General features: G+C 39.7%; 1 long non-coding RNA gene across 11 annotated transcripts; it reads left to right on the top strand.

The window, feature by feature from the left end:
* The first annotated feature begins 70,175 nt into the window (after positions 1-70,175).
* LOC102548951 (uncharacterized) lies at positions 70,176-193,465 on the top strand. Of its 11 annotated transcripts, XR_015642997.1 has the most exons (12): positions 70,176-70,367; positions 102,534-102,673; positions 109,169-109,322; positions 124,153-124,292; positions 135,072-135,378; positions 135,674-135,859; positions 136,896-136,995; positions 138,016-138,175; positions 145,314-145,447; positions 188,795-188,997; positions 191,019-191,136; positions 192,007-193,465. It is a non-coding gene; the product is annotated as an uncharacterized LOC102548951 (long non-coding RNA). The 11 variants fall into 11 exon arrangements; XR_015643000.1 differs by lacking the exons at positions 70,176-70,367; positions 102,534-102,673 and adding an exon at positions 108,509-108,660; XR_015642998.1 differs by lacking the exons at positions 102,534-102,673; positions 145,314-145,447.
* The last annotated feature ends 45,103 nt before the right edge of the window (positions 193,466-238,568 follow it).

Raw genomic sequence — 238,568 nt, 5'->3', positions numbered from 1 at the left:
TCCATTCTACAAGGAGGACACATAACAAAGAATGGTTAACACTCTTCCCTTGACCTCTTCTATGAAACAGGCCTTTAATCGGTATCTCTGGTACCAATTTTTAATAAATTTTGCCAATTAAATTTTGAAAAAAATAACAAGAGTGGGCTGCAAGGAATTCAACAGATTTGGCTTTAAAATGTAATCACAGAGGCCAGAGAGATGCTTCAGTGTCGAAGAGCACTTGTAGCTCTTTCAGAGAACACAGGTTCAGTTCCTAGTACTCACATGGCAGTTTTCAATTATCCATAATTTCAATTCCAGGGGGTAGGAATCTTTCTTTTGACCTCCGTGGGCATCAGTCCTGAGTATGTTGTATATACATACGTACGTATGTACGTACATACATACATACATACATACATACAGCAAAAACATTCATTCATGCACATAAAATAAAAATCTGGAAAGAACCCAGATGCCCTTCAACAGAGGAATGGATACAGAAAATGTGGTACATCTACACAATGGAATATTACTCAGCTATCAAAAACAATGACCTTATGAAATTTGTAGGCAAATGGCTGGAACTGGAAAATATCATCCTGAGTGAGGTAACCCAATCACAGAAAGACACACATGGTATGCACTTATTGATAAGTGGCTATTAGCCCAAATGCTTGAATTACCCTAGATGCCTAGAACAAATGAAACTCAAGACGGATGATCAAAATGTGAATGCTTCACTCCTTCTTTAAAAGGGGAACAAGAATACCCTTGGCAGGGAATAGAGAGGCAAAGATTAAAACAGAGACTGAAGGAACACCCATTCAGAGCCTGCCCCACATGTGGCCCATACATATACAGCCTCCCAATTAGACAAGATGGATGAAGCAAAGAAGTGCAGACCGACAGGAGCCAGATGTAGATCGCTCCTGAGAGACACAGCCAGAATACAGCAAATACAGAGGTGAATGCCAGCAGCAAACCACTGAACTGAGAATAGGACCCCCGTTAAAGGAATCAGAGAAAGAACTGGAAGAGCTTGAAGGGGCTCGAGACCCCATATGTACAACAATGCCAAGCAACCAGAGCTTCCAGGGACTAAGCCACTACCTAAAGACTATACATGAACTGACCCTGGACTCTGACCTCATAGGTAGCAATGAATAGCCTAGTAAGATCACCAGTGGAAGGGGAAGCCCTGGGTTCTGCTAAGACTGAACCCCCAGTGAACTAGACTGTTGGGGGGAGGGCGGCAATGGGGGGAGGGTGGGGAGGGGAACACCCATAAGGAAGGGAAGGGGGGAGGGGGATGTTTGCCCGGAAGCCGGGAAAGGGAATAACACTCGAAGTGTATATAAGAAATACTCAAGTTAATAAAAAAAATATTCTGAAACAAATACAAAATCAGAACTAAGATGCAATCGCACAGAGTAAAATTAGAGTAAATATGAAAGTTATCACTGAATGTGAAAACTACGGCAAGCATTGTATGTAGTAGGTGACAGGTCACCACTTTGGAGATGAGAGAGAGAACAAGACTGAATGGTACAAACAAGGAGGTGGTGTAGGGACATTTGCTGGGTGAAGGTTCATTCTGTTAAGGTCTGACAAAGTGTGTTCGATCCTCGGAACCCAGATTAAAAGTCGGATGCAGTGGCAGGTATCTGCAGTTCCAAGACTCCCTCGAGGAGATGAGTGGTGATGACAGGAGAATCAGCCAGAAGCTCAAGAGCCAGCTAGGCTGAAATATTCTGTGTGGTGGTAAACATGAAGATAGGCTCTGCCTCAACTAGGTGGAAGGAGAGATCGGATGCCTGTAAGTTGTCCTTTGGTCTTCACACCCATGCTAGTCACATGCATGAACCTGCACTCACGCAATAAATAAACACTTATTTTAAATTATGGACATAAGATCATGGTATGCAAGATGAGAACACTAGGTATGTTGATAATTACTCAAAGAAGCCATAAAATGTCCTCATGTGCTTTACATGAGGTATAGTGAACCTGCTTGGCTTAAGGGACTCCCACATGCTGGTTACATCTGCACTTCAACATCTTGAACACTTCACAGCAGTTACGTGCAGTCACATGAAGACCAACTCATTTCTGTTATCTGCAAAAACTCCACTGTAGCATGTGGCTCCCAGTTAGCCTGGCTGAAGTGGATGGCTCCAGAGAGAACGACAGGACCACTCCTGAAAATGCTGAATATTGTTTTTGCAGAATTGTGCACTGTGCCAACCCACCCTTTATTAAAATCAGATTGTTAAATGTTTAACACTTCAGTGCACTTGAATAAATTCTACCAGACAGGCAAAGAAAGGCCCAAGGCGGGATACATTAGTTGGCAACTATTGGGGGATGGATATAGAATAGTAATTACAACATTTCCAGAAGCTTCTGCTATGGGAAAGCTGTGAGATAATTCACCTATTGTGGGTACAAAGTACACTACCCTGAGTTTTCATTTAGATTAGGTTTTAGTTTCATTGGATTTAAATGACCTGTTCCTTGGGTATTAGCAATTGCTATAAATGTCTGAAAATATTGTAAAAGGATATCTTAAAATAAGGTGTTTCAAAAAAATGCATTGGGACAGTGATTATACGAATATCCTCCAAACAAATAGATCTCCATCATAAAAAACAGACAGACAGACAGACAAAACAAAACACCCCAAAGACCTCAAAAGAAAACCAGCACTAATGGAAAACTAAAACAAGAACGTTACCCTAGATGTGAAGAATCAGTCATTAGATAGGAATGCAAAAGGGCAGTCACTGTATAAAAACATACAGGGAACTGTCAAGAGGCTAACAGCATTGCTGTTAGACCCAGCAACACTCTTCTCTGTCTGAAAGAAAGACACTAACAGGTATTTTATGTCAAGGCTCAAAGCAGCATTCATGATAGTTAAAATGTAGCAACAACCAACGTGCCTGTGGACTATAGAATAGTTGAGTAAGATGTTAGATATGTAACAGATTAACATTCAGTCTTCAAAAAGCATTGTGATAACTGATAAGATCTGGATGAGACTTGGGAACTTTATGGTAAGTAAAAGCCAGTCATAAAAGATTAAATATTCTATGATCCCTCCTATAGAAGAAAGACAAATTCACAGTCCTGGGAAGCAGAATGGTAACTAAAAACTAGAGAGTGAAGAATTAGGACTTACTATTTTATGGTGCCGAGAATTTCAGCCTGTGATTATGAAAATGTGTAGACACAGAGTCATGCTGGTTTCATGAAAATATAGATACATGTAATGCTACTCAATGGTGCACTTGGAATGGTGAAAATGCTAACAGTTGTTATATATTATAAATAAGGCTGCTATGAACATAGTGGAGCATGTGTACTTGTTATATGTTGGAGCAGCTTTGGGTATAGGCCCAGGAGTGGTATAGCTGGGTCCTCAGGTAGTACTATGCTCAATTTTCTGAGGAACCTCCAGACTGATTTCCAGAGTGGTTGTACCAGCCTGCAATCCCACCAACAATAGAGGAGTGTTCCTCTTTCTGCACATCCTCTCCAGCATCTGCTGTCACCTGAGTTATAACTGGTTTTTTAAGTGATCTCATTATTTTATGGAAGACTCACATTCCCTATCCTTTGCTGAACCTGGAGATTACATTTCTAAAACTGGCCACCAAGGTCTATTCCCTTATTTGGCCACTTTCATGTCCCTGACTCATTCCTGAGGCTGATCACTGAGGTCCAACTATCAAAAAAATCAAGGTCCAGCAATCAAAATATTCAAGTAGAACTCACCAACACATCCTAGCTCATCCTAACACAGACCTCTTCTTCCTCGCCCCCTCTTAAAATTAACCCTTGCAATGCTGATTCTGCATGATTCAGATTCAGCCACTTTGTCTCTTTTCCTTGCTTAATAAAGGATCTGTTTGTGTTTGGAAATTGGGTGTGGTCTATGCTTAGTAGGTGGTCCAGAAGGAAGCATCCTGCAGTACACAGGTCCCTTTATTTTATACTTTTAATATACATCTAAATGTTCTACAAATGGCACATTAAAATAAATCCAATATGATTACTATAAAGGTTCTGTTCCAAAAATACTTACTTTTTTTAAATTCAGAACGGATATAAAGAATTTATGAAATTAAGTGAATAAAATGTTTTCACAGCTCTTTATGTATGGAGCACTGCCAACCTTGACTTGGGAGCTAGAGAGCGATCTTTACTGCAGATAATGAACAGCCTCATATTGTTCTGTTGTTCCTTTGGTAAGGAAGTACTCCATGAAGTTGGAATGGTTGGTCTCTGAAGCTATTAGCAGTAGTCTCAAGGATGTTTTCCTCAGAGGTCGTCCTGGCAGAATTTTACATCAACTTTATATAAGCTTGAGTCATATAAAAGGAGGAAAATTGGGAAAATGCCTCCATAATATCCTACTGCAGATAAGACAAGGGCGTTTTCTTAATTAATGATTGATGAGGGAGGATCCAGCCCATTACACTTGCTGTCATCCCTAGGCTGGTGGTCCTAGGTTCTATAAGAAAGCAGGCTGAGCAAGCCACGAGGAACAAACCAGTGAGCAGACCCTTCCATGAGCTCTATCGTATTCTGCCTCCAGATTCCTGCCCTATTTGAATAACTGTTCTGACTTCCTTCAATGATGGACTATGATGTAAAAGTGTAGGCTGGATGAACCATTTCCTCCCAAACTTGTTTTTAGCCATGATGTTTCATCACAACAATGGAAACCTTAGAAAATGTAAATCAAAGGGCCAAGGAGCTCAACTTTATCCCCAGCTGAGGCTGGATGAGTAGCCCCAAAGAAGGTCCCTGCCTTCTGTGGTGTCCCAGAGTCTGAGTTCCTTCCTGGGACAGTAGGGTTGTTTTACGACATGGAGGAATGATTGTGAGAACAAGTGGTGGATGCAGGATGCCTTGGTTCAAATCACAGCTCCACCAGCAGTATCTTTCAAAGTCTGAACCCTCATCGGAACTTCTGTGGGAATCACATAAGGCAACAACTCTCTTTCTACACTACACACTGTCAATTGCATCTTCGTCTTTAACTCTATGGAACTGACTTGATCCCTGCCCTGAAATGTTGTGAAATGTGCATAGAACTCACCATCCCAGCCCTCTTAAGTCTGCATGGAGTTCTGAAACATGAGCTGAAGGCGGGTGGGGGAAACAAAGTGAAGACATTAGTGGCTACAATTAAGTGTAAATACCTCGAGGTTATTTGAATAACTCACTGTTTTATAGTGACCAGGCACTGACCATGTGGCTCCCTATAAAAAGCCAACATTCTTCTCAATAAATACGAATTTTGCCAATCATTTCCCTTTTAGTGCCCACCACAGTCCATACAAAAGAAGCAACAACATAGTGAGAGACAATTGATTCAGGCTGGACAAAGGATTCACATGCTGCCAGTCCAGAGACAGCTGCACACTTATAATTTCAGCGATTCTCAATCCATGGTTCACAACCCCTTTGTGGATGGTCACATGACCTTTCACCAGGGTCATCTGAGACCATTGGAAAACACTTATATCTACACTACAATTCACAGCAATAGCAAAATGATAGCTATGAGGTCAAAATAATTTTATGGTTGGGGGGGTCACCACAACCCGAGGAATTGTATTATAGTGTCATAACATTACGATGATTGAGAAACACTGATGGAGACCATGAGCAAAAGGTTAGTTTGGATCAAGATAGATTCTGTTAGACATTGGAATTGGAAACTAAGGCGGACAGTGGTGATGGAGGCTGTTCACAATGCGCTGGGATAGAGCAAAGATCAGGTGTGAAATCACAAGCAAGTTAGAAAGTGAGCAGTAGGGTGGTTTTCAGAGGGGAAACCAGGAAGGGGGATAACATTTGCAATGTAAATAAACAAAATAACCAATAGAAAAGTAAAAAGAAAGTAAGCAGTAAATGTGTTGCTAAGTGTACCATGCCAGGTTGGGTTCAGATGTGGGCTCTCAATGGCAGTAGCTATACTAAGTCTGAAAATAATTTTTTCCCACTAGTTTCCTTACATGTAAAATGGCTGACAATATACTATCTTTTAGTATTGTCTTGAGGAATAGAGGCAGTGTGGTGGTTTGGATAGATAATGGTTCCATAGTCTCATGCATTTGAATGTTTAGCCCATTGGAGGAGTGGAACTATTTGGAGGCATGGTCTTGTTGGAGAAGTGTGGCTTTGTTGGAGGAAGTGTGTCACCTTGAGGTGGTCTTTGAGATCTCCTATGCCTATGCTATGTCCAATGTTGCACACAGTCTCCTCCTTCTGCCTGCAGTTCGAGATGTAGAGCTCTCTCAACTCCTTCTCCAGGACCATGTCTGCCTGCATGACACCATGCCTCCCCACCTTGATGATAATGAACTGAACCTCTGCAACCATTTTATTTTATAAGAGTTGCTGTGGTCATGGTGTCTCTTCACAACGAAGATTCCCTAACTAAGGCAGTCAGTTCATGTTAAATGACGGATCAATCCCTGGCACGTGTTTCAGTGCATATCAGATGTTGGCTATTGTTTGAATTCACACTCAACTTAGTTGTACTGGTGCTGTCTCTGCTCCCTCCCCAACTGCTATGCCTTTCTGTTAATCACATCATTTCACAGTTTAAATATGTCAGAACAGTCCTGGGTAGGACATATGGTCTCTACATGGCATAGAGGGAAACATTTTTCACTGAGCATTGGCACCCACCTACCGAACCACCACTGTCATCTATAAACACTAAGTCAACAGACCCAACATAACAGGTATGTAAGTTTATTTATTTATTTTGCTTATTTTCTTCTTTAGAGTTTTCTCTACAAACATTTCCAACTGATTTTAGGGTCTGTAGATTGTTATTAGCTATTCATCCACTTTTTTTTAAAGGGAGCAATCATTATTTTGAGGGTCAAGATCAATTAACTACCTTAAATGTCAATACTTCATAGTGTGCTTCCTCCAACCCAGCTTGCAATTGAATCCTGGCAAATACTTACGGAGTAGCAGTTGTTTGAGTAATACTGATGTCAGATTTATTTTAGTTAACAGAAGGAGTAAATAAAAAGCTACATGAATAATAATTTAAAAGGTGTGGGATTTAAGGACTACAAATGGGGCTTGATAGATGAATTGGCTGTTAAAAACAATGGCGTTAGATTGATAACCAGGGTGATTCTGTTTGCTGCCTTAAGTGTTGGAAAAGGCTGTTGTGATTATTTAAGTTATTTCAATGAGATTAATTTTAAAATCAAAGCATACTAATAACTGGATGATTCATTATTGCTATTGTGGCTGAAGGAAATAGGATATCAGAAGAATGGCACATTCCTCATGTGGGCTGGATTAGGTCATGTGGTTACATGCACTTATACAGTGAGAAAGGGAGGTTGCTGGCTCTAACTCCTATGTAGATATAGAAACCAATTATGTGTAATGAAACTATAAATTAATTGAAATAATTTGCAAAGACTAATAATGTGAAAACAGATAAAAACACAGTGTTTCTTCTATCCCAAGAAAAGTTGACTTTCAAATATAATTGTTTAATTAGTTTTTTTTAATTTGAAAAAGCATTTTCCAGATCTTTGCTTCTTTACATCTCTGTGAAAGCACATGGTTTATTTCTTCCAAAGGAAAAGGGAAGAAGTGACGTGTGACTTATGATAAAAGCAGTTATAGTAGATATGGTACTCTCTTCCATCTTCTGGAAAAGCCAAGACAAAATGACAATCTTGAGCTGCAAAAGGAAGCCATTGCACCTATCGGAGTCTGGCATATGAGTTGTTGCAATATCAAGATTTATTTATCACTCTAGCATGATCTACTGTTATTTGAATAATATGCAGGCTCACTATCTCATTGCCAGGGAAAATGGAATTTCCTGTTTGGGAAGTAAGTTATCTCTTGACACTTGACTTATTTTATTTTTAACCTTCTCGCTTTTCATTGATCTTGAAAATTTACTCATGGCACTGTATTTCAAGGAAATGAATAAGGTGATGGGCATAAAACTCTAACTCATCAAGATCATTCTTTTCAATATGAATCCAACTTTGCTTTAAGAAAACACTTTATATCTATACAAATAAACATTCTAAAAGTTGGACAATATATAACAAACTATTCATTATAGTTTTATTACCTCAATAGATGATAACAGCTTACACAGTATTTATTTTTATTAAAATATTTAAAGAATTCCATTTAATATATTAGTATTATTATCAGAAAATAAATAACAAATGTCACAAGCAAAGGATTTAAAAGATAAATTGTTCCCTAAAGATGCGAAATTGGGAAGAAAGCACATAAAAGTGTTTAAAATCATTAGACATTAGGGAAATAAGAAAACATGAGATAACATTGCTATAAAACTGTTAAAATGTATAAAATAAAAGATTGACAATATCGAATATTAACTTTGCAGAAGAAATGGAGTTTCCATGCATTGTTGTTTGGAATCTAAAATAGTCTAGCTCTGGAAAAGTGTCAGTTTTTAAAAACAAGCCTCAGTAGCAAACCCATGGTATGATTTAATATTTCCAGCTGTAGATATTTACTCTAGATCTGGACACAAATGTTTATTGTACTCTATTCAAAATGTCAACACCTGAGTATTACTCTCATGGATATCCATGGGTGAACAGATAAGTCATGGTACATTCACTGTGAGATTCTTCTCAGCAGCATGAAGGAATGATATAGTGGCTGCAGTAACCAGAACAGTAACCAGAGTAAAAGAAACCAGTTTGAGGAACTGACCATACTTTGTGATTCCATGTATATGCTAGTCATGGGAAAGATAGTAGTGACAAGAGAGTCACTACTATTTTAGGAACTGGAAAGGAGGGACTGCAAGGGATAGCATGAGAGGGTGTTTCCAAGCAATGAGACTATTGTATCCTGACTGTAGTGGTGGTTATACAGATCTACATCCAAGTTAGAACAGTTACATTTAGATATCAAAAATCTTACTTTCACTGCATGTTATTAAAAATTAAACAAAACCAGGAATAAAACAGCGAATGACCATTCTTTGGGTTCCAATTGTTTTCCTAAGACCTACTTTCCAGTCTAGTCTAGTTCTCTCTGGGTCCCCCCTTTGTTCTCTGAAAAGTTGCCACTGAGTGTGTACCATTTATCATTGCATTCTTATCAGCTACAGGACTCACTTCCCAGATCGATAATTGTACTTAGAATAACAGTATGTGCCGCCTACATCATTTATCACAGGCACTTATCAGGGATTGGTTTGCATTGTTGTCTCTCTTTTAGGTGGTCATGTCTTGCTTCTCTAAGAAGATTAGAAGCTGCATTTATTGTTATGTGCAACACCGTTTCTGTCTGTATGACAGACTGTTTCACCTTTCATCCAAAATTTATTTTCAGAGGAGGCAATAAAACCTTGTATATTTACAAGAGGTATTCAGAATCACATAAAAAAATAGCTGGCACATACTTGTAATTCCATTCAGAAAGCTGAAGTAGAAATGATTGCAAGCTTGAGGACAGCATCACCTATACAGTGAGAGCAATATCAAAAAACCAAGGTCTTTCCAGGAGCTATCATAACGGTGGGCTACAGTCTAGCTCCATGTGGAATGGTGAATGAGAAGAGTCATGACCATAAAGAATGGGCTAGCGATTCCAAAGAGAATAATGCAGAAAATCTCAGAGAGATCCAGGACAGCCCAAAGCGTGTAGGAATGGAATGGTGGCCCAGATAAAGTCAGCAGCTCCAGGATCCAGGAATGGTGTCACAGCAGCATCTGGGAACCAGAGAACCTATGCAAAATGCAAGCAAGCAGGTGGCTTCCTGTGGGAAGAGGCAAGCAGTATTGACCATGAATTTCTCATAAGCTGCAAATCCAACTGCAATCTCGGTAAGACAATATCTCTTCCAGAACAAAAGACCACAGCTGAGAGGAGGTCCATTTTATCACTCCCCATTGCTCAGAGGGAAGCGGCACCAAGCCACTTTAGGAAGAATCTACTGTTGAAACCCAGATGCTCCAAGGATCTGAAAATAAGGAGCAATCTCACATCTGGAAGTTTGAAATAAAGCTTTCCTAGACCTTGGGTGGAAGAAAGTTGCAGAAGGAGGTTGTGTGGAGCAGGTGTTGACAAGCCAAGAAGTTCTGACTGAAGGAGCCTTTATGCAGATAGTGAACTGTACAGGGAAAATAGCCCTTCCCTTGGTTTGACATCACTAGAGAACAACTAGAGATTCCAACAGCTTTGAGCTCCTGGTCACTGGCAAATGAACATCTGGATCCAACTGTCTGTGACCAAGTTCATTGTCACTGTGACCAAAAACTGAATATTCAATGGCCTGGGTGACACCTGCAGCCTCAGTGTGCCAGCAGGATGACAAAGCTTGTTTTGTAGGTTCAGAAAGTTCTGAGTAAAGTCTACGTGGACAGTTCTTACTACTGTATTTTCTGTCTCCATTCCCCACTCACATGGGACCCAACCAAGGCTAGATGTTGCAGGACTGAGCGTATGGAAGAACCTGCTTGGTTCACAGACTGAAAAGCTCCAAGTGACCAGCACAGGCTGGAAGTATGCAAAGGATGGAAGCTACGGAAGGTGAGACAGCTTGGACACCTGTCTTAACATACCCTCCCCAACCTCAGGACGACAGCAGTTTTCCTGCTCAGTGACATCTGATCCTCATGACATCTTTGTAGATCCCAGTTTATCAGGACGTTGTGAGAAGCTGCTCCAACACTTCATGTTCAATGACTTTGCTAGTTTTCCTCATTTTATTTTCACTTTTTACTTGTTTTGAGCATTAGTTTGACTTTATTTTATATTTACAAAGAACATTTATGTTGCCTTTATATTCTCTAATTTTCTTTATACATTTTTAATTGTTGGATGATCTTATTTAAAATTTGGCTCTTTATGCTTCCACTTATAACTTTCTTCTCTACTCTCTTTTTACACTTTTTAGTCCCTTATATATTTATATGTACATATAAATACATAAATATAAATTATATATGATAATATATAATATAAAATAAATATAAAATATATATTCAGGTGACAACAGATGCTGGCAAGTATGTGGAGAAAGAGGAACATTCCTCCATTGTTGGTGAGATTGAAAACTGGTACAACCATTCTGGAAATCAGTCTGGTGGTTCTTCAGAAAATTGGACATAGTTCTATCTGAGGACCTAGCTATACCACTCCTGAGCATATACCCCAATGATGCTCCAACATATAACAAGGACATATGCTCCACTATGTTCATAGCAGCATTATTTATAATAGCCAGATGCTGGAAAGAACCCAGATGCCCTTCAACTCAGGAATGGATACAGAAAATGTGGTACATTTACACAATGAAGTACTACTCAGCTATTAAAAACAATGACTTTATGAAATTTTTAGGCAAATGGATGGAACTAGAAAATATTTCTGAGTGAGGTAACCCAATCACAAAAGAACACACATGGTCTGCACTCACTGATGAGTGGATATTAGCCCAAAAGCTCAGATTATGCAAGATACAATTTATAGACTACATGAAGCTCAAGAAGAAGGAAGACCAAAGTGTGGGTGCTTCAGTCCTTTTTAGAAGGGGGACTTGAGGAAGTACAGGGACAAAACCTGGAACAGAGACTGAAGGAAAGGCCCTGCAGAGACTACTCCACCTGGGGATCTGTCCCACATACAGACAGCGAATCCAGACAATATTGAGGATGCCAAGAAGTGCATACTGACAGGAACCTGATATAGCTGTCACCTGAGAGGTTCTGCCAGAGCCTGACAAATGGAGGATTTAGAGAAAGGACTGAAGGAGCTGAATGGGTTTGCAACCCCATAGGGAGAACAACAATATCAACCAAACAGACCCCCTAGAGCTCCCAGGGATTAAACCACTAACCAGAATACACAAGGAGCTACCAATGGCTCCAGCTGCATGTGTAGCAGAGGATGGCATTGTCTGGCATCAGTAGGAGGAGAAGCCCTTGGTCCTGTGAAGGCTTGAGCCCCAGAGTAGAGAAATGCCAGTGTGGGGCGGAGAGAGGGAATGGGTGGTTGGGTGAGGGAGCACCCTAATAGAAGAGGGAGGGAATGGGATAGGGGGTTTCCACAGGGGAAACAGGGAAAGGGGATATAACATTTGAAATGTAAATAAAGAAAATATCCAATAAAAGAAAAAAAAAGGCTTTCACAATGTCCAGGGAATCTGGGATATAATCTAGAAAACAAGACTAAGAAGATCAGAATAGATACAGAGCTCAGGCAAAAGCTGAAGGCATAGAAAATCCACCCAATGCAAGTATGCAAGAAAAATTTCCATACCCATGGAAAGAAATGAACTCTCAAAAAAGGCATCAAAATCAAATAGACACAATGAGAGAGCTTCTCAACCACATCTTACAGTGAACATGTCAGAAGACAAATCCAAGAAACAGTATATTAAAATCTGTAAAGATGGTTTTAAATGAGAAATGTCTCCCATAGTTTTGGACATTTGAACACTTGGTCCTCAATTGGTGGCAGTATTTGGGAGGACTTGGATCTTTCAGCCTTGCTGGAGAAATTATGTCACAGGGGATCAGGCTTTGAGGGTGAGAAGCCTCACCTACTTCCATTTTGTCCCTTCTTTGCTTCATGCTTTTGGTTCAAGAGGTGAGTTCTCAGCTTCCTACCATTTGCATCAGGCTTGCTGTCTGTTGTTACACTGTCCCCACTGTCATGAACTCTAACCCTCTGCACCTGTGAGCCAAAATAATATTCTTTCTTCTGTAAGTCACCTTGGTAATGGTATTTTATCACAGCAAGAGAAAAATAACCAATACTAATGCCGATCCGATTACAAAGGCAATTATATTTAAATAATATCAATCCTTTCATCAGAAGCCCTAAGTGCCAGAGAATAATGAAAAATATTTTAAAGCCCAGGAAGTAACCACTTTCTAACTGTGAATACTATATTCAGCCAAGCCATTGCTAGAGAAATAGATACTTCAAGGTAAGTACTAATTAAGACCATGCATAGCAACCATGCTCCTCCTAAACATATTAGAACAAATTCCAACTTAATCATGGAGGCACGGGAAAAGCTTTTATGAAAGAAGTAAATAGCAAAAGGAAACCCGGGAAAATAAGTCCATCGCGTTCAACACCGAGCTAGCAAATTACTAACACAAGCAGGGGAGAAAGAAAAGGATAAACAGTTATCTGAACAACCACAATGACAGGCAACAAAGTTATAAGGATCATCACCCTGTTTCTAATAAGTCATAAATATAAATTGTATTAATTCTCTAAAAGATGGAAACTGGGTGATTGGAGTAACAAACAAACAAAACAAGATCATTGTGTTTAAGAAATACAAATCTATAACAAAGACAATGTCAGTTTGGGAGCTAAAATATGAACGTCAATTTACTAAGTAAAGAAAAGCAAAGTATAACCCACTGTAGATATTGCACTATCTTATGATGTAGACTTCAAATCAAAGTCAGCTGGAAGATATAAAGATTACTGTCTATTAGTAAAAGAAACAATATAACAGCATCAAATATATATGCACTGAATATTAGGGCTGGCATCCAGTTTCATAAAACAAATACTTGAGCACATAAAAGAAAAAGATAGGAGCTGCTACAGTTATAGCGAGAGACTCTAATATTCACCAATAGAGAGCTCATCCAAACGAAGGGGCAGTAAAGACATTCCATAGTTAAACACTACCACCAATTTTCTCTAAAATAGATCATATCTTATGTAAAGAAAATTGTAACAAATACAAATGTATTAATATAAATTCTTATAGTCAAGCAGGATGTGGTGAAGTAAAACTAGAAATCAACAGGAAGAGAAACCATAGAAAACATGCAAATATTTGAATATTGAATATTGTGCTGGTTAGGTTTTTCTTTTCTTTTCTTTTCTTTTCTTTTCTTTTTTTTTCCCAGCTTAACACAAGCCACAGTCATCTGGGAAAAATGACACTTCAATTGAGGAAAATGCTTCCATCCAGTTGACCTAAAAGGCAAGTTTGTGGAACAGTTGTTTCTGTGAAAATTCAAAAGAATCAACGAAACAAAGAATTGGGTCTTAAAACATAGCGATTCCATCAATTTTTTGGCAGCATCGAGGAAAGCAAATGCAGGAAGACTCAAATGAATAAAAGAGCCTCACAAATACAGAGGCAGATGCTCACAATCAATCATTGAACTGAAAACAGGGTCCCCAGTGGAGGAGTTAGAGAAAGGACTGAAGTAGCCAAAGGGGTTTGTGATCCCATAAGAACAACAATAACAGCCAACCAGACCCCCCAGAGCTCCTAGGGACTAAACCCCCATCGTAAGAGAACACAGGAATGGACCTATGGCTTCATCCACATATGTAGCTGATGATGGCCTTGTCGGGCTTCAGTGGAAGAGAGGCCCTTGGTCCTGTCAAGGCTTGATGACCCAGTGTAGGGGAATGTCAGGGCGAGGAGGTGGGAGCGAGTGGGTGGGTGGGTGAGGGAGCACCCTCAGAACCACAGGGGGTGGGGTGTAGGGTGGGATAGCGGGTTTCTGGAGGGGAAACTGTCAAATTGGATAACATATAAAATGTAAATAAAAAGTGCAATTAAAAACAGTCGATGTGAAATGGGAACAAGTACAGCATGAAATCTAAAAGATTGTTAGGTAATATTTTTATAGCTTACATTACAAAAAACCTAGGCAAGGTGGAATCTTTCCAGACACATATAGTCTATCAAATTAAGTAGAGATGATGTAGGCAGCATAAACAAACCCACACCAAGCAGTGAGACTGAAGCAAATAGTCTCTAGACAAAGAAAAGGCAAGGACCAGAACAGATAAGTGCCACAACCTCCTAGACCTTTCAAAGGGAGCAAATACCAGATCTCCGAAAAGTGTTCCATAAAAGGAAAAAGGATAGCACCAAACTCGTTCTTTGAAATCAGCTTTGCACTGGAGCTGACTGGGTAAGGACATGACAAAAAGAAAACAATAAACTAATTTCCCCATTGAAAAAGATGTAAAAATTCTCAATAAAATTCTTATGAACTGGGCTCTGACATGATTGCTGATGCTATGGCGTGCTTGCATACAGGAGCCTAGCATGGCTGCCCTCTGAGAGGCCCAACACCAGCTGAAAGAGTTGGATGCAAATACTAGCACCCAACCAATGGGCAGAAGCCAGGAACCCCTGTGGTTGAATTGGGGAGAAGCTGGAAGAAGCTGAGGAGGAGGGTAGCCCCATGGGAAGACCAACAGTCTCAACTAATCTGGACCTTGGAGATCTCTCAGACACTGAGACGCCATCCATTTAGCATACAGCAGCTGATATGAGGCCCCCAACCCATGTACAGTAGAGGATGCCTGGTCTGGCCTCAGTGAGAGAAGATACAACTAACCCTGGAGAAACTTGAGGCCCCAGGGAATGGGGAGATGTGGTGGGGTGGGAGTGGGGTTGGGGGTTGGGGACATCCTCTTGGAGACTGGGGGGATGGGGCTACGGGAAGGGGAGTGGTCAGAGGGGGAGGTGTTAGACCCCGAAGGGGATGAAGACTGACTGTAAAAAAGGATTAAAGGATAAAAATAAATAAATTTAAATAAAAAATTCTTATGAACCAAATTTATCAACAACTAATAAATATCATACACAACAACCAAGCCAATATACACACAAATTAATGCATCTAATTATAAAATGCAGTGACCAAGACAAAGTATACATGACCTGCTCAATTAATTCGAACAGGGCTACAGACATGATCACCATACTTTTATGATAAACCCCTGAAGAAATTAGGGATTAAAAAGGGACATGTTTTAAGAAAACAAAGAACACATATAGCAAATCTACAGTTAACATTATACAAAAAGGAGACAAGTGAGAACATGTTTACTAATATCCGGAATGAGAAGAAGGTAGCCACTCATTCTGCTTTTGTTTTCAATAGAGTGCTTGAAGTCTTAGGTAGGCAATAAGGAAAGAGAAAGAAATAAAATTATACATAGATGAAGAATTCAAATTGTCCATATTAGCTAATGACTTATTTTAATCTTAAAAGACCTTTAAGACTTCACTAGAAAAGTGTTGGATTTGATAATTGCTTTCAGTAAAGTAGGAAGATACAAAATCAATACCAATAACAGTAATTTTTCTATATGCCAATACCTTTTTGGAAAAGAAATCAAGTGTAGGGAGCCATTCTGAGCTATACAGTCACAAAGGATGTGGGGAGCGGGTGTGGCGGCAGTCCCAAGATGGCACCCGGGACTGCAGCTAAGTCTCATGACTAGCACCTGACTTCCTCGCACACCTGAAACTAGCCACGTCCATTGTGAGAGCTGCGCAGGCGCACCATGACGCAAGATCAGGCCATGTGACATGGACCTGTGAGAAGTCTGGATGGAGGAGGCAGAGTTGAGGGAGGATATAACCGAGTGTGCTCAGAGGCTGGGAGAAGAAGGATGAAGGGAAGAAAAGAGAGATTGCTGCTTGCATGCAGAAAGAAAGGTTCCTGAGTAAACTGCTTTGAGAAGAACGTCGTGGTGTTGCTCCTTTCTGCGGGACGGAAACAGAAGTGACAATCAAGAAAAGACATTCATATTAGTTTAAAACAAAACTAAACAAACCAAAATCAACCAAACAAAATCACCTAGAAGTATCGTAATCAAGGAGGTGAAAGACACCCAGTTATTACTTTTAAACACTGGAGAAAGAAAGAAGACATCCGAAGATAGAAAGATTTCCAGTGCTGATGGACTGACAGAATTAATATTGTTAAAATGAGCATGTTACTAAGACAACCTTAAGATTTCACACAATTTGTATCAAAATTGCAGTGGCACTCTTCACAGAACTAGGGTAACTAACCACTAAAATTCAAATGTGTGAATCACATTCATCATCAAGTATAGACATCAAATAGCTAAAACTATCCTTAGAAGAGAAGGCGGTACTGGAACCATATGCATATCTGACCTGAGACTACACCTCAGGGCTATGGTAACAAAACAGTGTGATGCTGGCACAAAGCCAGGCACCTAGAGAAGTGGTTGTTTTCCAAGATGGTTTTTATAGTGCTGTACAGTCATCTAATCTTTGTCAACAGCATAAAAGCCACACCTTGGAAAACAACTTCTTCAGAAGAAGGGAACTGTGCAAGCAATTCTTATTCTACACAAAAATGAGTTAAAGATGGATTGAAGACCTTAGTGGAAGACTCAAAACTAACAATAGAAAACAGGGAAACCAGTTGAAGAAAGAGGCTCCTTTCTTTCTTTTTGAGATGGACACCAGTAACACAGGAAATAACGTGAAGAATTCACAAATAGTGCCACGCAGAATTTAACAGATTCTACACTACAAGGAAAACATCAGCAGAGCGAGGAGATAGCCCTCAGATTAAAAGATAATCTTTGTCAACTATATATTCAATAAGGATTTAATACCTAGTATCTATCATAAACTTCCAAGTTTAAACATCTAAAATCCAAATCATTCTGTCAATAAAGGGACTAATGAATACACTCATCGAAGAAAAAATTATGGTAAATCAATTTTCAAAGAGTGTTTAAATTCTTTAGTCCCCAAGAAAATGCAAATTAAATCTGTATTTAAACCACCTTACCCAAGTCAATGTGGCTATCATCAAGGCAACAAATGGTGACTAATGCTGGTGGGGACTTGGAGGAATGGGAACCCTTAAGCATTGATCTATATCTATATCTATATACATATATAGATTATAATATATCACACACATACACACACACACACACATATATATATATATAATATGTATGTGCACATATACTGATGATGAGTATATAACCTCATATAGTCAGTATGATACTTAGGGGATTGTGTGAATCTTTTTTTCTTTATTTTTGGTTGGCCCTCCATCACCTCCATTTAGGGACGGTTATAATTGACCAAAACTTAAAGTTTCTCAAGAAAATGCCTTAATAGATGGAGCTCTTTGGTGGGAGAGGGAGTGGTGCTTATCTAGAATGTGGCTGGTACTACTGGAGGAGGGACACTGAGGCACAGGGACATGACTGTTTCTAGAAAGAGGGCAGAAGAGCAGGAGAGAAAGCTTCCAGGAGAAAAGTGAAGCATGAACATGCCAAGAATGAGTGTCTAGATCTTTCTCCTAAGGTGCTGAGTATAACATGAGCAGGAAAGAGGAGATGTGTACCCTTTGAGCTAGAGGTCAAAAAGGTTGTGCCTCAGGCTTCCACAGAAAAGCGAGTAAGGAGAATTTTCATTTCCAGTGGTTGGCAAGCACTGAAAAGACTTTATGGCACCACTCACCTACAGATACATTGGTGAATGAAGGTTTGAAAAGTTAATCAGAAAACACCACTGTTCCTATCTATCCTAGCACTGAAGCCTGCAGTGGCCCAGAACAAACCTACAGGCTCCTGGTGACCCAGAGATCTACAGCATTGGTGTGTAGAGAGGTTTGTAAGGGGATCAGGATCCTTTCACAAAAGGGAGGGCCAGAAAGCTTTCACACATACAGATGAAGAAGCATCATGCTGGTTTTGGCATTGGCTCATTAATTGCAGTCTGATTCAAACACTTACTTGAAAGTCAGAATTCACTCACAGAATGGAGGAACTGCAAGACAAACATTTCGTTTAACCTGCTTGTACAACTCATGTCTGTCTGTCTGTCTGTCTCTCTCTCTCTCACACACACACACACACACACACACACACACACACACGCGCACGCGCATGCGTGTGCACGCGCGTACACACACACACACACACACACACACACACACACACACACACACCCCTCCAACCACCCAGAGGAAAAGCAATTAAGGAGAGAGTTGCAAAGGGCCAATTTCAGAATTAAAATCTGGAAACTATTTATTGAAAACTAAACAAAAGGTGAACGTGAGTCACAAATGTAAAAATGTTAACGGCGGTCTCATCACTTAGGGGTGAACCACCCCTGTGGTTCACAGCAACTGTGAAAAAGAATAAAATCACCACAGATGAAAATGATTATAATGAATAAACCTAAAAGCTAAGGGGGCTTCTATTTCTGGAGACCATGAAGACCATATTGTATGGAGAAATGAACCTCTACTTTGTAACTTACATATACAAGGAAGAACATACTTTGGACATTTACCTGGGAGGATCCTTAAAACCCATTGCAACTAGAATCACTGAAAGGATTGCCTTAGTTATTAATTAAAATACAGATTTTTGGAGTTTCGGCAGCCCAAGAACAGTTTAGTATAGGCTATGCTATTGCATGATTTTATAATCAGCCAAGATTTGAAGACACATGCCTAGACAGTACGTTCAACGTATAGCTGATGAAGAAGTCTTGATATCACGTGGAGATTCATGGCAACGACCCTGGAGGGTAATTCTAGTAACCTGTCATACAACGTCTAATAATACTTACGTGCCATGCTAGATCCCTCAGACTCTGGTGAATAGGAATGGTGGTCACAGCTTGAGAATGCCCGGTTAAATGCTCATTTTACAGGGTTACCATTAGTAACTTATACACTGGGCTAGTTTCTCTTTTGTATCTTCGCTGGCATCTTGCCATTACCATTATAGAATTATGGCAATATGGATAAAATAATTATTTCAGTGCTTTTTTTTCATTATCCTCCGTCCATCTGGAATCATAAGCTGGAATGTTCCTGGAGTGTCAGCTTAATATCCCTCACAATATATGCCGTGTGTGAGTGTGTCCTTAAAACCTTGCTGTCATTTGTAAACACATGTGTTTAAACCCAGCTTTTTAACGCACCCACTAATGGTGCGCAGTGTTAAACATCTGCTAATATAAGTAAGACAACTTTCTCTGTGTTTCGGCTTTCAGTTACACAAGAGAGAGAATCTTTCCTATGAAAACGACAATGGATAGTTTCAATCGAGAGGGCAGGGAATCGACCCACCTTCTTCAGGTGAAACCACTTTGTGGGGGGAGCTCGAGTAATAGAGCCACTTGACTCCACTTAGAGAATATTCTATTTATTTTAAAAATTCATACAAATTAAGAATTACATTGAGACCCACTGGGCAAACCCAACAGAACGACTGCTTTTTTCTTTAAAAATTTACCCCTCGTGAAAAAAAAAACTTTCACTGATAATTGTTTTGAAGGCTTTCCCCTTCATCCCGCATGTGAGTGGTAACAACCTGAGCAGAGAGGAGGCTCTATGCCTTCTCGGCTTCCTGTATTTGGAAGGACGAGGAAGGTCTTGGCTGACAGGCTTCAGAAGCGAGAAGCTGCTGACTTCTGCTGTTTCTAAAAGCAAGTCTGGTTGATAATCTCCCACCTCCACTAACATCGCGAAATCAGCAGATGTGGTACATGGACAAATCAGTTTGCTTGCTGGGTCAGACAGCCATTTAAGAATGAGAGTCTAGAATTTTATGTGCAGTTTCCTAATCTAGGCTTGCTCATGGAAGTAAAAATAAAGACTGATGGATACATTTCATATTTATTTATCTTTAGTTATTGGACTGCACAGCTTTAAATTCCCCTTTTGCCCCCGAAAAGTCTATTAAAATGTGGAAAGACATTGAAGTAAAAATAACCATCTGTGACTATTTTTAAAAATGTAATTAGAGGTTAGATTGTTTTTCTCTATTCTTTCTAAAATGCAATATAATTTGTATCTATGTGAATTCAAACAGGGTGTTCTCACATAACAAAAAGTTCCAGTGATTTATGAAACCTGTTTTCTGCCCTGGTGTTTAAGCTTTAGTAGAAACTTGTATGGAAAGAGAAAAGGTGTTCCCAGTAGGGCTGGATCCAGTCCTAAATGTCACAAATACTTGCTTTATGGGCATGACTATCTCCAAATCACCAAGAACAGAAAGCACTCGCCTGTCTGCTTGTCTGGATTCTGAGTGTGCACACCCACACACAAATGCTTAGCTGCGTACTTCCCGTGTCCACATCTATCTCCCAGGAGTTTCTTAATTTTGAACACAACCATAATATTTATGCCATATCCCATCTGTCCTCTCAGTGTCTTTCCAGCTTGAGGATCTTCACCAGTCTCTCCACTGCTCGTACTAAACATACAAGGACTTTGCTCATTCTTTTATAACTACGTCCCACCAATCTCCAGAATTTACTCTTACTTCCCTCTCTTCATCTAAGCCACCAGTCTCTTGCTTTAGCTGACATAGAATCTCCATGTGCTCCTCTTCTGTTACAGTATTTATCGTTCACAACCATGGGGACAATTTAAAGAGTTGGGCCATGCACACTACTTATTGCTAAAAACCAACTTTCACAGTTTGTGGCACTGAACTGAGAATAACATTGAAGCTACTTTCTGTTTTCTGTAAGACATGTATGCATTGCCCTTCCCATCCCTCTGCTCCCTTCTTAGCCTCTTTGCCTTTTGCTCACTATGTATTTTCCACCTCACCGTTTAACCATAGCCAGAAAAGAAGATGTATCTGCTTCCTATTGCTGCTATAACAAGAAAGCACGTAGTCTTCTAGGTCATAAAAACACAGATTATAGTTGTGGATGTTGGGAGAATATTCACTGGCTGAAATGAAAGGTGTCAGAAAAACTGCCCTGCTTTCTAAAATATTTTGGAGATATTAACTTCTCTTGCTCCTTCCATCTTCAATGGCTACATAAACCGCATGTCTCACAGTAAATCACTCTACTTCCCTTGTCACAGGCCCTCTTTGTTCAATGACATCTGCTTTCCTCTTACAAGGATCCCAATGAAAGATCACCAACTTAACCATGTGTGTGAAGTTCTTTTTATCATGTACTGTAAGATATTCATAAGTTTGGGGTTTAGGATTCGGGACTATCTGGGGATCACTGTATAGTCTATCACAGAGAGTTGTGCTTTCTTCTGTCCCTACAGCTTGAGCACAACCAGAGGAGTGAGTTTGGTCCGAAAAATGAAAATCCAGTCTGGATTACTCCAGCTTTGAAATAAAGCCTGTTGAAGCTTGAGCAAAGTTCAGTGATTCAGCTGAGCAGTTCAGTAGCCATCACTCAACTTCAAACATTTATGGAGTAGCTGCTATGGGCATGTGCACCTCTACAGTGCAATTTTCTCAGGGAATATTTCACCCTACTTGTTGACACTTTGTGAAATGTCATTTCATTCAGATTGTTTTTCATCTTGCCCTGCCTTCAAAGAAGTTATCAAGTTTATTGTTTGGCCATCACATATATTTTTTAAGTATACTAGGGCCTGTGCATACTTATTCTTTATGTATGAGAGTGGACCTGCGAGTGAGCAGTCACAATGGCAGGATTGAAGTGATACAAATAACCAAGTCACAGGGACAAAGCAGAGCTCTTGGGCTGACATCTGGGACATAGAAGACAGTGAGACCACTCAGTTTACAAACAGTAGAAGATGATGAGAAGATTGGGCACAGTTCTGCAGAGTAATTTCTGACTTTCCAGAACATTTCTTGTTGATTTTCCTTTGGTATATAAAACCCAGTAATTGTGTGATTGTTTGCTGATGTGTCACTGCCATTGAGATGAACTACTGCAGGGGAATGAGGTTTCATTCTTTGTTAGAGTCACGCTTCTACAAAATACTGCATTCTTCCTCCCATCATGCCTCAGTTCATTATTTAATGAATCTAAGCACAGAAAGTGTAACTCAACCCAGACATCAACACCTTATTTCTTGATCTTTCTACAGAAATGTAAAGTCATGAGTTGAAAATGACACTGAAACAACTCTTCATTTGTCTGTTTGATTAAAAATCCTTTCTTGATGTATTACTCTCCATTTCATTCTCTTGATACAGGGTCTCTTGTGGAACCTGGAGCTATCTGTTTGTTTCCTTGGCTAGGTATGTGGCCAGGGAGATCCAGTGATTGTGTCTCTTTCCTGCCCAACGCTCTCCTGTCTTACTGTTTAAGACCAAGTATAACTATTTATAAAAGAAGCCTGCATCTCTGACACATCCAGGTAGAGTCAATAGTTGTCAAAATGTTGGCTTAGACACCACAGAGTTAATCAAGAAGGGCCAAGTGTGGTGTCCACAATTGGGGTTGGTGCTAAAAGCAGCTGACAGGAGTCAGCACTAGTAGAGCTGACAGGCTTGGTTCAGATGACAACCGATGGGGTCTTGCCAATGGCAGTTAGTGACTAGAGAAAAGAAAGAGAGAGGAAAATCTCTCTCTCTCTCTCTCTCTCTGTCTCTTCTCTCTCTCTCTCTCTCTCTCTCACACACACACACACACACACACACACGCACACACACACAGAGTGGGTGAAGTAAGGCAAGCTCCAACAAACGGGCTCCAACAACTTTGTCTTTCCCTTAGCCATTTTATACACCCTAAGAGAAAGCTTTCTATGTAAGAACATTACGTCATAGCCACTAGTTACAACTTTCTAAAAACAATAGCCACAAGAACATATTCTTCAAAACACAGATTAAAGTCATCACACAAAAGGGGAAGTACAACAAGATTATTGATTACATATTCTTCCTTTGAAACTTCCACCTAACTATACATTCCTCATCTATCTTTCTCTCCACGAGTTCACTATAACCACAAAGCAATAATTTTCATGTCATAGACTAACAAGGTTTAAGCAAGTCAAGTCTACAGCAGCAAGTTTTTCCCTATGCTTAGCTGATGACAGTTTGTATTTACTAAGAAACAAGTCATCTCTCCTCTTATGTCTTATTTTTGAAGTCTTGGTTAGCTAAACTGACTAATCACCTGTTCTCTGTTCTTACATTCACAACAAAATTACCTACTCTTTGTTCATGGCCTTCCTTTACATGGTGCACACTGAAACCTGTGGCCATATCTCAATATCATAAGATCAAGGAATTCAGGCCTAACAGAGTGCGCTCTCACCTGAGAAGTAATCACACCAGGCTGTAGGCAGTGAGGGTCTTCTCATGACTTCTCAGACACATATAAGGAATATAACAATAACAAATGTGAGAAGGTACAAGAGTAGCGAGAAGCAATCCTGGAGTGAAGCTCCTGGGTCCAGGCCTCTTCAGGGTACACACATTACAGCTGAGCAAAGTGGTGGACCATCTCCAGGAAGCCCACTTGCCCACTGCAGCCCTTCCTGCACAGCATCACCTAATAGCATCACTTGTATGTCTTGCTTTTGTTCATGGCAACTTTCCTTCATCACTGTCCAGCCTTCATGTTTAGTTGTTTGCTTTTCATCCACCATTCCTCATATGGGGAAAGAATTATCAATGAGAAGTTTCTTTTCCATTCATATCGAGTCCTTGACTATAAGATCTATTCCCACTAATGTAAAACTGGCGACTATTTTTAATTTAAAGATAATAAATTATGTATATATGTGTGTCTCTGTGCACAGAGGCCAGAGGCATCAGATCTTTCTGAATTTGCAGTTACAGGTGTTTATGAACCACCTGAAATTGGTACTGGGTACAGTGCTCACGTCTATGCACTCTTTGCCACTGAGCCATTTCTCCAGCCTACAATTGATAACATTTTTTTTTGTTTTAATTGTAGCCAGGATCTTCTGCTGAATATAGACCCACAAAAAGAAAATAGAACCATTATAATAATTTTGCATTGAAAATGATTTTTTCTTAGCATGTATTTGGATCATGATTTCCCCTCCCTCATTCCTCCCAGATCCTCTCTACCTTCATACTCAGCCAACTCTTTGCCTTCTTTCTCTCTATTCTGAAAACAGGCAAAAAAAGCCAAATAAAACAACAACAACAATAATAACAACACACACACAGAGTAAAGACTCAAAATCAAACAGAATAGTATAAGATATAAGCAACAAAACAAACAAACAAACAAACAACCAGTAGGGTAAAACAATGTTCAAACACAGCATTGTGAGTAAAAAACAACAACAACAACAACAAAAAAAACCCACTAAAAATACCATTGAATTAATTTCATGTTGTTCAATTACTGCTTGACATGGGGTCTGTCCTTAAGTATGTTTTTGTTGCTTGGTAAGACTTCTTTGTAGAAACCTAATTTTTCCTTTGTGAACTGTTAACCATTGGGGATGGTTTCTGGGTTGAGGATGGGGATAGTGTTCACATCTCATTTCAGTACTGTGACACCTTCTGGTGTAGACCTGTGTAGGCCCTGTACATCCTGCCTTAGATACTGTAAGTTCATATGGGCACCAGTTCCATTGAATCTGGAAGGCCTTTTTACTTGGTGCCTTCCATTGCTATTTCTCTTATAACCTTTCTGCCTTCTTTTCCACATAGATCCCTGGGCCCTGAGGGGAGGGGGTTTACGAAGACATCCCATTTAGGACTGAGTGTTCCAAGGTTTTTTATTATTAGAACACTGTCTAGTTCTGGGTATCTATACACACTTCCATTGACTGCAAGAAAAGTTTCTCTGATGATGGCTGAGAAAGACACTGATCTATGAGTATAGCAGAGTCTCCTCAGAAGTCATTTTATTGCTATGCACCTTTAGAGAACACAGTAGTACTTGTTATTCCTAGGCCCATGTACTCTCTAGTCTCAGGTTTTTAGCCATGTGAATGGTATCAGGTATGGCTTCCGTATTGTGGAAACCTAATCAGATAGTGGTTGGCTACTCTCATAACTTTTATGGCTCTATTATACCAGTGTATCTTGCAGGCATGCCACCATTTTAGATCAAAGGCTTTGCAGATGGCTTGGTGCTTACCTTTCTCCTCTGGTAGTGTACAGTACTAGTACCATGGACACTAGACAGTGTGCACAGAACCTTCCAGTACTATGAACAGGAGTCAGTAGGGGTGATGACTCTAAGTAGTCAGTAGCTCAATTTCTCTAAGCTCAATAAGATATATGTGTTGTCTTCAGCAATAGCACCTTACTATCAGTTTGTGGAGAGAAACTGGCAATCACCTGAGTTATTTCCTGGGGTACCTCTGGCCAACTAGAGGGTACCCATTTCTAGAAAGGGGGTTTGACTTGGTGGTAGTTGATGTGTTGTTGGAGCTTTGTCTCCTCTACCCCTTGATAGTTCCATTTAGATTTCACACACACACACAACACACAACATACACACACTCACACACACACACACACACACACACACACACATATATATATATAATATATATATATATATATATATATATATAATTAGTTTTTAAAAGATGCATCATCTACAGTAGGTTTTCTTATGATCCCTCAAATGACCTGCAATGTTAGCTGTCTCTCCTTGGATTTTCTCTTTTAATCCTCCCTCCATTTAGATCTCCTTTCTGTTTACTTCTTCCCTTACAGCTTCATTTTTTAAAAAAAAATCTGTCAAGATTTGCTTTGTTTTCACATATGTGATCCATTTTGGAGAAATTTCCAGGAAATTCTGAGAAGAAAGTATATTCCTTTTGTTTGGGTGAAATGGTCTGTAACTATCTTTTAGGTCTTTTTGATTTATGATGTGGTAAGAGGGTTCATAAAAAGGAGTTGGGATTATAATATTATTAAGAAAAACAAATGGAAAAATATCCAGGCTCATTTAGAAATAGTTGCCACTCATGTCACAAACATCATGTCTTTGGTTGGAAAGATGGCTCAGTCAAAAAACTGCTGAAGCCACTTATAAGGGACACCACAGCAAGTGTTTGCAATCCCAGCACTGGGGAGGTAGAGGCAGGTGAATCTCTGGTGTTTCCTGGCCTGCCAAACTAGTCTCGTTATCATTTTCCAGGTCAAGTGAGAGACTCAAAGAAACCAGATGGACTTCTCCTAAGGAACAACACCTGAGGTTGACATCTGACCATCATATGCCACACACGTGCACCTGTACCCACACGAGCACAATACATGAACATGTATACATAAACCATAATCTGACAACTAATGTTCAAATATTCAGATGTTGTAATTGGATTCATCAATAACTTGCTTTGTGATTTTGGTTAGATTAAAAAAAAATACTAACAAAGGAGTCAATTTAAGACTCTGCTAAGTGAAAATCCTGTTAGCTGGAATCTTCCCGAACTTATGGTGCTCTAACCTGCATTTTTCCCTGCTTGCAGGCAGAAGATGACTGCAGAGGTTTGCAGGATTATGTTACGTTCCCCAATCACTGGTGTTAGAAAGGGCAGGCCACACAGGGTGCTACTAAGTCAATGAAAGAAACACTTGATGTTATGGTTGCATTTTAGAAAGGGAGCGTTTGCTCTGGGGGACCGCTAAGTGTTCATAAAAAATAGGAAGTTTATGAAATCAATCCATTACCATTCTGTATTAGAAGCTACTGTCACAGAGACGGAACAGAAGAGACGTTATCTTATTGTGGATAAGAGCCAGAAGCCAACAGGGACAGATTTAATAACAACCGAGACTGCAATGACGGCCAGGAAATGACACCTTGCTAGAGATTGATTGACATCTTCATGCTGTGTGGAAGCAGGAGGTGGTTAATGAATCTGGGATGATGCTTGGGATTGGCAATGAGAGTGTACCACATTGTGGGGATTCTAAAAGTTGAGACAAAAAATGATCTTTCTGGAATGATCAGTCATTGTAGAGAGGAGAAATCAGCCTTTCTAATTGTGAAAGCAGTCTATAGCCATACCACCTTGAATGTGACCCAATCTTGTCTAATTGTGAAGGTGTGAGTGACAGTATGATGCTAAGCAAGAGCTTTGGAAAGGACAGGAAGACAGCTACCACCGGGGTGTCTTGGAGTTTGGAGCCTGAGTTTCTTACAATGGCCCATTCGGTCTTCCCTCCCTGTGCTTTGGATGAGAACAGGACTCCTGTTAAGTCTTGCAAACACCGTTGGAAAGACAACACCGCACAGGCTCCTACTGGCAAGCTGCTCAGAAACTCGAGATACCCACAGAGACTCCCAGAATCTTCAATATTTCTGTTCTTAATTTTGATCCCACTGTTATGACTCTTCAGTGAGGGAACAATGATTTCATCTCAAAGAACTGGATATATCTTCTCGTATGATTCACTATGACAATCTGAGATTTTAGCTTCAACTTGCCCGAGTTTCTTTTTCGCTGCCCTGACTGTAGCAAAAGGCGATCTCAGCTCAGATGCACTGAATTCAAATCGCATCGTCTTTAATATCAGCATCTAATTAAGGCAGTGCCAGCTACCACCAGGTGGCAGCATTGCTAGATACAATTTCTGTATTTCTCAGATTTCCAAATGATATGCTTATTTTCCTCTATTTCTTAAAGATTTTTAAACTTGATGCAACATTGAGAGCTCTTCATTCCTTCTTTTAAATTTTTTTGTTGGATTTTTTTTTTTTACTTACACTTCAAATGTTATTTCCTTTCCCGGTTTCCTGGACATAAGCCTCCTATCCCAAATCCCTCCCCTTCTTTTATAAGAAGTCCCGGTCCACCCCCCTTCTCGCCCCCCCCATGACATCCCCCTACTCTGGGGTCCAATCTTGGCAGAACTAAGGGCTTCTCCTCCCATTGGTGCCCAACAAGGCTTTCCTCTGCTACATATGCAGTTGGAGCCATGGGTCAGTCCACGTATAGTCTTTGAGTGGAGGTTTAGTCCCCCGGAGCTCTGGTTGGTTAGCATTGTTGTTCTTATGGGGTTGAAAGCCCCTTCAGATCTTTCAATCCTTTCTCTAATTCCTCCAACGTGGGTCCTGTTCTCAGTTCAGTGTTTTGGTGCTAGCATTTGCCTCTCTATTTGACATGCTCTGACTGTGTTTCTTAGTAGACATCTATATCCAGTTTCTGTCAGCATGCCCTTCCTAGCTTCATCAATCTTATCTAGTCTTGGTGACTACATATATATATATATATATATATATATATATATATATATATATATATATATATATATATATATATATGGGGCACGTGTGAGGCAGGCTTCGAATGACTGTTCCTTCAGAAGCTTCTCTAAACTCTGCCTCCATATCCCCCCTATGAATATTTTTGTTCCCCCTTTTAAGAAGAAGTGAAACATCCAAACTTTGGTCATCCTTCTTCTTGAGCTTCATGTGGTCTGTGTATTGTATCTTGGGTGATTTGAAGTTTTGGGCTAATATCTACTTATCGGTGAGTGCATACCTTGTGTGTTTTCCTGTGATTGGGCTACCTCACTCAGGATGATATTTTCGAGTTCAATCCATTTGCCTATGAATTTCACGAAGTCATTGTTTTTGATAGCTGAATAGTACTCCATTGTGTAGATGTACCTCATTTTCTGTATTCATTCCTCTGTTGAAGGGCATCTGGGTTCTTTCCAGCTTCTGGCTCTTATAAATAAGGCTGCTATGAACATAGTGGAGCACGTATCTTTGTTGTATGTTGGTGCATCTTTTGGGTATATGCCCAGGAGTGCTATAACTGGGTCCTCAGGTAGTGGAATGTCCAATTTTCTGAGGAACCTCCAGACTGATTTCCAGAGTAGTTGTACCAGCTTGCAATACCAGCAAAAATGGAAGAGTGTTTCTTTTTCTCCACATCCTCTCTAGCATATGTTGTCATCTGAGTTTTTTTATCTTAGGATTCTGACTGAGGTGAGGTGGAATCTCAGGTTTGTTTTGATTTGCATTTCCCTGATGACTAAGGATGTTGAGCTTTTCTTTAGGTACTTCTCAGCCATTCAATATTCCTCAGATGAGTCTTTGTTTAACTCTGTACTTCACTTTTTAAATAGGGTTATTTGGTTCTCTGGACTCTAACTTCTTGAGTTCTTTGTAAATTTTGGATATTAGCCCTCTATCAGATGTAGGATTGGTAAAGATCCTTTTCTAATCTGTTGGTTGCCATTTTGTCCTAACCACAGTGTCCTTTGCCTTACAGAACCTTTGCAGTTTTATGAAGTCCCATTTGTCAATTCTTGATCTTAGAGCATAAGCCATTGGTGTTTTGTTCAGGAAATTTTCCCCAGTGCCCATACAATTGAGACTCTTTTCCACTTTTTCTTCTATTAGTTTGAGTGTATCTGGTTTGATGTGGTGGTCCTTGATCCACTTGGGCTTAAGCTTTGTACAGGGTGTTAAAAATGGATCAATTTGTATTCTTTTACATGCTGACATCCTGTTGAACCAGCACCATTTGTTGAAAATGCTATCTTTTTTTCCACTGAATGGTTTTAGCTCCTTTGTCAAAGATCAAGTGACCATAGGTGTGTGGGTTCATTTCTGGGTCTTCAATTCTATTCCATTGATCTACCTTCCTGTCTCTGTGCCAATACCATACAGTTCTTATTACTATTGAAGAGCTCTTCATTTCATGTATTTCCTATTTGGTTTGAAGCACATAGTTCTAGCTGACATATAATGTCTGAGTTACAGAAGTACTGGGAGTGACCAGTCTTTTGTTCTTGCTCTCTTACCATCTAAGCCTCTTTGATTGATAATAATAAAACAAATTGGTGTTTTTAGAAGTATAAACTTCAGGAAATAATTTTTGAAGGTTGAAGAGTACAAAGTACATAAAGAGGGAACTATTTGTTGATTTTGTTTTCTTTATGTGAGTGGCAGCTTTTACCTGCCATTTCCCACAAGGGTGTAAATGTTAAGGTATGGTCAATAACTTCTACACATGCTAAAGTTTGTATTCTCTTTATCATCTTTATCATAATGAGTTTTTATTTTTTAAATTATAATTATACTCCATATATTCCTTTGTTCTCTTTCACATTTGTGGTCTATCTTTTTAAAAGATTATTGCTACACCTGAAGAGAGAGAGAGAGAGAGAGAGAGAGAGAGAGAGAGAGAGAGAGTGAGAGAGAGAGAGAGAGAGAGAGAGAGAGAGAGAGAGAGAGAGAATGTATTATTATATCAGGACTGAATGTATTATTGATATTGTAACCAATTTGAAGTTCTTCCCTAGGGAAGACTATTTTGCAGTTCTCGGCATTTCCCAGTTTCCTGTAGTTCTTTTCCTAGTATCAAGGCCTACCTATGAGCTTTCTCCCTCCATGCTAGCATGTCTACTGATGTCATCATCAGGTCTTGTTTAAGCAGCCCTGTTAAAGAGGCTTCATGGGTACTCATGGCAAACTCCCCCGTTTCTCTGCCTCTTACAATCTTTATGCTCCTTTTCCACAGTTACTTTTGAACCTTAGGTGTAGGAATTGTACTATAGATAAGTCAATTGAGACTGAGCACCACAAAACCTCTTGTTCTCTGCATTTTGATTGGTTGAGATTTTCTGTAATGGTTCCCATCTGTTGCAAGAAGTTTCTTTGTTGAGGTGTGAGGACTACACTAATCTGTGGTTATATGCTAAATATTTAGAATATAGTTGGGGTTATGCCAGTCTAGTAAGGTAGTGATTATGGATTCACCTCTAAGAGCTATGACTTCACTAGCCTAGGTAGTTGGCTAGTTTTCCAGTACCAGGTATGGTTTCCTCTTGTTGAGTCAGCCTTATATCTAATGAGTGAATTGTTGGTTACTGAGAAAGTATGAGGACATTATTGCACCCTTAGGGTTATCATACCCTGCTGGCCATCGCGCTGGTTAATAGGCTTCATAGCTGAGTGGGACTACTGGTTGCTTCACCCCTTTGGAAGCTTGCATGGTGATCTCTGGTACCCTGAAAGCTAGTCCTCAGGGAGGAGGCTTTCAGGTCAGATGCAGCTTTGGTCCCCTGAGTCCCGTGTCTGAAGTGCATGGTGTCTTAAGCAAGAGGAACCACATCTTCTATGTCTGGGGGACAGACAATAGCCAAAGCTTTTACTTTGGGAATCTCTTGGATAACCCTGAAAAACAACTCAAGGAAAGGCTTCTCATGCCTGGTGTTGAGGTTTTTGTTAGAGTGTCTATGATTCTTGTGGGGAACATAGTCAGCCCAGATGAAAAGATTATAGTTAGACTGTATGTATATGTATACTTGGTTTATATATATTAAATACAGTTTTAAGTAGATAATAATTCTTTATAACTTTTTCATACATCCTTATTGTTATTTTACTCTCCTCCTTCCTTTTCTATATTTCTTTCCCTATCTTCTCCCTAATGAAAGCTTCCCCATTTTTCTTCTCCCCACAATCACTTATGTACTCATCTATTGTTCCTACTCCTTTGACTTTCCTGGTTTCTGCTATTACTCAAGATTTATGAGTTATTTCTTAGCCATTTTTTCTTTTGAGAACTTCTGTTCAGGTCCCAGGCACATCTTGAATGGATTATTATTTTTCCTCTGTTGAATTCTTTATGCAGTCCATATATTAAACCACTGTGAGCTACATAGCTGGCACAGGTTCTCCCCCATCCTATGGCTTCCTCTCCACCAGATGGATTGAGTTTTAGCTGTGCAGAAGCTTTTTAGTTGTATGAAGTTCTACATGTGAACTGTTGGGCAAATGGAGTCTTATTCAGAAAGTCCTTTCCTACACTTCTATCCTTCTAGGTTCTGCTCATGTTTTTTTTCTTGGCAATTTCAATGTTTTCAAGTTTCACATTTAGGTATTTGATCCATTTGAAGTCAGTTTTCATGCAAAGTAACTGATATTGATCTAATTTTATTTTTTCTGCAAGTTTCTCCAACACCACTTTTAAAGCCACTTCTTTTTCTCCATATATTTTTGGCATCTTTGTCAAATACTGAATAGCTGTAGTTTCTGGTACTTGCTTTGGGTCATTGTCAGGAGCCATAATAGGACAAGCTAATGACTAGCAGGTGATTGTCTTGAGATGGTCTGCCTTGGATTATTATGTAACCTGCAACAGATTTGCTCTTTCTTGGAAAGGCTATAAGAGAATTCATTTTAGGCACAATTCCTGCTACTAATATTCTTTTCCTGTTATTATTAAACATATATAACAATCATTATGTGTTAGCCCACTCCTTTTGAACAGATTTTTTGCAGATCTATGAAGATGTACTGTCTTGTAGTGATGCTACACAGACAAATAAATGACTTAAATCTTAATGATGATCCTATAAGATTTCCTAAAAGTATATCAGTGATTATTAAGGTCTTTTATAGTGGGACTGCTATACAGTCCTTTTCTGGTAGTCAAAACTGCAATGAGAACTCTTCCAGCCTCTCATGTATCACCAGTTCATTGCTCTTAGGTAGTAACTAGTCTTTCTCCTACTCAGAGAACATTCCAAGAGGTCGTAAAACAATTAACCAAAGGTCATGAAAAGGGAACTAATTATTTTAGGTGCTAGGACAGAAGATAAAATTATAACTGGGTTTATCTATATAACACTTCACTAATAACTTGGATATCATTTTCAACTTTCAATGAACCTGTGGTGCTGTGACAGGTGATTGATGTTTAGCCAGATAATTAACCCCAATGGATATGCATGTAAAATTCTCTGTTGTAAACTTCTATTACAATTTATGATTTGATTTTGTGTGTGAACTTTTAAATATGTGATCATGTATTCTGAAAGATGTTTAAGTGATGATGAAAAAAGAAGAGTCAGAACTGAGCTGAGAAGAATTGAGCTGCGAGAGGAAACTAAACAGAGAAGTTTTTAGACAATATTTTTAGGCAGAACTGAACTAAAAAAGAGCTCAAGAAGTATGGGTATAGCATTGGGAGACAAGGCATTGAGAGTAAGAGCATTATTTTGACATCAGAGCAGGAGTAGAGAGCAAGATTAGAAGGAGAATGCAGAGTAAAATAACTTAGAGACTATAGGTAACATAAAAAACTAAGAGAGCAATGTGCAGAATGCAGAGGGAAAGAGGAAAAATGAAGAAGCTACAGAGAGCATAAAGAGCAGGCAGGCTTCTCCTTACCATGGGACAGAACAAGTCCTTTCTTAATAACAAGGCAGACTTAGACTCTTATTAAGGAGATCAAAGTTTTGTTTTTCTTAAAAACTCAGGTTTAATTCATTTAGCATTAAACAGGTAGAAACTTTTTCTTTCTCTATGTAATAAAGATTGGAGCTCATTTTTCACTCAGAATGAGTGAGTTCTTTCTGCACTAGTGCTTGGTCTTTTGCTCCATATGTATATGTAAGTGTGGATGTGTGTCTGTAAGTATGTAATTGTGAGAAGGCATGCAAGGTGGCCCAACGAGTTGAATGGAAATCCATAAATGCACATTCGTGAATCTGTATACAAACTTACTTACTCTACTTACCCACTGGAAGAGTTTATGCATATTTGCTTATGTAAGAGTTTTTCCATTTTGCAAGTCTTCTCCTGGTTCAATAGAAGTTTATTGCTCCAAACTTCCCCCTACCCTGACAAGCAAGAGGCATATGGACAAAAGGGAAAAGGCTTTTGCAATTAATCTTTTACTTAATCTCCTGTTGTTTTAGGATGAGGTGCTAAGTGCCAGAGACTGCAGTTTCTGGCCTCAAAGGACCACAGAAGGCAGGTCAGCTTCAGTAGCATAGTAACTTAGACTTAGATAAGTAGAGGACGCATAAGGCAAGTCAGCTACAGTAGCATAGTAACTTAGATAAGTAAACTTTTTATTATTATACAACAACCCTAAATATCTCATAAGACAAATTCTTACCCTCTGCCTATGCTCTCCACTTCCCCACCCACTGCTGCCTTAAAAAGAAAGGACAAGAAAGAAGACCCCCGGCAGGTCACAGATTTTTGTTCCACTGATCTACATGTCTGTACCATGTTGCTTTATTGTTATGGCTCTGTAATTTATTCTGAGGTCTGGAATGGTAATTCTTCCAGCATTTTTCCTTTTGCTCAAGTCTATTTTGGCTTTCTGGAGTCTTTTTTGTAGCTCCCTGTGAATTTCAGTATAGTTTTATTTTTTTCTGTCTATAAAGACTGACATGAGTATTTTGATTGGGATTGCATTGTATCTGCAAATGGCTTTTGATAGAGTAATTATTTTCACAATATAAATTCTATCAATCTGTTGGGGTCAGTGCAAGAGGAAAAGCAAAATAGCTAAGAATCCATGGAACGTTGCCTACCAGTTAGGTAATTACAATGGGTGTGCCTCAGAGAAGTAGAGCCCTGAGGACCAAGTGTTCTGAAGACTTCATGCTGTTATGGAACATCATTCTACCTGTTGCTGTCATGTCCTTCCTAATCTATGAGCTGTATAAAATCCTAAAGAGGTATCCAGAACCTTACTGGGTATTGGTACTTCTGATAATGGTATTTGATCTGTTTTCAAAGCATTGCTGATGGGGCAGATTGATGATTCAACCACCAACCTGAAATAGAATTGAGAGATGTATATTCTTAGTAGAGTTAGATTAAGATGTTTTTCATAGCGGTTTTGACATAAAAATACTTGGGGAATCATTTAAAGTTCAAAAAGGCACACTTTTGATAATTGAACAAGAAATTCTTTGAGGTCAGGAAACAAGAACAATTGCAGCCCAAATCATTCTAGTTGATGTGCCTTTCTTGATAAATCTGAGCTGTTGATCAAGGCGATGATTAATTTCTTGTACCATTTTCCCCTTCCTTCCTGATATGGTTTAATTAAAAAAAAACTGTTAATGAGTAGATGTGTGCCTCCCAAGGATTTAAAGTAGAAATAACTGTATCCCTTTCTTTCTTTCTTTCTTTTTTTTTTCTTTCTTTCTTTCTTTCTTTCTTTCTTTCTTTCTTTCTTCCTTCCTTCCTTCCTTTCTTTCTTTCTTTCTTTTTTTTTTTTTCGGAGCTGGGGACTGAACCCAGGGCCTTGCGCTTGCTAGGCAAGCGCTCTACCACTGAGCTAAATCCCCAACCCCAATAACTGTATTTCATATAAAAGTTTAGACTTGTGATTCTTTAAGACTTTTTACTTTTTAAGATAACTTTTTAAGATAAAGAATAAACTAATTGATTCTTTCTCTGTAACTGTGAATTCAGTCTGCCAGTAAAAGAAACTGACTGAGAAAATTACCTTGGTTGATTACACTTTGTTAATTTGTAACAAATTACTTAAAGCTGAATGTATGTGGGTACTTGGGAATAATTTTTTTGTAATCACCCACTAGAAGAGAAATAGAATGTAACCACGTTGTAATTTTTATACTGTTTGAAAGATTTTTTTCTGGGATTTATGAACTGAGGGAGAAAAAATAAATTTGTTGGAGCTTTGTTGCTTTGTTTCATCTACCAAATGCGTGTGTGTGTGTGTGTGTGTGTGTGTGTGTGTGTGTGTGTGTGTGTGTTTGTGTGGGTATATATGTAACATTGTTGGAACTTTGCTTCATCCACCAAATGTGCATATATGTATGTAAATAGTTTTGGAACTTGTTGAAGATTGCTTCATCCACTAAATGTGTGTGTGGGGGGAGGGGGCATGCAATTTCCCCCCACTTTTTCTGCTGGCCCCAGAGAGTTTTTTGACAGGATGAATCCCTGACTCTATGCCCTGCCTCAGCTTACCTGCCCTGTCATAGCTAGCTTCAGACATCAATCCATGAGCATGAGATGGCTTTCCATTTTTTTAATGTTTTTTCTATCTCTTTCTTTAGAGACTTAAAGTTTTCATCGTAGAGGTCTTTTACCCCCTTGATTAGGTTTATTTTTAAATGCATTATTTTCCTAGTGGTTACAGCAAATGTGAGTGTGACCATGGTCATCTTCTCTATATGTCTATCACTGATATGGAAGGGCTATTAATTTTGCAAGCTGATTCTATATCCTGTCATATTGGTGAAATTGTTGAATGTAGATATTTTCTTATGATCTCTCGTGTCTGTAAAAGTGATAATTTGATTTCTTTCCTTCTGTACTCATCAAGGTTCTCTAGAGTAACAGAACTTATAGAATGAATCTCTCTCTATATAAAGAGAATTTATTAGAATGACTTAAGACTGTGGTCCAGCTAATCTAACAATGACTGCATGTGAATGGAAAGTCCAATAATTCAGGAACTGTTCGGTCTCAGAGGCTGGATGTCAGAGCTTGTTTTCAGTACATGTTAGTATCCTGAAGATGAGATTCTAATGCTAGTAAAGGAATGGACTTACTAGGATGGTAAGAGCAAGCAGACAAAGAATAGGATCTTCTTCCGTGTCCTTATATAGGCTTCCAGAAGAAGGCATGACCCAGATTAGAGGTAAATTTTCCCAGCTAAAAGATCTGGATTAAATGTATATCTTCCCACCTCCAGATCCAGATTAAAGACATGTCTTCCTATCTTAAAGATCTGAAAATGGATCTTCCAAATTCATATTAGGCAAAATTCCTCTATAGGTGTGCTACTCCATTTTTTGGATTTAAGTTAGTTTAGCATATAGCCAAGTTGACAACCAAGAATAACCATCGCACCTTCCTATTTGTGTCCCTTTAATTTCTTCTCTTGTCATATTGCTCCAGCTAGTACTTTGAGTACATGTCTGTATTCTGTTTGCAAATATTTTATTGACCATTTTTTGGTTTTTGTTCATCAGGGATATTGGCTTATAGTTTTCTTTTTCTTTTTTGTTGTGTCTTGTCATTTCTTTGGTTTTGATATTTGCTTCATAGATGGAGTTTGGAGTGCTCCTTTTGTTTCTATTTTTTAAAATAATAAATTAAAAATTACTGACTATAGATCTTCTTTGATGATCTGGTAGAATTCTGCTGTTAGTTCTTCTGGGCCTGGACTTCATTATTATTTTACTTGGAAGCATTGTTTTTTAAATTACTATTTTAATCTCATTTGTTATGGGTCCATTTAAGTTGCTGACTTCTTCTTGGCTTAATTTTGGTGGTTTGGGGGAATCTAGAAATTTGTCCATTTCTTTTTGGTTTTCCTACTTAATGAACTACAGGTTTTAAAGTGTTCCCTGATAATATTTTGAACTTCTTTGGTGTCTGTTGCAATGTTTCCCTGTTCTATTCTATTATTTTGGGTCTCCTGTTTCTTTTGGTTAATCGAGCCAAGGGTGTGCCAACTTTATCTTATTAAAGAATCAGTTCTTAGACTGTTTTCTTTGTTTCTGTTCTATTAATTTGGCTCCTACTTTATTATTTTTCCCATCTAATGGGTTTGGGTTGCATAATTAAGTCGTTTTGTAGGGGCACTTTCTATGTGTGTTTTTTTTTTTTTTGTGGAAGAACTTAGAGCTATAAATGTCTTCCATAGGTTTGCTTTTAGTGTGTCCCACCCATAAGTCTGTTCTTGACGTGTCCCAGAGATTTATCATTTTCATTTAGTTCTAGATCCAAGAATTTTTGACTCTCTTCTTAATTTTTTGAATTAGTTGTCATCCAGCAATACATTGTTTATTCTCCATAAGTCTGTGTCCTTACTACGGATTTGTTTGTGGTTAATTTTAAGTTAAGTTGTATTATGGTCAGATAGGATATATGAAGTTATTTCAGTATTTCTGACTTGGTTAAGATTTGTTTTCTGTCCTAGGATGTGATCTATTTTTGATAAACTTCTGGGTGGCGTATTCTACAGATATCTGTTAAGAGCATTCTGTATGACATAGTTTAATTTTAATAGTTCTGTTTATTTTTTCAGATGACTGCCTTATTGGATAGGTCTGTTGGAATCACTTGCTACTAATAGGTTGATCTGTACCTTCATTTCTAGTAGTACATCCCTTCTTCCTGCTCTTCTCCCTCCCCTTTCTTCTATGAAACTGGTTTTTAATTAGAGTTTGATTTATATATGTTTGTAGGCAAAAATTTTTTGCAACCTACTCTTAATAAGGGTTGAACCTCTCCTCTAGCCCACCACCCAGCAGAGGTAGTGGAAGAGAAAAGTTAATAGGATATGGGGGAAATGGACCTGTTTAGCTATAGTTCTTTGGGGCGAGTTCGATCTTCTTTCCCAGCAGTTCAATCCTGTCGCAAACACCAAATATGACTCAGCAGCTGCAGACCAGTCCTCTAGGCAGGCAGATACCACACACAAACCAGCAGCTATAGTCCAGTCCTTTTGTTAGGCCGACACCAGACACAAACTGGCACCTGTAGTTCAATCTTGAAGAAATTGCAAGGCTCACCAACCAGCCTCAGGTGAGGTTGAGGAAGCAGCAAGCTGCAGCAGGAACCTGTAGAGCAGTTCTTGGGCGAGTTTCTCTCAATTACTGTGTTAGCGCAAGTTGAGCTCAACAGTGTTATGTAAGGAGAACCATATGTGCATGTTGTTAGCGAAGAGTAGCAAGGTGGAACAAACCAAACCAATACTCAACGGTCATCTCCCACTGTCTGCTTCATCATAGGTTCTTTCACGTATTTGCTATATCAAAATATTTTTCAATCTGTTTCTGCTTTAGCAAGACATTCTTTCACCTGTTTGCCCCAGCAAAACATCATTTGACCTAATTTTTCTGAAGAAAGAAGAAGTTTTCACTTCCTAGGTTTATAGTAGGAATGGCATCTAGGTTATTTTCCCTTTGATGTATGTTGTGGGGATTTTCATTTCTGCTCCTGTCTACTTGGTGTTCACTGTGTGTCTTGTATCTGTATGGGTGTGTCTTTTCTCGGGTTTGGGAGGGTTTCTAGGATTTCACTGAAGATCTTGTCTATGCCATTGACCTAGGATTCTTCTCCTTTGTCTACTCCTGTAATTCTAAGGTTTAGTCTTTTCATGGTGCCCCATGTTTCCTGTACACTCCTTTCCTGTGTTTTTAAAAAATCATTTTTCTTTGCTTTATTTCATATAAGTCCTTACTTAATCTTCAAGTCCTGATAATCTGTCCTCTTTGTTTCATTCTTCTTGGAAGACTTTCCTTGTAGTTTTTAGTTAGGTTATTGAGTTTTTCCAGTTCCATTTTCATATCAGCTTGAGTCCTCTTTCATGTTTCTATCATTTTGTTGAATTCCACTTTCAAATACTGGCTTATCCTTATCATCTTCATCAGCCTTATGTTTGTGTTTTCTTCAGCGCTGCTCAGGCATTTATGCTCTTTGAGTTCATTGAGTTGTTTCTTTAAACTTCCTAAATTCTTTGAAGAAGTTTATGAAATACTTAAAAGAAAAACATCTCTTTCTTAGGGGTCCATTTAAATTTGAGTAAAATGTTGGTGTTTGGAGGCAGAGCCAAAGGCTAAAGAGGGTGATTGGAATGGGTGGAGGATCCGCCAGGGCCATCTGGTTAGATCTTGGTGGAGGATATGAAGGATTTGGCTAGGTTAAGATGTCAGTGTGGACTGCAAGTTGTAGTTAGGTAGGAAGGGTCCAGGAGGACACCTAAAGTTTGAGAGCAGTGCAAGGAGGGATTGCCAGACTAGGGTGGAATGCTGAATGAGGGATGTAGCTAAGTCTAGGGGGTTGGGTAAGGTGAATGGAGGGGAAGATCATCAGGTAAATTCACAGGGGTAGACCCTAGGGAAGAATATATAGGAGCTGTCTGGGCGGAGAGACCCTTTCCTTTCATATATCTATCAGCCTTATACCAGAACCAAGTAAGATTTATTTAATATGGCTTCACTGATTAGTGTGCCCAAATCACTTAGTGCTACTCACAGTTGTAAAAAATCTGTCAATATCTCTCTGTCTCTGTCTCTTTGTCTCTCTGTCTCTCTGTCTCTTTCTCTCTCTCTCTCCACCCAATGTTGGAGAGCTGCTCTGTACTTTGATGAATACAGCTTTATGTCTTACATGTAGAGGAACATTTCACAAAATAAGGAATATAACAAGATACAACTCTCCTGAATTCAGTGGATCTTCACATTTTTAAAATCAGCTACCACATAGGTAATATAAAAATTTTTATATGCATATAAAAACACGTGCATGCATGTGCAAATATGTTTATACATATCCACATATACTATTTATACTAATGTGAACATTTAAAAAATTAAAATATTGTGTTTTATAATTTCATCCAACCATTATAATTTGTATGATAAGCCCATGGAAACTAGAGAGATAATTCAGTGGTTAAGAGCACTTGGTGCTTTTCCATAGGATATGAATTTCATTCCCAGTATCCACTTGGCACTCAACACCAGTCTGTACTTCCAACCACAGTGTTTCTGGCACCCTCTTCTGGCCTCTCGGAGAACTGTGGCTATGTAGTGCACAGATACGTATGTGTAAAATAAAATAAAATAAAATAAAATAAAATAAAATAAAAATATGTAAAGTTAAAAACCTAATGGATTGTTTTACTTGATTTTTCTTTTTTATTGAAAATAATTTTTTCATACAGTATATTCTGATCACAGTTTTCCCTCCCTTGTTTCCTCCCAGAGCTCCCACCTTCCCACCCATCCAATGCCACTCATTTTTCTCTCTCTTTAGAAAACAATTAAGACAATAAGCAAAGAAACAGGCAAAACAGAATAAAACAGACAAACATTTAAAAAACAAACAACAATAAAGAAGTATGGAGAAATTCAGTCCTCAGAGATGAATGAAGATGACATCTAGGTAAAATCTGGGGATTTAGAGAATCACATTCTTTACTAAGGTTTCCACTGACAGATTCAGCAGAGACTTACTTGCTTCTTTCCTAGTGTAGCTCCATGTCTGACAGATAGTAGAGTTCTTGAAGGTAAGGCAAAGATAAGAATCTTATGGTCATTCTGGTTGAGAATAGTTGAGCCATCAAACCAATAAAATGAAAATGGTCTAGAGCACCATAGGAGGACAACCTCGATAAAAACAATCCCTTGAAGGCCCCCGAAGAGACTGTTTAGGAAAGACATCAATTTCATGGGTTGTTCCCTGCTGAAGAAAGTAGGTCTCAGAGACCTTGACAGTTACTGAGGACCCCAAGAAGATATGGTTACAAGCATGTAGAAGAAAAGCAATATTACTCATGTTGCCTATTGGAAAAGTAATTATGGTGTGCTATGTCACAAAAGACAGAGAGAGTGGGAGAAAGAAGAAATAAATAACATAAAAGATATTTGAAAAATCCATAGGAAAATATAGTAATTTTTAAGCACACTTAAAAACAAATAAAATATATAAGAATATATGTATGTGTATACATAAAACTAAATAACGTTAACACCACTTGGAATTATAATGCTTCTCTCATGAGCCATAAACTATTTAACAAAAACTTTAGTATCAGGCATGGGAAACCTTCTTTCAGGTTGTTCGCCAGGGGAGTTAAATAGAATCACAAAACAAGATAGATTACTGCGATTGCATTTGGTTGTCTCTCATGACTCAAAGGTAAGACCCTAGTGCTGAAGATACCACACTCTTAGGATATAGGCCTTAGAAGAATTAAGTCAGAATTGACCTAAAAGTCTCCTCCCTGAAGACTAGCTCTCTTAGTCCCAGAAGATGATATGCAAGCTGGAAGGGAGAAAGCCCCCACACAGCTTTAAAACCTATCTACTACATAAAGACTGGCCTAGCAAGATGTCCCCAGTGATGCAATAGTGGCATTTACAACTTAGAGTGACCAACAGTTTCTAATTGTATTTAAACTCTTCACAGTAGGAAGCCAGTCATGCCTGGTACTGTCAACCTAGCCAACTACCCATGGCTGGGAAGGTCCTAGACTGTAGAGGAAAGTCTACCATTGCACTCATGCAATCTATCAATATGATTGCCTAAACCAAAGCTAAGTAATGACACTACCAGTAGACATGCCAAGGTAGAGGAACGTTCACTCACTCCCAATGGCTGCAGAGATGGAGAGAATCAGTTTTCTTTGGGGATGAGTCCCCTGATAGGCTATCTAATCTCAGGAGATTAGCCCTAAACACATGTTTATAGACGCAGTAGAAGACATTCTACTTATATTTAATCAATGGTTATGCTTGTCTGTCAACTTGATACACTGAGAAAGAGGGAGCCTCAATTGAGTAATAGTCTCCATTAGATTGACCTATGAGAGGTCTATGGTGGTGTTTTCTTTATTAGTATTTAACAGAGGATGGCCTAGACTACCCAGGACTGTGCTACCCCTGGGTGTCAGTCCTGGGTTATATCAGGAAGCTAGCTGAACAGAAGCAGGGGGGAAAACCAGTGAGCAGAATCTCTCTGTGATTTTTGCTTCTAGCTTTGCTTGAGTTCCTATCTTGGCTTCCCTTGATGGCAGAATATAAATAATAAGAAGAAAAACAAAACAAAATGAAACAAACCATAACCCTTTCCTCTGCAGGTTGGTTTTGATCAGTGTTTTATCACAGTAATATAAGCAAGTTAGTACATAAAGGTAAGAATAATAATTACTGAAGAAGACGTTGTGAATTTGAGAGATGGTTGGGGTAGAGAAGTAAGAGAAATTGAGGGGCAGAGGGAGAGGAGATCATGATGTTAACACAGTGCTCATGTATGGATGTCTCAAAAAATTAAATAAACCATAAACACAGAAAATAATAATAAATTTTTAAAGATTCACTTATTTTATATATGTGAGTACATTGTCATTCTCTTCAAACACACCAAAAGAGGGCATCAGATATTATTACAGATGGTTGTGACCCACCATGAGGTTGCTGGGAATTGAGCTAAGGACCTCTGGAAGAGCAGTCAGTGCTTTTAACCATGAGCCATCTCTCCAGTCCTGATAAATGTTTTTGAGGTATCAGGTGAAGGCTGAACTAGTGAAAGGTGTTAATTCCATAAGCGAAAAACAAGACTCCTGGTTGACAGAACCATTACACAGATGAGATTTTAAATCCTGCCAAGTTTCCTTAGTCGAGCAATTGGTAGAACTAGACATTAAGACATTTTATGGGATCAATCTTGGATAAGTTTTTCTCTCTTCTTTTTTTCTAAAAATTTAACATTTACTTTATTTAGTATGTGTATGTATGTTTACACAATGTGTTCATGTGGAGACAAGAAAGCACTTTGGTCTTTTGTTTGTTTCATTTTTTGTTTATTTTGTTTGTTTGTTTTTGAGACTCAGTTTCTCTGTGTAGGACTGGCTGTCCTGGAACTCTATCCTTTGACCAGGCTGCCCTGAACTCATAAAGATCCATGTGCCTCTGCCTCCCAAGTGCTGGGATTATAGGCATGTGCCATTACTGCTCAGCCAACGGAACCTTATTTTAGGAGCTGATTATGCTTCTGCCAGGTGACCACATGGGATTTGGAGTCTGAACTGAGATTGTCAGGTGGCAAGTGTGTTCAAGCCCTCTCTCAAGCTTGGGCTGTGGTTTCTCTTTAAATACCCACAGCTGATCTTTAATATATCTAGAATAGTTTCACCTGCTCTAATGATGTGTCTTTCATCTCTCTCTCTCTCTCTCTCTCTCTCTCTCTCTCTCTCTCTCTCTCTCTGTGTGTGTGTGTGTGTGTGTGTGTGTGTGTGTGTGTGTGTATAATAGCTGCTTTCTTAAAGGGTGGTATCTGTATCCATCTTATCCAACAGCAGAACAACTGGAAAGCAATTGCAATCATGGTGATAGAAGTGAAGAGTCAAACCACTTTAAATGCATTTGATGTTCCCTTCCTTCTCTCAAGATTATTAGAAGTTGTTAAATTTCGTTCTCAGATTTTCTTGATAACTCTGAACCTCAGGGATGGCATGTATAGCCTTAGATGTATGTCTAACTTTTTTTTATTATTATTAACTTGAGTATTTCTTATATACATTTCGAGTGTTATTCCCTTTCCCGGTTTCCGGGCAAACATCCCCCTCCCCCCTCCCCTTCCGTATGGGTGTTCCCCTCCCAACCCTCCCCGGGTTGCCGCCCTCCCCCCAACAGTCTACTTCACTGGGGGTTCAGTCTTAGCAGGACCCAGGGCTTCCCCTTCCACTGGTGCTCTTACTAGGATATTCATTGCTACCTATGGGGTCAGAGTCCAGGGTCAGTCCATGTATAGTCTTTAGGTAGTGGCTTAGTCTCTGGAAGCTCTGGTTGCTTGGCATTGTTGTACTTTTGGGGTCTCGAGCCCCTTCAAGCTCTTCCAGTTCTTTCTCTGATTCCTTCAATAGGGGACCTATTCTCAGTTCAGTGGTTTGCTGCTGGCATTAGCCTCTGTATTTGCTGTATTCTGGCTGTGTCTCTCAGGAGCGATCTACATCCGGCTCCTGTCGGTCTGCACTTCTTTGCTTCATCCATCTTGTCTAATTGGGTGGCTGTATATGTATGGGCCACATGTGGGGCAGGCTCTGAATGGGTGTTCCTTCAGTCTCTGTTTTAATCTTTGCCTCTCCCTTCCCTGCCAAGGGTATTCTTTTTCCTCATTTAAAGAAGGAGTGAAGCATTCACATTTTGATCATCCGTCTTGAGTTTCGTTTGTTCTAGGGATCTAGGGTAATTCAAGCATTTGGGCTAATAGCCACTTATCAATGAGTGCATACCATGTATGTCTTTCTGTGATTGGGTTAGCTCACTCAGGATGATATTTTCCAGTTCCAACCATTTGCCTACGAATTTCATAAACTCGTTGTTTTTGATAGCTGAGTAATATTCCATTGTGTAGATGTACCACATTTTCTGTATCCATTCCTCTGTTGAAGGGCATCTGGGTTCTTTCCATTTTCTGGCTATTATAAATAAGGCTGCGATGAACATAGTGGAGCACGTGTCTCTTTTATATGTTGAGGCATCTTTTGGGTATACGCCCAAGAGAGGTATAGCTGGATCCTCAGGCAGTTCAATGTCCAATTTTCTGAGGAACCTCCAGACTGATTTCCAGAATGGTTTTATCAGTGTGCAACCCCACCAACAATGGAGGAGTGTTCCTCTTTCTCCACATCCTCGCCAGCATCTGCTGTCACCTGAGTTTTTGATCTTAGCCAATCGCACTGGTGTGAGGTGAAATCTCAGGGTTGTTTTGATTTGCATTTCCCTTATGACTAAAGATGTTGAACATTTCTTTAGGTGTTTCTCAGCCATTCGGCATTCCTCAGCTGTGAATTCTTTGTTTAGCTCTGAACCCCATTTTTTAATAGGGTTATTTGTTTCCCTGCGGTCTAACTTCTTGAGTTCTTTGTATATTTTGGAAATAAGGCCTCTATCTGTTGTAGGATTGGTAAAGATCTTTTCCCAATCTGTTGGTTGCCGTTTTGTCCTAACCACCGTGTCCTTTGCCTTACAGAAGCTTTGCAGTTTTATGAGATCCCATTTGTCGATTCTTGATCTTAGAGCATAAGCCATTGGTGTTTTGTTCAGGAAATTTTTTCCAGTGCCCATGTGTTCCAGATGCTTCCCTAGTTTTTCTTCTATTAGTTTGAGTGTGTCTGGTTTGATGTGGAGGTCCTTGATCCACTTGGACTTAAGCTTTGTACAGGGTGATAAGCATGGATCGATCTGCATTCTTCTACATGTTGCCCTCCAGTTGAACCAGCACCATTTGCTGAAAATGCTATCTTTTTTCCATTGGATGGTTTTGGCTCCTTTGTCAAAAATCCAGTGACCATAGGTGTGTGGGTTCATTTCTGGGTCTTCAATTCTATTCCATTGGTCTATCTGTCTGTCTCTGTACCAATACCATGCAGTTTTTATCACTATTGCTCTGTAATACTGCTTGAGTTCAGGGATAGTGATTCCCCCTGAAGTCCTTTTATTGTTGAGGATAGCTTTAGCTATCCTGGGTTTTTTGTTATTCTAGATGAATTTGCAAATTGTTCTGTCTAACTCTTTGAAGAATTGGATTGGTATTTTGATGGGGATTGCATTGAATCTGTAGATTGCTTTTGGTAAAATGGCCATTTTTACTATATTAATCCTGCCAATCCATGAGCATGGGAGATCTTTCCATCTTCTGAGGTCTTCTTCAATTTCTTTCCTCAGTGTCTTGAAGTTCTTATTGTACACATCTTTTACTTGCTTGGTTAAAGTCACACCGAGGTACTTTATATTATTTGGGTCTATTATGAAGTGTGTCATTTCCCTAATTTCTTTCTCGGCTTGTTTCTCTTTTGTATAGAGGAAGGCAACTGATTTATTTGAGTTAATTTTATACCCAGCCACTTTGCTGAAGTTGTTTATCAGCTTTAGTAGTTCTCTGGTGGAACTTTTGGGATCACTCTAATATACTATCATGTCATCTGCAAATAGTGATATTTTGACCTCTTCTTTTCCGATCTGTATCCCTTTGATCTCCTTTTGTTGTCTGATTGCTCTGGCTAGAACTTCAAGAACTATATTGAATAAGTAGGGAGAGAGTGGGCAGCCTTGTCTAGTCCCTGATTTTAGTGGGATTGCTTCAAGTTTCTCTCCATTTAGTTTAATGTTAGCAACTGGTTTGCTGTATATAGCTTTTACTATGTTCAGGTATGGGCCTTGAATTCCTATTCTTTCCAGGACTTTTATCATGAAGGGGTGTTGAATTTTGTCAAATGCTTTCTCAGCATCTAATGAAATGATCATGTGGTTCTGTTCTTTCAGTTTGTTTATATAATGGATCACGTTGATGGTTTTCCGTATATTAAACCATCCCTGCATGCCTGGGATGAAGCCTACTTGATCATGGTGGATGATTGTTTTGATGTGCTCCTGAATTCGGTTTGCCAGAATTTTATTGAGTATTTTTGCGTCGACATTCATAAGGGAAATTGGTCTGAAGTTCTCTTTCTTTGTTGTGTCTTTGTGTGGTTTAGGTATAAGAGTAATTGTGGCTTCGTAGAAGGAATTCGGTAGGGCTCCATCTGTTTCAATTTTGTGGAATAGTTTGGATAATATTGGTATGAGGTCTTCTATGAAGGTTTGATAGAATTCTGCACTAAACCCGTCTGGACCTGGGCTCTTTTTGGTTGGGAGACCTTTAATGACTGCTTCTATTTCCTTAGGAGTTATGGGGTTGTTTAACTGGTTTATCTGTTCCTGATTTAACTTCGATACCTGGTATCTGTCTAGGAAATTGTCCATTTCCTGAAGATTTTCAAATTTTGTTGACTATAGGTTTTCATAGTAAGATCTGATGATTTTTTGAATTTCCTCTGAATCTGTAGTTATGTCTCCCTTTTCATTTCTGATTTTGTTAATTTGGACACACTCTCTGTGTCCTCTCGTTAGTCTGGCTAAGGGTTTATCTATCTTGTTGATTTTCTCAAAGAACCAACTTTTGGTTCTGTTGATTCTTTCTATGGTCCTTTTTGTTTCTACTTGGTTGATTTCAGCTCTGAGTTTGATTATTTCCTGCCTTCTACTCCTCCTGGGTGTATTTGCTTCTTTTTGTTCTAGAGCTTTTAGGTGTGCTGTCAAGCTGCTGACATATGCTCTTTCCTGTTTCTTTCTGCAGGCACTCAGCGCTATGAGTTTTCCTCTTAGCACAGCTTTCATTGTATCCCATAAGTTTGAGTATGTTGTATCTTCATTTTCATTAAATTCTAAAAAGTTTTTAATTTCTTTCTTTATTTCTTCCTTGACCAGGTTATCATTGAGTAGAGCATTTTTCAATTTCCACGTATATGTGGGCATTCTTCCCTTATTGTTATTGAAGACCAGTTTTAGGCCGTGGTGGTCCGATAGCACGCATGGGATTATTTCTATCTTTCTGTACCTGTTGAGGCCCGTTTTTTGACCAATTATATGGTCAATTTTGGAGAAAGTACCATGAGGAGCTGAGAAGAAGGTATATCCTTTTGCTTTAGGATAGAATGTTCTATAAATATCCGTTAAGTCCATTTGGCTCATGACTTCTCTTAGTCTGTCGACATCACTGTTTAATTTCTGTTTCCATGATCTGTCCATTGATGAGAGTGGTGTGTTAAAATCTCCCACTATTATTGTGTGAGGTGCAATGTGTGTTTTGAGCTTTAGTAAGGTTTCTTTTACGTATGTAGGTGCCCTTGTATTTGGGGCATAGATATTTAGGATTGAGAGTTCATCTTGGTGGATTTTTCCTTTGATGAATATGAAGTGTCCTTCCTTATCTTTTTTGATGACTTTTAATTGAAAATTGATTTTATTTGATATTAGAATGGCTACTCCAGCTTGCTTCTTCTGACCATTTGCTTGGAAAGTTGTTTTCCAGCCTTTCACTCTGAGGTAGTGTCTGTCTTTGTCTCTGAGGTGTGTTTCCTATAGGCAGCAGAATGCAGGGTCCTCGTTGCGTATCCAGTTTGTTAATCTATGTCTTTTTATTGGGGAGTTGAGGCCATTGATATTGAGAGATATTAAGGAATAGTGATTATTGCTTCCCGTTATATTCATATTTGGATGTGAGGTTATGTTTGTGTGCTTTCATTCTCTTTGTTTTGTTGCCAAGACCATTAGTTTCTTGCTTCTTCTAGGGTATAGCTTGCCTCCTTATGTTGGGCTTTACCATTTATTATCCTTTGTAGTGCTGGATTTGTAGAAAGATATTGTGTAAATTTGGTTTTGTCATGGAATATCTTGGTCTCTCCATCAATGTTAATTGAGAGTTTTGCAGGATACAGTAACCTGGGCTGGCATTTGTTTTCTCTTTGGGTCTGTATGACATCAGTCCAGGATCTTCTGGCCTTCATAGTTTCTGGCGAGAAGTCTGGAGTGATTCTGATAGGTCTGCCTTTATATGTTACTTGACCTTTTTCCCTTACTGCTTTTAATATTCTTTCTTTATTTTGTGCATTTGGTGTTTTGACAATTATGTGACGGGAGGTGTTTCTTTTCTGGTCCAATCTATTTGGAGTTCTGTAGGCTTCTTGTATGTCTATGGGTATCTCTTTTTTTAGGTTAGGGAAGTTTTCTTCTATGATTTTGTTGAAGATATTTACTGGTCCTGTGAGCTGGGAGTCTTCACTCTCTTCTATACCTATTATCCTTAGGTTTGATCTTCTCATTGAGTCCTGGATTTCCTGTATGTTTTGGACCAGTAGCTTTTTCCGCTTTACATTATCTTTGACAGTTGAGTCAATGATTTCTATGGAATCTTCTGCTCCTGAGATTCTCTCTTCCATCTCTTGTATTCTGTTGGTGAAGCTTGTATCTACAGCTCCTTGTCTCTTCTTTTGGTTTTCTATATCCAGGGTTGTTTCCATGTGTTCTTTCTTGATTGCTTCTATTTCCATTTTTAATTCCTTCAACTGTTTGATTGTGTTTTCCTGGAATTCTTTCAGGGATTTTTGCGATTCCTCTCTGTAGGCTTCTACTTGTTTATTAATGTTTTCCTGTGTTTCCCTAAGTGTGTTCATGTCTTTCTTGAAGTCCTCCAGCATCATGATCAAATATGATTTTGAAACTAGATCTTGCTTTTCTGGTGTGTTTGGATATTCCATGTTTGTTTTGGTGGGAGAATTGGGCTCCGATGATGGCATGTAGTCTTGGTTTCTGTTGCTTGGGTTCCTGCGCTTGCCTCTCGCCATCAGATTATCTCTAGTGTTACTTTGTTCTGCTATTTCTGACAGTGGCTAGACTGTCCTATAAGCCTGTGTGTCAGGAGTGCTGTAGACCTGTTTTCCTCTCTTTCAGTCAGTTCTGGGGACAGAGTGTTCTGCTTTCGGGCGTGTAGTTTTTCCTCTCTACAGGTCTTCAGCTGTTCCTGTGGGCCTGTGTCTTGAGTTCACCAGGCAGCTTTCTTGCAGCAGAAAATTTGGTCTTACCTGTGGTCCCGAGGCTCAGGTTCGCTCGTGGGGTGCTGCCCAGGGGCTCTCTGCAGCGGCAGCAACCAGGAAGACCTGTGCCGCCCCTTCCGGGAGCTTCAGTGCACCAGGGTTCTAGATGGTCTTTGGCTTTTTCCTCTGGCGTCCGAGATGTGTGTGCAGGGAGCAGTCTCTTCTGGTTTCCCAGGCTTGTCTGCCTCTCTGAAGGTTTAGCTCTCCCTCCCACGGGATTTGGGTGCAGAGAACTGTTTATCCAGTCTGTTTCCTTCAGGGTCCGGTGGTGTCTCTGGCAGGGGTCCTGCCGCTCCTGGGCCCTCCCCCACGGGAGCCCAGAGGCCTTATACAGTTTCCTCTTGGGCCAGGGATGTGGGCAGGGGTGAGCAGTGTTGGTGGTCTCTTCTGCTCTGCAGCCTCAGGAGTGCCTACCTGACCAGGCAGTTGGGTCTCTCTCTCACCGGGTCTGGGAGCAGAGAGCTGCTGCGGGCCGGGATCCGCGGGTGTCCCAAATGTCTTTTAAAACAAAATCAATCTACAGATTCAATGCAATTCCCAAAAAAATTCTGTCCCAATCCATCACATAGATAAAGGAGTAATTCTCAACTTCAATCCTGGTGAACTCAGGACACACAGAGGCAAAATTCCTCTAAGGCCGGGCACTTCCTGTCCTAACTTTTTGAAATAAAAGTATAATTGCATTATTTTCACTCTCTCCTTTCTTCCCTCAAACTCTTCAGGCATGGCACTTTGACTAGCCAGAATAGGTGGATTAAACTCAGCAGTGGCTATAACATTTGATCCCCCCGCCCCAAAAACATGAATCCCAAGTTCTATAGCATGTTTGTAACTTCTCAGACTGGCACATTATGATATATTTAAGCACTACGTTATGATATGTAAAGAGCAAATATGTGGCTAAGTTTGCCTGAAAATATTTTTGAATAAATCTCATTAATATTTAGTTATACTTTGCCTAAATGAAGTTAATATTTATGTACCCTACCTGAAGAGTGGAGCTGGAGTAGATGCTGAGCAGAACAGCATGGCAGCTCAGGAATGCATCCTAGATCCAGCCTTGAAAGTAGTGCTTTGTAGACACAGCACGTGTCCCCACGTTGTTAGATCTGCTCTCCTCACATTCATCTTCCTCTCCTTGGCTTTATGTTTGACAGTGGTAGTTACTTTTCTCAGGGTTTCTTTTGGAGAGATTCATTGTGTACCATATGCTCAGAGAAGAAGGAAGGGTTTTGTAAGAACTTATCTTTGTGATTAAATTCTGACTGCTAGAATAACCCTAAACTTATCTTCTGAATGGACCTTTGTAGGATTTTCAGAGAAGTTTATAGTTTCTGGCTATTATTTGGGATCCAAATCATGTGTATGTATATAGTTAAAAATAAAGGAACTTTCACAAACTACAAATAACAGCATTATTAATGCAGATTTTAAAATAAGATCTGAATAACAAAAATGACATAAAGATTAAAAAAAAACAGGATTACTATTCAGTAAACACCGGTAAATCCATGGTAGGCTGATCATGGAGTGCCTGCTGCTGCTGCTGCTGGTGTGTATGTGTGTGTGTGTGTGTGTGTGTGTGTGTGTGAATGCACATGTGTGTGCCTATGTGTATTTGTATGTTTACATGTCTCTGTGTGTGTTTTTATGTACATGTGTGTATGTGCTTGTAGGTATATATGTATGTATATGTGTATATATATATGCATGTTTGTGAGTGTATATGTTTATGTATATGTGTGCATGTCTATGTTCGTTTGTACTTGCTGCTCTGGACAAAGCATAGAAGACCATTTCCAAGTTTGTTTGTTTCCTCACGACCTCTGTTATGTCTCCAAATCTTCCCCAGTGTCTCCTCACATGCCCCACCTCCTGATTGTATTTAGTCATAGTTGCTTACACTGGAGTTGAAACAGGAGTGGAAAAATGGCTTCCATATCCTCATTAAGAAGCAGCTCCATTTCCATTTACCCAAAGTCCCTGATAATTGTGTGACCTTCTTTTTGTGGATTTGATTGCAGATGACTCAGTTCAGTGGGACTGGACAGTATTTGTCCTTTTCTAACTGGTTTATTCCATGTAACCTATTGACTACAAGGTTCTTTCCAGTAGCTTGTGATAGGATCTGCCATTGCCCAAGACTCTTATGAATAACATGGCAGTGGGCAAGGGAGCACAAATACCATTTTTGGATCCTTCTATGGATTTAGGTAATTCCCAGAAGTAAGGATGCTGGGTCAAATGATAATTAGTCTGTTAATTTTTGATACTTTCCACATTGTTCTTTTTATTGTGTTTCTTTATAGTCCCACCGGCTATATGGAAAACTTTCGATTAGTCCACAACTTCACTAATACCATTTTAAATTTTCTTCATAGAAACTATATCTAAACTATATCTGTGGTGATCTCTCACTGTGGGTTTTTCTTTTCTCCTCCTCCTCCTCCTCCTCCTCCTCCTCCTCCTCCTCCTCTTCCTCTTCTCTCTCTCTTAAACATTTTTTCTAATTCTTAATGATGGTTAATTTATTTTATATATGGTTATTTTATCTCCATGTATGTCTGTGTATCACTTGCATGACTAGGGTGTTCAGAGGCCAGAAGAGGGCATCAGAGATGATCGTGAACTACAGTGTGGGTTCTGGGAAATGAGCTCCTGACTTGAGCTGTGAATCCTTGTCCTCTGGAAGACCAGTGCTCTTAACCATGGAACCATCTCCCCAGTCCTAATTTAATATCTATTTAAAATGTCTGTTGATCATTTGTATTACTTCTTTAGATGACTCTTTAGGACTTGGTCCATTTGAGGGAATATTTTGTCCTGTTTTGATATTGGACCACAGAAGTTTTTTTCTATTCTAGGCACTACCTTTATTAGTCAGGTGATTTAAAAGCATGCTTTCGTATTTGGATGCTGCCCTTTCACTTTCCCAAGCATGTTATTTGCTGCTCAGTAACTTTTAAGTTCAACATCATGTAATTTCTTTGTTTATCCCTTTTGAGCTGTGCTTTGAATGTCATGTCCCAGAAAGCACTGTTAAATCCAGTGTCATGAGTTTTTTTTTTTCTCCTCTGTGATTTTTTTCTAAAACTTTAGAAAGCAGTGAGTTTTTTTTTTTTTATTAACTTGAGTATTTCTTATATACATTTTGAGTGTTATTCCCTTTCCCGGTTTCCGGGCAAACATCCCCCTCCCCCATCCCCTTCCTTATGGGTGTTCCCCTCCCAACCCTCCCCGGGTTGCCGCCCTCCCCCCAACAGTCTACTTCACTGGGGGTTCAGTCTTAGCAGGACCCAGGGCTTCCCCTTCCACTGGTGCTCTTACTAGGATATTCATTGCTACCTATGAGGTCAGAGTCCAGGGTCAGTCCATGTATAGTCTTTAGGTAGTGGCTTAGTCCCTGGAAGCTCTGGTTGCTTGGCATTGTTGTACATATGGGGTCTTGAGCCCCTTCAAGCTCTTCCAGTTCTTTCTCTGATTCCTTCAACGGGGTCCTATTCTCAGTTCAGTGGTTTGCTGCTGGCATTCACCTATGTATTTGCTGTATTCTGGCTGTGTCTCTCAGGAGCGATCTACATCCGGCTCCTGTCGGTCTGCACTTCTTTGCTTCATCCATCTTGTCTAATTGGGTGGCTGTATATGTATGGGCCACATGTGGGGCAGGCTCTGAATGGGTGTTCCTTCTGTGTCTGTTTTAATCTTTGCCTCTCCCTTCCCTGCCAAGGGTATTCTTTTTCCTCATTTAAAGAAGGAGTGAAGCATTCACATTTTGATCATCCGTCTTGAGTTTTGTTTGTTCTAGGCATCTAGGGTAATTCAAGCATTTGGGCTAATAGCCACTTATCAATGAGTGCATACCATGTGTGTTTTTCTGTGATTGGGTTACCTCACTCAGGATGATATTTTCCAGTTCCAACTATTGGCCTACGAATTTCATAAACTCGTTGTTTTTGATAGCTGAGTAATATTCCATTGTGTAGATGTACCACATTTTCTGTATCCATTCCTCTGTTGAAGGGCATCTGGGTTCTTTCCAGCTTCTGGCTATAATAAATAAGGCTGCTATGAACATAGTGGAGCACGTATCTTTTTTATATGTTGGGGCATCTTTTGGGTATATGCCCAAGAGAGGTATAGCTGGATCCTCAGGCAGTTCAATGTCCAATTTTCTGAGGAACCTCCAGACTGATTTCCAGAATGGTTGTACCAGTCTGAAATCCCACCAACAATGGAGGAGTGTTCCTCTTTCTCTGCATCCTCACCAGCATCTGCTGTCACCTGAGTTTTTGATCTTAGCCATTCTCACTAGTGTGAGGTGAAATCTCAGGGTTGTTTTGATTTGCATTTCCCTTATGACTAAAGATGTTGAACATTTCTTTAGGTGTTTCTCAGCCATTCGGCATTCCTCAGCTGTGAATTCTTTGTTTAGCTCTGAACCCCATTTTTTAATAGGGTTATTTGTCTCCCTGCGGCCTAACTTCTTGAGTTCTTTGTATATTTTGGATATAAGGCCTCTATCTGTTGTAGGATTGGTAAAGATCTTTTCCCAATCTGTTGGTTGCCGTTTTGTCCTAACCACAGTGTCCTTTGTCTTACAGAAGCTTTGCAGTTTTATGAGATCCCATTTGTCGATTCTTGATCTTAGAGCATAAGCCATTGGTGTTTTGTTCAGGAAATTTTTTCCAGTGCCCATGTGTTCCAGATGCTTCCCTAGTTTTTCTTCTATTAGTTTGAGTGTGTCTGGTTTGATGTGGAGGTCCTTGATCCACTTGGACTTAAGCTTTGTACAGGGTGATAAGCATGGATCGATCTGCATTCTTCTACATGTTGCCCTCCAGTTGAACCAGCACCATTTGCTGAAAATGCTATCTTTTTTCCATTGGATGGTTTTGGCTCCTTTGTCAAAAATCAAGTGACCATGGGTGTGTGGGTTCATTTCTGGGTCTTCAATTCTATTCCATTGGTCTATCTGTCTGTCTCTGTACCAATACCATGCAGTTTTTATCACTATTGCTCTGTAATACTGCTTGAGTTCAGGGATAGTGATTCCCCCTGAAGTCCTTTTATTGTTGAGGATAGCTTTAGCTATCCTGGGTTTTTTGTTATTCCAGATGAATTTGCAAATTGTTCTGTCTAACTCTTTAAAGAATTGGATTGGTATTTTGATGGGGATTGCATTGAATCTGTAGATTGCTTTTGGTAAAATGGCCATTTTTACTATATTAATCCTGCCAATCCATGAGCATGGGAGATCTTTCCATCTTCTGAGGTCTTCTTCAATTTCTTTCCTCAGTGTCTTGAAGTTCTTATTGTACAGATCTTTTACTTGCTTGGTTAAAGTCACACCGAGGTACTTTATATTATTTGGGTCTATTATGAAGGGTGTCGTTTCCCTAATTTCTTTCTCGGCTTGTTTCTCTTTTGTATAGAGGAAGGCAACTGATTTATTTGAGTTAATTTTATACCCAGCCACTTTGCTGAAGTTGTTTATCAGCTTTAGTAGTTCTCTGGTGGAACTTTTGGGATCACTTAAATATACTATCATGTCATCTGCAAATAGTGATATTTTGACCTCTTCTTTTCCGATCTGTATCCCCTTGATCTCCTTTTGTTGTCTGATTGCTCTGGCTAGAACTTCAAGAACTATATTGAATAAGTAGGGAGAGAGTGGGCAGCCTTGTCTAGTCCCTGATTTTAGTGGGATTGCTTCAAGTTTCTATCCATTTAGTTTAATGTTAGCAACTGGTTTGCTGTATATAGCTTTTACTATGTTCAGGTATGGGCCTTGAATTCCTATTTTTTCCAGGACTTTTATCATGAAGGGGTGTTGAACTTTGTCAAATGCTTTCTCAGCATCTAATGAAATGATCATGTGGTTTTGTTCTTTCAGTATGTTTATATGATGGATCACGTTGATGGTTTTCCGTATATTAAACCATCCCTGCATGCCTGGGATGAAGCCTACTTGATCATGGTGGATGATTGTTTTGATGTGCTCTTGAATTCGGTTTGCCAGAATTTTATTGAGTATTTTTGCGTCGATATTCATAAGGGAAATTGGTCTGAAGTTCTCTTTCTTTTTTGTGTCTTTGTGTGATTTAGGTATAAGAGTAATTGTGGCTTCGTAGAAGGAATTCGATAGTGCTCCATCTGGTTCAATTTTGTGGAATAGTTTGGATAATATTGGTATGAGGTCTTCTATGAAGGTTTGATAGAATTCTGCACTAAACCCGTCTGGACCTGGGCTCTTTTTGGTTGGGAGACCTTTAATGACTGCTTCTATTTCCTTAGGAGTTATGGGGTTGTTTAACTGGTTTATCTGTTCCTGATTTAACTTCGATACCTGGTATCTGTCTAGGAAATTGTCCATTTCCTGAAGATTTTCAAATTTTGTTGAATATAGGTTTTTATAGTAAGATCTGATGATTTTTTGAATTTCCTCTGAATCTGTAGTTATGTCTCCCTTTTCATTTCTAATTTTGTTAATTTGGACGCACTCTCTGTGTCCTCTCGTTAGTCTGGCTAAGGGTTTATCTATCTTGTTGATTTTCTCAAAGAACCAACTTTTGGTTCTGTTGATTCTTTCTATGGTCCTTTTTGTTTCTACTTGGTTGATTTCAGCTCTGAGTTTGATTATTTCCTGCCTTCTACTCCTCCTGGGTGTATTTGCTTCTTTTTGCTCTAGAGCTTTTAGGTGTGCTGTCAAGCTGCTGACATATGCTCTTTCCTGTTTCTTTCTGCAGGCACTCAGCGCTATGAGTTTTCCTCTTAGCACAGCTTTCATTGTGTCCCATAAGTTTGGGTATGTTGTATCTTCATTTTCATTAAATTCTAAAAAGTTTTTAATTTCTTTCTTTATTTCTTCCTTGACCAGGTTATCATTGAGTAGAGCATTGTTCAATTTCCACGTATATGTGGGCATTCTTCCCTTATTGTTATTGAAGACCAGTTTTAGGCAGTGGTGGTCCGATAGCACGCATGGGATTATCTCTATCTTTCTGTACCTGTTGAGGCCCGTTTTTTGACCAATTATATGGTCAATTTTGGAGAAAGTACCATGAGGAGCTGAGAAGAAGGTATATCCTTTTGCTTTAGGATAGAATGTTCTATAAATATCCGTTAAGTCCATTTGGCTCATGACTTCTCTTAGTCTGTCGACATCACTGTTTAATTTCTGTTTCCATGATCTGTCCATTGATGAGAGTGGTGTGTTGAAATCTCCCACTATTATTGTGTGAGGTGCAATGTGTGCTTTGAGCTTTAGTAAGGTTTCTTTTACGTATGTAGGTGCCCTTGTATTTGGGGCATAGATATTTAGGATTGAGAGTTCATCTTGGTGGATTTTTTCTTTGATAAATATGAAGTGTCCTTCCTTATCTTTTTTGATGACTTTTAGTTGGAAATTGATTTTATTTGATATTAGAATGGCTACTCCAGCTTGCTTCGTCTGACCATTTGCTTGGAAAGTTGTTTTCCAGCCTTTCACTCTGAGGTAGTGTCTGTCTTTGTCTCTGAGGTGTGTTTCCTGTAGACAGCAGAATGCAGGGTCCTCATTGCGTATCCAGTTTGTTAATCTATGTCTTTTTATTGGGGAGTTGAGGCCATTGATATTGAGAGATATTAAGGAATAGTGATTATTGCTTCCCTTTATATTCATATTTGGATGTGAGGTTATGTTTGTGTGCTTTCATTCTCTTTGTTTTGTTGCCAAGACCATTAGTTTCTTGCTTCTTCTAGGGTATAGCTTGCCTCCTTATGTTGGGCTTTACCATTTATTATCCTTTGTAGTGCTGGATTTGTAGAAAGATATTGTGTAAATTTGGTTTTGTCATGGAATATCTTGGTTTCTCCATCAATGTTAATTGAGAGTTTTGCAGGATACAGTAACCTGGGCTGGCATTTGTGTTCTCTTAGGGTCTGTATGACATCAGTCCAGGATCTTCTGGCCTTCATAGTTTCTGGCGAGAAGTCTGGAGTGATTCTGATAGGTCTGCCTTTATATGTTACTTGACCTTTTTCCCTTACTGCTTTTAATATTCTTTCTTTATTTTGTGCATTTGGTGTTTTGACAATTATGTGACGGGAGGTGTTTCTTTTCTGGTCCAATCTATTTGGAGTTCTGTAGGCTTCTTGTATGTCTATGGGTATCTCTTTTTTTAGGTTAGGGAAGTTTTCTTCTATGATTTTGTTGAAGATATTTACTGGTCCTTTGAGCTGGGAGTCTTCACTCTCTTCTATACCTATTATCCTTAGGTTTGATCTTCTCATTGAGTCCTGGATTTCCTGTATGTTTTGGACCAGTAGCTTTTTCCGCTTTACATTATCTTTGACAGTTGAGTCAATGATTTCTATGGAATCTTCTGCTCCTGAGATTCTCTCTTCCATCTCTTGTATTCTGTTGGTGAAGCTTGTATCTACAGCTCCTTGTCTCTTCTTTTGGTTTTCTATATCCAGGGTTGTTTCCATGTGTTCTTTCTTGATTGCTTCTATTTCCATTTTTAATTCCTTCAACTGTTTGATTGTGTTTTCCTGGAATTCTTTCAGGGATTTTTGCGATTCCTCTCTGTAGGCTTCTACTTGTTCTCTAAGGGAGTTCTTCATGTCTTTCTTGAAGTCCTCCAGCATCATGATCAAATATGATTTTGAAACTAGATCTTGCTTTTCTGGTGTGTTTGGATATTCCATGTTTGTTTTGGTGGGAGAATTGGGCTCCGATGGTGCCATGTAGTCTTGGTTTCTGTTGCTTGGGTTCCTGCGCTTGCCTCTCGCCATCAGATTATCTCTAGTGTTACTTTGTTCTGCTATTTCTGACAGTGGCTATACTGTCCTATAAGCCTGTGTGACAGGAGTGCTGTAGACCTGTTTTCCTCTCTTTCAGTCAGTTATGGGGACAGTGTGTTCTGCTTTCGGGCGTGTAGTTTTTCCTCTCTACAGGTCTTCAGCTGTTCCTGTGGGCCTGTGTCTTGAGTTCACCAGGCAGCTTTCTTGCAGCAGAAAATTTAGTCTTACCTGTGGTCCCGAGGCTCAGGTTCGCTCGTGGGGTGCTGCCCAGGGGCTCTCTGCAGCGGCAGCAACCAGGAAGACCTGTGCCGCCCCTTCCGGGAGCTTCAGTGCACCAGGGTTCCAGATGGTCTTTGCCTTTTTCCTCTGGCATCCGAGATGTGTGTGCAGGGAGCAGTCACTTCTGGTTTCCCAGGCTTGTCTGCCTCTCTGAAGGTTTAGCTCTCCCTCCCTCGGGATTTGGGTGCAGAGAACTGTTTATCCGGTCTGTTTCTTTCAGGTTCCGGCAGTGTCTCAGGCACAGGGGTCCTGCCGCTCCTGGGCCCTCCCCCACGGGAGCCCAGAGGCCTTATACAGTTTCCTCTTGGGCCAGGGATGTGGGCAGGGGTGAGCAGAGTTGGTGGTCTCTTCCGCTCTGCAGCTTCAGGAGTGCCCACCTGACCAGGCGGTTGGGTCTCTCCTGAAGTTCTTATTGTACAGATCTTTTACTTGCTTGGTTAAAGTCACACCGAGGTACTTTATATTATTTGGGTCTATTATGAAGGGTGTCATTTCCCTAATTTCTTTCTCGGCTTCTTTCTCTTTTGTGTAGAGGAAGGCTACTGATTTATTTGAGTTAATTTTATACCCAGCCACTTTGCTGAAGTTGTTTATCAGCTTTAGTAGTTCTCTGGTGGAACTTTTGGGATCACTTAAATATACTATCATATCATCTGTAAATAGTGATATTTTGACTTCTTCTTTTCTGATCTGTATCCCCTTGATCTCCTTTTGTTGTCTGATTGCTCTGGCTAGAACTTCAAGAACTATATTGAATAAGTAGGGAGAGAGTGGGCAGCCTTGTCTCGTCCCTGACTAGATTAGTGGGATTGCTTCAAGTTTCTCTCCATTTAGTTTAATGTTAGCAACTGGTTTGCTGTATATGGCTTTTACTATGTTCAGGTATGGGCCTTGAAATCCTATTCTTTCCAGGACTTTTATCATGAAGGGGTGTTGAATTTTGTCAAATGCTTTCTCAGCGTCTAATGAAATGATCATGTGGTTTTGTTCTTTCAGTTTGTTTATATAATGGATCACGTTGATGGTTTTCCGTATATTAAACCATCCCTGCATGCCTCGGATGAAGCCTACTTGATCATGGTGGATGATTGTTTTGATGTGCTCTTGAATTCGGTTTGCCAGAATTTTATTGAGTATTTTTGCGTCGATATTCATAAGGGAAATTGGTCTGAAGTTCTCTTTCTTTGTTGGGTCTTTGTGTGGTTTAGGTATAAGAGTAATTGTAGCTTCATAGAAGGAATTCGGTAATGCCCCATCTGTTTCAATTTTGTGGAATATTTTGGATAATATTGGTATGGGGTCTTCTATGAAGGTCTGATCGAATTCTGCACTAAACCCGTCTGGACCTGGGCTCTTTTTGGTCGGGAGACCTTTAATGACTGCTTCTATTTCCTTAGGAGTTATGGGGTTGTTTAACTGGTTTATCTGTTCCTGATTTAACTTTGGTACCTGGTATCTGTCTAGGAAATTGTCCATTTCCTGCAGATTTTCAAGTTTTGTTGAATATAGGTTTTTATAGTACGATCTGATGATTTTTTTAATTTCCTCTGAATCTGTAGTTATGTCTCCTTTTTCATTTCTGATTTTGTTAATTTGGACACACTCTCTGGGTCCTCTCGTTAGTCTGGCTAAGGGTTTATCTATCTTGTTGATTTTCTCAAAGAACCAACTTTTGGTTCTGTTGATTCTTTCTATGGTCCTTTTTGTTTCTACTTGGTTAATTTCAGCTCTGAGTTTGATTATTTCCTGCCTTCTACTCCTCCTGGGCGTATTTGCTTCTTTTTGTTCTAGAGCTTTTAGGTGTGTTGTCTAGCTGCTGACATATGCTCTTTCCTGTTTCTTTCTGCACGCACTCAGCGCTATGAGTTTTCCTCTTAGCACAGCTTTCATTGTGTCCCATAAGTTTGGGTATTTTGTATCTTCATTTTCATTAAATTCTAAAATGTCTTTAATTTCTTTCTTTTTTTCTTCCTTGACCAGGTTATCATTGAGTAGAGCATTGTTCAATTTCCACATATATGTGGGCATTCTTCCCTTATTGTTATTGAAGACCAGTTTTAGGCCGTGGTGGTCCGATAGCACGCATGGGATTATTTCTATCTTTCTGTACCTGTTGAGGCCCGTTTTTTGACCAATTATATGGTCAATTTTGGAGAAAGTACCATGAGGAGCTGAGAAGAAGGTATATCCTTTTGCTTTAGGATAGAATGTTCTATAAATATCCGTTAAGTCCATTTGGCTCATGACTTCTCTTAGTCTGTCTACGTCTCTTTAATTTCTGTTTCCATGATCTGTCCATTGATGAGAGTGGGGTGTTGAAATCTCTTACTATTATTGTGTGAGGTGCAATGTGTGTTTTGAGCTTTAGTAAGGTTTCTTTTACGTATGTAGGTGCCCTTGTATTTGGGGCATAGATATTTAGGATTGAGAGTTCATCTTGGTGGATTTTTCCTTTGATGAATATGAAGTGTCCTTCCTTATCTTTTTTGATGACTTTTAGGTGAAAATTGATTTTATCTGATATTAGAATGGCTACTCCAGCTTGCTTATTTGGACCATTTGCTTGGAAAGTTGTTTTCCAGCCTTTCACTCTGAGGTAGTGTCTGTCTTTGTCTCTGAGGTGTGTTTCCTATAGGCAGCAGAATGCAGGGTCCTCGTTGCGTATCCAGTTTGTTAATCTATGTCTTTTTATTGGGGAGTTGAGGCCATTGGTGTTGAGAGATATTAAGGAATAGTGATTATTGCTTCCTGTTATATTCATACTTGGATGTGAGGTTACGTTTGTGTGCTTTTTTCTCTTTGTTTTGTTGCCAAGACGATTAGTTTCTTGCTTCTTCTAGGGTATAGCTTGCCTCCTTATGTTGGGCTTTACCATTTACTATCCTTTGTAGTCCTGGATTTGTAGATAGATATTGTGTAAATTTGGTTTTGTCATGGAATATCTTGGTTTCTCCATCAATGTTAATTGAGAGTTTTGCAGGATACAGTAACCTGGGCTGGCATTTGTGTTCTCTTTGGGTCTGTATGACATTAGTCCAGGATCTTCTGGCCTTCATAGTTTCTGGCAAAAAGTCTGGTGTGATTCTGATAGGTCTGCCTTTATATGTTACTTGACCTTTTTCCCTTACTGCTTTTAATATTCTTTCTTTATTTTGTGCGTTTGGTGTTTTGACTATTATGTGATGGGAGGTGTTTCTTTTCTGGTCCAATCTATTTGGAGTTCTGTAGGCTTCTTGTATGTCTATGGGTATCTCTTTTTTTAGGTTAGGGAAGTTTTCTTCTATGATTTTGTTGAAGATATTTACTGGTCCTTTGAGCTGGGAGTCTTCACTCTCTTCTATACCTATTATCCTTAGGTTTGATCTTCTCATTGAGTCCTGGATTTCCTGTATGTTTTGGACTAGTAGCTTTTTCTGCTTTACATTATCTTTGACAGTTGAGTCAATGATTTCTATGGAATCTTCTGCTCCTGAGATTCTCTCTTCCATCTCCTGTATTCTGTTGGTGAAGCTTGTATCTACAGCTCCTTGTCTCCTCTTTTGGTTTTCTATATCCAGGATTGTTTCCATGTGTTCTTTCTTGATTGCTTCTATTTCCATTTTTAATTCCTTCAACTGTTTGAAAGTGTTTTCCTGGAATTCTTTCAGGGATTTTGTGACTCCTCTCTATGGGCTTCTACTTGTTTAATTATGTTTTCCTGGAAATATTTCAGGCATTTTTGTGATTCCTCTCTGTAGGCTTCTACTTGTTCTCTAAGGGAGTTCTTCACGTCTTTCTTGAAGTCCTCCAGCATCATGATCAAATATGATTTTGAAACAAGAACTTGCTTTTCTGGTGTGTTTGGATATTCCGTGTTTGTTTTGGTGGGAGAATTGGGCTCCGATGGTGCCATGTAGTCTTGGTTTCTGTTGCTTGGGTTCCTGTGCTTGCCTGTCGCCATCAGATTATCTCTAGTCTTACTTTGTTCTGCTATTTCTGACAGTGGCTATACTGCCCTATAAGCCTGTGTGTCAGGAGTGCTGTAGACCTGTTTTCCTGTTTTCTTTCAGCCTGTTATGGCGACAAAGTGTTCTGCTTTCGGGCATCTAGTTTTTCCTCTTTACAGGTCTTCAGCTGTTCCTGTGGGCCTGTGTCTTGAGTTCACCAGACAGGTCACTTGCAGCAGAAAAGTTGGTCTTACCTGTGGTCCCGAGGCTCAAGTTCGCTCCCGGGGTGCTGCCCTCGAGCTCTCTGCGGCGGCAGCCACCAGGAAGATCTGCGCCCCTGTTTCCGGGAGCTTCAGTGCACCAGGGTTCCAGATGGCGTTTGGTGTTTTCCTCTGGTGTCTGAGATGTGTGTGCAGAGTGCAGTCTCTTCTGGTTTCCCAGGCGTGTCTGCCTCTCTGAGGGGTTAGCTCTCCCTCCCACGGGATTTGGGTGCAGAGAACTGTTTATCCGGTCTGTTTCCTTCAGGTTCTGGTGGTGTCTTGAAAGCAGTGAGTCTTATGTTCAGGTTCTTATCTCACTTTGGGTAAATGTGTATATGCTGTAAGCTATGGATATGCCTTCATTCTTCCCATATACTCAAGAGTCTGCCTGGTCTTTATTCTAGTCCCGCACTGTGTATTATGCCATTGAAATGTGTCTTGAAAGCAGGAACATATTGCTACCAAGTTTAGAGTGGGATAATCCAAATATTTCTTCTTTTCCAATAATTTTGTTGTTTATTTCAGTTGCTTTGTTTGCAACTTTGTCTTATCTATTTATGGGGCAGAGAGAATGGAAGTGACTCCAGAAAGCAAGTGGATTCAATCAGAGAAATAGAGACACCTTGTGGGTTCCTATTACCCATGATTCAGTGGGGTATGAAGATGTAAGGATTTTCTAGAAAAAATGTAGCCACCATAACCAGAATAAATATTTTCTATTCTGTGTATACTCTTTTTCCCTGTCTTTCTTTCTTCCTTTTTGCCTTTCTTTGTCTTTCCTCCCTCTCTCCCTCCCTCCCTCCCTCCCTCCCTCCCTCCCTTCCTCCCTAACTTCTTTCTTTCTTTCTGTATTTATTTTACATCCCAATCACAGCTTCCCCTCACCCCTCTCCAAGTCCTCTTTCCTCCCACCATTCCTTCTCCCTCTCTCTTCAGAGAAAGGTGGGTCCCATGGATATCAACATGCCTAGTCAATTCAAGTTCTAATAGGTCTAGGTGCAGTTCGTTCTATTGAGAATAGACAAGGCAGTCCAGTTAGGGGAAAGGGATCAAAAGGCAGGCAGCAGAGTCAAAGACAGCCCTGTTCCTGCTGTTATAGGGCCCACATAAAGATCACACATTCTGTGTGGGGCCTAGGCCTACTTCATACATGTTCTCTGTTTGGTGGTTAATTCTCTGTTATTCCCTATTGGCCCACATTAGTTAATTATGTAAGTTTTCTTGATCCCTCTGGTTCCTTCAATTCTTCCTCCTCCTCTTTCACAAGCTCTACCAAATGTTTGGCTGTGGGTCCTGGATCTGTTTCTATCATTGCTGGGTAAAGTGTCTTAGATAACAGTTATGTTAGGCTCCTGTCTGCAAGTATAGCAGGATATCATTGATAGTTTCATGGTGGAAACCCTCTCATGGTATGGATCTCAAGTTAGGCCAGTCATTGGTTGGCCATTCCATCAATTTCTGCTCTGTCTTTATCCCTGAACATCTTGTAGGCAGGAGAAATTGTGGATAAAGGGTTTTGTGGCTGGGTTGGTGTCCCCATCTCTTCATTGGAAGTCTTGCCTCGTTATAGGAGATAGCTATTTCAGGTTTCATATCCCCCACTACTAGGAGTCTTAACTAGGATCACCCTCATAGATCCCTAGGAGTTTCCATTGCACTAGGTTTCTGCTCATTTCAGAGATGCCACCCCCCACTGCTTCCAATTCTCTCTCCCTCATCCTTCTCAGATTGTACCCTCCTATTCTGTTCCCTTCCCACTCCCTCTCTTACCCTGTAACTTTCTCCTATCCACACCTGATGCCTTTTTTTTTAGTTCCACTTCTTAGTGAGACTCGAGCATTCTCCTATGGGCCCACCTTGTTACTTAGCTTCTTTGGGTTTGTGGTTTGTAGATTGATTATCCTTAATGTATAGCCAATATCCACTTAAAAGTGAGTACATATCATGTTTGTCTTTCTTGGTCTGGGTTACCACTCTCATGATAATTTTTTTCTAGTTCTATCCATTTGTCTGTGAATTTCATGGTGTCATTGTTTTTAATATCTGAGTAATATTACATTGTGTAAAATCAACACATTTCTTTATCCATTCTTCAGTTAAGAGACATATAGGTTGTTTCCATTTTCTTGGCTATTATGAGTAAAGCTACAATGAACAAGTTGAGCAAGTATCCTTGTGTATGTTGGAGCATCTCTTGGGTATATGCCCAGGAGTAATAAAACTGGGTCTTTGGTTAGAACTATTCCAAATTTTCTGAGAAACCATGAAATTGATTTCCAAAATGATTGTACAAGTTTGTATGCTCCCAAGCAATGGAAAAGTGTACTCCTCGGTCCAGATCCTCAACATCATGAGCTGTTGCTTGGGTTCTTTTTTTTAAACCTTAGCCATTTTGATGGGTAAAAGATGAAATTTCAGAGCCATTTTGATTTGCATTTATCTGATGACTAAGTATGTTGAACATTTCTGTATGTGTTTCTCAGTTATTAGATATTCATCCGTTGAAAATTCTCTGTTTAGATCTGTACCCTATTTTTTTAATTGTTACTTGGTTTGTTAATGTCTAATTTCTGGAGTTCTTTATATATTTTGGATAACAGTCCTCTGTCGAATACAGTGTGGGTGAAGATCTCCCATTTTGTAGGCTGCTGTTTTGTTCTATTGACTTATCCTTGGCCTTAGAGAAGCCTTTTGGTTTCATGAGTCCCAGTTTATTAATTATTGATCCTAGTGCTTGAGCTATTGGTATTCTATTTAGAAAGTTGTCTCCTGTACCAACATGTTTAAGACTACGCCCCCCACTTTCACTTCTATTAGATTTTGTTTGAGGTGTATTGTTATTAGTCTTCTTTGAAAGTCTGGTAGAGCATAGGTAGCAATGAATAGCCTAGTAAGAGCACCAGTGGAAGGGGAAGCCCTTGATGCTGCCAAGACTGAACCCCCAGTGAACGTGATTGTTGGGGGGAGGGCGGTAATGGGGGGAGGATGGGGAGGGGAACACCCATAGAGAAGGGGAGTGGGAGGGGCTAGGGGGATGTTGGCCCGGAAACCGGGAAAGGGAATAACCATCGAAATGTAAATAAGAAATAACCAAGTTAATAAAGATGGAAAAAAAGAAGAAACAAATAACAAAGAAAAAAAAAAAAGAAAGTCTGGTAGAATTCTGTACTAAATCCACTTAACCTTGGGATTTTTTGGTTAGAAGACTTTTAATGACTGTTTCTACTTCCTTAGCAGTTGCAGGTCTAAAAGTGTTTATCTCATCTTGATTTAACCTTGGTAAGTGAAATTTATGAAGAAAATCTTTCATTTTGTTTAGATTTTTCAACTTTTGTGGAGTACAGTACAGGCTTTTGAAGTAAGACCTAATAATTCTTTGAATTTTCTCAATATCTGTTGTTATATTCTCCTTCTAATTTCTGAGTTTGTTAATTTGGATATTCTCCCTCTACCTTTTAGTTAGTTTGGCTAAGGGTTTGTATATTTTGGAGATTTTCTCAAAGAACCAACTTTTGATTTTGTTGATTCTTTGTATTGTTCTTAGTTTCTAATTGATTGATTTCAGCCCTAAGTTTGATTATTTTCTGCCATCTATCCTTTTTGTTTCCTTTTTTTTGCTTCCTTTTGATCTAGAACCCTCAGTTGTGCTGCTAAGTTACTTGTGATCTCTCCAATTTTTGTTTCTTATGAAGGCACTTAGTGCAACTTTCCTCTTAGCACTCCCTTCATTGTGTCCCACAAGTTTGGGTATAATGTACCTTTATTTTCACTGAGTTCTGGAAAGTCTTTAAATCTTTTCTTTATTTCTTCCCTGACCCAGTGGTCACTGAGTAGAGAACTGTTCAGTTTCCATGATTTTGTAGGCTTTCTGTTATTTCTATTGTTGAAATTTAGCTTTGACCCATGGTGGTCTAATAAGATACAGGGTGTTATTTCAATTTTTTTGTATCTGTTGATACTTGCTTTGTGACTGATTATATGGTCAATTTTGGAATATGTTCCTTGAGGTAATGAGAAGAAGATATATTCTTTTGTGTTTGGGTGAAGTGTTATATAGATTTCTGTTAGACTCATTTGGTTCTTAGCATCTGTTAATTTCATCATTTTTCTGTTTAATTTCTGCCTGTCCCTTGGTAAGAGTGGGGTGCTGAATTCTCCCACTATTAATGTGTGATGTTCAATATGTGATTTAAGTTTTAGTAATTATGGTGATTTTAATATACTTGGGCCACAGGAAATGGCACTATTAGGAGGTGTAGCCTATTGGAATAGGTATGTCCTTGTTGAAGGAAGTATGTCATTATGTAGGTAGGCTTTGAGGTCTCCTAGTACTCAGTCTCTGCCCAGTGGGGAAGAGACTCTCTTCCTCCTGCTTTCTGAATAATAAACTTTTACTGGCTGTCTTTAGGGCAAGATGTAGAACTCTTGGCTTCTTCAGCACAATGTCTGTTGGCATGCTTCTTACCATGATGATAATGAACTAAACCTCGAAACTGTAAGCCAGCCTCAATTAAATGTTTCCTTTATAAGAGTTGCCTTGGTTATGATGTCTCTTCATAGCCATAAAATCCTAACGAAGAAGTTGGTACCAGGAACTTTGGTATTACTGTGATAGGCCTGACCATGTTTTTGTTTTGAGGAATGTGGATTTTAGAACTTTAGATTTGGAAAAAAGTAGAATGTCTTAAGTGGGACTTAATGCCTATTCTAATAGTAACATGGAAGACATTGGTGGTGGGTGTGAACTCTGGAGGCCTGTCTAAAGAACTTTCAAAGGAGAGGAATTCTAGTATATTGACTGGAGATTGTTATGAAGATTTTTTGATGAAGAATATGGCTGTTTTTTTGCCATTGTCCAAAGAGACTATCTGAGGCTGAAGAGATTCGGATTGATTGCATTGAGAAAGGAAGTCCTAAAACTGCCTGACATAGACCTCATGTTTCACTCTTATGAAGATCAAATGTAGCAAAGTGAGTAAGGAAAACTAGAAAATGTATGGTTCAAAGAGGAAAATGGCACCGGAAAATGAAGTGGAGTTAAATCTTGTGTCCAAGGATAAAATGGGAGTGATGACCTCAGGCAGGATCCCACCCAACTAAGTTTATTGTTTATGCATTTGCAGTTTAACAAGGGATAGTTATACCTAGGCATTATTATTACCCAGTTATTACCTTTATTTGAACATAAGGAAATATGATTATGTGTCAAATTGACTAGGGATGGATGTGATGGCTATTTTTGATTGTCACCTTGTCTATATCTGGAATGAACTACAATCCAGAATTTATAAAGATCTTGAGAAAATGTTTAAAAAAGGCTTGGATCCAGATATGGTGGTATACACCTTTAATCCCAGCATTCAGGAGACAGAGACATGCAGATCTCTAAAGAGTTCAAGATCATTGACAGAGCAAGTTCCATGACAGCCAAGCTTAGACAGCGAAGGAGTTGTAAAAAAGAAGGGTGGTAATGAGGTAATAGAATGAGGGGAAAATGTTTCAGGCCCAGCAAGGAGCAGAATTTGGCAGCCTCAACCATGTGACTCCGAGTTTAGAGTCAAAAGTAGAAGGGATTACTGGGATATTTGATGCTGGTTAGCTGAAGTTACGATATTAACAATGGTTAAGAAAAGACCAGCATCACTGAGGTGAAATCTTCTGGGAAGTGTTTTTTGGGAGTACAATGAAGCTGTGTTCCAGAGGTAGACATCACGCTGGCAGCAAGACTTGGTAATATCTCAGAATCACTCAGGTAGTATTGGTTTTGAAGGCATGAAGGGGTCATAGAGAGCAGCTGAGGCTTGATACTGTGAGAGGCCAGGAAAGGCCGTTGGTAAGAGTACAGCCTCAGTTGTACTTGATAACCCAGGAGTAAAGGGTTCCTATAAAGGGGTTGAAGTTTGGGACCATGAAGAGAGCCTATGAAAGGTTATTGGTCAATCTTAGTAGAAGATGCCAACATATTGGGAATGTCAGTACCATGGGTTGGCCACATAGAATAGCAATAGAAGTGGAATGAAGTTAACTTGAGTCTAGAGTACTACCGAGGGGAGGGTTGGAGAAGTAACCCTTTGCAGAAGCTCAGAAGATTGTATGTGGATCCCGGAAACTGGAACAAGAAACTGTAAAGGTAAAGTTTTCTAGGAGACCTCAAGATGTTAGAGATGCCAGAACCATGAAATATCTGTGGAGAAAAGCTACTAACAAGGAGTGAACCAGTCCAAAAGAAAGAGGTTTGTTATAGTCAACAAAAATGAAAGGAACTAGAGCTCTGAGGAGCGCTCTGGCATCAGGCATGGAGATACAGTTTTGAGTTCTCCTAGCTGGTTTTTCCTCTTGCTTTGGACCAGTATTTCCTTAATATGACATTTTTAGAATTAAATGGTAATGTATATCATGTGATGTTGGAAGTTTGTGATCTGCTTTTTTCTATTTTATAGTGGATTATAGTTAAGAGATTGGATGAATCTCAGAAGAGACTTTGGACTATTAAACATTGTTGAGATTATGATATACTATGGGGACTTATGAAGTTGGACTAAATGCATTTTGCATTAAGCTATGGCCAGGTATAGGACCCATAAACTTATGTGTTTGAACAAGTCTATGTTTGCCAGGGAGTATAATGTGGAGGTTTGAATTTTCTTGGACCATGGGAAATGGCACTATTAAGAGGTGTGGTTTTATTGGAATAGGTGTGGCCTTGTTGGGGGAAGTTTGCCACTGTGTAGGTGGACTTTGAGGTCTTCAGTGTTCAAGCTATGCCCAGTGGGGAAGAGGCCCTCTCCCTCACTGCCTGCAGAAGATATTCCTCTGGGTGCCTTCAGATCAAGATGTAGAACTCTCAGCTCTTCTGCCTACATACTGCCACACTTCTTGCCATGATGATAATGGACTAAACTTCTGAAACTGTAAGCCAGCCCTGATTAATTGTTTTCCTTTTAACAGTTGCCTTGGTTATGGTTGGTCTTCACAGCAATAAAAACCTAACTTCTTTTATGCATGTTTCTTTTATAAATGTGGGTACCTATGAATTTGGGGCACAGACGTTCAGAATTGAGACATCATCTTGGTGGAATTTTCTTTTGATGAGTATGAAGTGTCCTTTTCATCTCTTTTGGTTGAAAGTCTATTTTATTAGATCTTAGAATGGCTGTTCCAGTTTGCTTCTGTCTGCTTGGGAAAAAAATCTTTTTTTCAGCCTTTTATCCTGAGGTAATGTCTATTTTTGTTGCTGAGGTGTGTTTTTTGTATGAAGCAGAATGATGGATCCAGTTTTTGCATCAATTCTGTTAGCTTTGTCTTTTAATTTGGAAATTGAGTCCATTAATGTTGAGGGATATTAATGTCTGATAATTATTAAATCCTGTTATTTTGCTTTTGGTGTTAGTAGTGTGTGTGTGTGTGTGTGTGTGTGTGTGTGTGTGTGTGTGTTTGTGTGTGTGTGTTTCCCTTCTTTAGGTTTTGATGCTATGGAATTATTTATTTCCTGTGTTTTCTTGGATGTAGTTAACCTGCTTGTATTAGAGTTTTCTTTCTAGTATTTTTTGTAAGACTGGATTTCTGGATAGATATTGCTTAAATTTGGTTTTGTCATGGAATATATTGTTTTCTATCATCTATAGTGATAGAAAGATTTTCTGGGTATAGTAGTTTGAGCTGGCTTCTTAGAGACTAGAAGATATCTGCCCAGGCCTTTCTTGCTTTTGGGGGGTCTCTGTTGTAAAGTTAGGTGTAATTCTGATAGGTCTGCCTTTTTAGGTTACTTAGTCCTTTTTCCTTGCAGCTTTTAATATTCTTTCTTTGTTCTGTATATTTAGTGATTTGATTTTTATGTGACAGCAGGACTTTCTTTTCTGGTCAAATCTATTTGGTGTTCTGTATGCATCTTGTATGTTTATAGGCATCTCTTTAGGTTGGGGAAATTTCTTCTATCATTTTATTGAAAATATTTTCTATGCCTTCAAGCTGGCTACCTTCTCCCATATTCCTATTATTCTTATGTTTTGTCTTTTCATAGTGTTCCAGATTTCCTGGATGTTTTGTGTCAGTAACTTTTTAGATGTAGCATTTCCTTTGAGTGATATGTAAATATCTTCTACTCTACCATTTACACCTGATATTCTCTCTTCCATCTCCTATATTCTATGGGTGATACTTGCACCTGTATTTCCTGTTCTCTTACTAGATTTTCCATCTCCAGGATTCCCCCAGTTTGTGTATTTCCTTATTGCTTCTATTTCCATTTTCATGTCCTAAACAATTTTATTCATTTCCTTCACCTGTTTGATTGTATTTTCTTGCATTTCTTTAAAGGATTTAGTCATTTCTTCTTCAAAGGCCTCTAGCATCTTCATAAGATTGAATATAAGTTCATTTCTTGTGTATCAGCTGTTGTAGGATATCCGGGGTTTGCTTTGATAGACTATCTGGGCTCTGGTAGTGTCATAGTGCCCTGACTCTTGTTAACTGTTTTCTTGCACTGGCCTTTAACCATTTGTTGTCTCTGGTACCTGTAGGCCTAAAGGAATTCAGGCAGAGCTATGGGCTAGAAAATGATGGCCACCGGACAAGGTGCAGTTTGATGTTGCTGGGCGTTTCCCAGGGGAACTTAGCTGTCAAAGGGCCTTGCACATGGTCCTACCCGGATGTTTCAGAGCTGGAAGGCCTTTAGATCAGGCTGCAAGCCCAGAAAATGTAGGGGACAGGGCATAGCTCTTTCCTGCTGAGAATACCCCAAGAGTATTCTCAGGCAGTGGGGGTTAGGGGATGGAGGGGACTCGCCTGGTTGTCCCTGGTTCCAGTAGGCAGAACAATGGGCTGGAAAGTGGTCACCCTTGTTTGGTTAGCCCCAGAAGGAATCAGCAGGAAGGAGATTCACTTGGATGTTTCTGGTTCTAGCAGGCCTCTGGTAATGCAAGCAGATCATAGATCTCTGGAACCTATGATCCTGGTATGTACCTCTGAAGTGTGAGGTAAAAGGCACACATTGCTATGGGTAGCCTGTTGAAAATGTTATAATCAAAATAGCTATGTTATAAAACACACACTGGGGGCTGGGGATTTAGCTCAGTGGTAGAGCGCTTGCCTAGGAAGCACAAGGCCCTGGGTTCGGTCCCCAGCTCCGAAAAAAAGACCAAAAAAAAAAAAATAAAACACACACTGTCCCTTTTATTATTTAAATGTGATGTGCAGTTCTTGGTGATAAGACATTCATGCTTTCTGAGGGACTTGCTGGTTTGTGATGGTGATTCCAATAGTGGGAACTGGAGTGGAAGGTCCTTCTATGCTCAGGAGCTGCTGAGAAATTATAATGAGATTTACATTTTTATCATGGGGTGCTCAGTGTCCTATAGAAAAGTCTTTTGTCTCTGGTTTAACTCACACTTTGAAACTCTTCTGTACTGGCAAGGCTTTAAAGAAGAGTGAGTTTATGAGACCTTTGCTATCTGTGTGTCAAAGCATGAGGACAAAGGCATGAAAACATGGGTCACATTTTATAAATGAATCTGTCATTTGTTGACTGAATTATTTGCTCTTCCTTCCTAAACGAGTAGAGTAAGGTTTTTTTCCCTCTATAAAATCCTCAACTCACAGAATTACATGCACAGTCACCCTCACTCACACACTATATTACTTGCAAAGCTACACATACAAACATAGTCACACACACAGTCATGCACACTCACACAGTTGTGTAACTGTCACATACAGAACAACACACATATCATCTCCCACACTCACACACATTCATAGGCATGGTCTCTCACGCATACTCTCACACAGAGATGCACACACATCCTATCCCCACCCTTACACACATTCCCACACCTTACCCCCACATTCATACCCCATCCCCACAAACACACCACCCCCTACTCACAAACACACTCGTAACCCCCCACATTCACACCCTCCAACACACACACACACACACACACACACACACACACACACACACACACATGAATGCACGCACGTACACACACTTCTTCTAGTGCTTGTGTTTTTCTCCTTTTTAAATTTAGGGATATTGAGGACTCGACTAGAAAATGAGCTAAACTCAAGCTATTCACACTTTTCTACTTCAAGGCTTCTGGTGGCTGCTTTTTCCCCTTTTTCATTATATTTATTGGCTTTCAACTTTCTCTATAAAATATATTTTTATCATATTTTTCCCTTCTCTCAACTCCTTCCAGACCTTCTCCATAAGTAGTTGGCTAACACAAAATAGACTTTCTGGGTGTTTGTTTGTTTGTTTGTTTGTTTTTTATGCTTTCTTCTTGTTGTTTGGGTATGTGTTGCTCCTTTACCCTTAAAGGATCTCTGGAGTGTTCTGAGCTTGAAGTGGTGATTACAGCAGTAGGCAAAGCAGATCTGATTCTGCTTCAAAGAACTGGATGCGCAGTATCTTGTGACTGTGGGTAGAGCCTGGCCTGGGCCCCAGTGAAGGACACCTCCAAGCTTGCCTTTGTAGATGCACAACACAGTTTACCAACATTTCAAGGACATTTTCCTTAATGAGCTTAAGTAAGCGGGGAGGACACTCTGATCAGTATCTTTACAGGTGATTTTGACGTCCCATGTATATGAAATAAAACCACACGCTGTTCTAACTTTTAATGAGAGGTTTTCCTTTAAGTACATTTCAGATGTAAATAAATGATATATTCCTCTCTAAAACCATGAATGACACTTTCATGCTGTAGAGTAGTGAAAGCCAAGGTATTAGCTGGCAGAGGGAGAAGGGAACAGACTTGAGTTTGTGGTCTGCTGCACAGAAGAAGCCTGACTGTATCTCAACAACTTTTAAAGAAGCAAGAATCTGTATTTTCTGGGAAATTCTGTACCTTGAAGTTGAAAATTAACTCGTGAAGAAATTTAATTTTGTCCAGAAAAGTTTCATCAATAGATATGCTTTCCTTTTAAGGTATTAAAATATTAAGCAGGCTATGTAAAGGTTCAGTTGGCTTGGAATAGAGTTTAACAATCCATAGATGTTAAACAATAGATTTGGAACATTCATAATAGGCTTTCTTCAGCCAGTCATATTTGAAAGGCTTTGAGAGTTGTAGCAAGTGGGAGGAAATGATTTTAATGGAATTAGGGGAATGTTCATGTGGGACAGGAACTGCATATTTGCTAACACTTTTTATTGCTGTTTCAGAGACAGGGGCTCATTCTATAGAATCCTTGATACTAAGCATGGGTATAAAAGGCACACATCACCATGGGTAGCCCATTGGGGACGCAAAATAGCTATGTTTTAAAACATATACTGCCCCTTTGATTAAATGTGATATGTAGTTCTTGAGAGTAGGGCGTCCATGCGAACTGAAGTGGAGGATCCTTCTATGCTCATGAACTGCTGAGAAATTATAGTCAGGTTAAATTTTTATCATGGGGTGTTCAGTGTTCAGTTAGAAAAATAGTTTGCCTTTTGTTTCACGTTTTTCAAACTCTTCAGTAGGCAACTTTTTAGAGAAGAGAGTGTGTTCATGAGTCCTTTACTATCTGTGTGTCAAAGCATGAGGATGAAGAAATAAGACTGGAGCTGGTCTTTGCTACTTTGTGAGTTCTTATTTTTTTCCCATCCTTTATCCCCCTGGTTTCATCCCCATCATTAGATAGGAGAGAATGAAGGATAGAGGGGAGAGACAGATAAGAGATCCTAGAATCTAATATTTTCTTATTTCTTCTTTGAGTACAACTACTAACAAACCACAACTACCCTCCTCCATGACAAAAACCACTTATCCAACCTATTGGGGTTCTAGCATTTATATACCCTCTGAAAAATTCCCAGAATTCCAAACATCACACTACCTGTGTCTGGAAAAAACATGCCTTTGCTAGAGCGCAAGGCAAATCATAGTCAGCTGATGTCCACAGTCCGAAGCAGCCCCGTATCCCCACACCTGTGATTAAAATGAAAACATATTTTTACAATATTTCTGTGTTTTTAAGGAAACCAAAATTCCAAAATTGTCACTACATGAGAACATGGGCCACATTTTATAAATGAATCTGTCATTTGTTGACTGAATTATTTGGTTTTCCTTTTTAAGTGAATAAGGAATTTTTCCCCATAAAAATGTTTTTTAAAAATTCTTAATTAGGGGGATGGAGCAATGGTTCAATGGCTAACAACCCTTATTGATCTTGAAGAACCCATGTTCAGTTCCAAATGCCCACACGACGGCTCATAACTGTTCCTAAATTCAATCCTAGGGACTCTGATGCCCTCTTCTAAACCCTGGGCACCAGGCACATATGTGGTGCCCACCCATACACACAGGCAAACACTTACACAAATAAAATAGAATAAATCTAAAAATTAAAAAAGTCTCAATTAGATCTATGAAAACATCCTTAAAATAGTTACACACTGGCAAATGTTTTCAGCTCCATAACGTGCTCTGTCAAGAGTAGCCTGTGGAAATCCCTATACGTTACAGACCATTAGTATGACAGGCAAGCTCTACAGTATCCTTGATCAATGCCTAGCGTGCTGGGGGTTGTCATCCTTAATGTGAACAAGATGACTTTGGCAAAAAAGGAAAACTTCAGACTTTGGGAGATGCTCCTGCTGCTGAAGCTGCTGTCTTTGATTTTGTTTTCTGGGTCATTGTTTTGCAAACTAAATGTGAAAATCCCAGTGAGGCTGGGAAGCTACTGTGAGAGTTCCCATGGATCCGAGCAAAGGAGATGAATCAAGGGCAGGTTGCAGTGATGGGAGGCAGGCAGTGCCCCCTCCAGCCCCTCTCATGCAGCAGCAGGTGTGATGCATAAATTTTTTTCTCTTTCCCTACCCCCAAGACCTTTTGGTGTGCTACGAGTGATATGCGCTGGTGGCCTTCTGGTTTTTTTTTTCTCCTCTGTTCCCTATAATTATAATTACTGCTTATTATTTCATGCCACAAGGGCACAGTTTAAGGATATTAGACAGATGAAGCCATTTAATACTATGGAATGGTTATTATTCTCCCCTTCTGCTTCATAGAGAAATGGAGGCTTTGTGAATATTAGTGACTTGTATTACGTGTTTCAGCACCTTGGTTTGGATTGAAAGTACCTCTTACAAAGGCTCATGAACTCATGTCTGATTGGGGAGGGTCTAGAAATATTTTTTCTTTTCTTTTATTGGATATTTTCTTTATTTACATTTCAAATGTTATCCCCCATCCCATTCCCCCACCCCCTACCTCCATGAGGGTGCTCCCCCACCCACCCACTCTCTCCTGCCTCCCTGCCCAGACATTCCCCTACACTAGGGCATCGAGCCTTTACAGGACCAAGGGCCTCTCCTCCCATTGATGTCCAACAAGGCCATCCTCTGCTACATATGCAGCTGGAGCCATCTGTCACTCCATGTGTAATCTTTGGTTTCTGGTTTAGTCCCTAGGAGCTCTGGGGTGTCTGGTTGGTTGCTACTGTTGTTCTTCCTATAGGGTTGAAAACCCCTTTAGCTCTTTCAATCCTTTCTCTAACTCCTCCATTGGGAACCCCATTCTCAGTACAATGGTTGGCTGTGAGCTTGCCTCTGTATTTGTCAGACTCTGGCAGAGCCTCTCAGGAGACAGTTATATCAGGATCCTGTCAACATGCACCTCTTGGCATCCTCAATAGTGTCTGGGTTTGGTGACTGAATATGGGATAGACAGTCTCTGAATAGCCTTTCCTTCAGTCTCTGGTTCATAACTGTTCCTAAATTCAATCCTTTGGTTCATCCTTTGTCCCAGAATTTTCTCCTGTGAACATTTTGTTCTCCCCTCTAAGAAGGACTGAAGCATCCACTCTTTGATCTTCCTTCTTCTCGAGCTTTGTGTGGTCTGTAAATTGTATCTTGGATATTCCGAGCTTTTGGGCTAATATCCACTTATCATGAGTGGATACCATGAGTGAGTGCATACCATGTGTGCCCACATTTCTGCTTAAGAATTAATTATATTGTCTAACAGTGTTATTTTTAAAATGTATTGGATGTAAAGGTGGTATAGAAGTTGACCAACGTTTGAGAGGCTTGATGGTTAGTTTGCTATCAGTTCCTTTGACACAGTGATTATTTTTTAAATGAGAAAGACACTCTTGCCTAAGAGTAATCCCACAATTTTTTTTGCAAGAGCAACTGGCATGCCTCCCTCTCACACACACTTTACTTCCCTCCACCATCCACTAATCCAGAAGATAAATAACTAGATGATAGATACTGTGGTCTTTACTTAGAACAAAGGAACATATTTAACCACCCAAGTCTCATGCATTCCAAAAATAAGTAAAATGGAACTTGAGGGATGGTGCCTTGAAAATCCAGTGCAATATATTCTGCACACACAATGAGTTTAAGAGAAAGCTGGAATATATAAAAGACATTTTATTAAAAAATGTTCAAAAAAAGATAGACATAGAGAAAGGATGTACTTTTAGCAGATCGCCATGGCACTGCATAAGAACTGCAAGATTTTTTGCTTTTCTTGTGTCTCTGTACACAAAACCTCAAAGTCTAGCACACAAAACTCATCTTTGTCAAAAGATATGTTGGAGGTAAAAGCAGCAAAGATATTGGAACTGTATGAAATTTTATATCTAATTTCTCATGGAAGCTAAAAGGTCTGAAGATCTCTAGTTATAAGCTGAGAGTGCAGGAGGACCAAATTACAGTTCTGATCCAAGTCAGAGCATTTGAGAACAGGAGAACCAGAGATGTGAGTTGTAGTCTAGATCCAAAGTAGAAGAAGCCAAACATATCAATTCAGAGAGAGAAACTTCATCCATCCATCCATCCATCCATCCATACATACATACATCCATCCATTCATCATTCATTCATTCATTTTGTCTATCTCTGTCCTTCTGTCTCCCCCCTCTTTCATTTGGTGTTTTGGATCCAGTAATGCTACTGAGCTGTATCCATCATTCTTTTTGACTCCTCTCTTTTCATCTATTCAAGACTTAAATAGATTGAGTGAAACGCACAAAGTCAAAGAGAGAGTTACACTTGAGTTAATTCAAGTGTTACCTTCCAAATACCCTTACAGGCACATCTAACAAAGCATCTGAGTAGTCTGTAGCTAAGATGATACATGTCCCATCAAGCACCTATGGAGATGACACAAAATTAACATATTTATTCAAAGTGAACTAGGCTGATCTAGTCAACTTTGTTGATCATATTTGTTCTTGACTGGAAGAGTAACTTCTGTACAGTAATGGTTTTTGTGAGGCATAATTTGGGTTTATGCAATTTTTCTTCCTCAACAGCTCAACAGCTCTACTGTAGACAGGCCACCATGAGTGTCCCTGACAAATGGAATGTGGTTGCTGTCCATTGCTACTACTTGGCCAAAAACAATTATGCCTTTGAGATAAACTGTCCTGTGCACATTAAAATTTAAGCAATTGTACCACAAGACTACCTCGGATCAATAATAACAGAAGAGACCGCTATGAGAATACCTACTTTACATACTATAAAATTCAGTGAATTTTCAGTACATCGTGAGGTGGTGTGGTATGTGACCACCACCATTTAATTCCTAAATGTGTTCACTCTCTCGGGACATTCTCTCTCTCTCTCTCTCTCTCTCTCTCTCTCTCTCTCTCTCTCTCTCTCTCCCTTTCTCAGCATCTGATCATGATAATTATTTCTTTGACTTTAGTATCACAGACAAACCTTTTAAGATGCTACATCATGAATGTATTGCAAAGATTCTGGAGCAGAAGTTGCTTATATTTGTTCCACAAAATCTCACCAGTAATATGCCGCCTGCACTCAGTTCATTGCCCGAGTGTACTGCTTGAGAGCAGACTGCTTTAAATCTTCCTGTTCATCTTGAAACATATCATACTAAAACTTTGTCCACTGTTTCCTCCTTTCTTTTGTGGGGAACAGAACAGCTTATGCATTCTAGGCAGTGGCTTCCCACCAGGTGCTATGCTGGCCTTCCTGTTACAGAACTGCTTTTATCCTAGAGAGTAAGTCTTGTTACCAGGAAATTTTCCTCCTGACTCTTTTTGATAGAAAGGTTTATTCTCCTTAGGGATTCCACTGTCTTTTAAAATTAGCCCGGTTTTAATGTGCTAAGTGTATAATTTGTGTACAGCTCTTTTTTCTTTGCTGGAGTTACAGCAATGGTTCTTTGCCACAGGCCACATGTAGCATAGCATCTTGGATTACCATTTCACACAAACTCATTAAAAGGTAGCATTCTTTGCACAGGCATATTTCTGGGGAGCCGAGTGTGAGGATTCAGACTTGGACGGGGCTCCCCAACATATTTATTGTTCAAGAGCAGCCAAAAGACTCTGAAAAGAAAATGGTTTAACCCCAACCTTGCCAAACACATCTACAGATCCAGACCTAGAAACCTTTCATCTTGGCTCACTCTGGTACTTAAAATTTATTGTTCTGGGTCGGTAAGCATGTCTACAAACCGTATGTGTTATGTAAAAGAGAAGGATATGATTAATGATGAAACAAACAAACAAGAACTTGAAAATCTAAAGACTTCCTTTACTGACCCCATGCATGCCCTGCAGTGTTTACATTAGCAGAGCTAGAGAGCATGCCAAGCCACAGCATGCAAAACGCTGCCTTTGTCAGCATTCCTTTGTGTTTTCTACCTCTGGAAATGTCAGTGGGGCTATTAGAAGGCAAGGCTGAGGCCATGTGTCTGCTATCCTCCTCTCTGGAGAATACTCATATCCTGGCTTCCCATTCTGATCCTTCTTGTGTTAAGACCTGAAAATGTGCCCAAGCAGGAGTCCAGTCTTACCGATTTCTAATGACGTTATGATGTAGTGGAGTTAATATTCAATGCCGATGCCCTTGAGCCTGTATCAGTGGGAGATACATTCCGAGATTTTTTTTTCTGCTTGTCCTAATAAGTCTCATCTGACTTGGTGAGTGGCTTTGTACTCTGCTCAGTGGTGTGTGAAGTACATGGAGTCTTTGGGCCTCTGTGCAAAGGTCAGATGAGAAAAAGGCTCATTAGGACCTGGCACCGACCACTTTTTCTTCCAAACCAAATTGCCCCCTTTCCTCCACCAGCCACACTGGACTGGACGTTGCATGAAGGGAAGCCTTTTTCTCATTACATGAGTTTCCCCACTGTGTTACATAACAACCTACAAAAGACAAATGTTCTGTAGATGTTTTTGTAATAAGTAAATACTTACCCCCCCAACCCCCCCAAACATCCCATGTCTGCCTGCACCTTGTTCATTTGCAGAGACGACTACTGACAAAACGTTCAGGTTCCTCTCACTTCAGTAACAGCCGGGCAGGCAGTCACTGAGTCGGAACTTCTCTCTTCAAAACCAAGCTCAGGCACTGTACTTAAGAGCGACTAGGTGTCATTTTTTTCCCTCATGCAACCCAAGCGATCAACCACTCTTGCACCTTCTTTTTTTTCCGTGTGCTTTGGCCTGTGAGCTACAAATAAGTGAGAAGTAATTGTATCTCAGCTAAACAATCACCTTCTCAGAGTCCAAGAGCCGGTGGCATCTGCAAACAGCTCCCTCGTCTCTCTCTGTAAGACATTCATCTGTGGCTCCTGCTCTGCCAGGGGGATTGGTTTGTTATTGTAATGGCACAGCACACGGAGGTCAGAGAAGGCAATGTTGTCCTCCGGCTTCAGACTCTCGGGATATTTGCAGGAAATTAGAGACTTTGTTCTGAGAAAATTCATTGGCTTGAATGATTCGTTTCCCCATTCAAAGCATTCTTTTGTCAACAGCATGTGGCGTTTTTTGGAAACTTCCAGGGCAGTTTTAAAAGCTAGAGCTACCACCTGTTTCAATTGCCATAGAGAACAAGTCACAATACACAATACAGGGGAGGCCAGCTAAGTGGCAGGTGAAGGCTCTTTGTCCTTCCGTTACCCTCTTCTCCTGAAGACAGCAAGCAGCCGCCTTTCAGTACAATGCAGTCTATTTGTTTCTCTTGGTGTCTCTGGTATCTTAACACCATAGGGTATTTATCATCTGTGCTCCTGTTGCCATCTTCTTTGCATGTCCCATAGTGACATGGTCCAGGGACACGGTGTCTGTTCTGATGTGCTAGCATCTTCTGTTTGCCCTTCGGTTTCTTTCCTGTCTTTTGGATCCCCCACCTCTTTGTGATTCATAAGCTGAATAAACTCTCAATTTAAGGTGACCCACCTGGGGTTTCTCACCTGGACACTACTGGAATACACTGGAATACATTCCGTCCAAAATGCATGGAAGAACATAATTTCTGAATAATGTCTGTGCCTGTGCCTGTGCCTATGCCTGTGCCTGTGTCTGTGTCTGTGTCTGTGTCTGTGTCTGTGTCTGTGTCTGTGTCTGTGTCTGTGTCTGTGTCTGTGTCTGTGTCTGTTTCTCTCTCTCTCTCTCTCTCTCTCTCTCTCTCTCTCTCTCTCTCTCTCGTTTGCTGAAGCTGTTTTTGTTCTCATCCCTGTGAACTCGGCCTTCTTAGACTGTGTGGTGAGTGATAAATCATATTGTTCTTTGAGACTCTTCACTTAAAAACAGATAAGGTGGGCTGGGCGACGTGGAGCACACTTTTAATCCCAGCAAGGAAGGCAAAGGCAGGCGAGTCTCTATGAGCTTAAGGCTAACCTGGTTCTACATAGTGAGACAGACTCCGTATCAACAAACAAACAACAAACAAACAAAAAATGAGGTGAGCAATGCTCAAACAACCTCATGACATAGACTGCTTCAAACCGAACAAAGGCGTGTCAGAAGTGAGCATCCCTAGAAAGATGGAACAACTTATCTGGTCCAAAGAGTCAACATCTGAAGGAAGCAGGATTCCTCCAGGCATTGGGATTACTGATCCCAAACTAGCTTTATTAAAGGTGACCTGAGCTTTCACACAAGTCTAAATGAATCCAGTTTATAATTGTGTATTTTTGGGAAAGCTGGGACAGGGGAGAATAAAAATGTAAATATGACCTTAAGTACTGAGTCCTAATAAGGGCCAGCAGTGTTTCAGATCTCAGGGGCAGTCTGCAGACCAGCAGAGACACCTTGGACTCTGGGAGGAAGGAGGCACATGTTCACAGATAAGTAAACACCTAACCATGGAGGGGTGGCTGATAATGGCCAGCAGGATGAAGGAAGTAAAACAAGGCAAGCAAATAGCAGTTATCTAATCACCTGGAAAGGCCACTCAAGGAGATGATAATTCAGCTCCAGAAAAGAGCCCATATTTTAGTCATTGCTGTAAGAAGCAGAAGGATCACATAGTTCACTTGTCAATTTTTGGGTCATTTCCTATGCTATTGTGATGAAGTGTAGAAGTTTCTGCACAGCAGAAGAAACTATTAACAGAATACAGATAGCCTACAGAACTGGAGACAAGGGGTTAACATCTTAATATCTAGGATATATACACACACACACACACACACACACACACACACACACATATATATGTATATATATGTACACACACACACACATATATATATATGTGTATATATATATATATATATATATATGCAAAATTAAACACCCAAGAACAAAGCTGCCAACTGATCAATAGGCCAAAGGTCTTAACAGTTTTCAAGAGAAGACGGACAAATGATCAATCGATATTTTTTTTGGTTCTTTTTTTCGGAGCTGGGGACCGAACCCAGGGCCTTGCGCTTCCTAGGCAAGCGCTCTACCACTGAGCTAAATCCCCAACCCCGATCAATCGATATTTTAAAAAGCGTTCAGCAACTCTGGCAATCAGGGAAACACAAATTCAAACTACTTCAGTGAGAGTGACAAAGACCCAGAAAGCAAGTGACAACAAGCACTGGTGAGATTGTGGAGGAAATGGGACTCTTAAACACTGTCGGTGTGAGCACAAGTTAGTGCAACCACTGGGCAAGCCAGTGTGGGAACGTCTCAAAGAAACCGAGAACAGTAACATTATATGTCCCAGCTTAGCATTCCCAGACATACACACAAAGGACGCCACAATCTACCAAAGAGATACTCGCTCACCCATGTTAACTACTGCTTTTCATAGCAGCAGGGAAATGAAATTAGCCTACATTTCTGTCATCAGATGAACTAATAATGGAAATGTAGCTCCTAGAACTGTATTCAACTGTAAAGAAAAACAAAAATCATAAATTTGCAGAAGTTTCTAGATGTGACTAGAAAACAGTATTTTAGGTGAGGTAATGAAAGCTCAGTAAGACAAACACCATATGTTCGTTCTCTCTTGGGATTCCAGCCTCAGTCCACTAAAAACACGTGTCTAGGTGGGGGGAATCGAGTTTCGAGAAACCAGAAGAGATTATGCAACTGGAAAAAAAATATGTTCTAAAGGTGCAGAGGACAATTGAGCAAAGGAGAGGAGTTTAATGCTGGGGGAATGGTGGGAAAAGAGTTACAGTGATGGAGAGGTTTGCGTCTGCGGATCAACCAAATTAAAATACGTGGTAATTCATATGGAAACCTACTACTTGGTAAGCGAATTTAAAAGATGAAAATTAAGTCTGGAGAGATGCTTCAGTGGGGAAATCCATGCTGCACAAACATGAAGACCTGTGTTTAAAAGCCCAGAACCCCTGTAGAGCCAGCTGTGGCAGCTCATGTGTACAACTCCAGCATTCCTATGGTGACACGGGAGACAGACAAGAGACTCCCCCAGATGCTCTCAACCCAGATCACCTGGAGCGTTCAGTGGTGAACAGAAGGGACCCTGCCTTAAAGAAGGTAGGAGGGGAGGGCCAACATCTGAGATTGTCCTGTAACCTTTATATGTGCAGGGTGTCTGACACACTTACAACTGCACTCACAGCTGAGCACGCATGAGTTGTGTACACATTCCACATTCACAAACATCATACACTACGTATCACACACCCACATACACATATACCTACATTCACTCTCACACATGAACACATGAATGGATAATGGTATCCATCGACAGATGAATGCATACTGAAAACATAGTATATATGTACGTTGGAGACTACATATTATGGATCTACAGACACCTTCACACATGAACACACACATCGCACACTCAAAGACACAAATGCCCATAGCTAAACTACATGATAACACACATTATACTCATCACACACATACACACAAATGCACACACAAACACATGCATCATACTGTTCATATCACGTGCACATGTACATATATACTCATACTCACATTAACACATTAACGGATCAGATGATACATTCACACATACATACAAATATACCTGCACCCACACATTAATGCACACACAGATCATACATATACATGCAAAGAAAAAATTAAAAATTAAGAAAATGAGTCATAAACAAATGATTTTACTGTGCTCCAAAGGTTGAAAAGTCCAATGAGACTGCCCTAAAGCCAGAATAAGAAGCAAACACTGCTGAGTTAAGCAACATTTTATCACACACACACACACATACACACACACGCATACATACACATACACACACACGCATACATACACACACACACACACACACACACACACACACACACTGCAAGAACCTGCTTATCTTTTTGATGTCCTCGTTTCTCTTTTGTCTCATGCATTTCTCTCTAAGTAGACACCCAAAGGCATGCATATCACGTTCTCCTTTAATATAAAGACGTTTTTGCTGGATGTTTGTGCTTTTACTTTGTGTCTACTGAGTTATAGATCAACAAAGTTTAAGAAGCCAAACAGTTTTATGCAGCTCGCATCTGCCCTTTCAACCCTTTGAAGACAGCCACTTTGAATCTTCCAATCTTGGATATTTTCCTTGTTCTGTCTGTCTGTCTGTGTCTGTCTGTCTGTCTGTGTCTGTCTGTCTGTCTGTCTGTGTCTGTCTGTCTGTGTCTGTCTGTCTGTCTGTCTGTCTCCTTCATTGCTTCAGAACAGTACACATACACCTAGTTGGCTATTGTTTCTTTTTACTTTTTACATACACTTTGTACTGATGTCTTCCCCTGAGAGCATTTTAGCCCCTACACTATGCTCATCACCCCCTTGGAGCCTCCCACTCCCCTTTAATTGTATCTCTTTCCAGATTTGTATTGCATCAGCCCTAGGAATATCACTCACATCTGAAGGATGTATTTTTCTTTCTTTCTTTTTTTTAAAGATGGAAGATAATTTTGTAATTATATTTATGTACAGAAAACCTAAGTGTACATTTATCCCAGTTTAGTGGCGAGTTCTTTAGCCTTTGCCTTTTCCAGCTTGGCAATGCGAGCCACCAACTTAGGACCCAGGACGTTGCCTCCCCAGTGGCGGTGGATCTCATTGTATCTGTCATTATAATTGGTTCTAATAGCTTCCACCAGCTTAGCCAGAGCACCCTTGTCTTCTGAGTTAACCTGTGTGAAGGCAACAGTGGTGCACGTCTTCCTGTGGACCAGGTACCCCAGCCTGGCCTTTCCCTTGATGATGCAGTAGGGCACCCCCATCTTTCGACAAAGGGCAGGCAAGAAAACCACCAGCTCAATGGGGTCTACATTATGGGCAATCACCACCAGCTGAGCCTTCTTGTTCTCCACAAAGGTAGTACCTGTGTTGACCCCTGCTCGGAGGACAGATGGTCTCTTAGTTGGGACGTCCCCTTTGCCGGCAGCTTTCTTCTCAGCTCTGGCCAGCAGCCTTTGCTTCTTTTCCTACTTTGTCTCTGGCCTGTACTTGTGGGCAAGCTTAAGCTGCTGAGTAGCTGTTTGCCTGTCCAGGGCCTGGGTGAACTGGTTGATGGCAGGAGGTACTTTGAGCCACTTGTAGAGGATGGCTCTTTGCTGCTGCAGCCTGATGTAGCGGGGCCATTTGACAAAGCGTGTGAGATCTCTTTTGGGCTGGATGTCCTGACCAATGCAGAAGTTTTTAGGCCTTTTCTCAAACAAAGGATTGACCACCTTTTTGGCCTCTTGTTTCTTGACCACGGGGGCGGGGGCACCTTCTTCTCCTTGGCCTTCTTTCCTTTGGGCATCTTGCTCGGCTGGAGGAGAGAGAAAGGGGACGTACTTTTCTATAATTATATTTGCAGTCTTGTGTGTTCTTTTGGTCGTTCCAAGTATTAACAAGTTACTCATTTAAAATGTGATGGGCTATCATTAGTTCTTACCCAAGTTCTTCCTCAGAACTGTGAGTCCCCTTTGCGAACCTTGGAATGCAGCATGCATTTGATTCTGATCTTTTCTTGCAAACGCTCCTCTTGAGGTTTCCCATGCTTCTGCTGTAACCAGGCTTGGCTCATTTTCCATGCAGTAGTCACTCTGAGCCCGCACTCCTTTGCTGCTCCTTCAATTGGGTGCTCTGCTTCTTGACTGTCCTGTCTTTCTTTTTCTCGGGGAAGGTAGGCCAAATAATGACCTTCATAAAGATGTTAAAATCCTGGCCTCTCAAAAAGATGCATGATGACTTACTATTCAGGGCACAGAGGGCTTCACTGATGTGGGAAGATTGCTGTGATTTATCCAGACTCCTTAAGAATGACAGTGGAGTTAGTAGTATTAGAGTCAGAAAGGCTTGCAAGATACTGCTAGCGTTGAAGACGGAGGAAGAGGCTATACGCTAAGAGGAAAGGGTAGCTTCTCGAAGCTGGAAATGTGAAGGAAAACAGAACTTCCCCAGATACTCCAGCAAGAAGCAGCCCTATTAGCTGAGCCATAGAAAAACACATGCATTTGGCTTTAAGCCATCAAGTTCTTGGACATTTTCTCTAGCAGTAATAGAAAACTATTATAGTAGGCTAGCCTTTAATGTGTTTGAGGTTTTTTTAAATACTTTTAAAAATGCAAGTAAGAGACATTTTAATCTCTTATATATCCAAAAATATCTGTAATTTGACATAAGAAGTCTTTGGGTATGAAAGTGGGTTTTTAGACATTTATTTACACTGTTCCTACAATTACCTCCTTATTTGCATGTGTGCCTATCACAGTGTGTGTATAGAGGGAAGAGAGCAACTCCTTCCATCATGTGGCGCCCATGAATTGAACTCAGAACCTCAGTCAAGGTAGCGAGCTCCTTTACCCACTGAGCCATCTTGGTGGCCTGGGCATAATATTTAAGTAGGATGCTGAGTGTCTCTCTGCCATACACTTTTATCCCGTACTAAGCTTAATGCCGCTCTCTGATGTGATATCCCCATGCGCATGCGTCCTTTGACCAGTTCTGCTCACGTCTCTGAACGTGTTCCTGATGCTGAGAGATGTGTTGTTGCTCCGCTTCAGTGTGATAAACAACCTCGAATTTCTTCCAGTCACAAAGTCTTTTCAGTGCTCTCTGTTTGGTAATTTCCTTTTCTTTCCCTCCTCTCTGTTCTGTTTCTGGAACACTTGTTAATAGGATGGAGGACTTCCTGGGCTCATCCTTGAAATTTTTTTTTCCCCTGCTGTTTTCAATTTTTTTCTTTGCCCTACTTTCTGGAGAATGTCTTAACCACATCCGCGAACGCTTCTTTAGTTAATCATTTCTTCTATCTTATATTGTTTAACCTCCGAAAGATTTTCTTTTCTTTCCCACCCCCCTTTTCCAATCTTGGAGAACCTCTTAAAAAACTTGCAGCTGTTTCCTCATGAACAGACCATCTTCTCTTTCTCCATAAAGGAAATACGTGTCGTATTGAGCTCTCTGTTTGCTATTGGATCCTGCCTTCCTAGGACGTTTGGCCTTTGCTGCTGGTCTGCCACAGTGTTTAAGAGTGGGCGTGTTAGCTTGGGTGTGGGGTGTTTGTGGCCAGTGTGGTCTGCCGACTGGGGAGCCTCACTGAAAGGCTTTCTGGTTACAGATGGAGTTGAAGCTGTAATAGTTTTATTCTTTGTCAGCTCGTCCCTATCAATTATCTCAGGAACACTCCCTTTGCTCTTGTCTGGGAGAGACAAAGACTTTGCCCGAGAAACCACCCCACTCACTGCTCATTCTACAGACGTCACTTAACCCTTTCCCTTTTCAAGTGCCGATACTGAGCCTCTTAGATTTAAATGTTCTAAGTCCTCTGGATGGGTGGAGTATGGAATTTGTGGGTTTTAGAATTACTTTTATAGAATTATATGTATGAATCTGTATTTCTCTTCTCTCCTCAAACTCCTGTGTCTTCCTACTCCCTTTCAAATTATTGATCTCTTTTGAACACACACACACACATACACACACACACACACACACACACACACACACACACACACACACACACACACACCCCTAAATGTTGAGTCCCTCTAGTTTTGCTTGTATGCGTCTGTGGTTAGGGCTGTCTACTTGAAATTGATTAACCTTTGGGGGCTCATTCCTGGGGAACACTGACTCTACCTCTCCCAATAGCCATTCATTGTGTGGAGTTCTAGAACCTTGTGGGATTTCCGCTACGGGTGTTGTCTTTATCCAAGGTGTGTTTAGGGAACTATATTGATGTGATTTCACAGGTGTAGCTTCTCTGCCATATGTGGATGACCTTGTCTTACAGAAGATGTCCTAGTCTGCTGGCTGTCACAAATCTATGTGTGTGGCAGGATCTCATGCAAATTCCTGCCTTTCTCCTTCCTTCCCTCCTTTCTTCTTCCCCTCCCTCCTTTCCTCCTCCTCCTCCTCCTCCTCCTCCTCCTCCTCTTCTTCTTCTCTCTGTCTCTCTCTGTCTCTGTCTCTCTCTGTCTCTATCTCTCTCTCTCTCTCCCCTCCTTCCTTCCTTTCCTTATTCACTTTACATCCCACTTACTGCCCTTCCTCCCAGTCCACCCATTCCAAAATCCTTAGCCCCATCCCCCTCCCCTTCTCCGAGTGGGTGTGTGTCCCCTGGTTATCTCTTCCATCCTGGCACATTCATTCTCTGCCAGCAAATTCTTCAACAGTCCTCCAGAGTCAAATCAAGCCCCTATGATAACTTCATATTTCAGAATGTCTTGGGTCTAAGGTATGTAAAATCAGCTTTGGAGTTTTTCCAAATGTGATTTTTCTTATTTTCTATCTTTCCCAGCTTCCTAAACTGGATCATCTTCATGCCTTCTTAGATTGACCTTATTTTTTATGAATTACTTTTAGTTTTTCCATTATCCTTGAACTAATTTTGGCAGTGAGTAGAGGAAATGAAATATATTCAACTCTTTGTGAACTGGAAGTAATTGGGGCCTCTGTACATTAGGAAGTCACCTTGTTTATCAAGGCATGTGACAAGTGACTGAGAAGTCTGTACAGTTCTATAGTTCTTCTGCCAGTTTTCTGGCCTTGCAGCATTTGGTGCTTTAAGTGTTCTTGGCAATACTTGGTGATCATGTGATCTGTTGTAGCCAGATCCACATGTCATACAATTTTCCTGAAAATATATCATGACTCAGCATATTGTAGACTTTTTTTTAGAGGTAGACTCTACTCAGAGACTGTAAAACATGAAACATATCTTCATTATTTAGAGAAACAGTTCACTGTTCCCTCTCTACCTTAGCGAAACTATTTTTATAGATTGTTTTATAGTTATTTTTGAGAAAATTTGAAACTCCCAAGCCAGTGCTTAAGTGCTTATCTCCTGGTTTGTTGAATTTTATTTTACATCCTTTGGAATGTATATCTGCTGATTAAGTAGAGAGATGCTTTTAATATTCTGTAATGGCTGTCCCAGTATTACTATTTTAAGCTCTGAGAGTATCTTATTCTAGCATAATTGGATAAATTGAAGAAATATATGCTCATTTTATCTGTACTTTTAAGAATATTTATCTCTGTGGCACCTCAGTTTTAAATTTTTTCATAGGCGATAGATAATATTTATTTTAGTTTGTACCTTTTTAATTTAGTTTAGTGTCTTTGGATCTCTCTCAGCTGCACTAAAAAACAGAAAGTATTTCTGGTGTAAGTTCTTTTAAAAATATTTTTTTACTCTCTCTGTGTCTCTGTCTTTCTCTGTGTTTTGTGTGTTTGTGTAAAACACACACACATCATGTGGGGTTCTAGTGTCTTCAGAGTCAGAAGGAGGAATGAGGCTTCTGAAATGGGAGTTAAGGATGCTTGCGAACTGCAATATGAATACAGGGTAACAAACCTGGGTCCTCTACAAGAACTGCGAATGCGCTCAGTTGCTGAGCCAGATCTCCAGCTCTGCTGTAGATTCCGTACGTGTTTTCATTAATGACATTATTGCCTGCTTTTTGGTTCTCTATGTCCCGATGACACTCAGAATGCTTCTTATGAGCTTCATTAAAGCCTTTTGTGCATCTGTAGATGCTCAGTGGGAGTCTAGGGAGAAGGTATCATCTTTATTTTGCTGCCCTAATAGATAAAAACAAATAGGTCCAAGGAGCTTCTTTAGAAGTTGGACAGCAGAACTCCGTGTCAGGGAATATGTTTCAAAGGGACTCAGGGGTTTAGGGTAAGGCTTACTTATGAAGCCTAACCTCTTGGATTCTACTGAGGGATAGTGTCAATGTCTGGGGCTGACTGATTAATACTATAAAGTCTATGAGAATATTCTGTCTTTTCTTCTCTAATACCCTGTTCATGATTTTTATCATGCTCTTTTTCCTCCGCCCCCCCCCCCCCCGCATGCCTATGTTACTGCTCATCTCCTCTTGGGTCCGATGACCACTTGCCCATCTCCACCTGTCACTCCCTTTTGCTACCCATGTGTTCTGTCCTCTCTGAGATAAAGAGAATTTAAAACTAGAGCTATGCTCTGCCTGGTTTTCTCTCTGGCCAAATGACTTGTGTGCACTCTATAGTGCAGCTTGAGTGTTATTTATCAAATACTCATATTGAATTACATACAATTCAAATTATGTACCCCCTTAGCTTTGTATGATATGCAGCAGCACACATCACAGGTGTATTAGAGAAGGAAAGACAGGAATATTCAAATTCTTCTCGTTCTTATCATTTTCATTTGTTTTTTTATTTTTTTTCTAATTTTATTTTTATTTTATGTGTATAGGTGTTTTGCATTCATGTATGTGTACCATGTATGTGTACACAGTGCCTATGGAGGTCAGAAAAGTGTATCAGATCACCTGGGACTGAAGTTTTGAACAGTTGTGAACTCTCATGTGGGCACTGAGAACTGAATCTGGGTCCTCTATAAGAGCAGCAAGTATTTATAACAACCAAGTGACTTCTCTAGCCCCTACTTTTTAAAATAAAAATTTAAAACATTTTATCATATAGTGTTGTAATGAGGGGACTATAGTAACAAAATAAATCCTCTCTCTCTCTCTCTCTCTCTCTCTCTCTCTCTCTCTCTCTCTCTCTCTCAAAATAAACCCCCAGGAACAACAATAACGAAACTTACCAAATTAAAATTATAAAAATATAAAAAATATCAATAACTCAAAAATACAAAAAAAAAAACCAGAAAAAAGTAAAGTTCTGTCTTAGTCAGTGTTCTTCCATCATGACCAAGCATGGACCTTATAAAGAAGATATTTCATTGATGCTTGTTTACTGTTTCAGATGTTTAGTCTATTATCATCATGGTGTGGGGTATGGTAACATACTAACAGATATGGTGATGGATAAGTAGCTGAGGGTTCTACATCCTGATCTGTATGCAGTATGAAGAAAGAGAGAGAGAGAGAGAGAGAGAGAGAGAGAGAGAGAGAGAGAGAGAGAGAGAGAGAGAGACTGGGCCTGGCTTAAGGTTTTGAAACTTCAAAGCCCATCATCAATAACAGATCCTTCAGCAAGGCCACACCTCCTAATCCTTCTCAAGTTGTATCACTTTCTGATGTATAAGCACTCAAATATATGAGCCTAGGGAGCCATTCTTAGTCAAACTACCACAAGGATGTTTTGTGTTGACCATCTACTCCTGGGTATGGGACCTGCTCTGCAGTATGATCTTATACGGACTGTGACAACATACACAAGACCATGCATATATTCAAACCAAAGAAAATCCCAGTGTTGAAAAAGGAAGTGGACACAAAGTCATATCTATAATGAAGAAGGCATTTTTCAAAAGATACTTGCTGGGAAAGAAAATATCAGTTTTCTCCAATGAGTGTCCCTGGGAATATCAACCACCCTGATTCTTTCTTTATAGCTTTAATTTCTTTGCTGATATTTTTCAATTTCATCTAATTAAAATTAGGTTATAGTTCTTTCATTGAATCATTTTTATGATGGCTGTTTCATACTGTTCTGTTATTGTTCTGGCTAGTTTCAACTCTCAGCTTGACACAACCTAGAATTACCAGGAACGAACGCCTCAATTGAGAAATTGTCTACGATAGGCCTATGGATATGTCTGTCGGGGGTTGTTTTGGTTGTTAATGGACATGGAAAGACCCAACACTATGGGTGCCACCATTCCTTCCCCTGGGACTAAACTATGTAAAAGTGAAGGAGGCTAGCAGGCAAGCAATCAGGGATCCACACATTTACCTTCTTTAGTTTATCAGATAGTTTCTGGGTTATTTCATGCCTGAATCTAGTAATAGGGGACTAGTGATGACATTTTTACCTGACTAGCCTGTCTTTTGAGGTTAGATCTCAATGAAGGAGATTTGCCCAGTGAGGTTGCGAGGATTTTTCACAAAGGAGAGGAGAACTTATTCATCAGGACCTAGAATACTTTCTGGGCTTGGCACATTTGATCAAATCTCCCACAAGGGGGCGAGGCGGCTCTTTCTTTTATGAAGTAGCTTTCTTGAGGGATGGGGTGTGTCCTGTCTTCTGTTGCTGGGTAGATGGTGATGTACAGGTACCTCCCTGACACGTGTATTTCTAAATGGATGATATGATACTTCATGATATCCCTTCAAAATTATGAAGGGATAAGCTATGACAGAGATTTGATCTGTTTTTATTTTTTGACAATTCGAAGTCTGAACCAAGAGCAGCAAGTCTGTGTATGTGTAAACCACCAATAACTGTTTGAGTGGTGTGAAGCATCTATAATCTGTGATCTAGACTGAGCATGACTGACAAGGACTTGTGGAACCTACCTTCAGAGAAAGAGAAAAGAATAAAAAGAACATTTCCAGAGAAAATTAGAGACTAGTCTCAAAGAAGACAATATGGTAGCTTGCTAATTCTTCATAAAACCCAGCTGGATCCTTATGACTTAAAACACACACACACACACACACACACACACACACACACACACACACACACACACACACACATCCTTATCTATGTTTGTAAGCGTTCAAATCTAGTTTTGTTTCTAGACACTGAATTGTCCTAATACTGTGTGTTTAAGAAAATGACTATCTGAAGGCTTTTTATTACGTGTTGAATAAAATTTGATGAGATATTCTACGCATCTTAAGCTTCATTTACCATTGTTCCTATGGGAAAATTTGTTTTTGAATCATAAAAATTAGTATTTACTATAAAATCCAAGCTCTAAATGGGGGAATTTTTGCATGTTAGCTTTTTCTTTCTTTCTTTCCCCTTTTAAAAACAGTCAAACATGCTTATCTCCCTATTAATTTGTGTGTCAGAGAGGGTGAGAGGATGACAGGAGTCACTGTGTGGTCCCACCTGAATTTTTTTTGGTTCACTATTGAATTTCTACCTTGGTCATCAATGTACCCATCAAACATAGTGACTCTTTCAGTAAGAGCTTTTGGAGGTAGAATTTAATATGAGTTACAAATCTGCAAGGCAAATGTGGAGAATGGTAGGGCAATGCTGAAGTGGGTCTTTTCAGCATTTGCCTGTCATCAAAGAAGAAAGTTACTGGCTCAGATGTCTTGTTTGATACCAAGGTTTTGAGAGGCAAACATCAAAGCAAAAGATTAAAACTATACCCTTTAAACTACATTGGTTCTATTAGTCAATAACCTCTGAACTCACAACTATAATTTCATGTAGTTGAGTTTTATTGGGTGTGTACATTTGAATCTATAAAAGTCTTTGAAGTACAAGGAAAGACTTTTTTAAGGCAGAAGAGAGCAAAGTGGACAAACACGTCCCTTTAATGGCTGAGAAGATATCCAAGTAACATCAATTAAAACTAAAAGCTTTGAAATCAAGAAAAAATAATTTAGAGAAGTCCATTGTTGCTTTTTAATTACAGAGTAAGAATGAAGCTAATTCTCTGCCTTCCCTGCTCCCATTTCTAAAGAGCTTCCCCACCCCAACATCCCTCAATAATCTATTATTCAGTATGAGATTTTAAGATCAGTTTTATTCATCCCCAAAACCAAGGAAACAATTGTGAGATATTTCCCATTATTCAGCGTGGAGGGCCTTTATCACTTAACGTTCTTACCTGAAGTTTCTCTTTTTGACCTTTGACTTCTTGGCTTTTAGTCATACCACCCAGGGCCACATAAGTCAGTGCCTGTGAGCCTATGTTATATTGCTCAGAGGCTTGCCAGTGTTAGCTCTCTACCTAAGACATTTGGTCCACATGCAGTAAGAGGTTGACTCATGATACCACGCGTGTTGATTACCACAGGCAGCAAAATAAATAATTGACTACACAAGAAGCCATTCAGAGAATGAAGTTTTGACAGACTATTTGATCCTATTATTTATTTCATTAAAAAAATCAATATAATTTTACTATACTTCATGGTGATGAAGTATTAAAAGTGACACTGTCCTCCCACGTTCATGTCTCTGGAGATGAAGGTGAGCACCTTTTCAGGGGAGGGCTTGTATAGGTACATCATTCGTGTATTAGTCAGTTGACTTTTCTTTATAGAGAAAAAACTTTCTGTTGAAAGTCTTTTGTCTTTTTCTAAATCATTGCCATTTTCAGAGCATAGATCATTTATTCACTTAATGATGATGCTCACAGAGAGAGATAAACCAGGTTTGCTTGTGCTGCTTTGTCATTTGTAGGGGAAACTGAAAATTATAAGTTTGGATGCCTACCTTTTTTTCATTATCCCATAACCGCAGGATGAGCCCCATTTCATGTGTCCTCCTAATCCCTTCTCTGATTTGTGCTTTGGAAATGTTTCTGAAAGAGTTTGCTCTGAAGGTGAGTGTTGAGGCCTGGACCCTGCTTGGCAGCATACGTATACTCCCTCTACCTCAGACTTCTCATTGCCATGTCATTAAGACAGTATCAGGCATTGTTCTTTCCTGACAGGCCTAGGAGATGTATGATGGTTTTCAGTTACGGGATTTTTTTTTTCCTTGTAAAGCAAATATATTTGAATGACTGAATCCCTCATATTCTTTGATTTCACTTGCCTTTAATATTCGAAGGATTAAATTATAGACAGAGTAGCATTCAACATTGGCTTTCAAATTCATACCTTCAGATAATGACGTTATCTTTCACTTATTTTCTTTTGTGTTACGTTTTATGTCCTGTGGTTGACTGGTCTCCCTTTTCCAACAACAGGTAGCCATCTACAGGTTTCCGTTTATGCAACCTCTACTTTAAAATTTACACAGTACATTTGTACACTTTTTATCATGAAGATTATTTTTTATAGATTTGAATAGAAAATTTGCTTATATAGTATTAATTGTAAATCGTGGTCCTATCTAGTACTATTCTTGAAAATAGATTATTTTATTATTACTTATATGTGTATGTATGAGTCCATGTGTGAGTATCTCATGTGAGGTATCTCAGATGCCTTGGGAGGACGGCAGAGTCTGATTCTCTGGAGTTAGTGTTATGGGCAGTTGTGATGATCTGAAGTGGGTGCTGGGAACTGAATGCAGATCCTCTCTAAGAATATTACACTCTTAACTGCTAACCTGTCTCCCTAGCCCACCCACCCAAATAACTTTTCTATTTCTATCTTTAAAGTAAAGATAGAGATTTTGTCCGTCTATAGTTAATTAATCACACTGTTGGTTATATATGCTAAGGATTTGAAATTGGTAGATTGAAGAGACAACTATAGTTACAGGAATGCTTTTTACATCACTATTTATAGCATCTAAGGTAAGGGCTCAACCCAGGTGTCTAATAATAGATAAGGGAGAGGTGGTATCTATTTACAATGGGATATCATTTGGGCATAAAAGGATGAAAGCATGCAGGAAAATAGGTAAAAGAAAGGACACCATGTAAAGTGAACTAAGCCTGGCACAGGAGCATAGCTACTTCATGACCTCACTTATATATGGAAAATAAAAAGTGAATTTCAAAAATGTAGAGAATAAAACAGTCAGAGAAGCAGAAAACAGTGTGGGAAGAAGGGAGGGATAGGGAAATGATGTTAATGGGTAGGGTGATGTAGCTTGTAATTAGATAGGTAGAGGTTTTTGCACATTTATTTAGATGTTGTTGTTGATGGTGGTGGTGGTAGTAGTGGTGATGGTGGTGGTGGTGGTGGTGGTGGTGGTGGTGGTGGTGGTGGTATGAGTGTGTGTGTGTGTGTGTGCGCGCGCGCACGTGCGTGTGTACCATGGCATGTGTGCAGAGTCACAGGGCATCGGTTCTCTTCTTCCAGCATGTGTGTTCCAGGAGCCAGACTTAGGTCATCAGGTTTGGGGCAAACTTTCCCCTATATTTAGGGGATCATGGAGTTTTGTTTCCACTAGCTGATGAGCTTTCTGACTATATTGATGTCCACATAGTACTGTTGATTCAGCCACATCTTCTGTCTTTCTTTCCAGGTCTTCCACATTCTTGTGGTTTAGTGGTTCCATTTACTTTTAGCAGAATGGGTCTGACGTTATTCAGATGGGTTTGGTGCTGTTAGGTTTTGTTGTTGTTTCTCTTGTAGCTTTTTAAATTGGTCCTTTAGTTTACAGTCCTTAGATTTTTAAATATAACATGTTGAACAGAGATTATCTGATCATGTCTACTTAGAGGATCTGTATATATCTTGCTTAATTCTGTTCAGCTATAATTTTATTAAATAGGATTTTTTGTACCTTTAAACTTAATTTCAGTTCTTCTTACCTCATGTGTTTTTAGGTTTGGTCTTTTGGCCATGTCTTAGACTTCTTAAAAGTTATAGTCAGTTTGCTTTTTGTTTGTTTGTTTTGTTGACGCATGAATGTGGGCATTCTTTGATTTGATTTTCAACCCCAGTTATTGTGTTTTACTTGATTTGCTGAGATTTTTATTTCTAGCATCTTTGTGAAACTTAATCTCCTTGGTGAATTTCTCTAACGCATGACTGAATGTCTCACCCATGTTGTTGTCTTCTTTGAGTACTGAATTGACTTCTTAATTTCATTCATCTGTATATTCTTATCGACTTTGAGATCCCTGATTATCTCTGTAAGTGGGCTCTTGAGTTCTTTGTTGGGTTTCACCTATTTCAGTATCAATGGATCTAGTTACTTAGGAGACACGCTGTTGCAGGACTCATATTGTTTTTTATCTTATTTCTTATGTTTCCTTGATGTGATTTGCACATCTGTTAACAAAACCCTCTAATACCAGCAACTCCCTACCAAGCCCGATTTAATGTAATTATTTTATCACCAGTAACCATTGAATAGTTTTAGGGTTTGAATATGAAACATGCCCCACTGACCCATGTATCTGAACACTTAGCCCCCAGATAGCCACTATTTTAGGAAACAACAACAGCAATAAAGGGGGCATGAAGCATATGTTATGCAAGTGGACCACTGGAAGTTGGCTCCCGACGGTTATACCATGGTCCCCGTTCTGCCCCTGACTACTCTCGTCCTTTAGAGATACCAAGATGTGAAGAAGCTTTGTGACAAGTGCTCCTCTCAGAGGACAGAGCTTCCTCAGCTACCACCCTTTCCTTGCCATGATGGATTTTGCCCTATGACACATGAGTTAAAATAAACCCTTCCTCTCTTAGGTTGCTTCATGTCAGGTAGTGTATCATATTAAGAAAAAAATTATCCAGGAAATTGATACTCAGATGTAATATGTAACAAATTGACTGTGTGATTCATAGACTCTTGGAACTGGTTTGTGGAGGGACAAGTTAAGATGCCAGCTAGAGAAGACGCAGATCATTTTAAGCAGGTGCCATTTTAGAGCGAGTACAGAAGCCAAGACTGTTGAGAAAAATGTGGACAGCAGAGTCTGTGCTATTGAGGTTGAAGAAAGAAACAAAGACTTTATTGGGCATTGGCCTGGAAATCATGCCTGTATCATTCTGGTAAAGAATACAGCTATATTCTGTATTCCATGGTATATTCATATACAGCAAAAATATATGTGAGGCTGAGTTTGAAACTAATAGAATATTTTTTTGATGGGGGAAATTGCAACATAGCATGACTCTTAGACTGTAGCATGCTTGTTGTTGGCTACTTTTAGGGACTTATATAGTGATAATTTGGAACGAAAAACAGAGCAGAAAAAAGCAAAGGCTGTGCGATATGGTAAGTGAAGTAGCAAGAGTACAGCCATATCAAGTTATGGGAAAGCAAATGCTGATAGAAGAAATTATTTCCATTAAAACTGAGAAAATCATCACCATTAAAAGAATGGCAAGCAAATTTTCACTGGGATAATAAGGAAGATGCCTTCGTCAAGTGCTCCAATCTATAAATATTCATTCAAATAGGGCATATATATATATATATATATATATTCCTGAGCTATGAGTGCTACTACAGGGGTGCCATGCTCAAACTGTATTTAGGAAAACATCTCAGGTTTACCCATGTAGGCACATTGTTGCTGTAGCAACTTGGATGCCATTGTAGCTGTGGCCTGATTGTGCCTGGCTACATATCAACCTGGCATCGGAATTTCATGTCACGAATGTAGTGATGATTTTGCAGGCTTATAGAATGCAAGAGTTTTCGGATCACTGAGTCATGAACCAAGGTTGTCTATAAAAGATAATGATGCCAAGCAGTGTGCAGACATGTCATATCTCTTGAGAGAGGTCCTGGGAGGTCAGCGTGTGAAATGAGAGAAGGTGAAGTCCAAGTTGCCCTTGGAGATCCATGGTGTTGAGATGTCAAGAATCCTGGATGTCTGCCAAAGAAAGCTGCAGGCAATGAATGGCGCCAAGGGAGAGCCCGTATGTGCTGCAGGCACAATGCTGAGTGGCTAGGCTCCCAAAGCTTATTTGAACTTAAACTTAAGTTGCACTGAGTACATTTTACATCATTAGATGGCCATGAATCCAGGGAAAACAGGAGGGGGATGTTAGGAAATATATGTAACATGGTCCCAGTGACTCATGTGTTGAATAATTGATCCCAAATTGGTAGCACTATTTAGGAACATTTCAGAACCTTTGCAGGGGAGCACGGTTGAGTTGAACTACTGGGGGTAGTCTTCAGGGTTATAGCCTGGCCTCTCTCCTTGTCTGAGCTTTCTCTATCTCTAACACACCAAGAAATGAGCAATATGTGTACCAAGCATACACTGCCATAGATGGAGCTGTCTTAGCCACCGTACTATCCTCACTATGATTGACCGTGTTAGTAGAATCATCAAAATTAGCTAATCCTGTCATCTTATGACAATGGCGTTGCTGGCTTATGGAGGATGGTATTACCTTCCTGGTTGTTCATGTCCCCAAACCCTCTGGGATCTAGGCATCTGAAGTTATGATATTTGTGGTAGTTCTTGGTGTAAATATCTGGTCTTGCATTTGATGGATGGAGTTTGTTTTTTGTTTTCTCTTGATCCAATCTGCCAGGTTGTGGCAGAGAAGAATGATGCTTGTTGGGATCACTCTGTGTTTTAGGATTCAGATTCAGATGCCTGCCAGATCTGAAGTTCTGCTTGGAGTTCTGTGTTTGGACTCTCAGCAGTCCTAGATTGGGACAGTGGGTACAGTAGGTGATACCTGGCCGGCCAGGAAGAGGACTGACTCTGGAGTTTCTTAAGCAGAACTTTAGGTCTTGTTCCAGGAAGTGGGGAAGAAGCAGAGATGATGGTACACTGGCTCTGGCCATGGATGACAGTGAGTCCACAGGGAATAGAGGTGTGCTGGCAGGAGGAACTGAGGTGGGTAGTCAGAGGCAGATTGAACAGGACTCTGGAGAGTTCAGGGTAGAGGAGAGGAAGGAGGGCACGAGTAGCCTATCAGGTTTCATCCAAGTATGGGTTCACTGGTAGAGAGCAATTCTGCAGGGCTATGGGCACTCAAGTTACATGGAGGGATGGCTGAAGGGGGAAGTGTGGAGTAACCAGGGGGTTTCTGTATTTGCACCACAGGGACCCATTGTATTTTATTGTTACATTAAGAAACACTAATGCAAAGCAAGTGGTAGGTTCATAAAGCTTTGCTTTCATTTCATTTACTTAAAAAGCTTAAATAAACTTTTAATTAAAATATAACTATAGCACTTTCTCTGTTTAAACTTCTGCCTCTTGTTTTTAGAAGTTTACTTCTCATAGAAAATTTTCTATAAAATGTAGAATGCTTATGATTCAAAAGTTTTCTTGAATTTGTTTTCTCTCTGGCAAGAACTATCTTATAAACCTAGGTGTCACAAAGTGGTTTCAGCTTGTGTACTTACAGCTCAATATCTCCAAAGGATTGTAATTACCAGTCACTTTGAATGGAATAAAAGCCATGTGTGTGGGGTGACCCTCGAGGACAAGGTTGTGATATTCCTGTACCCGATTTGTGCACCTATGGTTTAAGGGGATTGTTGGTCAAGTTGGGTGTTCTAATGTGGTTTCTTTTATTATTTAAGTCCATGTTTAAATAGACATCTCGAATGGATATTTGGCTACTGATATCCTGTGGCTAGAAGTAACCATTTCTGAATTTTACCCTTTAGAACTGATTGGAGCTTCCAAGTCCTCAGATTTGGTTTGTTCACGTGCTTAGTACAGGTTTATCAGTCATACAGTGTTGTTTGTCTATAATCACTAAATGTCAGCAATAAAGAATTAATATGCTTACTTGATTTCCTAATATCTCTCTCTCTCTCTCTCTCTCTCTCTCTCTCTCTCACACACACACACACACACACACACACACACACACACACACATTGATAATGGATTGGAATGTAGCTCTGTCAGTAACTTACTTGATGCACAAGACTGAGGACCTTAGTTCAGATCCCCAGCACGCATGTAAAACCTGGCCATGGGGACACATGTCTGTAATTCTTGGATTAAGAGGATAGAGACAGTAGGATTCCTGGAGCTTATTCTCCCTAGCTGCATTTGTGATCTCAAAGCTCAATAAGAGATCCTGTTTCAAAAAATAATGTGGAGAGTGATAGAGGAAGACACCTAATGTTGACCTCTGGGCTCCATATACATACATACATACATACATACATACATACATACATACATACATACATACATGTACTTGTATATACATGAACAGATATCATACAGAGAAAAGAAACTGCCATTAATATTTTTCCTTTTTCATTCTTTCGTTTAATTTTTAATTTACCCTTGTGCACATTAACTGGTTAATTCAAAAGGGAATGTTTGATTTCACTATTTCCTTTCATAGCATGAAACCGACTCATCCAATTTATCTAATTTTCTCCTTCATTATAAACTAAAACAAGAAGTTCAATTTGGAAAAGGGAAGAACTCATCACACCTCTTCCCAGGTGTTCACATTCATTAGAAGGAATTGCTTCTTGCAGAGACAAAACCACACAATTTAGGATGATTTTGTGCAATCCTTGGAGATAGTGTGGCCATCCCTTGCCAGCAAGTCTATTTCAGATTGTACCTATTGGTTAGCTTGAAAATGGAATAGCGATTTTCCTAAAAATCTTTCTATCTATCTATCTATCTATCTATCTATCTATCTATCTATCTATCTATCTATCTATCTATCTATCTATCTAAGGAAAGGGGCAGTGCCACTTTAAGAAATCCAGTCATAGAGCCTTGTAGTGTTTGAAGTAAATGATGTCAATTGTGAGTGGGGTGTTTCCATGTGCAGGGGGGTTATCAGCGTCCCAAAGTGCCTGTTAGAAAACAGGTTGTGTGAAGAGTGAAAGAGTGTGGTTGAATGTGTGGGAACTGGGGATGCCATGTCTTTACTGAAAGTTAGAAAAGGATATCACTCCTGCAGATCAGATGGGCCTGGTGACCGGGAACCAGGTGCTAGCAAGTGTCTGGAAGTGAGGCATTGCAGAGGGATGGACAGGCAAGGGAGTTGGAGTTGGTTGTCTCCTCAAGGAATGAAATGATTTCGCAAGGCTTCCCGAAGAACGTCCACCACTCCGTGTGAGAGAAACATTTGTATGTCTGTGAGAGTATTAATGGTTGATGAGGCAAAGCAGCTACATCAGTAACACCAGAGATGGTCTTTTCTTCTCCAAGGTTCTAAACCAAACAGGAGAGAAGGTGAAACCCCCAGAGGAGATGAAGATGAAGAGATGATTCCAGGAGGAGCTAAGTCTTAGACTCCATTTCCTTTTATTGGACTCACTAATATGATACCTGAACCCAACTGTAATGCTGTAAGTTGTGCATGAAATGTCATTAAAAGGCTGGCAAGGGATATTTGATATAATTCACTTAGTAGCCAAGATCTGAGAGAAACAAAATCACTTCCTCTGTGGTGTATACACTGTAGAGTCTGGTCAACACCACAGGGCTGGCATTCCCTGTCCCTGTCCGCTGTTTTTATCTTTTACCATGGTCTGCATTTGGAGGCTAGGGTAGATGATTAGACTTTCTGTGCCCACTGTTAGGAAGGCCCTACATGCAAAGATGTATCTTCCCTCAGGAAGTAGATTAAATGTCCCTCCTCAGAGCCATTTCCTTCTTTCACCGACACTTCTCCCCTTACATGGTCACTATCCCATTTCTATGCTCATTCTATTAACCACTTTCACTAATTATTTTAGTGCATATTCATTCTTCATTGACATTCAAGAACTCTCCCTGTATCTAAGGACCACTCAAGAAACACATACTAATGAATAAGCAAAAAAAACCTCAATCATTCAAGAGAGCAATGAGATTACTGGTAAACAGTCAGGAGAAACATTGCCATCTTACTCTCTTTCAGTTATAAGCTGGTAGCTAGGACAAAATTAATTAGGGTTTTACCTCCCTGGAGCAACATGCCCTTTGATCAACTCTGTTTTCCTTGTGATGAAATAACTTCTTTTAGACAGAAAAATGCAATGATAATTTGTATTTACTATGTATCAGGTGTTTTAGATATTGTTCCATATATACATACATATATATATACTTGCATATATATGTATATATATACCTCTTTGAAGCCTATGCTTTTTCTTTTTCTTTCTTTCTTTTTTGACTTGGAATAAAAAATTAGAGCATCTGGCTAGAATTTGTTACGATATATTGCATCTGTCTGTTTGATCTCTGGGCCCATATTTTCTCCCTTGCTCTGGAATTACTTTTCATCTGAAAGCCTGGGTGCTGTTTATGACGTCATGTATGGCATTATGGCAGTAGAATTTTAAAGGGCTTCTAACTCAGACTAAATTTGCTTATAGAATCAAGGGATCAGGGTAAAATGTCTTGGATTTGTTTAATCTGTATTGTTTGGACAGCCCCAGTTGTAAAACCCATAAATGGTGGAGCCCTTTACTGGCTGTCTGAGATAAAAGTTATCTGTGCAATAATTTGCTGGGAAATGTTCCCAGGAGAGGTTGCTAATGGAAGCAGGACAGAAGCCAGGCAAGGGGGCTAGCCTTAGATAGTCTCTGGGAAAGTATTGCCAGTTCTTCAACCATTGCTATGTGGGAGCCGTACCCCAGAGTTGTCTTAATCAGAGGCGATGACAAGGGCTTCTTCACTCCCCCTCCAGATAAAGGCTAGGAAAGCTACAGAAGGTAAATGCAAACTTACGATTGCCCCTGACCCTTGCTTGGCTCCCGAGTCCTGAGTCATGTCAGGATCCCAGCAAATTCTTTGACAGAAATCCACCTACAGGCCTTTCACGCACACCAGCACCAGAGGCAGGAAGTATAGGGACTGTAGATGTCTCAGTAAGTATGGGTGACAGTCTGCCTAGTTTCCACTCTACTGACTCAAACTGTCTCATTGTAAAGGAAAATTAGATATATTTCTCTGGCAGGAGCAAAGCCTGAATGCTTGTTTCTGGTCATGAATTGTTTATTTAATTTCTACTCCAGACGTAATTCTTCTCAGCTGGGTAATTTGGGTAATGAAGATGCAGGTGACAAGGTGACTGCCGAATTGTCTTTCTGTATGAACAGCATGTGGTTCTAGCTGAGGCCTTGGGTTAAAGGAGTGAAGGGTCTGGGAGAGGAATTGTTACTAATTTACAGATGCTGGCTGCACTCTGACCTCACTTTTATCTTCCCCTTCTTTCTGGACCTCAGGACAGTATTGCCAGGGGTCAAATATTGGTAAGGCAATCCACAGATATCTCCTTCTGTCCGCTTCTCTGCACAGAGACCGTTTATAGTCCTTTCATCCTTCCCAGAGAGACATCAATTCTATTCTGCAGTCTTCTGATCCTCCCTACCCATTCCTCCCTTTGACACAGTGACAGAGTATTTTCCTATTTTGTTCTTTGGCTTTGCCCCGTCTCACCTCTGCTTCTTCCCATTATCACTGTGCTCATTTTCAGAGAAAGAGCTTAAATAGGCGACATGCACAGTGCAACAATTGAATTTTGTTTCTTTCTATTCCTTCCCAGGTCTAATGCTTTCCTTTTTTTTTTCAGTGTAAACTGCTCTCTAATAACCCCGGCCCATTCTATTTCCATTTTTATTGCAGCTCAAATTGGCTTAACAGACAGTGGGATAAATTTAAGTAACTTTAAGTACAGTGGAATCCAATTCATAGTTATTTCCCAGAGTTGAGTTCAATTTATAGTTATTTTTCAGAAATGATTCCTTATCTCCAAAAAGGTAAGCATAACATTTGAGATAATTTTCACATACATCTCACCAATTGGTAGTTAAGCAGTATTCGAGGGAGTTGTGGGGTTCTTGATTTTATGTGTCAACTTGTAGCTGAGTCTTGGGCTCTCGTTATTTAGTCAAGCATTCTTGATGTTTCTGTGAAAGCAGATTTTACATTTATTGATTTTATCATGGTGTGTGTGTGTGTGTGTGTGTGTGAGTGTGTGTGTGTGTGTGTGTGTAATGACATTTGTATATAGGTTATCAGGCTTGGCAGTAAGTGTTTTCCGCATCTGTTACCCATAGAAGCTCTTGTTGTGGTGTGTGTGTGTGTGTGTGTGTGTGTGTGTGTGTGTGGTCAATGTTTAAATTTGTAGACTTTGAACAAATCAGATTTCCCTCCTATAATGTGGTTGGGCATTATCCAATCAGGTAAAGGTCACAGAAATGGGAAAGACTTCCCTTTGCCAGGGATTTACCTTTGGACAATGACTCTTCACTGGGAAGATGACTTTGGTTCTTTACTGGGGTCCAGATTGTCAACCTACCCTATTGGATTTGGATTTGTTGAGCCTGTACAACAGCATGAAACATATTCATACACATACACACACACACACACACACACACACACACACACACACACACACACACACACACACACACCCCTGGGTGGTTTGTTCTTTGGTGAATTTGGGCAATGCACCTAGCAATGTCATCTTGCAGTGGCTTCCTTTCCGTGTGGAGACATCTTGCTACTCCCAGTAGATACCTGAAACCACAGATAGAACTTAGCTTCATTTGTGTTACGTTTCCTTAACATGGTGTTTCTTACATGGTTTAAAATGGTGCTATGCAGTGTCAGAGTTAACCTGCCCTTTGGTGTTTTCGAACACAGTCTTCATGCTCTACGGCAATAACCAAGTAAAACAAGGTGACTTATGCATAAATGCTACAACATTGTAACTGTTAATCTGATGCAGGGGTTCTCAACCTTCCTGATGTTGTGTGATCCTTTTATACAGTTCTTCATGTTGCAGTGATCCCCAACCATAAATTATTGTATTGCCACTTCCTAATTGTAATGTTGCTTGTGTTATGAGTTGTAATGTAAATGTTATTGTAGGTAAGTGGTTTGTCAAAGGGGTTGTGACCCTCAGAATGAAAGCTGCTGATCTAAAAACTGAAGTAGCTACTAAGACACTAATAGAAAAGCAGCAAGTCAAGTACTTATATGTTGGATAAGGGATAACTTATATTTTAGAGGGATAATATTTAGTCAAAAATATTAATATGCTATACCTGGAGATTTTTGCCAATTCCAAGTTGCTAAATTAAATTTAATCAGTGACAAGGTAGAGTCATAAAATGTATGAGACCTGTCTTGTTGTTGTTTAATTTGTGCTTCTGATTTTTTTGGTTTTTGTTGCTTTTGAGCCCTGTTTGCTTGGTTGTTTCTTATAGTTTATCCTTTACCTGCTATTGAGACTTCTTTACTCAGTAAACAAAAAAATTCCTCTCTTGTTCTTTTGCTTGATAGATGTTTTCATTTTAGTGCTTGCTACCCTATCATGTTCTATACCTTCTTTCTTGTCTCATGTTCTGCCTACAATATATAGAAGTACATTTTTATCAGGAATCATATTAAAGAATAAATATTGGTTTAGAGATTGTTGCCTTTCCTTGAGGAATGCAACCCGGATATATGGACATGAAAGACAAATCTCTTCTGTTTTCTTCCCAATAAAGGGTAGCTGTAAGCATTTAGTTTTTATATTATGGACGGAGTTTTGCTCTCAGTTTTTGCTGTCAAGAAAATAAAAACTTGGGCCAGGTAGTGGTGGTGCATTTTTAAACCCAACACTTGGGAGTCAGAGGCAGGCAGATCTCTTTGAGTTTGAGGTCAACCTAGACTATAGAGAGAATAACAGGACAACCAAGGCTACACAGAGAAATCCCATCTCAAAAAACCCAAAATAAAACAAAACCAAAACCAACCAACCAACCAAACAAACAAACAAATGAAACCAAACAAAACAAAAAGTAGGGAGGGGAAGCAGAGGCTTCCTTTACACAGAAGCAGGTGTTTCAAGTGGATTTCCAAATTTCAAATTTGTGAACCTTTTGGTATTGTTTAAATGATCTACTCTCCACAAAACATCCCCACAAAACATTTATTTGTCCTTATTTCTTACATTTTTCTGCCTATCTTGGGTTCTTGGGTTCAGGTGGGAGATTCCTATTCAAAATCTATTGTGTCACTGGATGGCTCAAGTTGCCTGATACCCAGGATTAGTCACTCATATATGTTGAGCCTTATTTGGCCTGGACTGGAGCTTGTTGGAGCTCGTTGGAGTTTGTTAAACATCTGTCTTTCTCTCCATGGTCATCTTGAGCTTTCTTATCTCAGAAAACTGAGACTCGGAACAGCTGGCTTTCCTGTGTCTCAGTTTGGACATACTTTGTACTGAGTATATTCTTCCTGTTGGTTAAACAATGAGAAGTAGTAAAAGGCAAAAGATCAAAAGATTTGAAGAGCACAAAAGCCAGAATCGTCTAGCTGTTTTAGCCACTTGTTCCCACATTTACTGCCACACTTCTGCTATTGTATTTTTAGTTCCCAGGAGCTCATTCTGTTAATTCATTCCATAAATATGCACCGATCATCTACTATCTGCAGGTACTATTAATGATCAAGTTGAGGGGAAAAGCTTATTAATTATAGTGGAGAGAAAGGAAAGAAATTAATAAAAAAAGATAAATAAAACAATTTTATAGCATGGCTGAGAACTATTGGTTCTATGTGCAACAAAGTAGAGCAAATTAAAGAGAACAGTGCAGGGGAACAGACCACAATACCAGGCAGGATGAATTGAGCTGTGAATCTGGAAGATAGGATCTTGAAGTGGAAACTTAGTGGTTCTTTGGAAAGTTGGTTGTGTTGAATGGTATTTTGCTGGGGTGAACACATGAAAGAACATTTCACTGAAGCAGACAGAGGTGAAAGGATACACGATGAGGGGTTCTTCACGAATGACATGTGTGTACTGGTTCCCCATACATTGTATAGTTGAGCTCCTTTTGGCAGGACTCCATAGAGAGAAATGTACCAAAAAACTTCAGGTTGTGTGCCTCGGCTTCTTGCTGCTTCCACAAGCTCTAGCTATTGGCAGAGTGATGTCAGCTAAGACAGACTCAGGTGCTGAGTCACGACGTGTGGTGAGGTAAGACTCATGGAGGGCATGTGATGTTTGGAGGGAGTAGAAATAGAACGGACAGTGACAGAGGCTGAATTGGAACTAGCTGTGCAACGCTTGTTGGTCTCCAATCTGCTGATCTTCACTTCACCGTGAAGAGGCACAGCTGAGAACTCCTGGGGAACCTCCTGGTTCCTCCTGCTGACTTATGCCAATTTGGCTGAGGTCTGGTTGTTCCTGCTAGGTTGTGCCACTACTGTTGCTAACCCAACACTACTGAACTGGGCTGACTGCTGGTGCATCTGTGAAGTGTTTGTGAGTGGATTGAGCAGTCACTGCTGACCTGTGAACTGAACTGCTGATTTCCTGACAGTGCAGACGGGATTTGCTCCAAAGGTCCATTTCTAAACAGGGTCAATCCCTTCATATTCTTTCTCTTCTACTACCTCTGGTGGGTGGCGGCTAGAAGGGAGGGTAAAGTGCTTAAAAACCATCATTAAAAGTAAACATTAAAGAATTAAAGATACAAGATCTGAATAAAGATTTGTGCTCTTTCCCCCTTTTAAAGAAACGAATCAAACAGAAAACAAAACAGAACAACAACAACAACAACAACAAAAGTCAAAGGAAAACAAAGCAAAACACAGGAGATGTAGGAAGGGACCACACCATGATATGAGCAGTGTAACACATGGTCCACGAGGGGCTATATTTGCAGGTTATCTTCTAAGAACATGACCTTCTCATATTTTAGCAGCGTGGGCTTAGAATGAGTGAATATCAGAACAAAACTAGAGATTCAGAAAAAAATAAGTTGCAAGTTAGTAGGGTAATTGTATTTAGTCTTGAGTCTTACTTGCCTAGGATTTTCTGCAGGCCCTGAAATCATTTTTTGTTGTTGCAGGGTAGAAGATCCTTCAGGAAATTTAGTGGTTTATATCCAAGATTCCAGGAATTGCAGCGCTGGAGTGATCCCAGAAGTTGTTTGTGCTGTCTCCATACCTCAAAGAAGAAGAAACTAAAATCTGAAGCAATTAGTCAAGTTCAAAGGAATCAGGGTTAGTACTTAGGTTTCTTCGGTCTTCTTTCCTTTACTTGGATGATGTGAACTTTGTGGGCAAAGGTACATTAATTGTTGGATGATGCTTGAACTCATACAAATATAGTAAATAAAGTGGTGTCCATGGTACTTGGACATAAATTTAATTTATGACCTGGTAAGGTAAATAGGCCATGATCCTAATCATATTTGTCAAACTATCTCCCTTAGATATACTGCATGCATTTCTTCATTTTACTTGGTGATCTATCCATAAAACCAAATATACTTTCATTGTGTCATTAATTGGGGAAGACTTAAGTGGATCTTGTTTCATAGTGTTGAGTCTGGAAGTTTTTTGACAATGGCTTTCAGGTTTCAGCTGATGCTAAGTGATAAGTCTGATGTTAGAACAGCCAGGAGAAAACAGGGATGAGAAATAACTAGAATACACTAGTCATGATATTCCTAAGAAATATGTTCAAGTATTTAGAATATAGATCTATTCATTTCTTCTAGAACTAAGAGTTATGGTTTGGATGGAAGGGAAAATGAGTGAATACTTTATTAGTTTCCTTGACTCTTGTGGAGTTCAAGTAATGTTCAGTGATGAATCCCAGATTCAAAGCTTGAACTGGGGCTGAGTCCACAGTGTTCAATTACTTATCAGAAATCTTGTTGTTTTGGCAACAGACAAACCCATATGATTAGCAGAAGCAGCTGTAGACCAGATGGAACCGGTAAATCTGGCTGAGCTCTAGTTTCAAGAAACTTCTGTGCTGACGAGGGAAGCATATGCTTAGCTGCACTCTGGTCTCCATCTAAGCAAGACCAATTCTGCCATTCTTTAACTGATCTAGATTCTCTCCATCACCCATTCAAACTTCATATGGGCTCGGCTTCCCAATTTAAGTTTTCATGCAACTTTCTTTGCCTACTCTAGCCTACGCTGGCCACATAGCCCTCAGCCCTTATCTATTCTTTCCGAGTTAATATTTGATCGGTATCAGTGACTACACATCCCAATTACCTGGAGTTATCTAAAAAAAAATCCTTATATCCAACTGGGGCCCAGAACAATTAAATTCAAATGTAAGATCCACTCATCTGCATAATTTTAAACTTCCCTAGTGGTTTTAGTCTATAGTTGACTTAACCAAACTTGCTCTATATATACTGTCTCGTTTATATGTCCTATGGTCCTTAGCTTGTTCAGGATGGTGACCTACAAACATGGATGGTTAACTCATGCCTGGGGAAGCCAAACTGCCTGTCAATTGAGTGCGTTGTCATCCCACCTCTTTAACAGTTGGAACAAGCAATGATGAAGATAGTAACTTTTGGATTAAAATGAGTTAAGGTCCTGGCTCCACTACTCAGTTGTATGACCTAAAGCAAATTCGATGGTTAATCTTAGTTGCCAATGTAATGAGATTTAGAATTATCTGAGAAGAGGGGTCCTTGGGAATGTCTAGGAGGAATTATCTTGATCAGCTTAACTGAGCTTGGAAGACCCACCCACTGTGGTGGTGCTGAGCTCCTCTGCGCCAGGTGGGATCCTAGAGTATAGAAGTAGAGAGAAGGAACTAAGGAGGCTTTCATCCCTTCCTATTTCCCGATATAGATGCAATGTAGCCAGTGGCTTCAAGTTCTTTCTACCTTGATTTCCCTGCCATGATTGACAATACCTTTGACCTGCAAGCCAAAATAAACCCTTTATTTCTGAAGTTACTTTTGTCAAATTATTTTGCTGTGTTGATTGAAAATGTAACTAAACCAAGCATTTAGTTCTGTGACATTCTGTGACAAACCCAACCGTGTGGTTCTGGGATCTTTGGAACTCTTTCATGGCTAGAATGTGGAGGAGTTTGGTGTTCTGGGCAAGAAAAACTCTAGTACGTTGGAAGCAGACCAATTCTTGTAGAGCTTGGAAGATGCTGAGATAAACATGGACAGTGGAGGCTCAGCTCATGATGCTTTAGAGGACAACAAGGAATCTATTAGGAACTAGACTAGGCTTATTCATATATTTGGCCAAGAATCTGGCTTCAACCCACCTTTGTCCTGAGAACCTGAATGAGGATGGAATTGGGACCAGCTAAATATAAATCCTCCTTTCCTGTCATTTATTTTGTGCAATTATTTTATTGCAGCACCTTGGATACTAACTAGAAACAGAAAAAGATTGGTACCAGGGACTGGGGTTATTATTGTGATAAACCTGGCCATGCATTTCTTAGGCCAGTGGAATTGGTTAGGAGGAGAAAGGTGGACTAGAAAAGCCTTCAAGAGCTGTAAGCAAAGTCATTTTGCTGAGAACTAGGAAAACGAGAATGAAGAGAAAAACAGAGACAGTGGGGGCCTGGTTCATGAGGCAAACAAGTACTTTATTGGGAACTGGAATACCTTATCAGCAGCTGCAGTATCAGAAACATCTATGTGATGTTTTGGAAAGACTTTAGTTTCATTCTGCCTTCATCTTAACTCAAGGGAAGTGGAATTCAAGGGCAAATGACTAAGTTTTTTTGGAAGAGGAAATGTCAAACCTGAGATCATTCAGGGTGGTGCTGTAAAAGCTGCCGTAGGGACTGGAGAGATGGTTCCATGCTTAAGAGCATTTGCTGCTCTTGCAAAGGACCCAGTTTTGATTCCAAGCATCTATATAGCTCATTACCATCCTTTTTTTTAAATTGTCAATATATTGTCTTTATTATTTTTTTTTATTAACTTGAGTATTTCTTATATACATTTCGGAGCTGGGGACCGAACCCAGGGCCTTGCGCTTCCTAGGCAAGCGCTCTACCACTGAGCTAAAACCCCAACTCTTATATACATTTCTAGTGTTATTCCCTTTCCCGGTTTCCGGGCAAACATCCCCCTCCCCCCTCCCCTTCCTTATGGGTGTTCCCCTCCCAACCCTCCCCCCATTGCCGCCCTCCCCCCATAGTCTAGTTCACTGGGGGTTCAGTCTTAGCAGGACCCAGGGCTTCCCCTTCCACTGGTGCTCTTACTAGGATATTCATTGCTACCTATGGGGTCAGAGTCCAGGGTCAGTCCATGTATAGTATTTAGGTAGTGGCTTAGTCCCTGGAAGCTCTGGTTGCTTGACATTGTTGTACTTTTGGGGTCTCGAGCCCCTTCAAGCTCTTCCAGTTCTTTCTCTGATTCCTTCAACGGGGGACCTATTCTCAGTTCAGTGGTTTGCTGCTGGCATTCGCCTCTGTATTTGCTGTATTCTGGCTGTGTCTCTCAGGAGCGATCTACATCCGGCTCCTGTCGGTCTGCACTTCTTTGCTTCATCCATCTTGTCTAATTGGGTGGCTGTATATGTATGGGCCACATGTGGGGCAGTCTCCGAATGGGTGTTCCTTCAGTCTCTGTTTTAATCTTTGCCTCTCCCTTCCCTGCCAAGGGTATTCTTTTTCCTCATTTAAAGAAGGAGTGAAGCATTCACATTTTGATCATCCGTCTTGAGTTTCGTTTGTTCTAGGGATCTAGGGTAATTCAAGCATTTGGCTAAAAGCCACTTATCAATGAGTGCATACCATGTACGTCTTTCTGTGATTGGGTTAGCTCACTCAGGATGATATTTTCCAGTTCCAACCATTTGCCTACGAATTTCATAAACTCGTTGTTTTTGATAGCTGAGTAATATTCCATTGTGTAGATGTACCACATTTTCTGTATCCATTCCTCTGTTGAAGGGCATCTGGGTTCTTTCCATTTTCTGGCTATTATAAATAAGGCTGCGATGAACATAGTGGAGCACGTGTCTCTTTTATATGTTGAGGCATCTTTTGGGTATATGCCCAAGAGAGGTATAGCTGGATCCTCAGGCAGTTCAATGTCCAATTTTCTGAGGAACCTCCAGACTGATTTCCAGAATTGTTTTACCAGTCTGCAATCCCACCAACAATGGAGGAGTGTTCCTCTTTCTCCACATCCTCGCCAGCATCTGCTGTCACCTGAGTTTTTGATCTTAGCCATTCTCACTGGTGTGAGGTGAAATCTCAGGGTTGTTTTGATTTGCATTTCCCTTATGACTAAAGATGTTGAACATTTCTTTAGGTGTTTCTCAGCCATTCTGCATTCCTCAGCTGTGAATTCTTTGTTTAGCTCTGAACCCCATTTTTAATAGGGTTATTTGTTTCCCTGCATTCTAACTTCTTGAGTTCCTTGTATATTTTGGATATAAGGCCTCTATCTGTTGTAGGATTGGTAAAGATCTTTTCCCAATCTGTTGGTTGCCGTTTTGTCCTAACCACAGTGTCCTTTGCCTTACAGAAGCTTTGCAGTTTTATGAGATCCCATTTGTCGATTCTTGATCTTAGAGCATAAGCCATTGGTGTTTTGTTCAGGAAATTTTTTCCAGTGCCCATGTGTTCCAGATGCTTCCCTAGTTTTTCTTCTATTAGTTTGAGTGTGTCTGGTTTGATGTGGAGGTCCTTGATCCACTTGGACTTAAGCTTTGTACAGGGTGATAAGGATGGATCGATCTGCATTCTTCTACATGTTGCCCTCCAGTTGAACCAGCACCATTTGCTGAAAATGCTATCTTTTTTCCATTGGATGGTTTTGGCTCCTTTGTCAAAAATCAAGTGACCATAGGTGTGTGGGTTCATTTCTGGGTCTTCAATTCTATTCCATTGGTCTATCTGTCTGTCTCTGTACCTCATGCAGTTTTTATCACTATTGCTCTGTAATACTGCTTGAGTTCAGGGATAGTGATTCCCCCTGAAGTCCTTTTATTGTTGAGGATAGCTTTAGCTATCCTGGGTTTTTTGTTATTCCAGATGAATTTGCAAATTGTTCTGTCTAACTCTTTGAAGAATTGGATTGGTATTTTGATAGGGATTGCATTGAATCTGTAGATTGCTTTTGGTAAAATGGCCATTTTTACTATATTAATCCTGCCAATCCATGAGCATGGGAGATCTTTCCATCTTCTGAGGTCTTCTTCAATTTCTTTCCTCAGTGTCTTGAAGTTCTTATTATACAGATCTTTTACTTGCTTGGTTAAAGTCACACCGAGGTACTTTATATTATTTGGGTCTATTATGAAGGGTGTCGTTTCTCTAATTTCTTTCTCGGCTTGTTTCTCTTTTGTATAGAGGAAGGCAACTGATTTATTTGAGTTAATTTTATACCCAGCCACTTTGCTGAAGTTGTTTATCAGCTTTAGTAGTTCTCTGGTGGAACTTTTGGGATCACTTAAATATACTATCATATCATCTGCAAATAGTGATATTTTGACTTCTTCTTTTCCGATCTGTATCCCCTTGATCTCCTTTTGTTGTCTTATTGCTCTGGCTAGAACTTCAAGAACTATATTGAATAAGTAGGGAGAGAGTGAGCAGCCTTGTCTAGTCCCTGATTTTAGTGGGATTGCTTCAAGTTTCTCTCCATTTAGTTTAATGTTAGCAACTGGTTTGCTGTATATGGCTTTTACTATGTTTAGGTATGGGCCTTGAATTCCTATTCTTTCCAGGACTTTTATCATGAAGGGGTGTTGAATTTTGTCAAATGCTTTCTCAGCATCTAATGAAATGATCATGTGGTTCTGTTCTTTCAGTTTGTTTATATAATGGATCACGTTGATGGTTTTCCTTATATTAAACCATCCCTGCATGCCTGGGATGAAGCCAACTTGATCATGGTGGATGATTGTTTTGATGTGCTCTTGGATTCGGTTTGCCAGAATTTTATTGAGTATTTTTGCGTCGATATTCATAAGGGAAATTGGTCTGAAGTTCTCTTTCTTTGTTGTGTCTTTGTGTGGTTTAGGTATAAGAGTAATTGTGGCTTCGTAGAAGGAATTCGGTAGTGCTCCATCTGTTTCAATTTTGTGGAATAGTTTGGATAATATTGGTATGAGGTCTTCTATGAAGGTTTGATAGAATTCTGCACTAAACCCGTCTGGACCTGGGCTCTTTTTGGTTGGGAGACCTTTAATGACTGCTTCTATTTCCTTCGGAGTTATGGGGTTGTTTAACTGGTTTATCTGTTCCTGATTTAACTTCGGTACCTGGTATCTGTCTAGGAAATTGTCCATTTCCTGAAGGTTTTCAAGTTTTGTTGAATATAGGTTTTTATAGTAAGATCTGATGATTTTTTGATTTTCCTCTGAATCTGTAGTTATGTCTCCCTTTTCATTTCTGATTTTGTTAATTTGGACACACTCTCTGTGTCCTCTCGTTAGTCTGGCTAAGGGTTTATCTATCTTGTTGATTTTCTCAAAGAACCAAATTTTGGTTCTGTTGATTCTTTCTATGGTCCTTTTTGTTTCTACTTGGTTGATTTCAGCTCTGAGTTTGATTATTTCCTGCCTTCTACTCCTCCTGGGTGTATTTGCTTCTTTTTGTTCTAGAGCTTTTAGGTGTGCTGTCAAGCTGCTGACATATGCTCTTTCCTGTTTCTTTCTGCAGGCACTCAGCGCTATGAGTTTTCCTCTTAGCACAGCTTTCATTGTGTCCCATAAGTTTGGGTATGTTGTATCTTCATTTTCATTAAATTCTAAAAAGTTTTTAATTTCTTTCTTTATTTCTTCCTTGACCAGGTTATCATTGAGTAGAGCATTGTTCAATTTCCACGTATATGTGGGCATTCTTCCCTTATTGTTATTGAAGACCAATTTTAGGCCGTGGTGGTCCGATAGCACGCATGGGATTATTTCTATCTTTCTGTACCTGTTGAGGCCCGTTTTTTGACCAATTATATGGTCAATTTTGGAGAAAGTACCATGAGGAGCTGAGAAGAAGGTATATCCTTTTGCTTTAGGATAGAATGTTCTATAAATATCCGTTAAGTCCATTTGGCTCATGACTTCTCGTAGTCTGTCGACATCACTGTTTAATTTCTGTTTCCATGATCTGTCCATTGATGAGAGGGGGGTGTTGAAATCTCCCACTATTATTGTGTGAGGTGCAATGTGTGTTTTGAGCTTTAGTAAGGTTTCTTTTACGTATGTAGGTGCCCTTGTATTTGGGGCATAGATATTTAGGATTGAGAGTTCATCTTGGTGGATTTTTCCTTTGATGAATATGAAGTGTCCTTCCTTATCTTTTTTGATGACTTTTAGTTGGAAATTGATTTTATTTGATATTAGAATGGCTACTCCAGCTTGCTTCTTCTGACCATTTGCTTGGAAAGTTGTTTTCCAGCCTTTCACTCTGAGGTAGTGTCTGTCTTTGTGTCTGAGGTGTGTTTCCTGTAGGCAGCAGAATGGAGGGTCCTCGTTGCGTATCCAGTTTGTTAATCTATTTCTTTTTATTGGGAAGTTGAGGCCATTGATATTGAGAGATATTAAGGAATAGTGATTATTGCTTCCCGTTATATTCATATTTGGATGTGAGGTTATGTTTGTGTGCTTTCATTCTCTTTGTTTTGTTGCCAAGACGATTAATTTCTTGCTTCTTCTAGGGTATAGCTTGCCTCCTTATGTTGGGCTTTACCATTTATTATCCTTTGTAGTGCTGGATTTGTAGAAAGATATTGTGTAAATTTGGTTTTGTCATGGAATATCTTGGTTTCTCCATCAATGTTAATTGAGAGTTTTGCTGGATACAGTAACCTGGGCTGGCATTTGTGTTCTCGTAGGGTCTGTATGACATCAGTCCAGGATCTTCTGGCCTTCATAGTTTCTGGCGAGAAGTCTGGTGTGATTCTGATAGGTCTGCCTTTATATATTACTTGACCTTTTTCCCTTACTGCTTTTAATATTCTTTCTTTATTTTGTGTGTTTGGTGTTTTGACAATTATGTGACGGGAGGTGTTTCTTTTCTGGTCCAATCTATTTGGAGTTCTGTAGGCTTCTTGTATGTCTATGGGTATCTCTTTTTTTAGGTTAGGGAAGTTTTCTTCTATGATTTTGTTGAATATATTTAATGGTCCTTTGAGCTGGGAGTCTTCACTCTCTTCTATACCTATTATCCTTAGGTTTGATCTTCTCATTGAGTCCTGGATTTCCTGTATGTTTTGGACCAGTAGCTTTTTCCGCTTTACATTATCTTTGACAGTTGAGTCAATGATTTCTATGGAATCTTCTGCTCCTGAGATTCTCTCTTCCATCTCTTGTATTCTGTTGGTGAAGCTTGTATCTACAGCTCCTTGTCTCTTCTTTTGGTTTTCTATATCCAGGGTTGTTTCCATGTGTTCTTTCTTGATTGCTTCTATTTCCATTTTTAATTCCTTCAACTGTTTGATTGTGTTTTCCTGGAATTCTTTCAGGGATTTTTGTGTCTCCTCTCTATGGGCTTCTACTTGTTTATTTATGTTTTCCTGGAATTCTTTCAGGGATTTTTGTGTCTCCTCTCTATGGGCTTCTACTTGTTTATTTATGTTTTCCTGGAATTCTTTCAGGGATTTTTGCGATTCTTTCAGGCATTTTTGCGATTCCTCTCTGTAGGCTTCTACTTGTTCTCTAAGGGAGTTCTTCACGTCTTTCTTGAAGTCCTCCAGCATCATGATCAAAAATGATTTTGGAACTAGATCTTGCTTTTCTGGTGTGTTTGGATATTCCATGTTTGTTTTGATGGGAGAATTGGGCTCTGATGGTGCCATGTAGTCTTGGTTTCTGTTGCTTGGGTTCCTGCGCTTGCCTCTCGCCATCAGATTATCTCTAGTGTTACTTTGTTCTGCTATTTCTGACAGTGGCTAGACTGTCCTATAAGCCTGTGTGTCAGGAGTGCTGTAGACCTGTTTTCCTCTCTTTCAGTCAGTTATGGGGACAGAGTGTTCTGCTTTCGGGCGTGTAGTTTTTCCTCTCTACAGGTCTTCAGCTGTTCCTGTGGGCCTGTGTCTTGAGTTCACCAGGCAGCTTTCTTGCAGCAGAAAAGTTGGTCTTACCTGTGGTCCCGGGGCTCAAGTTCGCTCGTGGGGTGCTGCCCACGGGCTCTCTGCAGCGGCAGCAACCAGGAAGACCTGTGCTGCCGTTTCTGGGAGCTTCAGTGCACCAAGGTTCCAGATGGTCTTTGGCTTTTTCCTCTGGCGTCCGAGATGTGTGTGCAGAGAGCAGTCTCTTCTGGTTTCCCAGGCTTGTCTGCCTCTCTGAAGGTTCAGCTCTCCCTCCCACGGGATTTGGGTGCAGAGAACTGTTTATCCGGTCTGTTTCCTTCTGGTTCTGGTGGTGTCTCAGGCACAGGGGTCCTGCCGCTCCTGGGCCCTCCCCCACGGGAGCCCAGAGGCCTTATACAGTTTCCTCTTGGGCCAGGGATGTGGGCAGGGGTGAGCAGTGTTGGTGGTCTCTTCTGCTCTGCAGCCTCAGGAGTGCCCACCTGACCAGGCGGTTGGGTCTCTCTCTCACCGGGTCTGGGGGCAGAGACGCTCATTATCATCCTTATATACAGTTCCGTGGAATCCTATGTTTCTGACTTCTAAGGGCACCAGACATACAGATGATTCATGCATGCACATGCAGGCAAATACTCATCACATAGAATAAATCTTAAAATGGAGAAAGTAAGTGCAGTCGTTAAAGAGATTACCCAAACTGAAATTTCCTGACTTACACTGGGACAATAGGAAAGATGTATCATGCTTTCAACCTTGACCCTTTGGACTCAGATGTTTACATTAGATGTCCAGGATGCTGGACATGGAATTGTAACATTTGGTGTTCCTGCTAGATTTCTGGTTTGGTTTGGTCTGTTTGCTTCTTACAATGTCCTGGTTTTTCTATTATGGAATGGAAATGTTTATGCAACTGTATGTGGGAAATATGAAACTTTTTTTAAATAAGAGGCTACAGTTGACAGATTTCCTTGAGTTTCATTTGAAAACGGACTTTGGATGTTTAATCTGTTGAAATTGATAAAGATTATACATACTTTTGAACCTGCATCTTGCATTATGACATCATAAACGTAAGGTGTAGGAGACAAGAGGGGGAAGACTACGATTTAAAGTGACATGATTGAGTGTGTACTTAACAAAGGGAGGATCGCGATGGCTAATGTCAACTATCAACTTTACGGAATCTTGAATCAAGTGAGAAACTGGACATGTTCGAAGGGATTATCTTGTTTAGGTTATTGGAAGTGGAAAGACCCGTTCATCACTTCCTGCTCTGGATCTTAGGATGATACACAAAAGAAAATGAGCTGAGTCCAAGCATTCATCATTTTGCTTCTTGACTGTGGATGCAATATGGCCAGGCTCCCTCAGGCGCTCCATCACTTCCTTATCCTTACGGAGTGTAACTTGGTGCTGTGACCCAAAATAAACCTTTCTCCCTGAGGTTGATTGTGTCAGAGCGTTTTATCAGAGTAACAGGAAGTGTAGCCAAGGCAGAGAGTTAATTGAATTTTTGTGTTTCAGCTTAGCTAGTTATGAAATAAGGAAAAGTATGTTGCTTAAGTCATGAGGGTCTTAGGTCGGAGAATCTTTTTCGATGTGGTTAAAATTACCACATTAAATGTATTTGGCTAATTAATTTCTGGGCAATTAGTGTACATTGCTAATTATATCCACTTGGTTGTATAGCAGCTCTCTGGAATGTTTGATCTTTGCATGCCTAAGATTCTATGCCTACCGCATAGTAACCCTGCTTTCTTCTTTTAACAGCTATCATTCTATTTCGTGCTTTTATAAGTTTAACTATTTTAAGTACCTCACAGGGGTAGTAAAATCATCTGTATTTGTTCTTCCATGAATGTCTTATTTCACTTAGTGCAGTATCTTTAAGGTTTGTACATGTTACGGCCCATGTCATGAACTTCCAATAAGCTTTCTCTCTTTTGATGTTCTTCTGAGGAACACTCACGCACATGCATGCACGCACTCATACACATACACACTCACCCACTTGCACACACACGCACACACATGCTCTCTTCCCCCCACACCATATGTAGACACACTACAGTATCTCATAATTTTTTAGACTTTCTTCCTTCTTTATCCCCTTTGCTCAGTCTTTTTTATTTTTCGTTCCCTTGGAAGATGATTGTAAAGCCATCTCTTCTGTACCATCAAGTTTGCTCTTAAAGTCCCTTACTGGATTTTTCAAACCAATTATAGTTTTCTTCAGCACCAAAGATCTGTATTTGGTGCATGGAATTCTTTCTCTCTATTTAAAGTCTCACTGGCTTGTGCGCTGTCCCACTACATGAGTGGTTATGAAGATCCCTCTGGATTCATTGTCAGAAAACTTGCATCTTTTCATTTATTTATGGCAGACTTCTAGGAAGCTATTTTATTTCTCTAGGTTAGTATTTGTTTTCCTATATCTTTGTGTGCCCGTGGCCATATGCTCAGATGCACACATTAGCAAAAAGCATTTTCCCCCCAGGCTTCACCTACCTCACACAAAGATGCAGCTTTACCATTACCCGGCTTTCAGATTGTTTTGGGGGTTGTATTGTATTGTGAATGTAATGGTAATTCCCCATTTTCAATTTCCCTCTCTCTCTTCTTTCCCACTCCTTCCCTCTCCTTCACTCTCCCTTAAAACTTTTTTTGTTCTTTCTGTGCAGTAGTGCATGCTATCTTGAATTCTGATGGGAAGTTCAACTCTTTTGTTCTCAGCATACTCTTGCCAAATAGAGTGTGACTTGAAGTCACATCAAACAGAGATTAGAAGTCTCTGGAGAAGGTGGAACATTGCACACATGCCTTCCTGCTGCCTTTTTTCTGTCCAGAGAGCTGCTCCTCAGGTTCACTGGCTTGTCTCTGCTATTTTTGAGTCCCATGGAATATCTCAAGACCTCAGAGCCTATGTCTTTTTGTTCTCAGTGGTTTTCAGGTAAATACTATGTGCCAGGTCACATTAGCAGCCTAAATTGGGTGAGAAATAAACTAGTACTTTCCTGAGACCCCTGAAGAGCTGAGAATATTGCACACCTGACTCAACTCATTCTCTTTCCAATGAGAATCCAGAAGTTATGGAGTTTTATATTTTCTTTCCTTCCTAAGCTCAGAAGGAAGTGATGAGAAATGGTGAGCATGTGTTCTTTTTGGGTAACATCTTGTCAGAGTTAATATCCAGATAAGAGAAACACTAGATCCTTTTGCAGTCTACCCAGGAAATAAATGCTAGACCTGTGTCTCAGACTTCTTTCCTTCCCTGGGTTGCTGTTTGTACCTAGGAATTATTTCCTAACACAGGGTCCCTGGTTATCTTATGCTCCTGTAGGATTCAAGAGTTGTTCATGGAGTTTCTGGATTTACCTCAAAGGAATTGTTTCAAATATTGTTGATTTGGTGTCTCTCTGTGGTAGTTATCAACACAGCCCAGCATGTTTGAAGATAGGTCAGTCATGTAGAAATGTTAAAAGGCTCGGTACCCCCATTACTGAAGCCATCCCTCAAAGGTGAGTATCAATGCAGGGAAGACTTGTAAAGTACCTTTCATTTAGTAAGCATTCCATAATTTTTCTGTTTCTTCTGTTCCCCTGCTGTCAGGAAGCAGACATTCTTTTTTACCTTGTAGTCTCTACTCTTATTTCTCTTCAAAGATTGAGAGAATCACACAGGGAGTGTTAAATAACACACATCCTAGTATATTGAATTCAGTGTCAAAGAGGAAAGAGAACTAAAAATGAACCATGTTTGTTTCATCCGAATCACTAATATGCTGCTGGTGTGATTATGATTTCCTCTATGAGATGGGCATGAGGAGTGATAGAGCCTCATAGCAGCTTCCAAGCAGCACGGTCCACGGGTGTGGTGTGCAGATCCCTAATCCAGAAAGAAGACTATCGTAATTTATAAAACCAATCTTATTGAGTCATTACCTCATGACAAACAATAATAGAGACAGTTATTATTGAACCTAGTTAAATGCCATTTATGTTCTGGGACAATTTGTGGGCAAGTGTGCTCACCAGTGCAGGTCCCTAGAGAAGCCATGGGCTGATATTGAGAAGCTTCCTCAATTACTCTCTGCCCTTATATATTTGTATTTTTAATTTGTGCGTGTGTGTGTGTGTGTGTGTGTGTGTGTGTATGTGTGTGTCTGTGTGTGTGTGTGTGTGTGTGTACACGTCCACAGAGGTCAGATAGATGGAGAAACAGATGGTTGTGAGCCACTTGACAAGGGTACTGGAAACTGAACTGGGGTCCTCTGTCAGAGCTCTTAAATTCTAAGTTATCTCCCCCCGTACTTGCCACCACATTTTTCATATAGACCTGGAGCTTACCATTTTAGCAAGAAGAGCAAACCAGCAAGACCGTATGATCTTCTGACTGTGCCCTCCAATATGTGGGTTACCGAAATTTTACCGCATGGGGATTTACATGGAGGGTGGGTGTCTGAACTCTGGTCCTGCTCAATGTTCAGAGAGTACTTTAGTTATTAATGTATCTCCCCCAGTCCTTACTAGGATGTTATAGTAAGACAAGCACTATTTGGTTTTAGACTCATACTAAGAGGTGGTTTTTGAGCGAGAGCATAGGATGTGTATATTCATATTCTTATATGGCCATGTTATATGTCACTATAGCAATTTCTAGAATAATATCTGAGTTAAGGTGCTATATCTGAACTAGAACATTTTTGAGAGTCAAGGGACACTAGAAATAATTATGCTATGATAACAGGTATCCTATCTCAGAACTCTGTCATCTGGACTATGTTAACAAAGAAATTGTATACATTGATGACTTTTACAGTGACACATCCACACAAACATCCACTCAGGGTAGGAGGAAGATACCAATTTTTGTTTGAAGATCCCTCTCTTGTTCTGCCTAAAGCTGTCTCCAATGTGGTTCCCTGTGCCTGTTCTCCTATGTTTCTGAATGTTTATACATCTCTGGCAAAGACTGACTGATAAAGACCAGGCTAAAAATGGTTCTTGTTATTGGACATGAGTTTAATAAAAGTCTGCAACAATTTTATGGAGTTAAAATTTTAAGATGCTTTTTTTTTCTGAAAAGAAACCAATGTTGCAGGGAGAATGAACTTTATTTTCAGTTGTAATGATAAAGTTTATAGCTACAATTACGCCTATATGTCTATTTTCTATATCATCTGTCTGTTCATTTGAGTGTCCTCTTCTACATCCAACTAGTTAGAGATTTCTGTGTGAAGCATGACTTCCTCTGCTGGGAGTTTAAAGAGAAATTTAGCATCCATAGCAGTGTTCAGTAGAACCCCATTGGAAGTACTCTCTAGTTATTGCCCTGCCACCACCAACCCCATGGTGATGATGGTGCATAATTGCCTTTTAAACATTGTTCCAGAATTTTCCCCAAAGCCCCAAGGAGGTTTCTATTTTTAAACTGACAACTTCTGGAACATTTTACATAGTTAAGGCCCCAAGAGTAAAGCATAGTTTGTGAAAGTTGTTACTTTCCTTAAGTCAGAAACTACCTCAGTTTCCAACATTTGCAAGTCTGCTGAATTACTGCAGTTATTTGAGGCTGTCTTTTTTTTTTGTATATTTTACATTCCTATTTTTAATTTTTTTGCAGAGCAGATTCTCAAGCTGTTGTTACCCCACAGGATCCATGCTAAATCCTGATCTTCCCTTTCTACTGTCTTCTCATTGTCCTTCATTATAAAAGTGGTCTTGAAATAGAAGCACTGGGCTCAGGAGGGTTGTGGTCTTGAGCACTTTTTTACATGGTAGACCAAGGAATCTGGCCTTGGAATGCACTGGCTCACTGACCACTCCCCGGGTCTTAGAATGATGTTACTTTGAATTTCCTGCATTCTTTCCTTTGCAGCTGAGTATATGTTTGTGTGTGGATGTCACAAACCTTGAATACAGCTAGAGGCAAGACTGGAGACAATGAATGCGAAGAATTTATCTCTCTGGCAAAAGGAAGTCTGGTTAAAACCATCTGTCTAGTTTTCCAAATAACATATTTTATTCTCCTTTCTTATTGAAATTTTTACTTCCTAACAGATCACCTCTCATAAAAGCCGTATATGAAAATAACTACAGCAAGGGGATTAAATAGAATTCATCTTTTGGAGAAGCCTATTTAAAAAAGAAGAAGAATCTTCATTAGAGACCTTTGCCTGACTCCTAAATCCTTGGTTAATGTGAGTCTGCTTTCCTTTATTTTGAGCCTGAATGCCTGGATTCAGTTACAATGAGAGAATTAGCATCAGTGGACTCCGTGGGTACACAAAGCTCTTTGAGACTCAGGGAATCTGGACTACACAGTGGGGAAGGGCCCTGTCTCTGAGTTGTCATTTTGAGTTTGAATTCCTAAGACTCACCCCCACTGGGGTTTCTGGCATGCTGCCCACATTTTCGTTTTCTCATCTATGCAATTAGAGTAATGAAAATGTAAGTCACACGGTTTGTTGTGAAGTTAAGTGAAATAAAGGCATAGAGCCCAGTATCTGGCACTAAAATGTGATGCATAGAAGGCATGTTTCCCATTTATGAAACGAGGACAGATGCGAGGAGTGACCTTGCCACCCTGCTCGGCTCATTTCCTTCTGCAGCATCTCCTTTCTCAGAGCTCCGGACAGCAAACGTTCACATTGCAATTCAAACGGAATCTCTTGCAAGTTTGAGGATCATTAAATGACTAGCCTCTGTGTGTGTGTGTGTGTGTGTGTGTGTGTGTGTGTGTGTGTGTGTTTCTTCTTCTAACAATTGCTGTTTCTCAGCTCTTGTCGATGTGGTTACAGGACCATTATTAAATAAATGTGCCTCGAACAAAAGCAGCAACAAGACCACAGACAAAGATGCATAGACAGAACACCGATGCTTATTAGCAAGGAGCTTGCGTATTTCTTCCCAGGCAAAAATTCTCATACAGCTTTGATTTATTACAATGCGTCTAACATAATTTTGTTCTATTTTATAGGAATAATAACTTGCACAGAATGTTACCTGTCAGGTATTGTGCTAAATACTTTGTGAGGACTAGGTCTTCTGTTCCTTATTACATCACCTGATCAGTGAGGGAGAAAAATGGAATTAAAAAGGGATCATGACACACAGCCAGCAAGTGGCAGGGCTGGCATCTGGGAACTTGGCTTTGGGTTGTTTCCATTGATAATGGGATTACTGTACCCTTCTACCTAGATGCTGCAACTTATGCAGACTATCTGCTTTCAATAGATAGTTTAAAATACTGGTTGCTGTGGCTAAAGATTGATGCCTATATAATTTTTCTTAGTAAAAATCTTTAATAAGAAGGTCGTACACAGGCTTCACCGGACACAGACACTCCATACTCTATTTCACAGCTGTATTTTACTGAAAGAAGAGGGTCAACTTTGGATTGATCCAGAGGATATTACAGGAAAGAGTCACATAGAAGTCTCTAGACTGGATGCCATATTTCTCCTTACAGACCAGGTTGTGTGGCTTTGCTGTAATAAATTGTAGCCATGGATATCATCCTATACCAAAAAGCAGGAGTCCCAGGGAAGCTGTGCATGGTAGGGGCAGAGAAATCATCCTAAAGCAGTCAAAACTAAACACCATTTGAAGGGGAGTGTGTTTTTAAAAACACTGCAGAAGGGATATGCTTTGGTGAGCTTCCTCTGGTATTGGTTGACATGGACCAGCAACAGGTTGTTCTGCAGGGTAAGGGTCTTCAGGTATACGGGGATTATGCAACATATAATATTGTTATATTATAGGGAAGGTTAGGGTCAGCATATCTTCCACAAGCTATGTCTATGCCAAATAAACTCATTAGGAGATACAGCATACAGGCTGCAAGTGAAAAATGTGACAAAGTCAGCAGAAAGCTATCGTACAGTAGAACAAAGTTATATGGAAGTTTATCAACCATGTTGCACAAATGGAGCACGGGATATCTCTCATGATGACTGCAGTCATCCAAGATGGGAAAACCAAGTTCCCAGGATCCAAAACTGCAGCTTCTCCAGGGCCTTGGTGCTAGGCCATTCCTGACATTGTCAAGCATGTTCCTGGATTTAGATGAGCATGCATTGCACCTGACACAACAGTAGTGGGAGATTTCAACACCCGCACTCTCAGCAATGGACAGATCATGGAAGCAGAAAATAAATAGAGACATAGAGAAACTAATGGAAGTTATTAACCAAATGGATTTGATCGATAGCTATAGAACATTTCATCCTAAAACAAACAAATATACCTTCTTCTCAGCACCTCATGATACTTTCTCCAAACTTGGCCATATAATCAGTCACAAAACAGGCCTCAACAGATACAAGAAGATTGAAATAATCCCATGCATCTTATCAGATCACCATGAGCTAAGGCTTGTCTTCCATAACAACAAAAAAGATAGAAAGCCCACATACACATGAAGTTAAACAATGCTCTACTCAATGGCAACTTGCTCAAGCAAGAAATAAAGAAATTAAAGACATTTTAGAATTTAATGAAAAGGAAGTCACAACATAACCAAACTTATGGGACACAATGAAAGCAGTGCTAAGAGGAAAACTCATAGCTCTAAGTGCCTCCAAAAAGAAACTGGGGAGAGCATACATTAGCAGCTTGACAGTCCACCTAAAAGCTCTAGAACAAAAAGAAGCAAATACACCCAAGAGGAGTAGATGGCAGGAAATAATCGAAAGCAGGGCTGAAATCAATCAAGTAGAAACAAAAAGAACTATATAAAGAATCGACAAAACCAGGAGCTGGTTCTTTGAGAAAATCAACAAGATAGATAAACCCTTAGCCAGTCTAACCAGAGGGCACAGAGAGGGTATCCAAATCAACAAAATCAGAAATGAAAAGAGAGACATAGCAACAGAATCTGAGGAAATTAAAAAAAATCATCAGATCCTACTACAAAAGCCTATATTCAACAAAACTGGAAAAATTTGGATGAAATAGGCAAAATTCTAGACACATACCAGGTACCAAAGTTAAATCAGGATCAGATAAACCATCTAAATAGTCCTATAACTCCTAAAGCAGTAGAAGAAGTCATTAAAAGTCTCCCAAACAAAAAAATCCCAGGACAAGATGGATTTAGTGCTGAATTCTATCAGACCTTCATAGAACACCTAATACCAATAAGCTTCAAACTATTCCACAAAATAGAAACAGAAGGGGCATTACCCAATTCCTTCTTTGAAGACACAATTATGCTTATACCTAAGCACACCGAGACCCAGTAAAGAAAGAGACTTTCAGACCAATTTCCCTAATGAATATTGGCACAAAAATACTCAATATAATTCTTGCAAACTGATTCCAAGAGAGTCCATCATGATCAAGTAGGCTTCATCCCAGGAATGCAGGGATGGTTCAATATATAGAAATCCATCAATGTAATCCACTATGTAAACAAATTCAAAGGGAAAAAACCCCCACATAATCATCTCATTAGACTCTGAGAAAGCATTTGACAAAATCCAACACCATTTTATGTTAAAAGTCTTGGAAAGATCAGGAATTCGAGGCCCAGACCTAAAAATAGTAAAAGCAATATAGAGCAAATGAGTAGCCAACATCAAACTAAATGGAGAGAAACTTGAAGCAACACCACTAAAATCAGGGACTAGACAAGACTGCCCACTCTTTCCCTACTTATTCAATATAGTTCTCAAAGTCCTAGACAGAGCAATCAGACAACAAAAGGTCAAAGGAATACAAATTGGAAGGGAAGAAGTCAAAATATCACTATTTGCAGATGATATGATAGTGTACTTAGGTGACCCCAAAGTTCCACCAGAGAACTAAGTCTAATAAACAACTTCAGCAAAGTGGCTGGATATAAAATTAACTCAAATAAGTCAGTAGCCTTCTTCGCCTCAAAGGATAAACATGCTGAGAAAGAAACTGGGGAAATGACATCCTTCACAATAGTCCCAAATAATATAAAATACCTCAGTGTGATTTTACTCAAGCAAGTGAAAGATCTGTATGACAAGAACTTCAAGTCTCTGAAGAAAGAAATTGAAGAAGATCTCAGAAGATGGAAAGCTCTCCCACGCTCATGGATTGGCAGGATTAATATAGTAAAAATGGCCATTTTGCCAAAAGCAATCTACAGATTTAATGCAATCCCCATCAAAATCCAAACTCAATTCATCATAGAGTTAGAAAGAAAGATTTGCAAGTTCATTTAGAATTACAAAAAGCCCAGGATAACAAAAATATCCTCAACAATAAAAGAAGTTCTGGAAGAATCACTATCCCTGACCTCAAGCTCTATTACAGAGCATCATGATTAAAACTCTATGTTATTGGTATAGAGACAGGCAGGTAGATCAATGAAATAGAATTGAAGACCCAGAAATGAAACCACACACCTATTGTCACTTGATCATTGACAAAGGAGCTAAAATCATCCGGTGGATAAAGGATAGCATTTTCTTTTTCTTTTCTTTTTTTTTTTACATTTTTTTTTATTAACTTCAGTATTTCTTATATAAATTTCAAGTGTTATTCCCTTTCCCGGTTTCCGGGCAAACATCCCCCTCCCCCCTCCCCTTCCTTATGGGTGTTCCCCTCCCAACCCTCCCCCCATTGCCGCCCTCCCCCCATAGTCTAGTTCACCTGGGGTTCAGTCTTAGCAGGACCCAGGGCTTCCCCTTCCACTGGTGCTCTTACTAGGATATTCATTGCTACCTATGGGGTCAGAGTCCAGGGTCAGTCCATGTATAGTATTTAGGTAGTGGCTTAGTCCCTGGAAGCTCTGGTTGCTTGGCATTGTTGTACTTTTGGGGTCTCGAGCCCCTTCAAGCTCTTCCAGCTCTTTCTCTGATTCCTTCAACGGGGGACCTATTCTCAGTTCAGTGGTTTGCTGCTGGCATTCGCCTCTGTATTTGCTGTATTCTGGCTGTGTCTCTCAGGAGCGATCTACATCCGGCTCCTGTCCGTCTGCACTTCTTTGCTTCATCCATCTTGTCTAATTGGGTGGCTGTATATGTATGGGCCACATGTGGGGCAGGCTCTGAATGGGTGTTCCTTCAGTCTCTGTTTTAATCTTTGCCTCTCCCTTCCCTGCCAAGGGTATTCTTTTTCCTCATTTAAAGAAGGAGTGAAGCATTCACATTTTGATCATCCGTCTTGAGTTTTGTTTGTTCTAGGGATCTAGGGTAATTCAAGCATTTGGGCTAATAGCCACTTATCAATGAGTGCATACCATGTATGTCTTTCTGTGATTGGGTTAGCTCACTCAGGATGATATTTTCCAGTTCCAACCATTTGCCTACGAATTTCATAAACTCGTTGTTTTTGATAGCTGAGTAATATTCCATTGTGTAGATGTACCACATTTTCTGTATCCATTCCTCTGTTGAAGGGCATCTGGGTTCTTTCCATTTTCTGGCTATTATAAATAAGGCTGCGATGAACATAGTGGAGCACGTGTCTCTTTTATATGTTGAGGCATCTTTTGGGTATATGCCCAAGAGAGGTATAGCTGGATCCTCAGGCAGTTCAATGTCCAATTTTCTGAGGAACCTCCAGACTGATTTCCAGAATTGTTTTACCAGTCTGCAATCCCACCAACAATGGAGGAGTGTTCCTCTTTCTCCTCATTCTCGCCAGCATCTGCTGTCACCTGAGTTTTTGATCTTAGCCATTCTCACTGGTGTGAGGTGAAATCTCAGGGTTGTTTTGATTTGCATTTCCCTTATGACTAAAGATGTTGAACATTTCTTTAGGTGTTTCTCAGCCATTCGGCATTCCTCAGCTGTGAATTCTTTGTTTAGCTCTGAACCCCATTTTTTAATAGGGTTATTTGTTTCCCTGCGGTCTAACTTCTTGAGTTCTTTGTATATTTTGGATATAAGGCCTCTATCTGTTGTAGGATTGGTAAAGATCTTTTCCCAATCTGTTGGTTGCCGTTTTGTCCTAACCACAGTGTCCTTTGCCTTACAGAAGCTTTGCAGTTTTATGAGATCCCATTTGTCGATTCTTGATCTTAGAGCATAAGCCATTGGTGTTTTGTTCAGGAAATTTTTTCCAGTGCCCATGTGTTCCAGATGCTTCCCTAGTTTTTCTTCTATTAGTTTGAGTGTGTCTGGTTTGATGTGGAGGTCCTTGATCCACTTGGACTTAAGCTTTGTACAGGGTGATAAGGATGGATCGATCTGCATTCTTCTACATGTTGCCCTCCAGTTGAACCAGCACCATTTGCTGAAAATGCTATCTTTTTTCCATTGGATGGTTTTGGCTCCTTTGTCAAAAATCAAGTGACCATAGGTGTGTGGGTTCATTTCTGGGTCTTCAATTCTATTCCATTGGTCTATCTGTCTGTCTCTGTACCAATACCATGCAGTTTTTATCACTATTGCTCTGTAATACTGCTTGAGTTCAGGGATAGTGATTCCCCCTGAAGTCCTTTTATTGTTGAGGATAGCTTTAGCTATCCTGGGTTTTTTGTTATTCCAGATGAATTTGCAAATTGCTCTGTCTAACTCTTTGAAGAATTGGATTGGTATTTTGATGGGGATTGCATTGAATCTGTAGATTGCTTTTGGTAAAATGGCCATTTTTACTATATTAATCCTGCCAATCCATGAGCATGGGAGATCTTTCCATCTTCTGAGGTCTTCTTCAATTTCTTTCCTCAGTGTCTTGAAGTTCTTATTGTACAGATCGTTTACTTGCTTGGTTAAAGTCACACCGAGGTACTTTATATTATTTGGGTCTATTATGAAGGGTGTCGTTTCCCTAATTTCTTTCTCGGCTTGTTTCTCTTTTGTATAGAGGAAGGCAACTGATTTATTTGAGTTAATTTTATACCCAGCCACTTTGCTGAAGTTGTTTATCAGCTTTAGTAGTTCTCTGGTGGAACTTTTGGGATCAAATAAATATACTATCATGTCATCTGCAAATAGTGATATTTTGACCTCTTCTTTTCCGATCTGTATCCCCTTGATGTCCTTTTGTTGTCTGATTGCTCTGGCTAGAACTTCAAGAACTATATTGAATAAGTAGGGAGAGAGTGAGCAGCCTTGTCTAGTCCCTGATTTTAGTGGGATTGCTTCAAGTTTCTCTCCATTTAGTTTAATGTTAGCAACTGGTTTGCTGTATATGGCTTTTACTATGTTTAGGTATGGGCCTTGAATTCCTATTCTTTCTAGGACTTTTATCATGAAGGGGTGTTGAATTTTGTCAAATGCTTTCTCAGCATCTAATGAAATGATCATGTGGTTCTGTTCTTTCAGTTTGTTTATATAATGGATCACGTTGATGGTTTTCCATATATTAAACCATCCCTGCATGCCTGGGATGAAGCCTACTTGGTCATGGTGGATGATTGTTTTGATGTGCTCTTGAATTCGGTTTGCCAGAATTTTATTGAGTATTTTTGCGTCGATATTCATAAGGGAAATTGGTCTGAAGTTCTCTTTCTTTGTTGTGTCTTTGTGTGGTTTAGGTATAAGAGTAATTGTGGCTTCATAGAAGGAATTCGGTAGTGCTCCATCTGTTTCAATTTTGTGGAATAGTTTGGATAATATTGGTATGAGGTCTTCTATGAAGGTTTGATAGAATTCTGCACTAAACCCGTCTGGACCTGGGCTCTTTTTGGTTGGGAGACCTTTAATGACTGCTTCTATTTCCTTAGGAGTTATGGGGTTGTTTAGCTGGTTTATCTGTTCCTGATTTAAGTTCGATACCTGGTATCTGTCTAGGAAATTGTCCATTTCCTGAAGATTTTCAAGTTTTGTTGAATATAGGTTTTTATAGTAAGATCTGATGATTTTTTTGAATTTCTTCTAAATCTGTAGTTATGTCTCCCTTTTCATTTCTGATTTTGTTAATTTGGACGCACTCTCTGTGTCCTCTCGTTAGTCTGGCTAAGGGTTTATCTATCTTGTTGATTTTCTCAAAAACCAACTCTTGGTTCTGTTGATTCTTTCTATGGTCCTTTTTGTTTCTACTTGGTTGATTTCAGCTCTGAGTTTGATTATTTCCTGCCTTCTACTCCTCCTGGGTGTATTTGCTTCTTTTTGTTCTAGAGCTTTTAGGTGTGCTGTCAAGCTGCTGACATATGCTCTTTCCTGTTTCTTTCTGCAGTCACTCAGCGCTATGAGTTTTCCTCTTAGCACAGCTTTCTTTGTGTCCCATAAGTTTGGGTATGTTGTATCTTCATTTTCATTAAATTCTAATAAGTTTTTAATTTCTTTCTTTATTTCTTCCTTGACCAGGTTATCAGTGAGTAGAGCATCGTTCAATTTCCACGTATATGTGGGCATTCTTCCCTTATTGTTATTGAAGACCAGTTTTAGGCCGTGGTGGTCCGATAGCACGCATGGGATTATTTCTATCTTTCTGTACCTGTTGAGGCCCGTTTTTGACCAATTATATGGTCAATTTTGGAGAAAGTACCATGAGGAGCTGAGAAGAAGGTATATCCTTTTGCTTTAGGATAGAATGTTCTATAAATGTCCGTTAAGTCCATTTGGCTCATGACTTCTCTTAGTCTGTCGACATCACTGTTTAATTTCTGTTTCCATGATCTGTCCATTGATGAGAGTGAGGTGTTGAAATCTCCCACTATTATTGTGTGAGGTGCAATGTGTGTTTTGAGCTTTAGTAAGGTTTCTTTTACGTATGTAGGTGCCGTTGTATTTGGGGCATAGATACTTAGGATTGAGAGTTCATCTTGGTGGATTTTTCCTTTGATGAATATGAAGTGTCCTTCCTTATCTTTTTTGATGACTTTTAGTTTGAAATTGATTTTATTTGATATTAGAATGGCTACTCCAGCTTGCTTCTTCTGACCATTTGCTTGGAAATTTGTTTTCCAGCCTTTCACTCTGAGGTAGTGTCAGTCTTTGTCTCTGAGGTGTGTTTCCTGTAGGCAGCAGAATGCAGGGTCCTCGTTGCGTATCCAGTTTGTTAATCTATGTCTTTTTATTGGGGAGTTGAGGCCATTGATGTTGAGAGATATTAAGGAATAGTGATTATTGCTTCCCGTCATATTCATATTTGGATGTGAGGTTATGTTTGTGTGCTTTCATTCTCTTTGTTTTGTTGCCAAGACGATTAGTTTCTTGCTTCTTCTAGGGTATAGCTTGCCTCCTTATGTTGGGCTTTACCATTTATTATCCTTTGTAGTGCTGGATTTGTAGAAAGATATTGTGTAAATTTGGTTTTGTCATGGAATATTTTGTTTTCTCCATCAATGTTAATTGAGAGTTTTGCTGGATACAGTAACCTGGGCTGGCAGTTGTGTTCTCTTAGGGTCTGTATGACATCGGTCCAGGATCTTCTGGCCTTCATAGTTTCTGGCGAGAAGTCTGGTGTGATTCTGGTAGGTCTGCCTTTATATGTTACTTGACCTTTTTCCCTTACTGCTTTTAATATTCTTTCTTTGTTTTGTGCGTTTGGTGTTTTGACAATTATGTGACGGGAGGTGTTTCTTTTCTGGTCCAATCTATTTGGAGTTCTGTAGGCTTCTTGTATGTCTATGGGTATCTCTTTTTTTAGGTTAGGGAAGTTTTCTTCTATGATTTTGTTGAAGATATTTACTGGTCCTTTGAGCTGGGAGTCTTCACTCTCTTCTATACCTATCATCCTTAGGTTTGATCTTCTCATTGAGTCCTGGATTTCCTGTATGTTTTGGACCAGTAGCTTTTCTGCTTTACATTATCTTTGACAGTTGAGTCAATGATTTCTATGGAATCTTCTGCTCCTGAGATTCTCTCTTCCATCTCTTGTATTCTGTTGGTGAAGCTTGTATCTACAGCTCCTTGTCTCTTCTTTTGGTTTTCTATATCCAGGGTTGTTTCCATGTGTTCTTTCTTGATTGCTTCTATTTTCATTTTTAATTCCTTCAACTGTTTGATTGTGTTTTCCTGGAATTCTTTCAGGGATTTTTGTGTCTCCTCTCTATGGGCTTCTACCTGTTTATTTATGTTTTCCTGGAATTCTTTCAGGGATTTTTGTGTGTCCTCTCTATGTGCTTCTACTTGTTTATTTATGTTTTCCTGGAATTCTTTCAGGGATTTTTGCGATTCTTTCAGGCATTTTTGCGATTCCTCTCTGTAGGCTTCTACTTGTTCTCTAAGGGAGTTCTTCACGTCTTTTTTGAAGTCCTCCAGCATCATGATCAAAAATGATTTTGAAACTAGATCTTGCTTTTCTGGTGTGTTTGGATATTCCATGTTTGTTTTGATGGGAGAATTGGGCTCCGATGGTGCCATGGAGTCTTGGTTTCTGTTGCTTGGGTTCCTGCGCTTGCCTCTCGCCATCAGATTATCTCTAGTGTTACTTTGTTCTGCTATTTCTGACAGTGGCTAGACTGTCCTATAAGCCTGTGTGTCAGGAGTGCTGTAGACCTGTTTTCCTCTCTTTCAGTCAGTTATGGGGACAGAGTGTTCTGCTTTCGGGCGTGTAGTTTTTCCTCTCTACAGGTCTTCAGCTGTTCCTGTGGGCCTGTGTCTTGAGTTCACCAGGCAGCTTTCTTGCAGCAGAAAATTTGATCTTACCTGTGGTCCCGAGGCTCAAGTTTGCTCGTGGGGTGCTGCCCACGGGCTCTCTGCAGCGGCAGCAACCAGGAAGAATTGTGCTGCCGTTTCCGGGAGCTTCAGTGCACCAGGGTTCCACATGGTCTTTGGCTTTTTCCTCTGGCGTCTGAGATGTGTGTGCAGAGAGCAGTCTCTTCTGCTTTCCCAGGCTTGTCTGACTCTCTGAAGTTTCAGCTCTCCCTCCCACGGGATTTGGGTGCAGAGAACTGTTTATCCGGTCTGTTTCCTTTAGGTTCTGGTGGTGTCTCAGGCACATGGGTCCTGCCGCTCCTGGGCCCTCCCCCACGGGAGCCCAGAGGCCTTATACAGTTTCCTCTTGGGCCAGGGATGTGGGCAGGGGTGAGCAGTGTTGGTGGTCTCTTCTGCTCTGCAGCCTCAGGAGTGCCCACCTGACCAGGCGGTTGGGTGTCTCTCTCACAGGGTCTGGGGGCAGAGAGCTGCTGCCAAGGATAGCATTTTCAACAAATGATGCTTGTTCAACTGGAGGTCAGCACGTTGAAGAATGTAAATCAATTCATTTTTATTGCACTGTACAAAGCTTAAGTCCAAGTGGATCAAGGACCGCCACATAAAACCAGATACACTCAAAATAATAGAAGAAAAAGTGGGGAAGAGTCTTGATCCCATGGGCACTGGGAAAAATTTCCTGAACAAAACACCAATGACTTATTCTCTAAGATCAAGAATCGACAAATGGGACCTCATAAAACTGCAAAGCTTCTGTAAGGTAAAGGACACCCCCCCACACACACACACACCATTCAGAGTGGCTAAGAGCAAAAGCTCAGGTAACAGCAGATGCTTGTGAGGATGTGGAGAAAGAGGAACACCCCTCCATTGTTGGTGGGATTGCAAACTGGTATAACCCCTCTAGAAATCAGTCTGGATGTTCCTCAGAAACTTGTACATAGTACTATTTGTGGACCCAGCTATACCACTCCTGGGCATATACCTAAAAGATGCTCCAACATATAACAAGGACAAATGCTCCACTATGTTCATAGCATCTTTATTTATAATAGCCAGAAGCCGGAAAGAACCCAGATGCCCTTCAATGGAGGAATGGATATGGAAAGTGTGGTACATCTACACAGTGGAATATTACTCAGCTATCAAAAACAATGACCTCATGAAATTCATAGGCAAATGGATGGAACTAGAAAATATCATCCTGAGTAAGGTGACTGAATCGCAAAAGAAGACACGTGGTATGTACTCACTGATAAGTAGATATTAGCCCAAAACCTCGAATTACCCAAGATACTATCCACTGACTTCACAAAGCTCAAGAACAAGGATGACCAAAGTGCAGATGCTTCAGTCCTTAAAAGGGGGAACAAAAATATTCATAGGAGAAGATATGGAGATAAAGTTTGGAGCAGAGACTGAAGGAGTGACTATCCAGAGCCTGCCCCACCTAGGGATCCAGCCCATTTATATGCAGTCACCAAACCTGACAATATTGATGAAGCCAAGAAGTTAATGCTGACAGGAGCCTGATATAGCTGTCTCCTGAGAGGCTCAGCCAGAGCGTGACAAATACATAGGTTGGTTGCTAGCAGTCAACCATTGAACTGAGAACTGGGTCCCCATTGGAGGAGTTAGAGAAAGGATTGAAGGAGCTGAAGGGACTTGCAACCCCAGATGAACAACAATACCAACCAACCAGAGCTTCCAGGGACTAAACCACAACCCAAAGACTACACATGGACAGACTCATGGCTCCAGCTGCACATGTAGTTAAGGATAGTTGTGTTGGGCTCCAATGGGAGGAGCAGCCCTGGGACCTGCTAAGACTGGACCCCCAGTATAGGAGAATGTCAGGGTGTGGAGGTGGGAAGTGGTGGGTGGTTGGGTGGGGGAAAGGGGATATCTTTTGAAATGTAAGTCAAAAAATATCCAATAAAAAAGTATGCATGACACTAACAAATTATCACATTAAAAAACAAAAGAAAAACATCTTTGTTTTCTATTGAAAGGCAGAAAAGGAAGGGATATAGATGGGAAGGGAGGTGGAAAGAAAGTGGGATGAGTAAAGGAAGGGGAAGCTGTAATCAGGATATATTATATGAGAAAATAAATGTATAACAAAGAGTTAGGCAATATTCCTTCTGCTTTTCTGTTTGTCAAACAATTTGAAAAATATTTGTGGTAAGTTTTTGAAAGTCTGGTAAAATCCATCTGGTCCTAGATTTTTGTTGTAGTTGTTGGAAGACGTTTAATGACTGCTTCTTTTTTTACTAGGAGTTAATAGTTCTGTTCAAATTGCTTACATGATCTTGATTTAACTTTGGGAGGTGGTGTATATCGAGAAGGTTATCCATTTCTTCTGTTTTCTGATTTGGTGAGTACACGTTTCTAAAGCATGCCCTTATGATCTTTTGGATTTCTTCCTTGACTGTTGTTATGTTCCCCTTTTATTGCTGATTTTGTTAATTTGGATTTTCTCTCTCCACCTTTTATTTAATTTGACTAAGAATTTAACAATCTTAGGCATTTTCTCAAAGAACAAAGTATTCATTTCATTGATTCTTTATATATTTTTGTTTGTTTCTGTTGTATTGATTTCAGTCATGAATTTGATTATTTCTACCCCTTCCTTTGGGTATGATTTCTTCCTTTTGACTATTGTATACCATTCAGATACTAGTATGCAACTTCTCCAATTTTTTTTTTAAATAGAGGCATTTAGTGCTATGAACTTTCCTTATAGAACCACCTTCATTGTGTCCCATAAATTCAGATATGTTGTGTTTTCATTTAATCCTAAAAAGTTTTAAATTTCTTTCTTTAGTTCTGTCTTTTCCCATTTTTCATCCAGTAGCAAGTTGCTCAGTTTCCACAAGTTTGTAAGTTTCTGTTCTTGATATCCAGCTTTAACCCATGGTGATCAGATAGGATTCAGGATGTCATTGCATTTTTTTTAATCCGTCAAGAAGTATTTTATGTCCAAGTATGTGATCATTTTTGGAGAAAGTTTCATGAACTACAGAGAAAGTTTATTCTTTTGTGTTTTGATGAAATGTTCTATAAATAGCGGCTGATCCTCTTGCTTTATGACATCATTTACCTCTGTTTAGATTTTGTCTGATGAGCTGTCTATTGGCGAGACATAGTTATTCAAATCACCCACTATCACTATGTGGGTGTCATTCAAATTTTATTAATTCTATGTGAATTTCACATCCTGCACTCCATTCCCAGTCATCTCCTTGTCCCTTCATATCTGCCTTCTTCCCTTGTAACATCCCCCTCCAAAACAAACAAACAAACAAACAAACAAACAAAAGTCTTGCCATGGAAACTGCTCAGACATCCCGTTGTTGCTCTGTGCCCTAAAGATGCTGTGGCTTTGGATCTGCAGGACTGGCCTCCTTCATGTGCACTAGCAGCTCGTAGATGGGGTGGATGTTTGCGTGAGCCAACACAAAGCCCTGGATCTGGGCCTGAATGGAAGCTGAACTGGTTAGACCACCAGTTCTCCTATGTCCACATCACCAAAACCAGCTCTCCTACTGTGCCAGGTAAGGGGCAGGGCCAGCTCTCCTCTGCTCAGGCCCTTGGTCCTGACTCACTCAAACCACTTCCACTAGGGCCACCTTTATTTTGCTACTCAGATGAGGTGCAGGGCCATGCTCCTGAGTGCTGCAGCCTTTGAGGGTCAGGGCCAGCGCTCTTGTGTCCACATCACCAGAGCCAGTTCCTCATTGCTGCCCAGTTGAGGGGCAGGGGCAGTTCTCTTGCTTCAGCGGAGGGGCAGGGACAGCTCAGCACAGTGCTTGGGCATCAGCATTGCCTCGTGTAGCAGCCCAGACTAGGGACATCCACGTTGCCTTTGGTGGTAACATGAGCCTCAGATATCAGCAAAGACCCCAGCTGTAAATAGGACCATGGATCCAGACATGGCCTCTTGCAGCAGTATGGACCCAGATATCGTTATGGCCTCAGGTGGCAGCACAGGTTACTCAGATCAGTATGTGCCCTGGTGACAGCAGAGCCCTCAGACATCCATATGGTCTCAGGTGGCAGCCCAGACCACTGACATCCACATAACCTTTGGCAGTAACTTAAGCCATAGACATTGACACAGACTGCAGCTACAGCAGGACTACAGATCCAGACATGGCTCTCAGCATAGCCCAGGTGAAGACATCACCATAGTTTTATATGGTAGCACAGGCCTCTCAGATCAGCAAGTTCTTCAGTGGTAGCATGGCCCTCAGACATCTACATGGTCTCAGGTGGCATCCCAGACAAGTGACAGTTGCATGGCTTTTGATGGTAACTTGGACCACAGACTTCAGCACAGGCCCTGGCTATGGTAGGACTGTGGGCCCAGCCATGAATGGTCCTTAGTGGACCAAGACATGGATGGCCCTTGGTGGCAGCATGGGCCCAGACATCATTACGGCCCCAGTTGGTTGTCCTGGCTCTTCATATCCACTTGTTCTACTTCTCTCCGCAGCGTACACGTTGCTTGACTTTGCTTTCTCTTCCGTCTTTCTACCACACACTTCTTCTTTCCCTTCTTTCCATCACATATTCACCTAGAGTGGTTCTGTGTATTTGGATATATTTCTTCCAGGTGCCCCAGGGCTGGGAGGGGTGGGGCACGACATGTGATTTTAACTGTAGTAGTGTTTCTTTTAGGAACCTGTGTGCCCTAGTCTTTGGTGTATACATGTTTAGAATTGTAACATTTCTTTGGCACCAGCAAGGAGGGTAGATGGGCAGGCAGGCAGACTGAAGCAGCAGTGCTTTTCCTGTGGACCTCTTTGTATCTGGGCTCTACTGGAAGACAGTGTTCAATCTAGGGGATGTTCTGTTTCCTGAGGAGTACACGAGCAATTTCAATAAATAATAAGCTATTTTCATTTATGGTATTTTATAATGGGAGCATCTTTGAGAACTATTTTAATGGATACTCCCAATATGAATAGGCATAAAGCTCAAAGAGAGCAAATAATTTCCCCAAGAAGTAATGAAGAAATAGCATCTGGCTTTAAGTCTGCTTGGTCCGGCATGCTGACTCAAAGAAGACAGGATTGTGGATGCAATCTATGCTCTTCCTTAGCATCCTTTCTAGGCATCATGAAGGCCGCACAGAAGGTAACAACTGTTCTTTTTGTTGAAGGACTAAAGTTTGTTAAACCATCTGGATTAGTTTAGTCTTCTCATAAAAGGACAAAAACATGCTTTAAATTAAGCTTCCAAATGTAGAAGCTGGATACCTGGAAGAAAAAAAAGACAAAAAAATTTAACTCTAAGACATAATTATCAGATTATAGGGACGTGTGCTAGATAGTTGAGCAATCGTTCTGAGTTGGAGCTAAATTAATGAGCATATTCCCCAGGAGATCTGATTATTTCCAGTGGTCCTGGCTGTGGGGTTGGCTTAATGTGTTCTGTGTGCAAATGTGACTTTCTTTCTTTCTTTTTTTTCTTTTAATCTCAGTGTGAGTTCCAATTCCAAAGCTATTGACACTGTTTCATGGGGAGGACAAGAAAAGTCTCTGTAGCGAGATTAGTAGCAAATGATTTTTAATGGTTTTTCAAATTACAATTATATCAGAAAAATGATTATTTGACTTTTCCTGTTGAGTAAATATTGAGTGAGTTACAGAAGCCCATCCACACCTCCTCAGGCTCCATTTCAGATATGCTCCCTGTTTTCTCCTTATTTTGAAGGTTGGGAACTTTTGTTTTCATTTCCTCTTTATTCTGTCTAGATTGGCTGGCATTAAAAAGTATTTAACAGGCATTCTAAACACAGATTCTTTCTATTGCAAAACATTTGCAAACAAAAATAAAGACACACACACAGACACGCACATATGTGTGCGTGTCTGTGTGTGTGTGTTTGTGTGTGTGTGAGAGGGAGAGGGAGAAGGGGAGGGAGAGGGAGTGGGAGAGAGAGAGAGAGAGAGAGAGAGAGAGAGAGAGAGAGAGAGAGAGAGAGAGTCCAATTACCTAATAGTTGAAAGAATCAAGTTTTGATAATCCATGAGTGAAAAATTTTTATTACAGGAGGAACAATCTAGTGTAGATGTCTGTTTTACTCAAACATTTATGTTTAATAGCAAGGATGAAATTATTTCCTGACAAGTTCATACAGAAAAGCAGTTCATCAGATGGTTTTAGGCTTCTAGTTTACAACTAAGAAGACTAAGCTGATATTTCTACAGGCTGAAATTTTAACTTCTTTTTTTATGGTGAATGTCTTCTTGTCAGCCCTTGGTATACTGCGCGCCTGGCTTCTCAATGACTGGAAGGGCCTTTTCTACCCTGTGCTGCAAATGCATAGAAGTCGGTGCTTGCATTTCCCTCCTTTCATGACGATGTGAGTCTACACTGAGTAACTCCCCATTCTTCCCGTGTGAAAGAGGCAGATAAAGTGTCTGGTAGAAAACGAAGCATCCTTTATGTGAAGCTCATGCTTCTAATTTCATACTGTGCTGGGAAATAACCATTAGGCTTCAACCATAGAGATTATGACTTAAATGCTTGGAATATTTATTCCTATTTGTCATAGTGATGAGGCAAATCAACATGAAATGTATTGTATCAGATTTAACCTTTGCAGAAAATGTACTTTTCTCTCAGCTTTCAAAGAGGAGGACGTAATAAATAGTTGCATGTGAGGCGTCTTTATACTCTATCACATTTAAAATGTTGTCAAAGATTTACTAGGTGGCTCAGTCTTTTTATTGTAAAACATGTTTTTATCACACAGATCCACCTAAATATATCTGAATTATTCTTTTAATATTCATTTTATTTTGGATTGATTGTTTCTTTGAGACAGAGTCTCATATTGTAGCATGGGCTGGCCGTGAACTCACAGCATCCCAAGTGAAAGCATCCCACTATATCCAATTTCTTTTTGGCTTACCAAACCATTGTACTAAAGCCATTTAATGAGTCAATGAGTTTTTCCTCTTCATTTTAGGAGATAAAGGGAGGAGGATCGAATCTCACTTAGAAGAGGGAAACAAAATCATCATAGGAGGAAAATGGAGGGAAGGAACTGGGTGGGAGAGGGGATAGGGAGGGGAATGGGGCGGTTTGGGATCAGGTGTGGGAGAGAAAAGAGAGGAGCTAGAGGGCCAGACGGCCAGGAGAGTGAATGGAGATCTGCAGCTGCCTGGGATAGGAAGACGGAGGGTCATCTCTAGGACATGCCAAAGACCCAGGGTGGGGGAGGCTCCCAGGAGTCTAAGGGGGTGACTTTAGCTGAGCCTCTTAGCAGGAGAGATACAGAATTTGGAGAGCACATCTCCTGTAGCCAGGCAGGATTCCCAATGTAGGAATAAGGACACCAACTCACCCGCAAAACTTTCAACCCCAAATTTGTCCTGTCTATAAGAAACTCAGGGACAAAAATGGAGCAGAGACTGAGAGAAAGACCAACACATAACTAGACCAACTTGAGACCTATCCCAAAGGGAAGCACCAATCCCTGACACTATTAATGGTACTCTGTTATGTTTGCAGAGAGAAGCCTATCATGACTGTCCTTTGAGACGCTCCACCCAGGAGTTTATTGAAACAGATGCAGAGACCCACAGTCAAACATTGGACAGAGCTCTGAGACACTTATGGAAGAGTTAGGGGGAAGAATTGAGGGCCCCAAAGGGGATAAGAACTCCACAGGAAGACCAAAAGAGTCAATTACCTGGACCCTTGGGAACTCTCAGAGACAGAACCACCAACCAAAGAGCATACATGAGCTGTACCTAATGTGTAGTGAATGTGCCGTACCCCAGCAACTGGAATAGGGGCTGTCCCGAAAGCTATTGCCTGCCTGTGGAATTCTTTCCCCTAACTGGGTTGCCTTGTTTGGCCTCAGTGAGAGGATAGACCTGTTCCTGCATAGACTTGATGGTGGCAGGATATCCAGGGCCTCCTCCCTCTCAGAGGAGAAGGGAATAGGAATTAGGTGATGGACTGTGTGAATGGGGAATGAAGGGGCAGCTATGAGGATATAAAGTGAATAAATAAATTAATTAATTAAAAAGGAAGAAAGTGAGTAAGGAGCTATATCCATGGTCAGTACTATAGCTTCTTCTCTTTTCCATTCCTCTTAAATATGCCCGAACTTCCTGGACTATTTTATCTTTCCATTTTGGTTCATCTTTTATAGGTTTTCAAATACCACCATGTCCAAAGTGATAATAACTTTCAATTTTTAATTTATGATTTGTAAGAACTATGTAAAAAACTTTATTTTATTTTAATAATACTTTAATCAATTGTTTGATAATTCCATATAATATATTTTGATCATATTTGTATATCTCCCCAAACTTTTTCCATATCTGCCTTCATCTTCCTACCTACCCAACTATCTGTTCTATTTTTAAAAATGAATTGGTCTGTGCCCAGATGCCAATGGGAGAAAACTGTTCTCCCAGAAGTGCTGACAAACCTGAGAATGCTGTAGGTCTATCATTCCTGCTCTGAGAGACCTGCCTGGAGTCCTTGGGATGCAGGAGCCGAGGAGCAGACTGGGACAGAATTCTTTCAGTTTCTGTCTGGGACTAGAACTGACCCTGTGCCACACCCCTCTGTGCCCAGATCCCGCTGGGAGAGAGCTGGCCTCCCAGGAATGCTGACACACCTGAGAGTGAAAGGAGGGTCAAGCCACTGACAAAAACAGCAAGACCAGCTAACACCAAAGATAAACAGATGGTGAGAGGCGAGTGGCTGGATATAAAATTAACTCAAATAAATCAAGAGCCTTCCTCTACTCAAAGAATAAGCAGTCAGAGAAAGAAATTAGGGAAATGATACTCTTCACAATAGCCACAAATCATATGAAATACCTTGGGGTGACTCTAATCAAGAAGTGAAAGATCTGCGTGACAAGAACTTCAAGTCTCTGATGAAAGAAATTGAAGATGATCTCAGAAGATGGAAAGATCTCCCATGCTCATGGATTGGTAGAATTAATATAGTAAAAGTGGCCATCTTCCTGAAAGCAATCTACAGATTCCGTGCAATCCCCATCAATATCCAAAGTCAATTCTTCACAGTGTTAGAAAGAGCAATTTAAAAATTCATTTGGAATAACAAAAAACCCAGGATAGCAAAAACTATTCTCAACAATAAAAGAACTTCTGGAGGAATCATCATCCCTGACATCAAGCTGTATTACAGAGCATTAGTGATTAAAAAAAAACCTGCATGATATTGGAACAGAAAGAGACATGTTGATCAATGGAATAGAACTGAAGACTCAGAAATAAACCCACACACCTAAGGATACTTGATTTTTGACAGAGAAGCTGAAACCATACAATAGAGAAAAGAAAGCATCTTCAACAAATGGTGCTGGTCTAACTCGATGTCTGTGTGTAGAAGACGGTAAACAGATCCATACTTATCATCCTGCACAAAACTTAAGTCCAAGTGAATCAATGACCTCAACATAAAACCAAATACATTAAATCTCGTAGAAGAGAGAGAGGGAAATAGCCTTGAACACATTGGTACAGGAAACAGCTTCCTGCAGAGAACACCAGTGGCTCAGGCTCTAAGATCAACAATTGATAAATGGGACCTCACGAAACTGAACAGCCTCTGTAAGGCCTACAGACTGGGGAAAGATACTTATTAACACTACATCAGACACAGGGCTAATATCCAAAATATATAAAGAACTCAAAAAGTTAGACTCTAATAAACCAAATAACCCAGTTAAAAAATGGTTTTGGCGCTAAACACAGAGCTCTCAATGAAGGAATCGCAAATGGCTGAGAAGCACTTAAAGAAATGCTCAACGTCCTTAGTCATCAGGGAAATGTAAATCAGAATGACCTGGGATTCCAGGAGTCCTTATTGTAGTTCGCATGTGAATTATCTTTCTCCTTTGGCGTCATGCACAGCGCCTTCCAGTAGCAATGAGCCTTTCACGTCAGTACTAGGATTAATTATCATGCTCTTTGCTCTTTTGAACAATTTTGTTCAATTCAGTTTGTTAATATTGTTTTGAGGGAGGTTTTTTTTTTGCATTTATATTCATACGGAGTGGTAAGTAGGAATTAATGATTTTGTTGTCCTTATCTAATTTTGGTACAAAGGTAATGCTGTCTTTGTAAAGTGAGCTTGAAATGGCTCTGTTTCTTTGCATTTTAAGCAATAGTTTGGGGAGCATTTACGTTTTCGCCTCTGTAAAGCCTTAGTAGAGTCCGACAATGAATATCTTGCTTTCTGGGCTTTTCTTTTTTGGAACGCACTTTAATACTGCTTTAATCTCATGGCTTGCCATTGATATGTATAAGTTAGTTGCATCTTCTTTTATAGTTTGATATTTTTAAGGTCATATGCGTATGTATAATTTTATGCATTTCTTCTAGAGGTTTTGGTCTATTGAAATATAAGCTTTCAAAATATGCTCTGTCAATACCAGAGACATTTTCTGTAATATCCCCCTTTTATCTAGAATTTTATTATTTTGGGGGGCTTCTTTTTATTTTCTTTATTTTGGATGAGAATTTATCATTTTAAAAAATCTCTTCAGAGAGCTAATTCTTGGTCTCCTTGTCATTTGTATTGTTCTTGTTTAGCCTTCATTTAATCAATTTCTACCCCCATGTTTATTTGTTTGTTTGTTACTTTTTTATTTATTTGCTTTTGTCTACTGTTTTTGTATTTGGCTAGTTCTTTTCTCTCTAAGATTTGGAAGTGCATCACTTGGTTATCTGCATGAGCATTCTTTTCCGTTTAACTTCTGGCACTCATAGCAAGAAGCTTTGGCTTTTAGAATTGTCTTCCCAACGCTCCCAAAGATCGTAGTAAGTTGTGTTTTTACTTTCATTTTAATTTAGCAAACTTTCACCTTGTCCCATGATGTTTTTTCTGTTAGAGTTCAAATGCATATTGTCAAATTTGCATGTGTTCATATATGTAGTTTTTCTTTCTTTTTTGTTTTTTTTATTGTAGATTTCTAATTTTATTCCATTCTTACCTAATATAATATAAGAAGTTATTTCCACTTTTTTACTTGTTAAACATCTCTCCTGGCATATAACATGACATATTTTGAAATAAATTCCATGGGCCACTTAGAATGGGTATTCCTCGACTGTAGTATGGGATATTATATAATGCCTTTTAATCTATTTGACCTCCTTTTAAGTAATGGCATCTTCATTGATTAAAGTGGGGTATTCAAATCTCTCATTATCAAAGTACCTGGATCTACTCTTTGTGTCCAATAGTGTTTGTTTTTATAAAACAGAGTATATCAATGTTTGGTGTATATTAATTACTTTTACATTGCTTAGATATAATGCCCCGACAAATAGCACATTTAAAAAGTAAAGGGCTCATTGTGGCTTTCAGTTGTAGAGGGATAGAGTTCATAATGGTATGGGAGCAGGGGCTGGAGGCAGAGTCACCATGTTTTATCTACATATAGGAAGTAGGGTAGGGGAGAATGGGAAACAAGACAAGGCTATAAACCTTTGTCTATAGTACAAACCATAGTGTTCTCAGTACAATACTTGCTTTACCAGGGCTTCATCTCCTAGAGGTTCTATTACCTTCCCAAACAGTGCGACCAGCCAAGGATCAAGATTTCAAACTCATGAGCCTCTGTAGGGCCTGTCTCATTTAAATCACCACAGGCAAATATGTATTTACAATTTTATTTCTTCTTGGTTGATTGTTCCCTTTATTAACATGCAGTGAGCCTTTTAATCTCTTGTCTGATTCATCAGATATGATGTAGATGCTCATGCTTGCTTTTGATTTCCATTTGCTTGGACCATCACTTTCTTGTTTACCTTTAGCCTTGTGTGTCTCTTTGCCAATGATGTTTTTTCATTTAGAAAAGGGTTGGGTGTTGCTTTTGGTCTATGTAGCCATTTTACCTGGAGAATTAATTACTGGTTTTCCATTATGCATTTTAGTGATCTTCTGGGTTATCTACTCAATATTTAATTCTCTCCTAGTTCTTATTTATCTATGTTGTCTCCTCTTGGGATTTATTCATTCACATGGTCTTGTTATCTTTTTTTCTTCCTTTGTGTGCAGTATTCCCTTACACATCTTTTGTAATGCTCTTATTGGTCCTGAATTGTTTTGGCTGATGCTTATCATGATAGGTCTTCATTTCTCCTTTTATGTTGAAGGATAGCTTTGAGGGGCATAACAATTTTGGTTAGTGGGTATTTTCTTCATAGCTTAAAATTCATCAGCCCAGATGTTTTGTGTCTATGTTTTCTATTGAGAATTCTGTTGCTACTCTTTAAATAATTTCATACTTCTCTTTTCTAGATTCCAATATTCTGTCTTTGACCTATTAACTAATCTCATGTTAAGATATTCTTTTATGGTCATACTTATTTTAGGTTCTGTTTTCCTATTTATTCGTTTATTTTTGCTTTTGGATCTCCCATAGTCCAGGATGTCTTCAAGTTCACTATGCAGCTTAAACTGGCCTTGAATCCTAATTCTCCAGCTACTTCCTCCCAAGTGCTGGGATTTCAGCGCATGGCATGCCAGCTAATGTTTTCCAGGTGTGGATGCTTATGTTTCCGATGTTTGAACAATGAGCCAGACAGTTTAACCAAATAGTTTGTTTTTACTCTTTTAGTTTTAATCTTAGCTCTTACTTATACACCAAAGATTCATAGAATTGTTCTTGGAATAATGTTTCTGAGGTCTTGAAATCTGTATTTTAGTGTTAGCCCCTTCATTATTTCTTCTGAATGTAATAATTCCTAAATCCTATCTTTGATCCATGATATTCTTTCTTTCGCCAGTTCTAATTAATTGACAACACTTTCCATTGACTTTCTTATTTGGTTTATTGAGCTTCCCCCCCACCCCAACATACTTCCCCTTTTGAAAAAGAATCACTGTGTCTTTGCTGAAAGTTTCATCTAAGTGCCAAATTTCTAGTCCAGATATTAAGCTAATTTCATTCATCACTCCCAAAATTTCAGATTGCTACAATGAGGTATTGTTTTAAGAGACACAGTGTCCAGTTATCCTAACTTCTGTGCTGAGGAATGATACTCTTTCCTGATGATTACTGTAAATATGGAGAAATCTGAAGCCAGGGCTAGACAATTTCTTAATTTAGACAGGACTCTTTACCATGTGCGATTTGCTGCTGGAGAGGCTGAGAACTCTGAATTCAAGCATGGCTGGGCATGGCAGTTTCCTTCCTCCCACAGCGTAGTACACTGGTGGGCAGGGTCTTCAAATGCTGAGGCAGACAGGCAGGCAGGCAGGCAGGCAGGCAGGAACTATGGCTCCTCAGTTCTCAGCCCCCAGCACAGGACCCAGTGCTTTGTGCCTGAAACAAATGATCCGCGTGGCATAAAGGGCACATTATATCACACAGAGTGCTACACTGTCTGCTTATTTTAAGAAACAACCCAGAAATATTATTACATAGCATTATACAATATTTTAAGAAATAAAATATTCCTGTCTCACTCAGCAATTAGGAAGAAATACTAATCCCTTATGTTTTGAAAAAGTAAAATTTGAACACTGGACAAAATAAACATTTATAAATTTTTGTAATTATTTTCTGTATTATCAAGGTTTTAAGCATCATATGTTTTAAAGATTTGTCATAATGAAATGTAATTAAGTTCTACTAATGAATAACGAGTGTACTTCAGCAAAATTAGTAATTTTGAACATGTGATAAATGAAATTAGGACCCAAGAAAATTAGTTTTAATTTGGTTAAAGAGTACATACACCACAAAGAAATGACAAGCTTCTCCACTTCAAGGCAATTATATAAAAAAGTCACTTGAAAACAATATGCAACAAAATAATAATGTATATATTCCTTAAATATTAATCTTGATGAGTTCTCACTTAAAATGCTGATATGATTTTGATGTATTCTATATATGTCCTATGTATCTATTGAAAGATCTTTGCCATGGAAGTTCCAGGAAATTAATACCATAAAAACTGTATCTTTGGAATTAGTCATCATGTATGATTTACTTTTGCCAGAATGGTGTACATTGAATTGGCACAAGTCCTTCTCTACTACATCACTGTCTTCTTGGAGTCCCAATGTCATTAATCTTGGATAAAGATAAGCACCATCGTAAAGACTAGCTAAAAATGATGGGACATTTCAATTTAGCTGTTTTCTTTCCCAGTTATCTTTAGGATTAGAGCTCAGCTAATTTCTTGTATGCTGGCATTATCCACATGACTGCGAAAACTCTGGGCAGCAATCCTTTTGTAAGCATCACGTTTATAAGGCATAATCACTAAGCTTTGAAGAATTAATTTAATCCTTGGAGAAGAAGTAGATCCTCAGAATAACGTAGACCATATAAACACTGCCTTTCTGTGTATCTATTGATTGGTTGGCCTTTTCTATTTGTAAAGTCAACATCTTTTTTAAAAGTAAAGATTAAAATTTTAAAAATATTTATTTTTATGTGTATGAATGTTTGCCTGTATATATGTATATATTGAGTATGCATCTGGTTCTCATGGAGAACAGAAGAGGATGTTAGATCACCTAGAAGTGGAGTTACAGACGATTGTGAGCCACCTGATATGGCTGCCAGGAACTGAACATGTGTCCTCTGTAAGAGCAGCAAGGGCTCTTTACTATGGACCCATTTCTGCAGCCCCCAAAGGATTTGCTTTTGTAATTTTTGGGGGGAAGAGAGAGGCATGGAGGAAGTGTGGGAGGGAGAAAGAGAGAGAGGGAAAGGGAAAGGGAGATGGAGGAGGGAGGGAGACAGAGAGACAGAGAGACAGAGAGAGAGATGCTACATGTGGAAGCTAGCAGAGGGCTTTTGATCCCCTGGAGATAGTTACAGGCTTTTGTGGGACACTCAGTGTGGGTGCTGGGAACTGAATTTGGTTATTCTGGAAAACCAGGTGATTTTAGCTACTAAGACTTTCCTCTAGCCTCTCAAAATCTCATAATTCAAGCGGCCAGTTCAGAAACCATATACATATAAATAACATTATACAAACAGCAGCCTTTATTTATATATTTAGCAATATGTATTCCTATACATAAATATATTTTAAATATATTCATGAATATATATGAAACACTATTTGTTATATATACACAATAAATATACAGTATATTATATCTATCCATTGTAATATTATATATGTTATATATCCTATATGTTATATAATATATTTAAATACTATACATATATGCGTGTGATATATATATATGCTATTACTTTGAGAGACATCAATAGGGGCTCATGGGAAAGATTGGAAGGTGGTTATGGTGTACTTACATTTTAATTTCAGGAAATAATTAGTTTATTTGAAGAAAAGAATGATGAAGATTAATAAATGTTTCTTAGTTTTGCTTATGAACTTGTAGTTAAAGGGGCATTTTATTTTTTACAATTCATCCGTCCCTTTTATAGGCTCATGTTCATTTATATTTCACGTTGTTTTATGACATTCTCCTCTGGGCAGATATATTAGGCAATGTTCATTTTATTGCAACCCATGGAAGGAAAATTACTCTCACTAACTCAGGCAAAAAACAGACTTACTTCATAGAATTAAAAACAAACAAGCAAACAAACCAAACAGCTAAGCAGCCATGCAAGAATGAATGATCTAGGGCCTTAGGGAAGCACTAATGGAGCTAGTATTATAGATTTGACTTAGTTGTCAGGCAACCATGTCTACGCAGGACCCCAGGTCCCTCTGTTTAAATTCAATTCTCATGAGAACACATGAATTCGTCCCATCTACTTCTAATATTCCTAGCTTTGATCGGCTAGCCATGGCCAGAACTGAGGTAGAAGAATAGGACTGGCTTTATTGCGAATCATTTTATGTTTGTCACAAAACAATATCATTCTCTTCAGGGCTGATAGGACCTTTGAAATAACTTATTCCCCAAATAACAGTAATTTCATAAAGTTCATATCAAAGCCCAGAATCTTTTTTAGGATTATATCTGAAACTCTCCTTATTTTTAATCCATCAATCTAACTGCTCAGCCCGTGAAGTCATGACTGTGGCAGCCATCTGTAACAAATGCCTTTCTGCTTCTGGGCAGGATAAACTCACCTATCTGTTATCAAAAAGAAATAACAGGGCGGGGGAGCTAGGGCCTAGCAGAAAAACTCCTCTCCAGTGCTAGGAAGTAATTTACTCTGCAGTTAATTTGTGTCTCCATTACCAAATATTTTCCCCTCAATTTCAAATCTGTTCGTGATGGCCTCCTGGAGTTTTTGTTTCTTCATTATTACATGTTAGGAAATGCATGAAATGAATCTGGATGGTGCTTTATTTCAATCTATCTGTAGAGTCTTTGAGAGATTTTCTGACCACAACAAGCTTTGCTTTGATGTTCATTCAGTTCTTTCATGTCCATTTACTGTGGAGAAGAAGGGCTGAGGTGAACTGTGGCTCCCTGGCATACGGACTTGCCCAGGTGGAAAATTTTGCTACTGCATTCAGCAAAATTTTCCAAGCTGAACTAAAGCCATATTCCCTGAAGTTAAAATGCTGAAAGATAAATTTAGCAATACTCTTGAGATGGGAGCTAGAGAGATGGCTTAGTAGTTAATAGCACTTCCTCTTGTCTCAGAGGACCTGAGTTTTGGTTCCCAGCACTCACATCAGGTGGCACACAAACGCCTATAAGTCCAGCCCCAGGAAACCTGATGCCCACTGCCATTGATCAGTACCTGCATGCACATGATGTATAGAAACTCATGAATGCACACACTTACACATAACTGAAAATACATCTTTAAGAAAAACTGCAAAGGACCCTATAAGGAACCTGGTGGAATTGCATGTAAGCTAACACTTTTTTTGTTTAATTAAAAATGAGGAACAGGTGTGAGGGCATTGTGTTCTTTAGATTACTTCATGCTGTCTGGGAGCAACATTGTCTTGGGGAGCCATGAGAAAACTGGGTTGCTGGCCAAGTCCTGAGAGAGCTGGCTGTTTCACTGCTGTCTAGGATCTGTGGGATCATCTGACACTACGAAGGTGCAGGTTGAGTTAAAACAGTCTGTGAGACTAGAGGAGAGCACCTATGGGCAGACCCTCTCGAGTTGTCCTGGATGCAGATTTTGAAGAAACACCTAGACTTGGCAGGAAGTTGGAAAGTGTGTGTGTGTGTGTGTGTGTGTGTGTGTGTGTGTGTGTGAAGATTAAGTAGGTTAGGGAGAATTATTTTTTAGGCATACATTTGAAATTTTTAGACCCATGATCTTGGTAGTTGGGAGGAGGGGAGCCTAAAACCAGGGAATTGGGGAGGAATCCCACCCTCTGGAATCAGCAACAGGTGGGAAACTTAGGCCATTAAGTCACAGGGGTACTTCTCTGGAGCCCATTTGACCAATGATATGTGGATCTGGGTGGATTTCCTGAAGTTTACAGGAATCTTTTAAATTTACAAAAAGAGATAAATTTTAGACACGTTAGCATTACCGTCATTTGTAATCTGTGCTGAAATCCACATTGTAGAGAAAAGCAGTAGACATACATATTTGTGTCTTTGTAGAGGCTTGGTAAACGATTATTTTGTTAAAAGAGTGAAGATTCCTTAAGGCAAGCTCAGGGAAGACAGAAGCCTCCCATGGAGTAGAAGGAGGAAAGGTCACTAGACCTATATTTTCAGTATGACTATAGACCATGAAAGCAGAGCTTCAGAGGGGAGTTGAGAGAGACTTGCGCACAGGGCATTTGGCCATCTGCTTCTCCAGAGTCCTTCATTCTTACTTTCTAGAAAGAATAGACTCATCTGGATTTGTGCAAGTCTAGAAAGTTATTTTTCCTGCAGAAGGGCATAAATTCATTTTTTTTAATTTAAATTTTTTTCTCTCATATATTACATCCCAACCACAGTCCCCCATTCTCCCCACGTAGGCTCTCTCAACTCTCTTCTACCCCAGATCTGTTCCCTTCTTCCTCCACGCAGAGAAGAGCAGTCCTCCCAGGGACATCAAACACAGCATCACAAGCTACCACAGGACCAGGAAGTACCATCACATCAAGAATGAGCAGGGTGACCCAGTAGGAGCAAAAGGGTCCCAAAGGAGGTAAAAAGGGTCAGAGACAGTGCCTCCCCCTCCCCCATCGCACTGTTAGGATTTCTGAAAGAAAGCTAAGCCGCTTAACAGTAACATCAGCAGAGGGCCTAGGTCAGACATTTACAGGCTCCCTGATGTCTGCATGTTCCATGAATCCCAGTCAGGTGATTCTGTGGAAGTGTTCTCCTGGTGTGTCCACGACTGACTTCTCTGGTTCCTCCAGAATGATTCTTAATACCCTGCAAACTTTTACTTCTTTTAGAGCCCATTGAGCCCCACACTTTTGTTTCAATTCAAATATTTCCATATTCTCTCCTTTGTAAGTGTAAATTATGAACAGTCTACAAAAGACACAATCTGATAGTGAACTATATTCCCGTCTCTTTCTTCAGTTATAATTGTTCCTTATAAGGTTATTGTTGATATAGGTATAGATTTGTACCTTTCCTGTTGTCTAAATGACCTCCATTTTTGTTTCTCTCGATGAATGTTATTATCTCTGAGAATACTCCAAAACTATGTAATATTAAATAAGAACAAACATTTTATATCCTCACATTTTTTGTTTTGTTTTTTAACAGTATATAATATAATTCTATAGAACAATGGTGAATATCATTTATCATTATAGCATTTACTTATTTATTTTTTTAAGATACTGTCTTGCTCTGTAGTCCAAGTTGGCTTCTAGTTTGAAATCTTTATGTTCAGTAAGAGATCATGAAAACTCTCTCACTCACAATAACAGCCTTAAAAATCTACGAGTAAGTCTAATCAAGATAGTTAGACCTTTACAATGAAAACTTTAAATCTCTGTAGTCAGTGATCGAAGAAAACATTAGAAGATGGATAGCTATTCCATGCTCATGAATTTAATATTGTGAAAATGAGTGTGTTATCAAAACAATGTAAAGGGGCTGGGGATTTAGCTCAGTGGTAGAGCGCTTGCCTAGCAAACGCAAGGCCCTGGGTTCGGTCCCCAGCTCCGAAAAATAGAAAAAAGAAAAGAAAAGAAAAGAAAAGAAAACAAAACAAAAACAATGTAAAGGTTCAATACGATCCCAATCAAAATCCCCATTATATCCTTCACAGAGATAGGAAAACGTCCTAAAGTTCATGTGGAATCACAAAAGAAACCTGATTGTCAAAGCAATCCTGGAAAAATACAATTCTAAAGGGATTAGTAAACCAGATTTCAAGATAAATTACAGAGTTATGGTAATATAAGTAGGACAGAACAAAATCAGGCGTTAATATCAATGTAATAAAAGAAGATCTTCCCTAACTCTACATTCAAAGAGAGTTTATAGATAACAAAATAACAACAGCATCAGCAACAAAGAATAATAAAGCTTCTCAAACTTAAATTTACTATGAAACTGAGCAGAGGTTTCTTGAAAAAAGAAATGATAATGTCTAAGGAAAACATTAAGATGTTTGATATCTTTAGCAATCAGGGTAATGTAAATTAAAACTACTGTGAGGTTTCATCTTGGCTGTGAGGTTTCAGGAGGGTTATGATCAAGAAAACAACTGACAATTGGTGGTAAGGATTCAGAAGAGTAACTTTCATGGTGGGCTTGCAAAGTGGTGCGTTCCTCTGGAATCAGAGTGCAGAAGCGTCAAAGATTTAAAAGCAGATGTGCCAGACGACCCAGCTATATCTTCCCAAGGAGTCAACACCCAATTCTGTAAATATTTGCTAGTCAAATTCATGTTGTTTGTATTCACCATAGCTAAGAAATGGAAACAACCTAAACGTCCTTGGGCAGATGAAAAGGTGGTACATATACACAATGGAGTCCTACTCATTAGTAATGAAAGTGAAATAATTAAATTATCCAACAGCTGGATAGAACCGGTAAATATTGTACTAAGTGAGGTAGCCCAGAAAGACAGGTCATATACATGTTCTTTCTTTTTATGTGGATCCCAGCTCTGAATCTTTAGATGTAAGGATATAACCTGATGTAACCACAGAAGCCAGGACCATAAAAAGGGACCTTGGTACAGGTGGAAAAGGAGCTCTGGAGAGGGGCATAGTCAGACATGGGTGCTATGAGGAAAGAATGGAGAAAATGAGGTCATTAGCTGGGGAATGGTACTGCAATGGGAGAGAGAGGAAGGAGAGACAAATGACAGTAACTATGTTTGAAAAGCCATATTATCTTACAATTTTACTTAAATATATATATACATATATATATGTATATATAAAATGCATCTGTAGTCTAAATGGAGTCATACCACACAGGGTGATCCAACAGTCACAAACCAAACCAACAATAACAAGAACCACAACCACATGCTGCCAGACATAGGAAACTCTACTTCAAGTTGCCTATCAGGAGGGGCTCCAAGAGATTCTCAAAGCATCATAGGCTATCGCCACTGTACTTGGTTGACTCCCAGAATTTGAAAGCAAAACCATGTTGCTGAAGACATCACACACTTTGGACACAGGGTTTGGAGGAATAAGGCTGGAACTGACCCAGAAGCCTGCTCCATAAAGACTAGCTCTTATAATATTAGAAGGTGTTATGCAATCTGCCCAGGGGGAAAAGCAATAAGTTGTGCTACTAAGTCTGGCAAGATATACCGAATAGTGCTATATTGAGATTGTTATCTAGCGTGTATCAGCAGACATCCAATTGGACTTAAGACCCTCTTAGTAGGAGGGAGTTCATGTCTGGTACTATAAATCTAGTCTACTGCCATGACTGGAGAAGTCACAGACCCTAGAGGAGAACCTATTGTTGCCATTGCCTCAAATAAGCATATTTTAAAACTGTATTCTAAGTATTTACTCTTATACGAAGAGAATAAGTGTAGCTCTCACTTCTCAAAGAAGCTTCCTTTTTCAGTATATGGAGACCATTCCAGAGACGCACAATGGGTCAAGTGCTAAACATGAGTGACTATGGGGTATCAAACCCTAGTAGTTAGATCTACAACAACCTCTATACCCAAGGACCTGGGGACATCTCATCTATCTTTCTTACATACCTCAGTGATGGTATGGTCCATAGTAGGTTGAGTCTTTCTACATTAATTCACAACCAATAAAGAGCTCAGTAAATATACTCAGAGGCCAATCTGATGGAGGCAATCCTTCAACTGACTTCCTGCTTCCCAGTCATGTCAAGCTGACAATAAATCTAGGCCATATAACCAGGTTTTTAATTTCAGCCATTTTATTGCTTTCTCTGAGACATTATTTTGGTTTCTGTGTTTAGTAGATTAAGGCAATAGAGTAAGACATTCGTGGGACAACAAATAAAGCCAAATTTTACTGTATAGTAAGTAAATCCTGTATGTAATTATCAGCTCAGCCAAACCTAAGTAACAGAAGCAATTGTAGAAAACATATGACTGTGTTTATGAATTCAGTGGCATAAGCAATGTTAAATAAGGCACAGAATGGCCATAGGAAAATGGCTGACAAATCAGATGCCAAAGTCACCAACTTCTTTGTGATGAAAAGACATTATGAATAACAGACCTTGTAAAAGTCCAGATTCATACCGCATCTCTATCCCATGCATGGTTACATTAAGAAGATGCGGTAGGAAGCAGAGTTTCATCAGACATTGATCTTCTGATCCTTGATCTTGGCTAGCCTATTTTCTATCCTAATAAAAAATACATTTTTACTGTTTATAGGTTTCTTGGCCTATGATCTGTGTAACAAGAACCTGCATAGATTAAGAGAAAGACATAGAGAGAAAAACTGTTAAAAACAGAAAAAAAGTATTATAAGCTATGAGCTTGGCACATAGAGATTAGCTAGTAATTTTTGTTTCTTAGGGAGGTGCTGAAATGTGAGGTAATAGAAGGGAGGTTTACATTTATGCACAACATTACAATACATGCTTTGCTGGAATAATGTATTCATAAATTATTTTCTATTTATTCCACATTTTTATATTCCTATGTGGAGTAAATAATTTACTTAGCTATATGTTTTAATTAACAGATCATTAATTAATTCTCCATTTCAATAGCTCTTCTTTATGTATGTCCTTAAGAACATTCAGGAGGTTTTTCTTTAGGATGCATTTAAAAAATGGAAGTTGTGGCTTACCCGCCTTTCAAAATGCCAGCAAAAATGTATATCCTAAGAATAAGTGTATGTCTGCTAGTTTTCTACATTATTACCTACCAATGATAGATAACACTGAAATGAGAAATGTGGTAGATGCATAGGAACATGGGGAAAGCGTCACTTCTGGAACAATGTGCACAATGACAATTCAACACAAGACTATGCCTGTTCTCATTCACAATTGTGAATATACAAAATATAACCATTGTTGGAACGGGAGAGGTCTTCAGTCATCTGTTCAGCAAAAACGTTTTAATATGTACTTTGGGATTTAGAGGAAGCATGCCAATATACTTCACTATTCAGTCAAGTGAGACAAACATCTAGGTTTTTGAAATTAGAAAAAAATAAGCCTAACTCAATAGAGAAATGGCCCATGCATTCTGTACTAAGAAATGAATAAATGTCAACCAAGCTCCATAAGTAAACTGCAGCCAAGCCCTGTCAGCAGATCACATCCAACAGAGCTTCCATAACCTTCCTGTAACAATTATATGTGTAGGAGCAAAAACTCACCTCCTGCAAAAACAAAACCTTACACTTCTAAGAATTGGAAAATGAAATAAAAAGTGAATTGATTGGGACAAATTGGAATCATGAATAGCATTAAGTCTTAGAGCATGATGCTGTGATTTGGTTATGGCTAATGCAATAATGTTGAGAAGTGATGATCATGGAGGTTCTTCTTTCATGGATGAATAAGTGTTGCTATAATGTATAGTACATTGCCATGGAAATGCGTTAACTGGTTTAAAAAATGAACTTCTTTTTGCTTGCTTTCTTATGCACTTCTGTCCTTCACAATGGAAAAACAAAGCAATGAGACTCACTAGATGTATGTGTCTTGGAATTTCTTTTCTTTATAAATTACCTAGTTTTTGTTCTGTTGTAGTAAAAAACAGAGTAAGTCAGGGATGTATATAGAGTATTCTAAAGTTAGGTTGAAATAGCACATCAGATGATGAAACAAGGGACTGAGAACTTTAAGAAGTTTTTGCTTCTTGTTTTTTTAGGAACAGGAGAGAGAGAGAGAGAGAGAGAGAGAGAGAGAGAGAGAGAGAGAGAGAGAGAGAGAGAGAGAGAGAGAGAGAGAGAAATTCTAGATGAGATTACATAGCTCACTTTTATAACCAATGTAGGTAATCTAAGAAGGTTACGCACATAAGTTTATATCTAGGAAAATCATAGTTTAAAAAATGCAGAAAAGTTCAGGAACAACGAGGGCGGTTTTGAGAGTGCACTTGAAACTAAGGCATTTCTCTCAGGTTTTACTACATTAAAGTAGACCTTGCCAAACTATCTGGGATCTTTTGCTTGGAAGTATGACCTAGAGGTGAGAAATAGCACTGAATTAATAACAAATGGGTAGGGAAAAGCATCTTTTTTATAAATAGGCTGTAAAAAAATTACTGAACATAATTTTATTGCTGTGCTGTATTCTAAAGCATCATGAAGGGGATGAGTTTTTATTAATCTATAAATTACAAAATTAGGCAACATTGACATCCCAGGATTCTATGTCTATCTTGTAGCTTGGGTTATGCTGAATGAATGAAATGAACAAGGTTTGGCCTCAAGATACCAATTACAAAGAAGTGAGACTGTATTTAGTGTTGTGTTGGGAGAATGGTTAAGAAGAGGAACACAACTTTTCTTCAGTTCTATCTTGGTGTAATCAAGTTTGTGATGGGGCTCATTCATTCAGAAATAGAGACAATGGGACTGAGATGCAGTTGAGACACGTTTTGAGATGTAAGTATAATATCGTAAACTATTTGTGACTGGAAGAAGATGGGCAATAAAATTCTTGAAGTAGGAGCCAGAGTTTTGTGAGGTATTTCTGCTGCATGACTGTGAGATATGCATAGGGTCTAGAAAATTTTAGTAGAGAACAAAAGCAAATTCCAGAATATACTTTCTTTTTACCAGTATCCTTATCCAAGCTGCATTGTAGAACTGAGGCTGCTCACAGGCCCTGATACATAAGAAAACCTTGCTGTGTTAAAGAATGTCTTACCACCACAGGAGCCTCCTATAAGTCTTCAATCACAGATAGTGAAGGTGAAGCCTGTTTTGTGGTATGCGATATACAATTCACGTGATAATATTGTAAAATAATATTGTGCAATAGTACTGTAACCTTGATCACATAAAAACTGATTGTTTACATACCCTTATATATATGCCCCTTCGGATTGGGATCTTTTATTTCTTTTTTAAGATTTTATTATAAATTTAACTTAGATAATCTTTTTTACTCAGTCCAGTCATTATCCCCCTCCTGTTTTATTTCTTTGGAATAGATTCTTAACCTTGAAAAATGAAATAAAATGATTGAAGTGTGTGACGGTTTGAATATGCTTGGCCTATGGGAAGTGGCAGTATTAGGCAGAAATGTGTCACTGTGGGGGTGGCCTTTGAGGTCCTGTGATAAGCTCCACCCAGGGCAAAAGAGATACTCCTCCTGGTTGCTGGTGGAAGACTATCTGTCTTGGCTGCAGTTGGATCAAATGCAGAACTCTCAGCTCCTTCTCAAGCGCTATGCTTGCCTGGATGCTGCCATGTTTCCTCCTCTGAGGATAATGGACTGAACCTCTGAGACTGTAAGCCAACCCCAATTAAATGCTTCCCTTCGTAAGAGTGGCCTTGGTCATGTTATCCCTTCACAACAATGAAACCCTAACTAATACTGTTTAGTGCTTTTAATTTTAGTGGCTGCTTAAAAGCTGAGTTCGTTCTTGAATAAGCACACAGAAGTGTTCACTTCTTTACAGCCAGAATTGTATTTACGGCTCTTTTCAACTTTACTACTCTAGCAGTTGTGAAGTAATGTCTCAGTGCTCCGGTATTTGAATTTCCTACTCATGAATATGATAAATGCCGCCTGATTCTTATTCTGAAAATTGAGATTGAAATTTGTCAATCTGTTACCTGTTTTGTTATACATGACTGAAGAGAAAAATAACTGTATTTTAGTACATACTGCTAACTTAAGCAATAAATTCTAATGTGGTTTACTGATCGTTGGAAATCACATTTAGTATGGCAATGTGTACTAGAAAATAAAAAAGAAAATTAAACACCATGACACCTGGAATTCTTGTCCAGGAATTTCCATAAAGAATTTAGAGGACTGGTGTGCTGGTTGGTTACTATCAACTTGAAATGCCTAACATCATTTAGGAAGAGGGAAATCTAACTGAACAATTGGCCCAATCATATTGATTTGCAACTATATATGTTAGGACTTATCATGATTAATAATTGATGTGGGAGTCCCACACATAGAGGGAAAACCATCCTGGGCAGGTTGGCCTGGGCTGTAGCAGAAAGAGAGGGGGAGAGAGAAACAGAGAGACAGAGACACAGATAGTGAGAGACAGAGATGCACAGAGATATAGAGCAGAGAGGGGAGGTAGGGAGGGAGAGAACAGAGAGGAGAGAGCACTAGCACTTGTAAGAATTGCCCCTCTTTGAATTTTACTCCAGGTCCCAGACTTGAGCTCCTGCACTAACTTCCTTCTGAGGTGAATTATTTACCTGGAAATGTAAACTAAACAAATATTTGCCTCCCTCATGTTGCCTTTGGTCATGTATTTCTCATAGCAACACCAACCGGAAAGGTGAGACCTATGTAGTGTGTACTAGAAATCTTCCTTACAATTTAGAGAGGGTTCATTAAATTCTGTATAATTTATGACACTAGTCAAGAGACTGAGAGGAGGCATTTAAGATAGGGAAAACTAGAAAATTCCTTCATTCTTATGATACTTTCATTAATACTCACATCTCCATAAAAAAAATCCCACTTCTGTCATGAAGAAAAACCACACTCTCTCTGAAAAAGGGAGCAAAATGCTTAGAGGATGAAGAAAGGCTGTTAGGAAGATGGCTGGGGGGTGGCTGAGAAATCTATTACTTCAAAATGAGAATGCACATAGCTTCTTCAATGGTTCTTCAGCAGGAGAAAACAGAAAGAAAGCCCAGAGAGCAGCAGAAGTATCCTGGAGGAGGTCATAGAGATGCCATTTAGAGGCTTTAAAGAACTCCAAAGTTCAGCAACATAGAGCAGACTCCTGAAAGCTGACCATGTGGGGCTCCCATTGTCCCATTGATTTATCTCATCTGTGACTCTCAGAGAGGAGGTGGGCGTCCCCCTTGTGAGGGGACCTCTCTTTGTGGGTGTTCAGTGAATTCTATCAGAGGGTCTCCAGCAGAGGGTACTTCATTTTTCTATTACCAAAGCTCTCCGATGTAGATCTACTTATCATGGGAAAAAGGATGCACAGAGCCAAACAAATGGACTTTGCCCCGGCCTGTGGGGGTTCAGCAGAGACCTGAGAGGGGGTGAAAGAATGGGGGACAGGAGGCACGAAGAAGGAGAGCATGTCACTGGTCTGGTCAAGCTCTCAAACTTTATTTTGATACAGTGACTTATAAAAGACAAGCAGGCGGGAAGGCCACGCAGGGCCCAAGATCAATTTCACTACCGTCCCCACCCTCCCTATAGCCCTAAACCATAAATTGCAGGTATGTTGATAAGCACAGATAACTGGTAAGGCTTCTCAGAGGGTGTAAGTGGGCTTGACCTTTCTGAAACATTCCTGAGACAGAGGCTGTGTGAGCTTTGCTTCCGGCAGGACTTCTCATACTGAATTCTTCATTAATTACATTTGCTTTTAGACCTTTCGTACCTGTACATAATGCATACTGACAAATCTCACTGCCGCCCCTCTCTCACTCTTTCTTAGTCTCCATTATAATCACCAATCTCTTTCTAGGGTTAATATCTACTAACTTTGCTTCGTGAGTTACTGAGATTAACAATGGCAATCTGTAGGACCACGGGTTTGGACCTATCCACGGGAGCCTGGTGGGCTCAGCAGGGGGAGCACATCTGAAGGCAGTGATTCCCCCTCTTCCAGAATCTACCCAACAGTTTAGAGGTAAAAGTCAGGACCCCTAGAGCCCCTCCTTATCTTCCTTGACTGATTGCTGGTAGGGCTGCTTTTGTTGGTGCACAGTGAAGGTAATGACAGTTGGTACGAGAAGTTGGTCTAAAGAATGACATTTTGCAGGGCAGGGAGGTGGGTGGGGATGGTTTGGGGATAGGCTGACGAGCCTTTCTTAATTTTACATCTTGCGCAGCATCTCCCCCCCCCCATCTTTATTAACTTGAGTATTTCTTATTTACATTTCGATTGTTATTCCCCTTCCCGGTTTCTGGGCCAACATCCCCTAGCCCCTCCCCCTCCCCTTCTATATGGGTGTTCCCCTTCCCATTCTCCCCCCATTACCGTCCTCCCCCCAACAGTCTAGTTCACTGGGGGTTCAGTCTTAGCAGGACCCAGGGCTTCCCCTTCCACTGGTGTTCTTACTAGGATATGCATTGCTACCTATGAGGTCAGAGTCCAGGGTCAGTCCATGTATAGTCTTTAGGTAGTGGCTTAGTCCCTGGAAGCTCTGGTTGGTTGGCATTGTTGTTCATATGGGGTCTCGAGTCCTTGGGCAGCATCTTGCACCTCTGTAATCCCCACTGTTCATTTTAAGAAATGGCTTCTCAGATTAATCATGGGAGCACCATTTGTCTGTGGCCCTGAGCAGAGATTTAGAATGCAGTTTGCTTCAATGTGAGAAGGCGAGGCTGATTCCAGGAGAGGCTTCAAATCAGCAGTCAAGGAGATTAGGTCTAAATCTTTGTCTCCAAGAACTGGGCAATTCCAGATAAGTCTAGACCCCAGAAACTGCCCTGCAACCTGGTCTAAGGCAAGGACAATGGGTCAGCAGCAGTTTCCAGACTTCCTCAGCTACTTCCTTAAGTTTCCAGCCCCCGCATCCTGGTAATGCAATGTCTGTAGAGATGGACCCAACAGATTAACATAGAGGTCACCTACCCCAGAATTCCTTAATGTGCTTTAAATCAGGCCTGCAAGTTCACTTGGTTGTCTCTCTTTTCTTGTAATGGGCGATCCTAGCATGCTGGACTTTTGCAGAATAAAACACTCTAAGCGTTTACATACTATTAGATTACTGAGTATCATTCTTCTGTAATCATGGATCTTACAAATGCAAAGCTAGTTAAGGGGCAGCACTAAGTTCTGCCTGGCCCTATGACCTTCTCAGAGAGTATAATACACACTCCATGCTATTCTGCTAAGAGAAGGACTGTCTTGTCCACCTGTAAGTGCTAAATCCTTTTTGGAAATGGGGATTATAATCTTCTTCTTTTCAGTTCCAAATCAAATGTGTCACAATGAAGTCAACCAAATTCACTGAACTAATAACCTTTACTAGAACATACAGTGGGGACTTCGGAGGCAAGATTCAGGGGTGAGAAAAAAATCCTCTTTTTGTATGTGTGAGTTTTTCTCCAGATGCTAGAAAAAGGGGAAACCAGAGACTAGCACAAAAGACATGGAGTAGTTAAGGGTGTAAGTTTTGATATCAGAAAAGGTCATCCTAATCCAGAGCATCCATACTTATGTGTGGTTTATAAGTAGAAATATAGGCTGAAACACAAGTAAGGGAACTGTTTTGTAAATGAAACTTAGTGAGAATCAGAGTCAGCTAATAATAAAGTTGTTTAATAATAGCCAGCCCCTCTTCCATTGTAAGCCAGTATAAAACACCACAGCTCTTGGTGCTCACTGACGTCCACACCCCCCCAACATGTCATTGTGGTTGGAAATGCTTTGGCAGCCCTGTAGAGCTGCCAGGTGCACTGGACAGGGGACAGAGCTAGGCAACAGTGTTCTCTTTGTTCAGCACTATTGAATTTCCCAGCACAACATTAGTGTCTCAGGAAATCCTTCTCAAGAAGTTATTTCCAGCCTGCAGCTAGTGGTTTATTTCAAACGTCTGAATGAGCTGAAGAGTTTCCCCTGGTCTGAAGTTGCTTGTCCTGGCAGACAGATGTCTGATTGCTTCTTACTTTCCACACACGTTGTCTCTGCTACAAAAAAACTTAAACGTCTCCCACCACAAGATGGCAAAATAATGAACTCAGTAGGAAACAGGTCTTATCACAATGCTCCTCCATAATTCTTCTGCTTGTTTGTTTAATTTTCTTTTTTACCATAGCAATGTTATTTTCACTGTGTCATCATTATGGGTGTTTCACTGATTTCCATGCAATACCTGGCATCAGTTTCAGCCATACTGTTTGAAATCTCTTGGAATTTGAAGCAAAACCACAGTGGAAACTGACTTTGGCAAGCACACCTCTCACACAGGCTCTTGTTTTCCTTAAAAGGAGTCTAGAGGGCTGGGATGAGATGATGCTCTGGGCAGCACAAAACCTTCTCAGCAGGTGTGAGGTATGCTTAAAGACTGAACACCAGGCTCTTCCAAATGGAAAGAAGTAGGAGCAATCTAAAGAGGTTTGCTAAAAACCACTTATTGTCTCTTAGCTCCTGGAGTTCACCAGACAAAGCACTCAGAGCTTGTCTTGTGAAGGACATATACAGGTAATTTCTGGCACATCTGGGTTGGAATAGCACAGTAATTTCTTTAGGAACATTCTCAGAATTTTATTTGAATCTTCATAGCATAGATATGTATTGTAGATAAATATTACTTGTAGATAAATATTATCAAATGTGTTGATTTTGCTAATTAGCATTTGAAAATTTCTCCATTCAAATTTCACTTAAATCTGCGTCTGTATTTCTGGTTCCTGCATTTTTCTTTTATCTACTTTTAAAGAAAAGATCCTTTTAAAGGGTTATAGGCCATAGGTAGAGTCCCTTAGGTTCCAATAAAGTGTTTCTGATGGATGCTACACCTCAGAATCCCTTAATAATTCCTATCTCCTGGGCTTTTCCCCATCTCCAACCTTTCAAAGTGTCCCCAGGCTTTTATCTACACTAAGTAAATCTACCACCACTTTGCAGGAGGCTGTGCCCATCAGTACTTTTACAGAAAGTTGCTTTTGTCTGTGGACTGTTCTCCTTCTTGGTTTTCAAGTGACTGCTGTTGCATTCCTCTAGAATTAGTCATGCCAGCTTTGGAAAAGAAAAGGTTATGACTCTTGGCTTCCTATTATCTCTTCCAAACTCTCACCTTTCCTTAAAAAACAAACCATGCTAGAGAAAAGACTGAAGGAGTGGAAGGGGTTTGCAACCCCATAGGGAGAACAACAATATCAATCAACCCCCCAGCAGAGCTCCTAGGGACTAAACCATCAATCAATGGATACACATGGAGGGACCCATGACCCAGCCACATATGCAGCAGAGGATGGCATTGTCCAGCATCAATAGGAGGAAAAGCCCTTGGTCCTGTGAAGGCTCATTTCCCCAATGTAGGGGAATGCCGGGGCATTGAGGTGGGAGTGGAGAGGGGTGGGAGTGGGAGCATCCTCATAGAAGCAGGGGGAAGGGGAAGGGGGAGGGGAGAAAAGGATAACAGTTGAAATGTAAATATATGAAACATCCAATAAAATAAAATTAAACAAACAAACAAATAAACAACAGCAGCAATGAAAACCCCAAACCACTCTGCTCCTCGATAGTCTTCCTTCAAGTGAGCACTGTTGACTGACATGTCCTATTTGATAATGCTCCTTGTTGCTCACAACCACCTCTCTGGCCCAAATCACAGCCCTATACTGAACAATCCATACTGAACAATCTATGCTGAACAAACACAGGGATTTCTATGCGGCAACACATTTCTTGATTTCCTTAAGGTGAGAAGCTTATCTTGCCTTTACACACCAGCTATACATCCCTTCAACTATGTTATAAACACTGAATTCTCTGTAGTGATTGCTTTACCATTGGTTCAGTACTCACTGTGTGCCAAGACACCAAGCTATAACGTTAAATTTATTTTTCATTTAATTCTGGAATCAACTCTATGAAGTAGATGGTACTATAGTCTCCATTTTAATGAGAAGGGAACTCAAGCTTGAAGGGTTGAGTAAATTGCTTAAGCTTAAAAGAAGAAAATAATAGAGCTTATTAAAATATCATAAAATCTGCTCCAAGTTCAAGGTTTTAGCCACCATATGCATTCTCCCCTCTGGCTCTGCTCCCTCCCTGTCTATCCCTTTTGTACATTCTCCTTCCCCTTGCTCAGTCTCTTGGTGAACTTTTCCAGCTCCTTGGCCCTTTTCTTTCACACATGTGACTTCTCTCCATTTTTGTTTTCTTTCTTGTCATTTTCTTAGACTAGCCCTGAGAGTCTCTAACCTACTTTATAAGTAAATGGATTGCTGGACATTTTGTTCAAAAACTACCAAACTGTAGGCAAGGTAAATTTCGATCTCCTACCTTAGTATACAGTCAAAGTGACTCTTCATTCTAACCAACAATCTTCTGATTTAAACCTCAAGTCCACGGCATAACAAACTCTATTTCAGTCAATGTAGAGATTCATTCTCATTCTTTTTCCCTGAAGTCCTATATAATTCCTGAAGGATTTACATATATTAAAATGAAAGAGGATCCCTGTTGGGGTTTTCAGGAAAGCCCACTGTTACACTGTTTAATTTTCTTGTTGCAGGATATTTGATCAGACTGTGAACCCTAAGATTGTGTTGTTTCCAGGAAAAACTTGCTTCTAGTTGTGGTGCAGCTCATCCCTTAGCACACACTTTAATCCCTCTGGCTGGAATACAGACACGCCCTTAGTATACACTTTTAATCTCAATCAATGTAATATTGTTAGTTTGCAGGAGGAAGCACTTGTGTTTGAAAGTGATCTCTAATTGAGCGGCAGACACAGTGATGAATCAGAGAAGGATTTGACCGAGTGAACTAGAAATTGAATATGCAGGAGAACAGAAAGGAAAGAAAGGCTACTTTAAGGGGCAGTGCAGAGAGAGGAGGCAGTTTTACCAGCAGTTTTACAGACAGGTTGAAGAGAGAATGAGCTAGACGCAGGCACAAACAGAATGACCCAGAGAATGAGAAAGATCCAGAAGATTAGAAAAGATTGCTAGAGTTAGTTTGAAGTCAAGCAGAACAATTCATGAGAGGCCAAGGGAGAAGCAAGATTGAGTTTCAATCCTCTTAGAGAGGAGTTCGGGTCAAAACAATTGAATCGAATCAGCCAGCCAGATACCAGAAAAGAAAAGAAAACAAAAACAAACAAACAAACAAACAAAAAAAAAAACAAGGAAAGGTGAGAGTAAGTCTCAGAGGCTGAAACAATTCTAGGTCTAAATAACATTGTATGGTGACTAGAAGCTTCCAGAACTGGGCTTAGATTAGTAGGCAGAGGGAGTAAACCTCAGAAGCAATAAACCTCAGAGATTACAATTGGATCAGGAGGATTAAAGTACTTTTATATTCCCTGGTTTGAGTTGGGTTTCGGCAGATAAAGGAGACAGTTAATTCATCCTCCTCATTACCCACTTCAAGACATCTTCATATTTGTCATTGGTACACTGGAGACTCCAGCTGTACCTTATGGGATGTGGTCCACTCAGTGGCTGAATGATGTCTATACACCCAAGCCTGAAGCATCTATCTAGACTCCACCTCATTATGCTGCCAGCAATTACCCACCGTGCCTACTCTCTCTGATCCATGGTGCACTTGAGGGTGCCCTGTGTCTATTTTGTTTATTTCACTTATATCAGTTCTCTGGGAAGCTGTCAGTAGGGATACTTGGGATGGAGGAGGGTATCAGGCTTCTACATTCTCAGATCTCTGTGATTCCTTGTCTTCTCCATCTACCTTGCTTTCCATGGTTTGGACCCGTATCACTAAATTCTATTGATTTTGTTTCACACTCATCTCTTCATCTTAAACCTGGCCTCTAACTGTCATTCAGACTCTACTGGTAGTGACTCATAATTGGTCCCATTGTGTCCCCCAATCATCGCAATACTTGCCTTCTAGCATCCAACTTCTGGATTGATCCTTTTCTTACAGCAACGTTCTCAACACACTGTACCCAAAGCACTCATCTTCAATTATAGATGCAACCATATTGCTTATAAAGAAAATTTTAATACTCTAAATGAGAGGTATTATTTCCTAAAAATGTTAACTAGCCCGTGCTCATTGTACAACGTAAGTTTCATTATGTCATTTCATATATAAGATTATTCATTTTTCTCATATTTACCCTCGCTCATCCCTTCTGCCCCTTCCCTTGTTGCCTAGTGTTTTTCTGTGTGTGTCTTTAAGAGGACCCCAGAGATCTGGCTCCTGGTAGACGGTCTAATCTCTTCAGCCACTTTGGGGCTCTCGCCATGTGTTTAGGCCTTGTCATAAGCTTGCTTTGCTCTTACTTTCCTTCTCTCTACAGGCTCACCTATTCAGCACTTACTTATTCCGAACAGCTAAAATTAGAGCTCAGTTTCTTCATTTCCTGAGCCAGTAGATGTGTCTGATGCACTTCTGTATGCTTTCAACAGACTGCTTCTCTAGCTCCATTCCTGACTGTGAGAACTTGGGAGTCAACCATTATGTCAGAGTTGATTTTCAGGAAGTTTTTACAGACAGAAGCAGCTAGAAAGTCAGTAATTTAGAGCTTCCTCTTCTTCAGTTACACAAAATGTAAGAGAAAAATGATTTTAATTTTTATAAAGGCATCTATATATTTAATGACAATCTTTTGTCTCCGAGGGGTGATTTTTTCCCTAGAAAATTAGTATGCAGCTTCTGCCATAGAGCTTTTACATAAATATCTTTATAATGAGATCCCTCAATATAATTAAAGTAATAGGGTTGATAAAGCTTCACATTAGCAGAATGTGGAACTTCTATAATTTTAATCCACTCCTGATGACCATATAAATTAGTACAGTACCTTAAAAACATTTTAGAAATTTCTTAATATTGACCACGGGCATGACAGTTATAATTTCCCCCTATTTCAAAAACATGGATGATGATGTTCATATTCCTATCTTATTTCCCCAAACTGAAAATAATATAAGTATCCACCCTTAGTACCATTGGATAAATAGGACATCATACATGTGCATACAGTGAAATACTATACTGCAATGAGTATGACAGGTTTGTATCTACACAAACACTCATGGATGGTTATTAGAGCTATTTTTATTTATATAAAGTTTACTAACTTGTGTCTGAGATTAAGATAGTGGTAGTTTTAGAGAAAGGACAGTGATTGGGAGGGGCGGGTATTTGGGGCTGTTGGGATGTTCTGCTTCTGACCTAGATAGGAGCTATATATCATGTTTACCTTGTGATAGTTGATATTTTATGATTTGTGTACATTTATGTTGATGTATGTGTTTCAGTTTAATGAAAATATAAAGAGTAAGTTACAGCAAAATTATGGCTATCTGTGCATATCTGCAGGAAACATGCATCTTACATAAGCATACAGGTTTTACCATCATGAGAACAACATTTTGCTTTTGGTGAGCTCTAGAGGGTCTCTTCTATTTGCAATGTAACTGGAATAATAGTACTCAGAATAGAAGATTGTTAATTTGTCTTACTTATAGCACTCAAACACTTTTCTAGTCCCAAATCCCAAAGTTTTCTACATTCTTCCAAAAAAGCCAGCATGGTCAGGTCTGTCACAGCAATAGATCACTCCCTAGTACCCGCTTCTTTCTTAATTACTTTCCTATTGCTGTGATAATATCACCAGGCAAATTATAAAAGAAAGCATTTAGTTTGGGCTCGTGTTCCCAGAGGCTTAGAAGAAGGTAGAGGACATCACTGCCGGCAGACAGACATGGTGTTTGAACTGTAGCCGAGAGTTTTTATGTGACCTATAAACATGAGGGAGAGACAGAGAGTACTAAGTGGGAATAGTGTGTGCTTTTGAAACCTCATAGACTTGCCCCTCTAACAAGGCTATGCTTCCTAATCCTTCCAAAATAGTTTCACCAACTAGGGACTAAGTACTCAACTATATGCACATATGGGGGTCATTCTTATTGAAATCATCTGTGGTAGTTTGAATATACTTGGCCCAGAGAATGGCATTATTAGGAGGTGTGTCAAAGCTTTGAGACCTCCTCCTAGCTGCCCATGAGACAATCTTCTGTTCACCTTTGGAAGAAGATGTAGAACTCTCAGCTCCTCCAGCACCATGCCTGCCTAGACACTATCATGCTTCCTGCCATGATGATAGTGGACTGGATCTCAGAACTTGTAAGTTATTCTCAATTAAATGTCCTTTATAAGAGTTGCCTTGGTCATGGTGTCTCTTCACAGCAATGGAAACTCTATGGTAGCACCACAGACATCAGATCACATTATAGAATACTTGCCCTCAGTGTTTGTTGCTGCTCTAGTCACAATAGCCATTAAGTAGAAACAGCCTAGATACATAGCAGCTGATGGATGGATAATGAAAATATGATATATTTCTATAAAATGATATTCAATTGATAAGAAAATGAAATTATGGAATTTGCAGGTAAATGGATGGAGCTAGAAGCAAATTATTCTGAGTGAAGTCTCAGGCACAGAAAGACAAACATTTTGTGTAAATGTTTTCCCTTTTAGGATAATGTGTTCATTGATCTTGCTATTGTTCTGGCCCTGTTTATATAGCCATTTCTAGAAGTGACTTTTTCACAGCAGACTTCTTGATATTCTGACTCTTACAATCTTTCTTTTCCCTCTTCTGTGACGTTAGTAGACTCTGATAGGGCTAGGTTCTTCACAAACTCTACACTGTGTCCAGTTGTGGTTTTCTGTGATGGCCTCCAAGAGCGGTTTCTTTGATGACAGGTAGCAATTCACGTGTCCAGGAAAGATGGCTCCCACAAAAAGATGGGTCTAGGCTGAGAGTCTGGCATTAGGCCAGAAAACATGGCTCCTGTACCTTTCTCACTGTCTCCCTATTCCTCCCTCTTTACAGTGAAGAGCTCAAGGTAATATTTAGAGGAAAATAAGCATTTCAGGCATTCATATTGCATGAGAGAGTAAAATATGACCAAGAGGCCTCTGAACCTGCTCCCTTACTGTTTATACTTTATTTTCTCTGGGGACCTCAAAGAATGAATGGGCATGTACAAACATTTACTTTCCCCTTATATTTTGTTTCTTAATACAAATGTAGCCTTTGAAATAAAATACCCCTGAACATATTTAGAATCTCAGATGATTCTTCCTCAACAATACGATTCTCTAGGGACCTGTTTCTAATTCTCAAGGCATTCAGGACTTCACTCTTGCTTAATACTACCCTGATAATATTTGCCTTAGGGTTTATTTTTCCCCAAATAGATTCTACGCTACACACCTTATAGTTAGTGTATATCAAGATGCCAGCTATACCTGTCTGATACTCAACAAGTATCTTTGGAATAAACAATAAATAAGTTATCAAATGTCTTTAACCCATATCTATGTCTCCTATTAAAGTCAATCTTCATGGAAAGGGGGTAGGGAAGAGAATGAAGTCTAGTCTTGTATTCAGAGCACTGTGGGAATTCTTGATGCAGAACACTAACAAAGTTGAGTGATTGCCACCTGATGGGGCTCTCAAAGAAACAAGAATTCAGAATGCCAATGTATCGACAGGCACTCACAAAAAAGATGCAGGTGAAAACTTAGGAGTTGAGTGTCTTAAATTCTGTGTAAGTTCTTTCCATTTACTCAAGAGATAATAATGTTATTATTCTTTTAAAGTTACATAACCAAGCTAATGAAATATGGGACCGTATGTTCATAAAAGTAGCTATTATCAAAGGATTCCTGAGAATTACATTGTTGAATAAATTACATCCAGTGTAGAAGGAGATCAGCCGTGACTAATCTAGGTCTGCTTTTCCACATTATTTCTTGATTTATTTTTCTCATATCCACCAAACAAAATAAGCTTTCCTTCTGAGTGATAGTGATCTATGTTTTAATTCAAAACAATTTCTTGGCGCTCCAACTGAGTAGCTTTTGTAACAAGCATAGGATTTTTTTTTCATTCAGTACAGCTCTGTTGGTATTAACAATAAGAGATAAGACTGGTGGCCTTCATGTATATTCTTATGCTTGCATTTTGTAAAATATTTTTATAACACCTAAAGAACTAGGGCAAAGAAATATGTCCATCAGCTCCATTCTTACCCTTTCATTCCACTTTACAATTCTAGTGTCTGAGACTCTAGTGGAGCCCAACTTATGCCCCCGGTCCATATAGAATAGAAAACATATGCTCCCACATATTGACAACGTTGTTTATCAACAGCAGCCAGAAGTAAACTGAGGAGACAATTGGACTTCCCGTGTAAATACTGGCATGAAGAATCTCACAAAATGAATGAAAATCAAAAGCAGCAAACAGAAAACATTTCCTGCAGCAGGTGTTTGTCCTAATCTAAAAAGCCAATACTAAATAATACCCCTGCCTTACAAGGAGACTGGGGCTTCTGATCAGACAGTGCTTTGCATACCTGATTAATTCTGAGCATGATCAGTTGTCATGGAGATGAGAAATAGAGAAGCAGGTGACATTAGTCCCTGTATAGAGTGTGACTGATGGCTTTGCAATATCAAGACTTTCTTGGATAAGGCACCTCCTTGGATCCATGAGGCTGATCTCACAGAACAACTCATTGGAACACTGTGTTGATGAAGATGAAGTCCTGAGTTAGAACCAAGGATTTTTGTTTTCAAAAGAAATATTTGGTTTTCATGGAAAGACCCCAGGCTTGCACATTCATCCAGATGAATCCAAGTGAGGAAAATTAACTATGCATTTTTTACAATATGAACACAACTCTTTTTTTTGAGGAGGGGCTCTCCAAGACTCTCTCAAACAGAATGAGAAGCTCTACTGTGTTTCCCTCACCATGGAGAAACATAGATGACATTACATTGCCTACTCTTTAGTGTAATAAATTTTATTTTTTTGCAAAGATTTTATAGCAAAGATACCACACGTCTTCTTTGTGCTTTGGGCCATTTTGTAAACTCAGCTTAGATATGTAATGTTTGTTATAAGGCCAATATTCACATCTATGTATTACATGAGTTATTCAAATTTGTTTTAAGAAACAATTGAATAATATCTGTTCCTATTTCTTTTGGCATTTTAGAAAGTCACCACAAATCATTAATTTTTGAAATAACATTTTCAGTGTAAAACTTCTAGATGTTTGTTTTGAGCAAATAAATCCAAACTTGCTTTTTCATTAAACAAACACCATTTTCCATCCTTCTCTTAAATATATATCAGCCTCTAGGATTAAATACAATTTTAACAATTGGTTTTTTGTCAGGTAATTTCCATATCATCATCTGTTTATAAAAATCAAAGACTGGAACTGCAGGAATAAAATTCTGGTGTGAGAGGTGGGATTTGAATCATATCTTTGAACCTGGGAGGAGACATGACATTTCAAACCACAAATAATCTACAGTTGTTTTTGTAGCTCTAAGTCTTTTATTTTTGCTTTTGTTTTGTTTGTTTTTAATTTTTTATTAGATATATTTCTTTACTTACATTTCAAGTGTTATTCCCCCTTCCCCGTTTCCTGTCCATAAGCTCCCATTCCCTCCCGTCCCCATCTCCCATGAAGATATTCCCCTTACACATCCTCTTTATTGCCTCCCCATATTCCCCTGTACTGGGTGTCTAACCTTGGCAAGACCAAGGGCTTCCCCTTCCACTGGTGCTCTTACTAGGATATTCATTGCTACCTATGAGGTCAGAGCCCAGGGTCAGTCCATGCATAGTCTTTCGGTAGTGGCTTAGTCCCTGGAAGCCCTGGTTGGTTGGCATTGTTGTTTTTATGGGGTTGCAAGCTCCTTTACCTCTTTCAATACTTCCCCTAATTCCCCCCAATGGGGTCCTATTCTCATTTCGGTGGTTTGCTGCTAGCATTGACCTCTGTGTTGGAAATGCTCTGGATGTGTCTCTCAGGAAGCTCTAAGTCTTTTATAATTATTTTCTGGCAGTAGGCTGTCTGATAGAGCATTGACAGACTGTGGTGATTTGAATGAGGACTGTCCCTTCTAGGCTCAGACACTTGAACACTTTGTTTCCAGTAGTAGGTGACACTGTTTGGGGAGGTCTAGGAAGTGCTGCCTTGCTGGAGGAAGTGCATCACTGGGGGAGGGCTCTAAGATTATATAGCCTTGCCTCATTTCCAGTTTGTTATCTCACCTTTGTGCTTATGGTTGACGACATGAGTTTTCAACTTTCCTGCTCTGTTCCTCAATGCTTGCTACTCATGACTATCCCTTCTTTCTTTGATGGACTCACAAACCCAAATAAGCCCTTTCTTCTACAAGTTTCGTTAGCTGTGCTGTTTTATCATAGAAACAGAAAACCAACTAATATATGCACCACTGATCCTTCCTGCAAGAGTACATCCAAATGGCCTTGTAAGTTACCTGGATATGTAAGTATCCCTTGGGAAAGCTCTGTGACAGAGCCTTTAGAATGTATTATAAGAGCATTCAAAACTTGGGTTTACATGACAGACTGTGTGGCCATTGTCCACCCTCACGGTAAACACGTACTGCTCTGCAGTGGGCCCTTTGTTTATTATCTGCTCTCAACTCATGATGGGGTTCCACTTTACTCCATGTGCCTCATCTGAGGAAGATCATAATGAGTGGAGGGCCGAGAGGAGGGAAGAAGAAGATCCTTGTGACACTGATGTTTAATGTATGTCTTATTCTTAGTTTCTCTTCCTTTTCCTATGATAAAGTACCCCCTACAAATGCAATGTAGTTTATATTGGCTCACAATTCAAGGTACATGGTATTGTGGAGAGCAAGTAAAGGCAGCAGGGGCTCACGGTCATACTACATTCATAGTCAAGAAACCAAGGGCTGCTACTGTTCTGTGCTCAACTTTATATAGCTCTATGTCTTGTTCAGGGAATGGTTGCACCGCATCAACTAATGAATGAAGGCCATCTGCTAGAAGCATGGACAGTGACCAATCTCTTAGGTGATTCTAGGTCCTGCCAAATTAATATTAACAGTCAATTTTGTCATGTCACAACATATTTGGGTGTGTTTTCCCTCATTTCCCCTTAAAAATTTTAATTTTATTGCTTTTCCTCCACATGGTTTAGAGACCAATCATTCTGTCTCAGCCATCCAAGTGCTGGGCAGACAAGTATGTGCCATTATGCCTGGCTTTAGCGTATAACCTTTTATAACATCATTTTTGACAAATTATTCCAGAAATGAATTAACTTGATTTTGTTCCAAATGTCTACCGCCATGGCATGAAGAACATATATTTACTTGGCAGAAAAAGGCCTGGCCAATGTGAACATTAGCTAGATTGAATTTGTCCATTCAATTCACAAAAGTGTGTTCACAGCTTCAGATAAAACAAAAGACAAGAAATAAAAGAAATCATAATAGAGAAAAATATATGTTCGCACATACTTTTCACACATAAATATGTTACACACTAATGTTTGGTAGGCTCACAAAATAGTAAACTGAATGGTTCTTTTACTGAGAAGGGTTTGTAAGAAATTTTCCATTGATATGTTTTGTTAAAGCATGGGATGGTAAGGCAGGAGGTGTGCTTTAGCCGGATCATGCTGAGGTTTTTCTTCCCCCTGAGGTACCAGTCATGGTCTAAAGTAGAATGAAGTTTATTTGGCAGAATGGGAAGGGAAAGTGAGAAGGAAGTAGGGGGGGGGCAGAGAGAGACAGAGGGGGAGGGCAGGGAACACCTGAAGAGAAGGGGTGAGGAGGAAGGAGAGAGAAGGAGAAAGGTGTCAGAGAGAGAAAAGGGTCAGAGAGAGTAAAGATGTCAAATGATCCCTTTTATAGTAAGCCAGACTAACCGGGCTGTTGCTAGGTAACTGTCGGGCAGAGCCTAGACTGAATGCTAACATGCTAACATGATGGGAAGACAGGAAGACCAGATAGCTGTTCAGGCTTGTGTGTGTGTATGCGCATGTGCACTTGTTCCTTATATGTTCAAGTTTGGGGAAGATTGAAAGTAAAGCCTTTGGAGTACAAAAGAAAGCAAAGCAAAACTAGGCAAAATGCAACATTGTAACATATCTATTGAGTGAAAACTGATGAAACATTAAAATTTGACTTCTATTTAAACTTTCGTTTTTGACTAATAGATTTCTCAGCCAGTGTAGAGTCAGGAGGCAGAAAGAGACCAGTCTGACCACAGCAGACAGGACTGCTGCTTATTTCAAAATAACAAGGGACAGACAGTCTCCAGTGGGACAAGGAGTGCCTATGAAAGGAGACTGGATTCTTGGAGTTCATCTGAGGTGTAGAATGGGAGGTTAAATACAACTTATGGGGCCTCTGTGCGAGCCTGCAGTTTCTTTCATCTGGAGTTGTTTGTCTAGACAAGGCTGTTTTATCTTTAGAAACTGCCTTGCCCTCTATCAGGATAGTGGGTAACTGAGTTTGCCAATGGCAATGAGGGGTGAGGGGATGGTGTTTCAATATTTGGGCAGGGAATTTCAGCTAGCCATAGGAGAATGAAGGGTTTCTTGGTTAGGGTCTAGGAGAAGTTTTTCAAGATTTATTTCAACATCAACACCCCTACTATGATAACAGGCATACCATTTCTGCTATTAGTGAGTATTTCTTGTCACAAGAATGGCCACTGACTGATAAAATGTGACTTAATTGGAGGGATTATGATGATCAGATGGGAGCTGTAATCAATGTGATTATGATACAGGGATATGACTATGTCTTTCAGGACAGTGGAGCCTTTTAAAGGGAAAAATTGAGGGTTGCCAAACCTGACCCAGGCCAGTGAATTTTGGTCCTTTTGTCTTGAGAACTTGTACAATGAAATTCATAGACCACTGACAGAGACAGACAGAGACAGAGACAGAGATAGAGACAGACAGAGGCAGAGACAGAAAGTACAGAATTCCTATGTAATGAAAAGTTCCAGGAAATACTGTACCATAAAATTGTTAGTCTGTAGATTTTTAAAAGGTTTAATGGCAGAAAGTAGAATAGGATATGGGCAGGGGAATGAACTGGTCAGTCTACTTGACACAGGCAGGTGTCAGGTCCTTCTTTTTTGCTTTGGTCACTGCCTTAGGGTTTCTACTGCAGTGAAAGGACACCATGACAAAGGTGACTCACTCGTGTAAAGGAAAACATTTAATTGGAGCTGGCTTACAGTTTCAGAGGTTCAGTCCATCATCATCATGGCAGGAAGCATGGTAGATGCAGGCAGGTATGATGATGGAGAAGCTGAGAGTTCTACATCTTGATCCAAAGGCAGAAGAAGAGGACCTTCTTTTATAGGCAGCCAGAAGACTCTAATTCCAACTGGGTGGAACTTGAGCAGAGCAGACCACAAAGGCCATCTCCACAGTGATATACTTCCTCCAACGAGGCTACACCTACTCCAATAAGGACACACCTCCTAATAGTGCCATTCCCTGTGGGCTAAGCATTGAAGCCCATGAATCTATGGGGGCCAAACCTATTGAGACCACTACAGTCACATAATCCCATATTGAGTTTAGGAATAGGTGCTGATTTAGGAGATAACAAGGAAACAGGAAACATTCTAGCATCCTGACCACTAGTTAGGCATTCTTGGAACTACTTCTTGATTGCTCGCTTAGCTTCTATTTCAACTGGACATGTTCTCATTTATTAGACATGTTCATTGGGAAACCTCTGGAATTGGTTGAGATTCTATGGCTTGCGGACTTCCCAGTCAGTGTGTCCACGGATCTCCTATAAATACTCTCTTGCACATCAGCTTACCTTCAGCTCCACTAAAGTTTTGGCTAGATTTCCCTAACTCTAAAACTCTGAATTCACTTCAGAAAACTTTCATTACCTCTTTGAGATGAAAGTCTTTTGTAACTCAATAATGCCTTTCTTAAGTGCCTGGGAGCCATTCGTTTGCAATGAAATATTGAAGAAAATTGGGTCTCTCTATCTCCCAGCTCTGTGAGGAAAGCAGGACTGGAACCTTTACAATAGGCAATTGTCAGTTATGTGGCTCAGCCGTACTGGCCACACTCAGCAGTCTTCCAATGCTTTTGCATTAGCTGAGAAGAGCGTTTTTAAATGTTCATATTTGGTGTTTCAGAGGAATCGGGTCCAGGTTTTTTCATTGTTGCAGTAAGATTTCAACAAAGTCTTCCTTGATATTTTTAGCAGGAGCCCAATACAATGTCTGTTTTACAGAAAGTAAAAAAAGAACAGAAACCAACATCTGCTTGGATATGCCCACTGCTGCCTAAAACCACAAAAGGACTTGAGTGTGGCATCCTGAGACTGCACATCAACACTGGACTGGTCTGTTGGGGGCTCCTGTGTCACAGTTGGCTAAGACAAATGTAGTCTGTGACAAACTCACTGAATATTCTTTTATGACAGGCTCCTTCCACTGTCCCACGGAGTGTTTCCAGTTTGCTTCTGGAAGAGCTAGCTTAACAAAATGCCAAGTAGACCCAGAAAGTGAAACACAAAATGATAGTCCTGGGCAGTGGTGGCACACCTTTAATCTCAGCACTTGGTGAGGCAGAGACAGGAAGAATCTGAGGTCAACCTGGTCTACAGAGTGAGTCCCAAGACGGTCAGGGCTACACAGAGAAACCTTGTCACAAAAAAATACATAAAATTAGAAAATGATAAGACTCTTACTCTACTGTTCTCTGCTGCCCAATCTTTTTCTTCCTTCTCCTTCTCTTCCTCCTCCTTCTCCTCCCCCTCAACTTTCCTCCCCACTCCTATTTTCTTCTGTGATTTTTGAGTTGCTATTCCATGGTTTCTGAGAGGCTCCTCTAGACTTGCCCTTAAAATGAGCTACTTAGTGCTGGGTTTGGAACAATGATTCGTACTGTGGGCTAGAAAACTTAATCATAAGTAAAGGAGCTAATTAGTACACTGCTACCAAAAGACAGGACTTATCATAGCATGAAGCGCTGAGTTTTATTCAGCATTTTGGGGACTGGCTAACTGATCACTGGTAGTTAACCACAGTAGTTAGTGGTAGTCAGAGGCCTCACTAAATAACCTGCCTTAGAGAAGGATGGTTGGAATTACCAACCATCAACTTTTGTTTGTGTACGACTCTTTCATGAGAGGACCCTTTCGTCCTTTTCTGCCTGATTTCCTTTTCAGAATTTCTTGGCACACTGCAACTTGGGCTAAGCAGGATTATGGTAGATGTTCTCTTCTGGGGTAAGAATGTACTTTACATAACAGTTGCACATACTCCAGAAGTGCTGTTCAGAAGTCTATGGAAGACAAGTATGTAGCAGGAAAGGCAAGGCTTTTCGAATCATTTCATTGTTTTAGCAATCCATTAAATATAGGTCATGTATTTGAAGGGAAGTACATTTAGTGCTTGGGGAAATTATTTCAAGTATATTATAACTAAAATTAAAACATATCTTGCCAGATAATGGATTGCTGCAAATTATTATACACGCTTCATCTAAGGAGCTGTCAAGACTTTATAAATGAGTACCACATTGTCTGAAATGCTCAGAGAATACAGGCAGCTTCCTTGGACTAATGCTGGCTGTTGGCTGGTAGTGCAGAATAATTACAACTTCATTGGCAATTCTTCAAAAACATGCTCTCTACATCTGCTTATTATAATGTTCTCCCCCCTTCCTATCTCTTCCTGTTTCTAACCTTACTTCTTCATGTTTTACTACTTAGTTTATGCAAAGATCGACACCTTAGAGCATAATGAGACTTAACAAATGGTTTAGGGACATGGACGGCACATTCTGTAAAGGTGGTGTAAACTTACAGAGGAAAAATAAGAACAGCATCCCTGGACCACTTCCAGGAATGTTAGCACAGAATACAGATTCCGAAGGACTGTGATACCGAAGGAGAAATTTGGAAATGAACTGCCGGAAGTGGGACTTTGGCCAAAATTCAGTTCAGTTCAGCAAGAGTGTGTTAGAACAAGCAGAGTTTAGGGGCCATTGAAGCTGCACAGGCAAGCAGCGTCCGCTATTTTTAAGGAATTTTTGATCAGAGTGGGATTCTTATTCAGAAAGGCTTTTCTTTTAATTTCCTTTTTAAATTAAAACCTTCATACACTACGTTTTGTATATGTTTCTCCCCCTCTACTTCTTCCAGATCCTCTCTACCCTCTCCACATAACTTCATACTAGCTAGCTTGTTCTCACTCTCTGTTTCTGTCTCCCCACAAACAAGCAAAAAAGCAGTATAACAAACAAACAAACAAACAAATCAAACCAAATAGAATGTCCCCACCCCACCACCAAAACCAACCAACCAACCAACCAACCAACTAACCAACCAACCAACCAACCAACCCTACCCTCACACCTGCACAACCCCAGCAAAATAGAATACAGGGTTTATTTGGCATTGATTAACTACTCCTGGGCAAAAACTCTGCCCTGGAGTATGGTTGACATAGCCAATGACGCTCACAGAGACTGTAACAGGGCAAGCAAGACCTGCACAGGTTCAAACCAGACAAAATCCTAGCACTTAGAGGGAGTTGTGAACACAAGTCCCATCCCGTACCAGGAAGCTATCTGCTATCTATATCCACTGAGAAGGGAAAATCAGAAATTCTTTTCTTAGTGGTATGAGTGGCTTTTTGACATTTCAATTTCTAGAACTTACCTTTAACATGTTAAATTGGAATACATATGTGATGTGAGTTATCTGACCGAATAGGTAATTGCCCAGTGCAACAAAATTGTCATATAGATTAATTAAAATGTCTTCCTCTGAGCTCTTGGTCCTGCCAAGACTGAACCCCCAGTGAACATGATTGTTGGGGGGAGGGTGGCAATGGGGGAAGGGTGGGGAGGGGAACAGTGATATAGAAGGGGAGGGGAAGGGGTTAAGGGGTTGTTGGCCTGGAAACCCGAAAGTGGAATAACAATCGAAATGTAAATAAGAAATACTCAAGTTAATAAAGATGGAAAAAAAGTCTTCTTCTGCACCACTATAGCCTTTCAGAAGGACTTACAAACTCTTTTCTTAGAACTCAAGGAACACAGTGTCCTGATCTGATAAAAAGGCATCTCAAAACCAAACCAAACAAAAAACACTTAGGGAACTTTGCACCCTCGCTGTTTCTCACACTTTATCACACAATATGTCCTCTCTCTCTCTCTCTGTCTCTCTCTGTCTCTCTCTGTCTCTCTCTGTCTCTCTCTCTCTCTCTCTCTCTCTCACACACACACACACACACACACACACACACACACACACACGACTGCATTACAATGTTAGTAAGGAAGGAAACTAAGAATGTGGGTGTTTTGTGCAGTTCCAAAGCCTATGTCGTTCTGACCATCTTTCATGTTTCAGAAGCAGGAGTGAAGTGTGTGTAGCAACTAGACACATGGTCTGAAGAGTGGGATACTGCTCTGTGCTCTGGGAATTGAGGGAATTGCTCCCTGACAGGAGAGGTTGTAGGGTTGGTTTTCCTAAGTGAGTGCTTGGAAGCTGATATTTAAGACATCTTCTCTGGCCACTTTCGAATTCTATTTGCATTGTCTGTGATGGCAAAATACATGGATTTTAGAAAAAAAATTCTTTTTCTCCTTCTAGGTTTATGTACCACCACAAAGGGAGAGAAGGCAGAGATTAGTAATTAATGCTCTAGGCATTTATTATGTATTAAATATTTGGTAATGGCAGAAGTATACAATATCCAAGACCTCATTTTATAGCCCTGAAACTCATTTTCCACTGTGCTTATTCCCCAGAAGCAGTCGGTAGTTTGGACATTCCTTGGTTTGCACTTGTTCTGCTAGGAACGGGTGTCAAATCTCATGCAAGCATGGCTAGTGTGAGTTGACTCATTTGGAAGGGACAGGTAACGGTAATGATGGTTTCCTATGGCAAGAAGTCCTTAATTAAATAATTGAATTTTGTTAATCCTGGAACCAACACATATAAAGTCAACCTCATTTTAACAACACTGGCTATACAAGAACACAGGTCCAAGAGACACAAAGTATCCGTTTAACTCCTACCTGCCAAGTTGAGGCTTCTATGGGATTTTGGTGAACACTGAGGTACTACTGCTCTATCACTCAGGAGCAAGTGTACAGTTTGCTCAACTAATGACCATGACAGGCATACTGTTCTCTGTCTGTTGATCCTGACGCCCTGGCAACCAGTGTTATTCCACATCCCTGGTCCATTACCGTGTGCTGGCACAGTTAAGGCTACAATGAGGATGTATTCTCAGCTCCACTGTGGGAATGTCCCTGTCACAAACAAGACCATGGATCATAGTTTACAACCCACACAGGCATTCATGCAACTGTCTTGACCACAGGTCCTGCTGCTTCAGAGCTGTGGGGAGCAAGGAGACATATGTCGCTACTTCCATTTCTCTACTGCCCCATGAGAAAGGGATGGCACAATTTTGGCTCAATTTTCTCTCCTCCTCAGACACTGCAGTTTCCATTCCTTCCTATCTTAAATGGAGTCTGCTTTTGCTCCTAATAATTAATCTAGCCTTCCTTCTTTTTTTTTTTTTTTTGGTGACCCAATGAGCTTTATTGGGGTTACTTACAGGAATATGGGCGAAGGGTTACTTACAGGAGCAGAAATGATTCCAGACAGCCGTGTGCTCAAACCCCACCCCCAGCATGGGTGAAAGCTCACAAAATTGGGATCCTGGAGCTTGCATGGCCTACAGTGCGACAGGTTAGAGAGTCTCCTTTCCCGGGGCCTCAGCTCTTCTTCTCTAAGAGTTTTCTTTGCAGCTCGGCTCTGCTGAGGCCGGCAGAGAGGGGCCTGGGGAATCTGCTAGGTTTCAGGGAGCTCTTGAAGCTCTGTTTTGGGTTTACGTCCCCTGCTTGAGGAGCTCCCCAACAGGATGGAATGTTTTCACCTCTGAGGAGGAGACCTACACAGCTGTTCCTGGCTGTTCCATGGGGTAGGACAGGGGCCACCCCGAGTTCTACAGCTCAGCTGGTTGCCTTGTTAGCCAGATGTTCAGCTGCCGCATTCCACTCAGTCATGAGCAGCCCCACCTCTGGGCCTTCTGAGTGGCTCTGCATACACCAGGCATGACATAGGGCATGAGTCACGTGTCAGGCCTGAGACTTGATTCCTAGGAAGCCAGGTCTCCACCCACTGGGGATGCCGGGACCGTGCTTTGCTGTACATCATGGCTCACGTGAGTAAATCTAGCCTTCCTTCTTAAGGAAGCAACTTTGTGGAATTTTTCTACATGCTATTCAGTTTCACAATACTTCTTGACTACTTTAGTCTTGACTTTCAGAACTGTTGTTAACAAATCATTCCTTTCAGGTGTTCAGGGCATGGGCTAGGGAATTGCGGGTGGGGAAAGGGAGCCAATGTTATTTGCCAGATTCCTGTAACTATTTCTTGAAGTTATATTTATAAACATTCCCTTTTTATTTTCATTGATTATATAACAGTACTTCTCAATGACCAATTTAAGATAAAAATTCCAATCAGAGGGATGGAATAGGGGGCTTATGTCCAGGAAACCGGGACAGGGAATAACATTTGAAATGTAAATTAAAAAATCCAATAAAATTCCAATCATGTGCAAACCCAGTAAGTTTTTAAAATATAATAAAAAGTGTGTGGAGATGCCAAAGCTTTCTTAACACTCTCATGTATCTGTATTTAGCTCATTGTCAATAGTCATTGTAGCTTACAAACTGTATTTGGTGGACAGCAGTGTCCCTTATGTTTCCTTATTGCATATATTTATTATAAACACCGTCTTGCTCTTGTTTTTTCCCCACTTTACCATAAGATATCTTGAAGATATTTCAGTAAAAATCCAACACAAAATAGTTATTCAGAAAGCAAGGAAACACTAAACCTTGCTGTTTTGAAAGGTACTGAGATGTCTGGGGTTAGACATAGTTAAAAAACTGACTAATACCCATATTTCTACTAATATGTCTTAAGATTAATTAGTAGTGATTCCCTTAAACCAGGAGAATCATTATGTTCTATTGTTTTATTCAATCAGCATTGGTTTTTACATGGAGATTCTTCCTTTGGAATTCCTACATTTTCTGATACATAATGTGATATGATTATTTCAGATTGAAGTCTATTGGTTATAACTGAGTCATTACTCATCTTAAATCTTGAGGGACTGTGACACAAACATAACCATGTATACAATAACCAAGACCTCATTTTATAGCCCTGAAACTCATCCAAATGTTAAAGGCACACATCTAGTGGTCTACTTTGGTCTAACTTCATAATTTCATGACCTCCCAATATGTCACCTAATTATGAACTCATCAGTTGATTGAGTCATTGGTTGGGTAAGAGTCTTTAGGATCGAATTACCCCTTTACTGGATCAGTTGGGGACTCTACCTTGAGTACATGAGCCTTTCTAAATGGACACTTCTTTTTGAACATATTGCTTGGCCGGGTTAAAGAATTGCAAGACTCTTTCTTAAACTGTTGTTGACGAGTTTTCTTGACTGACAAGGGGATAGCTAGCATAACCTGAAGCAATTTGACTTTCACTCCATTTTTGGCTGCCTTTTCTTTCTTTCTTTCTTTCTTTCTTTCTTTCTTTCTTTCTTTCTTTCTTTCTTATTCATTTGAGTATTTCTTGTATACATTCCCAGTGTTATTCCCTTTCCCGGTTTCCGGGCAAACATCCACCTCCCCCTCCCCTTCTTTATGGGTGCTCCCCTCCCCATCCTCCCCCCATTGCCGCCCTTCCCCCAACAATCTAGTTCACTGGGGGTTCAGTCTTAGCAGGACCCAGGGCTTCCCCTTCCACTGGTGCTCTTACTAGGATATTCATTACTACCTATGAGGTTAGAGTCCAGGGTCAGTCCATGTATAGTCTTTAGGTAGTGGCTTAGTCCCTGGAAGCTCTGGTTGCTTGGCATTGTTGTACATATGGGGTCTCGAGCCCCTTCAAGCTCTTCTAGTTCTTTCTCTGATTCCTTCAACGGGGGTCCTATTCTCAGTTCAGCGGTTTGCTGCTGGCATCTTTTACTTGCTTGGTTAAAGTCACACCGAGGTACTTTATATTATTTGGGTCTATTATGAAGGGTGTCGTTTCCCTAATTTCTTTCTCGGCTTGTTTCTCTTTTGTGTAGAGGAAGGCTACTGATTTATTTGAGTTAATTTTATACTCAGCCACTTTGCTGAAGTTGTCTATCAGCTTTAGTAGTTCTCTGGTGGAGCTTTTGGATCACTTAAATATAGTAGCATATCATCTGCAAATAGTGATATTTTGACTTCTTCTTTTCTGATCTGTATCCCCTTGACCTCCTTTTGTTGTCTGATTGCTCTGGCTAGAACTTCAAGAACTATATTGAATAAGTAGGGAGAGAGTGGGCAGCCTTGTCTAGTCCCTGATTCTAGTGGGATTGCTTCAAGTTTCTCTCCATTTAGTTTAATGTTAGCAACTGGTTTGCTGTATATGGCTTTTACTATGTTTAGGTATGGGCCTTGAATTCCTATTCTTTCCAGGACTTTTATCATGAAGGGGTGTTGAATTTTGTCAAATGCTTTCTCAGCATCTAATGAAATGATCATGTGGTTTTGTTCTTTCAGTTTGTTTATATAATGGATCACGTTGATGGTTTTCCGTATATTAAACCATCCCTGCATGCCTGGGATGAAGCCTACTTGATCATGGTGGATGATTGTTTTGATGTGCTCTTGGATTCGGTTTGCCAGAATTTTATTGAGTATTTTTGCGTCGATATTCATAAGGGAAATTGGTCTGAAGTTCTCTTTCTTTGTTGGGTCTTTGTGTGGTTTAGGTATAAGAGTAATTGTGGCTTCATAGAAGGAATCTGTAGTTATGTCTCCCTTTTCATTTCTGATATTGTTAATTTGGACACACTCTCTGTGTCCTCTCGTTAGTCTGGCTAAGGGTTTATCTATCTTGTTGATTTTCTCAAAGAACCAACTCTTGGTTCTGTTGATTCTTTCTATGGTCCTTTTTGTTTCTACTTGGTTGATTTCAGCTCTGAGTTTGATTATTTCCTGTCTTCTACTCCTCCTGGGTGTATTTGCTTCTTTTTGTTCTAGAGCTTTTAGGTGTGCTGTCAAGCTGCTGACATATGCTCTCTCCTATTTCTTTCTGCAGACACTCAGCGCTATGAGTTTTCCTCTTAGCACAGCTTTCATTGTGTCCCATAAGTTTGGGTATGTTGTACCTTCATTTTCATTAAATTCTAAAAAGTCTTTAATTTCTTTCTTTTTTTCTTCCTTGACCAGGTTATCATTGAGTAGACCACTGTTCAATTTCCACGTATATGTGGGCATTCTACCCTTATTGTTATTGAAAACCAGTTTTAGGTCGTGGTGGTCTGATAGCACACATGGGATTATTTCTATCTTTCTGTACCTGTTGAGGCCCGTTTTTTGGCCAATTATATGGTCAATTTTGGAGAAAGTACCATGAGGAGCTGAGAAGAAGGTATATCCTTTTGCTTTAGGATAGAATGTTCTATAAATATCTGTTAAGTCCATTTGGCTCATGACTTCTCTTAGTCTATCTATGTCTCTGTTTAATTTCTGTTTCCATAATCTGTCCATTGATGAGAGTGGGGTGTTGAAATCTGCTACTATCATTGTGTGAGGTGCAATGTGTGTTTTGAGCTTTAGTAAGGTTTCTTTTACGTATGTAGGTGCCCTTGTATTTGGGGCATAGATATTTAGGATTGAGAGTTCATCTTGGTGGATTTTTCCTTTGATGAGTATGAAGTGTCCTTCATTATCTTTTTTGATGACTTTTAGTTGAAAATTGATTTTATTTGATATTAGAATGGCTACTCCAGCTTGCTTCTTCCGACCATTTGCTTGGAAAGTTGTTTTCCAGCCTTTCACTCTGAGGTAGTGTCTGTCTTTGTCTCTGAGGTGTGTTTCCTGTAGGCAGCAGAATGCAGGGTCCTCGTTGCGTATCCAGTTTGTTAATCTATGTCTTTTTTGGGGAAGTTGAGGCCATTGATGTTGAGAGATATTAAGGAATAGTGATTATTGCTTCCTGTTATATTCATATTTGGATATGAGGTTATGTTTGTGTGCTTTTCTTCTCTTTGTTTTGTTGCCAAGACGATTAGTTTCTTGCTTCTTCTAGGGTATAGCTTGCCTCCTCATGTTGGGCTTTACCATTTATTATCCTTTGTAGTGCTGGATTTGTAGAATGATATTGTGTAAATTTGGTTTTGTCATGGAATGTCTTGGTTTCTCCATCTATGTTAATTGAGAGTTTTGCTGGATACAGTAACCTGGGCTGGCATTTGTGTTCTCTTAGGGTCTGTATGACATCTGTCCAGGATCTTCTGGCTTTCATAGTCTCTGGCGAAAAGTCTGGTGTGATTCTGATAGGTCTGCCTTTATATGTTACTTGACCTTTTTCCCTTACTGCTTTTAATATTCTTTCTTTATTTTGTGTGTTTGGTGTTTTGACTATTATGTGACAGGAGGTGTTTCTTTTCTGGTCCAATGTATTTGGAGTTCTGTAGGCTTCTTGTATGCCTATGGGTATCTCTTTTTTTAGGTTAGGGAAGTTTTCTTCTATGATTTTGTTGAAGATATTTACTGGTCCTTTGAGCTGGGAGTCTTCACTCTCTTCTATACCTATTATCCTTAGGTTTGATCTTCTCATTGAGTCCTGGATTTCCTGTATGTTTTGGACCAGTAGCTTTTTCCACTTTACATTATCTTTGACAGTTGAGTCAATGATTTCTATGGAATCTTCTGCTCCTGAGATTCTCTCTTCCATCTCTTGTATTCTGTTGGTGAAGCTCGTATCTACAGCTCCTTGTCTCTTCTTTTGGTTTTCTATATCCAGGGTTGTTTCCATGTGTTCTTTCTTGATTGCTTCTATTTCCATTTTTAATTCCTTCAACTGTTTGATTGTGTTTTCCTGGAATTCTTTCAGGGATTTTTGCGATTCCTCTCTGTAGGCTTCTACTTGTTCTCTAAGGGAGTTCTTCATGTCTTTCTTGAAGTCCTCCAGCATCATGATCAAATATGATTTTGAGAGTAGATCTTGTTTTTCTGGTGTGTTTGGATATTCCGTGTTTGCTTCGGTGGGAGAATTGGGCTCCGATGTTGCCATGTAGTCTTGGTTTCTGTTGCTCAGGTTCCTGCGCTTGCCTCTCGCCATCAGATTATCTCTAGTGTTACTTTGTTCTGCTATTTCTGACAGTGGCTAGACTGTCCAATAAGCCTGTGTGTCAGGAGTGCTGTAGACCTTTTTTCCTGTTTTCTTTCAGCCAGTTATAGGGACAGAGTGTTCTGCTTTCGGGCATGTAGTTTTTCCTATCTACAGGTCTTCAGCTGTTCCTGTGGGCCTGTGTCTGGAGTTCACCAGGCAGCTCACTTGCAACAGAAACGTTGGTCTTACCTGTGGTCCCGAGGCTCAAGTTTGCTCGTGGGGTGTTTTCCTCTGGTGTCAGAGATGTGTGCAGAGTGCCGTCTCTTCTGGTTTCCGAGGCGTGTCTGCCTCTCTGAAGGTTTAGCTCTCCCTCCCATGGGATTTGGGTGCAGAGAACTGTTTATCCGGTAGGTCCCTTCAGATTATGGCGGTGTCACAGGCGCAGCGGTCCTGCTGCTCCTTGGCCCTCCTCTACGGGTTGGCTGCCTTTTCTATTTGGGTGTATACACACTTCTCTTTTCAGCATTTGATACCTATTTTTTTTTTTTTTGTCAACAACACCCACTCACTGAGATATCGGGGAAATGGAGTGTTTTTAGTTATTCGGATTAAAAATTGTACTGTGAAATAAAATATGTTGTTACTATTTTCATTAATCATTCTGTGCCACATATGGGACGCTTTGGGTGGGATATGTATATGATGTCTCCATTTGTGTAGACTTTAACATATCTCCCATGCCACAACCATTGCTATATATAGTGTGATCACATCAGAATTAGCTCCTTAGCAGTCTTTTATGGTTTGAGATCCTGAATGGGTACAACGTAATATCTAAAATATGCCCTGTATATTTCAAAATATATAATAAATTATTTTTAGGTTAAGTCAAACTGCTATACCTATTTAATGTTTTAACATAAATATGGTTTCATTTTTATTTATGTAGTCACCTAGTGACAAGGTTCTTACTATCAGTTTTTTGAATCACTTGTCTTTTTTCTTTCTTTCTTTTTTTTAGGAATATATCAACCAGTTGTTCTTCTTATTATATAGCATGAACAAATACAAAATCACGACCAGCATTTTTCAGATCTTGCTGACAAGCCTAGAGAGCCAAAACTTGGGAAGCAGAATGTTGTGGTTTGCCCTGGAGTTATCTGTATCTTGATGCTAATCCCACTGCCCCAAGGACAGCTGCCTAGTCAAGTACTCAGGACTCAGGTGACTAGTGAATCTTCTCCCTATTGAATTTGTAAAACACAAGTGAGGGGCAGGTACAGGATAGAAGGAGGCCTGTCATTGGATGAGAAGGAAGGATGGGCAGGAGAGAAGTTTGAGGGAAGAGGAGGAGACTGGAAGGAAAGGCGGAAGAGACGGGAGGGAGAGGGAGAGAAGCCGTGGCAGGACAATATGGCAGATGACATTAAGATTCCACGCTGTGCCTTTACAGATTGTTATGAATGTTTTTAAGAGATGGATGTGTATTGGACTTTGTATGTTTAGGTGGGCAATTATATCTTATCAGTTGGATCAAAGGTTACAGTGTTGTGTGTTCTTTCATGTGTAGATTTAAGTGTAATGGAGTGTGGGGCGGCTGGTCTGGGCCACCAGGGAATTGGGATGTGTGTTTCTGGCATGGAAATCTGCCTTGGGAACTAGGTAGGTAGAGAGATTGCTGCCAGGCTCAGAGAGAGCCCTTGGGCAGTGTGATATGGGATGGAGCAAAGCGGGTGAGAGGCTTTGCTGACTGAGAATTAAGATATCTATCAGATATCGTGGGGCACCACGGTGCCGGATCCTAGTGGGAGATAAAAGACAGTCATTTTTATTTTTTATGTTATTACAACATCATCAGAGAGGCAGGACTAGGAGTTAAGAGACCAGCTAGGTCTCATGGAGACCCTGTCTCAAACAGAAATTAAGCAGGGTTGGTAGCACACATCAAACTCTGTGCACACCCACACATACACAAGTAAAAGCAATTCTCCCATCTCCAATGGCTCATTCTAATCTGCTCTGCGTATTTGTTACAAAAAGCCAAGATAACAAAATTGCCTTTATTACATATTTTGCAAGCTAGAAAGTCCAAAGATCTATTCCAATTACTTTCTAAACCAAACTACTCCAAATTCTAGTTACGTTGTTTCTCAGCCCCAGGCTTGAGGCTTCTAAAGTTCACAGAATGCTGTGTCTTATTCTCAGTTCTTTGGGTAAATTTAAGTCATTTACATGAATCCAAATGCCACACATCTTACGTAATTTAAAGGTTAACAAGTTAGAAGTTTCCCCCAGCACCAGGAAAAATTTAATCTTACAAAACAAACAAACAAAAACCAGCTTTTGCATCTGCTGCGTGGCATCGTTTACAGGAAGGACAGTGTCCAATTTAAACTGTCCTAATCCTTCTTGATGTTAGCATTCTCAGAGGGATCCCATATCTGATAATGGCAGAAAGAGCAGAGCCATTAGAATGGCTCACAATTCCATTTAAACTCATTTCCTTCAAGCCTTTGTTGTCTCTGCTCAATCCAAACAAATCTTATGATCCTTGCTATAGGCTCTCTCAGCACCAACAACAACGTGCAGTCCCTTCTCTTGGGAAAGGTGCTTTGAACTTCCCTGGAAAATTTTTAACTTCTGTTCTCAGCAGGCCTGCCCTGAATCTGGTGACAAAGGCTGCGCACTGGGGTTCAGGGTTAGCTTCTTCATGACCCTTACTAGTGTTTCCGTTTGTAGGATTTCTGAATCACCGGCTGAGTCCTCTTCATCTGGTCATTAGGAGGCCCTTTAATATTATGTTGGTCATTTATCATGGGAATAGTAGGTTGTCCTAAAGGCCCTATGGCCAACTAGCCACAGGTTCTTTGCCCAATCTTTGGTGGTGAGATGTTAGAGAAAGGGCAAGGGGGCCACTGCAGGTAAAATAAGAACACAGTTTCAATCAAAGAGGAGATAAGACTTCAAGAAGGAAAAAAAAAAGAAGTCAGTTGCCTTAAGTGGTACTGAAGAGTCAAGTACATTATTTAAGGGATACATTCATTGGATCTGACAAAATCAAAAGCACCATGGCCTCCACAGCAGCATTGGTGGGTGAGAAGCTACATCACAGTAGCTTCAATTGCTGAGGTGGAAGTGAGGAAACAGGAAAGTAGACCTTCGTGAGGTTTAGATGTGAAAGGTAACTGAGAACCAATGTGGCAGAAGGTGACAGCTGTATTGTTTTACTTATTTGATTTTCAAAGAAAGAATACAAGAGTACAAGAGCACGCTTGCTTCATGATGGAAATGATATGTGGGAGAGAAGCGAGCAATCATGCAGGAAGGAGTTGCGGAAGCGGCGTTGGAAAAGCTTTCAAAAAAGTAAGAGGGAATTCAGTTCAGAGAAATAGAGAGACTGACCCTGTGGCAGAACTATGGGTGTTTACTGGGAAATTTAAAAGTTTGTGGCAGGAAGATTATGAGAATTCTATTTTCTATATGAAGCCTGAGGCAGGTAGAAACTATGTAAGTAGCGTAACACAATAATGCTGCTAGACCAATTTGCCCCTTGTTTTTCTTGATATCCTCAGATCATTCTCTTATATTGTGGGATTCTTCTTCCAGTAGTTAGTTAGCACAAGTACAAGTCAAAGTCAAATGCTCACTGACACATTACTTTCCCATTAATGCCTCTTAGTGAATCCATTTTACAGATTTAAAGCACTGAGCATTACACATGTTTAATAATTTGCTCAATGAGATGGGTGAAGGAATTTGACTTCATCACACCTGTCCAATCTCAGAGCCTGCCCTTTGTTAGACTGTATTGCCTCTACTTACCACAGTGTTTGAATTACACAGGCAAATGCTGTACTGTAAACAACAGGGTGTGCTGGTTTCCTGATAACCATCCTTATCTGTCTTAATAATTAGCATTACTTCTTCACCAATTTACCTACTTAACTGTTTTTATATTCTGGAGAAAGGGGTACCTCATTTCAAATTTACCGTGGTTAGGTGGAACAACATGAAGTTATATATTCTCAGCTTAATGTTTCCCATACATGAAAGGAGTTTTATCACTTAAAAAGTCAAATAGTGATAAAGAAACTAGAAATCCCAACTGTGAGTGTACATCTTCAAGAATAATCCCCTCTCTTTCTTCTTTGTCTGAATGTAACATTTGCTTTTGTGAACATGTTAATTTTTCCACAGGATGATTTCTTTAATTTTTTTTTCTTTTTCAATAAGACAAAAACAAGAATTCTGAGATTTGAAAGAGTATCTATAAAAAGCAGAAAAGAACAAAAAGATGCTGTCTTGGCACTGAGCTAATGAAGAACTCTATTGAAAAGAGCAGCAAGAGACAGAATGATGTAGGCGTGTTCTTCCTGAGACCTGTTGGTTCCTTTTAGCTTTCTATGTGCAATGGTGCTGTTTGAAACTTGGACACAAACTTGATTTGACATTCTCGTTATCAGGCACAGTGACTGGAGAGCACAGGAGAAATGCAAGGAAAGAAACAGGTGACGTGGGAAGGAGGAAGGCACGTCCTGAATTTTCTAACATATTTTCATTTTTATAAAATTTTGTGAAAGGGTCTGACTTATTCCATTTTATGAACAGGAAAGTGATTTGTTTGGGGATAAAGATTATATTATGAACATACAGCATCTAGATTTATGTCATTTATTCTATTATTCTTGTTCATCTTGACTCAGGGAACGTTGGATGGAAAAGACTACTGAAGAACGGGGCCAATTTATTGAAGTTCTAATTTATAGAAATTCAATTTATAGAAATTTTAATCTATCCTAGGAAAACAAAAGATAAAAGTTAAGATGAAAATTCAGTCAGAAGAAGTTGGGAGTAATACTATCATAGGCAATTAATCTGATAACAAATGCTGGAGAGAACATGGAGAGAAAGAAGCATCCATTCACTGTTGTTGAGGGTGCAAATAAATGAAGGCGTTATGGAAATCAGATTGGGGATTTCTCAAAACAATTAAAAATAAAACTATCATGAACTCTAGCTATCTCACTTCTAGGCAAGAAAACTTCATAAAGATATTTGTACTCCTGGGTTTATTGCCACTTCATTCAATTAAAATGAAGAATTGAAATTAACCTAGTTGTACACAAACAGATGAATGGATAATAAAAATTTGCTATATTTATGAATACTACTCAGTTCTAAAAAATAAATTAAAAACTTGCAGGAAAGTGGATGGACTTAGAATGTTTAATATGAAGCGAGATCGCATACAGTTCCAAACAGAAATAAACTGCATGTTCTCTCCTGTATGTGGAATTTAGCCAATAATATGTGTATATACATGACAGTGTACTTGTGGTCCAGTACAACATGAGGAAAAGAATGACTGAATAAAGGGGATGGGGAAACACTGAATGCAGGATATGGACGTGAGATTTGAAAGATAATATCAAGGTAATTGTTTTTCTTGTTCTAATTCTGTCAGTTTTTTGAGGGGTTGGTGGTTGACAAGAGCATAAAATAAACCCAATACTGAAATTGAAAAAATTTAATGTTGAAGTCTCTCACTTCTGTATCGAATGTCAGTTTTAACTGTGTATAAATGTATATTCATTAAATTGTGTAGACCGGGTCTGTTTAAATTTGCTGTGTATGTTTTTATTTATTTGTAAGATTTTCAATAATAAAGTTTACAAAATTAAAAGAGAAATCTAAAAAAGAAGTGGTTTGTGGAATTAAATCCCTCCAGAGAGCTCAGAAATGCCTTGATGAATAGTCTGATTTAAGGATAGTTTTTGTTGAGAGAAGAGAATCAACACTGAACCACACAAGTGCATGAAAACTTCCAAGGTGCAGTGGTTGGCTGGAGACCAAGTGACAACCTGCCTTAATTAATTTTTTCTTCTTGGTAGAATGGCCCTTCCAGAGAGTGATGCTATCCATATGTATTAAGAGAGTTTAAGTCAAGACTTATGCCTTCAAAAAAGAGTATTTCCTGTCTGAAATTAAAATTACTCATCCTGCAACATGATATTTTCTTTTTTTTCTTTTTATTGGATATTTCATTTACATTTCAAATATTATTCCTTTTCCTGGTTTCCTGTCCATAAGCCCCCTATCCCCTTCCCCTCCCCTTCTTCTATAAGGATGTCCCCGTCCCTATCCACTTCCCTTTACCGCCCCCTCCCTACATTCCATTGAACTGGGGGTCCAACCTTGGCAGGACCAAGGCTTCTCCTCCCATTGGTATCCAACAAGGCCATCCTCTGCTACCTATGCAGTTGGAGCCATGGGTCAGTCCATGTATAGTCATGTAGTGGTTTAGACCCTGGAAGCTCTGGTTGGTTGGCATTGTTGTTCTTATGGGGTTGCAAGCCCCTTCAGCTCTTTCAGTCCTTTCTCTAATTCCTCCAAGGGGCATCCTGTTCTCAGTTCAGTGGTTTGCTGCTAGTATTCACCTCTGTATTGGACATGCTCTGGCTATGTCTCTCAGGAGAGATCTATATCCGGTGCCTTTCAGCTTGCACTTCTTAGCTTCATCAATCTTATCAAGTTTTGGTGGCTGTATATATATGGGCCACATGTGTGGCTGGGACATTTTTCTTTAATATAGAGTTTCTTGTTTACATGATTTCTCTACACAAATAGAGACAGTTTTTAAAGAGAAACTTTAAAAGTTTATTCTTTACATTTTCAGAAATTTCTAAAATGTGCTACATATCAAAGGTAGAAAATTAGCTCTTAAAACTGTAAAATGAGAGTTGTAATTGTTTTCAAATCAGAACTTCATCAAGATAGGAATGTATGTATATGCAGAACAATATACCACTCTTTCTTGGCTTCATTGAAGTGAAGACATATGCCAACCTTCTTTTGTCTGATAGTCATAAAAAATTCTTGTTTAAAAAAATATCAGGAGAGACACCGCCGGACCCTGAAGGAAACAGACCGGATAAACAGTTCTCTGCACCCAAATCCCGTGGGAGGGAGAGCTAAACCTTCAGAGAGGCAGACAGGCCTGGGAAACCAGAAGAGACTGCTCCCTGCACACACATCTCGGACGCCAGAGGAAAAAGCCAAAGACCATCTGGAACCCTGGTGCACTGAAGCTCCCGGAAGGGGCGGCACAGGTCTTCCTGGTTGCTGCCGCTGCAGAGAGCCCCTGGGCAGCACCCCACGAGCGAACTTGAGCCTCGGGACCACAGGTAAGACCAAATTTTCTGCTGCAAGAAAGCTGCCTGGTGAGCTTGGGACACACGGAAGCAGAATTTCTCTAGAACCGGCACGTTCTGTGTTTACCGGAAGTCCCACACCCGCGGATCCCGGACCGCAGCAGCTCTCTGCTCCCAGACCCGGTGAGAGAGAGACCCAACCGCCTGGTCAGGTGGGCACTCCTGAGGCTGCAGAGCGGAAGAGACCACCAACACTGCTCACCCCTGCCCACATCCCTGGCCCAAGAGGAAACTGTATAAGGCCTCTGGGCTCCCGTGGGGGAGGGCCCAGGAGCGGCAGGACCCCTGCCAGAGACACCACCAGACCCTGAAGGAAACAGACCGGATAAACAGTTCTCTGCACCCAAATCCCGTGGGAGGGAGAGCTAAACCTTCAGAGAGGCAGACAAGCCTGGGAAACCAGAAGAGACTGCTCCCTGCACACACATCTCGGACGCCAGAGGAAAAAGCCAAAGACCATCTGGAACCCTGGTGCACTGAAGCTCCCGGAAGGGGCGGCACAGGTCTTCCTGGTTGCTGCCGCTGCAGAGAGCCCCTGGACAGCACCCCACGAGCAAACCTGAGCCTCGGGACCACAGGTAAGACCAAATTTTCTGCTGCAAGAAAGCTGCCTGGTGAACTCAAGACACAGGCCCACAGGAACAGCTGAAGACCTGTAGAGAGGAAAAACTACACGCCCGAAAGCAGAACACTCTGTCCCCATAACTGACTGAAAGAGAGGAAAACAGGTCTACAGCACTCCTGACACACAGGCTTATAGGACAGTCTAGCCACTGTCAGAAATAGCAGAACAAAGTAACACTAGAGATAATCTGATGGCGAGAGGCAAGCGCAGGAACCCAAGCAACAGAAACCAAGACTACATGCCATCATCGGAGCCCAATTCTCCCACCAAAACAAACATGGAATATCCAAACACACCAGAAAAGCAAGATCTAGTTTCAAAATCATATTTGATCATGATGCTGGAGGACTTCAGGAAAGACCTGAACACAATTAGGGAAGCACAGGAAAACATTAATAAACAAGTAAAAGCCTACAGAGAAGAATCGCAAAAATCCCTGAAAGAATTCCAGGAAAACACAATCAAACAGTTGAAGGAATTAAAAATGGAAATAGAAGCAATCAAGAAAGAACACATGGAAACAACCCTGGATATAGAAAACCAAAAGAAGAGACAAGGAGCTGTAGATACAAGCTTCACCAACAGAATACAAGAGATGGAAGAGAGAATCTCAGGAGCAGAAGATTCCATAGAAATCATTGACTCAACTGTCAAAGATAATGTAAAGCAGAAAAAGCTACTGGTCCAAAACATACAGGAAATCCAGGACTCAATGAGAAGATCAAACCTAAGGATAATAGGTATAGAAGAGAGTGAAGACTCCCAGCTCAAAGGACCAGTAAATATCTTCAACTAAATCATAGAAGAAAACTTCCCTAACCTAAAAAAAGAGATACCCATAGACATACAGGAAGCCTACAGAACTCCAAATAGATTGGACCAGAAAAGAAACACCTCCCGTCACATAATTGTCAAAACACCAAACGCACAAAATAAAGAAAGAATATTAAAAGCAGTAAGGGAAAAAGGTCAAGTAACATATAAAGGGAGACCTATCAGAATCACACCAGACTTCTCGCCAGAAACTATGAAGGCCAGAAGATCCTGGACTGATGTTATACAGACCCTAAGAGAACACAAATGCCAGCCCAGATTACTGTATCCAGCAAAACTCTCAATTAACATTGATGGAGAAACCAAGATATTCCATGACAAACCAAATTTACACAATATCTTTCTACAAATCCAGCACTACAAAGGATAATAAATGGTAAAGCCCAACATAAGGAGGCAAGCTATACCCTAGAAGAAGCAAGAAACTAATCGTCTTGGCAACAAAACAAAGAGAATGAAAGCACACAAACATAACCTCACATCAAATATGAATATAACGGGAAGCAATAATCACTATTCCTTAATATCTCTCAATATCAATGGCCTCAACTCCCCAATAAAAAGACATAGATTAACAAACTGGATACGCAACGAGGACCCTGCATTCTGCTGCCTACAGGAAACACACCTCAGAGACAAAGACAGACACTACCTCAGAGTGAAAGGCTGGAAAACAACTTTCCAAGCAAATGGTCAGAAGAAGCAAGCTGGAGTAGCCATTCTAATATCAAATAAAATCAATTTCCAACTAAAAGTCATCAAAAAAGATAAGGAAGGACACTTCATATTCATCAAAGGAAAAATCAACCAAGATGAACTCTCAATCCTAAATATCTATGCCCCAAATACAAGGGCACCTACATACGTAAAAGAAACCTTACTAAAGCTCAAAACACACATTGCACCTCACACAATAATAGTGGGAGATTTCAACACCCCACTCTCATCAATGGACAGATCATGGAAACAGAAATTAAACAGTGATGTAGACAGACTAAGAGAAGTCATGAGCCAAATGGACTTAACGGATATTTATAGAACATTCTATCCTAAAGCAAAAGGATATACCTTCTTCTCAGCTCCTCATGGTACTTTCTCCAAAATTGACCATATAATTGGCCAAAAAACGGGCCTCAACAGGTACAGAAAGATAGAAATAATCCCATGCGTGCTATCGGACCACCACGGCCTAAAACTGGTCTTCAATAACAATAAGGGAAGAATGCCCACATATATGTGGAAATTGAACAATGCTCTACTCAATGATAACCTGGTCAAGGAAGAAATAAAGAAAGAAATTAAAAACTTTTTAGAATTTAATGAAAATGAAGATACAACATACTCAAACTTATGGGACACAATGAAAGCTGTGCTAAGAGGAAAACTCATAGCGCTGAGTGCCTGCAGAAAGAAACAGGAAAGAGCATATGTCAGCAGCTTGACAGCACACCTAAAAGCTCTAGAACAAAAAGAAGCAAATACACCCAGGAGGAGTAGAAGGCAGGAAATAATCAAACTCAGAGCTGAAATCAACCAAGTAGAAACAAAAAGGACCATAGAAAGAATCAACAGAACCAAAAGTTGGTTCTTTGAGAAAATCAACAAGATAGATAAACCCTTAGCCAGACTAATGAGAGGACACAGAGAGTGCGTCCAAATTAACAAAATTAGAAATGAAAAGGGAGACATAACTACAGATTCAGAGGAAATTCAAAAAATCATCAGATCTTACTATAAAAACCTATATTCAACAAAATTTGAAAATCTTCAGGAAATGGACAATTTCCTAGACAGATACCAGGTATCGAAGTTAAATCAGGAACAGATAAACCAGTTAAACAACCCCATAACTCCTAAGGAAATAGAAGCAGTCATTAAAGGTCTCCCAACCAAAAAGAGCCCAGGTCCAGACGGGTTTAGTGCAGAATTCTATCAAACCTTCATAGAAGACCTCATACCAATATTATCCAAACTATTCCACAAAATTGAAACAGATGGAGCCCTACCGAATTCCTTCTACGAAGCCACAATTACTCTTATACCTAAACCACACAAAGACACAACAAAGAAAGAGAACTTCAGACCAATTTCCCTTATGAATATCGACGCAAAAATACTCAATAAAATTCTGGCAAACCGAATTCAAGAGCACATCAAAACAATCATCCACCATGATCAAGTAGGCTTCATCCCAGGCATGCAGGGATGGTTTAATATACGGAAAACCATCAACGTAATCCATTATATAAACAAACTGAAAGAACAGAACCACATGATCATTTCATTAGATGCTGAGAAAGCATTTGACAAAATTCAACACCCCTTCATGATAAAAGTCCTGGAAAGAATAGGAATTCAAGGCCCATACCTAAACATAGTAAAAGCCATATACAGCAAACCAGTTGCTAACATTAAACTAAATGGAGAGAAACTTGAAGCAATCCCACTAAAATCAGGGACTAGACAAGGCTGCCCACTCTCTCCCTACTTATTCAATATAGTTCTTGAAGTTCTAGCCAGAGCAATCAGACAACAAAAGGAGATCAAAGGGATACAGATCGGAAAAGAAGAGGTCAAAATATCACTATTTGCAGATGACATGATAGTATATTTAAGTGATCCCAAAAGTTCCACCAGAGAACTACTAAAGCTGATAAACAACTTCAGCAAAGTGGCTGGGTATAAAATTAACTCAAATAAATCAGTTGCCTTCCTCTATACAAAAGAGAAACAAGCCGAGAAAGAAATTAGGGAAACGACACCCTTCATAATAGACTCAAATAATATAAAGTACCTCGGTGTGACTTTAACCAAGCAAGTAAAAGATCTGTACAATAAGAACTTCAAGACACTGAGGAAAGAAATTGAAGAAGACCTCAGAAGATGGAAAGATCTCCCATGCTCATGGATTGGCAGGATTAATATGGTAAAAATGGCCATTTTACCAAAAGCAATCTACAGATTCAATGCAATCCCCATCAAAATACCAATCCAATTCTTCAAAGAGTTAGACAGAACAATTTGCAAATTCATCTGGAATAACAAAAAACCCAGGATAGCTAAAGCTATCCTCAACAATAAAAGGACTTCAGGGGGAATCACTATCCCTGAACTCAAGCAGTATTACAGAGCAATAGTGATAAAAACTGCATGGTATTGGTACAGAGACAGACAGATAGACCAATGGAATAGAATTGAAGACCCAGAAATGAACCCACACACCTATGGTCACTTGATTTTTGACAAAGGAGCCAAAACCATCCAATGGAAAAAAGATAGCATTTTCAGCAAATGGTGCTGGTTCAACTGGAGGGCAACATGTAGAAGAATGCAGATCGATCCATCCTTATCACCCTGTACAAAGCTTAAGTCCAAGTGGATCAAGGACCTCCACATCAAACCAGACACACTCAAACTAATAGAAGAAAAACTAGGGAAGCATCTGGAACACATGGGCACTGGAAAAAAAAATTTCCTGAACAAAACACCAATGGCTTATGCTCTAAGATCAAGAATCGACAAATGGGATCTCATAAAACTGCAAAGCTTCTGTAAGGCAAAGGACACTGTGGTTAGGACAAAACGGCAACCAACAGATTGGGAAAAGATCTTTACCAATCCTACAACAGATAGAGGCCTTATATCCAAAATATACAAAGAACTCAAGAAGTTAGACCGCAGGGAAACAAATAACCCTATTAAAAAATGGGGTTCAGAGCTAAACAAAGAATTCACAGCTGAGGAATGCCGAATGGCTGAGAAACACCTAAAGAAATGTTCAACATCTTTAGTCATAAGGGAAATGCAAATCAAAACAACCCTGAGATTTCACCTCACACCAGTGTGATTGGCTAAGATCAAAAACTCAGGTGACAGCAGATGCTGGCGAGGATGTGGAGAAAGAGGAACACTCCTCCATTGTTGGTGGGATTGCAGACTGGTAAAACCATTCTGGAAATCAGTCTGGAGGTTCCTCAGAAAATTGGACATTGAACTGCCTGAGGATCCAGCTATACCTCTCTTGGGCATATACCCAAAAGATGCCTCAACATATAAAAGAGACACGTGCTCCACTATGTTCATCGCAGCCTTATTTATAATAGCCAGAAAATGGAAAGAACCCAGATGCCCTTCAACAGAGGAATGGATACAGAAAATGTGGTACATCTACACAATGGAATATTACTCAGCTATCAAAAACAACGAGTTTATGAAATTCGTAGGCAAATGGTTGGAACTGGAAAATATCCTGAGTGAGCTAACCCAATCACAGAAAGACATACATGGTATGCACTCATTGATAAGTGGCTATTAGCCCAAATGCTTGAATTACCCTAGATCCCTAGAACAAACGAAACTCAAGACGGATGATCAAAATATGAATGCTTCACTCCTTCTTTAAATGAGGAAAAAGAATACCCTTGGCAGGGAAGGGAGAGGCAAAGATTAAAACAGAGACTGAAGGAACACCCATTTAGAGCCTGCCCCACATGTGGCCCATACATATACAGCCACCCAATTAGACAAGATGGATGAAGCAAAGAAGTGCAGACCGACAGGAGCCGGATGTAGATCGCTCCTGAGAGACACAGCCAGAATACAGCAAATATAGAGGCGAGTGCCAGCAGCAAACCACTGAACTGAGAATAGGTCCCCTATTGAAGGAATCAGAGAAAGAACTGGAAGAGCTTGAAGGGGCTCGAGACCCCAAAAGTACAACAATGCCAAGCAACCAGAGCTTCCAGGGACTAAGCCACTACCTAAAGACTATACATGGACTGACCCTGGACTCTGACCCCATAGGTAGCAATGAATATCCTAGTAAGAGTACCAGTGGAAGGGGAAGCCCTGGGTCCTGCTAAGACTGAACCCCCAGTGAACTAGTCTATGGGGGGAGGGCGGCAATGGGGGGAGGGTTGGGAGGGGAACACCCATAAGGAAGGGGAGGGGGGAGGGGGATGTTTGCCCGGAAACCGGGAAAGGGAATAACACTCGAAATGTATATAAGAAATACTCAAGTTAATAAAAAAAAAATAAATAAAAAAAAAATATCAGGAGCTAGAGAAATTGCTGAGTGGTTAAGAGTACCTGCTATTCTTCCAAAGCACACTAGTTCAATTCCCAGGACACAAATAAGGTGACTCATAGCTGTTTGTAAGTACAGGTCCAAGGATTTCGTGACTTCTTATGACCACTTTAGGCACACACACACACACACACACACACACACACACAGAGAGAGAGAGAGAGAGAGAGAGAGAGAGAGAGAGAGAGAGAGAGAGATCTTAGTTACTGTTCTATTGCTGTTAAGAGACACCATGACCTTGGCAACTCTTATGAAAGGAAGCATTTAATTGGGGCAGGCCTTTCTCAGAGGAAAACTTACATGTAATCATGCCATTCTGTTACATATTTTCCTTCTCTCTGCTATTTGGCAATTTAAAAAAGATAATCCATTCTAGTGTTTATTTTTCTATTTCACTAATTTATATTGTATCTGCGTTTATTTGTTTATAGTGTGTTATTATTTGTGTATATTTAAAATTCAATGCATTTTAAGCAGATACACAAAACATGAAATTTGCATATTATCATGTCACACATGTTGCCTCTTTGATATATAATACCATGCATGAACTGTGGTTGTGAGTTCGATTAAATGTATCTGTCTCCTCCAACGCTTATTGTTTCTTTTTGGAGAAATGTTCAAACTTTGGAATATAGAGTACATCAATGTTGCCTGTATTTGCTATACCACCTAAAAGCTCACCAGAAGTTCTTGCTCCCATCTAAATGTAACTGAGTACCTATCCCTAACTTCTCTTCTTTTTGTGTATTTCAAATTTTAGCATACATTCTTGAACATACATGTACATCTGTGCATCTGTGTATATTATTATTTCACATGCATTATGTAAGTAGTTAAATAAACTTTATGAAGTAGATATGACATTAAATATGTACTTTGTTGTGTGTATTTTTGCTCTACCTACCTTTGCTGTGCTACCAGCCTCCACTATGCTCCCTTGAATCCGCAGATAACACACACACACACACACACACACACACACACACACACACACAGAGTAGTTTGTTTTCCGCTTACCTTCTTAGCACAATTGCTGGGTGCTATTCTCCCTCCTGGAAAAGTATACCCTTATTTATTTCTTATCTTCACCTCCCCCACCTGCCTTAAACTTCAGTTGCTAAACTCTCCTGTCCACCCACCTATAGGAGTGGCATATGTGGCCACTCCATTTTGAGATCTCACACGGCTCTTAGCTCTTCTCTCTCAAAGCGTAGCGAACATCTTTCTCCTTCCTTCTATTTCCTTGAGTGCCTCTATGGACCTGGAAGTCCCGCCTGTCCCTTCCATCCAACAATTAGCCCATGGCTTTCTTTACTGACTGATCAAGAACCAACTGGGGAGCAGGACCTTACATGAGCACTGCCTTCTACAATGTTTGTATGAATCATATATACTAATGAGTTTTAAGTAGCATATATTTTACAGAAACATTTATTATCATAAGAAAAATTTTGAATTGCTCATTAACTTTGTTTTTATGTTTTTTCTTTATTATGTATTTAATTATGCATTTAATTTTCCTGTAATGTAGTCCTTATGAATTCCCCACCCTCTGAATATCTGGAAATTCTAAATCAGTTGATAATCAGAGTCTGGGGCTGGCTTCTGCAAGTCTTTCTGACAGCTTTTCAGTGAGTGTAATTCTGCTGACAGACACCACATTGGTGTGGTACAGGAGGACAGTGGCAATACAGGGGTACATTTGTGTAGATGGTGGGTTACTGATCCTCATGAGGTTGTCCCTTTGGTGCCTGTTTTCAGTTGTAAGGTGCTTGGAACACTTCTTAGCGTGTAGTCCAGAGCTGTGGTACTTGTTTACTGTAAAGAGTATAGCACTGAAGAGGCCCGGGCTCATACAACAGAGAAAACAGCTCATCTGAATCATATGTTTTCCTCATGACAGGAGGGATTGCATGTCTTTTGTCACACCTGCATAGCTGCTAGTGTCTACAAATTTGGTTTCACTCTGTTTTGTTTGATACTCAGGTGCTTTAAGGGAATTTTAAGCATGCATCTTCACTATGTGCTTATTCCTCCTCAGCATTTCACTAGCTGTTGGCTTTCTACCATCCAAGTTTTAAAACTTCGCTATAGTTAAAAGCATTAGTTGTTCATGTTCTGGATTTATTTTATCATAGTTGGAAAATTTTAAAGAAAGCCTCCTCTTATTCCACACAGTGATGCATGTGTTCTTGCATAACTCCCTCTAATGTACAGTGTGCAAAAATTTAGACTTAGATTTTCCTCAAAGCCAATTTGGTGAATGCATTAACAAAGTAAACATAATTCAACCCTTTTCTCTCAATGGAAATTACTTAAGCTTTACTGAGAAGTAACTTCCACGTGTCTTCCAGTTTCATCTTACCATAAACTAAACTTCTGCAAATCCTGCCTTCATATCCTGCACTCGTGTAGCCTATTTTGTTTACTTTTTGTGTAAATACTAAGATCTTTTTTAAAAGAATGAATTTTAGTCTTTCTTCTTTACTTTCTGTCTTTCTTTCATGTGATGTGATGTGGTGTGTGTGTGTGTGTGTGTGTGTGTGCGTGTGAGTGTGTCTACACATGTATGCTGATGTGCACACCTATGTATGGGCTTGGGGTAGCCAGAGGTCAACATCTGGTTTCTTCATCTATTGCTCTCCACTGTATTTTTCTGTAACATGTTCTCTCACTCTGGATCTCTTGTTTTAGCACGACTGGCTCTGTCCCTAGCATTTTTCGAACTGCCTGGCCTGGTGTTTTCATGCATGCTGGGAATCCCAACTCAAGTTTTATTTGTGCAGATGATACTCTACCCACTGAGCAATTTTTTCCAAAATCTACATGGTTCTTGAACTGTTTAATATTCTGCATAAAAATGTTACTTTTTCCTTAGATTTTTCACTAATAATGGAATTTTTGGGAATATATTGATGAGTTTATTTTTTTTTGTTATTTAGAAAAAATGCCATTGGTTATGTTCTTCAAACTTCTCAACCTTATTTTTCCAATAATGTACCTTACTTACTAATTACATTAAGAGTGTATTGTGACCTATTAATCCTAACAAATTATCACCTACTAATGATACTAATTATAAAATTATAATTATATATCATGTAATATCAGTATAATAATATATTTATAATTTGTAATCATATTATAATAATGATAACAATTTTTCAGCCCTCATTAGGATTGTGGATTGCTACATAAACAGTAGTGTCATCTGTAAATGACAACAGTTCCAACACTTTAGCTCAAGTCCCTTTACATTACTCTTTGGCATGCTAAAGTAGCAAGGGCTGCTGGGAAGGTAAGGACCAATATGAGGATATTGGGTATCTTTGCCAGAAATAAATATTCAAGAATGCTTCCCATATAGAGAAAATACTCTGAATTCATCACTTTGAATTTTTAATTTATTAACTAATTAATTAATTAACAGTGACCCCTTTCTCCTCTCCTCCCAGTCCCTCCTTACTCCCTCCTCTAACCCCATCCCTACTCCCTTTCATCTCAGAGAAGGGGAGCCCTTCCATGGCTATCAACTTGTCTTGGCGTATCAAATTGCAGTAGGACCAGATGTGTCCTTTCTTACTAAGTCTAGCCAAGACATCCCAGCTAGGGGAAAGAGGACCAAAGGCAGCCAGCAGAGTCAGAAATAGCCCTGGCTCCAGTTGTGAGGGGTCCCATATGAAGACTAAGCTGCACATCTGCTCCATATATGTAGGGAATCTAGGTTCCTCCCATGCATATTCTTTGATTGGTGGTTCAGCCTCTTTGTGCCCCAACGAGCCCAGGTAAGTTGTTTCTGTAGGTATTCTTATGGTGTCCTTGACTCCTCTGGTTACTTCAATCCTTCCTACCCCTCTTCCACAGATTCCCCAAGGTCCTCCTAATGTTTGGCTGTGGGTCTCTGCATCTGTTTCCATCAGCAGCTGGGTGAAACCACTCAGAGAACAATTATGTTAGGTTTCTGTCTGCAAGAATGTGACCCTTGCTGCCTCCAGAGATCTTTGGCTGATATTGGTTCACAGGGGCAAATAGAGCAGGGACTACAGAGCGGGCCTTTGGAAGCCCTGTAAGTATGAATGGAAACAGGGACACTCCAGGATCAGCTTCAGGGATCAGACTCACCACATTTTATCAGGGTGAATCAGGAGTTATATAGTTTGAGGGAAGAGGGTAGGAATATCCCCAGTGGACAGGCTAAGGTACTAAGATACCTCATTATCATGAAGATTCCAGGAATCTCAGGTGCTTGCCAAATGGGTTTCTTATTGGGAATGGGAAGGATTGGACCTGTAATTTGCTGTGTTTATGAAAAGATAGGGGAGAGAGAAAATGTTTGGAAGAGGTGCAGTCAAGTATGCTAATATAATTTCCTAAGGGCTCTGTGACATTCCTCAGGTAGGCAGTGTGAAGTCTGGCATCTCTCAGGTAGAGAAAAGGAAGTTCTATTGCCAAAGGAAGTCTGCCACTGCCATTTAGCAGCGAGCTCAGAGCTTTCCCATGTCAGACTTTGATCTTAGCAGGGTTTTTCTACACAAGTATAGGAGAATATAATCAATAGTGTCAGGGGTAGACTCTCATGACATGGATCTCAAGTTGGGTTCGTCATTGATTGGCCATTCCATTAAATACTTTCATTGGAAGTCTTATCTGGTTATAGGAGATGGCCACTTCAGGTTCCTTATCCCCTATTGCTAGGACTCTTAGCAAGGATCACCCTCATAGGCTCCCTGGAGTTTCCCTTGTCCTAGGTTTCTAGGTCATCCCAGAGATGCACCCCACATCCCAGTTCTTTCTCCCTCCATTGTCCCTACACTTGATTCCTATCCACACACAAATCCAACCCATAGAAGATACTAGAAAGAAAGCTCCATTCAACCTACAGGCATTCATCATCTTCAGCACTATGGTTTGTTTGTCTGTTTGTTTTGTCCATGTTTTGGTAGCTATCCCAGACTAGATTATGAAGTTTTTTTTCCATTTTTAATGTACTGACATTAGAGTCATTTAATGCACATACATTAGAGTCAGTGCTGAATTTTGTCTAATATAGGTTCTGCATGTAAGAAAGTGATTCTGTGTACTTTATTATGTGAATCTATTCACTGACTTTAGAGTAGCAGCCAGCCCTGACATAAACCATACTTTGTCGTAGGATCTTGGTGAAAGCAAGTGACTTGATCTAATTGGCTATTTTTAATACAGCTTAATAAAAGTGATGCTTAAAGAGACAGAGGATAGGAAAGAGAAAGTGGTAGGAAAGAGAAAAACAGACTTCTTTGAGCCCATGCCTGCTAGCTGGATCGCTAAGAGTGGGTGTTGTGAGATCCAAATGGAAAGGGATGTCTTACCATCTCACTGACGTCTTCCTGATAGATCACTTTTCTATTGCTCTGAGTATGGTGAATGGGGAACAGTTAGAGGGTGGACCTGGAAGGGCATAAAATCTGGAGTGTAAAAAAAAGATCACATGAAATTAAAAATTAAATAATTAAATAAAATATTTTGTTAAGACTAATATAATACCAGATATTCTTTGTTTCTTAATTGCTTTGAAATGATATTTAGTCTTGTTTGAGTTTTCTCAACCAACTTTGCCCTAGCTTTTTGACATTTATTTTCTGTTTTACTAATGTCTACTTGTGCTTGTTTGTTTCTCATACCTTATCTGGATTTGATTTTTTGTTCTTTTCTATAATTTAAAACACATTCTATTCTTACTTGATTAATATATGTATGCAAACCACAATGTGTAATCGAGTATGTGATTTCCCCTAGGCATAACGCATGAGTTTTGACAGATTAGGTTTTTATTATGTTATACATAGCATACTTGGTTAAAACATTCTCTTGAGTCTATGTTATTTATTCTTGAGGGACATTAAGATCTGTTCTTTCATGGTTAGCCTTTTGGGTTCAGCTTTAATTGCATTTTGGCCACAGATATGCTAGTATGCATGATTTCTGTGTTTAGAAATGTATGGCGATGTGCCTTATGAACTTCCAAAGAACAGTTTGATGTTTCATGTGTGCCGAAAATGCTTGCTCTCTGCTTTCTGTTTATAAGATTTTATATATGCCTATTAGGTCAATTTTATTTTATTGATTGTTTTTAAAACTTCTTATACTCTTAATTTATTTCTTTTCCTCCTTTCATTTTTCTCCCTCCTTTTTTCTTTCCTCCATGAAATATTGTTTTTTAGCTATTTTTTAACTTCTTTTTTGATATTAACCTATCAAACCTATACAAATGTGCTATTTACCTACATGCTTGATGCATATAAGCTGTATATAAATATATTTTCTATTAAAATAGATATAAATGTACCCATTTTAGGGTAGTTTTATTATGTAGTAGATCTATTTTTACTTTAATTTATATATATTTTAAATTTTTTGCTTAGTTTTTTTATTTAAGAATATTATTTTTCAATAGTATAAACTGTCATTGATTCTATGTGAAAATTTTTGATTTTTATATATGGTTTTACTTACTTGTGTTATGAATTCTAACTATTCTTGTGTTATGAATTCTAACCATTCTTGTCTTATTATTAATGAAATTTTACTTTTTGTTGACAAGTTACCTTGTAAAATCCTTTATCTTCTTATGTCAAATTTTTGCTATTAATTCATCTAGTATATCATTTGAGGAGCCTATTATTAAGGGATATTAAGTATACTAAACCTAATATCACTAATGTAAAGGATCAGACAGAATCTAGGTTGGAACAGAGTTTTCAGAATTCACTGGGCAGGCCCATGAGACCAAACTGCATATCAATGTGGTCCACATCCCATATGACTGGACCTTTCTAGTTCCATTACCATTCTGGATTGTGGGCTGGAAGCAGCAAATAAAACCTACAGCATAAATGCTGGGCTGTCTTCAGGACTGCAGGGGGATTTCAGTCATATGCGTAATTGAAACTGTAGATAAGCAGTCTGACAAATTTCATCACCAACCCAAAACATAAAACTGTAACTGATAGTCATAATAGAGACTTAGGTGTAATATAGATCTGCAAATGATCCCCAGATAAAGCACCCTAATGATTCTGTAATAAGAACTTTTCTATTCCCTTTCTCTAAATTTCCTAGTCCCTAGCCCTTATAGTCAGAAGGATTATCAAGAATTTACTGTTAATTAATTTCTCTTAACTTTTTATGGATTTGGAGAGATATCTCAGCAGTAGAGAGCCCTGGCTGCTTTCCCAGAGTATCTGGGTTTGATTCTCAGCACCCCCATGGCAGCTCGCCACCTGGTCCTGCAGTTCCAGGGCATCTGATGCTTTCTTCTAGCCTCCATGTCCACCACACAGCCACTGTACAGACTTTCATGCAGGCAAGATACCCATGCCCATAAAATAAAAAATTAAGAAGATAGTTATGAACTAATTATTTCTAAAATGTGTTTTTATTTTTAATTTTCTTACTTCTTATAATATTAATTTTGCATATTGTTGAATTTTGTTAACTAAGACTTAAAGAGTTCTTGCGTTCATCTAAAATATTTTATTTTAAAACTTATAGGGGTCATTGTTTTCCTGAATACATGTATGTGTACCACACATGTGCTTAAGTCCTTTGAAGGTCAGAGAATGGCGTCAGTTTCTCTGGAAATGACATTACATATGGTTGTGGTTGTGAGCAGGTGCTCTTCATATCTGAGCCATTTCTCCAGTCCAACACTGCAGAAAGCTATAGGTTTTTTGAAGGCTATAGGTCTCTGGTTTTATTTACCTAAGAGGCTTTAATTTTGTTTCTTGTAGAAAAAAATCAGTCCCCAGCATCTTCACAGTTCGGAGCACTTCATTATTTCCAGCCTGTGTGAACGATGACTGTTACTCCTGTGTTTATAAATATGACATATTTAATCTTCAGAAAGGGGAATTGCCTGGATGGGCTTAATCGAAGATTAGAAACCCTTCGAATCTGAACCTGTCAGTAAGGGACGGGGAAGTCAGATGTTGAATCATGAGAATTCAACACATTGCTGCTGGGTGTAACATGTAGAGAACCATGCAGCAGGGATGTGAGAAGCCTCTGAGGGCTGATAGTCAGCAAGGGAACAGGAACATCAGTCCTCTAAGAATTCTGGAAAAGCAATAATGATGATAACGAGTTTGCAAGTGTATTTTCCCCAGAACTTAGATAAGAACTCAGCTGGATAATATCATCGCTTTGTCTCAGTGAAACCCCAGCAGAGAATCCATACCTTTTACTCAGACTTCTGGTACATGGTAATGTGAGGATTGTTAAAGAAGGTGACAATTTAGTTTGCATTTTTATATCAAGCAGAGGCGCCATGCTGTGTTAATCTTTTAGTGTACCTAATGAAAGTCTTAAGCCCTTTCCATATCATTTCCACGAATCAGGAAATGCAACAATAGGCTTTTAAGATATTGAGTATACTTGCTAATTTATTTGATGAGTCTCTGTCAGATCCTCTCTACTTATGAAATCTGAATGTGTCCACTGTGGGTGATTGTTTTGATTACTTTCATGTAAGTAAAATAAAGTTTATGATGAATGGATGGATACCTCGTAACAATGGTGAGTTTTGAAAGTTACTTGAAAAAGTCTTTTCCAAAGGAATCGCACTGAATCCAAAAGGAATCTTTATGTTTAAATACACAAGGCCAGAAGTTGGCCATATTCCTCTATAGGAAGAGAGCTTGGGAGAGCCATTATTCATGTATCTTTTATTAAAATACTGCCAAAAATGCCCATTCTCGTTCTTGTGCTTTGGCAAATGAGTACGTGATTAATTATTCTTCACTAATCTTGCTAAGGTAAAGGCCACAGGCTCAGGCACTTTGACTTTGAGTGTAAGATTACACGTGATTCTTATGAAATGGCGTGTCCTTTGTACTATACCTCCCGATTTGGAATGAAAGGTGGGCAAGAGTTAGATGGCTTAAAGCCTTCGTGTTCACCATGTCTTTGCGGAGTTGTCCCAAGAACGCACAAGATTATTTTCTTACCCAAGATTAAAACTAGGAAGCTGTGAGGGTCACTCATAGCTGCTAGCACTCTTATTTCTGGCTTGAGTTCTATTTAACAGGAAATGTTGCTTTGACTCACAGGTTTCCACTTTTTTTTATTGAGGTTGTTGTATTTCAATTATTATTAGGTGCAACTTGCATGCCTGTAATAATTAAAAGGGGGCCTTTTGAAAATAGCACTACCACCGATTTTTAAGTGGGAAATTTGAAAACAGACTTGTAAATTGTTGGGCTCAATACAGAGACAGGAGTCACAAATTACTATAAACAAAAGGCCTGTGTAATCAATAACCTTTAGAGATCATTTTGGCCTTGAGAGAACATTGCTGAACTTAGGACTGACAGATCTGTGGGAAACTGTTGAGAAAGCAGTAGCCATTAGCCTTGACCTAGTTAATTCACTGGAACAAATTTATGGCTTCTTGGTCCTTAATCACTTTAAATGACTCAGACCTGTTGACTAGAAATAAGATCATTTGACTATTAAAGTCTCAGCAAAATATTTTGCTCAAAGGCACCAATTATGACTGGATGATTAAAATACACTTGAAAGTATACATTTATGAATTTATGTATTTTTTATATTATAATATATTCAAATACCTTAATGATCATTTGTGATCACTAAATATATCTTGAATCAACCAAATTAGCTCTTTTTTTCCTCACTGCTGTGAACAAATGTGTAGCAAGAAGCAGAGTCCGGGGGGCAGGGGTGGAGGTTTATTTTGGACCATTGTTCGGTAGATGGGTCCCACCATAGACAGGAGGCAGCTGTGAGGCAGGGCTGCAGAAGGGACTCACAGCTGTGGCAGCAGGGACATAACTTACATTTAGACAGATCAGGAAGCCTAGAGAGTACTGTGAAGCTCCGTGGGCTTTCTCCATTTTCCATTTTTAATCAGTCCTAGGAACCCAGTCTGTGGATGTTTCTATTAACTGTCAGGAAGATCTTTTCATAAACCTGCTTCTGAAACCTGATAGACACGGTCAAAGGTGTGCTTCCTCTGAGCAGGTCTAATCCAAACGAGTTGACCATGAGGATCAGCTCTCTCGGGAAAGAAGGGTCTTCTTCTCTGCCTCAGATATGAAATGCCCACTGTTTTAAAATAATATGTACTCCAAAAATCTCCGAATATGAGGGGAGATTTTAAAACAGAATGAATTTCTGAAAATAAAACCCCTGAGACTTAGACAATGGCAGAAAAACCTGTAGCTTCACTTCTATCCTTTCTCTAAGTAGGGAAATGACTTAATGGCCATGATTGTCCAATGCACGTTAAGGAGGGTGGATAGGTAAGAGGTACTAATAAGGTCAGAGGTTAAATAAGAATCCAGTTTCATGGTTGGCCAAATTATCAATTTACTAATGGTGAGAACACCAGCAAAACCTACGCCCGAAATAAAATGAGAGCCGAGTTGCTGGTGTGGTTCTAGAAGATTTATCAGTTGAATTGGACAATTGGCAAGAGACTTTGGGGGAAGGAGATGAGAAGAAAAATGATGGTGGGACTGAGTACCTAAAAATAGCTTTATTATAAGAAGAAATGTGCAAGGAGGAAAAGAATTGAAAAATGGAAGTTCAATCAAGCACAGTGACAAAGTTGCTTCAGTACTGTTAATACTTAACCGCAGGAGATTAAAATAATAACGCTTTATTTTGATGCTTTTCATGTCTATGTTGTGGCATGGCTGGCATTCATGTGCTACATCCTCTTCATTCTAGAGATAAGAGCTGCCAACATATCAGCCTCTACCTGGAAAACTGAACCCTGAGGATCTCTGTATTAGGCAAAGTTTCCTAAAGGAACAAAACCAATAGAATGTAAAGATATGATTACAAAGGGGAAATGTATTCAGTTGGTTTAGATAATAGGATCTGGGTAGGCCAATAATGGCTGTTTACAAGTTGAAGATGCTGAGACCCTAGTAGTTGGTTAAACCCCTTGGGAACCTCCTGCTTTTAAATATTCTATTACTTAAACACGATAGCAGACTTAATAATGTTTAATTACTGATATTAATTCAGCCACTAAAGCTGGATGTCTCAGAACTTCCAATTCGGTGCTGAAGACCTGGAATATTGATAGAATTTGACCCACATTGAAAGGCTGGAGAGCTAGAGTCTGGTGTCAGTGGAAGGTATCTCCACCAGATAAACAGAGGCAACAGAGACAGCTTCCTTTCCTCAGAAAGAAAGGAAGACAAGGGGTCCAGAAACAACAATGTTGCTTTTCCCTTGGTCCTCTGTATCTTAAAACACCCACTGGGAGGTGATACCCCCTCTGTGGAAGGCTCTTTCCTACTCAGTTGATCTTTCTAGACATGCCCTCATAACCACACCCAGATATCTGTTTTATCGTTGATTTCAGAGCCTGTCAAGTTGAAAGTTACCATTAGCCCTTTAAAGACCACTCCTTGGCACTCCTTGTTAGCCTGACACTCACTGTATCTCCTTTTATATCATGGTTAGTTCCCAAGTGAAGCAACAGTAAGGCCACAATTCTGTCTGACATGATATATGTGTCCCATGTAAAACTCAAACCACATTAATGCTTTCATTCCGAATACATAGTAAAAGACTTCAAGAAATGCTTGCTTTTAAATACCCTATAACTTAAAAATGATAACAGATCTAACAATGTTTAAGTACTGATATTAACTCAGTCAATACTATATTACATGGTAAAGGAATAGGAAATAAAAGAAAATACAAGTATCATATACATGTACACAGGTGTACATATATATGCGAACATTCTTAACAAAATAAAATAGAAACACTCACGACAATTACAATCCTCATTTCTGTAATTTACATGGTATTTATTATAACATTCTTCACACAATTCTGTATTCTTCCCTTCATTCATAAGTACCTCAGTGGGTCTTGTTCTTTTCTTGGTTCTTAACGTAGAGAGGTGATTCACATTCTTCATTCCCGAAGGGTCTAGGCTATTTTTTCATCCTGCCACAATTAGGTTGTATTTTCCATTGAATTTAATCATGAGCTATGGTAACACCTAGAGACATTCTGAAAGAGCCTATACATTTCAGATGCTTGTTTTAATAGTCTAAATTCTTACTGGTTGTTTGGATCAATCAACCCTGCTTATACCCAAACTCTGCTTAGCTTGTGAGCCAGGGACAGCAGGAGCCCCAAGTGGCCAGAGGCAGGCCCTAACTTCTACTTAAATGTCCTGCAGAAGGAATCAAGATCTCTAGGCTAGCAGAGCATAAGGTCATGGGATCAGGAATTTTGCTAGTGGGTCCCAAGGAGTATTGATGAGACTAGGTACCATTACTATTTCCAGTCCCTCAATTCCTGGACTGAGGAATCTTGGATGCGGGATGTAGCTGGTCTTTGGCTACTTTGTGGGTTCTCTTTTCTTCCACCCTTATCCAGTATTTCAACCCCCTAATATTAGACAGGAGAGAAAAACGGGGGCAATGTTATCATTAGACAACTTCCTATTGATTAGGGGCATTGAGTTCCTTGGGACAAGTTTGATCTTCACCATCGGGATATTTAATGTCTTCTTGTTTCTTTGTCTTTGCTTAACAAACCACAGCCAACAGCAACCAACTGCAAACACACACCTACCAACAACCATGACAACAACCAACCAGACCCTCTCTAGGCCCTAGCATTTCTATTACCTCTGAAAATTTCCCAGAATTCCCAACATCCCACAACTGCAAAAACTATCTGCCACAGGCAAAATCACGCTCTTGCCAGAGAATGAGGCAAATCATAGCCAGCTGCTGTGAACAGTCTGATGCAACCCTGCATCCCACACCTGGGATTAAAATGAAAACACATTCTCATAATGTTTCTGTGTTTTTTAAAATAAACCAAAATCCCCAAATTGTCACTACAGCGGGAGAAATAGTGTAGTGTATTGGATGCTGATTCAGAGCAGATATAGCTCTCTCAAGAACCATGCCTCAATTCTGAAAGCCACTGCCACTTGTTGCTATAACTGACTCTTTCAAAGGTCGTCTTGTTCTATGAAGCCACCCTCTGGAGGATGCCGGGGAATATGGTAAAACAATGAATTCCTTGATCATGAGCTCACTGCAACACCTCAGATGTGAAGCAAATTCCTTGGTTAGAAGTAACGTCTCTTTGGTCATCCTTTAAGTCCATGGATGGTAATTTTGGTAGAAGCATTACATGTAGGAAAGAGAATTCCATACCCCCAAAAAATGTCTATTCCAAAAATGACAAAGTACTTCTTTTTCTATGATGGAAGCAGTTTATGCAGTCAATATGTAGGCATGCATTGGATGGTCACCCTTGGCAATGGTAGTATGTCACTGGCTCAGGATTGGTTTCCTCTGCTGGCTAATTTACCGGTAGCAGTAGCATTAGCTAGGTTAGCAGTGGTGAGTGGAAATTCATGATATTAAGCCCATGTGTAACCCCCATCTCTGTCACAATGACCACTTTGTTCATGGACCCCTCAGGCCATAACAGGGACAGCCACAGTAAAACCTTGACTCCTATCCACAGGAGGGATTGTTACTCATATTTGATTATTGATTTCCTCCTGTATTAGGGCTAACTTTTATTTTGTGCTTACATAGGGTATAAGTATCTTTGAATCTTTTCTAAATTTGAAGAGGTCTGCACAAATCTCCCTTATCCAAATGTCTTTCTTAAAAGCTTTCAGAACTATCATTTCCAAGTCCCTTACTGTCCAGCCAAGTTGTTGATTACATCATGAGAATCAATATATAATCATATAGATAGCCACTTTTCCTTCCAAGAGAAGTGTACAACAATGTGCAGTGTACAGAATTCCATCCTGCCCATAGTGAAGATTTTCTTTCGCCCATGTCCTTTGGCTTTTTTTCCAGAAAGGTGTTGTAATGCTGCAGCTGTGCCCTACAGGCACTGGAGTAGTCTATAGAACCTTCTGGAGATCTCTGCCCAATCACTGGACTGATGAGGCCATAGATATCTGCTTGGGAACAGAAGGCATTTTAGCTGGAGTAGAATCCATAGCATTTGGGGGCACTTTATGTGACTTACTTGTACCTTTGGGGCCTGCTTGGGTCAGTGATGTACATATCATTTGTAACTGATGACAGATCACTGTTATGAATATTCAACTTTATGTCTTGTAGGCCAGTTTAAATCAATCTTATGATAGCAGATCACATGGGAACTTGTCAAGCATTTAGTTTTCAAAGATGCCCAGGAGCAGACCAAGAACTATTTCTCAAAGGGAAAGTAGTTACCATCTATGATGGAAAGACCTTTGCTGTGATACACTTATGTGAACTAAACACCATCCTCATCTGATACTGACAATTAATATACCATTGGATACTGCTGAATCGTATCACCCAAGAGGTATACTATAGCAGAACAATTCTATTTCTAAGCCTTCTCTTGTTACATGCCAACTCAAAAGTAGCTCTTTGGGTGATTTGCTTGGTGAACCACAGCAACACAGTAAGGTCCATGCCTTTCAAAATCTACATAGGCCCATTAAGTATTGTGCTTCTTTCTTGATGGTAGGAAGGCCTATGTACAATGACTAGCCTTCATTTTAGAAAGAATGTCTTTGCATGCCTTATGCCACACTAAGCTTATAGAAATTATGTGAAGTAGAAAAATCCCTGAATTAATTTTTCTCTTTTCTCTTTTACAGCATAATTCTTTACTAACCAGTTCAATGTTTTTCCTGTCTTCTGATCACATGGTTTCTTCAACATAATGCCATCAATATAATGAACCAGTGTAATACTATATCGAAGAGGCAGGTGACCAAGATTCCTATAAAATAAATTAGACACAGGACTAGGGAATTAATATATCCTTGAGGCAGAATGGTAAATGTGTTGGCTCTGCCAGCTATAGAAAATTGATCATGATGCACCTAATGTACTTATATGGGGAAATCCCTGGAAAGTCCAATAGCTGTGCATTAGACACCAGAAGAAGCACTAATCTGCTCAGTAAGGAAACCATGTCTAGTAGAGCTGCAACTGTAATAATTACTTGATTAAACTTAAGAACTGTTCGAACAGTATCCTTCATAATTCATATTCTCCATGGACCAAATCAGAGAGTTAAAGGAAGATATGGGAGCCACTGCTTCTGTATCTTTCAAGTTCTTGATAGTGGCATTAATCTCTGTAATTCATCCAGGGTTGGTGCGTCTATGTGTCCGTGTGCATGTGTGTGTGTGTATGTGTGTGTGTTTGTATATATATGTGTCTGTGTGCGTGTGTGTCTATGTCTATGTATATGTTTGTGTATGTGTATGCACATGTGTATGCCTGTGTGTGACCCTGCATACATACTCCCAAAGGGGATTTGTTTGACTGGCTTACAAGATAGGAGTTGGGTACATCAACAATGGCCATCTGCATGCTGCATAGGGTGAGAATTGTATAGTTTCTCACTCATTGGAAATGAATCTCTCTGCTGTCCTGGTTGGGTCTGAAGGCCTGTAAGATTCCCAGAGTATTGTTACTGTTCATCTCACATTGGAAACCTGAAGAAGCTGGAGTCTGATGTCAGCTGATGATAGCAGCAGCAGCAGCAGCAGCAGCAGCAGCAGCAATGTATGCACTTGCATAGGAAGAAGTGAAGGCAATGCTATTGTTTCATCTCATGTTTCAGGCCATTGCTGAAAGACACCATTCAGTCCTACTGAGAGTTTTTATTCCTCAGTAAAGCCTTCCTGGAAATGCCACCAGTTATGCAGAGAGGTGGGCCTCCAAGCTGACTCTGGATCCCATCAAGTTTTTCATTAAGATTAAATATCAGCAACAACTGTAGATTCCTACCAGATGAAGCCGTCTTCCTCTAATTCTAGTCAACTGGGTTATTTCCTGCTCGTTTCACTCTTTTTCTTCCTTTTTTCTCTATATTGATTGACAAATAAAAACTATATATACTTTTAAGGTATAAAATGTAGTGCATTGGTGTATATACACATTGGGGAATGATTAGCACAATCAATAATTATTTTTTCATAGTGATACTCTTTTAGCAGGTTTCAGTTGTATAATGTATAATGCTCATTTGTTTTCTGTGTATGATTCATCATATGAAATGGAATCTTTATACTCTTTGACATTCTACCCCCATTGGCCAACTTTTGGTAACAACCATCCCATTCTGTTTTATTGAATTTGACTTTGCCAAAGTCCATGAGTAAATTATGTACAACAGAACTTATGTTTTTTGTGACCACCTCACTTCACTTACCATGTTTTGCAGGTTCATCAGTGTTGTTGCAGATTTCTAATTTTCAAGGTGAGCATTATTTCATTTTGTATGCCACATTTCCCGTATTCATTTACTCACTGAGTATATGCTTAGGTTGTTCCATATATAGCCTATTAAAAACAATATTTCTAAGAAGGACTGAAGCATCCACATTTTAGTCATCCTTCTTCTTGAGCTTCATATGATCTGTGAATTGTTTCTTGGGTATGCTGAGCTTTTGGGCTAATAACCACTTATCAGTGAGTACATACCATGTGTGTTCTTTTGTGACTGGGTTACGTCACTCAGGATGATATTTTCTAGCTCCACCCATTTGCCTAAGAATTTCATGTAGTCATTGTTTTTAATAGCTGAGTAGTACTCCATTGTGTAAATATACCACAATTTCTGTATCTATTCCTCTGTTGAGGGACATCTGGGTTCTTTCCAGCTTCTGGCTATTAAAAATAAGGCTGCTATGAACATAGTGGAGCATGTGTCCTTGTTATATGTTGGAGCATCTTTTGGGTATATGCCCAGGAGAGGTATAGCTGGGCCCTCAGATAGTACTTTGTCCAATTTTCTGAGAAACCTCCAGACTGATTTCCGGAGCGGTTGTACCAGCTTGCAATCTCACCAACAATGGAGGAGTGCTCCTCTTTTTCCACATCTTCGCCAGCATTTGCTGTCACCTGAGTTTTTGATCTTAGCCATTATGGTTGGTGTAAGGTAGAATCTCAGGATCATTTTGATTTTCATTTCCCTGATGTCTAAGGATGGTGAACATTTCTTTAGGTGCTTCTCCACCATTCGATATTCCTCAGTTGAGAATTCTTTGTTTAGCTCTGTACCCATTTTTAATAGGATTATTTGATTCTCTGGAGTCTAACTTCTTGAGTTCTTTGTATATATTAGATAGTAGCTCTCTGTTGGATGTAGGATTGGTAAAGTCTCTTTCTCAATCTGTTGGTTGCTGTTTTGTCCTATTGACCATGGCCTTTGCCTTACAGAAGCTTTGTGATTTATGAGGTTCCATTTGTCTATTGTTGATCTTAGAGCATAAGCCATTGGTGTTCTGTTCAGAAATATTCATGGGAAGAAATACAGGGACAGACTGGATCAGGGACTGAAGGAAAGGTCATCCAGAGAGTGCCCCACCTGGGGATCCATCTCATATGCAGACACCAAACCCATGCACTATTGCTGACAGGAGCCTGATATAGGTCTTTCCTGAAAGGCTCTGCCAGAGTATTACTGATACAGATGAGGATGCTTGCAGCTAACCATCAGATTGAACACAGGGACTCCAATGGAGGAGTTAGGGAAAGGACCAAAGGAACTGAAGGGGTTTGCAACCCCATAGGAAGAACAACAATATCAACCAACACCCCCCCCCCCGCCAGAGCTCCCAGGGACTAAACCACCAACCAAAGAGTACACATGGAGGGATCCATGGTTCCAGCCACATATGTGGCAGAGGATGGCATTGTCCAACATCAATAGAAGGAGAATCCCTTGGTCCTGTGAAGGCTCCTTTCCCCTGTATAGGGGAAATGCCAGGGTGTTGAGGTGGGAGTGGGTGGGTGGGAGTGGGAGCATCTTCATAGAGGCAGGGGTGGGGGAGGGGTATGGGAGAGGGAAAAGGGGCATAACATTTGAAATATAAATACATAAAATATCCAATCAAAATATTTTTAAAATATTAAAAAAAAACAATGCTGTAATGGATGAGTGCAGGTATCTTTTTAGTATGTTTGGTTTATTTGACCATCTAACTAACATAAGGGTTCTATGTCATACGGTATACTTATATTTGATATTTTGAGTACATGCTACATTGAATTCCTTGATGGCTTCTGTGCTGGCTAGCTAGTTTTATGTCAGCATGACACAAGCTAGAGTCATCTTGGATGAGAGAATCTCTAATGAGAAAAATCACCCACTAGAATGGCCAATGGGCAAACCTGTGGTACATTTTCTTGGTTGATGATTGATGTTGTAGACCCCAGCTTACTGTGGGGGCTGCCCCCTGTGGGGTGTTAGTCCTCTCTGCTATAAGAAAGAAGGCTGAGCAAGCCAGTAAACAGCAGCATTCCTCTAAGGCAGAGATTCTCATCTTTCCTGAGTCTGTGACCCTTTAAGACTGCCTTTAATCATGTTGTGCTGACCCCCAACCAGACAATTATTTTGTTGTTACTTTATAACCATAATTTTGCTACTGTTATAAATTATGATGTAAATCTCTGATATGCAGGACATCTGATAGATCATGACCCACAGGTTGAGAACCACTGCTCTAAGGTCTCTGTTTTAGGTTCTGCCTTGAATTCCCTGTGACTTCTGTCAGTGATGGATCATGACCTCATGGCTGTAAGATAAAATAAATCCTTTCTTCCCAAAGTTGATTTCAGTCATGATGTTCTATCACAGCAATAGAAGCCTTTGCTAGGACAGTCACTTGGCATACTGTCTTCTCGGGCTGGTCCAGATATCACACTATGATATGGCCAGGACTAACCACCAAGGGGATTTGTTGTGTTTGAGTGTTTTTACAATTTCAGACATTAGATTTAAACTTTAATTTTATTGATAGACTTTCTTTGGAGATGATGTAAGATAAGGTTTTATTCTTTCCCTGTATATACTGAATACTGTAGTAATGCCATTTATTAAAAAAAACTTCTTTCTCCATTGGGTATTTTATGATTATCTTTGCTGAACCTCAGTTGGCTGTAAAAGATGTGCTTATTTCTTTTTTTTTTTTTATTAACTTGAGTATTTCTTATATACATTTCGAGTGTTATTCCCTTTCCCGGTTTCCGGGCAAACATCCCCCTTCCCCCTCCCTTTCCTTATGGGTATTCCCCTCCCAACCCTCCCCCCATTGCCGTCCTCCCCCCATAGTCTAGTTCACTGGGGGTTCAGTCTTAGCAGGACCCAGGGCTTCCCCTTCCACTGGTGCTCTTACTAGGATATTCATTGCTACCTATGGGGTCAGAGTCCAGGGTCAGTCCATGTATAGTCTTTAGGTAGTGGCTTAGTCCCTGGAAGCTCTGGTTGCTTGACATTGTTGTACTTTTGGGGTCTCGAGCCCCTTCAAGCTCTTCCAGTTCTTTCTCTGATTCCTTCAACGGGGGCCTATTCTCAGTTCAGTGGTTTCTTGACCATCTATAATGCTGTCATGGTCTATGTTGGCTTCTGTGGCAGCCCTATCCAATTACTGTACCATGGCATATTTCAAAGTGAAGCAATGTGATGACCAGATTACATCCTTTTATTCTGGATAGTGTGTGTGTGTGTGTGTGTGTGTGTGTGTGTGTGTGTGTGTGTGTGTGTGTGTATGTGTTTGCACATACAAACTTTAGGATTCCCTCTCTATTTCTAGATAAGAAGTTAGTGGAGCTCTGATAGAAATCACGTGGAGTAACCCTCTTGGAGACTTGAGGTCAAGGACTAGAATGCTTGGCACTCTGTATGATATATGTTTATCTCTCCTAGCTAACATTTCAGTTTTGAATGGGCTGATATCTGACAGGGGGAAGAATATCATTTATTGGCCACCTTCGAACCTCAGCAATCTCCTTGTTATTCTGAAAAGTGTCACAGTTCGTTTACACAAATTGATTGGCGAATGCTGGGAATGCTTTAATAGGATAGAGATTGGTGAGCGTACAATTGTTTGGACAATTTTCAGATCTGATTTGAAGAGGTTTAAAATGGATAAAAAATTCTTAGGTTGAACAAATGGGAGGCACCTAAGGGGAGAAACATAAGTGTTAGCAGTCCCTGACAATAAATTCAAAGATATATTTTTGTAACATATTCTAGAAAATCTCACATTCTGTTGTAGGGTTTCTGTTTATACTCTATAATTTTTCTTGGCAAAGAAATCAAGGCTGAAACCCACCTCTCTCGATTTGGCAGCCATAGATAGGCCTCCTTGCTGAGAAGGTGCCAGTAGTTTCTGACCCTCAAAACAATGCCTTGAAATCCTATATAGCCTTATGTAGTGCTGTTTGTTATTTACAGTTTATTTTTCCACCTGTGGCTTGAATGAAACCCCATCTCTGTGGAACAAGGTGCTGGGTGTCATTTCTCTTGGTTTATAGGAGAAAGCTTATTATCAATTAAAGGAATGGCTGGATGGGGATTCAAGAATGTTGAAAAGTTCCTAGAAAAGTGTTAGAAGTTGAAGAGGGCATTTATCATTTGTCCTGAAAAATCTGTGATTCCTGTTTGACCACTTCGTAAAGTTCTGCTCTGCTTTTGCTCTGAGCTCTAGACTTGCCCGGGTGTACTCTATGATCATGTTTGGGGAGCTTGGATTTGTAGAAGGGATTTTTGAAGAACATAAAACCCTGACACAAAGTTTTTATGGCAGTACATGCCTGTGCTCTGAGCACTCCCCGGAGAGTTCAAATTTAGCCTCAGCAGCATGAGATGAAGTTCCCTCAAAACCAAAGCAAAACAAACAAACAAAGAAAAACAAAGCAAGAAATTCCAAGCATCTGATTAATAAAAATAAGATCCCAAACAATTTTTAGACTTCCAAAGGACCTTAACAGGAACCTGGCTAAGGAGAAGGAATTGTGGTTTATCTTTTATTTTTTAAATGAACTTTATTATAAAACAAACAAAAAATCTTGTGAATAAAAACATCACACACCAAAATTAATCAAACTCAAAGTCTATACATTTCAATGGACTTATATACAGTTGGTGATTTTTTATTTAAACATTTATTCTCTCATATATTATATTCCAACTGAAGTTTCCTCTCCCGGCACTCCTCCCAGTCCTCCCCCTGATAAGTTATTTCTCAGCCAACAAAATGAGCTAAATGAAGCTAGATTAGAGTATATATAAAGGCAGGGGTTTTAGGGAAACCACTCTTTGGCAAGTTCATGGTCCCAAGGTTCCAAGGACAGGGAAGTGGCCATAAGGAGAGAGACAAAAGGGAAGAGGGAAGAGGAGAGGAAGGATAGAAAGCATGTCCAGGGAGAGGGAGAGGGAGAGGGAGAGGGAGAGGGAGAGGGAGAGGGAGAGGGAGAGGGAGAGGGAGAGGGAGAGGGAGAGGGAGAGAGAGAGAGAGAGAGAGAGAGAGAGAGAGAGAGAGAGAGAGAGGAGAAGGGGGGATTTTTGATTATTTAGGAAAAAGCCTCTGTGGGAAGAGGAAGTCCAGCCCCTGGGCTAGCGAGTTTAGGATAGAGAGTGGAGTATGCCAAGTAGGGACTGAGGGATGCTGGGAAAATCTGGAGACCAGATTTTGGTATGTTAAATACACATCTCAGCTGCTTGTCTGGGTCTGAATCCTTCAACCTCCAACCTCCCCTCTCCTTCTAGATCCACTTCAGAAAAGAGTTGGCCACCCAGAGATATCAATCAAACATGGCATGACACATTACAATAAGACTAGGCACAATCCCTCATATCAAGACTGGACAAAGCAACCCAGTAGAAGGAAAAGGGTCCCAGGAGCAGGTAAAGGAGTCAGAGACAGCCCAACTCCCATTGTTAGAAGTCCCACAAGAACACTAAGCTACATCACCATAACACATATGTGTAGAGGACCTAACTCAGACCCACACAGGCTCGGTGATTGTCATTTCAGTCTCTGTGAGCCTCTATGAGCCCTGCTTAGTTGAATCTGTAGGCCATGTTCTCAGAGTGTCCTCTAACCTTCTGACTCCTACTATCTTCCTTCCCTCCTTTGTAGGATTTTCTGAGCTCTGCCTAATGTTTGGCTGTGGTCCTGGGCATCTCATTACTTGTAGGATGATGCTTCTCTGATGACAATTGTTCTACCCTCCTTTTAAGACACACAAATTTCTCATTTATTTGAGCGGTGGAGATAGAGGTGGTAATTATTATTAATTAATAAAGGATTAATAAAAGGTGTTTGGGTAGACAATGATTATAATAATAGCTCAGTGTTTTGACCTGTGTCAAAGTGAAATCAAGTATTTTGAAATTGGGAATCTAGAGAAATTTAAAATTTAAAAATGTAGAGAATTTTAGGAAATCTAAAGGAACTATGGCCATGAAAAATGGAGCTGGCCAAGTCATGGTTCATCCACACTGGGGAGATGTTTACTTTTGCCAGCCTTCCCGTAGTGCTGAGTCTAGGGCAAACAAAGTTTCTCAAACTTCATTTATTCTTTTATAGCACCTTAATAAAGCGATATACTTGTTTTGTCAGCACTTTTTACTCTATAAAGCCCAAATTGGCATCAGTGACACATGCCGAGGTGTACAGAATGATAAATGCACCATCTCCGGATCTAACTGTCGTGGATCCTTACAACCCTGTTCTTTTACTTCACCTAGATGACTTGATCTATTTTCAATCCTTGCTGGGACCAGCTTTCAGACTGCCCTGGTGGTCACGTGAGTGTTCCTTGCACTGCTCTCTGGATTGTTGCTTTTCACCATCATGCATTTTGTCTGTGAATTTCATCCATAAGCAACATGTGCTAAGGGAATAGGCATATGAATTTAGAAGAGTGGAGATAGGGCTGTCTAGGCAGTGAGTCCTTGGTTTTGTTAATTCCCACCCATGGTCCTCAAGAAACTAATTATAATACGATTTCCTTATCTTATCTTTAGGAATAATGTAACGATTCTAATTTCAGACTCACTGTGAAGATTAGTTCATATACGAGAATCCCATTAAACACCTGGCTTAATACTCAGCATAAGGTGACAATGTTAATACTCAATTTGCACAATATATATATATATATATATACATATATATATGCTTGGAATCATAAAAGTATTATATCTAAGAAAATTTTACAAGTTGAATGTAATATCAGATTCTCACAAACACATTTTTTCTTACAATTTACTTAATGATGACTTATTTTTCATCATTGTGACAAATACTTGAAAGAAAATATTTGAGAAGAGGAAGAAATATATTTTGGCCCATGGTTGCAGAAATTTCTGACCATGGTTCTCTGTTCTTTGTGGCTTAGGCTTAGGTAAGAGAGAATATCCTATTGGTGGGAGTATGTGAGCAGAAGAGGCTCTTTATCTCATGGAAGCCAGAATAGAGGTAGTGATGGCTAGGGAGATCCAGAGACAAAGAAAGCGATAAAGAGAGACAGAGACTTCAAAAATATGCCCCTAGTGAGCTACATTCTTAAAACTAGTCCTGCCCTCTACCACTCCCAATAGTGTTTCAAATTGTGGTCCACCATTGGATTAATCTGTCCATATCCAAAACATAATAGAAATGTAGTTAGCTTCATATGTTTGTATCTTGTATTAGCTTATTAATTTGATCTCTTTAGGAAAAACAAAAGAAAGCACATATTTAAGTATAGAAGCTTAATTTGGACTAATGTATACTATATGTCTTCTAAATCCTTTTTATGTTGAGGCTGAATTTAATGTACCAGTCTTGTGACTTTAGTTTCTATGCTACCACTACCGTTTTGAAGAATATCAAATACCCATAATAAATTAATCCATAAAATTAATCTCTAAAATTATAAGCTGCTTTCATTTGTGTGCATATCTGTGTGTGTCTGTGTGTCTCTTTGTATATACCTCATGTGGACCAGTGCCCAAGAAGTCTAACAGGGGTTTTACTGGTGGTCATAACTGGGTTGGGTCTTTCTAGGTTCTCCACTTTTTATCCAAAGAATTAAACACAAGGGCTGCATTCTACAAGATGGAACCCATGCTTGATAGTGCTCAGATGGCTGGATAGACCACCATGGGGCTAGATCCTATGTATTGTTTTGCTAAAAGAATATAGTAATGAAGTGACTCCTAATGGCACTCTGCTATACTTACAGATCAGTGCCTTGCTTAGCCACCGCTAGAGAAGCTTCCTCTTATAATAGACAGTAACTAACACGGAGACCTACAACTGGATAATATGCAGTGAGAGATTTTGGAACAGTCAGTCCTAAATGAGATATGTTTATCAAACCCCTCCCCTCGGAGCTCAGGGAGTATGTGAGAGAAGATAAGGAAAAATTGTAAGAGCCAGAGGTGATGGACGACACCAAGGACACAGTGTCTTCTAGACACAACAGGACTGATGTGATGCACACAGATCAAATCAGAGACTGGCAGCATGCTCAGGGTCTGCGCAGATTCAAGCCAGATGGTCTCCCAGCACTGAGAGAGCAAAGTAGACATGAGCTCCTATCTCTAACCAAGAAGCTATTTCCAACTGACAAGTGCTTGTGAAGATGAAATTAGTTTTCTGCAAAGGAGTCTCACTGGGTATATTATCCACTCAGCCATGCCCAGCAGTAGATGGACAACATAAGCCAAACACAATGCTATTTTTGCACACTTTTTGTTTCATATTGCTTTGGTTGGACATTTGTTACTGTCTTACTGGTCTTTTGCTTATATATTATGGTTTCTGATTTTGTGAATTTATGGGATATATATATATACATATATATATATATGAGAGAGAGAGAATGTGTGTGTGTGCGCGCGCTCACGTTTGTTATTGTTTTTCATTCTTTTTTTTTAAAGTTAGGCTTCTTGTTGTTTGTGTGTTTGGCTATTTGTTTTCTAAAGAGAAAGACAGGGCCACATGGAATTGGCTAGATGGGGAGATGGGAGCATTTGATTAAAGATTGGAGAGGGGAAACTGATCAGAATGTATTGTAAGAAAAAACTTTTCTTAAAAAACAAACAAACAACAAACAACAACAAACACACCAAAATTGAAAACAAGGGCTAGCAGATATTTGTAAAAGAAGCAAGATAATTTTACTTAGAGTGAAGTGATGGTGAGGACTACAGGGTAATACGTTGTCAAGATTGTTAACAGGATACTGGGGAATTGCTCAAAAGTTAAGAGCATTGACTACGCTTCCAAAGGATCTGGCTCTGTTTCCCAGCACCCACCAAGCAACTTACAACCATCTGTAACTACAGTTTCAAAGTGTCTGATTCCCTCTTCAGGCACTGTACACACATAGTGCACAGACATACCTGCAACTGAAACATTAATATACATTTTCAAAAGAAACAAAGTGATTGACAACAGGTCACATGAGTTATTATTAGAAGACCCTGGTTATTGTCCTGGGATTCCTTTTATGAGGTTCAAGAGAAGGAAGAGATGGTGATTCAGAGGTGTGGTTTGGGTGGTTCTTGATTTTGATTGGTATATATTAGATCATTGTATGCATGCCACTGGTCACAATGCATCTGAATTTAATCATATGCACAGCCAGTTATGCATGAGGACAAGATAGTATGTTGAGAAGTCTTCCTAAAAGGTGACTAGTGGACACAGTTTTGCCATATTACAAACACACCCAAAGCCAGTTCAAGCTAGATAATCCCTATCCTTGGATATTTTGGGAATACAGTTGAATAGAAACTGTCTAAAATGGGCTGGTAGTGGGGGTGGGGAGCTTATACTACTGTTTGGAGATGGGATAAGTGTAGCTAGTTGTGGGTGGGGTGAGTGGGGAGGTCAAGAGACTCTGAGATGGTTAGATGCATTGCTTGGAGGGGGGGTGTATGTCCCTAATGGGTCCAGTGGAGGAATGAGGCTACCAAGTGCATTATCATTACAGGAACCAAAGAGGAGTCCTAAGCTAACTATGTCCTATGTTTGCCTGCCTCAGGGGGTGTGGGATCTCCTTGAGGCAGAGTTACAGGAGGTTTGAGCCACCTATGATGAATGCTAGGAACTGAACTTGAATCCTCTTCAAGGGCTGTAAGCACTCTTAACTACTCAGCCATGACTTGGGTTTCCATTTTGTTTTCCTTTTGAGACACGTTTTATGCTATGACACTAAGGCTAGCCTTGAACTTGTTCTTCTGCTTCAACCTTCAGAGTGCTAGGCCTCTGTGGTACACATGTAGCAGCATTTGATCTTAAGGATTAATAATTAGCAAATAGCTTTCTTTTTAAGTATACCAAACCAGTTGCTAATTTGACCATGTTGTTTATTATTTCAAAATAGCTTATGAATTTTAAAACATTTTTATGTTATAAGGAACATTCAGACCTATTCATTATGAGGGTGTCTTAGTTAGGGTTTTACTGCTGTGAACAGACACCAAGACCAAGGCAACTCTTATGAGAACGCCATTTAATTGGGGCTGGCTTACAGTTTCAGAGGTTCAGTCCATTATCATCAAGGTAGGAACATGACAGCATACAGGCTGGCATGGTGCAGGAGGAGCTGAGAGTTCTACATCTTCATCTGAAGGCTGCACAGAACAAAGAACCCAGTCTAGCTCATTGGTAATTTCACTACAGAGCTAATAGAAGCAGGTGTCAGTGCTTAAACTAATGTTTTCTTTGGGAGTGGGAGGAAAAGAGAAAAAGAAAATGAGGTACACACATATAACATGTGTGCACATATGCATGCATACCCCCTTTCTTCATTAATACTGCCTGAAAACTCATTATCCCAAGTTGCCCTACTGTGAATTAAGTTAAATCAATTTTACAATTCTATTCAACCATATTTCTATATTTAATGTGAATTTATTTAAGAGCAGATGTATATTTCTTAAATCATTAATAATTAAAATTTGAATTTCAATGACATAAAGTGCACTGTTCTCTAATTAGTGCTAAAAACTTCAAGCACACAAGAAATCAAAAAAGTTAAATTTCTTTTTTTACTCATTCTCAAATATAACTTGTCTGTTTCAGTCATAATCTCGTTAGGAATCTGAAGAAAAGGAATTAAGCTTTCACAGTTTACACTAGGCTCCAACAGGCAACCTTCCAACATTTACGCGTTCTTTCAGTGGATCCACTCGATTGAATTGGATGGCAAAGAATCATTAAACCAAACTGTAGCACAAATGTACAAGTTAAGCAAAGTTACACTTTTTAATTTTCCAGAATAACACCCTCTAAGATATATGTGGTGGCACTTGTAATCCCAGCACTAGGGAGACAGATGTAGGAAATTTGCAAGTTCCAGACTAGTCTAAGCAAATCAGAGAGGCTCTGTCTCAATGAAGAGACAAGCAAAAAAAAAAGTAGTGTCACCTCACATTCACCACCATTCCAGTGTAGACTTTGTTTCTTTTTCCAAAGGCAATTGATTTATGCTACTCTACTTTTGTGTCATACAGACGACTAATGGACTTTGTTGTCTCCCCTACACTGATGCTTCACACTGCATGTGTCCTTTACCATCCTTTGTATTTTCTGTACCACACTTGGCCCCTAGGTAAAACATGTCTGAAGACCTGAGGTATTAACTCTCCTATAAGCATGCCTCAGCCAACCAGGAATGAGTGCTGGAGAATAAATTACTGACTTCCTTATTATGTCATATGGCTTCGAGGAGGAATCTATTTCTTTTTTTTTTTTTTTTCCAGAACTGGGGACCGAACCCAGGGCCTTGCGCTTGCTAGGCAAGTGCTCTACCGCTGAGCTAAATCCCCAACCCCGGAATCTATTTCTTGAGAGAGACTCCCAGGGAAATTGAGCCTCAGTTAACTACAATGATCAACCCATATATTCACTTACACCGTACAAATTGCTTCTCTCCCTTACCAAGACTCTGACTGATCTTGTTGGGATCCATCCCTGATATACCTTATGATCTGTTTCTAGAGCAACTCAATTTTCTAGTCACCAGTTTTAAAAGTTACTTTTGAGAATTCAAGTATTGAGATCTACTGAGTTAAAGGTACTCATTTTAGACTGATAGTGTTGATTAGCGATAGATGTGTTATGATTTGACACATTTATTTACTTTAGGGTGCTTTGTTTGAAGCTATTGTACTGTTCAATTAAAAATTAATCCTAGCCTAGTTTATAACTTTGCAACTCCAGGTGTAATGGTGATGACAGCTTCTCCATATTCATGCTTTTGATACCTTTTGAATGAGCTATAATGAATTTTATTTGAAGCCCTAAAACATGAGTCATACACTTAAGTCAATGCATACACTAACACTTGATGGCATTTGATAGAATTTATTGAAACTTTTCTGTTTTGAAAATGCTGACATGCTCTATAACCTTGCAAGGGGAGTAAAATGGTAGTGTCTTGAGTTCCCAATTCATACAATTGATGGGCCCTTTAAAGGTTAGAGAAGAGTACAATTCAAATGTGCATAAAATTAATATATATGTAGTACCTTGCTCAATACTATTGATTTCCACCCTGTAACAGGTGCCAATCAATGATATTGTGATATGTTCTATTCAGTATGCCTCAATCTTCCCCAGTGTATAAAACACTCATTTTTAAAAATAGTCCCTTGACATTGCCAGGATTTGCATAGCACTGTAATTGATGGTAGAAGGAAATTTTCTTGATATGGGCTGTCACTGATGGTAGAATGTTCATCATATGGGCTGTTCATGGTCTTTTGTGTTGAGATGTAGCAGTCTGATAGCTGTTTTAATGCAGGATCTCTGAAACTCAATACATATTCTATTTTCAATATCACTCTTTAATTCTTAAACATTCTGGAAGGTAAATTGTTATTAAATATCAGCTCTTGCCAAGTACCTCATCTCATCTCATCTCATCTCATTTCATATCCCTCCTCTTTCTAATACTTTGTATCTGAGTATCTGCCATGCATATGGAGGTGTGGGGGACAGTGAGTTCCATCTCTTCCTAAGTGTCCTGTTGTTTTGACTCCTGGACTGTGGTCAACCGAAAGGGTGCAGAGCATCTCTGAGACATTCTCTGGCTGTAGTTCCAAACAGGAAAGGGATGAATTCTCTTACTAATTTTCACATCTTACCCTTTCATCTTTTCTTTTTTCATATTTGGTCCAGAGTGGTGGAAACAGCCAGTTCTACCTCAATGACTCAGGCGACATTGTCCTAAATCAATGTCCTCCAGACTCCTTAAAGCCCTCTTTATACAGGAGAGCTTCCTACTCTTTTCTCTTCCAGTGGATAAAAGCCATCGCTAAGTGCTTTGCTTCATTGCTCTCCAGAACGTGACTGTAAAACCCTATTGCTGAAGAAAACTTATACTTAATTCATTAGAAAACACATAGAAATGAAGCTGATACCTAGCTGTAAGTTTCATTCCTACTGCCTAGATTTCATGCTGCTAGGAGGTGGTATGAATTACCATGAGTGAAGAGCAATCATCAGTGATCCAACTGCGAACTCTGCGAGCTACTTTAAAGACTGGCTTGGCTAGAATTACCCATTGGTGTAATAGTAGCACAAATATCCTGGATACAAGCAGTTACTTCCTTATTGTACTTAGTGCATACTCCACAGCTTGAAACAGTCCAGCTACTGATATTGGAACCAAGAACCTCTGGCTAGATGTGTCATAAACCCCAGGGGAGAACCTTCTACTCATTCTGCTGAACAGGCATAATTAAACCAACCCTTAATGATTTATATCACATACATAGATTAGTACATCTCTGAGTCTTCGTTAGAGAAGTTTCCTTTTGAAGTAAATTCTGATTAACATAGACCCACAGCTGATCAAGGTTCAGAGATCGAGACCATGTAATGCTCAGTCATAAATTGGAGATATATATATATATATATGTATATATATATATATATATATATATCAATTTATTCTTCCAAGTTTCAGGAATCATTACAGAAGAAGTGTGGAAAGTGTGTAAGAGCTCAGTCATAAATTGGATATATATATTACAATCTATTCTTCCAAGTTTCAGGAATCATTACAGAAGAAGTGTGGAAAGTGTGTAAGAGCTGCTGATGGTTGATAACATGGGAAAACATTTATTTTTCTCAGATACAGCAGGGAAGTTGAACATACAAACACCTAGCAATTAGGATAGCATTCACAAGACCTGTCAAGCTCGAGCCAGACAAAATTCAAGCATGGAGCAGTGCAGTTGGGTACAAAAGCCCACCCCTAGCTATTGGCAGTTGATAACTGTTGGGTGAGGTAGAGTTATATTTCTTTAAGGATGGCTTTCTTTAAGATCTGGTTAGTATACTACCTTCTACTGAAGTCCATACATCCAAGAATATATGGGCAACAAGAACTAAATTTAGTGGGTTAAGAAAAGGAGAGAGAATACAAAGTTGGGTGAGTAGGGAAGAAATGAGTTTGGGGAGGGAGTAAATATGATAAAATATAGTGTGCAAACTTTTCAAAGAACCAATTCATGAAAAAAGTAAAAAAAAATCAAATTCAGAAAGTCAGAAAGTAACTACAAGGGGGTGTGGAGTTATGCATGAGTAGAGATAGAGTATGGAAGGATTAATTGACAACTTTGAAGATGAATGGTTGTGGTGATGATTACACAGTGATATGACCTATCTAGTACAACTGAGTAATGCATAGAATAATGGTTAAAATGAAACATCCTATGTTAGGCATGCTTGATTTCCAAAAAAAAAAAATCAAAATAAGAAAAACAAAGGAGCCTTACTTCGGTTTACACTTAAGCTGAGAGTAACAGCGAGCTCTGACGTCTCACTTTGCTTTTGCAATACAAAACTTTGGAAGACTTTGGAATTTAGAAAATGTATTCCTCCTAGGAAAATTGAGCTCCCAAGGCTGTCATATAGCTGTGAAGTCAGGAATAATTTAGTTTGGTTCTGAAAGTTGAATAATGACTTATTTGTTCTAGAAAATAGCCAACAATACCCTAGAGTCCTGGGGTATTGTTCATTTAATGGGTGAGGAGTCATAGGAAGTAGATTTATAACAAATGAGAGTACGCTGTTTTAATAATTTTGAAAGTATTATTACTGTTACAACATTATTGCAAATGGGGTATCTTAAAATAGACTCTTATTCACATATCCACTGATAAATAGCACAAATAAAACAGAATTCTTGAGGCTGTGATACTTAACTTTATGGGTAATACAGCATACAAATTTTATGACTAAGAGATGCAAAATTAATTCCTTCTTTGCTAATCTTAGCTTTATTGTTGCTGAAAGCATGACACAAATTCACTGAGGTTTAGACTTTGAAAACTGAAGGAACATAATTTTTTAATGATTCTTAGCCTTACCCACACTAGTGGCTCTAGTTTTGAGTAAATAGGAGATTTACCAACAATTTCACAATTCCATTCTCTTCTCTCTAATATGCATAACTATATTGATGCCCTTTTGTGATCATTTCTTCCAGAGAAGGGTATATTTCAAGCATATTTGCAGTGGGAGCTCCACTATTTATCTAAATTTGGCTTGCTGCTCCTGGACGCTTCAAGTCGTTATGATGGAGACAGATAACACCGAGAGAGATGTTCTCCCCAGTGAATGCCTCAAGTCTAGAGCATAGGGGTTAGACAAGGAGCTCATATTTATACAGAACCCCTATTCTGTCTAATGCATTTAGTGAGGGCAGAGATGTGTTCTTATCTTTAAAGGTCAAGGTCCTTTGGAGCTGGAAATTTGGAATAGACATGGAATAGGAGAAATAGGGGAGTAATACCTTATGAGGATTTATTGCAAGGTATTTGACATAGTTATCAAGGTAAAACCACTTACAGGAATCTCAAAACAACTTAAATTTTCCACTGAGGCTCTTGGCAATTAAGACATTTTTCCAATACTACATTGGCAGTAAGTGACAATGATTGGGTTTGAAGACACATCCATTTGGGTCTAAATTGAAAGCCTCTACATGACATCAAAGTGATGGTAAAACTTCATTTACTTTCTCTCACCTGGATTCTTTTATTTTTTTCCCCATGATATGCCAGTTAATTAAGAGGAGACATCAAAATTATTTTCTTACAAAGAACCATCAGATTTTACTAAGAGCAAATATAAAAGTATAATACCCTCAGCAAAGCTCTAGAGACTCAAATCTGATGAAGAATCAGTAAATTGTAGAAGCTTTAACATTACTGCAAACATTAGCTTTTTATTGGTATGGCCATGATCCATCTGACAGATTTTGATAACTTTCTAGGTATCTTTCCTACTTGTCAATGTCACAATTATTATGCTGGGCCATTGCCCAGAATACATATTTTTTGTGTAATTTATCATGCAGAAACTATGTGTTTTCTTTCGAATATATGAACAGATGATTTCTTCTACACTACAATGTTATTTTCCACTTTAATAGTTTAAAATCATATTCCAAGCCCATTAATTAAAAAAGTAACACGCAAACTGTTCATAAATGCTACTTTTTTTCTGATTAGGGCATGGAAATATGACACACCTTCAGGAACGAGAGTGATTTGAATCTTGTCTTCTACTCTCTGTGTGCTAGAGATGTAAGGATCAGAAGATTTAAAGAGTATTTTTCCTTATCATTTTACATTTAACATGGAAATGATGTAAACCTCATGCCTGCGGATGACAGGGGTAAAAATATAAGGCAAAGAAAGAAATTGATGAGCACTGTAGACGATCTTCCCTCCGCCTCACCTAAGAAAATCTCCTTATATTCAGACATGTCCCTAATTCCCTTCACAAAAAGAAAAAGATACAGAAAATGCAAAGCATTGTCATTGAGGAAGACTGTGTCGGCTTTGCTAACTACACTCAAAGCTTGTTTGTTTGTTTTTTTTTTTCTCCCTCTCAGCTCATCAGCCTGGCAGATTTTCTTGTGTGAATGTCTAGGACTGGAGTGGCATCTGGAAAAGGACAATTAAACCCCAGGTTTATAACCTTCCTTTGCATCTTTTCTAGACGTAACTTAGCTGTATTTACACCTGCTTCCAACAAATAAACACCCAGGCTGCCACAATGGCGATAAACCAGATGGAATCAATGAATCACACCCTCAAAGGACTCTGTCAAGAGCTGAGGAAGAAATGACTGGCTCTTTGGCAGAGCTTATCTCGTTTTCATACACAGGAGCCCCACATATTGATTAGATGCTGCTTGGTCTTTATTGTCTTTTCTAGAATATTACTCATAATAAGGGGAGGGAACGAGGGGAAGGGAGACAGAGATATGAAGGGACAACATAACCGAGTGACAGAAATCCATGTATGCTGAGTCTTAACTTTTGCCAGATAGCTTTCCAATCCTCATAACACAATTACTTCGATCTCTTTACTAAAAAATCCAGATAATATAGCATAATTTATTATAGGTATGGCTATTTAACTTCTCTGCACTGTTCCAAATACAACTACGGTAGAATTATTAAGCTATGCAGCAATGGCTTCCTTAGGACCAATGTTGGGAAACTAGCTCCCACCTTATAGAAAAGAACAGATGTCCTTACTGTTTCTTTCAGAGAACTTCCTATACACCCTTCCATTTCCTGTTTGCTTCACTCTTGAACCCCAATAGATGTTTTTCTAGTTAATTTACATGTTTCAGCAGAAATAAGGACTATGATTTTATTCAACATTCTCTTTTTCATATAGAAATCCTGTATGGTTTTTCTTGTTGATGTTGTCCTTCTGTGTTCAAATCACAGAGAACTATTCTTCATGTTCAGCAATGCAAATTTACTGCAATGTTTTTTTATTTTTATCATTGTTGAGGATAAAAACATCATTTGCTGCATCTAGATAGTTTATTTTAAAGATTACATCAAGAGACAATATACTAACAAAATAATATTGAACTATTTTTCCTTTTCTATCAAAAATCAGTAGTTCTCTACATGTAGCTTGACCCCCCTTAGGTTACATATCACAGATATCCTAAATATCAGGTATTTGCATTATGATTCAAAACACTAGGAAGATTACAGTTATGAAATAGCAATGAAAATAATTTTATGGTTGGGTGTAGAGGAGTCACTACCCCATGAAGAATTGCATTATATACTCACAGCATTAGAAATGTTGAGAACCGCTGTGCTCAATGGTTTTCTTAAAGGCTAACAACTTAGGGTTAGTTATAAGACTTAAGAAAAACTGTGGGATTCAATTGAACCCTTTATTAAGAAAGAGGAAGAAGGAGACATGGTTGGTAGTAAAGAGGGGACAAAAGAAGAGCACAGAGGGCAAATAAAGATAATATAGCTGGAATAGTAGGGTAGTTTGTTCTGTTGCAACTAGAGAATTGAAGTCTTCAAGATTACAACAGAGCTTAGTCAAGACTACCCCAGGCTTAAGCATAAAGAGTGAAATTTAGAGTGCATGGGTCCTGGTGGGTTACACTTCAGTGTTGAGGCTGACAGGAGGAAATGCTTGAGGGTAATCTGAGTACCAGTGGAGGAAAGAATCAAGTATGGTTTTATCAATTCCTCTTGAAACAATTTTTAGGAGGGAGTTGAAATAAGTTTATAGTAAGTCCAAAATGGGCCCATGATGCAAACACACACACACACACACACACACACACACACAGAGAGAGAGAGAGAGAGAGAGAGAGAGAGAGAGAGAGAGAGAGATTGACTTTCACCTATAATTAATCCAGAAAACTAAACTTTTGAGGATTCCAATGTTGTTCTATATACTCTGACTGAAATCTATGTGATAAGATCCAGATAGTTGTGATTCTACATTATTTCTTTATTTCTGTCTATGTCATTTCCAGACAACAGTGGAAGTTTGGGCATATATTAATGTACCCATTGAACACTGAATACTTCATATAACCTTAATCAGGCTGAGGACATCAGACATTCTTGTTCAATCTTGTGAGACATCCCAAGACATCACTGAACTTAATGTTACTGGGGCCTTATACTATTCAAATGGACTTCATTCCTGGATAGTGTCCTACACACAGATAGGCAATGCATACTTGGATTAACATTCAATTCGAGGAAATTTTTGCCTCATAAATGACTCATAAGTTCTTTTTAAAAAGAGAGAAAGCATGGGCTAACAAACTTCAAGTCAGAGTCTATGCTTTAGAAACTGTACTGTTGCCATTTTAAAAGCAGCAACAGGTTGGGGATTTAGCTCAGTGGTAGAATGCTTGCCTAGCAAGCGCAAGGCCCTGGGTTCGGTCCCCAGCTCTGAAAAAAAAAGAAGAAGTAAAAGCAGCAACAGCCACAAAGCTCACTAGGGAGTTACAGTCTAAACTGATGAAATAGAAAGATGTGTTAAGGTGGACTTATAACTGAACGAGATCATCATGAATTCTCCAGGTCAAACATTCCCATGAATTATAGATGCTTTTACTGGTAAAAATTATCCTGTGAGTGTGCATTAAATTTGACCTTTCATTGAGAAAGAAGAAAAAGGAAAGGTCTCACACAAGCAAGGTAGAGAATAGTTAAAAAGAGGGCAGAGGCAAAGAATCATTTTTTCCTTCCAACAACCAGAGGATTTGTGGATGTTTAACATGAACCACTGAGCTGTACACTGCCTAATGTCCCTGGGAGAATTATTCTGTGCAGGCAGCTTCATTAGCCTTGGCAGCATTCTGCTCTCTAAGTTCAGGAGAGACTGGTGTGTGAGAAGACATGATACAGAGGGATGAAATAATTTCTGCCTTTGGGACTGGCTCAATGGACACATGTGCAAGGAACTGAGTTTGGAAAACTAGAATCCACATAAATGCCAAAAGAGCGTTTGGCTCCCCGTGCCCAAAATTCTAGCACTCAAGAGGTAAAAACAGGCAAATCCAGCAGAAATCTAGCTAGCTAGATAAAGTGCTTAGATCCTGCCTTAATGTGTGAGGTGGACATGGATGATATAAGACCTGCAACACTAAGTTCTGGCCTCTGTGTGAGCACACATGTATGTGAATCCACATACATGTCAACATTAATGTGCACATGCATGAAGAACATATGTGCACACACATGACAAATATGTCTTGTGGTACCAATGTTTTCAGGGATGTAATTGCCCTGATTGGTGAGGATCCATTTATTTTTGCTGAAAAGAGGGAATATAGAAAGCTTATCTCTTTGGGTTCTGTAATTAATTAATTAAGTTAATTAACTAAAGCTACAAGTGACATTCATCCCCCCCATTTTCTTCATAAGTGATTGGCTCATTCTGAAATAGGTCTGAATCATGATATTGTTTATCCAATGGCTTTTAAAATGTGTGTATTGTGTATGATAGCTGTTATACACAGCACCACCTCTGCCTCTTGCACAATCTCGAAAACATGTCCACTAGAAAATGACACAGTTTAAAAAATATTTTTTCAAGAATCCCCAAATTCTTCATTTGAAAGAATGGTGTAAATTAATGAACTTAAGTGGATGTTTGCGATGGGTGACAGAAAAGACGAAGGCAGTCCCCATCTGCATGCATTGCTTGGTGACCAATGAAGTCACTCTTTGCTTTGGGAATGTCAGCTTAGCTCTCATTATCATTGCTGCCCAGGGTATGCTTGTCAAAGATCTATTCCGCCATGCCAGATTCGGGAACTAACATCTTCCTCAGGTTGGTTGTCCCATCACCCAGTTCTTTGGTGGATTTCATGTGTTCATTTAGTTAATGATTCTCAGTGAAGTCACATAAGTGGGGGTCGTTTTTTGTCAGTAACCAATTTGCGCAGTTCCAATAGTGACTGATTCACACTCATTTTCAAGTGCAGTGAACACTCCATTGGGTTCAGCCTGTTCCCTCAGTCACCATGGTCTGATTTCTTGAGAACTCTGCTGGAAGATTTGGCTACCTTCTTAACACTTAATCATCAATTTCTCAGCATGTTCCCTCTCCTAACTGACATTGGCTGGGAAAAAGTTCTTCGGAGCCAAATCATCCTGGTCGAAGTAGCACCATGGACAGATACACACAGGAGGCATTCAGCTCCAGGTTCATCTGCTGATTGACCAAATTCCTGGTGGCAGCTCTGGTGATGCTGTACTGGAGACTCAGTGGTCACTGCCCAGGGAAGAAAGGCTGTGGGAAGTCTGGAGCAGCAGCAGAAAGTGGGGCTGTGGTCCAGAGCAATTACCTGGGGTTGGTTGCTTTGATCACCTGGTTCTGTACAAGAATTGTCAAAGCAGAAAACCAT

Source organism: Rattus norvegicus, chromosome 18, assembly GCF_021556685.1.
Source record: "Rattus norvegicus strain SHRSP/BbbUtx chromosome 18, alternate assembly SHRSP_T2T, whole genome shotgun sequence".
NCBI lineage: Eukaryota > Metazoa > Chordata > Mammalia > Rodentia > Muridae > Rattus > Rattus norvegicus.
Note: the sequence above shows the minus strand (reverse complement) of the source record. Positions and strands in the feature narration are given on the sequence as shown.